This window comes from Dendrobates tinctorius, unplaced genomic scaffold, assembly GCF_039654945.1.
Source record: "Dendrobates tinctorius isolate UK_male_01 unplaced genomic scaffold, ASM3965494v1 ptg000073l, whole genome shotgun sequence".
Lineage (NCBI taxonomy): Eukaryota > Metazoa > Chordata > Amphibia > Anura > Dendrobatidae > Dendrobates > Dendrobates tinctorius.
In genome coordinates this window covers 2,706,283-2,994,640 of record NW_027361741.1, presented here as the reverse complement: position 1 = coordinate 2,994,640, position 288,358 = coordinate 2,706,283, and the positions used below count along the sequence as shown (strand labels likewise).

The 288,358-nt window shown below is 41.4% G+C and overlaps 1 protein-coding gene and 1 long non-coding RNA gene across 2 annotated transcripts; one reads left to right on the top strand and one right to left on the bottom strand.

Moving 5' to 3' along the window:
- Positions 1–59,593: 59,593 nt before the first annotated feature.
- Positions 59,594–194,786, bottom strand: TBX5 (T-box transcription factor 5). The gene is made up of 7 exons (XM_073582844.1): positions 194,688–194,786; positions 191,059–191,178; positions 179,049–179,196; positions 85,292–85,444; positions 77,976–78,067; positions 68,776–69,005; positions 59,594–60,355 (listed from the first exon to the last, which is right to left on the bottom strand). The coding sequence occupies exons 1-7, from the start codon at positions 194,777–194,779 to the stop codon at positions 59,781–59,783; spliced, it is 1,410 nt and encodes a 469-aa protein (XP_073438945.1). The 5' UTR covers positions 194,780–194,786; the 3' UTR covers positions 59,594–59,780.
- A 59,436-nt stretch (positions 194,787–254,222) lies between these two features.
- Positions 254,223–271,692, top strand: LOC141096304 (uncharacterized). The gene is made up of 3 exons (XR_012233638.1): positions 254,223–254,317; positions 271,364–271,488; positions 271,582–271,692. It is a non-coding gene; the product is annotated as an uncharacterized lncRNA (long non-coding RNA).
- The last annotated feature ends 16,666 nt before the right edge of the window (positions 271,693–288,358 follow it).

Here is a 288,358-nt window from a genome sequence, read left to right as displayed (position 1 = left end):
TGCCCAGTCGCCATTACGTTTCTAAGAAAACTGTGCCTGCGCTACACCAGCATGTCGCAGACAACATCACCCGTTCCTTCACTAAATCTCTGCCAGGGTGCATTTTACCACAGACACCTGGACGAGTAAGCATGTCCAAGGGCGTTACATCTTGCTGACTGGTCACTGTGTGACTCTGGTGGCTGTGGGGACAGGCGTTGCTCCACAAGTCTTGGAATCCCTAAGGCTTGCAGGATAAACCTCTACATTTAACACTTCCTCCACTGCATCTGCCTCCTCCTCTATCTCCACTAGGGCCTCCACCTATGCCCTCAACCTCTGCCTTAATGAGAAACGCATTCCAACAGTGCAGATCAAATCCCCACCCGTTCACACACTGGCCTTGCATGGCTCACATCCTCAACTTGGAAGTACAGCGTTTTCTCAGCCACTATACTGGCCTGAGTGAGCTGCTCCAGAAAGCTTGTAAGCTGTGTGCTCATTTCTGCCGTTCGCACCCCTCTGGTCATTGACTTGCATTGATACAGAGGTTTTTGTCCATGCCAGTTAACAGGTTGATATGCGATGTGCAGACACTGTGGAATTCCACTCTGCACATGTTGCAGCAACAAGACCTGACACAGTGTGTCATGTCATATAGCCTGGGCCAACGCAGTACGGACATGGCGCATATCATGTTTACAGAGTGAGCACAGATTAAGGACCTCTGCACCCTTCTGCACAGTTTCGAAATGGCTACTAAGATGGTTAGCGCTGATGATGCCATCATCAGCATCACTATTTCGGTCCTCTATATGCTGGAGCAGACTTTGAATAGCCTGTGGGAGGAGATGGTGGTCCTAGAAGAAGAGGAGGAAGTAGAGAGTAGAGGAGGATGTGGAAAGGATAACATTGTCTCTAAGTTTAAGACTGTCATCACACAGGCGGGTGCCAAGGGAGGGTGGATTACTGTGATCGAGGGGGGCTGGTGATAACAAACAAACTGTTATCAAAGGTGCAAGATCCGAAGAACAAATGGAGGAGGAAGAGGTGATGGGCGAGCAACTGTCAGATAAAGATAATCCTCCCCTCTCTGTTGTTCGTGGTTGGCGGGAGAGGACGGAGGAAACGATCCTCATTGTTACTCAGTCACCAACACAGCATGGGCATGGACCTCATGGTAGAGCCCGACATATGAGTGCCGTCTTGCTGCACTATCTGCAACATGAGCCCCATATAGTTACGATTAGGAATACGGCTGACTACTGGGTTGCCACTCAGTTAGATCCACGTTATTAAACCAAATTTTGCCAGATGCTTCCCGCCCTGGAAAGGGACCCGCAAATGCTGGAGTATCAAAACACACTTTTACACAACCTTAAGAGAGCTTTTCCCCAAGACAGCAGTGAAGCACACAGTTCGCATCGCAGATGTAGACTTCCAACCTCCGGCACGTCAGCAGATGAAGCAATTTCTGTGAGTCTTTTGACACTTTTTTTAGACCAACTAGTGCACCAGCACAACAGAGTCCAAGTCTTACATGTAGTGAACGAATGGATAGGATGGTGCAGGAGTATCTAGAACTGAATATCAATACCATCAGGGAGGGTTTGGATCCTTTCACGTTTCGGTTTTCCAAAATGGATGAGAGTCCTGAGCTTGCCTCACACGCCTTGAAAGTTTTATCGTGCCTGGCAGCCAGCGTTCTCTTAGAGCATGTCTTCTGCACTGCTGCTGGTGTCCTGATGGATAAGCACAGTCGGCTGTCCCCTGAAAGTGTAGATTGCCTAACTTTCATCAAGATGAACAAGTCATGGATCTCCAAGGACTTTTGCACCCCAATTGCAGACTAGGTGATATTGCATTTTTTAGTGTGATGCATTAATGTCACGTAACTGCACTCTGTGATATATTTAGTGTGGCTTCTGTGCATGCTTTGTCTGCTGCTGATGTTAACACAAAATTGTGGAAATGTGAACAGTCATGCTTGGTCTACATCTGCTGGGTTAGCTGTAGTAGAAGTTGCTTCTGTCACAATTGTTCTGTTTCTGATCTCGTAACATTTATTTCATTTCAGTGGTGTCAGGCCGTGATTTTTTAAAATGTGAAAACTACAGGTTGGGTGACCATCTGTTGTCCCTACTATACTATTTCTACTACTATTTCTATGCTAGCGAGATATGAACAGTCTACCGCTGGCATGCTAAACAGCTTAATCATTTTCTCATGAGTTGCCTCCGCAGACTTTAAGTGGCAAGACAATGTCCCAGACATGGCAATTCTGGAACAAACCAGGCTCTGCAGCATTTACACTCCCCTGCTGAAAGCCCAAACCAGATGGGCTGGACATGTGGTCAGTATGTCTGACAGCCGACTACCGAAACAACTACTTTATGGAGAACTGTGCCAAGGAAAGTGAGCAGTTGGGGGGCAGAAGAAGCACTATAAAGACTGCCTTAAGGTGTCCCTCAAAAACCTGGAAGTTAACATCAATGAATGGGAAGAGCTTGCCCTGGATCATCAAGTTTGGCGAGGTAGGATCACCTCAGGAGCGCGTGCAGCTGAAGACAGGAAACTCTTGGGCGCAAAAAGAAAGCCTGCTGTCCTCAAGGCACAAGCAGAATTTGGTGTACTGACCACATCTACTTCCTTATGTCAAATATGAGGTCGAACCTTCAGGGCCCGGATTGGCCTCAATTGCCACCTCCGACCCATAACTATAAATTCTAACCCTGAAGCCATGGTCATCTTCGACTGCGACATCATCATCACTATTTCTACTGTTATGAAATTGATGCCACTTTTGTGGAGTTTGCCAGTAATTATTGGAAATGTGGACACTCCTGGTTGGGTGAACATCTGTTGGATTGGGTGTAGTGGAAGACATATCAGTCCCTATTATACTATTTCTACTGTCGAGAAATTGATGCCAGTTTTGTGGTGTCTGCCAGTAATTTTTGGAAATGTGAACACTCCTGTTTAGATGTCCATCTGCTGGATTGGGTGTAGTGGAAGACCTGTCGGTCCCTATTATACTATCTATGCTGTGGTGAAATTGATGCCACCTTTGTAGTGTCTGCCAATAATTTTTGTAAATGTGAACACTCCTGGCTGGGTCTCTTTCATGTGTGTTGCCTTTAGCAGTAGGACTCCAACACAGTCAGTCCTCCCCCTCCTTGGACGCAACTACCCGTGCTACTATCCTTAAATTTTTCTGACAATGGTACTCTACAAAACTGATACTTGTGCCACCTGGATGTGGCTCAGCATGAAAACAGGTAGAGGTTGTTCTGCCCTCTGAATATAGGGCAAATGTGTTTGCATTATGTGCTGGTTTAGTTAGCACCATCTAGTGGTAGCTGAATTTATAGCTGTGTATTTAATAGCTTTACAGCCTGTGTCTTTAACAGAGTGATGCTTTGTGGGATTGAAGCAATGTATTCTTGGATGAGGGAGATGCCATTTTCGTCTGTGTATTTCATAGGATGCACGTTGTTTACTTGTCCTCCTGTAACTCCCCTACTTGAGTTCGTTATCCTGGTAAAGCATATCTGGTAAGATTAATATCTTTTCTTGCAATGCAGTGTTGTACAGAGATGTTATTAGCTGTATAGCAGTCAGTGCTCAGTAGATGTAATTAGACACCTGTGTGTTTCTATGTAAATTTTGCATCACACTGTATACTTCCTGTAATTGTGTAAGCTGTGTGATCATCTGCCCAATACTTACCCATGTCGTTTGTATTCTTTATCGTTTTACCGCATGTTCTATACTTTTCACCAATAATCAAGTTAGACTACAGAGAACAGTCTGCTTATTTTGGAAGATAGAAGGTGGTTTATGCTGTATGCTAGAGTGCACACCGTGTCAACGTGTATGAAGGCAGAACAGTAAAACAGATGCTAGACGCCTGCGATAGCGAATATGACTTAAGGAGCTGCTTGTACCCACACTGCGCTGCCTGTGGATACTGCAGCGGCCACCATACAGTCGCAAGTACCGAGAGTGCAGCTTGCCAACAAGTGCTACATCTTTCCTGCCACGGGAAAGCCCACCACGCATAGACTCAGGTTCTCGCCAGTATACTCAGCAGTACACAGCTAAGCGCACAATGTCTCGAAACAGCACATCCTCACTCAAAACGAGGTCGGGAGCAAGTTCTGTCAGGTCATCAATAGCAGAGCTCGCTGCTGTCACTTGTGCCGAGGCCGAAGCAGCCAAATCAAGATCCTCCTTCGTCGATCGAGAGATGCATCTAAAGCTGAGGCAAGCAGAGCACGAGGCAGAGAGAGAGTCCGAAACCACAAGTTTGCAGGCTCAGAGAGAAGCGGAAGCTGTACATTTGCAGGCAGAGCTAGAAAAACTTGTGGCAGACAAAGAGACAGCACCTGCAATAGTTAATGCAGAGTATTTGGAAGTTATGAAGATTCTTGATTCTGAAAGATGCAACAGCATTCTCGGACCAGATCTAGAGCAGCAAGATCTAGCACAGTGCGTTGCAGTGTACATCCGTCAACATTCCGGCGTAGATGACAGCCCTGACGCATCATATTGATCAGCCTATGCCGATTACTAGCGATCCAGCCCCAAGCTTCACTACCACAGACGAGGAGACGTTCAGCACAGAGATGTCGACCGCAGCTACCGTTCCACTAAGAAGAAGGTACAGCTCCCATCCCACCTTAAAGGGCCACCTTCTTCACCAAGAAGGTACTGCACAGACTAACCGGAGTCAGAAGCGTCTTACAGGTATGGTGATACACCACACACTAGACATGACTATAACACACCAGCTCGTACCAGTACTGATGGAGCCACTATGGACAAAGTTCTTTTCCCACATAGAAGTGGTTACAAAAGGACTTGTAAAGTTCACTGACAAACCCGGGAACTATAGGTCACGGTGTGCCTCGTTCCGGAACGCCATTCATGGTCTGGACCTTTCTTGCAGTGAGGAGTTAGATCTCCTAGTAAAATGGCTTGGAAGTGAGTCGATCGAACATGCCAAAAGACTGAGAGTGAGAGACATTAATGTAAAGCATCCCCGCACAGGTCTATGTAAAGTGTGGGAAAGACTTGATGAATGCTATGGGACAGTAGAAGTCATAGAGAATGCTTTAAATAAAAGAATTGATGATTTTCCTAAGATAGAACCTAAAGGTTATCAAAAGCTTAGAGATTTGAGTGATTTATTGATAGAGTTACAGGTTGCCCAGGAGGAAGGAGACTTGCCAGGATTGACATTCTTAGACACCGCTAAGGGTGTCAATCCGATAATACAGAAACTTCCTTACATCCTACAAGAAAAGTGGATTATATGTGGTTCACGGTATAAACAAAATCATAATGTATCATTCCCTCCTTTCATTGTATTTGTTGATTTTGTCACCCGGCAATCTAGGATTAGAAATGACCCTAGTTTTGACTTTACTCTGTCATGTTCCACTGCCCCCGGTATCAAACCCAGTAGGACACCCATGGCAGTCCACAAAACTAACATTGTTTCCACAGGCCCTCCTCACAATGTGAATAAACCTCCTCCGGACGAGAGCAAGCCTCAGGATGTCAGTAAACATTGTCTCCAACACAAGAAATCACATCCTCTACTAAAATGCAGAGATTCAGGGAGAAGTCCTTGGAGGATCGCAAAGGTTTCTTCAAGGAGAACAACATCTGCTTCAAATGTTGTGCCACAACCTCTCACTTCGCCATGAACTGTGAAGCTTGCGTGAAATGTGCAGGATGCAGCAGCACGGATCACAATACAGCCATGCACTCTGGATCAACTCCACGAGTGTTGTCACAAGCAGAGGAGCACGATGAGAAGCAGAAAGATACCAACGAAGACACCCATGAGGTCAGCCCTAAATGTATGGCGTATATATCCCTTACAAAAGACATTCACAAAAAATCATGCTAAAAATATCAAATTTATTTTATCACAAAAAAGGACATAAATGACAACAAAAAATATAATAATGATGAGACAAATATTTTACAAAAAGAATTTAATAATAAACTACATATATAGATTAAAAAAAATTTTTTAAAAACTTAGCGGTGTGCAGAGGACAAGAGGCAAAATCACCATGGCTAATAAAGTGAAATATATGCACTAATGATTATGCACTAATAATTAGTGCATATATTTCACTTTATTAGCCATTGTGATTTCACCTCTTGTCCTCTGTACACCGCTATGTTTTTTTTTTTTTAAATGTTTAATATATATATATGTAATTTATTATTAAAATCTTTTTGTAAAACATTTGTCTCATCATTATTATACTTTTTGTTGTCATTTATGTCCTTTTTTGTGATTCAATAAATTTGATATTTTTATCTTGATTTTTTTGTGACTGTCTTTTGTAAGGGATATATGGTTTAAATTAGAAATTCAATTTTTTTAGATAATTCTCTTTCTGTATATTCTTGGTATTTCTTTCCTATATAGGTTAATAACTAAATGTATGGAGATCTGTAAGGGACTCACAGAAGGACGGTCCTGTTCGAAAATCTGCCTCAAGATATACGCAATCCTGGATGACCAAAGTAACAGGTCCCTAGCCAGGTCCATCTTCTTTGACAACTTCAGCATTATAGGCCCTGGTTTTCCCTACACCCTGAGAACATGCTCAGGTACCGTTGAGACGGCGGGGAGAAAAGCAACCGGATACAAGGTGGAGTCCATAGATGGCCAAACCAGCCTGTCTTTACCGACCATCCTGGAGTGCAACCAGATTCCTGACAACAGGTCAGAAATACCTTCATGGGAGGTGGCGACACATCACCCCCATCTAAAGCGTATAGCCCACCTGATACCCGAAATGGATCCAGGAACCACAATAGATCTACTTCTGGGAAGCGATATATTACAAGTCCACAAGGCTAGAGAATATATAAACGGCTCTAGGAACGCTCCGTACGCACAGAGGCTCGACCTTGGATGAGTCATCATAGGAGACGTCTGCCTTGGTGGAGCACACAAGCCGGCCTTAGTCGACAGCATGCTTACCAATACTCTTGAAAATGGACGTCCGTCTCTCTTCCAGCCATGTAAGAGTAGCTTCCTGGTAAAATAGATGCCTCACAATGCTCCTCTACCTTGTCTCTTAGCTGATCTTTCCTGTGAAGACCACACATGTGACGGCAACCAAGATCACATAGGGTGCACAGTTTTCCACAGAACAAGAGAGGACAACAAGGTAGCAATGTCCAAGAAGACACTGTTTTTTTTGGACATCATGGATCGAGAGATGGTAAGAGATGAGTCAAAGAGTTGGATGGCCCCTCTACCATTTAAACCCCAGAGGCAACGCATACCCAACAACAGAGAACCTGTCTATGGTCGGTTTGTCTCACTCAAACACAAATTTCAGAAGGCACCTGAAATGAGAGATCACATCTTTGCCTTCATGGAGAAAATACTTCAGAATTGCCATGCAGAAATTGCACCTGTATTTCAAGATTCTGAGGAATTTTGGTATCTACCCATTTTTGACATGTATCATCCTAAGAAACCTGGTTAGATAAGAGTAGTATTTGACTCAAGCGCCAGATAATTTGAAGGTGTCTCGCTAAACGATGTTTTTTTGTCTTGCCCAGACCTCAATAACAGACTTCTAGGAATACTTCTTCGCTTCCACAAAGATGCAGTTGCATTCATGACTGACATACAACAGATGTTTCATTGCTTCCTTGTCAAAAAAGAACATAGAAACTATTTGAGGTTTTTCTGGTACCGCGATAATGACCCCTACAAAGACATCATGGAGTATCGGATTAAAGTACACATCTTCGGGAACAGCCCTTCCCCTGCTGTCGCCATGTATGACCTTAGACATTCAGCCAGAGGACGAATCAAAGTACGGGTCGGATGTTAGATCGTTTGAGGAGAAGGATTTCTACATGGACGACTGCTTGAAATCCACACTCACAGATGAATCAGCAGTCAGTCTCCTACAGAGGACACAAGAAATGCTTGCCTTGTCCAAATTGAGGTTGCACAAAATTGCTTCCAACAGCCAAAAAATAATGGCAGCTTTTCCCTCACAAGATTACTCCACTGATCTAAAAGACTTGGATTTAGACACGGACTCCCTTCCCATGCAACGGAGCCTCGGTTTGATCTGGGATTTGAAGAGAGATGCATTTACCTTTTGGATCAACAAAAAAGAAAAACCTTTCACACGTAGAGGTGTCCTGTCCGTGATAAACAGCCTTTATGGTCCTCTAGGATTTGTAACCCCTGTAACTATCCAAGGTAAAATGGTGTTGAGAGACTTCACCCAAGAGATGTCTGAATGGGATGATCCGCTTCCCATGGAGAAATCAGATTTGTGGGTAAGATGGAAGAAATCTTTAGAAGCCTTGTCAGATCGTTACATGGCATGACCATACGCTTCCGTGCCATCAACAGAAGTCAAGACGCAAAGGCTCTATATCTTCTGCGATGCCTCAACCAAAGCGATTGCAGCAGTAGCATATCTGAAAACTACTGACATCAAGGAACAATGCCATGTAAGGCTTGTTATGAGCCGGATAAAACTAGCACCAGTCCAGGAGCACACAATACCCAGACTGGAACTCTGAGCAGCTGTGCTAGCAGTAGAGTTAGCTGAACTTATCTCGACAGAAATTGACCTGGAAATCAAGGACGTTCAGTTCTACTCAGACAGCAAGGTAGTGCTTGTGTACATTTGCAACGAAACTCGACGCTTTTATATTTACATCAGCAATCGGGTGCTAAGGATCAGGAGGTCCACTTGCCCTAAACAGTGGCGTTATGTGTCGACACACCACAATCCTGCGGACCATGCAACTAGATCTGTTGAATCTAGACACCTTAAGGACACAACCTGGTTTACGGTCCCTGCTTTCTTATACCATTCAACGCCTTACAGTGACGAATCAGACACCTTTGAACTGGTAGATCCAGATGCAGATGAAGAAATCCGCCCTCAGGTATCCGCTCTAAGTATGGTGACTTCAGACAATCACCTCAAATCCCACCATTTCAGCAGGTTTTCAACCTGGAACTCGCTTGTTTGTGCCATTGCTTGTTTAATTCATGTGGCTCAGTCTTACAAGTCAACATCACCCACCAGTCAGAAGTCTTATAATGGTTGGCACCACTGTAAGCACACCTTTACCGCTCCTAACCTGGAAAATGAAGTGGCATCATTTGATGCCAAGCAGGAAGTGTTCTGCCCTCTGAATATAGGACAAAAATGTTTGCATTATGTGCTGGTTTAGTTAGCACCATCTAGTGGTGGCTGAATCTATAGCTGTGTCTTAAATAGCTTTACAGCCTGTGCTTTTAACAGAGTGATGCATTGTGGGATTGAAGCAATGTATCTGGGATGAGGGAGATGCCATTTTCTTCTGTGTATTTCATAGGATGCACATAGTTTACTTGTCCTCCTGTAACTGAACTCCCCTACTTGAGTTCGTTATCCTGGTAAAGCATATCTGGTAAGATTAATATCTTTTCTTGCAATGCAGTGTTGTACAGAGATGTTATTAGCTGTATAGCAGTCAGTGCTCAGTAGATGTAAATAGACACCTGTGTGTTTCTATGTAAATTTTGCATCACACTGTATACTTCCTGTAATTGTGTAAGCTGAGTGATCATCTGCCCAATACTTACCCATGTCGTTTGTATTCTTTATCGTTTTACCGCATGTTCTATACTTTTCACCAATAATCAAGTTAGACTACAGAGAACAGTCTGCTTATTTTGGAAGATAGAAGGTGGTTTATGCTGTATGCTAGAGTGCACACCGTGTCAAGGTGTATGAAGGCAGAACAAAGGTGCTGCATGTGGTGTCAGAGCTCTCAGCAAAGGGGGCCTTCACTGATCCCTCACCCACCTCGTCTTACTGTGACGTTCAATTGAAAGCTGTAAATGCTGTCCCAGACCTCAATACCTCATGCCTGGCTGTTTGCTGCAGTGCCATGCTAAAATTTGTATTGTGGGTGAATTGAGGCCACTTTCCTGGTGTCTGTCCCTCATTTGATGTGTTTTGGCAGCATTTGGGGCCGTTATAAGGTGTTGTGCATGCGCTTGTTTTTGCCTATTGACCTGAATGGAATTCAGTGATTGTAATCTGAACCGAACATTGAAATATTCTCTCATCTCTATTGGTAACCCAGTCACACATTAACAATACCATTATCACAAAGAATCAATTTTACTGACTCCTCCGTGGTCCCGGCTGTGTTATACAACCAGCATGTCTTTAATAGCAGCAACTGTATCTCTGATCATGGCATTCGAATGGTGGGATGCAGGTGTGAGTGCACCATGTCCCCCCACCTTCAATGTGATCATTGAGTGCTGATGGACTACTATGGCAGCGAGAGGCCTGAAGGCCCTAGTCACTACCATATTGGTCCTCCTTTGAAGCCCAGCTTGTTGGTGGGGTTCATAAGGGGATATTTTCACTTTGGCAATGAGGTAAATAATACAAATGATTGCAGGTTAAAGGCTCCAAAGGAACTAAAGACTAAAATCATTTTTTAAATATATAAAAGTTTAAATCATCCTCCTTGTAAAATTCAAAAATGAACAATTTAACATAAGTAAATAAAGACTAAATAGAAAATTTGACTTCCTATGTAAAAGTCCATAGTATTAAAATATAAAATTTATTAACCATAATCGTAAAATGAGTAAAGGAAAAAAAGACTTAAAGTACTGGAATTGTAATTTTTTTATTACTGCAGCTCCTCCTAAAAATGCAAATAAATAGAAATCAAAATATTGAGTGTAATCCAAAATAGTATCAACTACAGCTCGTCAAACAGAAAAAAAACAAGCCTTCACATAGCACTAAAATAAGTTTTAGGTCTTTTTAGGTCTTAGAAAATAATGACGCAACCACATTTTTTCCCAAAGGTCTGACATTTTTTAACCACTAAAATAATAATAATAAAAAAAACTTTGGTCTTAGTTCTTGGAAGAAGTGCAAACACAAGTGCAAAATCAAAAAATGGACTGGTACTGAAGGATTTGACCGACGGTGCATTTGATTTCAGACACGTGATCACTATCATGCTCATTTGACTTATCAAAATGTATTAGAATGTAGTTGAAAACTTGAGTACCCACAGAAAATCTGCAGTACTGCCAATAAGCCACTCTACGGTGCTTGCAAAAAATCTTGCTACAAAAAAGCCCTCAAAGTCATAGTAGTAATGTGCAGATAAAATGCTATAAATATTTGTGGCTTTTATATTGGACTACAGTGAAAAGATGAAGTTATCTTGTCTCTGTAGTTATTCACTAACAATTATCTGGCTGCGACCGCCATAAACTATGAAAAGTCAGTGCTCAGTACACAGTAAGCAAGCTGTAGTCACTACCCTGCTTTTTAACTAACATCATGCTCAGCACAAATATCACAGAGGCAGATGTCACCCAACGAACAATGGGAGTGATTGTAGAATTCTTACTGTGTGCTGAGCACTAATTGTTCAGAGTCTCATGCCAATAACTAGAAATGAGTGGCCAAAGAGACAATATAACTTAAAATGCACCTGTCACCTTGGAAAATACTATTTACTTGCAGATATAGGGATAATCTGCAGGTAAATTACATTACAAAGCAGTACGTTCACCAGGTGAGATGGATCCTCCAAGTCCAACAAGTGAGACACACATAGCATGGGTAGTTGGGATACTGTAAACTGCAGGAATATGGGGACATCCAGGAGACCACGGACAGGCAGCTGGGATTCTGGAAACTGCAGGCATGAGACGCCAGGAGACCATGGACAAGCAGCTGGGATGCTGGAAACTGCAGGCAGACAGGAGATGTCCAGGTGAATTGGGAAACTCAAAGTCATAATACCATGACACAGGTGTTTGTCTTGGTGAGCCTTATATAGGCCAAGGCAAATAATCGCATGGGAGCACGTTAGGTTAACTTTTAGGGAAATGAAAGGAATTTTCTACGTTTTGGTCAAAGGGAAGTCCAAAAAATTCTAAGCAGCTCTGGAATCAATAAGTGTTTGCCGGTGCATGTGGTTTTGTGGACCTATTGTGCCACGGGGCCGGGCTTACATAGGAGTGGTGTAGTTAAGCGGTGTAGTGCAGCGGTATCCACAATGTGCAGTGATGAGACAGTGACCCATGAAAAGTTCAAAGTAAAGTCTCTTTTAATGAATGGTGTACTCACAAACAGAAAGTAAATCAGATCCGCCATATTGCAGCCGGTAAAACTAAGACAGTCTGTGACCTTTTGCAGTGGGTGACTGCACCACTGTGTATGCTGAAGGTGCCAGGCCTTTTGGCTCCTCTGGGCCCTGTGTTACCTCACACTTGCTGAGTTCTGCATAGCCTTCTGCTCTGCCTGCTTGCAAGACCAAAACTGACACACCCAACCCTCTGCTACAGGGTTTTTTTCTTCACAAACAAACCTGTAGCCACAGGCCACATTGAAAACCTGGGGCCGGGGAAGGAAATGGACCCCCCCACTACCATCCTGTAGTCCATTTCAAAAATAAAAGCCCAAGGCTGATTTTCTTAATCACAAATTGCCACCTCTCACCATCTTCACGACTAGGATGCTTTTCTCCATCATGGCATAAAACTAGGAGCTTGGCATTGGGAAGTCTCTCTCCATTTGTAGAGATCAGCTACCACCCAGGAAAATTCAAGAATTAACTGGAGTTCCTCCTCTTGGTTGGTAGATTGCAGAGACTAAGACTGGTTTCATATTTGCATTGTGTAGTGCTGCAGATGGCAGCATACTCCCTCCTTCCTTCAGCTCTACCTAGGTCTGCATGCGTCCTGCATACCTATCTTTATCATTGGGTACGCAGGTCATGCGGACGTATGCTGACGCATCCGCATGCGTTGTTTTGACACGCCCGCTGACTGCAATTATTTAAACAAATTAATTGTATTGAGCAATGTAGAAAATATGTTATATACAGTACATAAATTAAAAAATAATAAAAACAGCGAGGGAGCCACATAATATATATCTCGTAAGGGTCATAGCAGATAATACACTAAAAAGGTATGTCAAAGCAATCTGTATGTAAATGGTGAAGTTGTAGAAATATACAAATGATAATAAAGTATAAGCAAGGTATTTGCAAATATACAATATGTATCTTAATACTACATGAGTATGGATACCAATGATTAGCAGAATAAATATAAATCAAGGCAATTGACCATCATGATAAGACATACCTAATAGGGAGAGAAGCAGAAAATAGACACAAGTATGAAACTATCGTAAGAATACAGGATTGTTTCATACTTGAGTCTATTTTCTGCTATAAGTTGAAAACTCTTCTCAGCTATGTCATGGACTATATCTTATTGGTGGATCTCTATGCACATAATCCCCTCCCTAATATTCAGCAAAATTGTACAGCAATCATGAAATATGTATTATACAGTATATTTGGTTAATTGTAATGTGATGGATAAAGAATGCATATAATTTAATTTCTATCTTTTGTATGGGTTAATATATAATGCTTTTCTTTTTCTTGTGTGCAGTAATACTGACAAAGGTCAATGTGACCAAAACGTTTAGTATCTTTGGATTGTCTCCACCTAATAAATAGTTTCTTTATACATAAGCTTGTGTGCCACATTCTCTACAATTCAATTCATGAGATAGGATTCTACTTGGACACCACCAACAGTAGTGTCCTGATTTCTACTCTAACATCCTCCATAATCCGAACCTCCCACTGCCGTCTGCAATACTTCCTTTGTGCTGTGCTAGTTTTCTGGAATGCACTACCCCAGATTATCTGACTAATTTTTAAGCGTGCTTTCAAAACATATCTCTTAAAACAAGGCTATCACCTCAGTTCAGTAATCGAACTCTTTCCTGTTCCCTCTTTCCAAATTTTCTTCAGAATTTGGTCCCTCTTATTCATCTGTGTCCATATCCTCCATGCACCCAATAGCACTTGGAAAATGTACTTAGACAGATACTGACTGATGATCGGATCAAGTAGTTTATTTGAAATACCCCATTTATTATAATGATGGCTGGACCATATATGACAAGCACTTTTCACCTATTGTGTCCTCCCTATTTCCTTATAAACTACAAGCTTGTGAGCAGGACCTTCACTCCACGTTTCACTTTTAAACTATGTGTTACTTTGTATAGTATTTAGAATCATAGAATCATAGAAACGTAGAGTTGGAAGGGACCTCCTGGGCCATCTGGTCCAACCCCCTGCTCAAAGCAGGATTCGCTAAATCATCCCAGTCAGATGTCTGTCCAGCCTCTGTTTGAAGACTTCCATTGAAGGAGAACTCACCACTTCTCGTGGCAGCCTGTTCCACTCATTGATCACTCTAACTGTCAAAAAGTTTTTTCTAATATCTAATCTGTGTCTCCTCCCATTCAGTTTCATCCCATTGCTTCTAGTCTTTCCTTGTGCAAATGAGAATAAAGTTGATCCTTCTACAATGTGACAGCCCTTTAGATATTTGTAGACAGCTATTAAGTCTCCTCTCAGTCTTCTCTTTTGCAAACTAAACATTCCCAAATCCTGCAACCTTTCCTCATAAGACAGGGTTTGCAGACCGGTCACCATTCTGGTCGCTCTCTTCTGAACTTGCTCCAGTTTGTTGATGTCTTTTTTAAAATGTGGTGCCAAAAACTGGACACAATATTCCAGATGAGGTCTGACCAAAGAGGAGTAGAGGGAAATAATGACTTCACGTGATCTAGACTGTATGCTTCTGTTAATACATCCTAGAATTGCATTTGCCTTTTTTGCTGCTGCATCACACTGTTGACTCATATTCAGTCTGTGATCTATTAGTATACCCAAGTCTTTTTCACATGTGCTGTCACTTAGCCCTATTCCTCCCATTCTATATATGCTTTTTTCATTTTTATTGCCCAGATGTAGTACTTTGCATTTCTCCCTGTTAAAAACCATTCTGTTAGTTGCTGCCCACTGCTCCAGTTTATTTAAATCTTTTTGAATCCTCTCTCTCTCTTTTCTAGTATTAGCTATCCCTCCTAGTTTTGTGTCATCAGCAAATTTAATCAGTTTACCCTCAATTCCTTCATCTAAATCGTTGATAAAGATGTTGAACAATACAGGGCCCAGGACAGAGCCCTGTGGTACCCCACTTGAGACATTCTTCCAACTGGATGTGCAGCCATTTACGACCACTCTTTGGGTCCGATCACTAAGCCAGTTATGAATCCACCTAACAGTTGCCTTGTCCATTCCATACTTAGTCATTTTTTCAATAAGGATTGTATGAGAGACTTTGTCAAATGCTTTGCTGAAGTCAAGATATACTATATCTACAGCATTTCCTTGATCCACCCAATCAGTGATACAGTCATAGAAGGAAATTAAGTTAGTCTGACATGACTTATTAGTTACAAACCCATGCTGACTCTGTTTAATCACTTCATTCTTATCCAGGTATTGACATACATGTTGTTTAATAATTTGTTCAAAGATCTTTCCTGGTATAGAAGTCAGACTCACCGGCCTATAGTTGCCTGGGTCCACTTTCTTCCCCTTTTTGAAGATAGGAACAACATTTGCTCTTCTCCAGTCTTCTGGCACTTCTCCTGTTCTCCAAGAATTTTCAAAGATTATGGAGAGGGGTTCAAAAATTTCTTCTGCTATCGCCTTCAGTACTCTGGGGTGTAATTCATCTGGACCTGGAGACTTGAATTCATTTAGGTTAGCTAAGTGTTTCCTCTCTATCTTTCTGTTTACAGATATCCTGGATTCTTCTATTCCCTTAATAGGACAGTGAATAACAGTTGATGTTACATTTTCTTTCTGAGAGAAAACAGATGCAAAATAGGAATTTAAAAGTTCAGCCTTCTCAACATCCTGTCTTACCATTTCATCATTTTCATCCTGTAAAAATCCTATAGCATCTTTGACTTTTCTTTTACTTTTGACATATCCCCAAAATCCTTTATTATTGCTTGTGACATCTCTTGCAAGCCTCAGTTCATTTTCAGCTTTAGCTAATCTGATTTGTGCCCTGCAGGCTCTGCAGACAGCATTATATTCTTCTTTAGATATGCCTCCCTCTTTCCATTTTATAAACATTTTTTTCTTCCTTTTTAGCATGTGCTTAAGTTCTGTGTTCATCCATCCTGGTTTCCTTAAATGCTTCCTATTCTTCCCTCTGTTCGGAATTGTTAACAACTGTGCTTTGAGAATTTCATTTTTCAAGATTTCCCATCCTTCCTGGACATTTTTGTCTTTAAGGATATTGGATCCCTCCAATTCTCTTTCTGAATCCCGTAAAATCTGCCTTTCTGAAATCTAACCTTGACGTCTGAGTCTTCACAGGTCTTCCGTCTCTAGTTATCCAAAATTCTAAAATAGCATGGTCGCTACCTCCTAGGGTCCCAGCCACTTTTACCTCCTCAACCATTTCCTCCCTGTTTATAAGGATTAGATCCAAGGTAGCAGTTCTCCTTGTTTTCTCCCTTACCTTTTGGAAGATAAAGTTGTCAGCAAGAGAGGATAAGAATTTCCTTGACCTGTTAGTTTTGCCTGAGAGAGATTCCCAACAAATGTCTGGATAGTTGAAATCTCCCATGACAACTATGTCATATTTTTTGGAGAACTTGGCCATTTGATGCATAAAGAGTTCATCCATATCTTCAGCTTGCACAGGCGGCCTGTAGTAAATGCCTACAATGGTGTCCTTTCCATTGTTCTGTCCTTGTATTCTTACCCAAACAGTTTCCACAGAACTCCCAGTCTCTGAAGCTTCAATCTCTGTGCAGATATACGCGTTTCTAACATACAATGCGACACCCCCTCCTCGTTTATCAAGTCTGTTTCTTGCAAATAAGTTGTATCCTTCTAGTCTTGTATTCCAATCATGTGTATTGTCCCACCAAGTTTCAGTGATTCCAATGACATCATATTTCTTTTCCTGCATTAGTAGTTCCAATTCTCCTTGTTTGTTGCCCATGCTTTGTGCATTAGTATAGAAACATTTTAGTTTGTGATTGGTTTCTCTTTCTCCAATATTTTTATTAATTAGATTTTTTCATCTTTTTTCTTCCTTTCCAATTCTAATAGCAGAGTTCTCAATAGCATTTGTCAGGTGTATGGCTTTTTCTGGTCTTTTGCTTCCCTTCCCATGTTGTTCTAGTTTAAAGCTCTCCTTACAAGTGTAGCAAGGCGACTTCCAAATACATGCTTTCCAGTCTTCGTAAGGTGCACCCCATCTCTAGCAAGTAGTCCATCGTATAAGTAGTTCACTCCGTGATCCAGAAATCCAAATCTTTGCTGACGGCACCAACGACGTAGCCAGTTGTTCACCTGCAGAATCTTATTCCACCTCCTTGTTCCATGGCCATCCACTGGGAGGATGGAAGAGAAGACCACCTGCGCTCCCAGTTCTTTCACTTTCTTGCCTAAGTCTTCAAAGTCTCTGCAGATGGTTTCCAGGTCGTTTCTTGCGGTGTCATTTGTCCGCACATGTAGTAGCAGGAATGGGTAGTCATCTGTAGGTCTGAAGAATCCTGATATCCTGTCAGACACATCTTTAATTTTTGCACCTGGAAGACAGCACATTTCTCTTGAAGTTATATCCGGTCTGCAGATAGCGGCCTCTGTTCCTCTCAACAGGGAATCCCCCATGACCACCACTCTCCGCTTCTTCTTCACAACATTTTTCTTTCTCCATCCAGGAGGACTCTGAAGGCGTACAAGGTTGCTGTTTGTTGGCAAAGTCTTATCCTGATGTATTTCTTCATCGTTTTCCTGCGTGAGAGCCTGGTACTGGTTTCTGAGCAGTATGGGTGCTGACTGCCTCCTGATCCTCCTGCTTCTCTGGGTCACATGTCTCCATTCCTCTGTTTCTTCAGGTGCACTTCGAATTTCTTCTCTTTCTGTAACATGAAGAGATAATTCTGCTCTGTCCAAGAACTCTTCACCTTCCTTAATGATCTTCAACGTAGCTAACCTCTCTTCGAGATTTTGCAACTTTTCCTCCAACAGGGACACAAGCTTGCATTTGTGGCATGTGAAGTTTGGCTTTTCCACTGGTAAGTCTGTGAACATGTAGCAAGAAATGCAGCTCACCAAATGGCTCCTGGCCTCTTCCATCTTGAGATTTCTTAAAAACGATGAAAGATGAGACAAAATTCCCCTGGTTTTCCAATTTCCTCTTTTCAGCTCCAACGGCCAAAACCCAGTGATCGTTGACCTCGCGGAGACTCTTCACTTATCCCAGAAGGCACTGGGAATATGCAAATGATCTCCTCAAGACTCTTCCCCTGGTTTTCCGATTTCCTCTTTTCAGCTCCAACGGCCAAAACCCAGTGATCGTTGAGCTCGCGGAGACTCTTCACTTATCCCAGAAGGCACTGGGAATATGCAAATGATCTCCTCAAGACTCTTCCCCAAGTTTTCCGATTTCCTCTTTTCAGCTGCAACTGCCAAAACCCAGTGATCGTTGAGCTCGCGGAGACTCTTCACTTATCCCAGAAGGCACTGGGAATATGCAAATGATCTCCTCAAGACAAAACCCAGTGATCGTTGAGCTCGCGGAGACTCTTCACTTATCCCAGAAGGCAAGACAAAACCCAGTGATCGTTGAGCTCGCGGAGACTCTTCACTTATCCCAGAAGGCACTGGAAATATGCAAATGATCTCCTCAAGACTCTTCCCCTGGTTTTCCGATTTCTTCTTTTCAGCTGCAACGGCCAAAACCCAGTGATCGTTGAGCTCGCGGAGACTCTTCACTTATCCCAGAAGGCACTGGGAATATGCAAATGATCTCCTCAAGACTCTTCCCCTGGTTTTCCGATTTCCTCTTTTCAGCTGCAACGGCCAAAACCCAGTGATCGTTGAGCTCGCGGAGACTCTTCACTTATCCCAGAAGGCACTGGGAATATGCAAATGATCTCCTCAAGACTCTTCCCCTGGTTTTCCGATTTCCTCTTTTCAGCTGCAATGGCCAAAACCCAGTGATCGTTGAGCTCGCGGAGACTCTTCACTTATCCCAGAAGGCACTGGGAATATGCAAATGATCTCCTCAAGACTCTTCCCCTGGTTTATTGCCTGTATATATCCTCGCCTAATTGTAAAGTGCCGTGGAATATGTTGGCACTATATAAATAAAATGAATATATTATTATATTAATTTATTAGCAAAATGTACAAACTTTCTACTATTTGCAATAAACCAATGAGACAAGAACAATATACATTGCTCAATACAATTTATATAATAAATTATTTTTCTGTATCCTACATAAAATGCTCCTACTATTGACTACTGCAGTCTCAGAATTATTCAGCCTCTACATGACAAATGCTTTACTGTAGTGATTGTGTTATGACTGTCACAACACATTCGCATGGGTAACGTACAAACAAGGAAGACAAATACCTGAACCTGACAGGTCCAAGTTCAGACTACATAAAGCCCTTCTCTGACCCTGATCTGTCCCTACCTGACCGCGGAAGTTGGCATCCTAAAGTAACGGAATAACGCTCCCAATCGACGACGGCTTACCCTGAATGTCCTTACCAGCTCCTCGGATAGCTAGAGTAGCAATTCTTTAAGGAGAAAAGGAAATGCACACAAAGCAACTGCAACCAACATTAACTACAGCACAGTGAATGAATCCAACAAAGTCTATCACCAGCAGGAAACACCAATAGGGGAAGGTATATAGAGCAGACAGAGTAAATGAAAAATACGTGTTACTCCAAACCTACAGAAACAAAAATAATAGAACTAAAACACCCAAAGAAAAGGTGTATCAGTTGTGGCTCAGTGGAAAGAGATGCCAACCACAGAACACAGAATCAAGGGTTCGAATCCAGAAGCATTACAGTTTCATAGAGCATCTTGGCTGTTATGACCAGAGTTGAATGAATCACTCTGTATGTCTTTGATCCACTGTCCTGGTCAATTTCCTTACCCTTTGGGATTATGATTAGTCCGGCTGGCAAGACATCACCTGTGCGCCACTGAGATGATGTCATGCAAGGACAATGAATCAAACGCATCAGCAGGGAACCTGTAAACTCAGGATATTCATGCAGCTCTTGTCCACGCCAGAGAATGTTGACCTATACCAGTTTTGCAAATAACGATCCACTCATATTTAGTTAAGAGTCTGATCTGCTGAAAACATAATGCACAGCCAGACGCAAGGTACTGGCAGTGTTCAAGAAGAATCTTAGCCTATTCTTCATAATTAATTGCCCCCAATTTACTAATAGTCTTCGATTTGTATGCTGCAACTTTTTTCATCAGTCCCAAAGATTTTCTATGGAGTTCCAATCATGTGACTGTGTCGGCTCTTCAGAATCTTCCAAGACTACTTATGAAACCAAGCCTTGTTGGACTTTGAGATATACTTGTGATCATTTTAGTTATTAGAACTAGCATTTTGTGTTGAATCTGGGGAAACTACTTTTTATACTAGTTGTGTTTAGCTATATAATTTCTTAGTTTGATAGGTTTATTGAAAACAGCCGAAGGTTTACAAATTTTGCCAATAAATTATTTTGCAGCGGGGGTTGAATAATTTTAATGCAGCTATCTCCTGTTTGGAGAAGCTAGACCTGAAGATACCAGTGGACAACTACTGTTTAAACTTGAGACACCCTATAATTGTCTTGCTATTGCAAACTTCCACGGAAAAACTGACAACTAGTGCTACATTTCTAGAATAAAACTAGGCACATGTGAATAATGTTATAACTTGTGTATAATATGGTCAGTTTCTCTGTTGATTTATAATTTAGGGTATGCTTCCACGATCAGTATCCGGCAGCACTTTGGACGCAGCACATGTCCGCTCCATCCAAAGCGCTGACAACTTTTGAACGCCAGTGATTCCGCATACATTTAAGCCGTGCGGAATCACCGTGTCCAATACATTGTATGGGTGACTTTATCTTTTGGAGACGGAGCATCTCCGTGAGATAAATAGACGCACCATTTATGCAAGGAAGCCGCGGGTGTCCCTGCACGCATAGTGGAGATGAGATTTCATGAAGTTCCCTCCACTATGCTGTAACATCTGGTCACTGCTGGTTGGACGCTTTGGCTGTGCACAGTGTCCAACCTGCAGCGTTTACTGACCGTGGGAACATACCCTTATTGGTTAAAGATATTTAGGAAATAAAAACTTTCATAGAAATATTTGTGTGTATGAAAAGATTGGATTAATAATACTATACAGTGTTTGTAAATTAGGTCATACGAAATCCTTTTCATTTGTAACAACTTGCTATTTCATGAAAAACAAAACTTATTTTTCACTTGCTAGACTCTGAAGACTAGAAGCATGGTGACCCCATCTGCTGCTTTCCATTGATTGGATCAATATCAATGATTTGTAGGTCTCTATGGTATGACCATCAGTGTTTCCTCATGTGGCCAATGTCGGTGCATTAAACTTTAGCAATGAACAGAGGTTTTAGGTAACTGCGGTGATTCCTGCACCCTTTGTATCTGTCTATCTATCTATCTATCTAGATAAATATATTGTAGTGCAGCTGCTGCTGAATGAGGGCAGCCTGTTTCAATAGCGCCTCCATTTTTCCAATGGCTTCCTCACCGACACGCAGCACGCTTTGGGGAATGCCTCAGTTCACACTGCCCGCATTCTCCACCATATGTAGTGTAGCGGTATCCACAATGTGTAGTGATGAGGCAGTGACCCAGGAAAGTTCCACAACAAAAGTCTCTCTAATGCACAATTCACAGCAATACACAGCACATGATATCCTCCGGATCACAGCCGGGAACGATATCCTCCAGATCGCAGCCAGTAAACACGCCAGTCCACCTCCGAGCCCGTTTGCTGTGGGTGACTGCACCGCCGTGTACACTGTGGGTGCCAGGCCTTTCAGCACCACTTGCCTGTGTTGCCTCACACAGGTGGAGCTCTGCAGAGCCTTTTGCTCTGTGTGGGAAGGAGGACTCCCAGACAGTGAAAGGACAGGTACCCAGGGGACCGCCATCAGGGTTCCTGAGGGAATGATACTGGGAGGACAGTAAAAGGAAAGACTTGACTGAAGTTGTCAGGGAAACAGGGGGTGGGGCAAGCTTAAAAGGAGCAGGGGGCGCGCTGAAGTGGCAGTTGACAGAGAGCAGGACAACGGACAGGAAGCCGTGTGAGACAGAGAGGACTGAGGGAGCAGACTGTTGTGAGTTCATTTTCCCCTTCGTCACTGGGGTCTGGTGAACTCCCTATTCTGGTAAAGGACAGTAATGAGCCTGATTATTAGGCACCTGAGTCTAATGAGGATGACTGGCTGAGTGGAGTCACGGACTGGATATAAGGCTGCCGACGCCCTTCTGCCCTGTGGGTGATTTCTCTGTGGACTTCTAGGACACCAGTCTGATTCCTGCTCCTCTAAAGCTAAGTTTTCTGTTTTGCCTGTTAGCTTTTTGTTTTGTTTTTTGTTTTCCTTGCTTTTCAGTATTCTGCCATTCCCTGCTGGGGTGAGCTGAATCTCCTTTTGCCTGTAGCTCTGTCTTCAGTATATTCCTGAGTACTGACATAGCTTTTTTGAAGCCTAGCGTCTTCAGGGCCTTTTTCACTGTCAGTCTGTTGGCTCTTATTTTCATAGGGTTTTTCACGGATTGCAGACAGCAGCCTTCCTGTCCTTTTCTATCTAGTTAGCTTGGGCCCCTCTTTGCTCAGTCTATCTTTCTGTCTGTGTTAGTATTTTCATCTTGCTTCACTGTCATTATATGTTGGGGGCTGCCTATTGCTTTGGGGTCTGCTCTGGGGCAGTTTAGATTTCCCCTTTCTTTCTTTAGGCCTATTTAATTCTCCGGCTGTGATCGAGGGGTCTAGGGCATCGTAGGAACCCTCCACGGCTACTGCTAGTTGTGTTGATAGGTTCAGGGGTCTGCAATCCGATAGCTGCCAACTTCTCTGGTTTTCTGGACTTAGCTAGCATTTCTGTTTTTGCCTCCTACGGTGACTCAATCATAACAGAATCACCCGCCATACCGCAGATCCTAGGGTACTCAATAGCAGGAAAGAATTGTGTAAAAAAAAAAAAAGTGTGTGTATATTCTTTCCTCTATATCTCTGAGGCCGTAGGGGGAATTTTTTTTTCTCTCAATGGAGATAAAGCAATTGTCTGATCGTGTGGAGCAGTTCGCTGCGGAAGTGCGGGGAATTTCCGCCTACCTTGCTCGTTCGCATGCTGTTGAACCAAAGATACCTACACCTGATGTATTTTTTGGGGATCGATCTAAATTTTTGAGTTTCAAAAATAATTGTAAATTATTTTTTGCCTTGAAGCCTAACTCGTCAGGGAGCTCCGCACAGCAGGTTAAAATTGTCATCTCCTTGCTGCGTGGCGATCCCCAGGATTGGGCGTTTTCTTTGAAACCAGATGATCCTATTCTGACTAATGTGAACGCATTCTTTCAAGCTTTGGGGTTGTTGTTTGACGAACCTAATGCTATTGATCAGGCTGAAAAGACCCTGTTGGCATTGAACCAGGGTCGAGATTCTGCAGAGTTGTACTGTCAAAAGTTCTGAAAGTGGGCGGTCCTTACTACCTGGAATGATAATGCCTTGGCTGCTCTCTTTCGGAAGGGTTTGTCAGAAGCCGTAAAAGATACTATGGTGGGATTTCCTGTTCCCTCTGGTCTGGACGATTCTATGTCATTAGCCATTCAGGTTGATCGGCGTTTACGTGAACGTAGCATTGCACGAGAGGTGTTGCCACCGGTTGAACAGACGTCTGAACCTATGCAATGTGATAGAGTTTTGTCTAAGGCGCAACGTCAGGAGTTCAGAAGGCGTAATAAGCTGTGTTTTTTCTGTGGAGATGCCTCGCATATTATTTCTGTTTGTCCTAAACGAGAGAAACGCTTTGCACACACGTTTTCTGTTGGTGGTGTTCAACCTAAGTTTCTTCTGGCAATTACTCTGATCTGCTCCCTGTCCACATTTTCCGCCAAGGCTTTTGTGGATTCGGGAGCAGCGCTAAACCTAATGGACTTGGATTTTGCAAAACGTTGTGGATTTCCGATGACACCTCTGCAGACGCCTATCCCTTTGAGAGGGATTGATGCTACTCCTTTGGCTAAAAATAAACCTCAGTTTTGGACCCAGGTGGTCATGCGGGTCGCCCCAGACCATCAAGAAAATTGCAGATTTTTGGTATTGCATGGTCTGCATGATGCCGTTGTTCTGGGGTTTCCCTGGTTGCAAATTCATAATCCAGTTTTGGATTGGAAATCTGTGTCTGTGGTGAGTTGGGGTTGTCGGTGTGCCTTTAGTGAGGCTCCGTTTTTTTCCACCTCTCCTCAGTCGCATGATGTTCCTGACTATTTGGCGGACTTTTATGATGTATTTAGTGAGAATGAGTCTGCGTCCTTGCCTCCTCATAGGAGTTATGACTGTGCAATTGAACTAAGCCCGGGGTGTAAATTTCCCAAGGGTCGGCTCTTCAATTTATCTGTACCCGAGCACGAGGCTATGCGGTCCCATATTAAGGAGGCGTTGGAGAAGGGTCATATTAGACCATCCTCTTCACCCTTAGGCCCCGGGTTTTTTTTTGTGGCCAAAAAGGATGGTTCTTTAAGGCCTTGTATTGATTATCGTGCCCTCAATAAAATTACTATTAAATATCAGTATCCGTTACCCCTGATTTCGGATCTATTCTCTAGAGTTAGAGGTGCTTGCTGGTTTACCAAGCTTGACCTCAGGGAGGTGTATAATCTTATCCGCATTAAGCAGGGGGATGAATGGAAGACGGTGTTTAATACTCCGGAGGGACATTTTGAGTACCTGGTGATGCCTTTTGGGCTCACTAATGCCCCTTCTGTCTTCCAGTGCTTCATGAACGATATTTTCCGAGACTTTGTCGATAAATTTTTGATTATCTATCTGGATGATATTTTGATCTTCTCCAAGGATTGGGATTCTCATGTGGAACATATTCGGACTGTGTTCCGGATCTTGAGGGAGAATTCCCTGTATGTCAAAGGATCGAAATGCCTTTTTGGAGTACAGAGGATTTCATTTTTGGGATTTATTTTGTCTCCGTCAACTATTGAAATGGACCCGGCCAAGGTAAAGGCCATTTATGATTGGGTTCAGCCCACTTCTTTGAAGGCCCTCCAGAAGTTTTTTGGGTTTTGCTAATTTTTATCGGAAATTTATAGCAAAATTTTCTAGTATTGCCAAGCCATTGACTGATCTGACTAAGAAGGGTGCTGATGTGTTTAATTGGTCTCCTGAGGCTGTTGCTTCCTTTCAGGAGCTGAAGCGAAGATTTACCTCCGCCCCGGTTTTGTGGCAACCTGATGTCTCACTCCCGTTCCAGGTAGAGGTGAATGCTTCTGAGATTGGTGCAGGAGCTGTTTTGTCCCAAAAGGATCCTGTAACATCTAAAATGAATCCCTGTGCTTTCTTTTGCCGAAAGTTCTCTCCATCTGAACGTAACTATGATGTGGGGAATCGGGAACTGTTGGCCATGAAATGGGCATTTGAGGAGTGGAGACATTGGTTGGAGGGAGCTAAACATCAAGTTGTGGTCCTCACTGACAACAAGAATTTGATTTACCTAGAGTCGGCTAAACGCTTGAACCCTATACAGGCTAGGTGGGCCTTGTTTTCTACACGTTTTGATTTTGTGGTCTCTTTTCTTCCTGGAACTAAGAATGTCAAGGCAGACGCCCTCTCTAGGAGTTTCTTTGCTGATTCTCCTGTGGTGACCAAGCCTGCTACTATCTTAGGCGAAGGGGTAGTTCTTTCAGCCATCTCGCCCGATTTGAGACTTGCTCTGCAAGAGTTCTAGGAGGACAAACCTGAGCGTTGTCCCAGTGGAAAGTTGTATGTTCCTGACCAATGGAAGAAGAGAGTGATGTCTGAAGTTCATTGCTCTGCATTGGCTGGTCATCCAGGTATTTTTGGTACTAGAGATCTGGTGAGTCGCTCTTTTTGGTGGCCCACCTTGTCTCATGATGTCAGGAATTTTGTGAAGTCCTGTGGGACTTGCTCCCTGTCTAAATCTTGTTCTCGCTCTAGTGGGTTGTTGATGCCTTTGCCGGTCCCCAGGAGGCCATGGACCCATATTTCAATGGATTTCATCTCTGATATGCCGGTCTCTCAAAGAATGACTGTTATTTGGGTGATTTGTGATAGGTTCTCTAAGATGGTTCATCTTGTACCACTCCCTAAGTTGCCATCTTCCTATGAGTTGGTGCCCCTGTTTTTGCAACAGGTGGTTCGCTTACACGGGATTCCTGAGAACATTGTATCTGACAGAGGAGTTCAGTTTGTGTCTAGATTTTGGAGGACTTTCTGTTCCAAGCTGGGAATTCAGTTGTCCTCCTCTGCTTTTCACCCTCAGACCAATGGGCAGACAGAGAGAACAAACCAGACCTTGGAGTCGTATTTGAGATGTTTTATTTCCGCTGATCAGGATGATTGGGTTTCATTTTTGCCCTTGGCCAAATTTGCTTTAAATAATAGAGCTAGTTCTGCCACTTTGATGTCACCTTTTTTTTGTAACTTTGGGTTTCATCCTCGATTTTCTTCAGGGCAGGTGGAGCCTTCTGCCTGCCCAGGTGTTGACACTGTGGTGGAGAGAATGCACCAGATCTGGGACCAAGTGGTGGATAAGTTATCTCTCTCCCAGGAACAGGCCCACCGGTTTTCCAATCGACATAGGACCGTTGGTCCCCAGTTTAAGATTGGTGATATGGTGTGGTTATCATCAAAAAATATTGCTATGAAGGTGGCTTCTCCTAAGTTTAAACCTAGATTTATTGGACCTTACAAGATTTTGGAGATTAATAATCCGGTCTCTTTTCGTTTGGCTGTTCCTGTCACATTTAAAATCCATAATGTGTTCCATAAATCCTTGTTGAAGAGGTTTGTTGAACCAGTTGTTCCTGGGGTGGCACCTCCAGACCCTGTATTGGTTGAAGGTAACATGGAATATGAGGTAGAGAAAATACTGGATTCCCGTCTGGCTAGACGGAGACTCCAGTATTTGGTTAAGTGGAAGGGTTATGGTCAGGAGGATAATTCCTGGGTCTCTGCCTCTGATATTCATGCCAAAAGATTGGTGAGTGCATTTCATCGGGCTCACCCTGATCGCCCTGGTGGCGTGGTTGAGGGTTCGGTGACCCCTCCTCAAGGGGGAGGTACTGTTGTGAGTTCATTTTCCCCTTCCTCACTGGGGTCTGGTGAACTCCCTATTCTGGTAAAGGAAGGTAATGAGCCTGATTATCAGGCACCTGAGTCTAATGAGGATGACTGGCTGAGTGGAGTCACGGACTGGATATAAGGCTGCCGACGCCCTTCTGCCCTGCGGGTGATTTCTCTGTGCACTTCTAGGACACCAGCCTGATTCCTGCTCCTCTAAAGCTAAGTTTTCTGTTTTGCCTGTTAGCTTTTTGTTTTGTTTTTTGTTTTCCTTGCTTTTCAGTATTCTGCCATTCCCTGCTGGGGTGAGCTGAATTTCCTTTTGCCTGTAGCTCTGTCTTCAGTATATTCCTGAGTACTGACATAGCTTTTTTGAAGCCTAGCGTCTTCAGGGCCTTTTTCACTGTCAGTCTGTTGGCTCTTATTTTCATAGGGTTTTTCACGGATTGCAGACAGCAGCCTTCCTGTCCTTTTCTATCTAGTTAGCTTGGGCCCCTCTTTGCTCAGTCTATCTTTCTGTCTGTGTTAGTATTTTCATCTTGCTTCACCGTCATTATATGTTGGGGGCTGCCTATTGCTTTGGGGTCTGCTCTGGGGCAGTTTAGATTTCCCCTTTCTTTCTTTAGGCCTATTTAATTCTCCGGCTGTGATCGAGGGGTCTAGGGCATCGTAGGAACCCCCCACGGCTACTGCTAGTTGTGTTGATAGGTTCAGGGGTCTGCAATCCGATAGCTGCCAACTTCTCTGGTTTTCTGGACTTAGCTAGCATTTCTGTTTTTGCCTCCTACGGTGACTCAATCATAACACAGACGGTGTTTTGTGGAGAGACCGACAGGGGCCTGTGAAAGGAAAGCTGCGGACTCACTGACTAGTGACACGTGAGAGACTTGCACTGGCGGCCGCTCCCCGCATATGGTCCCATACAGCGACTCTCGCTGCTTCCCACCCTGTTGTGACAAGGCGGCTACCTCGGGCGACCGCTGCGATGACAGACCATTCCTTTACAGGGGTCAGGACACTGCCCCCCTGCCTTCTCCCACAGCTGCGGCCCTGTCATCACCGGCCCCAGGGGGCGCCACCTCGCTACAGGCAGTAGTAGAGGCCCCCGTCCGGTTTGCTAAGGGACCCTGAGCAGAGGTTGGTGAACGGTTATATTTAGAGACTGCGTCATCACCGCGCCCCACCGGTATCGCTTCTTCAGGGCCTGTTGCGCCCCACCGACACCGTTTCTTCAGGGCCTGTTGCGCCCCACCTGCATCGCTTCTTCAGGGCCTGTTGCACCCCACCGACACCGTTTCTTCAGGGCCTGTTGCGCCCCACCGGCACAGTTTCTTCAGGGCCTGTTGTGCCCCACCGTCATCGTTTCTTCAGAGCCTGTTGCGTCCCACCGGCATCGTTTCTTCAGGGCCTGTTGCACCCCACTGTCATCGTTTCTTCAGGGCCTGTTGTGCTCCACCGGCATCATTTCTTCAGGGCCTTTTGCTCCCCCACCGTCATCGTTTCTTCAAGGGCCTGTCGAGCCCAGTTTCATCCCGGAGTATCGAGGCATCAAGGCAGCCGCATCAGCGACCTCTACGCGGCCACGCCTGTGATCATGACAGACCCCTGGAAGGATAAGTGTACTATAGGAGATAAGGACCCCCAGTTTGGTCATACGTGGCCTATAGCACCCGGGCCAACCGGGTTAGTCGCATTTACCACAAGAAAGTGTTGTTAGGTTTGTTGAGTCCCTGCATGGACTGGTGTTTTCTTCTTACTTTTTGTTTGCTCAATATAGCCCCAGCGGCTACAGTTTATAAAAGTTATTTTTACAAACCACACCCAGTCTCGTGTCTCGTCACTGCATCCTGAGAACCTGCTAGAACCCTACACCTGCACACTTACAATCTCCAAACTTACACTAACCCTGACACACCCAACTCTTTACTGCAGGGTTTTTAACTAGAATCTGTGGCCATGGGCCACATGGAAAACCCAGGTCGGGAGGGAGGAAACAGACTGCCCCACTACCATCCTGAAGTCCGCTTAAAAAATAAGCATAAAATATACTGTATATATACAGCTCATTCAAGGGTGTATATAGAAACCCTATTTCTCTAGGACAAAAGTACCTGAAAGCTGATATTTTTTACTTTCATCTAAAAATAAAATTCTTATTGTTATTGGATTAAGATTGTCGGTGACATGTTAGATGTTCAGTTTTGTGTAAGCATAGTAGAAGTACACACCTTGTTTCATGTTAGACAGTAGCATCTTCAGTACATCCACGTTTAAGTCTATGTTGGGGTTTACTTTCTATTTATTGTTGTGTATCATGTTGTTGTCTGTCTTGAGTGTTGTATACTTCGAATATATATTCATAAAGGAACCTTCATTTTGTGCAAGATGTGAGCCATTAGCCACTGGATACTGATATTCATTGAAATGCTAGGTTGGAAAAAAATTATTTTGGAATGGTATGAAAACTAATGTGGCAATCACTTTCACTATTAAAATAAACATTTTTCTATGTTAAGTATTCATGATTTTCAGTTAGCACCATGACCGTATTATAGAGATACTTAGACCTTAATTATGCCAATAGCTTAATGCAATTAAACAGCACATCATTGTAAGTCCCTGACAATTCTTTAGCTGTCAATACAACTCATCGTCTCAGCATTCTCAATACACACCGGTCCTGTCCTGTAACACTTCTAGTACACAGACAAACAAGACTCTCTGGAGATGCTTTACATTGGAACATTTAAGAAGTTGCTAAATTGCCTTTCTTTTTTCCCTATGGATCTGTATGAAGTTGTGATGCCAATGCCCCCTCCTAAGCATGTAGTATTAATGGCTTATCGATTAGGTAGAAGTAGGAGAATGAGGAACCCTTTGACCTCTAGCTGTGCTTGGACTAAGAGCTTCACATTGAATCCTATGAAGAGTGATGTGAACATGGTGTCTGACAGACTTTTACCCACAGAGATGCCTGTCCCTTGTCAAAACACACAGTGCCTGGCATGTGTCCCTGAGGGAACATAGGAGTGAGGGAGGGTGACTACCTGGACTGTCAGTAGAAATTAAATGACACAAATTTAATGTATTTGGAGAGAAAAGTGGTAGAGAGTGTGTCAGTGTATTAAGTAAGAAGAAAGAAATAAGAAAAAGGCAAGAAGGTCTATATTTCATAGCAGTTTAACTTGTACCATTCATATTTAAATTTTTACTAAACGTGGTGTTTGTAGCTATGAGGTTACGGGAAATCAGTAGAGATATAAAGATATAAAAAAGGTCCACTGTCCACCTTTGAGATCAATTTGCTTAGTTACTTAAATACATGTATTGTTAGCTAAAAAAAAATGTTAATAGTTGGTTTTCATTAAAAACTGCTGTTTTTCTTCTATATCAAAAAGACCACATACGGCTCATGTAGTGCAGTGGTTTAAGAGGGACGACCGCACTGCGGTTACCTGCGTGCCGGATCCAGATCTGTTCAGGCTGCATCCCCTGTTGCCTGGGGGGAAGACATAGGAAGCCAGGCCATCCTCTGAACCCGGAGAGACAGGGAGAGATAAAAGGAAAAGTGCACGCAACAGCGAGGAGTTTGGCGACAACCCAGGGCAGCATGCAGTCAGGCGAGCGGCAAGCTCTGCTTCCCCTCCCCACAGATTACCGGCGCTGTGACAGGCCACATTGGCAGAGTCCCCCACCGTCTGCAAAGGGACTGCTGTGCTCAGGGGAGCCATGTGTTGAGCAGTCCAGAGAGAGGAGTGCTCCTTCCTGGGAGCACCAGCATCGTGCAGGCCAGTGTCCACCTTCTCCCGCCACCAACAACGGGGACCAGTGAGAGAGTGATGTGCAGTGTATGCCCGGTGACTACCAGAGAGAATGGCACCGTACGCTGTGTCCGTGAGTACAGCACATGTGCCACATAAGAGGGACCAGGTACGGGACAGACACCTGCGCCCTGACTTTGCCAGTGTATAATTGCTGAGCCATGTTGAGCTCGTACCGGACTGTGGCCCTCACCCTTGTCAGCCACTGCAGCATATGGACTAGGGACAGCGGAAGGTACCGGGGACCAACCGCTGCTGCCAGAAGACGAGGCATTGTTGTCTACAGGATCCCACTGCAAAAGCCACTGCACCTGCCGTTGTTGGCGCTATTGACTTCATAGTCTGAGGAGCTACTGACTTTCTTGTCAGAATTCAACAGAATTGCCGTTATTCTCTCCGTTGTTCTTTAACCCTGAATATCCTTTGCAAATCGTACTGTTTTTGCCCTCCCTTTAACTGTTTGCCTCCCTGCGTGGAGTATTCCCCTGTTAAGTAAAACTGTTAACTCTGCCTCCTGTCCGTCACTGCATCCTGCAACCTGCTCACAGTGGCACATGACCCCTTTCCAAATGTAGAAAATCCAAAAGAAGAAAAGTAGCTCAAGCTCCTGATAAAAGGCAAAACTTTTAGAAAAATTGGATTCAATATTACTCCCAGATAAAATAGCAACGTGTTTCGAACACACTCCAGCATTCTTTGTCAACTCAAACAAAAGATGCTGGAGTGCATTTAAAACATGTAGATGATTTTTCTAGGAATAATATGGAATAGAATTTTTAATGGGGCAGCACGGTGGCTCAGTGGTTAGCACTCCAGCCTTGCAGCACTGGAGTCCTAGGTTCAAATCCCACCAAGGACAACATCTGCAAGGAGTTTGTTGGCGTGGGTTTCCTTCGGGTACTGCGGTTTCCTCCCACATTCCAAAGATATATTGATAGGGAACTTAGACTGTGAGCCCCATCGGGGACAGCGATGATAATGTGTGCAAACTGTTATGGGCTGCGGAATATATTAGCGCTATATAAAGATTATAAAGTTTTGCATTTTATCAGGAGCTGGAACTATTTTTCTTTGTTTCCTTTTATAACCTCTGTGTTGCACTACTTATTGCTCTCATTAACTGAGAATCTATAAGTGAGCTCTTTCTGAAAGTCAAAGTCCAATGGGAACGTTTTTAACTCTTTTATCTCTCTTTTAGCTACTCTCACTTGATTTAGGATCAGAGACCACATCAAAATTAAATATGAAGAGAAACACAGAGCTTGTAAAAGGTAAATGCAACCTTTTTTTAATTAAACCAAATTGTTAAAATGTTTTTTTTTTTACCTCAAAATTCATACATTTTTGCAAACAAAAAATTGTCCTCCATGGTTGACAACCCCTCTAATTTTTTATTCTAATATGTTCACATTTAGCATATTTCTGTAATTAAAATCCATTCCTTACATCATAATGGGAAACTGTCAGATTAAAAATGCGATCCAGTCAAGCGGCTGAACAGATTTTTCTGTGTAACAAGATCCATTATGCACACTTACTGGAAAGTATTTCCATCCCTGTAAGGCCACACACTGGATTCCTAAAGCCCAAAATGAAAAGAGGTATTAGAGAATAAAATACAGTGTTTACTCAATATATTCTTAACCCCTTACTGACTGAGCCAATTTTAACCTTAATGACTAAGCCAGTTTTTACAATTCTGATCACTGTCAATTTATAAGGTTATAACTCTGTAACGCTTCAATGGATTCCACTGATTCTGAGAGTGTTTTTTCATGACATATTGTACTTCATGTGGTGCTATATAGATGATGTGCTTCTCATATGGCAAGGTACACAAGAAGATTTACTATATTTCTTTGACTACCTGAATACAAATGAACTCAATATAAAACTGACCTACAAAAGTAGTAGACAATATATGGAGTTCTTGAATGTTTCTATTTATGTAGACCACTCTGGGAATATTCAGACTGATTTGTTTCGCAAAAGCACTGCAGCTAACACTTTGCTACATGCAACCTCCAAGCATCCAAGACACTTACTGGACAATATTCCAACTGGACAATTCTTAAGGGCCAGGAGGATTTGCTCTAACGATCTACTCTTTGAAAAACAGGCCCAAGACCTCCATACAAGGTTTAAAGAACGTGGTTATGGTAGGAAATCAATTTGTCAAGCGTACACTAGGGCACATCTGAGTGACCGTAATGATCTTTTGAGAAATAGATCCAAGAGTAAGAAGACTATTTCAAAGGTACGGTGCATCTTGAACTTGAACTTTAACGTAGCGATGAAATACTCAAAATACTACAGAAGCATTGGTCTGTCTTGTTGATGGATTGGACATTATCTGATTTCATTGGTAATACCCCTGCTGTGACTTATAGAAGAGCACGCAATTATGTGATCAATTTGTACACAGCTACCATAAAGGGGATTCAACAAGATATATTTTTGGATCCAAAGATCCTGCATGGGGATGGTCCCTTTGTGGGAAATGCGTTGCATGTCAAAATGTAGATACGGCTAACGAGTTTACCAACGCAGACCATAGTAAAAAAATTGTAATTACATACAATATAAACTGTATCACTAAAGCTGTAATCTACCATGCCACATGCCCATGCAGTCTGATTTACGTGGGTTTGACGACCATAGAATTTAGAAGACGTATCAGGGAACATATGCTGGACATTGAGGGAGCTAAAGAGGTCAATGATGATTCTACATTCCACGACATTTTAAGGAAGTTCACAACTGTGATCCTACTGAACTGCACTTTAAGGGCATTGACAAGGTATTCATTGGGCCACATGGGGGCAATTAGAAGCGCCTCTTGGCTCAAAAAGAAACCAAGTGGATTTTTAAATTAAATACCATCTTTCCACTTGGTCTAAATGATCATAATAGTTTCCAGCCTTTCTTAAATTAAACTTATGGATATGGGTTGTACTGTTTTGTTATTTTTGTACTTCGTATGTTATCAGCCTCTTTGACGTCTATATGTTTTTTTATCTGTTTATAACTTAGTTTTTTTATTATTTCAGTGAGCTGTTGTTTTTAGTCATTGTTTTTTTCTTATGTATTTTACTAATTTTGTTTTTCACATTCTTATCTAGGTGTCGTCCTTGAGTTATCCTGCCTTATGTCAACTTCTATGCCAGGAGAGATGTCCCTGTTTACATTGAGCATAATTTTTATTTAGCCTCTTTTACTGTTTTGATATCTTCCAGTGTTTCACTGATATATTAATGTATTAAAATCTGTTCACCTTGGTTGATTTTATTGTCAGCCTTCAATTAACTTATTTAGTATGAGCTTTGCTATTATGCTGTTCACTCCTTACTATTAGTATACTTAAGTGGTATCCACTTTTCATTTTTTGTATCACTTTTGTCCCTTGAATTATCAATATTAGGTATTTATATTTTATTGTTAGGTTTCCCCCTTTTTTCTTTATGTTCCCCCTCACTTTCTAACCGTTATTTTTGTGTTTCTCCTCACTTTCCAAGATTCCAATTTTTACAATGGTAACCTTACGTTATTATTCTTTATGACCAGTGGCGTAACTACAAAGTTATGGGTCCCGGTGTGAACTTTCAAATGGGGCCCCCCATGCCAAAATACACGCACATCTCCGCTCCATACACCTCATACACGCGCGGCTCCATACACCTCATACATGCGTGGCTCCGTACACCTCGTACACGCGCGGCTTTGCTCTGTACACCTCGCACACGTGCGGCTCCGCTCTGTACATCTCGTACACGCGCGGCTCCTCTCTTTACACCTCGCACACGTGCGGCTCCGCTCCGTACACCTCGCACACACGCGGCTCCACTCCGTACACCTCGCACATGCGCGGCTCCTCTTCGTACATCTTGTACACGTGTGGCTCCTCTCTTTACACCTCGCACATGCAGCTCCGCTCTGTACACCTCGCACACATGCGGCTCCGCTCCGTACACCTCGCACACAAACGGCTCTGCTCCGTACACCTCGCACATGCGCGGCTCTGCTTCGTACACCACGCACATGTGCAGCTCCGCTCCGTACACCTCGTATGCACATGGCATACACAAGTGGCTCCACTCCGTACACCTCGTACACACGCAGCTCCACTCCATACACTTCGTACACACACAGTTCCTGTCCGTACACCTCGTACACACGCATTTCTGCTTTGTACACAAACAGCTCCGCGCCGCACACCTCGTACACACACGGCAGCGCTCCATACACTTCGTAAGGCTCCACTACATCCACCCTGAAAACCCCTCCTGACTTCACACATAAACTTACTCTCATCCAGCAACATGACAACCAGCACAGCAAAGTCCTGCATACACAGAGGCCCATGATCATGTGACCCTTGACTCCTCCCCTCCTGTGACCTCATCACAGGTCCTGTGCGCACAGAACAGCCATCGCACGCTCTTGAATGCACGCCTTCCACCTTCTAGCTTGCCTCAGGGACTGAGCACGCTCCTGAATGCGCGCCTTCGCTGCCCTAATGAACCCATCAGCGTCAGGCCAATTGCAGCCTGGCAGCCAATCAAAGCACGGAGCCAATGAACGGCTGCAGCTCCAAGAGGCTGCTACTCCCCTGACATGCCCACAACACAGCTCACTTTCAAAGTGCTACCTCGCGAGTGGGCCCCTAAGCACTCCGGGCCCGTCGCAGCTGCGACTGCTGCGACTGCGGTAGTTATGCCCCTGTTTATGACTAGTCACTATTTATATGCATTGGTTTTATACCTAATATGTACTTTACCTTCAAATTCTTAACTTTGATTGTGCTCTAATTAAACAGTGTTTTGTTTTCAGGACACTTATTTAGGTAGCGTTGGCGTTGATATTATTTGGGTGGCATTGATATATGTCCTGTCATGTGGTCCATGTACCATTTGACCGGAAATTGTTTTACGGCGCTATTTTCTGGGTATCCATGGAGACATCACACCAGGCCCTCCATTTTAACATACTTGTGGCCGTAGCTCCGGAAGTTTGTAGATGTATCCATAGGGACATCGCATCAGGCCCTTCGTTCTAGCCTTTTTGGTCCTGCCCCTTTACAGTCACGTGATCGGCTGATAGGCAGTAACACTGCCACATACCAGATCTTCTTCACTGACTTCCGGGTCAAGTATTATATTTGGGCCCTGGATTGATTCATTCATGGCAATGTCACTGTATCTCCCAGACAACGGCGTCAGCATTGATCGATGACCTGCGCATGTGTTCTAGACCGCACTTTATTCTCTTCCTTATTGGCTATTGGCATTATAAAAAGATATCTAACCAGCATCTATCCACCCCTGGAAGAAGCATTTCATTGCAAAATGCGCGTCTGGTGTGGTGGACGCCTGGACCTCTGCTCCCTTTCTGGTAATGGATGTAACGTTTGTATCCTTATATGTATGCATTTGTTGACACTTTATTCTATGTCTATAATGTGCACTACACCTTAATGTACTGTATGTCCTTTTAGGACTATATTGAGCTATGTTAGGCCTGATTAGCTTTCATGTGGATTGATGTTACATGGGTGTTTTGCTGACAATCAAGACTTATTGCAATTTTTAGCGCTGTGAAAATGTATACAGAATGATTATGTCGCTATGGGACATTTTACTTTATCCATCACCTGAAAATATATTTTTATACTTACCTTAGTTTACTTTGTATTTTATTGGGTCCAGGTTTTACCACCTCTTTTCCTCATCTTTGTCTGTTTATACTTATCGTTTTATACATAGTTTTGTTTTTATTATGTATTGAAATAAAAGTGCATTTTTTATTCATCATTTTCTGTTGAATAGAGTTTTTGTAGGTGCTTATACTTCATGTTAGTGGTAAAATTTCAGTGATAAGACTTGCGTTTATTTATGAAAAAAATGGAAATTTGGCAAAAATTTTGAAAATGTAGCAATTTTCCAACTTTAATTTTTGTGCTGTGATGTAGCGGTGTCCACGCTGTGCAGGAATGAGGCAGTGACCCAAGCAAGTTCAAAACAAAAACTTGTTTTATGTCAAAATAAAAAAACTCACACAGTGCACAGCACGCTGTATCCTCTGGATCGCAGCTGATTAATCAAAGACATTCCGGAACCGGTTGCCAGGGCTGGAGTCAGCACCCGGTGCACCCGGGCAAGTGCCAGGGCCCTGGCGAGACAGGGGGGTCCACTCACGCTGTCTGGGATACCCGCCGCCACGCCCCCCATGCACCGACCCAATCCTCGCCCTCCCAGAGATCCACCGCACCCAGCAATGAGTCATCGCTGGGCTGTTCTCTTCTGGCACAGGACCTGTGATGAGGTCACAGAAGGGGAGTAGTCAGGGGTCACATGATCAGAAGCCTCGGTGTCTGCAGGACTCTGCTGTGCTGGTGGTCGTCATGGTGCTGGATGAGGGAAGTTTATGTGTGGGGTCAGGAGGGGTTTACAGGGGGCATGTAGCAGAGCCGTGGTGTACGAGGTGTACGGAGCGTAGCCGTGTGAGTACGAGGTGTACGGAGCGGAGCCGTGTGTGTACGAGGCATACAGAGCGGAGCCGTGTGTGTACGAGGTGTACGGAGCAGAGCCATGTGTGTACGAGGTGTACGGAGCGGAGCCGTGTGTGTACTAGGTGTACGGAGCGGAGCTGGGTGTGTACGGGGTGTTCGGAGTGAAGCCGCGTTTGTATGGAGCGGAGCCGTGTGAGTACAGAGCAGAGCCGTGTGTGTACAGAGCGGAGCCGTGTGTGTACGAGGCATACAAACCGGAACCGTGTGTGTATGAGGTGTGCGAAGCCGTCCGTGTACGAGGTGTATGGTGGGGAGCATTCATACCTCCCAATCGTCCCAGATCCAGCGGACAGTCCCGATTTTGAGAGAGAGACTGCCCCAGCCAGGAGCTTACTTTTCCAGCGGACACACGGTGGAGCCCCAAGGAGCACTCTCTCTGTTCCTTCCCCTCTTTCTTTCTCTACCACTCTGTTCTTTCTTTCTTTCTTTCTTTCTTTCCCCTCTTTCTTTTTTCTCTCTCTCTGTTGTTTTTTCTGTCCACTCTTTCTTTCTCTCTCTGTTCTTTCTTTCTCTGCTTTTTCTTTATTTCTTTCCTTCCCCTCTTTCTTTCTCTCTCCCTCTCTGTTCTTTTTTCCAATCTTTCTTTCTTTCTCTGTTCTTTTTTTATGTCCACTCTTTCTTTCTCTCTGTTCTTTTTCTTTCTTTCTCTCTCTGTTCTTTCTTTCCCCTCTTTCTTTCTCTCTCTGTTTTTTCTTTCTTTCCCCTCTTTCTTTGTCTTTCTTTCTGTTCTTTCTTTCGCTCTGTTCTTTCTTTCTTTCTCTCTGTTCTTTCTCTCTCTCTGTTCTTTCTTTCCTCTCTTTCTCTCTCTCTGCTCTTTCTTTCTCTTTCTTTCCCTTCTTTCTTTCTTTCTTTCTCTCTCTGTTCTTTATTTCCCCTTTCTTTCTTTTTCTCTCTGTTCCTTCCCCCTCTTTCTTTCTCTCTACCTCTCTGTTCTTTCTTTCCCCTCTTTCTTTTTTCTCTCTCTCTCTGTTCTTTTTTTCTGTCCGCTCTTTCTTTCTCTGTTCTTTCTTTATTTCTTTCCCCTCTTTCTTTCTCTCTCCCTCTCTGTTCTTTTTTTCCCTCTTTCTTTCTTTCTTTCTTTCTTTTTCTTTCTTTCTTTCTCTGTTCTTCTTTTCTGTCTACTCTTTCTTTCTCTCTATTCTTTCTGTTTTTCACCCTTTCTATTCTTTCTTTCTCCTCTTTATTTCTTTCTTTCTCTCTCTGTTCTTTCTTTCATTCCCCTCTTTCTTTCTGTTTCTCTCTGTTCTTTCATTCACTCTGTTCTTTCATTCTCTTTCTTTCTCCTCTTTCTTTCTCTCTAATATTTCTTTCTTTCTCTCTTCTTTCTTTCTCTCTCTATGTTCTTCCTTTCTTTCTCTCTGTTCTTTCTTTCTCTGTTCTTTCTTTCCCTTCTTTCTTTCTCTCTTTCTGTTCTCTCTCTCTGTTCTTTCGTTCTCTTTCTCATCTATCTTTCATACGTTCACTACTGTTGTGAATTCTCTTTCTGGCTTCCCTCTGGTGATTACTGAAGGTAGTGGAGCTGGTCAGATTGACAGAGGGGTTGTGAGTTCTCTTTCTGGACTCCCTCTGGTGGTTACTGGAGGTAGTGGAGCTGATCTGATTCACAGAGGCTTGCCACCTGATAATGAGGAAGACGATTGGAGATCTGGGGTTTCTGATTGGGATTTAAGACAGCTGACTCCCTCTATCCCTGCTGGTGATTTTCTTCCTGTGCCTTCTGAGGTCTGATGTCTCCTGCTCTTTCCCTGCATGGTTCAGCTAAGTGATTCATTTGTTATTCTGTTTGCATTTGATCTAGTTTTGTTTATCTCTGCTTTGTGCGGGTAAGCCAGCTCCGGCTGGGGCTGTGCTGAATCACTGCTCATATGTTACTGCATGTGCCAGTTTGTTTTGTCCCCTGTTATATTGGCCTCTTTTTGCTTTGCTTGCAGAATATACTAGAGTGCTGATATAGTGGGAGTGAAGCTGTGCGACTTCAGTGTTGTTGTGCATCAGACCTGTGGGACTTTTTGCAAGGTTTTTTCCGTGATTGCAGACAGTGTCTTTCCTTTCCTGTCCTGTCTGCTCTGGGGCAGTTTAGATTTCCCCTTTCTTGCTTTAGGCTTAGTTAGCTCTCCGGCTGTGCCGAGGCATCTAGGATCATCGTAGGCACGCTCCACGGCTACTGCTAGTTGTGTGGACAGGATCAAGGGTCTGTATCCGCTTAGTTACCAACCTCTCTTTTTTTTTCTGTGGCTTAGCTTGGGCCAGCTATCCTCCTCAGTGCCCTTTCATAACATACTAGTAATAAATAGCCTCCTTCACATGAATGTGTTTTGCCACAGAGCATGTGTCTGTGTGGATCACTTGTGTCCGTGTGATCCACATGGAGACAAGTCCATTTTTGGCCGGCACCACGGATGTCACATGGCATGAATTGTGGTATGTGTCAAAGGGGAACCCACTGAGACTCTTTCGCCCGGGGCCCTCACAAACCTGGAGCCAGCCCTGCCGGTTGCCATGAGCGACCGCATCTCCGTGTACGCAGGGGATGCCAGACTTTTGGACTCCGCTGGTCTGTGTTACCTCACACAGGGAGTGCTCTATAGACCAACTGCTCTGTCTGCTTGCAAGACCAAAACTGACACACTCAAAACCCTCTTGCAGGGTTTTTGCTTTCCTTCAGACTCTGTGGCCATGTGCCACTTACAAGATCTGGGCTGGAGGAAACGGACTGGCCCCACTACCTACCTGCAGTCCATTTAAAAAATAAAAGCCTATACCTGGTTTTCCTAAACAATTCCTTGATCAAATAACTTGACCAAGTTCACACTCACTTTTATTCTGCCCTGTGACTCACAGGCAACTTTCTGTGACCAGAAGGCAATCCAGCAGATCTAATATGCTTCTGAGCGCATCCTGGGGGACACATAGCAACCCTCACATATGACACCAGTCACTGCCTCACAGTGCCCTTAAATCAGAGAGATGTGCCATACAAAATAGTTAATAAATAACATTTCCCACTTGTCAACTTTACATCAGCACAATTTTGGAAACTTTTTTTTTTGTCAGGCTGTTATAAGGGTTAAAAGTTGACCAGCAATTTCTAATTTTTCCAACAAAATTTACAAAACCATTTTTTTAGGAACCACCTCACATTTGAAGTGAGTTTGGGGGTGTCAATATGACAGAAAATACCCAAAATAGACACCATTCTAAAAACTGCATCCCTCAAGATGTGCAAAACCACATTCAAGAAGTTTATTAACTGTTCAGGTGCTTCACGAGAACTAAAGCAATGTGGAAGGAAAAATTTAGCATTTTACTTTTTTCACAAAAAATGTACTTTAGACCCAAACTTTTTTATTTTCACAAGGGTATCAGGAGAAAATGGACCATAAAATATTTATCCTGAGTACACCAATACCACATATGTGGGAGAAAGCCACTGTTTGGGCGCATGGCAGAGCTCAGAAGGAGGGAGAACCCTTGACTTTTTGAACGCAAAATTGGCTGAAATCAATAGCAGGTGTCATGTCACGCTTGGAGACCCCCTGATGTACCTAAAAAGTGGAACCCCCCAATTCTAACTCCAACCCTAACACAGCCCTAACGGTAACACACCCCTAACCTTAATCCCAACCCTAACCACAACCATAACCCTAACTACAACCCTAACCCCAATATCACCCTAACCTCAACACCACAACCCTAACCCAACCAGAACCCTAGCCGCAACCCTAGGCCTATCTCTAACCCCAACTCTAGCCCAACCCTAACTCTTAAGCTGGAGTCACACATAGCAACCTACCAGCAATCCCGACAACGATATCAACGTGTCAGGATCGCTGGTAAGTCGCTATGTGATCGCTGGTGAGCTGTCAAACAGACAGCGCTGATGCCATATTCATGTCAAAAATAGAATTAAAATAAAAAATATTGTTGTTCTCACCTTCCGACGTCCCGCGCAGTCTTCCCGCCTCTCTCCATTCTCCGGTCCCAGTAATCCTTTGCAAGAATGACCGCGATGGCGTCCGTTCTCGTGGGATCGCGAAGTCTCGCGTTCATTCTTGCAAAAGATTACTGGGACTGGGAGCGTGGAGAGAGGCGGGAAGACTGCGCGGGACATCGGAAGGTGAGAATAACAATATTTTTTCTTGTTTTTATTATTTTTTACATCCAAGTACAGCTGATCGCTGGTCTCCCGCCTGTCACATGCAGCGATGCGTGCTGGCCAGCGGGAGATCAGCGATCAGGAGAGGGCTCGGAGGACCCCATTTTTCTCTCCTGTGGTTTGCTAGATCATATCAGAAAGGGGAATTAACCCCTTAAAGACCAGAGGTATTTTTGGTTTTGCATTTTCATTCTTTTGCTCCAATTATTCCCAGAACCATAACTTTGTTATTTTTTGGTCAAAATGGCCAAGTAAGAGCTTGTTTTTTGCAAGACAAGTTGTCCTTTCGAATTACATCATTGGTTTTACCAGGTCGTGTACTGGAAAACTGGAAAAAAATTCCAAGTACAGTAAAATTGCAAAAAAGTGCAATCCTACAGTTGTTGCTTTTTTTACAATGTTCACTAAATGCTAAAACTAACCTGCCATTATGATTCTCATTACGAGTTCACAGACGCCAGACATGTATAGATTCTTTTTTACTTATGTGGTGAAAAAAATTTCCAAAGTTTGTTAAAAAAGAAAAAAATTGCACCATTTTCTGATACCAGTAAAATCTCTATTTTTCGTGATCTCGGGTTGGGTGAGGGCTTATTTTCTGCATTCTCGAGCTGATGTTTTTAATTAAACCATTTAGGTGCAGATACGATCTTGTAATCGCCCGATATTGCATTTTTTGCAAACAAAAAAACGTAATTCTGGCATTTTAACTTTTTTTCTCATTATGCCGTTTAGTGATTGGGTTAATTCTTTTTTGTATCTTGATAGATCTGGCGATTCTGAATGCGGCAATACCAAATATGTGTATGTTTGATTTTTTTATTGTTTTATTTTAAATGGGGCGAAAGGGGGGTGATTTGAACTTTTACATTTTTTTCTTTTTTAATATTTTTAAAACTTTTTTTTAACTTTTGGCATAGGTTAGTCTACATACAGGCGATGATCAGATTGTCTGTATGTAGCAGATTTGCAGACTTGCTATGTGCAGCGACCCACATCAAAGGGAGGGAGTCCAACATCAGCATACTATTACACCTGATGTCAGAAAGAAAGGGGTTAATGGGAAATCGGACTTTTTTGCGATCACCGTTATTCAGTGAATAATGGTGATCACAAGACTGGGGACGGTAAAAACTGACCCAAATCATGTTCTCCGGTGTCCCGGTAGGCGAGACCCCGAAGATTTTCGGCCACTTGGTTGGGCTATACCCTTTTTTCTCAACGTCGTTAAAAAGCGGCGCTGATTAATAAAGCCGCTTAGCTGCCACCATTAAAAGGCGTATCAACAGTCGTTAAGGTGTTAAATCAATCTGCTTTATTTCTCATAAATAAACATATGCTGCCATTGTTAACATATCTAGTTCTTTTTAATTGGGCCACTAGCACCAGACTAAAAAACTCAGACTAGAAATATTTATAGCTACAGTATATATAGTTTTAATATTAATTATATGTTGGCAAATCTTCCTTTTATTTATATATCTAATTAAAAGTTATAAATTCAAGTTATACTTTAACTCTTTCTCTTGCTGCTGCAATATAACCGTCAAAGTGGCACACAGGGAGCGTTGTTACTTTTTTGGGGGGGGGAGAGTGGGGCGAAATAGGAACACTATCCCTTTCTATAGCACTCATTGATGGTATTAATATTAAGGGCAATCTTACCATCTAGAGATCATCAACAGGTTAAGATTTGGAGCTTCAGCATCAACAGGTTGGGAATAGATGGGGACAGTGCTGGAAATGTATGTAAGAAGTCAAATGATTGCTAGCTGTGAACTATGCAGGTGAGTCATGGCTAAAAGAAGGTGTGAAGTTGATTTGGATCTGATGGAATATGGGAAAAGTAAATACCGTATATACTCGTGTATAAGCCGAGATTTTCAGCCCATTTTTTGGGGCTGAAAGTCCCACCCTCGGCTGATACACGAGTCATATACTGGGGGGGAGCGGCGGGGGAGGGGGAGCGGGGGTGTCAGAGATCATACTCACCCTTCTCTGCAGCCCCCCTGCTTGTCCCATTTTCTTGGCGCCCCCTGTTCTTCCTGCTTCAGCGGTCACATGGTACCGCTCATTAAACTCATGAATATGCGCATATGCATGAGTTTAATGAGTGGTACTACGTGACCGCTGAAGCAGGAAGAGCAGCGTCAAGAACATGGAACAAGCGGGGAGCTGTGCTGCAGAGACAAGCGCCAGGACAGAGGTGAGTATGAAGGGGTGGAGGCATATTCACCTGTCCCTGTGCATCACTCTGCTGTCTTGCGTCCTCTGCAGTGACATTCAGGTCAGAGGGCGCGATCGCGCCCTCTTCCTGCACAGTCACTGCAGAGCCCGCAACGCTGATGAGCAGGGGGCAGTGATGGAGGTGAGTATACAGTTGTTTTTTCTTGGTAACGGAGGCAGCGGCAGCAGCAGCAACATGATGGGGCCACACACTGTGCAGCAAAACTGGAGCCACTCACTGTGCAGCATAACTGGGGCCACTCGCTGTGCAGCATAACTGGGGCCACTCACTGTGCAGCATTATCTGGGGCCACTCACTGTGCAGCATTATCTTGGGCCACTCACTGTGCAGCATTATCTGGGGCCACTCACTGTGCAGCATTATCTGGGGCCACTCACTGTGCAGCACTATCTGGGGCCACTCACTGTGCAGCACTATCTGGGGCCACTCACTATGCAGCATAACTGGCGCCACTCACTGTGCAGTATTATCTGGGGCCACACACTGTGCAGCAAAACTGGGGCCACTCAGTGTGCAGCATTATCTGGGGCCACTCACTGTGCAGCATTATCTGTGGCCACTCACTGTGCAGCATAACTGGGGCCACTCACTGTGCACCCTAGGCTTATACGCGAGTCAATAAGTTTTCCCAGTTTTTTGTGACAAAATTAGGGGGGTCGGCTTATACACGGGTAAGCTTATACACGAGTATATACGGTAACTATTATCAAAAAGAGCATCATCTGTAAGTAATTATGTATGGCTTGCTGTAATTTTATTTTTTTTTCAGTACTTGTATCTACTAGAGATGAGCTGATGTCCAATTTGTCACGTATCCGATTGAGCTTTGATAAAGATCGCTTGCACGATCAAAACGCGTCACTTGCTGTCCCTTTGTGCGTTATTGGTGTGGTCTTGGAGCATTTCTGATGTTGTATTTTAATCACATTGATAATATTTGAAGGACATTTATCCAAGGAGCTGGAACAGGGACTTTGTTTTTTCTGCTGCATATTGTCTCATTAGGACGGAGTTCCCTTGCACCTGAAAGTTCGGTGGGCTGACTTTTCCTTTTTCCTTTTGCACTGACGCAAAGAAATGTCTGGAAGTGTAGGACGATCAACGACAGCTCCAGCAACAGCAGTACCACAGTCTAGCACTATAAAACACAGTAGGAGGCCAGGAGATGTGTACCTGGCTTTGAAGTGACTGTGGCAGAAGCCACAAAGTAGACAAATGATTCCACATTTACGGTGGATAACTGGTCCACTTGGCTGTAACAAAGCCACCGGCAATGTTCCAGTTTGGCTACTGCATAATATAGATTGGCTACTGCTTAATATAGATTGGCTACTGCATGATTGGAGATGCTCCAATATATGTAGCTTCAAATTCCAGTGTGTTGCAACGTTGCAAATCAGGGGTTGCTCTGGCAGACTGTTCTATTTTTGCAAATTCAGGATGGCATTCTTTGACTCGTCAGATTGGTTGAAATGAGCAAACACTTTTCTGGCCATATCCACCGCTTTTCTCAAGTGGGTATATTTTTTAAAGAAATGTTGCAGAATTAAATTCAGGACAAGTTCCATGCATGGAGCCTAAATTGATGCTCCTGACAATTTGCAGTTGCATTTGACAGGAAGCCAGTCAGCATGAGATTTATCTCCTGATGTACCGCAGCAATTTGCCTACTATTTGGCTTTTGTCACCCATGCTTTCAAGCAGTAAAACCATTTGTCAGTGCTTTACTTTTCATGAGTGAAAAGAATGAGGTCGATGTGTGGAATTAACGCTGTGTTCTGCAGCTGTTACGTGGTCATGTCTGTTGAGTAGGATCTGGAGGAAGACTAGGAGGAGACAGGTAAATTCCACCTGGTGGTGGAATATAATGTACACTGACAAGCAAAAGACTAACAATGTTTTGAACTTTTGACTTTCAGGCTCCATATCTCACTATCTACTTCTGCTTCAAACATGAGACTAGCTTTATTTTATAGACCATCATCTTCGCTATCTCATACATGAATTGGATCTGAAACTAATTAGCATATGATTAATTATGCAGATTCTTGTCATGTCACTGCATTGTTACTGTTTTGCTCCTGGTGATGGAAAAATATTTTTCTTCATGTATACTGTACTACAAATTGTCACCTGTTCTTAGATTCTCTAATAGCTCAGTGTGTTATTAGGTTGATTCCTAAGCAAAAGGTCACTGGTTCAAATAAAACAGCCATAAAGAAAATTTCCATCATGCAGCTCATCGATAGCCATCTCTCTGTCAAGAAAATTGCCAAACTGCATCATGCGAGTGCCATGACAATTGGAATAATATGACATGAAATCCGTCCATCCATTCGAAAGCCAAGAGGTGGCTGTCCAGGCAAAATATCGGAGTCATCAAGTCAGCTCACCAAAAGGTCTATCAGTTATGGTGCGACAAACACGGCAGTGAAGATGTCTGAAATGAAGGCCAGAAAAAAGGTAAAGCAGCCTCCACCACAATATCCTCATAAGAAGCGTTGGCTCGAGTTTTCAAAAAAGTAGGAAAAGACTAGGCTCTTGTCATGATCCAAGACAGGGTTTTGTCTTTATCCCGTCCTGGTCAGACAGGGGTTAATTGTATCTGCCTCTCTCTGGGCTGAGGGCGGCTATTTAGTTGCCACACGATCTAGGTCCGGTGTCGGTGATAGTTCCGGTCCCTCAGTCTGAGCAGATAACCTAGGTTACTCGGTTGATAATCGTGTTTCTTTGAATGCGTGTCCGCTTTGTGTGGATGACCCAGCTTGCCCCCTGACCTGCGTTTACGTCCTACGTTTTGGTATTGTTTAGCTTGTTCCGGTTATCTGACCCCCTGGCTTGTCTCTGACTACCCTTACGGCTCTCCCCTGGGTTACCATGTTCCCGTCTGGTTTTCTGACCTGTTGGCTTGTTTTATGACCACGTGTTTGCTGAGACCTCTGGTACCACGTTTGACTGCTTGCTGCTGATTCTGCTAGTTTGATTATTCTGCTGCCACCTGGTGGTAGCCTTGCTGCTGCATTGCAGGCCTGCCCTGGGAGTGTGCAGCCCTTCCTCCAGTCTGTTGCCATCTGGTGGAGCTCGCACTTACCTGCATTGCAGCTGCATGACAGCTCTGATGAGTGCAAATGGGCCTGTAAGAAACAAGAGAAAAAGAGGCTAACGGATCAAGAGACTGAAATCACTGTCAAGTTAGGTGGAGGAAGCCTGATGATATGGACTTGCTTCACTGTCAAAGGCGTTGGATACTTGACCAGGATCAATTGTGGCCTCAATGCTGAGCTATATGTGAGTATCTTACAAGACAAGTTACTTTGTACACTCGAGTACTATGTGTAGGAAAAGGACGACATAGTGTTCCAGCAGAACAACAACACAAAGCATGCATCAAGATTGGTGAAGAAATGGTGCAATAACAATGAAGTAGAAGTGCTGGATTGGACCCCACAGTCCTGAGACCTCAACTCAATCTAACACTTGTGGGTAGAGTTAAAGAAAAACTGTATACATTCCCAAGTGAGTCGATCAGTATGTGTAAGGGTGTAAACTAGTTAACCCCTTCTGATGGATTGCAGCAGGGGACCTGACTGAACAGCGGAGAGGTATGTATATTGTTGGGGTTTTTTTTTGTTTTTTTTTTACGGAACCATGGCTTTTTTTTTTGGATTAGCAGATGAATAAATTTGGTCAAAAACTTGGTGTCATTATTTCATTAAAAGAATTTTTTATTAATGTCTGTGGGTGTTTTTTAAACCCTTTACTATTCTATGGTTAATAATTGATAGGTGTCTTATTGACACCTCTCCATTATTAACTCAGCTTAATGTCACCTTCCAATAGCAAGGTGACATTAACCCATTATTATTAACCCATTAGTCACCGCTACAGGGCAATGGGAATTGAGAGGCTAAGTGCCAGAAAAGGGTGACTGGGGGCAAATTTTTTTAGCCGGGGGGGCAAAAACAATGATCCCTCTCTAGGCTACTAATATCTGCCCTCACTCACTGGCTTTCCCTCTCTGCTGGAGAAATTACCGCGGGAGCCCACGCAATTTTTTTCAACGAATTAACCCCTTAATTTAACACCTACATGTCCCAAATTTTACACACATACCCTAATCTAATTATTAGTCAAAGACATATACAAAATTAAATGAAATGAAATGGCTTACTGTATGTAAACCAAGTGTCATTGCATGTCGGGTTCTGTAATGATTTTACAAAAGCTGGTAGTTGATTTAGCGGCTATTCTACTATGTAGAACTCTATGAACTATATATGTGTATATATATATATATATATATATATGTCTCAATGACATGTATATATATAAATGTATTCTATGTGTCTATATCTATTCTTTCGATTCTTTATTAAACATGTCAGTGTGTTTTTTCTGTATCGCAAAATGAATTACCGGCTTTTGTTAAAGGACACCGGTGCGTATTTCTCGCAAGTCACACTTGTGGTTCGTGTGTAATCCGATTTTTTCTCACACCCATAGACTTGTATTGGCGAATCTCGGCCGATAATCGGTGACAATCACAGCATGCTGCGATTTTCTCAGCCCGATTAAAACGGCCGATTAAAAATCTGATGATGGGAGCTGCCCCATAGATTAATATTGGGACGAGTGCAATGCGATTTTTTTATCGTATTGCACTCATCTGTTTTTCTCACTAGTGTGACACCGTCCTTATGCTTTTCCTCTAACCCTTCCACTCCTGGTTTTGGTTTACAAATACTGGGGTAAAAAACTCACCAAATACTCATTGTGTGCATGAGCCCTAAAACTCAAAACACCTTTAACATAAAAACCTGCTTTAAACAATGGGTCATTTTCTGATTATATATTCCCTTTATTAAAGAGCATTCGTGTTTATTTACACCTGCTGTATGCTACCATACTGCAAAAATGGTCAATGGCATAGCAGATTCATTATATCTTTCCTGCTTGTGAATTGATACTGTTGTAATTTTTAGCATCCATATCTAATTGATAAAAGTAGATTTTACCTTTGCGGCTCATGCTTTATATGAAGAACATTTGTATCTTCACATTTGGTTGGATAGGAAAACCCACGCACTCCCCTGTCTATTCGTTTAGGTAATGCAGATGTTTATAAAAATTCTTCCTGCCACAAAGAAAAATTGACATCCCCCACTCTTTATCCTCTAACATTCACCCTCCTTTCTCCTTCGTCTACTGCTTTGGTTAAGATATGACTGCTGTTTGCTCCCTCCTTCTGAAGTTGGTGTTGCCCGCAATGTGCGCAGCAATTTATCAGGATTCCACACTGCAGCCACACGTCCATATGGAACTAGTTCTGCTAGGATAAGGGGAGGGGACCAATAGGTAACTAAAGGGTCTAAGGAGGGAATGGCAGGCCTTTCCACAGGAGGGATCTGCTCAACATCAAATAGAGCACAGCTTTGCACATGGTTGCACTACTGTACTTTATACCCTTATTCATTTTTGTGTACATGTTCAGTTCTTAGCCTTATCTGAACCAAGAAAGGTGGAGTATAAGATATAGAAAAGTCTTCCCTGAACTATGTGTTACAAGTTTGATCACACTTGTATGAATGTTGTAAAATAATTATTGATATGTTGTTTTTTTCCTTTCTTATATTAATTGTTCACAAAATTTAATTCTTTCAGCAAGTCTTTATTCATTTACAGCTGTGTATTTCTTTGCACTAATAGCAAATGCAATTAGTAATCACTGCATATATAAAGTGGATAATTACTCCTTTTCTAAATGAAAGAAGATAAAATAACCTAAATAACTACTAAAAGTCACTCGGTTAGCACCTGAGCATGCTCGGATAGCACATAATCCAAGCACGTTCGCTCATCAATACTGGCAATATTATTGTGCATTTATCTCTTAGATCTCCCCTTCTTCATCTTCTCATTCCTCTTTCTACCAGTGGTATATAGGAGTCGTCTGACATTTGGGTGACAGCTGAAAATAAGTCAAATATAAAATTATCATTACTCGCTTATTTAATCCCCCAACACTAACCGAAATGCTTTGAATGTCCCCACAGGTCATTGCTTCTCTTCTGCAATGATGTGTTATACATATAGTGGGTATGAAAAGTATTCAGACCCCTTTACATTTTTCACTCTTTGTTTCATTGCAGCCATTTGGTAAATTCAAAAAAGTTAAATTATTTCACAGTAATGTACACCCCATCTTTACTGAAAAAAAAACAGAAATGTAGAAATTTTTGCAAATGTATTAAAAAAGAGAAACTGAAATATCACATGGTCATAAGTATTCAGACCCTTTGCTCAGTATTGAGCAGAAGCACCCTATTGAGCTAGTACAGCCATGAGTTTTTCACACCTGGATTTGGGGATCCTCTGCCATTCTTCCTTGCAGATCCTCTCGAGTTCCGTCAGGTTGGATGGTGAACGTTAGTGGATAGCCATTTTCAGATCTCTCCTGACATGTTTTTAGGCATGCACAAAAGCATTGTCGACCACAGTTTGGTCTAAAGCAACCTTTTTTGTGGAAAAAAATGATTTTTTTTTTATTTTTCACAGCCCAGTGTTATACAATGCTGTGAACCACCTGTGGGTTCAAGATGCTCACTGGACTCCTAGATGAAATCTTTAAGGGGTGTAGTTTCCAAAATGATGTCAGTTGTGGGGGGTTTCTGCTGTTTTGGCATGACAGGTGCTCATCAAATGTGACATGGCATCCACAATCTTTTCTAGACAAAATGGTACTCCAAAATTCAAATGGTGCTCATTCCCGTCTGAGCCCTGCTGTGCACTCAAACAGTAGTTTCCCCACATATGGGGTATTGTTATATTCAGGAGAAATTGCAGAACAAATTATTTCATGTATTTTCATCTTTTGCAAAAATGAAAAATTTGGGGCTGAAGCAACATTTTTTTGGAAAACATGTAATTTTTCAATTTCACATCTCAATGTTATTGTTAGGAATGGCAGAACGCACTAAATAAAAATAGTAATAAAGTGCGTTTGCCGCTCGGGGTCTACCGTGCAGTAGGTGTTACAACCCCTGCTGAGTAATGGCAGATGAGCAATATGGCGATATAATGCGCATGGGTTCAACTTCACCTGAAGTGCGCAGAGTGGGTTCTGTTCACACACAGAGGTGCCGCAACAAAAACATACAAAAAGGCTGAGCCTGTTAGAGTCACAGGCCTCAGGTAAATGCACACACGGTATAAGGTCACAGGAGCAGGAACAAAGACAGAGGGGCTGCATCCATCTAGATCTACCGTGTGTGCGGCATCGCTACTGCGAATGCCAAGAAGGGCTGCAACTGCAGCGCGGCGCAGGACACTGCCGCTGGACGACACAGCTACAAAGCAGGCGCTATGTCGGACGCTAACGCAGAGGTGTGGTGTGCATAGTGGCCTAAGGCTTGCCACAGACTGGCACAGACTACTGAACTAATTCCCTAACCACATGCGTAATATCAGAGGGAAGGGGTTTCATAATAAGTCAGTCACCAGAATCATACATCCGTCACCATTCACACATAGCAGTATAGTCTATACAAGCGCATGGCTGAACAGTCATGCGCACTTTTTATAGCTGTGCGGAACCTTCCAGATCTCCGAGATGGACCAATGAGATCTGGAGCAGAACCTGGGCACATGACTCCCGATCTCCAATGAGAGATCGCCTCATGAGCATGCCCAGTAGGAGCACAGAGGAACTTAGTTTCTGGAGCGGTCTGCTGCAAAGCAATCTTCTCTGCAGTAGATAGACAGCAGGAGACTGCAGGATGTGAGGCTCTGGATTCCTGCAGAGCAGACGCAGAAACCTGACACCTAACAGTTATAAAGTTCTGTGAATCACTTCTGGGTTCTAGATGTTCACAATACTCATATATGAATTCCTTGTGGGGTGTAGTTTCCAAAATGAGGTCACTTGTGTGGGGTTTCTGCTGTTTTGACATATCAGAGGCTCTTTAATTGCAACATGGCATCTGAGATTTATTCCAACCGAAACAGCGCTTCAAAAGTCAAATGCAGCTCCTTCCCTTCTGAGCCCTTCCGTAAGTCCAAACAGTAGTTTCTGACATTTGGAGTATCATTGCATTCAAGAGAAATTGCACAACAAATTGAGTGTTCCTTTTTTTTCCTGTTAGGCTTGTGAAAATGAAAAATTTGGGACAAAATTTTTCAGCAAAATTTTTGTGGAAAAGATAAAATTTATCATTTTCATGTCCCAATGTTATACAACTCTGTGAAGCAGCTGTAGGTCACTACACTTCTTGTTGAATTGCTTGAGGGGTGTCATTTTCAAAATGGTGTCAGCTGTAGAGGGTTTCCACTGTTTTGGTACCTCTGGGGCTCAGCAAATGTCACATAGTGTCCACAATCTATTCCAGCCAATATTGCACTCAAAAATTCAACAGCGCTCCTTCCCTTCCAACCTCTGTTGTGCGCCCAATCAGTAGTTTTCCCCCAAATGGGGCGTCATTGTGCTCAGGAGTAATTGCAAAGCAAATTGCATGTTCCATTTTCTCCTGTTACTCCATTAAAAATGAAAAATGTAGAAAATAAATAATTTTTCATTTGTTGCTTCCCCTTTCCTTAAATTCCTGTAAAGCACCTGAAGGGTTAACAAAGTTTTTAAATTGGGGTCACTATTGGGTGTTTTCTGACACATGGGCCCCCAAAAGTCACTTTAGATGTAACGTGGTCCCAAATAAAATAGGTTTTGAAAATAGTGTTGGAAAAATGAAACATTGCTGCTAAACTTTTAACCCTTCTACATTTCTAACAAAGAAATTATGCTGATGTAAAGTATGCATGTGGAAAATGTTATTTATTTATTAAATATTTTTATTATTTTATTGGTATGACTGTCTGCTTTAAGGGCATAAAAACTAAAAATTTGGAAAATTGCAAATTTATCAAAATGTTATTAAGCCTCCAAATTTTTTTTATAAATAAACACAAACCATATCGACCTAAATTTATCACTAATATGAAGCACAATCTGGCACAAAAAACAATCTCAAAATCACTGGGATATGTGGAAGCATTTCAAAGTTATTACCTCATAAAGCGGCACTAGTCAGAATTGAAACATTTGGGCTGGTCAGGAAAACTGACTTCAACTGTAAGGGGTTAAGATCCATTTTGAGAAAAATAATATTGGAAGCTCTTGCCAGATACAATATGCAGGAGCATATGGTAGCAAACAACATTATAAGTACTGTATATACTCGAGTATAAGCCGAGATTTTCAGCCCATTTTTTAAGGCTGAAAGTCCCCCTCTCAGCTTATACTCAAGTCATATACGCCAGGGGGTTGGCAGGGGAGGGGGAGTGGGGTGTCAGATCATACTTACCCCCCTGGCAGCCCCCCTGCTTCTCCCATGGTCTCCGGCGCCTTCCTTCAGCGGTCACGTGGTACCGCTCATTAAAGTCTTGAATTTGTGCATATTCATGACTTTAATGAGCAGTACCACGTGCCCGCTGAAGGAAGCAAGAGCTGCCGGAGATCGTAAGAGAAGCAGGGCTGCAGAGCCCGCACCAGTAGGGAGTAAGAATATGCGATATTCACCAGTCCCTGTTCCACCGCTGCTTGCCGCTCTGTCCTCCGCATCCTAAGTCTGTGAGGTTCAGGTCTGAACAGTCACTGACAGAGGGACCCAGAAGACAGAGCGGCGCACAGCAGTGGGATGGAGACAGGTGAATATCGCAGGTGCCGGGGCCCTGAGGCAGCGGTGACACCGGCACCTCTCCCCCATAGCGCGCCGGTGTCCCCGCCTGCTCAGGACACTGGCACCTGGCCCCCAGCGATGAGAGGTGAGTATGTCATTTTTTTTTATTCGCAGCAGCATATGGGGGGTAATCTATGGAGCATCTTATGGGGCAGCATATGGGGCATAATCTATGGAGCATCTTATGGGGCAGCATATGGGGTATAATCTATGGAACATCTTATGGGGCCATAGCCTTTATGGAGCAGCATATGAGTCATATTATTCTATGGAGCATCTTATGGGGCCATTATTAACCTATGTGCAGCATTATATGGGGCGTATTTTGTATGGAGCATCTTATGGGGTCATTATTAACCTTTGTGCAGCATTATATGGGGTGTATTTTGTATGGAGCAATGTTATGGGGCCATCATGAACTGTATGAAGCATTATAGGGGCTCCTGATTCAATATGAATATTCAAAAACATTTAACCTACTGATGTCTCAATTAATTTTACTTTTGTTGGTATCTATTTTTCTGCTGCATTTTCCACTCTAGGCTTATACTCGAGTCAATAAGTTTTCCCAGTTTTTTGCGGCAAAATTAGGGGGGTCGGCTTATACTCGAGTCGGCTTATACACACGTATATACTGTAATAGCAAGCAGACAGAGGGGTAGCCATGGATTCATTAAGGCTGGTGATGCGCATGCCTGTCTTAATAAATAGGTTCTCTGGAATATGATGTGACTAATTCATTTAGAGGAACATGCACCTTATTGAATTAGGTGTATCTCTTAACTGGCATGCTCCGCAAACATAAATGTACTCCAGGCAACTTACATTCTGGAGTAACAATAATATGCATAACTTTTAGTGAATTTGACAAGCAGGCCATGCTATCTATTGGTGTGTACTTGTCAAAAATTGCAATATTTTTGTGCAACTTCTGAGTTCATTCCTGGCTCAATACTGTGCCCAGAGTGTTGTGATAAATGACAGCTACTCTGAATTATCTGTTATAGAAGTGGTGTATCCCACGGTTCAGTGCAGGTTCTACTCTTATTTTATCTATTTATTAATTCTAAAGAAGATGAGATTAATAGTGTTGTTTCTATTTTTGCAGATGACACCAGACCAAGCTATATAGGCTAATGCAATCCATGGAAAATATTTATAAGTTACAAGTTGGCTTGGACTAACTGAGTGTTGTGAATAAAACTCAGCAAAGTTATTTGACAATGGACATGGGTTTTATTACAATCCAAAACAATCCAATGAATAGCTATGACTAGTGATGAGCGAGTATACTCGTTGCTCGGGTTTTCCAGAGCATGCTCGGGTGTCCTCCGAGTATTTTGGTGTGCTCGGAGATTTAGTTTTTTTCGTCTCAGCTGCATGATTTGCGACTGCTAGACAGCTTGAATACATGTGTGGAATGCCTGTTTGTTGGGGAATACCAACATGTATTTAGCCTGTCTACAAGTCGCAAATCATGCAGCTGAAACGACGAAAACTAAATCTCCGAGCACGCCAAAATACTTGGAGGACACCCGAGCATGCTCGGGAAAACCAGAGCAATGAGTATACTCGCTCATCACTAGCTATGATGTTTTTATCCATCATGGACCTTCATGAGAAAGGCGGACAGTGTCTGGTTGAAGGATTAGAGCTATGTAGTCCTGAAGTATGGTGTCAATGTCACTGTCTGGAATGGATGCCAAATCTTCGCTGAGTGCCGAGTTTTACTCACAACATATACTATAGATTGGATCCCTACTCAGGCCCCTCTCCTACAGTTACGGAGTGCCATATATGATTAGCTATTGGACTGAGTGTTTGGGCATCCGCTTGCTGATGAGGTTCAAAGTGGATAAATGTAATTTTATGCACCTGGACACTAATAACCTTAAAGCACCATATATTCTATGGGGAGCAAAAGGAGAGTCATTTGTACAGAAGAATGTTGGTGTACTCGCTGATCGTAGACTAAAAAATAGTATGCAATGTCAATCAGCAGCTTCTAAGGCCAGCAGGAGATTGTCATGTATTAAAAGAGGCATGTACTCATGGGACAGGGATGTAATACTACCACTTTGCAAAGTGTTAGTGTGACCTCATCTGGAATATGCAGTTAATTTCTGAGCACCAGTGCATTGAAAGGATGCTCTGGTTTCAGAAAAAGTACAAAGAAAGCCACAAAATTGATAAAGGGCATGGAGAATTTAAGTTCTGAGGAATAGTTAAAAGAATTACATTTATTTAGTCTTGAGAAGAGAAGACTAATGAGGGGCATGGGAGACTAATGAGGGAAGGTGGCCATTTAACCAGGGGAAATGTAAGGGAAAGGAGCCCCCAGCAGGATTGGATATTGGTGACTGATGGCAGCAGGCTCGGACTGACCCATAGGGGAACAGGGGAATTCCCCGGTGGGCCCCTGTGCAAATCAGGACCCCCAACCTTACTATATGGGCAGTACTTGTCATAATTCACTTGATTCACTCTGTTCAGAAAAAAGCAGCTTCTCATCTTTCATTAACCAAACTACCCAGTTTATTATTATATAGAGATATAGGTAAATTTGTTAACCAAGGTCGTGTAATATCTTTATACAGGTGAAAAGTTGGCCCCCAAAGTCAATGTTACTGGTGGGCCCTTGGCACCCCAGTCCAACACTGGATGGCAGCCTTAACTGTTTGCCATAAATATACACTTGGTAGTATCATAGTATATGAGGTGGGGTGCCCTGTGCCTGTCAACCTGAATATGGCTTCCATTTCTTCATATTTTCTGATTGTGCTGCTTCCTCATTTATTTTTCATTCTCTTCCAGATCCATTAGCTGCAATCTGTCTAAGCCTCTTAAATGCCAGCGTGAGCCCATTTAAGCAATATATAATCATGCACAGTCCCAACATATCTAATGATCTCTCGCAACTGAAACTTTTCGATAAATCTTGGGATTGCACAAAGGTGGTGTGGTGGGGGATCAGAGAACCTCCAAATAACTGGGGTTTTTAACTTGTGATCACTACATAAATAAGGTCTGGAGGACATTCCAGGTTTCCTGATTCTTGGCTCACATTGGCATATCCATTGCTGTCTTTCATATTAAGTACCCCCATGAGAGATAGCTGTGGTTTTTTGTTTCTTTCTATGCCTCTCCATGTATGCTTAGTCACAAAAATCTTGAGGCAAACAGGAGTGGTGATTACTAAACTCCTTTGTCTATAAATTGTCATTGTCAGCTGTATTAGTGGAAAGTTTTTCTCTGAAATATTAAATCGAAAATCAAAACTTTTCCTTTATTATGTCTTCTCATAAAAAGGTTTTGCTGGAACTTGTAAGATAAAGATCATACAGTCATTTGTACATTTAAATGCAGACTACTTTTGAGCACAGAAGATTTGCACTACAGTACATTGGTCCAGTTTCAGTCTTTTTTTTGCCAGCCGGACCAGGGCACAAATCTTTTCGCTCAACTCTACTGTAAACCTTTGTTGGTAACTTCCTTAGCAAACTAAGATGGCAAGCTGACTGATTTTACTATTGGTCTTCAATTTTAAGTATGTTTGGAGAGGTGAACTCAAGCTAACGAATTAAATAGCATTGCACAGTTACTGAATTATGGCATAATTGCAATTTGTGTAAGAAACTTTCCCAAGAAAAGATCAAGCACAGAAAAATATATTATCTTTTATTATATAACAATGTCAATACAACAGTTAACAAACATAGCACAGCGTGTTTTTGGAGAGGGCAGGGATCCAATGCCCAAGCATGTTAGGAGGGTAGACTGGCATCAAGGTTAATGGGAAGTATCTCAACTTTATCACTGCACACTTAACAATGGATTGACGATAAATATCTTTTAATAGACCTGTTCTTTTGAAAAATTGTTTCAATTGATACCATGTCATACTTAGTGTGTCTAAGAGGTAAAGTTTATCTGGTGAAGAGCACCAATTCAGTGTAGAGAAACTTATAGGCCATGCAATGTTTCCCTGGGAAGTTTACTTGCTATTTCCAGGAGGTGGACATATAGTTCTCGTCCTCTTATTCTCTAAAGAGGTGATTTGCATATACAAAGTTTGGTCACAAGCAGTTTAGAAAACCTGAAGATTGGGGTCCACAAACAGAAAACAGAAAACTCTTTTACTTCTTCATGTAATATAAAAAATATAACAACCACATGTAAAGTGATTTTACAGAGAAGACAGTGAGCCAGCTTTTTCATTTTTGTGATTGTGGACCTTAATCTCTAATTGAGTAACTGTGCACCTGAGGACTATCATTTCCCCAATTCATTAAAGTGGTTGTCCAGTCTTAGGGTACAAGAAGGCAGTTACTTTATGTAAGTGCAGACTTGTGAATCCTCATACCACACCCTCTGTGTGCTATGAGGATTGCCGATACCGGCACCCGGAGTGGGCGGTCATGTGACCACATGTATGCGATTTGCATAACTGCGACCACATTCCGACTAGATTGTATTCAATCTTGCTCAATACACTTGCATTAACCAATGCCGTACACATAGAGATGGCATGTGACCACATGTATGCAAATAAAATACTTGGGGTCACGTGCCTGCTGCTCCTGGTACCAGAGATTACTCACAGTGTGAAGTATGCACGATGTGAAGATTCCCAAGTCTGCAGGCTTGTAGCTTAAGACTGGACAACACCTTTAAGACTTGGGTTTTGCCTGCCAGTCGCAATGAAGGCGGCATTTATGTAGGATATCTCTAATTCATAAAAAGGTCCTGTCAGCAGGTCAAAAGTGACCATGTTTTCCTCTTATTTTTTCCCACTGCTACTCTGTATGTGCTTTTTTTTGTTTGCTTGTTTTTAATCCACCTTATGGCTCCAGAGATATAGACCTTTTAATTTAGTGCAATTTTGTATGGTCTTTACAATGGGGGGAGTGGCTATCTGGATTCTCTGGGGGATGTCTTTAGGCTTCTCTGCATTATTTCCCTGTAAGCACAGCCCATTTAGTAAAGACCATAACAACTAGCAATAAAAAGAGCCATATCCATCCATTTGTCTGATTTTAAAAAAAAAATTAAAAAAATATCTAGTACTCAGGGAAGCAGCAAAAATAAAATACAAGCAAAAACTGGCCACTTTTGACATGGCGACAGGTTATCTTTAAGAGGAGTGTGCCCCAAAGTAAATTACGAGCATTTTACAATTGCTGTGCATCTCCTCCAGAAATGTAAATGTACAACATTTCTTGTGGAAATTACACTGCTTTAGTATCGTAAGTTCTGATGGATCTTCTAGGTAGGCTCCGCCAAACGCTGTCCTGCCTCAACTCCATCCACTTGGGTGTAGCTGGTCAGGAAAGATGTGAAAATGGCAAAAGATGCAAAAATTCAACGACATTTCAAGGTGCTTTACATCAGATTTCTGACAAAAACAACTTGTTGAATTGGGCCCCTTGTTTCTGTGTCTGAAGCTGGATAGACTTAGGCCATTTGGCTTTGTTATAGTCATCAAAAATGTAAAAATGTTTTGTGGGATTAACTACCACACTTTGTTCACCTGAATTCTTCACAAACATACACTGTAAACTGTGTGTACATTTATGGTAGAATGTGTAACTGTATTTGTCCTCCATCCATTGAAAGAAAAAAGTAAACACCATAAAGTCCCGAAAGACATAGTTGTATGATAACATCATTTCCACTCTCCAATACAACCTCACTGTGTCCAATATTTTGCTTAAGTGTGTATAAATCCATCGGCTCCAGCATCCACTCTCACACAGTGTAACACACTGCAAATACCAATTATTTATGGCCGAGGCATGCAGGTGAATTCATGAAGTGCATGAGTTTTTCATTTTCTTATATGTGTACACACCATTATGGTGCAGCCTGATGTGTGAAGTGCAAAGCCTATATATAGGCTCTTTCCATCAGGCTTATCTTTTTCATTAATTTATCGCCCGTCCAAAATTTCCTTCTGTCCTATTTGTGATCCTGGTGTCGGGAGAAAGTGAATGACCAAAGTGAATGTTTGTTTAGAGGAGTTCAAGAAATAACAGTTTTCTTGTTCTTTCACCACATGTCCCCTTTCTGTGGTCCTAAAGACAGTTTGCTTAGACTTTACACAAACCTTTTGTCTCATGTCTGTTTTGTTAACTGTTGTCATTCCAGTCTTGTACCATGCCCACTCCATGGACAGAGTGATACTGATGTGGGGATAGGGTCCGTGGAACACCATGTGGGTAGAGGAAGTCAGAGGACTGAAGTGATGATGCCTGTTGTAATCCAGACTGAGGAGCACATTGTCTCACAATACCTTGGTGAGAAGGTTGATGTTGGAACATTGTGTGAGTATCGGCAGACTGTGAACTTCCATGGTTACCCAATCTGGGCATGAGTGAACTGGAGGTAAAATGAGCAGAGAAGTGCTGGTAAGGCAATCGTTCCATAGATTGCATCCCTCCTCCCACGGTACAGCTGCTGTAAGTGGGTACACTAGACCAACTATTACAAGAAATGTCTTCTATACTTGAAACTTGTTCTGTGGCAGAAGTAGAATTAGCATACATGCAGGCCTGGCGTTGGGCAGACTCTGAGCGAAAGGGTGTTGAAGATGAAGAAGAGGAGGATGGCTGGGTGTACCCAGACCTGTAGTATGGATCTTCTTCACTTGGAGACGTATCCATATAGGGCTTCTTATAAGGATGCTCAGCTGATTCTTCACTCGCTGCAGAGAAAGTAAAGGTTTCTTATAAAAAGCATATATATAATTTAGAAAAACATGTAATATACAACCATTATTTCTGATATTGTCATCATTACATAAGCAAATATATTACCGTAATAGGTAAAGCATATTCCTTTCAATGTTTATTAAATCATTATATATCCTGGGTTAGAACATGTATTGGAATACAATAATGTGCAAATCCAGTGATGTACATTACAGCTTTGGGGTTTGGAAGGAGAAAGCCTGGTCTTCCTTACCTGGAGATCTATAGCTGTGTTAATAATTGGTAATTCCCTAGTGGCAATTGTTAGAAGAGCTCTGTCACAAGGTAAGAAGGTCTTAACTTTGGTGATCCTGTTAGGAGTGGCGGAAGACACTAAAATAAAATATAAATAAAGTGCCTTCGCCACTCGGGGTCCATCGTGTGGTAGATGGAAAGACCGCTGCTAGGTGGTGGCAGAGCTATATGGCGGTAGAGTGCACCGGTTTAAGTGCATCACCAGGTGCACTGCACAAACTCTGTTGAGCTCACAGAGCTGTAATAATAAACGGTAACACAAAAGACGCTGAGTCTGTTCTGGACACAGAATCTCAGCGCAACACATGCGGTATGCGGTCACCGGAGAAGCACAAGGTGGAGGTACAAACTCCGTAGGGACCTGCCGGGAAACGTGTGCAAGGTGTCGCAACCGCGAACGCACCAAGGAGCTGCAACTGCAGCGCGGCGATAACTGAGCCGCTGCAAAGACACTGCTAACTAGCAGGCACAATGCTGACGCTTAAGCTGCTGTGGTATGGAGCATAGTGCGCTGGCGCTTGGCGCTGAGTACTGGCACTAGCACAAACACTCACACATGCATAGTATCAGAGGGTAGGGGTTTCAAATGAGTCAGTCACCAGTCCATGCATCCATCAACAATCATACAGCAGCTGTATGACTATACTAGCGCATGGCAGAACAGCCATGCGCACTTTTTATAGCAAGCGGGACCTGCCAGAAATCTCCAGGTCTCCAAAAGGAGCCAATGTGATCTGGAGCAGGACCTGAGCACCTGACTCCCGAACTCCAATGGGAGCTCGTCCCGTGGGCATGCTCAGAAGCTGGAACAAATGACTTAGCCTCTGGAGATAAATGTGAGAATCTGGATTCCTGCATAGGCATAGTAGAAACCAGATTCCTAACATTACCCCCCCTCCTAAGACCCCCCCTCCCTGAGCCTTCCGACCCACCGGCCTGTGCCCAATAGAGGCGTAGGTCTTAGGCTTGCTAGGAAGTGAGCCTGGTGTCCTGGGAGATGACACGGTAACCCGGGACACGTGGAAGGCCTCAGTAGAGGCATGGTCGCCAGGTTTCAGAAGGGACACCTGGGAGACAGCAGGAGCGGGAGTTACAGTGGGACGCCGCCTTGTGTCAACGGTCGTCACCACACTCCGCCTAGGGAGGCTAAGCTGAGCACATAAGGTGCAGGCCTGAATGAATCTCTTGACGTCCCGAGCCCTGTGCGGTCACCAATACACACCAGCCAACAATTTCGTGGTTGCATGTAGCCACGATGGTTGTGCGTATTAGACGGGTGTGCCCACGTGAGAATCCTAGACCGCAAATGAGGAGGGACAAAGGTCTCGTCAACCGGCATGGAATCCGAGGACTGAGGGGCGCTGACCTCCGGAGAAGCAGCGTGTAACCGGTGGCAACCGCAAATGGACTCTTGGGCCGGAGGTGTATTAGCAAAGGCATGAGATACCTCCATTGGCTCTGGGGGTAGAACCTCTGGTTCAGGCAGCTCCAGAGGCTCAAAGAATTCGGGAGCCGGAATACCTCACCGTTTGGAGTGAGCACACGCCAAACCATGCTCTGAAAAATGGAGGTCAATCCGCGAGGAGACAGATATTAACTCCTCCAGGCTGGTAGGAATTTCTCTCGTAGAGAGCATCCTTGACATGCTCCACTAATCCTCTCCAGAATGCAGGGATGAGGGCCTTGTCAGACCACTCTAACTCAGACGCCAATGTCCGAAAACGGACGGCATATTGGCTAACCGAAAGGGATCCCTGGGACAGAGCGAGCAGCTGTAGAGAGGTGTCATGTGTGTCCCGTGGACTGAGAAACACCTGCCTGATAGCTGTTAGCAGATGGGCTGTAGTCCGAATATCCGGATCACCACGCTCCCATAGCGGCGTAGCCCATTCCAGAGCCTTGCCCGACAGTAGGGATATGATAAATGCCACCTTGGCCTGTTCTGTGGGAAATTGCGCAGCCAGCAGCTCCAGATGGATTGAGCACTGGCTTATAAAACCTCTACAGGAGGCGCCATCACCGGAAAATTTTTCGGGCAATGGGAGGTGGGTGACTGTCGGCGCAAGAGTAGACATGGACATACACGCTACCGCATCGGTTAGGGCCTTGACAGCAGCATCAGTGGCCTGTGCAGTGGAGAGAGCCCTCTCAAGAGTAACCAAGCTGCCGTCTGCACTGTGTAAGTTGCTGCTGATCTGCCATCCCTAGCCAGACCCTGGCGCTAGAATAAAGTAATGTTAGGAGTGGCGGAAGACGCTAAAATTAAAATATAAATAAAGTGCCTTCACCACTTGGGGTCCACCATGCGGTAGATGGAAAGACCACTGCTAGGTGGTGGCAGAGCTATATGGCGGTAGAGTGCACCGGTTTAAGTGCTTCAACAGGTGCACTGCACAAACTCTGTTGAGCTCACAGAGCTGTAATAATAAACGGTAACACAAAAGACGCTGAGTCTGTTCTGGACACAGAATCTCAGCGCAACACACGCGGTATGCGGTCACCGGAGAAGCACAAGGTGGCGGTACAAACTCTGTAGGGACCTACCGGGAAACGTGTGCAAGGCGTAGCAACCACGAACGCACCAAGGAGCTGCAACTGCAGCGCGGCAATAACTGAGCCGCTGCAAAGACACTGCTAGCTAGCAGGCGCAATGCTGACGCTTAAGCTGCTGTGGTATGGAGCATAGCGCGCTGGCGCTTGGTGCTGAGTACTGGCACTAACACAAACACTCACACATGCGTAGTATCAGAGGGTAGGGGTTTCAAATGAGTCAGTCACCAGTCCATGCATCCATCAACAATCATACAGCAGCAGTATGACTATACTAGCGCATGGCGGAAAGGCCATGCGCACTTTTTATAGCAAGAGGGACCTGCCGGAAATCTCCAGGTCTCCAAAAGGATCCAATAGGATCCGAAGCAGGACCTGAGCACCTGACTCCCGAACTCCAATGGGAGCTCGTCCCGTGGGCATGCTCAGAAGCTGGAACAAAGGACTTAGCCTCTGGAGATAAATGTGAGAATATGGATTCCTGCATAGGCATAGTAGAACCAGATTCCTATGTATTCAAAACTAAAGGAACAAAAAAGCGCAATAGGGTCTTATCTGGGTTATTTCTGGAGAAATAGATTAGAATTTACTCACCCTTTTTAGGAGAGATTCAGGCATGCGGAATCAGTAATCTGCTTGCTGAACGTCCAAAGGTCAGCTCTGTGACCACTTGAAACACCAGATTTCGGAATAAATTCTTGGACTTTAGTGCGCACAGTTAGTTACTATGCCTGGGCAGCGCCGGGCTCTTCAGCTAGTAATAAAACATTTCCAATGTTTTATTACTAGCTGAAGAGCCCGGCGCTGCCCAGGCATAGTAACTAACTGTGCGCACTAAAGTCCAAGAATTTATTCCTAAATCTGGAGAACCAGATTCCTAACAGATCCAATAAGGTTTTACACACTTGAATTTGGTACTTCTAAATTAAATAGGTTTTGCCAAGATTGAAAGTTATTTCCTACTCAAAGGGTAGAGGATGATCTATAGATCCCTGGTTGTCTGGTCATCAAGATGCCCATCAATCCAGACAACAATGCTCTTTAGAGTCCTATCTGAATTGAGTGGAGGTCAAGAATGCACATCTCTGCTCCATTCTTTATCCATGGGACTGCCAGAGAAAGCTGAGTACAGCTCTCGACTATGCTAAATTAAAGAAGATCTGTCACCTGATCTAAAAATATAATCTGGATCATAAAATAGACCACCTAGCCATGATGAAAATGGTGTGACAGAGACTGTTGTGGACCTGACCTTGAAGACAACAATTTGTGTCGTGTTAATATTGACATGTGGTTTTATTGTGTTTTATTGTGTAATGTTAAATGAGAAATGTGCAACGTGAAATGTGACTAATGTTCAGTACTGTTGTATTGATGCTGCTGTCTGGGTACTGTAAGGTACATTGGGGAAAAAGAGTATTTAGTCAGCCACCAATTGTGCAAGTTCTCCCACTTAAAAAGATGAGAGAGGCCTGTAATTGACATCATAGTTAGACCACAACTATGAGTGTCAAAATGAGAAAACAAATCCAGAAAATCACCTTGTCTAATTTGGCAAGATTTATTTTTCTAATTATGATGGAAAATAAGTACTGTATTGGTCACCTAAAAACATGCAAGATGTTTGACTCTCACAGACCTGTAAGTTCTTCTTTAAGAGGCTCCTCTGTCCTCCACTCATTACCTGTAGTAATGGCACCTGTTTGAACTTGTTATCAGTATAAAAGACACCTGTCCACAACCTCAAACAGTCACGCTCCAAACTCTATGGTGAAGACCAAAGAGCTGTCGAAGGACACCAGAAACAAAATTGTAGCCCTGCACCAGGCTGGGAAGACTGAATCTGCAATAGGCAAGCAGCTTTGTGTGATGAAATCAACTGTGGCAGCAATAATAAGAAAATGGAAGACATACAAGACCACTGATAATCTCCCTCAATCTGGGGCTCCACTAAGATTTCACCCCGCGGGGTCAAAATGATTACAAGAACGGTGAGCAAAAATCCCAGAACCAGACGGGGAGACCTAGAAAATGAACTGCATAGAGCTGGAACCACCGTAACAAAGGCTACCATCAGTAACACACTACGCCGCCAGGGACTCAGATCCTGCAGTGCCAGACACGTCCCCCTGCTTAAGCCTGTACATGTCTGGGCCCTTCTGAAGTTTGCTAGAGAGCATTTGGATTATCCAGAAGAGAAATGGGAGAATGTTATATGGTCTGATGAAACCAAAATAGAACTGTTTGGTAGAAACAAAACTCATGTTTGGAGGAGACAGAATGCTGAGATGCATCCAAAGAGCATCATACCTACTGTGAAGCATGGTGGTGGCAACATCATGCTTTGGGGCTGTTTCTCAGCAAAGGGACCAGGATGACTGTTCCATGAAAATGAAATAATAAATAGGGTCATGTATCGAGAGATTTTGAGTGCAAACCTCCTTCCATCAGCAAGGGCATTGAAGATGAAACATGGATGGGTCTTTTAACATGACAATGATCCCAAGCACACTGCCAGGGCAAAAAAGGAGTGGCTTCGTAAGAAGCATATGAAGGTCATGGAGTGGCCTAGCCAGTCTCTAAACCTCAACCTCATAGAAAAACTTTGGATGGATTTGAAAGTCCGTGTTGCCCAGCGACAGGCCCAAAACATTACTGCTGTAGAGGAGACCTGCATGTAGGAATGGGCCAACATACCACCAACAGTGTGTGCCAACCTTGTGAAGACTTACAGAAAACATTTGACCTCTGTCATTGCCAACAAAGGCAATATAACAAAATAATGAGATGAACTTTTGTTAATGACCAAATACTTATTTTCCACCATAATTTGAAAAATAAATCTTGCCAAATCAGACAAGGTGATTTTCGGGATTTGTTTTTCCATTTTGACTATCATAGTTGTGGTCTACCTATAATGTTAATTACAGGCCTCGCTCATCTTTTTAAGTGGGAGAACTTGCATAATTGGTGGCTGACTAAATCCTTTTTTTTCCCCACTGTAACTCTTGTACACTATGGTAAGATGAAGGCCATTGATGAAGGCCATTTAGCCGAAACATGCGCCGGGGAGGGTACACCTAGGTGTACTCCTACTATCGACCAGTCTAAAAGGTAACATTATGCAGTGAACTCATTTGGTGTGCTTACTACATTTTTTTGTATTCATCCCCATTGGTGGCAGGTTCCACCAGGTGTGATGGCCAAATTTGGGCTTATCTTTTACATACTTTGACTGGTTGGTATATACTAATATGGGATTGAGTTGAACATTTAATTTTTGTACTATGTATTGATAATATTATTTATATCCCTTTGTCCATTACCTGTGGTATACCCCTTGTCTTTTTTGGCCCATGTGCTATTTATGGTCATAACTGACTTCTATACCACCTTTTCCTGTATTCCTGTTACATTCTAATAAAAATGCTTTGGTAATTTTGTAAAATTTGTTGTGTGGGACTTTTTTCGTGATTTTTTTCTCTCATATATCTTTTTTATATATATCTGCGATTGTCCCATCATGTCCTTAGTAACACCCATTCATGCAGTGATATATGTTGTGAGTTCATTTTCCCCTTCACCATTGAGGTCTGATGAACTCCCTCTTCTGGTGAAGGAAGGTAGTGAGGCTGATTACAAAGCACCTGAGCAGAATGATGATGACTGGGTGACTGGAATTGCTGAATGGATATAAGGCAGCCGACGCCCTTCTGCCTTGCAGGTGATTTCTCTGTGGGATTCTTGGAGACCAGTCTGATTCCTGCTCCTCAAAAGCTAAGTTTTCGGCTCTTCTTTTTGCATTTGTGTTTTGGTTTTGTTTTGCCTTGTTTTTCTGGATTTCTGCCTTTCCCTGCTGGGTGAGCTGAATTCCTTTTTGCTCTGTCTTCAGAAAATACCTGAGTACTGATTTATTCTTTTTGAAGCTTAGCGTCTTCAGGGCCTTTTTCCCTATCAGTCTGTTGGCTCTTGTTTTGAGAGGGTTTTGGTGGATTGCAGACAGCAGCTTTCCTGTCCTGTCCTATTTAGTTAGCTTGGGCCCCATCATTTGCTCAGCCTATCTTTCTATCTGTGTGAGTGTTTTTTCATCTTGCTTCACCGTCATTATATGTTGGGGGCTGCCTATTGCTTTGGGGTCTGCTCTGGGGCAGTTTAGATTTCCCTTTCTGTCTTTAGGCTAAGTAGTTCTCCGGCTGTGATCGAGGGGTCTAGGGCACCGTAGGAACCCCCCACGGCTACTGCTAGTTGTTGTTGTTAGGTTCAGGGGTCTGCAATCCGATAGCTGCCAACTTCTCTGGTTTTCTGGACTTAGCTAGTATTTCTGTTTTTGCCTCCTACGGTGACTCATTCATAACAGATATACTTGTATGTCTCTACTCTATTCATATAAATGAGGTGTTTTTTCATGAAACTATTATGGACTATGGTAAGATGTAGGCTAAGCATAGGATTAGATATAGGTCCCAGAGCAGTAACAGATAAAGCAAGATAGGTAGCGGTGGGCCTTATTGGTGTACAGTGATAGGAATAGTGTAGGACAGCAGGATACAGTTAAATGTTTGGGACCAGCCCAGCATGGGAAGAGAAGGTCAAGAAGAGTAGGGATATTCCGAGCTGTATGTAAGCAAAGGCTTGAAATGTACTGTGTTGAAGGAACTGGAACAGTAAGGTGCTGTACCTGATATTGCGTGCTAAAGACTGACTTGAACTGTCCTGTAAATTTTGATCTTGTTAAAATGTCCCATGATATGCGTGTGGCTGATCCTGGAACAAAGGATTTGGAAGTGGATGCAGCGGAGGCTTTCGGCCTACAAGTAAGTGCAATGCAAGCTTCACAGCACAACCCATATGGACTTGGACACTGTTTGTTTTGGGGTGCCAGGGTGTGGACAAGCAGCGGCTCAGCCACGGCTACAACCCTGGGCATCTTACACATGCTTAGTAAAATCTGCAGTCTCCATAACACTAAATAATGAGAAATCTTGTCTCCCAGCAGCACTTCCAGCGTGTAATAACAGTTTCTAACACCATGTACGGTAGAACATCGTAGATGAGACCAGGCTTCAAAAAGGGATAAGTTGTCAATCACTCTGCTGTGCTCAGGACGAAATTAAACTGATTAGATATGAAGTGCAAGCCTGTTGAACCACCGCCTAACATGAGCTAAATATTACAGGAATTAAACCTATTTTAAAGACCAGAGGGAGCCTAAAACCAATCCAACAAGCTCAGTGAGTAGAGTTTAATGAACCTGACACTTGTAACATTAGAAGGGTTGTTCTAGTGACAGATCCAGTTAAAAAGTGAATTTGAAGCATTTTTTATTGATAACGCATTTTTACTGAACACATCCTTTCCTTCTGCTTGAATTCATTTCAAACATAGTTTTGACACTTTTATATGTATTCTTTCATAATACGAATCATCAACGGATCCTTGGATTGTGGAAAAGCCCCCAAACACAAGTCCAGCTTTAATTCCATCCTTTGCATGTTTTAAAAAAATGTTTTGTGAAATATGACACATATCTAATGTTACATTCTAAACATTACTGCTCATGTACACATACCTTTCCTTTTTGTACAGTGGTATATAGTACCAGGTTCGTGTGGCAAGGAAGAATAGGAGTTGGAGGGAGGTATTAGGTCCTGAGAGGTGCTGCTTACACCATTCTCACACTGATACTGAGAACTGAGGTTAGAGGAACTTGTTATATTTCGGGATTCAGAGGAGAATGGACTATGGTTAGATGTAACCTTTTGTCGCACGGTGCTTCTTGGGACAACAGGATATTCTTTGCTGCAGAGAAAACATACGCCGATATAGAATGAAAGGCATACCATACAATTCAATAAAGACTTCACACTAAGCTCTGAATTGCAGCCCTAAAATCTTATTCATGCAAATTTTAATTGGTTTTAGAATACAGTATCTGGTTAGTCTGGTAAATAAAATGCTGCGTACTCTAATGTATCTGTTAGCGTATAGTACCCAAGAGGTGTTCATAGAGAGGAAAGCCTTGTTTTTTACATGCACTCTATGAAGGATCGCATGGCTCGTCTACTCCCTACATACAGTTGCGCTCAAAAGTTTACATACCCTGGCAGAATTTTTGCTTTGTTGGCCTTTTTTCCGAGAATATGAATGATAACACCAAAACTTTTTCTCCACTCATGGCTAGTGGTTGGGTGAAGCCATTTATTGTCCAACTAGTGTGCTTTCTCTTTTTAAATCACAACCCAAAACATCCAAATGACCCTGATCAAAAGATCACATATCCAATCCCTTGGTAACAGAGCCAATTTGGAACTTTATGACCAAGACAATTTTTACTGTACAATTCTGATCACTGTCATTTTGTGAGGTTATAGCTCTAGAACACTTCAATGTATCTCACTGATTCTGAGAAAGTTTTTTAGTGACATATTGTATTTCATGTTAGTGGTGAAATTTCTTTGATATAATTTGCGTTTATTTATGAAAAAACAAAAATTTGGCAAAAATGTTGAAAATTTTGCAATTTTCAAACTTTTAATTTTTGTAAGTCAGAGAGTGATTTCATACAATTTAGTTGATAAATAACATTTTACACATGTCAACTTTACATCAGCACAATTTTTGAAACATAATTTTTGTTCTGTAAGGACATTATAAGGGTTAAAAGTTGACCAGCGATTTCTCATTTTTCCAACAAAATTTACAAAACCATTATTTTTTGGATCACCTCACATTTGATGTGAGGTTGGGGGGTCAATATAACAGACAATACCCAAAAGTGACACCATTATAAAAACTGCACCCCTCAAGGTGCACAAAACTACATTCAAGAAGTTTACTAACCCTTCAGGTGCTTCACGAGAACTAAAGAAATGTGGAAGGAAAAAATGAACATTTTACTTTTTTCACAAAAAGCTTACTTGAACCCAAATTTTTTTATTTTCACAAGGTTATCAGGAGAAAATAGACCACAAAATTTATTGTGCAATTTCTTCTGAGTATGCCAATACCCCATATGTGGGAGAAAGCCACTGTTTGGGCGCATGGCAGGGCTTAGAAGGGAGGGAGCACCATTTCAATTTTCAATGCAAAATTGGCTGGAATCAATGATGGTGCCATGTCACGATTAGAGACACCTTGATGTACCTAAACAATTCTAACTCCAAACCTAACTCCAACACACCCCTAACTCTAATCCCAACCCTAACCATAACCCTAACCACAACCCTAACCCTAACACACCCTGAACCCAATCCCAACCCTAGTCATAACCCTAACCACAAACCTAACCCTAACACACTCCCAACCCTAATCCCATCCCTAACCGTAATTCCAACCCCTACTTTAGCCCAACCCTAACCCTAACTTTAGCCCAACCCTAACTTTAGCCCAACACTAACCAACACTAACCCTAATGAAAAAAAGGAAATAAATACTTTTTTATTTTATTATTTTTACCTAACTAAAGAAGTGATAAAGGGGTGATTGATCTACTTTTTTTTAATCTTGATCACTGTGATAGGGTCTATCACAGTGATCAAAATGAACCAATAGGAAACATTTCCTATTGCTGCCGGGTGCCGGCTGGCAAATCTCGATGGGCGTACTGCGCATGCGCCCACCATTTTCTTCCTGGAAGAGTCGCAGCAGGGGAACTTCCTCCTGGGGATGCAGGAACAATGGAGGTACTGGGGGGAAAATCGAAGGACCTCATTTCTCTAAAATTAAATGGGAAATCAAACTTTTTGGGGGTCGCCATTATTCCGTAATCGAATCGCAACACTGGGGTCGGTAAAAACCGACCCAAATCATGTTCTCTGGGGTCTCAGCTACCCCCGGTAGCTGAGACCCCAGAGAAGTTCCAAATCTCAGCGCCACTAAAAAGCGGCACTGAGGCATAAGTACCCTTAACTGCCGCCGTTAAAAGGCGTATTGGTGGTCGTTAAGGGGTTAATACCATGTATAGCCCACTCTAACATCAATGACAGCTTGAAACCTTTTGTGGTAGTTGCTGATGAGGTTATTTTTTCAGATGGTAAAGCTGCCCATTCTTCTTGGCATAAAGCCTCCAGTTCCTGTAAATTCCTGGAATGTTGGAACGTCCAAGTACGTCCCATGCGCTGCTTCTGGGCTGATGATTGCAAATTTGCCTGTAGTATTTGCTGTTAACGTGCTGCATTCATCTTTCCTTCAACGTTGACCAAGTTTTCTGTGCCTTTGTAGCTCACATATCCCCAAAACATCAGCAATCCACCTCTGTGCTTTACAATAGGAAAGGTGTTCCTTTCATCATAGGCCTTGTTGACCCCTCTCCAAAAGTAATGTTTATGGTTGTGGCCAAAAAGTTCAATTTTGGTCTCATCACTCCAAATTACCTTGTTCCTGAAGTTTTGAGGCTTGTCTTTGGCTGTTTTGCTTATTGTAGGGAAGATACTTTGCGGCATTTGCGCAGAATGGCTTTCTTCTGGCAAGTCGACCACACAGCCCATTTTTTCTTCAAATGCCTCCTTATTGTGCATCTTGAAACAGCCACACCGCTAGTTTTCAGAGAGTCCAGTATTTCAGCTGATGTTAATTATGGGTTTATCTTTGCATCCTGAACAATTTTCCTGACAGTTGTGGATGAAATTTTTGTTGGTCTACCTGACCGTGGTTTTGTTTTTACAGGACCAATGATTTTCCATTTGTTAATCACAGTTTGAACGCTGCGGACTGGCATTATTAATTCCTTGGATATCTTTTTGCATCCCTTTCCTGTTTTATACAGTTCAACTACTTTTTTCCGTACATCAGTTGACAATTCTTTTGGTTTCCCCATGACTCACAATCCAGAAACATTAGTGGCTGGATGAAAAATGCAAGAGTCTGTCTGGATCCCAGAAACTCACTTAGCTTTTATGCACACACACTGATTACAAGCAAACAGGTCACAGGTGAGGATGTTACTTTTAGTAGCCATTCAAACCTATTTGTGTCAACTTCTTTGCATGTTATCAGGCCAAAATCACCAGGGTATGTGAACTTTTGATCAGGGTCATTTGGATGTTTTGGGATGTCATTATGATTTAAAAAGAGAAAACACAGTTGTTTGATGAAAAATGGCTTCACCCAACCACTAACCATGAGTCGAGAAAAAGTTTTGGTGCTATCATTCATATTATCTGTAAAAAGGAAAGCGAAAATTCTGCTGGTGTATGTAAACGTTTGAACACAACTGTATATGATACATAAAAGGCTCAGTACACAGCAGACCATTCAACCAATCGTTTAACGTCTGAATATAAATAACTGCCTTCTGGACAACTGCAGTCCGCAAGATTTTTTAAAGTTCATGTGGTATATTAGTGAACCGGGGTACTATGTACCCCTTATATTCTATGTATAGTGCATATATGACCTCAGACCACTGGACAGCAAAGATATCTGCAGCCTCAGGGAGTATAATATTGGGGATATCAGGCCTCATTATGAGGGGGGTGAGCACATTTACCTTATACACCATGTACTGCTGCAGTATCTGATCCTGTATATATATAGGATCATTATATCCTTGGAGATCTTTGTCCTCAGGGATTTCTATATGTTACCTCCCACATGGCTCTCACTGGCTCTGCACTGTGCAACTGTGGATGGCGTACATACAGTATATATATATATATATATATATATACTGTATCTATATACACACACATATATAATAATATATATAGACAATGCTGTTATATTAGGATTTCTGCCCTATTATTCATAGCAGGTATAAATATTCTGTTCTATGGTGTGTATATATAGATACTGCAATGTGGTGCATGGTGTATATATAGATACTGCAATATAGTGAATGGGGTATTTATAGATACTGTAATATGGTGCATGGTGGTTATATATAGATACTGCAATATAGTGGATGGTGTATATACGGATGCTGCAGTTCTCCTGAATATCCCCCATCCTCTGGAATTCTGTGCCCCAAACACGTCCAACTATCAACTACATTCAGATCCTTCAGATGGAACCGGAAAACCCACCTCTTCAAGAAAGCTTACAGCCTGCAATGACCCAGCTACCGCCTCACCAACACAGGAGCTGCTGCAACCTCCCCAACCTCTCCCACCATCCTGTAGAATGTAAGCCCGCAAGGGCAGAGTCTTTTCCCCTCTGTATCAGTCTGTCATTGTTAGTTTGCTTACTGTAAGTGATATCTATAATTTGTATGTAACCCCTTCACCTGTACAGCACCATGGAATCAATGGTGCTATATAAATAAATAATAATAATAATAATAATAATAATAATAATAATAAAAATTAAAGTGCTTAGAGAAGAGCAGAGATGAGTGTGATTACTAACACTTTTCTCATAAAAAAGCTAGACTGCAGTTTACCAAAATGTACATGAGTAAGCCAAAATGCTTCTGGGAAAGCGTGGAATGATGAGACCAAGATAGAGATTTTTGTTAAAGCCCATTATTCTACTGTTTACTTAAAAATGAATGATGCCTACAAAGAAAAGAACACAGTGCCTACAGTCAAATATGATGGAGGTTCAAATATATTATGAGGTTGTTTTGCTGCCTCTGGCACCTAGTGCCTTGACTGTGTGCAAGGCATCATGAAATCTCGAAATTACTAAAGGACAATGACTCCAAATACAGTATACTTCAAGATGCACCCAGAAATGGATGGAAACAAAGTGCTGGAGAGTTCTGAAGTGACTAGCAAAGAGTCCTTATCTAAATCTCATTGAACACCTGTGGGGAAATATTAAAATCGTTCTTGGGAAAACACAACCTTCAAATATGAGACATTTGATTCTTATTATTCTCACAGGATAGGCTAAGCTTTTTGGCTTAGTATGTTTCCGTTTCTTTAGGGATTTTACCATATTTAATTAGTGGAGAACTTTTGGAGGTTATTATTTTTAACTAAATACTAATGATGCTCAGACACCTCCCTACAGGGGAGAAGCCTTAAGCATGTTATGCCTCCCAGCTATTGACTGGGGACATTTCTGTAGTGCGCTTGATTGCCTTTTAAGAATTGGGGAGAGCACACACGTCCTAAGCATGCTGCCGGGAGACCTACATGCCGTGCGCAAGTCCTTGAAAGTGGAAGCCACGGCAGAAACCATAACAGAGTTGCCGTGGCGGTGAACATCTCGGCGTCTCTGCTGGGAGGAGGTAGGGGGATCTTGCAGGGATGCCGGCACTGGTATTACAAAAGGATATTCAACTCAAATTTCCAAGGAAAATCCGCACATACAGGAAAATTCAAATTTTACCACATGAAGATGTCTGGTCAGATCTTTGAGAATTGTTATTTTTTTCTTTTATAAATCTCGTCTTGGGTCTGAATTTATTTAGAGCTTTAATCTAGGGTTTGAATTTAAGGATGTGGTGTGAGATCTGAATTAATTTACCATATTTTTTGGATTATAAGATGCACTTTTTTCCTCCCAAAATGTGGAGGAAAATGGGGGTGCATCTTATAGTCCGAATATACGCCTCTGGCTGTGGTGGGGAGGTGGGGAGATATTTTGGCGGAGCAGCGGGTCACAGAGGCAGGAGCTGGCAGCTCTGGCTAACTCCTGTGCCTGCTGCTAAAGAGAAATTAATATTCACTGCATTCCATGCCCATGGGTGTGGAGGGCAAAGAATATTCATTTCTTTTTAGCATCCTGGTATGATTGGCCCCATCCCGTTTCTGGTATGATTGGTCCCATCCTTATTCTGGTATGACAGGCCCTATCCCTTTCCTGGTATGCATGGCCCCATCAGAAAAGATTAAAAAAAAACATTACACTTACCTTCCTCCGCTCCCTCGCAGTGTCCTACTCCGTTGCCAGCAGCTGCTTAATGCTTGTAAGCAGTGCATGGCAGGGACATCATGCACTGATCACTAACAGAGCACAGCTGCCAGAATACTCTCCGGGACAGTTCATTGCAGAGAGCAGTGAGTATTCATTGCTCTTCAGTACCACGCAGTGCCAGCCACCGGCTTCCTGCTGCTACTGGTGGTCATGTGTGCCGATACTTAAGAGAAATGAATATTCAGAATATTTATTTCTCTTAAGTAGCAGCACACGTGACCATTGGCAGCAGCTGGTAGGCTCCGTCTGACACTGCGCGCTACTGAAGAGCAATGAATACTCACTTCTCTCTGAGATGAACAGTCCCAGTGAGTATTCCGGCAGTTGTGCTCTGCTTGTGAGCAGTGCATGACGTCCCTGCCATGCACTGCTTACAAGCATTAAGCAGCTGCTGGCAAAGGAGCAGGACACTGTGAGGGAGGGGAGGAAGATAAATGTAATGGTTTGTTTTATTTAATCTTTTCTGATGAGACCATGCATGCCAGGATTGGGGTGGGGCCAATCATACCAGAATAAGGATGGGGCCATGCATATCAAGACCGTGATGGGGCCAGTCATACCAGGATAAGGATGGGACCATGCATACCAGGACCAGGATGGGGCTAATTATACCAGGATAAGGTTGGGGCCATGCATACCAGGACAGGGATGGGGCCAATCATACCAGGATAAGGATGGGACCATGCATACCAGGACCAGAATGGGGCCAATCATATCAGGATAAGGATGGGACTATGCATACCAGAACCGGGATGGGGCCAATCATACCAGGATAAGGATGGGGCCATACATAACTGGACCGGGATGGGGCCAATCATACCAGGATAAGGATGGGACCATGCATACCAGGACTGGGATGGGCCAATCATACCAGGATAAGGGTGGGGCCATGCATACCCTGACTGGGATGGGGCCTATCATACCAGGATAAGGATGGGGCCATGCATACCAGGACTGAGATGGGGCCATGCATACCAGGACTGAGATGGGGCCAACCATACCAGGATAAAGATGGGGTCATGCATACCAGGACCGGGATGGGGCCATGCATACTTGAATGAGATGGGGTCCCTGCATTCCAGTATAGGGATGAGGGCGATCATTCCTATCAAGGTAGGGATGAGGGGGCCATGCATACTATGCTAGGGATGAGGAGGCATGCATACCAAGATGGGGATGAGGGCCATGCATATCAGGATAGGGATAAGGGGGCCATGCATACCAGAATAGGGATGAGGGAGCCATGCACACCAGGGTAGGGATGAAGGAGCCATGCTTACCAGGATAGGGATGAGTGCCCATGTGTATCAGGATGGGGATGAGGGAACCATATTTACCAGGATAAGGGATAAGTACAGAATTGACCACATTTTTTGCTTCATTTTTTTCCTAATTTCCTCCTCTAAAACCTAGGTGCGTCTTATGGTCCAGTGCGTCTTATTGCCTCAAAAATACAGTAATTTATTTAGGGTCTTTAATCAGAATTAATTTGGAGGCCTGGTCTAAGATCTGAATTAGTCTAGGAGTCTGATTTTGATTGAGGGATTTTGCCTGGAGTCTGTAATTACTTAGAATTAATTTAGAGGACTGGTCTGGGATCTGGATTTATTTTAGGTTCTGGAGCAAGGTATGAATATCTTTTGGGGTCCAGTCTAGGCACTCAATTAAAACTGTTGTCCAGTCTTCTGATGAAAGTTTGCAGCCACTCTACCTGACTGCAGATTTCTGAATCCTAAAAGCATGCAAGCTGCATGCTTTCAGGATTCTCCGGTGTTGCTGGTGAAAGCGGGCAGTTACATTACCACAAGTCAAGTCTGTGATTTGTATATTTACAGCCACATTCTGACTAGACATGCTCGGCCTCACTCAAGCACGCCTAGTCTGCAAGTATGCAAATCACATACTTCTAGTCACGTGACCGCCCATTCTCAGCGGCAATATCGGAGACTCCTGCTGTGAGCGTAGTGTATGAATTCAGAAGTCTGCAGCCATGTAGAGTGAATGTAGAATTTCATTGGAAGATCAAATTACCCATTTAATTCAAGGGTCTAAATTTATTTAAAGGTCTATACTAGGGTCTGAATTTGTAATGCGCTCCTGAGTCTGTGTGCTGAATCTATATGGGTTGCAACAGAGTATGGAAAAACAATGGTACAAAGATTTCTGGACATCTTACTTTGTAGTCATAGGGAGAAGTCTATATGGTGTTCTGGGTTGAATGGATGAAGAGAAAAGAGAATGGCTCAAATCAAAGAAGACACTTGTGAGCCATTGAATTACGTATGTATCATATAAATGACTGCATCTGATCAGTGGTGTATTCTTTTATACATTGCTGTTTGTATAGTTTTCTTATTTTTATTTATTTTACATGCTTATATAGCACCATCATTTTCCACAGCACTTTACAGACATTATCATCACTGTCCCCAATGGGGCTCACAATCTGAATTCCCTATCAGTATGTCTTTGGAATGTGGGAGGAAACTGGAGTACCCAGAGGAAACCCAAGCAAACACGGGGAGAACATACAATCTCCAGGCAGATGTTGTCCATGGTGGGATTTCAAGACTACTATGCTAACCACTGAGCCACCATTGAAGCATACACTTGTGCATTTACTATTTTACTTACTGTTTCTGAGGTCATTCAGACATCTGTATTTGTCATGTACACAAAACAATGGTATCGGTGTCTTCAGTGTTATGGATCCATTTGTCATCAGAGTTTTTCACAAATGGATGAATAAAAAACTATCAAAGCTTCTCCTATACTTTGCAATGTTAAACACGAACGTTACACAGATGCTGTGCATGCTTTTCACAGACCCATAGACTTGTATTGGCACTTGTCATCCTTGCTGCCAGAAAAAACCTTTAATAAACAGAAGATATAATACACGCATACCTTTGCATTCTGGACATGCGGTGCAGCTCCATATCATCACTTCCTCTAAATCCCTTGGCAAATGGATTATTTTCAATCTTTAACTGGGTTATCTGTGTAAAAGATGTGTATTATATCAATAAACAGAAAGTTTGAAAACTCAGAACTTGATTCCTGTGTATATTCCTTTGCGACATAGCAAATTTACTACACCACTCTGTATTCTGTAAAAGGCTACTCCTGTCATTGTCATTTAAAGATTAACCATCATTTTAATTTTTATTTCATAAATCAATAATACACATCAATAATACACATGAAAATCAGCAACTTTGTAATATATCTTATCAGAAAAATGTTCTTCTTTCTCTGCCAGAATTGATCAGTTATTATCAAAATTGTCAATTCATAGGTAAAATCTGCATTCAGTGAAAACCGACTTTTCCATTACTGAGATAGGAGATGGCGGCTGCTACGGATTTTTCAGGATTCCCCATGTAGGTAATTCCATTTTTCAGGATTCCTGATCAGGTATTGACTAATTATAATTATATATATATATTATTTATATACATATATAATTATATATAATAATTATATAAAATAATTATATATAATTATTATTATATTATTATCTATATTATATTAATTATTATATTATTATATATATTATATTATTAGATATAATTATATATAATTATTATTATTATTATTATAATTAGTCAATACCTGGTGCTGTTACAAATAATTAACAATATAAAAAAATCTAGAAATCATAAAGAATTTGATGGATTATGGAGGTCTGGAATTCAGAAACTCGATTTATAATATCATAATCATAATTACATCAGATATTAGATTTTTATTTTTACAAGCTCCAAATAATTAGGTCTATTATATAAGATTACCAGTGATGGCAGTGAGATTCTTTAAGTGAGACTTAATTCTCCAGCAATACGCTGGAAGATATATTTCACTATATTTAGCTTCTTTCTGAAAAATTACTGAGATTTATCGTCATCAATAAGTGTGTTGGCTTCATTCAACAAACTTTAAGTAGTTAATGTCACTATGAAATATGATATGACAAATGTATAAGTAGACCTATAGTACATTTAATAAATGTTTTTGACTTAATCAAATGGGAATGATCTTAGTAGATAATGGCTTCTTATAATGTCTTTCTTTATATATACACTCAACATTGAAAAATGGCTCCTGGGACACGTCTGCCAAACGTGGTTGTTAACCTTTTAAACGCGCTGATACCATCATTGAAGCATCACAATCTCCCAGTTTCCGGACAATATGATTGCGGGGAACCAATAGATTTTTATAACAGCCAGTGGCCAGATGTAGGCCCCTGTGCCCGTCATATGATGTCTTCTGTAACCTCCAGCCTGTGTCTGGACGTCATAAAAGACTGTGATTTTCACAGAGAACATAGCTTAAAGTTTGCTAAGTGGACTAGCAAATAAAGTAAAAGGTAGAAAAATAAGTTTTTCAAATATATAAAAATTCAAATCATTTTCCTTTTTTCCTAATTAACAATAAAGACATATAAAAGATAAAAGATATACAGATTTGGTATCGCTGCATCCAAAAAAGTTCAATCATTGACAATATAAGATTAATTAAACCGACTAGCAAACACCAAACTGAGAAAGAAATAGAAACACCAAAATTATGGGGGATTTTTTTTTCACCACAATAATGCTAAAAAAATGCAATAAGAAGCGATCAAGCATAACACATACCCCTTTCCCTCCCCCCCCAAAAAAAAAAAAACAGGTAGGCACGCAAAAACTAAACCTCCACACATGGTATAGAGAAGGTACGGGTCTCGGAAAATGGCGACACAAAAAAAAGTAGTTTTGCAAAAATCAGAATTGTTTAAGCCAATAGTAAAAATAACCTATATGTTTGGTAGCTTTGTAAATGTACTGACCTGGAAAATCAAGTTTATAGGTATTTTTTTGCTGCACAATTAATACTGTAAAATTAAAACTAAAAAAAAACAATGGCTGAATAGCATTTTTTTCACAGTTTCGAGTTATGGCTATTAAAATAGGTCAGTGAAAAATTAGAATGCAAAAACGAAAATTGGTGATGCTGACCAATCATAAGCAGGCTGAAAATAGCTGAAAATGAACACTTCAGACAGTAGCTTAGGTTTCTCAGTGTGTGAGATGTAATGATACAGCTCTTATGTCCTGGTTTAACCTCCTGAATGATTAGAAGGCATAGATGACTAACACCTTTCCGATAAGATGACTGTGAAGGAGGTGGAGTAATGTTCAATCACCGCACACTCTTGATAGATTCCTGTGGGGACTTTATTGCACAGATACAGATGCAGCAATAACACAATTCATGAATAAGGAATTGGTGCAGGGATAGAGAAAATGGTGAGGCGACAAGAATATAACGTTTTGACCCTTATAGGGTCTTATTCATATAGTTGCTGTTGGCAAGGTTCACTGAAAGGTCTAAAGAATATTCTGCTTGCAAAGGACACCTGGGTCAAGGTTACGTCCGGCGCACCTGTGCCTTGGATTGTAGGCTGCAGTGTGAAGGGGGTGGGGCAGCACAGCTAAGTTTAGCTGTGACACATTGCAAACGCTTATATCAACTCTCCTCCTCTTCTAGCAAGGTTACATCTGCTGTATCTGCTCCCACCCATGCTGTCTATCCAGAGTTGTGTCAATTATTAAACTTATGTCTTTTGTGCTCATCAGTGAGATCAGAGCAGGGTCTCATTACATCTCACACAGGAGGAGCCCAGAACAAACTGCTCCTGTGTGAGATGTAATGACAACCTGCTCTGATTTCACTGCAGAGCGATCACACAAGTTGCTGGAGCAAAGCAGACATTAGTGTGATTACATCACACTGAGAATCCTGTTGTAAGCTATGGTGGTGCATGTTTGTGTTCTTCTTGCCTTTGAGTGTTGCTGCCTGCTTATGATAGGTCAGCATCATATAGGGAGAAGATACCCACTTGCATTATAAGAAAGTTAACAGTTTAGGTGTTGCAATTTCAATGTTGAGGATTGTATTTTATGAGTTGCCAGGCATATCTGCAAGAGACTGAAGATAATCTTAATATTTGTAAAGGCTAAAGGTGAATATCCGCTTGCCAGCTGTTGGGGTATTTTTGCTGCAAATGGCTGCAAAAAAAAGTTGCACAAAGTAAAAATCTCAGGATGCACAAAAACCTAATTGAGATCATTGTAAAACATATTGCTAGAGAACATTAATGCATTAACAAAATTGATAAGATAAAAATCCGCTGCATTATTTGGCCCAGTTGTCAGTCCGTTCAGATTACAGTAGAGGCATTTTATAATTTTCCCCTCCAACGTTAACATAATACATGAATGTAAAATTGTTTCCAGGGGTCTGTATATATTTTTATTTTATTTCTTTCTACATTTTAACTTTTCTCCACATGGGCAAAATAGTTCACTTTATATACAGATGTTAGAGAAGAAAAAAGGATTGGCTGGCTGTTCTTCTTTCCAGAAACCTGTAAAATGTGTGCATAAGCCTAAGAGACTTGGCAGCTCAGAAAAGAACCTTTGGATGAGAATTTTTTTTCATTAACTCTTTCACTGCCTACCAAGAGTAACACAAAAAGTTGTTTTACCTTTACACTTTTTTGTGAGATGATTTGGAGATCAGGGTCTATGGCTGCAGCATATTCTGCGTCTTCTGATAGATGGAAGCAGTAGCAGCAGCTGCACTATTTCATTTATTTCCTTTTTTGTGTGCCACAAAAATGTCAGTTTAAGGCAGGAGTCACACTAGCGAGAAATACAGATGAGTGCTATGCACAAAAACAACGCATAGCACTAGGACCAATGCTAATCTATGGGGCAGCTCCCATCAGCCAATTTTTTCTTGGCCCTATTATACGGGCTGAGAAAATCGCAGCATGCTGCGATTGTCAGCATATTACGCCCATAATACGCCAATGCAAGTCTATGGGGACAAGAAAACTACGGATTACACATGGACCAGACGTGTGACTTGCGAGAAATACGCACCGCTGTCCTTTAACATAAGCCGGCAATTCATTTTGCAATACAGTAAAATCACACTGACATGTTAATAAAGAATAGAAATAATAGATATATACACATAGAATACATATATATACTGTACATGTCATTGAGACACATATATGTATATATATATATATATATATATTTATATTTCATAGAGTTCTCCACAACATAATAACCGCTAAATCAATTGCCGGCTTCTGTAATATCATTACAAAACCCGACATGAAGTGACACATGGTTTACATACAGTAAACCATTCCATTTCATTTACTTTTATATATGTCTTTGACTAATAATTAGATTAGAGTATGTGTGTAAAACTTTGGACATGTAGGTATTAAACTAATGGGTAAACTCGTTGAAAAAAGTTGCATGGGCTCCCGCGGTAATTTCTCCGCCAGAGAGAGAAAGTTAGTGAGTGAGGGCAGATATTAATAGCCAAGAGAGGGACCATTGTTTTTGGCCCCTCCCTGGCTAAAAAAATCTGCCCCCAGCCAACCCAGAAAAGGCGCATCTATAAGATGCACCTTTTCTGGCACGTTGCCTCTCTATTCCCATTGCCTTTAGTGGTGGCTCATGGGTTAATAATGGGTTAATGTCACCTTGGGTGCGCAGGCATCCTGGCTGACCGGGGATGAACTAATAAGCGAGGGAAAGTTTCTGAACTTTTTCCCATGCTCCTGAGTTCACCTCAGGTCAGCTGGGGACTCCGTGCAGCCTCACTGACTACCTCTGATGTCACTGAGGCTTTGCGGAGTCCCTGGCTGACCGGAGGTGAACTGACAGCATGGGAAAAAGTTCAGAAACTTTCCCGCGCTTATTAGTTCATCCCCGGTCAGCCGGGGCACCTGCGCAGAGATGAATTCATTCATTCTGCAGTGGTTTACAATGGGGCCGGTAGCATTAGCACCGATCCCTGTTGTAAACTAGTTAACCCCTTGTGATGGATTGCAGTGGGGGACCTGACTGAACGGCAGAGAGGTATGGATATTGTTGGTTTTTTATTTTTTGTTTTTTTTACAGGACAACAAGGGATTCTGTTGGATTAGCTGAATAATACATTTCGTCAAAAACTGTGTGATTATTTCATTAAAAGACTTTTCAATTAACCCTTTTTAACCCTTTACTACTATAGGATTAATAATGGATAGGTGTCTTATTGACACCACTCCATTATTAACCCGGTTTAATGTCACCTTTCAATAGCAAGGTGACATTAACCCATTATTAACCCATGAGCCACCACTAAAGGCAATGGGAATAGTGAGGCTAAGTGCCAGAAAAGGCACATCTTATAGATGTGCCTTTTCTGGGGTGGCTGGGGGCAGATTATTTTAGCTGGGGGGGTCAAAAACAATGGTCCCTCTCTAGGCTATTAATATCTGCCCTCACTCACTGGCTTTCCCTCTCTGGTGGAGAAATTACCGCGGGAGCCCACGCAATTTTTTTCAGCGAATTAACCCCTTAATTTAACACCTACATGTCCAAAATTTTACACACATACCCTAATCTAATTATTAGTCAAAGACATATAAAAAATAAAGGAAATGGAATGGTTTACTGTATGCAAACCATGTGTGACTTCATGTCGGGTTTTGTAATGATATTACAGAAGCCAGCAATTGATTTAGCGGCTATTATGCTATGTAGAACACTATGAACTATAAATATATAGATATATATATGTGTCTCAATGACGTGTATATATATATATATTTATATATATATATATGTATATATACACTCACTGGCCACTTTATTAGGTACACCATGCTAGTAAGGGGTTGGACCCCCTTTTGCCTTCAGAACTGCCTCAATTCTTCGTGGCAGAGATTCAACAAGGTGCTGGAAGCATTCCTCAGAGATTTTGGACCATATTGACATGATGGCATCACACAGTTGGCGCAGATTTGTCGGCTGCACATCCCTGATGCGAATCTCCCGTTCCACCACATCCCAAAGATGCTCTATTGGATTGAGATCTGGTGACTGAGGAGGCCATTTGAGTACAGTAAACTCATTGTCATGTTCAAGAAACCAATCTGAGATGATTCGAGCTTTATGACATGGCGCATTATCCTGCTGAAAGTAGCCATCAGATGTTGGGTACATTGTGGTCATAAAGGGATGGACATGGTCAGCAACAATACTCAGGTAGGCTGTGGCGTTGCAACGATGCTCAATTGGTACCAAGGGGCCCAAAGAGTGCCCAGAAAAAATTCCCCACACCATGACACCACCACCACCAGCCTGAACCGTTGATACAAGGCAGGATGGATCCATGCTTTCATGTTGTTTACGCCAAATTCTGACCCTACCATCCGAATGTCGCAGCAGAAATCGAGACTCATCAGACCAGGCAACGTTTTTCCAATCTTCTACTGTCCAATTTCGATGAGCTTGTGCAAATTGTAGCCTCAGTTTCCTGTTCTTAGCTGAGAGGAGTGGTACCCAGTGTGGTCTTCTGCTGCTGTAGCCCATCTGCCTCAAAGTTCGACGCACTGTGCGTTCAGAGATGCTCTTCTGCCTACCTTGGTTGTAACGGGTGGCAATTTGAGTCACTGTTGCCTTTCTATCAGCTCAAACCAGTCTGCCCATTCTCCTCTGACCTCTGGCATCAACATGGCATTTCCGGCCACAGAACTGCCGCTCACTGGATTTTTTTTCTTTTTCGGACCATTCTCTGTAAACCCTAGAGATGGTTGTGCGTGAAAATCCTAGTAGATCAGCAGTTTCTGAAATTCTCAGACCAGCCCTTCTGGCACCAACAATCATGCCACGTTCAAAGGCACTCAAATCACCTTTCTTCCCCATACTGATGCTCGGTTTGAACTGCAGGAGATTGTCTTGACCATGTCTACATGCCTAAATGCACTGAGTTGCCGCCATGTGATTGGCTGATTAGAAATTAAGTCTTAACACACAGTTGGACAGGTGTACCTAATAAAGTGGCCAGTGAGTGTATATAAGTATACTATGTGTCTATATCTATTCTTTCGTATGTGTTTTAACCTGTCATTGGGATCCATTATATGTCCATTTTGCAAGCCGGCGAGAAAATCTCGGCATACGGATGCAATACGGATGCTTACATGCACTAAAATCGCATCCTAGCCTTGCCAAAGGATGACATACGGATCACTGTTCAGGGAACATTTCTGCATATTACGACCATAAAATACAAACCGTATTTTTATACGCTGTGTCTGACTCCAGCCTAATATTACTTATAGCAAGAGAACAGAGTTATTAGCGAGAAGTTTTTACCTTGTGGTTTTGGTAAGATGTTACAGCTATAAATGCAGTCTCAGAGAATACGTGGGTACAGAAAGCCGTGTTTTTAGACCCAAATCCATTATTTTCATCTGCTTTAACTATATGAAGCCGAGGTTGGTATTTGTGCATGGAATTCAGGATGATCTAAAATAGAGAACACAACATTATTACAAATTATCATTGTATAATAAGCAGAATATTTTCTATTCCGAGACTACAAGGTAAATTAGCAACTGACTTTTTATTCTTTTATTCTAAATTTAATGAAAATGAATGAAAGGAACAAATCCAACCTTGACCCTGAAGGGTATAGAAGAAGGCTCTTCCATAAGCATGTGAATGGAATGGTACGATGATACCATTCAATGGATTTACTGCAAGAGTCCATTTGTTTGTAAGGCCATAAATATATATACTGTATATATATATATATATATATATATATATATATACAGGGAGGGCCATTTATATGGATACACCTAAATAAAATGGGAATGGTTGGTTATATCAACTTCCTGTTTGTGACACATTAGTATATGGGAGGGGGAAAACTTTTGTTTTCAAGATGGGTGGTGACCATGGTGGCCATTTTGAAGTTGGCCATTTTGAATCCAACTTTATTTTTTCCAATAGGAAGAGGGTCATGTGACACATCAAACTTATTAGGAATTTCACAAGAAAATCTATGGTGTGCTTAGTTTTAACGTAACTTTATTGTTTAATGAGTTATTTACAAGTTTATGACCACTTATAAAATGTGTTCAAAGTGCTGCCAAATGTGGATTGTCAAAGCAATCCTCTTCTCTATACTAATGTGCCACAAACAGGAAATTGATATGACCAACCATTCCCATTTTATTTAGGTGTATCCATAAAATGGCCCACCCTGTATATATTCTGAATTTCTAACATATCAATGTAAGGCTACATTCACTGTTCATGTCTGTGTTTTTTTTAAATGGACAGAGACTAGACCCATACAGCTTCACTGATCCATACACATATCCATTTTAAAAAGTTTGTGAGACTCATAGCATGTCCTATTCTCATCTGTTTTGTGGATTAGACTCAGACTTCAGTGTTCCATCTGGGTTTCATCCATTTTTCCTCAATTCATTATAAAAGTTCCCAGTCTATCACCTTAAACATAAAAAAATGGATGAGAAAAATGGTTGCAAAATAGAAAAGAGAGGAAAAACGGTCCATTTTCCCAAATACAAACTTAAGTATGTAAATGTATTGTCTACAATCTCACTTGAGATTTATTGATTAATGTTTGTTATTCCGTTTCACTCCTTCATTTCATCCTTCTTGAATTTTTCTTGAAAATAATTTGATTTTATGCTTTAATTGATGTCAATAAAATTACATATTTTTAATAATTTATGGGTGGCTTATGGTTACTATCGGTAATCATTTTTGTATTATATTGGAGTACTCCACTTTATAACCTTTTTTATTAATGGGAGGATTTACACCATGATGTTTCTAACCGGTAAATCTTTTATGTCCTACATGAATATTGTGGTAGGGAAAAGTAAATGTAGCCTACAGGAGAAGAGGCTAAGTGCACACTTGCATCAGAGGTCCCATTGTGGAAGAAAGAGAACAGCAACGCTCTTTTTGCTGTTTGAATGACCATAGGGTCCATCTGGTGACATATGTGTCCATCATTGGGCAAATTTGCTCCTTCCAGAAGTTCTGTTTTTCTGGTCTGTTATATAAACTATGATGCCGGTGTTTGAACCTAACCTTATACTTGTTTACTTTGGTGAAAGTAGCGGATTTCTATAAGTACTACAATAAAAAGCATGAGCCAGTTTGTGATCATTTTTATTGCTCTGCTGTTTCCAAAATAACAGATCAAACAATTGAGTCCACAGTTCCTATGCGGACCTACAGTATATGTCTCCAGGGATACAGGCTACAAACAAAACTTAGGAAATCTGATGTAAAGGCCCCGCTGCACGCAACAATATTGTGAACAATATCGCTGCAACGTCACCAGTTTGGTGACGTTGCAGCGATGTTGAAACGACATCGTTGCATGTGACATGTAGCAACGATCAACAATCAGTTGGATGATCGTTAATCGTTGCCTAATGGTCTGGGCCATAAATCTATCGTTGGTCTCCCGCTGGGCAGCACACATCACTGCGTGTGACAGCGAGAGACCAACGATCAGAGAGCTCCCAGCGCCATACAGCAGATGCTGGGAGCTGGTATCCAGGGTACACAGCGGGTAACTAAGCACCGTGCGGCACTTAGTTACCCGCTGTTTACCCTGGATACCAGTGTGCTCGTTGGTCCTGATCGCAGGTGAGTCTGCCTATGTGACAGCTCACCAGCGATCAGCTATGTCCCAGCGATCCCATCTACGTAGGATCGTTGGAGGGATTGCTGGGACATTGAAGCGTGTAACGGGGCCTTAAGGGAGGGAAAGACTTCCGTATAACACAGACCATGATTGCATCGTAATCCTAGAACTGGCAGGCAGCTTTCCCGGGCATGACAGCTGCATAGTAATACAGGCAGTCATACTTGGGTCAGTATAGTCGACAGCCAGTCCAAGCATTGTGATGCGATCATCGCCCATGTTACAGTATATGGCCGTCTGTTTTCGTCTTTAATGCCACAATTCCCTTCTATCTGTTTCCTACCTGGGCCAACCTATCAAATGTATTTTAAGAAAAAATAGTTCGCAGTTTGACGCCAAGGTCAGACAATCATCCAATTATCATCCAGAAAACTCAGATGGTATTCATCTATATTGTAATTCGTGTGTCCGTATTGTACATTCATGTAACATCCATTTGACATATGTGGCATCCGTATTTAGAGAACAATATTTTAAAATGTAAATTCTAGAATATAGTTTTGTAGGTTAATAACAGCAATAATTGGATGCTATACAGATAATCCATATGGGATTTAAAAAAATTATCACACCCATAGACTTATATAGGCAAGACTCATCCGATATACGGAATAGAATAGTGCATAATGCACTTTTTTTCATAAAGACACTCGATCAGTGTGAATAAACTGTTATTTGAAAACTTTTATCTGAACAGCCCTATTGAATTACATGGGTCAGTGTGCTATCAGACGTTTGGCTTGGATAGCACACGTCCATATAACATGCTCATTTGAACAAACCCTGATGGGAATATCATTTCAGGCTCAGACTATGCTAGGTTTACTTGTAGTAAGTAACTATTGAGACGGAGAGATCGATGTCAATATGATTGCACTGTATTCACATGTGAAGCTTTTTGCAGAAAAGTTGCTAAACGATATACAGAAACTACAACACGTGAGGACATCACTGCTAGTATTACCCAATTCTTAATACCTACAAGACAAAGAGGAGGCACATTAGACTGAACATAGAGGCAAATAGATTTTTTGTACCATTAATAAAAATGGATGAAAATCTCATCATTATTTTGGGTTAGTTCAAATGTGATTGACCATAATAAATAATAATAATAATAAATTTTATTTTTATAGCGCCGACATATTCCGCAGCACTTTACATTTCAGAGGGGATTTGTACAGACAATAGACATTACAGCATAACAATAATCACATACAGTAGATTATAACAAATACCAAGAGGAGTGAGGGCCCTGCTCGCAAGCTTACAGTCTATGAGGAAAGAGGTAGACACGAAAGGTGGGTGGTAACAGTTGCCCTGATTGTATGGACCAGCCATAATGTTAAGTGTGTAACAGTACAGACACAGAGGGCTAATGGATGCATAAAGCATGTGGGAACATGATGCTGGGAACCTGGTTATGGTAAAATTTTTGGCTCTGCCACACAGGGATAGGTTAGGTTAATGTGTTGAGGCGATAGGCCAGTCTGAATAAATGCGTTTTCAGGACACGCTTAAAATTGTGGGGACTGGGGACTAATCGTATTGACCTGGGAAGTGCATTCCAAAGAATTGGCGCGGCACGTGTAAAGTCTTGGAGACGGGAGTGGGAGGTTCTGACTATTGAGGATACTAACCTCAGGTCATCAGCAGAACGGAGGGCGCGGGTAGGGTGGTATAGACCATAGGATATAGATATTTTCTATAAGAAACTTTTATGAAATTCTATTACATCATTCAATCTTCCTTTTGTTAATGGTTAACTGATGTCAACGAAGGCCCCATTTTAGACCTGTAAAGATTTCCACCTCTGAATTGGAAAATCCATAAAGTTTACAGAATCTGGAAGAATAACCATTGTTAGGGCTAGGTGCCAGGTGCAGAAATATGTTTTTGCCCGCTCTTTCAAGGCAATTATGTTAACCTTAAAAAAAAAATCTGGGATTTGAAAATAAATGTTAAATCATTGATTGCACATTCCCTGTAACTTGTTTTGCATACTAGATAGGGAATACAAATTTTCAGTATTCAACAGTGACATATTGGTAATAAAGAAAAAGTATTAAAGGAGTTGTCTAGTCTTAAGCTACAAGTCTGTAGTCACTCTGTGTGATTGTAGACTTGTGAATCATCACATCGCGCACACTGCAAAACTGTGAGTTTTCTACATTGTTGGGAGGGGTGGGCACGTGACCACAAATAAGTGATTTGCATACATGCAGTCACATGCTACTAGATGGGTGCTACCTTGCTGAATGCAAGTGGAGGCCGGATACAGCCTAGCAGCAATGTTGCTGGAAGTATGGAAATTGCTTGCATCAGAGAATCCACACAGCATACAGTGCACACAATGTGAAGATTCACAAGTCTGCAGTCATAACATATAGTGACTGCAGATTTGTAGTTTACAGTCATGGCCAAAATGTTTTGTTATACACGTTTATTTTCTGTGTGTGTATTGGAACAACACAAAAAAAAACTGAGAAAAAAGGCAAATTGGACATAGTTTCACACAAAACCCAAAAATGGGCCGGCCAAAATTGTTGGCACCCTTAACTCAACTTAATATTTGGTTGCACATCCTTTGGAATAAATAACTGCAATTAATCACTTCCTATAATCATCAACAAGCTTCTTTCACCTATCAACAGGAATTTTGGACCACTCTTATTTTGCAAACTGCTCAAGGTCTCTCGCATTTGAAGCCTGCCTTCACCCAACAGCAATTTTAAGATCTCTCCACAGGTGTTCAATGGGATTTAGATCCAGACTCATAGCTGGCCACTTCAGAACTCCTCATCACTTTGTTTCCACCCGTTTATGGGAGCTTCTTGAAGTATCTTTGGGGTCATTGTCCTGCTGAAAGATTCATGACCTAGAACACAAACCCTGCTTTCTGACACTGTGCACTACATTGCGACCAAAAATCCTTTAGTAATCCTTTAGTAAGGTCCAGATTTCATGATGCCTAGCACACATTCAAGGCACCCAGTACCGGAAGCAGCAAAACATCCCCAGAACCTCCACCATATTTGACTAAAGGTACTGTGTTCTTTTCTTTGTAGGCCTCATTTTGTTATTGGTAAACAGTAGATTAATGTACTTTACCAAAAGCTCTATCTTGGTCTAAGCTGTCCACAAGATGCTTTCCGAGAAGGATATTGGCTTACTCACGTACATTTTGACAAACTGCAGTCTAGCTTTTTTATGTCTCTGTGTCAGCAGTGGGGTCTTCCTGGGTCTCCTGTCTTAGCATTTCATTTCATTCAAATGTTAGTGGATAGTTTGTGCTGACACAGATGCACACTGACCCTGCAGGACAGCTTGAATTTCTTTGGAACTTGATTAGGGCTGCTTATCGATTATCCTGCATTGCAGTCTTTCATCATTTTTTCTCTGCCGTAAATGTCCAGGGTGATTAGCTACAGTGCCATGCATTGTAAACTTCTTGATTATATTGCGCACCATGGACAAAGGAACATCAAGACCTCTGGAAATGGACTAACCTTGAGATTGTTATTATTTTTCAACAATTTTTTCTCAAGTCCTCAGACAGTTCTCTTCTCTTTCTTTTCTCCATTCTAAGTGTGGCACACACAGACTCACAATGCAAATATTGAGCCAATTCTCCCCTTTTTATCTGGTTTCAGGTGTGATATTCATATTGCCTACACCTGTTACTTTTCACAGATGTGTTTGAACGAGCATGGCATGCTTGAAACAAAGTTGTTTACCCACAATTTGGGATAGGTGCAAACAATTTTGTCTGGACCATTTTGGGGGGTTTGAGTGAAATTTTGTCCAATTTGCCTTTTTTATCTTGTTTTTTTGTGTTGCTACAATACAAACAAAGGAAATAAACTTGTGTACACCAAAACATGTATAATTGCAATAATTTTCTGGGAGAAATACTTTCAAGGGCGCCAACACTTTCGGCCATGACTGTAACACCAGAGAAACCCTTTAAAGCTTATTTCACATGCCAAATAGATGTATTCATGTCATCAAGCCTTCTTCCATGAAGACAGAGCAGGATTCAAGAAGCTATATTTGTTCTCCAGAATTCTGTCATGAAACATCCTCCATTGTAGCAATATTTTTGCATAACACAGTCACAGAAATAGAAGTAAGCAGGCTCCTTGCATCTTCTCGCCCAACCACTTGCACCAGTGACCCATTTCCGTCACATCTCCTCCAGTCCCTTTCCCCTGCTCTCACCCCTCACTTAACCTCTCTCTCTCTTCTGGTATCTTTCCCTCCTCATTTAAGCATGCCATCATACATCCACTACTTAAAAAAACCATCCCTCGACTAAAACTGTGCCGCTACCTATAGACCTGTCTCTAATCTTCCCTTCATCTCTAAACTCCTGGAATGCCTGGTCCACTCCCGTCTTATCCACTATCTCTTTGATAACTCTCTTCTCAACCCTCTCCAATCCGGTTTCTGCTCTTTACATTCTACTGAAACTGCCCTCACTAAAGTCTCTAATGATCTACTAAATCAAATGGTCATTACTCCATGCTAATTCTCTTGGATCTCTCTGCAGCATTCGACACTATGGATCATCAGCTCCTCCTTACTATGCTCCATTCCATTTGCCTCAAGGACACCATTCTCTCCTGGTTCTCCTCCTATCTCTCTGACCGCTCCTTTACTGTATCTTTTGCTGGTTCCTCCTCCTCTCATCTTCCCCTTACTGTTGGGGTTCCTCAAGGATCAGTCCTAGGCCCCCTACTTTTCTCTTTGTACACTGCCCCTATTGGTCAAACAATCAGTAGATTTGGTTTCCAGTACCATGTCTATGCTGATCACAACCAATTATACGCTTCTTCTCCTGACATCACGCCAGCCTTTCTAGAAAACACCAGTGATTGTCTAAATGCTGTGTCTAACATCATGTCCTCACTATATCTGAAACTGAACCTGTCAAAGACTGAACTCCTTGTGTTTCCTCCTGCTACTAATGTACCTATACTTCTACCTTGTGCCAGTCATTACACTGGCTACCCATCCACTCCAGAATTCAGTATAAACTTATTACCCTGACCCACAAAGCACTCCATGGCTCAGCACCACCGTACATCTCCTCCCTTGTTTCAGTATACCACCCTACCCGCGCTCTCCATTCTGCTGATGACCTGAGGTTAGCATCCTCAATAATCAGAACCTCCCACTCCCGTCTCCAAGACTTTACACGTGCTGCGCCAATTCTTTGGAATGCACTTCCCAGGTCAATACAATTAGTCCCCAATCCCCACAATTTTAAGAGTGCCCTGAAAACGCATTTATTCAGACTGGCCTACCGCCTCAACACATTAACCTAATCTATCCCTGTGTGGCACAGCCAAAAGTTTTACCATAACCAGGTTCCCTGCATCATGTTCCCACATGCTTTATGCATCCATTAGCCCTCTGTGTCCGTACTGTTACACACTTAACATTATGGCTGGTGCATACAATCAGGGCAACTGTTACCACCCACCTTTTGTGTCTCCCTTTTTCCTCATAGATTGTAAGATTGCGAGCAGGGCCCTCATTCCTCTTGGTATCTGCTATGATCTATGTGATTATTGTTATGCTGTAATGTCTATTGTCTGTAGAAGTCCCCTCTGAAATGTAAAGTGCTGCAGAATATGTTGGCGCTATAGAAATAAAATGTATTATTATTATTATTATCACGAAGTTTTATAAAAAATATTGGTAATTTCAGTGTATCAGTGTCGATTTCAGCCAAGTCTTTCAAGTGGGCAGAGCTACTGTATAATGGGACAGCGCGTAGCAAAGCCACGTTCAGAAATGTTACTTCAGTTTCTGACAGTTGTAAGGTGTACCTCATACATTAAGCGGCATGTGCCTCTTAATGAATTAGGTGCATCTTATTCCATCGCAATGCCAGTCTTAAAGGGAATCTGTCATGCCTCCAAACTATATTAACCAGCAGATACAGGGTTAATCTGCAGGTTAAAAGCATTACAAACTGTCCATGAAAGCACGATTACTGGAAGAAAAACAACTTATTTCCTCCCAGAAGCCAACAGCTTTCAGTCATAGAGGCGTGCTCAAAGTGGATTCAGTCACCACACAATACAGCACATCGCAACACGTTGCTTAACAGCTCCTCTGCAGCACATCTTGCAGAGTGAGCTGTCAATCGAAGTGCCATGGCATGCTCACAACTGCCGCTCACAATGACTGTAGCTGATCTGACATGTCTACATGACTGAAAGACGGCAGCTGCAAGAAGGAGTAAAGTTAATTTTCTACCTGTAGTCGCATTTTCAGTAAGGCAACCAGACAGTATTGTAACACTAGTGACATGCAGGCTACTCCTATATCTGTGTTTGAGGACATGACAGGATCTCTTTAATGAATCAGGTGCATGGTTTCCCTATCTTGTCCTAATGGTGACTTAGGCTGGTTTCACATTTGCGTTTTTTAGCGCTGGAAAAAAACGCATACCTGCGCATGCGTTTTTTCCCCTATATTTAACATGGGTGCGCATACCTGCGCGCTGGTAAGTGCATGTATGCGATTTTCATGCGCTGCGTTTTTTTGGGGTGTGCGTTGGTATTTTCCAGACGCAGCATGTTGCATTTTTTGGCCCTGCAAAAAAGCGCATGCGCACATATGCGCACGTTTTGCGCTAAAAATGGCCATTATAGCCTATGGATGCGCATATGTGCGCACTGGCATGCTCATGTATGCGTTTTTTTGCATATGCGTTTTTTTTTTTAACCATGGAATTTAGGGGTTTGGGTTAGAGTTAGGGTTAGTTAAGGGGGTTTAGGGTTAGGGTTATGGTCAGGGTCAGGGTTAGGGTTGGGGTTTGGGTCAGGGTTAGGGTTAAGTATGGTTTGGTTAAGGGTTAGGGTCAGGGTTAGGGTCAGGATTAGGGTTAAGTATGGTTTTGTTAAGGGTTAGGGTCAGGGTTAGGGTTAGGGTTAGGGTTATGGTCAGGGTTAGGGTTAAGTATGGTTTTGTTAAGGGTTAGGGTTAGGGTTAGCGTTAGGGTTAGGGTTAGGGTCAGGGTTAGGGTCAGGATTAGGGTTAAGTATGGTTTTGTTAAGGGTTAGGGTCAGGGTTAGGGTCAGGATTAGGGTTAAGTATGGTTTTGTTAAGGGTTAGGGTCAGGGTTAGGGTCAGGATTAGGGTTAAGTATGGTTTTGTTAAGGGTTAGGGTCAGGGTTAGGGTTAGGGTTAGGGTCAGGGTTAGGGTCAGGATTAGGGTTAACCCCTTCACTACCAAGGGTGGTTTGCACGTTAACTACCGGGCCAATTTTTACAATTCTGACCACTGTACCTTTATGAGGTCATAACTCTGGAACGCTTTCATGGATCCTGGTGATTCTGACATTGTTTTCTCGTGACATATTGTACTTCATGTTAGTGGTAAAATTGCATTCAAATAACTTGCGTTTATTTGTGAAAAAAACGGAAATTTGGCGAAAATTTTGAAAATTTCGCAATTTTCCAACTTTGAATTTTTATGCCCTTAAATCACAGCGATACGGCACACAAAAAACTTAATACATAACATTTCCCACATGTTTACTTTACATCAGCACAATTTTGCAACCAAAATTTTTTTTTGCTAGGAAGTTATAAGGGTTAAAAATTGACCAGCGATTTCTCATTTTTGCAACACCATTTTATTTTTAGGGACCACTTCACATTTGAAGCCACTTTGAGGGGTCTATATGATAGAAAATACCCAAAAGTGACACCATTCTAAAAACTGCACCCCTCAAGGTGCTTAAAACCACATTCAAGAAGTTTATTAACCCTTTAGGTGCGTCACAGGAATTTTTTGAATATTAAAAAAAAAATGAACATTTAACTTTTTTTCACAAAAAAAATACTTCAGGTTCAATTTTCTTTATTTTACCAAGGGTAACAGGAGAAATTGGACTGCAAAAGTTATTGTGCAATTTGTCCTGACTACGCTGATACCTGATATGTGGGGGGGAACCACTGTTTCGGCGCATGGCAGAGCTCAGAATGGAAGGAGCGCCGTTTGACTTTTTCAATGCAAAATTGGCTGGAATTCAGATCGGACGCCATGTCACGTTTGGCGAGCCCCTGATGTACCTAAACAGTGGAAACCCCCCCAAGTGACCCCATTTTGGAAACTAGACCCCCCAAGGAACTTATCTAGATATGTGGTGAGAACTTTGAACCCACAAGGGCTTCACAGAAGTTTATAACGTACAGCGGTACAATTAAAAAATGATATTTTTTCCACAAAAATGATCTTTTCACCCACAATTTTTATTTTTCCAAGGGTAACAGGACCCTAAAAGTTATTGTGCAATTTGTCCTGAGTACGCTGATACCCCATATGTGGGTGTAAATGACTATTTGGGCGCATAGCAGAGCTCGGAAGGGAAGCAGCGCCATTTGACGTTTTTGGCTAGAATTGAGATCGGACACCATGTCGCGATTGGAAAACCCCTGATGTACCAAAACAGTGGAAACCCCCCACAAATGACACCATTTTGGAATCTAGACCCCCCAAGGAACTTATCTAGATGTGTGGTGAGAACTTTGAACCCCCAAGGGCTTCACAGAAGTTTATAACGTACAGCAGTACAATTAAAAAATCATATTTTTTCCACAAAAATGATCTTTTCACCCTCAATTCTTATTTTTCCAAAAGTAACAGGACCCTAAAAGATATTGTGCAATTTATCCTGAGTACGCTGATACCCCACATGTGGGTGTAAACCACTATTTGGGCGTATGGCAGAGCTCGGAAGGGAAGCAGCGCCATTTGACGTTTTTGGCTGGAATTGAGATCGGACACCATGTCGCATTAGGAAAGCCCCTGATGTACCAAAACAGTAGAAACCCCCCACAAATGACACCATTTTGGAAACTAGACCCCCCAAGGAACTTATCTAGATGTGTGGTGAGCACTTTGAACCCCCCAGTGCTTCACTGAAGTTTATAACGTCCGGGCGTGAAAATAAAAAAATCGTATTTTTTCCACAAACATGATCTTTTAGTCCCCATTTTTTTATTTTCCCAAGGGTAACAGGAGAAATTGGACCCCAAAAGTTGTTGTCCAATTTGTCCTGAGTACGCTGATACCTCATATGTGGGAGAAAACTACAGTATGGGCACACGTCGGGGCTCGGAAGGGAAGTAGTGACGTTTTGGAATGCAGACTTTGATGGAATGGTCTGCGGGTGTCATGTTGCGTTTGGAGAGCCCTTGATGTACCTAAACAGTGGAAACCCCCCACAAGTGACCCCATTTTGGAAACTAGACCCCCTAATGAACTTATCTAGATGTGTGGTGAGCACTTTGAACCCCCCAGTGCTTCACAGAAGTTTATAACGACCGGGCGTGAAAATAAAAAAATCGTATTTTTTCCACAAACATGATCTTTTAGTCCCCATTTTTTTATTTTCCCAAGGGTAACAGGAGAAATTGGACCCCAAAAGTTGTTGTCCAATTTGTCCTGAGTACGCTGATACCTCATATGTGGGAGAAAACTACTGTATGGGCACACGTCGGGGCTCGGAAGGGAAGTAGTGACGTTTTGGAATGCAGACTTTGATGGATTGGTATGCGGGTGTCATGTGCGTTTGGAGAGCCCCTGATGTACCTAAACTATTGAAACTCCCCACAAGTGACCCCATTTTGGAAACTAGACCCCCCACGGAGCTTATCTAGATGTGTGGAGAGCACTTTGAACCCCCAAGTGCTTCACAGAAGTTTATAACGCCTGGGCGTGAAAATAAAAAAAACATTTTTTTCCGCAAAATTATATTTTTGCCCCCAATTTTTTATTTTCCTAAGGGTAACAGGAGAAATTGGACCCCAAAAGTTGTTTTGTAATTTGTCCTGAGTAGGCTGATACCCTACATGTGGGGGTAAAACACTGGGCACATGGCAGAGCTTGGAAGGGAAGGAGCACCATTTGACTTTTTCAACGCAGAATTGGCTGGAATTGAGATCAGACGCCATGTTGCCTTTGGAGAGCACCTGATGTGCCCAAACAGTGGAAACCCCCAATTATAACTCCAACCCTAACCTCAACACACCCCTAACCCTAATCTGAGCCCTAGCCCTAACCCTATCCCTAACCCTAACCCTAGCCCTAACCCTAGCCCTAACCCTAACCCTAGCCCTAACCCTACCCTAGCGGGAAAATGGAAATAAATACATTTTCTTTTAGTTTTATTATTTTTCTCTAACTAAGGGGGTGATAGCGGGGGGTTTGATTTACGATTTATGGCGGTTTTTATGTTTGGCGGCTGTCGCACGCTAAAAGACGCTTTTTATTGTAAAAATAGTTTTTGCATCACCACATATTGTGAGCTATAATTTTTCCATATTTTGACCCACCGAGTCATGTGAGGTCTTATTTTTTGCGGGACGAGTTGACGTTTTTATTGGTACCATTTTCGGGCACGTGACATTTTTTGATCGCTTTTTATTCCGATTTTTGGGATGCAGAATGAACAAAAACCAGCATTTCATGAATTTCTTTTGGGGGGTGCGTTTACACCGTTCCGCGTGCGGTAAAATTGATAACGCGTTTTTATTCTTCGGGTCAGTACGGTTACAGCGATACCTCATTTAGGTCGTTTTTTTATGTTTTGTCGGTTTTTTGCAATGAAAACAATTTTATATAAAAAATAATTATTTTTGTATCGCTTTATTCTGCGAGCTATAACTTTTTTATTTTTTTGCGGATGATGCTGTATGGTGGCTCGTTTTTTGCGGGACAAGATGACGTTTTCAGCGGTACCATGCATATTTATATGCGTCTTTTTGATCGCGCGTTATTGCACTTTTTGTTCGGTGGTATGATAATAAATCATTATTTTTTGCTTCGTTTTTTATTTTTATTTTTTAAGGGGTTCGCTAAAGGGGTTAACTAATGGGACAGTTTTATAGGGCAGGTCATTACGGACGCGGCGATACCAAATATGTGTACTTTTATTGTTTTGTTTTTTTTTTATTTTCAAAAAATGGATTTATTGGGGAATATTTTTTTTTTTTTTAACTAATTTATTTAGCGATTTTTTTTAAATTATTTTTAACACTTTTTTTTTTTTTTTTTTTACTTTATTACCTTGTCCCAGGTGGGACATCACTGTCCTGTGACAGATCGCTGATCTGTCACATCACAGATCACTGTGACAGATCAGCGATCTGTCACAGGCACTGCTGCAGACTTCCTCATGCCTGCGCTTTGCAGGCACTGAGGAAGCCAGCTTCCTCAGGCCCCCGAAGGCCCCCGTCGCCATCTTGGATTCGGGGGCCTGGAGGAAGGGAGTCCCCCGCAGCAGCGCTGCACATTGCGCTGCCGTGGGGGGCTCAGGGAAGCACGGAGGGAGCCCCCTCCCTGCCGATGCTTCCCCTTAACCCCCGGTACACCGCGATCGCGTTTGATCGCGGTGTGCAAGGGGTTAACGTGTCGGGGGCGGTCCGTGACCGCCCCTGACACATTGTGCCGGGTGTCAGCTATGATAATTAGCTGACACTCGGCCGCGATCAGCGGCGCTCACCACGTGGGCGCCGCTGATCGCGATGACGTAATATTCCGTCCATGGTAATTAGGTCCATGGTCACATGGACGGAATATTACGTCAATTGTAGGTAAGGGGTTAAGTATGGTTTGGTTAAGGGTTAGGGTCAGGGTTAGGGTTAGGGTTAGGGTCAGGGTTAGGGTTAAGTATGGTTTTGTTAAGGGTTAGGGTCAGGGTTAGGGTTAGGGTTAGGGTCAGGGTTAGGGTTAGGGTTAGGGTCAGGGTTAGGGTTAGGGTTAGGGTCAGGGTTAGGGTTAGGGTTAGTTAGGGTTTAGGGTTTGGGTTAGGGTTAAGTATGATTTGGTTAAGGGTTAGGGTCAGGGTTAGGGTTAGGGTTAGGGTCAGGGTTAGGGTTAGGGTTAGGGTCAGGGTTAGGGTCAGGATTAGGGTTAAGTATGGTTTTGTTAAGGGTTAGGGTCAGGGTTAGGGTTAGGGTTAGGGTCAGGGTTAGGGTTAAGTATGGTTTTGTTAAGGGTTAGGGTCAGGGTTAGGGTTAGGGTTAGGGTCAGGGTTAGGGTCAGGATTAGGGTTAAGTATGGTTTTGTTAAGGGTTAGGGTCAGGGTTAGGGTCAGGATTAGGGTTAAGTATGGTTTTGTTAAGGGTTAGGGTCAGGGTTAGGGTCAGGATTAGGGTTAAGTATGGTTTTGTTAAGGGTTAGGGTCAGGGTTAGGGTTAGGGTTAGGGTCAGGGTTAGGGTCAGGATTAGGGTTAAGTATGGTTTGGTTAAGGGTTAGGGTCAGGGTTAGGGTTAGGGTTAGGGTTAGGGTCAGGGTTAGGGTTAAGTATGGTTTTGTTAAGGGTTAGGGTCAGGGTTAGGGTTAGGGTTAGGGTCAGGGTTAGGGTTAGGGTTAGGGTTAGGGTCAGGGTTAGGGTTAGGGTTAGGGTCAGGGTTAGGGTTAGGGTTAGGGTTAGTTAGGGTTTAGGGTTTGGGTTAGGGTTAAGTATGATTTGGTTAAGGGTTAGGGTCAGGGTTAGGGTTAGGGTTAGGGTCAGGGTTAGGGTTAGGGTTAGGGTCAGGGTTAGGGTCAGGATTAGGGTTAAGTATGGTTTTGTTAAGGGTTAGGGTCAGGGTTAGGGTTAGGGTTAGGGTCAGGGTTAGGGTTAAGTATGGTTTTGTTAAGGGTTAGGGTCAGGGTTAGGGTTAGGGTTAGGGTTAGGGTCAGGGTTAGGGTCAGGATTAGGGTTAAGTATGGTTTTGTTAAGGGTTAGGGTCAGGGTTAGGGTCAGGATTAGGGTTAAGTATGGTTTTGTTAAGGGTTAGGGTCAGGGTTAGGGTCAGGATTAGGGTTAAGTATGGTTTTGTTAAGGGTTAGGGTCAGGGTTAGGGTTAGGGTTAGGGTTAGGGTCAGGGTTAGGGTCAGGATTAGGGTTAAGTATGGTTTGGTTAAGGGTTAGGGTTAGGGTTAGGGTTAGGGTCAGGGTTAGGGTTAAGTATGGTTTTGTTAAGGGTTAGGGTCAGGGTTAGGGTTAGGGTTAGGGTCAGGGTTAGGGTTAGGGTTAGGGTCAGGGTTAGGGTTAGGGTTAGGGTTAGTTAGGGTTTAGGGTTTGGGTTAGGGTTAAGTATGATTTGGTTAAGGGTTAGGGTTAGGGTTAGGGTTAGGGTCAGGGTTAGGGTCAGGATTAGGGTTAAGTATGGTTTTGTTAAGGGTTAGGGTCAGGGTTAGGGTTAGGGTTAGGGTTAGGGTCAGGGTTAGGGTTAAGTATGGTTTTGTTAAGGGTTAGGGTCAGGGTTAGGGTTAGGGTTAGGGTTAGGGTCAGGGTTAGGGTCAGGATTAGGGTTAAGTATGGTTTTGTTAAGGGTTAGGGTCAGGGTTAGGGTCAGGATTAGGGTTAAGTATGGTTTTGTTAAGGGTTAGGGTCAGGGTTAGGGTCAGGATTAGGGTTAAGTATGGTTTTGTTAAGGGTTAGGGTCAGGGTTAGGGTTAGGGTTAGGGTTAGGGTCAGGGTTAGGGTCAGGACTAGGGTTAAGTATGGTTTGGTTAAGGGTTAGGGTCAGGGTTAGGGTTAGGGTTAGGGTCAGGGTTAGGGTTAGTAAAGTCATGGTTTGGGTAGTGTGAGGGGCCACCTAAAAATGTTGGAAAAAAACGCAAACGCGGTAAAAACGCACTAAAAACGCATACAAACGCATAAAAACGCTGCGTTTTTTTCATGCATGCTCATAAAAATGCTTGAAAAAAACGCAGCAGTTGTATGCTTATGTATGCGTTTTTTCAATGCGTTTTTTTGCGGGAAAAACGCGCTGCAAAAAAAAGCAAGTGTGAAACTAGCCTAACAGACCTAAAACAAAATTTGGGATAAATAGGCTTGCTATTTCAGGTTGAATCTGTGTTCATTGTTCTGCATGCAGAGTTGGTCAAATTCATGCAAGTCATCCTCACTTTTCTAGAATTATAGATTAACCCCTTATAATTATGTATGAACCTTGTTATATAATCACAATATAATTAAGTCCTTGAATAAGTAATAGAAACGTCATTGTAAAAGTACAGTACATGATTAACAAGTGAAAAGACACGCCACAGATACATATTGGTGTTATAGAAGGTAAATAAATTTCTCAATATTTACAGACTGGGCAAAGCTGGGAATTTTCTACAAAATAATTAGAGATTTTATTCTATGATTTTACTGCCGTTCTGAGCGTCTCATAAAAATAAGACATCAAGACCTTCAATTACATAGGTGTAAAGAAAATGGATGGCAACATGTACATCACCACTATAACATTTGGCGTCAGCAGAAGCCAAGTCTCGCCAGCCACTGCAACAAGGGAGACATCCTAGCTCACGAGGCCCCTCTCATCCTGTTGGCTTAGCCAAATTCCTTTGACGTGTAGGTAACTTGCAGGCCTCAGCGGTGAATGATCTAATGGCTTTTAATTTCATTAGAGTGACTCTAATTGAGAGGCTACCGCTGCACCTTTGCTCTCGGGGGGGATGCTACCCTATTCCCTCAGTCTCTTCTCACAGTAGGGGCACGGTGTTACCCCCTTGTGTCTTCCCCACCCCCAGTCTCCCTCTTCACCTCCCACCACTTTGCTGCAGTAACTACATGCTTCGTTACACTCTGACTCTTTGTAGCCTGTAGAGATGATGCATCTCTCTGTGTATCTGCCATCCGGATAATTCACTGTCAGTTACAAACATTGTCCAAGTTTGCATTGTCAGGTAGAAATTCATGCAATCTGCTCATAACGAAATCAGTATGTAGATACATCAGGTACAGTAGATCATAGAATTATGTAGCAATTCTTCAAATATAACATCAGGATAGATTGCTAATAAAAATATTGTAAAAAAAATTGCATAAGGCACAGTATGCTGTACTATTTTGAAAAAACAAACATTTATTTTTACAGTATACTTTTTCCTTAAGCTTAGTCTACTATGTGTACCAATGACACAAACCAAATATCTTGGCACAGAGGAGGCCAATTGTAGCGCTTACCAAGATGTGAAGACTAGATGCCTTACAAGTAGTGTTAAAGGAAAATACTCTTTACTGTTTGGATACCTACTGAATACTTTTTAGTTGAGCAGCAGTTTCAATACGTGAAAACACTCTATCTTACTGCTTTCTGGAAGTTTGCCATTATCACTTACTCTGAGTACAGTGGTTGAATTTATTCACTGCATGTCAGATAGAGGACTATGTGAGTTGTGACCCAAGTATCGATTTAAGGTTTGTTTGTAATATTACATCAAAAGAGGTAAGGCTTGGGGTCACTTGACTAGTTACCAAGCCATGTAATGTGTAACAACTAAAGATGATTGAATCGATCCACTGAGAATCGAGTTTAAAGCACCACTCCAGCTGGATTTTTATTGCAGTGCTGGAGTGGTGCTACTAATCTAAGTTACCAGCAGTTATACTTACCAGCCTCCGTCTTCATTTGTTCCCAGCATTAGTCTCCAACAGTTTGTGACCTGTCAGATCGCTCCACTAGGTGATCCTGAAGTCACAACTCTATTCTATATAAGTATATGGTCCCTCATAGACTTACACTGAGAGCTTGTGACCTTTACCTTTGAATTCACCTCCGACCTCAGTCAGAAGTTGTGGTCACAAGATGGCAGAATGGAACCAGAGCGGCGCCGGGAAGAGCTGAAGATGGTGGCTGGTAAGTACAAGACTAGAGGCAAGAAACAAGACTAGAGGCGCTGAAATAAATAAAAAATGTTTGAGTGTTTCTTTATATCGAATCTAAATTTGAAGTTCTCAACTAATTCAAACAATTCACGATTGGATTTGTGCCATTTCACACATTCCCAAACACAGAGGCATCACAGTACGCACAATCATCCCATGATATTTTGAAGATATGACATCGTGGTTTAGTACATTAAAGCAGTAGGGACTAGAGATGAGCGACTTTGCCTTTTTTCGGGTCGAGTGGGGTTTCACGAAACCCGACTTTCGCAAAAGTCGGGTCGAACGAAATCGGCCGATTATCGTGAAAAGTCGAAGGCCGACTGAAACACGAAACCCAATGTAAGTCAATGGGGAAGAAAAGTCGGCAGTGAGTGGAGGACAGGAAACACACCTAGAGTACCCATTTTAATGCCAAAAACATCAATTCTTATTCCTTAAGCTTGTCAACCTTAATTTACTTTATAATAATAGTTAGGCATTGAAAACTGGGGGTTATTTGGCTAAAGTTATGGGGGGGTAGTGCTGGCTCCAGATTTTCGTGGGCCCAGGGCCAAAAAGTGTCACTGGGCTCCTTTAACACATGACACAATTCATGATCCTTTGATATGGCAGAGAAATAGCAGTACAGTACAATGAAAAATACTTCAATTCTTACATGACTGATATCCATTTTAAATTCTCCAATAGCTCCAAAAACAGACAGTATTCCTCCATACAGTATTATGGCCACCGCATAGTGCGCCAGAGTAATGAGGCCCATATATTTCTCCATACAGAATCATTGATCCCATATAATGTTCGATACAGTATATGATGAGCTCCACATAATGCTACAGTATATGTTGTTCACCATGGATGAAGCTCCAGTGTCTTATGGGCCCAAATAATGCTCCATATATAATGGGCCCCATTTCTAATGCTCCAGTGAATAATGGGCACTGTAAATGCTGCTCCAGTGACTGATGTCCACCTTTGGAATGCTCCAGTGTATGGTGGGCCCCAGATATCATTCTCCAGAGTATCGTGCTCCCCAAAAATTGCTCCCAACCTTTAAAACAATTAAATAAGTCTCCTCGCTAGGGAATCCCTGTACTAGTCTGGACTCCTCGTCGTCCCCATTTTCCATCTCTCTGCACTTGGACTGTTTAGGCAGAGGACGTACAGACGTGATATCATCGCGCTCCTTGACCAGAATGTCACTGTCAGGAAAAGTGTTTGGTTTCCGGGAGCAGTATGGTTGCAAAGCTGAACCTTAAAGGAATGTCCAGAAGGGCACCACCAGGAGTGGAGCCTGCGGCTTAATTGGACTCAACACGGGCAACCTCAACCATGCCATCCACAAAAAAGCTGCACAGATTGCAAGCTTAATTCCGTTAACGAACGAGACTTTGGCATGCCCCCGCGGTCCGCGTCCAGCTTACTAGAGGGACACGCGAGGCTCTGGCACGCGAGATCGGCCAATAACAGGTCTGTCATGCCCTTACATGTCCAGGGTTGCACGCGTGCTACAATGAAAGGACCAGCGTGTATCGTTTACAGGTGCGGATAACACGCTGAACCCCGTTAGTGATGGGGATCTGGGATTACAATTCTTCCCCACGAACAAGCATTTCCCAGTGCAGGTCAACCGTAATTCCGTAATTAGGCCTAAATGGCATTCCAGAAAGAATGTGAAAAAATTAAGTGTCCAAACCACAGGTGCTGTAGCTTGCTTAACAGCTGGGCTCCTCTGCTGAGTAGCACACAGTTCTTACATAAACAGGCGGCATAGCTTGGTTCACGGGTGGCCAACTCTGCTGAGTAGCATACACAGTTACTAGGCCCAAGGTATTAAGTGGTGTAAATGCAGTCAAAAACTGGTTCTTTCATAAACAGGCGGCATAGCTCGGTTCACGGGTGGGCACCTGTAATCAGGAGGCAGACTCAGACGGTCTCAGGCACAGTATGGATTCGACAAGATTGTAGAAAGTTGAGAAAGGGTACAGTATCACCGGATAACAGGTATATATAGCATAGTTTAAGCATTTAAAATCTCCGTGTTTATTTCCGGAGTCTGACAAAGACACAGCCTCAGTATGGATTAGACAACAATCTAAAAAGGTAGAAAAAAGGAAATGTTTTTGAAGCGTACACCAGTATACACTGTTGGGGTATTTTTAAATCTTCATATCTATTTCTGTCTCAGTAAGACAGTCCAGACTCTCCGCAAGAGGAAACGAGATGGATAAAAGTACAGATATAAAGTCGAGTGATTGCAGAAATTTAGGAATTACTAATCAGGGGAAAAACTCCCGGGAGAATTCTCAGAGGCAATGCTGACCCTCAATTACTTTGTGTGTGGAGACAGCGAAAACAGTTCTTTGTGAAGAAAGGGCAGCACGGTGGCTCAGTGGTTAGCGTTGCAGCGCTGGAGTCCTGGGTTCGAATCCCACCAAGGACAACATCTGCAAGGAGTTTGTATGTTCTCCCCGTGTTTGCGTGGGTTTCCTCCGGGCACTCCGGTTTCCTCCCACACTCCAAAGACATACTGATAGGGAATATAGATTGTGAGCCCCATCGGGGACAGTGATGAAAATGTGTGCAAACTGTAAAGCGCTGCGGAATATGTTAGCGCTATATAAAAATAAAGATTATTTATTTATTATTTATAAAGGGTTGCTGTATCGCAGTACCGTTGATCCCATCACCGTTACTCATCTCCATCAAATTTTGATCACAGGGAGAGATGTAGACATTGTCCTCACTGCCTATCATGATCTGTCAAGTAACTTTGGAGTGCAAAAGACAGAAGCCACAGGCTGTAGGCGATTCTATTGGATTGGCATGAGAGGGCACATTTAAAAATGTGGGCAGGAATGTCACACGTCTGTGAGTAGGAAAACTGTGAAAGCTGATGATAAACCACCACTGCATCTCATTGTGAGTTGACGTCCATAAGAAATGGAAGCCATTGATCATCTGAAGCTAGAGCCCGGCCAGCAGGACAGGGCACAGCTACGTCTTAACCATCATCTATCAGTTCACCAAATTTGTAGTAGCAGTCCCAGGGAAGGATTTGACAGCCCAGACTACACAGCGGAGGAGGAGGGAGAGGTAAATATTGCAAATGCTGGGGCCCTGCCCAAGCAAGGGGGGCCCACTCTTGGGCGTCAGTACTGGCACTGGGCCCCTCATAGTACGCCGGTGTGTCTGACGGCGGGTGTGCACCCCCACCGTCAGAGACACTTGATTGCACTATGAGGGACCCTGTGCCAGTGCCAGCGCCCAAGAGTTGGCCCACCCACCTGTCCAGGGCAATAGCACTCACACGGTTGCGTGCACTAGGTGGTGACCCAGAAAAAGCCATACACCTGACAAATGCTATTGAGAACTCTGCTATTAGAAGTGGAAAGGAAGAACAAAGACGAAAGAATCTAATTAATAAAAATATTGGAGAAAGAGAAACCAATCACAAACTAAAATGTTTCTATACTAATGCACAAAGCATGGGCAACAAACAAGGAGAATTGGAACTACTAACACAGGAAAAGAAATATGATGTCATTGGAATCACTGAAACTTGGTGGGACAATACACATGGTTGGAATACAAGACTAGAAGGATACAACTTATTTGCAAGAAACAGACTTGATAAACGAGGAGGGGGTGTTGCATTGTATGTTAGAAACGCGTATATCTGCACAGAGATTGAAGCTTCGGAGACTGGGAGTTCTGTGGAAACTGTTTGGGTAAGAATACAAGGACAGAACAATGGAAAGGACACCATTGTAGGCATTTACTACAGGCCGCCTGTGCAAGCTGAAGATATGGATGAACTCTTTATGCATCAAATGGCCAAGTTCTCCAAAAAATATGACATAGTTGTCATGGGAGATTTCAACTATCCAGACATTTGTTGGGAATCTCTCTCAGGCAAAACTAACAGGTCAAGGAAATTCTTATCCTCTCTTGCTGACAACTTTATCTTCCAAAAGGTAGGGGAGAAAACAAGGGGAACTGCTACCTTGGATCTAATCCTTATAAACAGGGAGGAAATGGTTGAGGAGGTAAAAGTGGCTGGAACCCTAGGAGGTAGCGACCATGCTATTTTAGAATTTTGGATAACTAGAGGCGGAAGACCTGTGAAGACTCAGACGTCAAGGTTAGATTTCAGAAAGGCAGATTTTAAGGGATTCAGAAAGATAATTGGAGGGATCCAATGGCTGGATATCGTTAAAGACAAAAATGTCCAGGAAGGATGGGAAATCTTGAAAAATGAAATTCTCAAAGCACAGTTCTGAAAAGAGGGAAGAATAGGAAGCATTTAAGGAAACCAGGATGGGTGAACACAGAACTTAAGCACATGCTAAAAAGGAAGAAAAAAATGTTTATAAAATGGAAAGAGGGAGGCATATCTAAAGAAGAATATAATGCTGTCTGCAGAACCTGCAGTGCACAAATCAGATTAGCTAAAGCTGAAAATGAATTGAGGCTTGCAAGAGATGTCAAAAGCAATAATAAAGGATTTTGGGGATATGTCAAAAGTAAAAGAAAAGTCAAAGATGCTATAGGATTTTTACAGGATGAAAATGATGAAATGGTAAGACAGGATGTTGAGAAGGCTGAACTTTTAAATTCCTATTTTGCATCTGTTTTCTCTCAGAAAGGAAATGTAACACCAACTGTTATTCACTGTCCTATTAAGGGAATAGAAGAATCCAGGATATCTATAAACAGAAAGATAGTGAGGAAACACTTAGCTAACTTAAATGAATTCAAGTCTCCAGGTCCAGATGAATTACACCCCAGAGTACTGAAGGAGATAGCAGAAGAAATTTTTGAACCCCTCTCCATAATCTTTGAAAATTCTTGGAGAACAGGAGAAGTGCCAGAAGACTGGAGAAGAGCAAATGTTGTTCCTATCTTCAAAAAGGGGAAGAAGGTGGACCCAGGCAACTATAGGCCGGTGAGTCTGACTTCTATACCAGGAAAGATCTTTGAACTAATTATTAAACAACATGTATGTCAATACCTGGATAAGAATGAAGTGATCAAACAGAGTCAGCATGGGTTTGTAACTAATAAGTCATGTCAGACTAACTTAATTTCCTTCTATGACGGTATCACTGATTGGGTGGATCAAGGAAATGCTGTAGATATAGTATATCTTGACTTCAGCAAAGCATTTGACAAAGTCTCTCATACAATCCTTATTGAAAAAATGACTAAGTATGGAATGGACAAGGCAACTGTTAGGTGGATTCATAACTGGCTTAGTGATCGGACCCAAAGAGTGGTCGTAAATGGCTGCACATCCAGTTGGAAGAATGTCTCAAGTGGGGTACCACAGGGCTCTGTCCTGGGCCCTGTATTGTTCAACATCTTTATCAACGATTTAGATGAAGGAATTGAGGGAAAACTGATTAAATTTGCTGATGACACAAAGCTAGGAGGGATAGCTAATACTAGAGAAGAGAGAGAGAGGATTCAAAACGATTTAAATAAACTGGAGAAGTGGGCAGCAACTAACAGAATGGTTTTTAACAGGGAGAAATGCAAAGTACTACATCTGGGCAATAAAAATGAAAAAACCATATATAGAATGGGAGGAATAGGGCTAAGTGACAGCACATGTGAAAAAGACTTGGGTATACTAATAGATCACAGACTGAATATGAGTCAACAGTGTGATGCAGCAGCAAAAAAGGCAAATGCAATTCTAGGATGTATTAACAGAAGCATACAGTCTAGATCACGTGAAGTCATTATTTCCCTCTACTCCTCTTTGGTCAGACCTCATCTGGAATATTGTGTCCAGTTTTGGGCACCACATTTTAAAAAAGACATCAACAAACTGGAGCAAGTTCAGAAAAGAGCGACCAGAATGGTGACCGGTCTGCAAACCCTGTCTTATGAGGAAAGGTTGCAGGATTTGGGAATGTTTAGTTTGCAAAAGAGAAGACTGAGAGGAGACTTAATAGCTGTCTACAAATATCTAAAGGGCTGTCACATTGTAGAAGGATCAACTTTATTCTCATTTGCACAAGGAAAGACTAGAAGCAATGGGATGAAACTGAATGGGAGGAGACACAGATTAGATATTAGAAAAAACTTTTTGACAGTTAGAATGATCAATGAGTGGAACAGGTTGCCACGAGAAGTTGTGAGTTCTCCTTCAATGGAAGTCTTCAAACAGAGGCTGGACAGACATCTGACTGGGATGATTTAGCGAATCCTGCTTTGAGCAGGGGGTTGGACCAGATGGCCCAGGAGGTCCCTTCCAACTCTACGATTCTATGATTCTATGATTCTATGATTCTATGACCCCGGTAATGGGGGGAGGCAGCCCAGTTGGGGAGGTTTAAAAAATGGCATATGTTGATGTTGGACATTCAGCAGCTGCAAATGGAGGAATTGGAGAAGTCCGAGGAAGAGGAGGACAAAAGCAAGCCATTTTTCTGGCAACCTATGTGTCATCAGGGGAAGGTGGGACAAAATCCTTTGAAACCCATGCATGGTTCATTTTAATGAAAGTTAGATCATCAACATTTTGGGTCGACAGACGGGTCCTTTTTTCTGTCAGGATTGAGCCAGCAGCACTGAAGACTCTTTCCGATAGCACAATAGCAGCAGGGCAAGCGAGCTCCTGTAAGGCATATTGTGCCAATTCAGGCCAGGCGTCCAGTTTAGAGGCCCAAGAGTCAAAGGGGAATGACCTGTGAGGGAGAACATCAATATGGGATGAGAAATAGTTTGCAACCATAGTTGACAACTGCTGTCTCCTGTCACTTTCAATCGATGCAGTATTACCAGTCGTGTAAGCGGAACTTGAAAAATCAGTCCACAACATGGTCATGAAACCCCTGTCTCCAATGCCACTTCTGATGTGTGCACCACGAACACCTCTTCCATGTTGCCCCTACGGCTCGTTGGAGAACCACCACCACTGCTGTGTGCTGGGAATGCCTCAAACAAACGGTTTACCAGAGTTGCTTGTTTGTTAGCCAGTATTAGGTCAAGGTTCTCCTGTGGCATGATGTTTTGGAATTTGCCTTTATAGCGTGGATCCAGGATGCTGGCCAACCAGTAGCTGTCATCGTTCATCATTTTGGCAATGCGGGGGACCCTTTTTAGGATCTGCCAGGGATAATCTGACATGTGGGCCAATGTTCCAGGTGTCAATGATGCACTGCAAGTGCTGGGTGGAGGAGCACTTTCTGGCAAATCCACATCCCTCCAGTCACGCACAAACCCAGTACCAGACCTTGCCACGCCAACATTTTCTCTTGCCCCACGATTAGCATCCTCCTCCCCTAAATAATCATGCCCATCATCATCCTCCTCCTCCTCTTCCTCTTCTTCCTCCACCTCGTCCAGGAGAGGTCCCGGAGCAGACAATGGCTGACTGTCATCAAGGCTTCCCTCCTCCTCTTCCTCATCCTCCTCGGCTACAGATGCCTGCTCCTTAATGTGCATCAAAGTTTGCATGAGCAGACGCATAAAGTAAGTGGGATGCTCATGCTTATGATGGCGTCGTCTGCGTGTCAGTCGTGTGCATTCCTCAAAACACTGAAGGACTTTACAGATGTCTTTCAGCTTCGACCACTGCACATCCGACAACTCCATGTCTGCCCTCAAAGTGCCTGGCCATGTATCCTCTCACAAATGCATTACAGCCTGCCTCTGTTCGCACAGCCTCTGAACCATGTGCAGGGTGGAGTTCCACCTTGTTGCAACTTCGATAATTTGGCGGTGCTTGGGAAGTTGGAGCAATCACTGCAGCTTCTACATACGACTGGAGTGTACGGGCGACCGGCGGATGTGCGAGCACAGTCTTCGGACCTTCTGGAGCAGGCCTGTTAACTCCGGATAATTATTGAGGAAGCACTGCACCACCAGGTTCAAGGTGTGAGCTAGGCAAGGTATGTGTCGGAATTTTGAAAGGGCTATAGCTGCCACAAAATTCCAGCCATTATCACTAACTACCTTGCCTGCCTCAAGATGTAGACTGCCCAGCCATGACTCAGTTTGTCGCTGCAAGTAGTCGGCCAGTACCTCCGCGGCGTGTCTGTCGCCCAAACACATCATCTTCAACACAGCCTGCTGACGCTTACCACTAGCTGTTCGATAGTGGGACACCGAGTGTGCAACACTAGCAGCTGCTCCTGCGACTGCGCTCTGTGGACGAGCTTTCGCTTCTGGAGGAGGAGGAGGGTCGAACGCCTACAGCCAACTGTTTCCTTTACCGTGGGCTAGGCAGCACTGTCCCACCGCCGCTGTCCCCTGTGGACCCTGCATCCACCACATTAACCCAGTGTGCAGTGATGGACACGTAACGGCCCTGGCCATGCCTACTGGACCATGCATCTGTTGTGAGGTGCACATTTCCACTCACTGATTGCTTGAGTGCATGGACAATGCGGTCTTTCACATGAAGGTGGAGGGCTGGGATGGCTTTGCGAGAAAAGAAGTGCCGACTGGGTAGGTCATAGCGTGGTACTGCGTAGGCCATGAGTTCGCGGAAAGCTTCGCTTTCAGCCAACTGGTAGAGCATCATCTCTAACGAGATTAGTTTGGCAATGTGGGCGTTCAAACCCAGTGTACGCGGATGAGAGGATGAGTACTTTCTTGTCCTACTCATAGTCTCTGGTAGGGTGAGCTGGACTTGAGAGCTGCATATGGTGGAACTAGCGGTGGACATGGCGGACTGAGAGAGGGTTGATGATGGTGATGGAGTTTGTGTTCTTTCTGATGGCCTAGATTCAGTCTTTCGTAGCAATAACATTGTGATTCCCTGACTGCTTTGGCCTTGCGACAACACCTCAACATTTGCTGGTTGTGTGCTAACCGGTGGGCTTACAGTGGGGAAATGATGTAGCGTTGCTGACTACCTTCATTGGGAGCAGGTGCACATGTGGTACGAGAGGTTTGGTAGTCCGTTCATGCTTGCAAGTGCATGGTGGTTAAATGTCTAAGTATGCAACAGGTATTCAAATTTCTCAGATTTTTCCCTAGGCTAAAGGTCTTTGCGCACTTCTTACAGATAACCTTTGCCTGATCATTAGGATTTTGTTAAAAAAAGTGCCACACTGCACTCTTCCTACTATGGAAGACATTTTGAGGCCTTGCACGCTGGTCTAATTTGACCGTATGGCCTAGCTGTCCTGCAACTCTTTTGGTTTTTGTAACCCATTTTTGGACTGCTCCGGGCCTGCCAGATAACAGCTGTTGCGATGTCGATGCCTGCTGCGGATGCTCCTCCTCCTCTTCTGAGCTATTGGCAGTGGCACCCTCTTCCCCCAATGGATGCCAATCTGGGTCAACAACTGGGTCATCCATCACCTCCTCTTCAATGTCATGTGCACCTTCCTCTGTGTCACCATGTAAGGTGGTATAGTATGTGGGAAGGGGCACCTGAGTTTCATCAGGGTCAGAGTCTGGCTCAGTACACTGCGAGGACAATGTAGTGCTCTGAGTGAATGTACCAGCAGATAAATCTAGCAGTGGCTGTGCATCAGTGCACTCCATGTCAGATTCTTCTTGGACTGGGTAATTCACGATTTGACATGATAACCCAGGCATGGTATGTGAAAAGAGCTCCATGGAGTAAACTGTAGTGTGGCCTGCCGCATCCTTTACTTTTGGTAGGGGTGAAGGACACAAGGAAAGATGTGGTTCCTGACCATGAGCCTCCAATGACGACTCAGTGATTTTATTTTTTGAAAGTTCAGAAGAGGAGGCGAGAGAGCTGGAGGCTGTGTCAGCAATGTAAGCCAAAACTTGTTCCTGAAGATCCGTCTTTAAAAGCGGTTTACCTACTCCCAGAAAAGGGAGCCTTCGAGGCCTTGTGGAGCCAGATGATGACGCAGGCTCAACACCTCCTGCATTAGGTGCTATTGTGCTTTTGCCACTACCAGCAGATCCACCACCACCACCAACACCATCATTACCAGCTGGCAACCCCCGCCCACTTCCACGGCCTCTTCCAAAACACTTCCTCATTTTTGGGAAAATGTACCCAAAATACCACCAGCTATATGGTACTGTAAAACAAGGTACAAGGTGTATATAGTATTGGGGAGAATTTGAATCTCCCTACAGACTTGAGGAAACTGAACTATTATCTCAGGCCCAGTGTAGATTACACCTCAATATAACATTCTGAAATTGGATGGTGTATAAAATGTCTATATAGGACAGGGGAGATTTTGAATCTCCCTACAGACTTGAGGACACTGAACTATTATCTCAGGCCCAGTGTAGATTACACCTCAATATAACATTCTGAAATTGGATGGTGTATAAAATGTCTATATAGAACTGGGGAGAATTTGAATCTCCCTACTGACTTGAGGACACTGAACTATTATCTCAGGCCCAGTGTGGATTACACCTCAATATAACAGGCTGAAATTGGATGGTGTATAAAATGTCTATATAGGACTGGGGAAAATTTGAATCTCCCTACAGACTTGAGGACACTGAACTACTTTATTATCTCAGGCCCAGTGTAGATTACACCTCAATATAACAGTATAACAGGCTGAAATTGGATGGTGTATAAAATGTATATATAGGACTGGGGAGAATTTGAAACTCCCTAGAGATTTTAGCAAGCTGACAATGATGCTCTCAGTCCCAAGTATGGCAGCAGGCAGCCTAATAAGCAGGACTGCTGCACACAAAAGTGTGGAAAAATGAACGCTTGGTAACTGGGCAGAAAAGAGGATGTAAAGTATTTTTGCTCTTAAAAAAGCAGTTTGCACAGCAGTGTGAAAACAGCTATGCAGCTATCAGGGAGCCTTATAAGGCAGCCTAATAACCAACAGAGCTGAAGCACCAAAATATAGCCTTCCCTGTCACTGCACACAAACTGTTGTGTTGTACAGGCAAAATCGCTAGCAGCAGAAGCAGTTTTTTGTATCTTCTTCCCTGCCTAACGCTCTCCCTACAGAATCAGCAGCAGCAGCTCTCCCTATTCTGAGATCAGCAGAAGTAAGATGGCGGTCGGCGTGCACACCCTTTTATAGCCCCTGTGACACCACACAAAGCAAGCTAATCACTTGCATGCCCTTCTCAAAGATGGTGGTGGCCGCTGCCCATGTCATCGCGTTGCCCACAGTGTGCGTCCTCCATCATTGGCTGAAAAAGGGCGCTGGAAGCATCTTTTGAAATGCGACTTTGGCGCTCTGGTCGCCGACCTCATGGCCGACTTCACGCTATGGTCGGGTTTCGTTTCATGAAACCCGACTTTTGCGAAAGTCGGCGACTTTTGAAATTGACCGACCCGTTTCGCTCAACTCTAGTAGGGACTATAATAGCCACTATAAAAGATGTAATAATGAAAACAGCCTAGATGGAGGTGGTCAGAGTGCACAGCTTATCATTAGAGGCTGTGAAAGGAAAGACTAAAAGAGTGGAGAACTACTATAAACAGAGTGTGGTGGTTTTCTGCAGTGCTGAAGAACAATTAAAATGGGAGTGCTAGTTTTTGAATAATACACATAGATTAAAGAGACAAGGGGACATAGTGATAGGAGAGGTGCAGGAGCTGTAGAATCAGTGTGACTCAATTGATTGATCCTCTGAATTTATTAATTACACCATATGTTTTTTCATTCTTGAAACACGACAAATGATTACGGCAGTTTAAGTAATATTTTTCCTACTGAAGAAAAATACTGAAAGTAGGCTAGATTGAGAAAATATGCTTTTTGTTGGTGACATCAACAAGCCATAAGTGACATCTTTTTTACATTTATTTTTGTAAAGAGCTGTCTTTCTTTTTTTTACAAGCAAGCTGTATGCTGGAATGCATGTGGGATTGCAGCCATATCCTTGCCATCAAGCAAAGGGATATATTGGAAAGCTTTTAGACTGCCAGTGTACAAGCAAAATGGGGGAATTTTTTGCGGCTTCTAAAAGGAAATCCAAATTGGCATAATGCCTGTGTTCCCTGCTCAGTGAAGCTTTTCCCAAGAGGGCACCTGCCAACCGCATGAGTGACCCGGAGACTCTTCACTTCCCCTTGCCTGCATCCTGATATTCTATATTGTCTAATTGCTACCAATGCCAACTTCACTGCTGCTTGATGCCCACACACGTCTCCTGCTTGTCCAGTGTGTTATATAGCAATTCAGTATTGCTGCTGAGAAGCATACCCTCTTCTAGGTGCTCAAGCATAAAACTACTCCGAAAATAGGGATAATTTTTTCACGGCTTGCTGACAAACCATTGCTTCTTCGCTTTAAAAACAGTTTACCTGTGCATGCTCCCTAAATAAAGGGCAGATATTTGGATGGCTTGATAAAAAGACATGTAATTGTTTATTTATTTTGTGAATAGCAAACCAGTGTATCACAAAAAAAGTATAATTTTTTTCACTTCTAGTTGAGAAACCATTGGTTCTTCAGTCTCAGAGCAGCATTCATTACCTGTTTCTGCTCCTTAAATAAAGGGGTCATTTTTGCATTGCTTATGAATATGCTATTGTTTCATCATTTTGTAAATAGGAAACATCTGCTGGATACTGTTTGTTAAGAAGCCATTTTGCTGATCCCAAACAAAGATAATATTTAGATGATTTGTGGAAAAACTAGCGCTTCTTCATTTAGTAAAGGATAAACTAATTGAAACTCCCAAACATGGATCATATTTGCTGCAGCCCTTGAGAAAAAGCTTCAGCTTCTCCTATGTGTACTGCATATAAACCAGGAAGGCAGGCATCTTCCCACAAAAAGGGATAATTTTTGGACCCTTTTTACAAGTAAAATTGACTAGTGCAGTGTGTTGTTAAACAGACTGTTGGTCAATAAACGGTTAACATCCATTTATATATGGTGAGGTCGCCTTAACATTTTTATGACTGTGTTTGCAATAAAGAGCTCAGAAGCATATCAATGCAATCCTTGGAGACCTCGGAGTGTTTCAAATCTATTCTGGGTAGTCAAATGCTTAGCCGTACTTGCAATTGCAGCAAATCTATTCTCTGCAAATTGAAAAATCCTGTGAACCAGGTGAATTTGAATCTCATAACATTTGATCATTTCTATTGGCAACTGAATTTAGACATAGTATATAATTTAAAAAAATGCTACAACAATAAAAAGGCTCTGTCGATCACTTAATGTTTATAATTCAGTCTGCTCTAAGAATGTCAAATTACAATATACTTGAATATCTTTTTATAGATAGCAAACTTGCTTGCAGAGCCCTTACCCCTCTTGTTTGAATTGTTGAATATTTATAACTATGTAAAGTCTGATATTGCCTGTGCGACAATCTTCTCAACCCAAGTTTGTGGAAGTGTATCATGGCTTGAACAAATATTTTGGAGGACCTCAGAAGAGTTGTTGATGCTCATTAGGCTGTAAAAGGTTGCAAAACTATCTCTAAAGAATTTGGGTTCCACTAATGCATAATTATTGAGACTGTGTACAAATGGAGGAAATTCAAGACCATTCTTACTCATCAAAGGAGTGGTCACCCAACAAAAAAAACTCCAAGAGCAAGGCATCACTCTGTGTGTGATGGCCTGGCAGCTCTTAAAAGGGCTTAAGGCCCCATCTCACTAAGCGATCTCGGTAGCGTGATCGCTGCTGAGTCACAACTTTTGTGACGTAACAGCGATCTCACCAGCGAGATCGCTGTGTGTGACAGCGATCAGCGAGCGGCCCCCCTGCCGGTATCGCTGATCACTGGAAGAAACCTCTGGACATTTCTTTGGTCGCTGGTCTCCCGCTGGCCAGCACGCATCGCTGCATGTGACAGGCGGGAGACCAGCGATCAGGTGTAAAAAATAATAAAAAAAATAAAAAATATAGTTATTCTCACCTTCCGATGTCCCGCGCAGTCTTCCGGCCTCTCTCCACGCTCCGGTCCCAGTGATCCTTTGCACGAATGACCGCGAGACTTTGTTATCCCTCGAGACCGTGACATCTCGCGGTCATTCGTGCAAAGGATCACTGGGACCGGAGCGTGGAGAGAGGCAGGATGACTGAACGGGACGTCGGAAGGTGAGAATAACTATTTTTTTTATTTTGATTCTATTTTTTACAGTGATGGCAAGCGATGCCGGGCACTCGGCATCGCTGTGCTGATCGCTGGTGAAGCTGTCTGTGTGACAGCTCACCAGCGATCACATAGCGACTTACCAGCGATCCTGACACCTTGATATCGGTGTCGGGATCGCTGGTAAGTCGCTTAGTGTGACGGGGCCTTTACACTTACCGGCTTTACACTTGCCACTCTGTCTATCAGATCCCAAGTGTTGTATTGGCCTTCACCCTTTAAACTATACAGGGATCTGGACTTACACAGTGGCCTCTGGTTTAGGTCTGTGGCGTGGCTGCTGGCCAGTGGAGTGGTCTAGCAGAGGATGGTCAGAAAGTCATGTCAATATTAGTTGTTCAGGAACAGAAGCAGAATCATCAGGCAGCAGAGTTGTCAAAACACGAGCTGCGATCTGAAACAGGAATCAAATTAGCACTGGCCGGTGGAAGAGAAACAAAAGATAACCAGAGTAAGATTATTTATAACTGGCAAATAGAGGTAGGAAGCCATGGCTTTAAAAAGCATGATCCCCTCCCAAGACTCACAGAAGGGACTTAAAAGGAATATGTCACCAGGTTTTTCTACCCCATCGGAGAGCAGTACAATATAGGGGAGCAATCCTGAATCCAGTGATTTTTCAATGTAATGCTTGCTGTAGTGTTGATAATATCACTGTTTTAATCTGCTGCAGATCTACCAGTATTCTGAATGCTGAGCTTTGTATATCCTTGCCCACACGATTGAATGACATTTTTCTGTGTACACTGTGCATAATAAGAAAGTTGCCAATCAGTGGCGGGTTATATAGAGCTCATGAATATGGAGAACTACAATGGTAGCAGGTTTACTAATCCTTAAGTGATAATCTGCAGATAAAACAGTTATTTTATCAAAACTACAGTGGACAACCCAGTAGGTGACAAATAGCTGGAATCAGAGTTTCTGTCTCTATATTATGCTGTGTTGAGATTAAGTTGAACAAAACCAGGTGACAGATTCCCTTTAATAGATGACCAAGTACAGATGTTAACCCTCAAGCTCTCTATTTGGATGTTACCACCAATCCCAGAGTATCAGAGTAGCAAACTAAACTGCTACACTTTCACCAAGTGTCACCCATAATGAAAACACAGTGCCGCCCAGTGAAAGAAACAGAGGGACTGAGCACAGACATAGATGTAACAAGCAGATGATAGTCTGTTAGGTGACAAAGGAACCAAAGGGGACCTTTAAACAGCTAAAGGCTCACTTTACATAATGTTTATGCTTATGAGTCCACCATCAGGAGAAAATTGAAATATAATGGTGTACATTACAGAATTGCAAGGAGAACGCCATTGTCACCTAGACAAGTCAGAAAGTTTTTGGAACAATGTTTTGTGAACAGATGAGACTAAAATACAGCTTTTTGGTTTAAAAAATCATTGTTTAGAGAAAGAAAGCACTGCATCACAGTCTAAAAACCTCATACCATCAGTGAAATACAGTGATGGTTGTATTATAGTTTGGGCATGTTTTGCTGGGCAATCATTAACGGAACAATGAATTCTGATCTATACCAGCAAATTTTGAAGGAAACATGTCAGGAAGCCTGTCCATAAGCTGAATCTCAAGAAACTGTGTGTCATGCAGCAAAACAGTGACCCAAAGCACACAAGTTGTTTTAGTAAAAAATGGTTAAATGGAATGTCACCAGGTTATTGCAACCTAATCTGAGAGCAGCATAATGTAGCGACATGGGCATTGATTTCACTGATGTATCACTTAGGCCGGGATCACACATGCGAGAAATACGGCCGAGTCTCACATGTTAATACCCGGCACTCAGGATTGGAGCATGCGGCCACATAGCAAGACATGCAGCAACATGCTCCGCTCCTGATTGCCGGCGGCAGTGCCGGGTATTAACCCCTTTACCCCCAATGGTGGTTTACATGTTAATGGCCAAGCCAATTTTTACAATTCTGACCTCTGTCCCTTTATGAGGTAATAATTCTGGAATGCTTCCATGGATCCCGGTGATTCTGACAATATTTTTTGTCATGACATATTGTACTTCATGTTAGTGGTAAAATTTCTTTGATATGACCTGCATTTATTTGTGAAAAAAAACGGAAATTTGGCAAAAATTTTGAAAATTTCGAAATTTTCCAACTTTGAATTGTCATGCCCTTAAATCAGAGATATGTTATACAAAATATTTAATAAGTAACATTTCCCACATGTTTACTTTATATCAGCATAATTTTGGAACCAAAATATTTTTTGTTAGGAAGTTATAAGGGTTAAACTTTGACCAGCAATTTCTCATTTTTACAACACCATTTTTTTTAGGGACCGCATCACATTTGAAGTCACTTTGAGGGGTCTATAAGATAGAAAATGCCCAAAAGTGACACCATTCTAAAAACTGCACCCCTCATGGTGCTCAAAACCACATTCAAGAAGTTTATTAACCCTTCGAGTGCTTCACAGGAATTTTTTGAATGTTTAAAAAAAAAGAACATTTAACTTTTTTTCACAAAAAAATTACTTCAGGCACAATTTTTTTTTATTTTCCCAAGGGTAAGAGGAGAAATTTGTCCTGAGTATGTTGATACCCCATATGTGGGGGTAAACCACTGTTTGGGCGCATGGCAGAGCTTGGAAGGGAAGGAGCGCATTTGACTTTTTCAACGCAAAATTGGCTGGAATTGAGATCAGACGCCATGTTGCGTTTGGAGAGCCCCTGATGTGCCTAAACAGTGGAAACCCCCCACAAATGACCCTATTTTGGAAACTAGACCCCCCAAGGAACTTATCTAGATGTGTGGTGAGAACTTTGAACCCCCAAGGGCTTCACAGAAGTTTATAACGTACAGCCGTAAAATTAAAAAATCATATTTTTTCACCCTCAAACAAGACCCCAAAACTTATTGTGCAGTTTGTCCTGAGTACGCTGATACCCCATATGTGGAGGTAAACCACTGTTTGGGCACATGGCAGAGCTCAGAAGGGAAGGAGCGCCGTTTGACTTTTTCAACACAAAATTGGCTGGAATTCAGATCGGACGCCATGTCGCGTTTGGAGAGCCCTTGACATGCCTGAACAGTGGAAACCTCCCACAAGTGAACCCATTTTGGAAACTAAATCCCTCAAGGAACTTGTCTAGATGTGTGGTAAAAACTTTGAACCCCCAGGTGTTTCACTAAAGTTTATAATGCCCGAGCTTGAAAATAAAAAATCATATTTTTTCCACAAACATGATATTTTAGTCCCCAATTTTTTAATTTCCCAAGGGTAACAGGAGAAATTGGACACCAAAAGTTATTGTCCAATTTGTCCTGAGTACACTGATACCTTATATGTGTGAGAAAACTACTGTATAGGCACAAGTTGGGGCTCGGAAGGGAAGTAGTGACATTTTGGATTGCAGACTTTGATGGAGTGGTCTGTGGGTGTCATGTAGGGTTTGGAGAGCCCCTGATGTGCCTAAACAGTGGAAACCCCAACAAATGACCTCATTTTGGAAACTAGACCCCCCAAGGAACTTATATAGATGTGTGGTAAAAACTTTGAACCCCCAAGTGCTTCACAGTTTATAACGTAGAGCCATAAGAATAAAAAAATCATTAAACAATCATATTTTTTCCACAAGAATGATATTTTCACCCCCAATTTTTTATTTTTCCAAGGGTAACAGAAGAAATTGGACCCCAAAAGTTATTTTGCAATTTGTCCTGAGTATGCTGATACCCCATATGTGGGGGTAAACCACTATTTTGGCGCATGGCAGAGCTGGGGAGGGAAGGAGTACCGTTTCACTTTTTCAACACAGAATTGGCTAGAATTGAGATCAGATGCCATGTCGTGTTTGGAAAGGCCCTGATGTGCCTAAACAATGGAAATCCTCCAATTCTAACTAAAAAACCCTATCCTCAACACACCCCTAACCCTAATCCAAGCCCTAACATAACCCTAACCACAAACCTAACCTTAACACACCCCTAAACCTAATCCCAACCCTAACCCTAATCCTAACTTTAGCCCCAACCCTAACCCTAACTTTAGCCCCAACCCTAACCCTAGCCCCAACCCTAACCCTAACTTTAGCCCCAACCCTAACTTTAGCCCCCAACCCTAACCCTAACTTTAGCCCTAACCCTAACTATAGCCCCAACCCTAACCCTAACCCTAAACCTAGCCTTAACCCTATTGGGAAAATGGAAATAAATACATTTTTTTATTTTATTATTTTTACCTAACTAAGGGGATGATAAAAGGGGGTATGATTTACTATTTATAGCAGGTTTTTCTGTTTGGCAGCTGTCACACACTAAAAGACGCTTTTTGGTCCACAGAGTCACGTGTAAACAAAGGGTAGTTATTAATGGAGCACACTCGGACTGGGTCACGGATGGCAGTGGGGTATCACAGGGGTCAGTTTTGGGCCCGCTTCTTTTTAACATATTTATTAATGACCTTGTAGGGGGCATAGAGAGTAGAATTTCAATATTTGCAGATGACACTAAACTCTGCAGGGTAATCAATACAGAGGAGGACAATTTTAAATTACAGGAGGATTTATGTAAACTAGAAGCTTGGGCTGATAAATGGCAAATGAGCTTTAATGGGGATAAATGTAAAGTCATGCACTTGGGTAGAACGAACAAGATGTATAATTATGTGCTTAATTGTAAAACACTGGGCAAAACTGTCACTGAAAAAGACCTGGGTGTAAGGGTGGATGACAAACTCACATTTAGTGGCCAGTGTCAGGCAGCTGCTGCAAAGGCAAATAAAATAATGGGATGCATTAAAAGAGGCATAGATGCTCATGAGGAGAGCATAATTTTACCTCTATACAAGTCACTAGTGCGACCACACTTAGAATACTGCGTAGAGTTCTGGTCGTACAAGAAAGACATAGCTGAACTGGAGCGGGTGCAGAGAAGAGCAACCAAGGTTATTAGGGAACTGGGGGGTCTGCAATACCAAGACAGGTTATTACACTTGGGGTTATTTAGTATCGAAAATCGAAGGCTTAGGGGTGATCTTATTACAATGTATAAATATATGCGGGGACAATAGAAAGACCTTTCTAATGATCTTTTTACTCTTAGACCTGTGACGGGGACAAGGGGGCATCCTCTACATCTGGAGGAAAGAAGGTTTAAGCATAATCACAGATACGGATTCTTTACTGTAAGCGCAGTGAGACTATGGAACTCTCTGCCATATGATGTTGTAATGAGTGTTTCCCTACTAAAATTTGAGAAGGGACTGGATGCCTTTCTTGAAAAGTATAATATTACAGGGTATATACACTAGCTTCCTTAATATTGCGTTGATCCAGGGAGCTAGTCTGATTGCCGTATGTGGAGTCAGGAAGGAATTTTTTTCCCCAATGTGAAGCTTACTGTTTGCCACATGGGTTTTTTTTTGCTTTCCTCTGGATCAACATGTTAGGGCAAGTTAGGATAGGATATGGGTTGAACTAGATGGACTTAAAGTCTTCCTTCAACCTTAATAAGTATGTTTCTATGTTACTAGGTCTTATTTTTTGTGGGACGAGTTGACATTTTTATTGGTACCGTTTTTGGGCACATGACATTTTTTGATCGCTTTTTATTACGATTTTTGAGGGGCAGAATGAACAAAAACCGGTAATTCATGATTTTTTTTTTTTTTGGGGGGGGGCGTTTATACAGTTCCGCATGTGGTAAAATTGATAAAGCAGTTTTATACTTTGGGTTAGTACAATTACAGCGATACCTCATTTATGTCTTTTTTTATGTTTTGGTGCTTTTATACAATAAAAACAATTTTATATAAAAAATAATTTAAAAAAATAATTTTGCATTGCTTTATTCTGCGAGCTATAACTTTTTTATTTTTACACTGATGATGCTGTATGGCGGCTTGTTTTTGGGGGACAAGATGACGTTTTTAGCTGTACCATGTTTATTTATATTCGTCTTTTTGATCTCGTGTTAGTCCACTTTTTGTTTGGCAGTATGATGATGAAGCATTGTTTTTTTGTCTTTTTCTAAGGGGTTCACTAAAGGGGTTAACTAGTGTGGGTCGTTACGGACGCGGTGATACTAAATATGTGTACTTCTATTGTTTTTTTTTATTTACATAAAGAAATGTATTTTTTGGAACATTATTTTTTTTTCTTTATTTAGGAATTTTTCAAAAATATTTTTACACGTTTTTTTTTTTTAACTTTTTTTCTATGTCCCAGGGTGGGACATCACTATATAGTGTCAGATCAGTGATCTGACAGACAGTGCAAGCCACCTCCCTGCAGGACCCAGAAGGACCCCGTGGCCATCTTGGATCCGGGGACCTGCAGGGAGGAGGCCCTCGAAACAACGCAATCACATTGCGTTGTTTTGAGGGTCTCAGAGAAGCACTCAGGGAGCCCTCTCCCTGCTTGATGCTTCCCTATGCCACCGGAACGCTGCGATCATGTTTGATCACAGTGTGTAGGGGGTTAAAGTGCCAGGAGCGGTCTGTGACCGCTCCTGGCACATAGTGCTGGGTGTTAGTTGTGATAATCAGCTGACACTCGGCCGCGATCAGCCGCGCTGACAAGCATATCCATGAGCCCTGTATAACCCTGCCCACACCAGTGGTTGACAACTTTCTGTGTACACTGTACATGGGAATAAAGTTGTCATTCAGTAGTGGGGGTGGAGTTATGCAGAATTCAAAATTCTGATAACTTAGATCTGCAGCAGATATAATAGTGATTTTATCAAAATTACAGCAAAGACCCCAATAAGTCAAACATCACTAGAATTAGGTAATGTTACCGCTCAGCAAGACCGGCAGATGACACTGAGCTGAACATGAGAACTGATGTCACCGCTCAGAAATCCAACCAGAAGTAACAGTGTTGGTGTTCGTCGTGGGACATCAGCATCATGGATTACTGGCAGACAGGTGAGGATTACTTTGATTTTTTATATTTTTGTTTATAAATGGGAAAAAGATGGAATTTGTCGGGGAGTGTTTTTTTTTCAATTAAACAATTTTTTCTGTGTGTGTCTTTATTAATTTTAGTTTTCTGGGTTAGTACTAGGGGTGTCTGATAGATGTTTCTCCATTAATAATCCCTGCACTTGATTTTAGCTGACATTACAAAGCTGACATCAACCCCAAAATATTGCCCAGTTTGCCAATGCACCAGGGTAAGCGGGAAGAGCCGGGCAAAGAGCTAGATGTGGCACATATAATGGATGCGACTTTTGTGGGGCTGCTGTGGGCTGCTAATTTAAGGCTGAGGAGGGCCAAATAGCCATGGGTCTTCCCAGCCTGAGAATACCAGCCCCCAGCTGTCTGCTTTAGCTCGACTGGTTATCAAAAATGGGGAGGATCACAAGCCATTTTTCATTATTATTTCTTTAAATATTTTTTTTAAAGGCTTAGGAAAACCTTTTGATAACCAACCAAGATAAAACTGACATCTCTACCTGTGATTGTTATCAAGAATAGACCAGACCCCACATCTTTTTTTTTTTTTACCTAGTGGCTGTGATGGAGCCAGAAGTGCTCACACAGGAAAAGCTTGTTGATTGGCTGTCAACAAGCTTTGTTCAGGCTGCCTGATCCCGAACTGTAACACAAACTGCCGGGAGAAGTCTGTGTTCGGGGTCCGTGCTTTACTGTTGGGTTTGCCCATCTCTAGCATAAATCCCATCATGAACTTAGTGGTATCAATAAGTCCAGGTTGGGAAGGACTTCCCAACCTTGAAAGTATGGATATGTAATGGCGATTTTTCCCACACAAGAGCTCTGCGTGTGCAATCAACATAGGGTGCTCAGTTTAACACCGCCAAATGCTGTGATCGATATCAATTGCATCATTTAGAAGTCATGAAGAGGGAGGATCCTCCCTCTCCCCTCCGACTGACACCCCCAGTAACGTCATTGTGAGGGTCCGATTGTTGCGATGGTGTTGACAACATCCGGATCACCAGGGCTAGCAAACTAGTTAGACCATGCGCAGTGCAAGTGCAGCACTGACCAATACTTGTGAATTGCATTGGTTTATCATAGTCATCAGACTGCAAAAAGTGTCCCATAGAAGCACTAACTAAAAAAGTTAAAAATGAGTAAAAAAAAGCTGTAAAAATATTTCTTTAAAAACAATAATAATTATATATATTATACTGTCTCACTAGCTAACCCCTTCAGGGAAAATCGTAAAATAACAAAAAGAGGCAAAAAAAACTATACCACCGAACAAAAAGTGGAATAAAACATGATGAAAAAGGCAAATGTAAATAATAATGATATCTCTGAAAACATCATCTTGTCCCACAAAAAAGCAAGTTGCCATACAGCTCAATTAGCGGAAAAATAAAAACGTTATAGCTCTTAGAAAAAAGTGAGGCAAAAATACTTCTTTTTTTCTTTAAAATAATTTTTATTGGGTAAAAGCGTCAACAAATAAAAAGATTATATAAATGCGGTATCGCTGTAATCTCACTGACCAAAAAAATAAAGCTGCTTTATCACTTTAACCACACATGGAACGGAAAAAAAATGCAAAAAAAATTCCTGAATTGCTGGTTTTTGCTCATTCTGCCTCCCAAAAATCAGAATAGAAAGCAATCAAAAAATATAATGTGCCATAAAATGTTAAAAATAAAAATGTCAACTTCTCCTGCAAAAACAAGCCCTAACATGTCTCTGTCGACAGACATGGAAGAATTATAGCTCTCAAAATATAGCAAAAAAAGCGTCTTTTAGTCTGTGACAGCAGCCAAACATAAAAATACAACCTGAAGGATAAAGTCTTCTAATGGCTTATACCACACAATAAAAAATTTAAAAAAAAACAATTCTTGACTTACTATTGATTTGTTCATTCTGCCTCCCAAAGATAAAAGTAAGGCTCGGCTCACATTTATCTTGCGCTCTGCCCTGAGCGCTTACACTGGGTTTTCCATGTAAATCTATGAAGTACCTGATCCAGATGGAACCCCCAGTTGAAGATACCATATAAATGAAGCAGATGGGGACACTATGGATGTTGTCTGGCCTATGATCCGGCTGTGAATGTCATTTTAGGAGTGCATAAAAGACATAGTTTTGTGTACCTCTGAAAGGAAGGACAATGCTGAACAGAGGACAAATGGAGTCCAGAGTAACTCTGCTGTCTCGTTATAGTGAATAATTCCCAATGGGGTAAAATTTTCAAAATGGGGTCACTTGAGGGCGGTATATTGCTCTTCTACCACTTAGGGGCTCTGTATATGGAGTCTAATAACTAGTCTAGGAAAAACTGCGCTTCTGCAGGCAAATAGCTCTCCGTCCCTCCCAAGTCTCGACATGTGACTAAGCAGTACTATACAGCCACATATGGGGTATTTCTATGTTCAGCAGAAATTGTGTGACAAATTTTGGTGCCATTTTTACCCTTGTGAAAATGTAAAATCTGGGGCAGAAACAAAATTTTGTGGTAAAAATGTATTTATTTTTCCTTCACTGTCCAATGGTATAAAATTCTGTGACACACTCAGTATGGTCAATAAGATCACTGGACCCCCAGGTGAATTCATTGTGAGGTGTAGCTTGTAAAATGGGTTCACTTATGGGAGGATGTGCTGTTCTGGCACCTCAGGGGCTCTCCCAGTGGGTCATAGCACCCGGAACCATAACAGTAAAAGCTGCACTACATGATGGTGCTCTTTCCCTTCTGAGTTTTGCACTGTGCTCCAAAAGTAGTTCCTGATTAGGGTATTGGCATACTCATGAGAAATTGCATAGCAAACTGAGAGGTTCATTTTTTCCTATTTTTTCCTATTATCCCTTATAAAAATTAAAAATTTAGGACTAAAACAACATTTTAGCACCCAATGGTAAAAATTTCAGTGAGCCATATGTGATTCAACATGTTCACTGCACCCCTAGATGAATTCATTGAGAGGTGTAGTTTGTAAATTGAAGTCACTTATGGGGGTTTCTGTTGTTCCTGCAAAATATGAACTCCCATATGGCACTTCTTAATTTTGTATTCAAAAAGTGAAATTGCGCTCTTTCCCTTCTGAACTCTGCCGTGCACCCAAACAGTAGTTTTCCACCACATACTGGGTAACAGCAAACTCGGGAGAAATTTCAAAACAAGTTGTATGGTGTATTTTCTCCTGTTATCCTTGTGAAAATGCAAAATTTGTGGCTAAAACAACATTTTTGTGATTTTCTTTAATTTTATTTTCATGTCTCTACGCTATCAATGGCTGTGAAGCACCTGGGGGTTCAAGGTACTCACCAAACATATAGATACATTCAATGAGGGGTCTAGTTTCCAAAATGTGATCACATGTGAGAGGGTTTCCACTGTTTAAGCACATCAGGGGCTCTCCAAATGCGACAAGGCGACCACTCTTGATCCCAGACATTTTTGCGTTCAAAAAAAGTCAAACAGTACTCCTTCCCTTCTGAACTCTACCATGCATCCAAACAGTAGTGGTGCAGTTTAAGAATGGTGTCATTTTTAAGTATTTTTTGTCATATAGGCCTCCCAAAGTCGCTTCAAATGTGATATGGTCCCTAAAAAAAATGGTTTTGTATATTTTGTTGGAAAAATGTGAAATCGCTGGTGTACTTTTAATTATAAAAGACCTTATAATTTCCTAACAAAAAAAAATTTCAAAAATTGTGCTGATGTAAAGTAGACATGTGGGAAATGTTATTTATTAACTATTTTGTGTGATATAACTTTCTGTTTTAAAGGCATAAAAATTAAAAGTTTAAAAAGTGCAAAAGAAATTTTGCCAAATTTCCATTTTTTCACAAATAAACACAAGTCATATCCAACAAATTTTACCAATGCAATGATTTGGAAATCTCTTATAGCCATATTTCTTTCAAAACAAATCATAGGACAAGGATCAGTAATAAAAGTTAAACATTTTCCATTTCATTTGAAAAAAATAACTAATTTAGAAACTGATGGCAGCAATCCATCTCCAAAAAGTTGGGACAATGCTCTGTCTACCATTATATAGCTTCCCCTCATCATTTTACATCAGTGTGTAAATGTCTCGGAAGTGAGATCAACTGCTAAAGTTTTGGAGAGGACTTAATTAATTTGTGATCACTATTACCCAAGTAACCCCCAACCCTTACATTTGATATGCGGTCTGGCCTGTTGGTTAACCCCTTCATGACCCAGCCTATTTTGACCTTAATGACCTGGCCATTTTTTGCAATTCTGACCAGTGTCCCTTTATGAGGTAATAACTCTGGAACGCTTCAACGCATCCTAGCGATTCTGAGATTGTTTTTTCGTGACATATTGGGCTTCATGTTAGTGGTAAATTTAGGTCGATAATTTTTGCGTTTATTTGTGAAAAAATCAGAAATTTGGTGAAAATTTTGAAAATTTTGCAATTTTCAAATTTTGAATTTTTATTCTGTTAAACTAGAGAGTTATGTGACACAAAATAGTTACTAAATAACATTTCCCACATGTCTACTTGACATCAGCACAATTTTGGAAGCAAAATATTTTTTTGTTAGGAAGTTATAAGGGTTAAAAGTTGACCAGCGATTTCTCATTTTTACAACAAAATTTACAAAACCATTTTTTTTAGGGACCACCTCACATTTGAAGTCACTTTGAGGGGTCTATATGACAGAAAATACCCAAAAGTGACACCATTCTAAAAACTGCACCCCTCAAGCTACTCAAAACCACATTCAAGAAGAGTATTAACCCTTCAGGTGTTTCACAACAGCTAAGGCAATGTGGAAGGAAAAAATAGACATTTTAATTTTTCCAACACAAATTTCCTTTCAGCATCAATTTTTTCATTTTCACATGGGCAACAGGATAAAATGGATCCTAAAATTTGTTGGGCAATTTCCCCTGAGTACACCGATACCTCATATGTGGTCATAAACCACTGTTTGGGCGTACGGCAGGGCTCAGAAGGGAAGGAGCACCATTTGACTTTTTGAATGGAAAATATGCTGGAATATTTAGCGCTTGCCATGTCGCGTTTGGAGAGTCGCTGTGTGCCTAAACACTGGAGCTCCCCCACAAGTGACCCCATTTTGGAAACTAGACCCCCCAAGGAACTTATCTAGATGCATAGTGATCACTTTGAACCCCCAGGTGCTTCTCAAATTGATCTGTAAAAAAAAAAAGTACTTTTTTTTCACAAAAATTATCTTTTAGCCTCAGTTTTTTCATTTTCACATGGGCAACAGGATAAAATGGATCCTAAAATTTGTTGGGCAATTTCTCCTGAGCACACCAATACCTCATATGTGGTCATAAACCACTGTTTGGGTGCACGGCAGGGCCCGGAAGGGAAGGAGCGCCATTTTACTTTTTGAATGGAAAATTAGCTCCAATCATTATCGGACACCATGTCGCGTTTGGAGAGCCCCTGTGTGCCTAAACATTGGAGCTCCCCCACAAGTGACACCATTTTGGTAACTAGACCCCTTAAGGAACTTATCTAGATGTGTAGTGAGCACTTTGAACCCCCAAGTGCCTCACAAAAGTTTATAACATAGAGCAGTGAAAATAAAAAATAATTTTTTTTTCCTCAAAAATTATTTTTTAGCAGGCTATTTTTTATTTTCACAAGGGTAACAGATGAAATTGGACCACAAAAGTTGTTGTCCAGATTGTCCTGAGTACGCTGGTACCCCATATGTGGGGGGGCACTGTTTGGGTGCACGGCAGGGCGCAGAAGGGAATGAGCGCCATTTGACTTTTTGAAATGAAAATTAGCTCCAATCGTTAGCGGACACCATGTCGTGTTTGGAGATCCCCTGTGTGCCTAAACTTTGGAGCTCCCCCACAAATGACCCCATTTTGGAAACTAGACCCCCTAAGGAACTTATCTAGATGCATAGTGAGCACTTTGAACCCCCAGGTGATTCACAGAAGTTTATAATGCAGAGCAGTGAAAATAAAAAATCTTTTTTTTTTCCTAATTTATTTTCACAAGGGTACCAGGATAAATTGGACCCCAAAAGTTGTTTTCCAGTTTGTCCTGAGAACGCTGGTACCCCATATGTGGGGGAGACCACTGTTTGGGCACACGTCGGGGCTCGGAAGGGAAGTAGTGACATTTTGAAATGCTGACTTTGATGGAATGGTCTGCGGGCGTCATGTTACATTTGCTGAGCCCCTGTGTGCCTAAACAGTAGAAACCCCCCCACAAGGGACCCCTTTTTTGAAACTAGACCCCCCAAGGAACTTATCTAGATGTGTGGTGAGCACCTTGAACCCCCAAGTGCTTCACAGAAGTTTATAACGCAGAGCCGTGAAAATAAAAAATCATTTTTTTCCCTCAAAAAAAATGATTTTTATCCCGCAATTTTTTTTTTCATAAGGGTAACATGAGAAATTGGACCCCAAAAGTTGTTGTCTAGTTTGTCCTGAGTACGCTGGTACTCCATATGTGGGGGGAAACCACTGTTTGGGCACACGTTGGGTCTCAGCAGGGAAGTAGTGACATTTTGAAATGCTGACTTTGATGGTATGGTCTGCGGGCGTCATGTTACATTTGCTGAGCCCCTGTATGCCTAAACAGTAGAAACCTCCCACAAGTGACCCCATTTTGGAAACTAGACCCCCCAGGGAACTTATCTAGATGTATGGTGAGCACCTTGAACCCCCAAGTGCTTCACAGAAGTTTATAACGCAGAGCCGTGAAAATAAAAAATCATTTTTTTCCCTCAAAAAAAAATGATTTTTAGCCCGCAATTTTTTTTTCACAAGGGTAACAGGATAAATTGGACCCCAAAAGTTGTTGTCCAGTTTGTCCTGAGTACGCTGTGGGGGAACCATTGTTTGGGCACACGTCAGGGCTCGGAATGGAAGTAGTGACGTTTTGAAATGCAGACTTTGATGGAATAGTCTGCAGTCGTCATTACGTTTGCAGAGCCCCTGATGTGCCTAAACAGTGGAAACCCCCCACAAGTGACCCCATTTTGGAAACTAGACCTTCCAAGGAACTTATGTAGATGTATGGTGAGCACTTTCAACCCCCAAGTGCTTCACAGAAGTTTGTAATGCAGAGACATGAAAATGAAAAAAACATTTTTTTTCCACAAAAATAATTTTTTAGCCCCCAATTTTTTATTTTCCCAAGGGTAACAGGAGAAATTAGACCCCAAAAGTGGTTGTGCAATTTTTCCTGAGTACGCTGATACCCCATATGTGGGGGTAAAACACTGTTTGGGCACACGTCGGGGCTTGGAAGGGAGTGAGCACCGTTTGACTTTTTGAACGCAAAATTGGCTGGAATCAAAGGTTGCACCATGTCGCGTTTGGAGACCCCCTGATGTGCCTAAACAGTGGAAACCCCACAATTCTAACTTCAACCCTAACCCCAACACACCCCTAACCACAACCCTAACCCCAACACATCCCTAACCCTAATCCCAACCCTAACCCTAACCCCAACACACCCCTAACCCCAACACTAACCATAACACTAACCACAAGCCTAACCCTAATTCTAACCCTAACCCTCTTTTCAACCCTAACCCTCTTTTCAACCCTAACCCTCTTTCCAACCCTAACCCTCTTTCCAACCCTAACCCTAATTCCAACCCTAACCCTAATTCCAACCCTAAGCCTCTTTCAAACCCTAACCCTCTTTTCAACCCTAACCCTCTTTCCAACCCTAACCCTAACCCTCTTTCCAACCCTAACCCTCTTTCCAACCATAACCCTCTTTTCAACCCTAACCCTAACCCTCTTTCCAACCCTAACCCTAACCCTCTTTCCAACCCTAATCCTAACCCTGAAGGAAAAATAAAAATAAAAATATTTTCTTTATTTTATTAGTTCTTCCTACCTATGGGGGTGATAATCGGGGGGTTCATTTACTTTTTATTTCATTTTGATCACTCTGAGAGTGATCAAAATGAAATAATGGAATCTGCAGCCGGCAGATTCGGGCGGGCGCACTGCGCATGCGCCCGCCATTTTCCAAGATGGTGGCGCCCATGAACCGGACCCGCCGGACACCGGGAGCGACAGGGGGACTTGGAAGGTGCCGTGGGCGGTGAGAGTGGGATCGGAAGCTGGCGGGGAGCAAAGGGAATGGGAGGGGGGCATGATGGCAGGGGGGGCGATCGCCGGTGGGGGGGTCAAATCGGTGTCTCCAGCCATGTCCGATGCTACTGCAGCATCGGCCATGGCTGGATTGTAATATTTCATCAATTTTCATTGATGAAATATTACTATCGCTCTGATTGGCTGTTTCACTTTTAACAGCCAATCAGAGCGATCGTAGCCACGTGGGGGCGAAGCCACGCCCCCTGTGGTGAATTACAAAGCCCCCTGTATCTGCGGGTCAGGTGACCTTTCATTGACCCCGGTCACCCGACCCGCAGGGGGGCTTTGAATTCATGACACAGGGTATGCGTCATAGGTCAGATTGGCACCGACTTTCATGACGCATACGCTGTGTCACAGGTCGGGAAGGGGTTAATATTAGGTCTAGCAGTGCCCCCTGTTATGATGAGTCACCGAAGGAGGAAAAAACAAAATACCAGCTAAGTCCAGAAAAACCAGATAGGTTGGCAGCTATCGGATTGCAGACCCCTGAACCTATCCACAACAACTAGCAGTAGCCGTGGGGGGTTCCTACGGTGCCCTAGACCCCTCGATCACAGCCGGAGAACTATATAGCCTAAAGACAGAAAGGGGAAAAACTAAACTGCCCCAGAGCAGACCCCAAAGCAATAGGCAGCCCCCAACATATAATGACGGTGAAGCAAGATGAAAACACTAACACAGATAGAAAAATAGGTTGAGCAAATGATGGGGCCCAAGCTAACTACATAGGACAGGATAGGAAAGCTGCAGTCTGCCATCCGCAAAAACCCTATAAAAATGAGCCAACCGACTGATAGGAAAAACAGGCCTTGAAGTCGCTAGGCTTCAAAAGACTCTATCAGCACTCAGGTATATTCTGAAGACAGAGCAAAAGATCAACAGATCAGAGACAAAAATGGAATTCAGCTCACCCCCGGCCGGGGATTGCAGAACTCCCAAAAAACAAGGCAAAACAAAAACAAACTGAAGAGTACAAAGCAGAGCAGAAAAACTTAGCTTTGAGATGCAGGAATCAGACTGGTCTCCAAGAATCCAGCAGGAAAATCACAAGCCAGGAAGAAGGGCGTCGGCAGCCTTATATCCAGTCCTCAATTCCAGCCACCCAGTCAACATCTAGCTGCCCAGGTGTCTGATAATAAGCCTCACTACCTTCCTTCACCAGAGGAGGGAGTTCATCAGACCTCAATAGTGAAGGGAAAAATGAACTCACAACAGTACCTCCCCCTTGAGGAGGGGTCACCGAACCCTCATCCATGCCACCAGGGCGATCCGGGTGAGCCCGATGAAAGGCATGCACCAATCTTTCGGCATGAATATCAGAGGCAGAGACCCAGGAATTATCCTACTGACCATAACCCTTCCACTTAACCAAATACTGGAGTCTCCGTCTAGCCAGACGGGAATCCAGTATCTTCTCTACCTCATATTCCATGTTACCTTCAACCAATATAGGGTCAGGAGGTGCCACCACAGGAACTACTGGTTCAACAAACCTCTTCAACAAGGACTTATGAAACACATTATGAATTTTAAATGTGACAGGAAGAGCCAACCGAAAAGAGACCGGATTAATAATCTCCAAAATCTTGTAAGGTCCAATAAATCTAGGCTTAAACTTAGGAGAAGCCACCTTCATAGCGATATTTTTTGATGACAACCAAACCAGATCACCCACCTTAAACTGGGGACCAACGGTCCTACGCCGGTTGGAAAACCGCTGGGCCTTTTCCTGGGAGAGAGACAACTTATCCACTACTTGGTCCCAGATCTAGTGCATTCTCTCCACCACAGTGTCAACACCTGGGCAGGCAGAAGGCTCCACCTGCCCTGAAGAAAATCGAGGGTGAAACCCAAAGTTACAAAAAAAAGGTGACATCAAAGTGGCAGAACTAGCTCTATTATTTAAAGCAAATTCGGCCAAGGGCAAAAATGAAACCCAATCATCCTGATCGGCAGAAATAACACATCTCATATACGACTCCAAAGTCTGGTTTGTTCTCTCCGTCTGCCCATTGGTCTGAGGGTGAAACGCAGAGGAGAAGGACAACTGAATTCCCAGCTTGGAACAGAAAGTCCTCCAAAATCTAGACACAAACTGAACTCCTCTGTCAGATACAATGTTCTCAGGAATCCCGTGCAAGCGAACCACCTGTTGCAAAAACAAGGGCACCAACTCAAAGGAAGATGGCAATTTAGGGAGTGGTACAAGATGGACCATCTTAGAGAATCTACCACAAATCACCCAAATAACAGTCATTCTCTGAGAGACAGGCATATCAGAGATAAAATCCATTGAAATATGGGTCCATGGCCTCCTGGGCACCGGCAAAGGCATCAACAAGCCACTAGAGCGAGAACAAGGTTTAGACCGGGAGCAAGTCCCACAGGACTGCACAAAATTCCTGACATCATGAGACAAGGCTGGCCACCAAAAAGACTGACTCACCAGATCTCTAGTACCAAAAATACCTGGATGACCAGCCAATGCAGAGCAATGAACTTCAGACATCACTCTCTTCCTCCACTGGTCATCAACATACAACTTTCCACTGGGACAACGCTCAGGTTTGTCCTCCTGAAACTCTTCCAGAGCACGTCTCAAATCGGGCGAGATGGCAGAAAGAACTACCCCCTCGCCTAAGATGGTAGCAGGCTTAGTCACAACAGGGGAATCAGCAAGGAAACTCCTAGAGAGGGCGTCTGCCTTGACATTCTTAGTGCCTGGAAGAAAAGAGACCACAAAATCAAAACATGTGAAAAACAAGGCCCACCTAGCCAGTCTAGGATTCAAGCGCTTGGCCGACTCCAGGTAAATCAAATTCTTGTGGTCAGTAAGGACCACGACTTGGTGTTTGGCTCCCTCAAACCAATGTCTCCACTCCTCAAATGCCCATTTCATGGCCAACAGTTCCCAATTCCCCACATCATAGTTACGTTCAGATGGAGAGAACTTTCGGGAAAAGAAAGCACAAGGATTCATTTTAGATGTCACAGGATCTTTTTGGGACAACAACGCTCCTGCACCAATCTCAGAAGCGTCCACCTCCACCTGAAATGGGAGTGAGACATCAGGTTGCCGCAAAACCGGAGCAGGAGTGAATCTTCGCTTCAGCTCCTGAAAGGAAGAAACAGCCTCCGGAGACCAATTCAGCACATCAGCACCCTTCCTAGTCAAATCCGTCAATGGCTTGGCAATACCAGAAAAATTAGCTATAAATTTCCGATAAAAATTAGCAAAACCCAAAAACTTCTGGAGGGCCTTCAAAGAAGTGGGCTGAACCCAATCATAAATGGCCTGTACCTTGGCCGGGTCCATTTCAATAGTTGACGGAGACAAAATAAATCCCAAAAATGAAATCCTCTGTACCCCAAAAAGGCATTTCGATCCCTTGACATACAGGGAATTCTCCCTCAAAATCCGGAACACAGTCCGAACATGTTCCACATGAGTGTCCCAATTCTTGGAGAAGATCAAAATATCATCCAGATAGATAATCAAAAATTTATCCACAAAGTCTCGGAATATATCGTTCATGAAGCACTGGAAGACAGAAGGGGCATTAGTGAGCCCAAAAGGCATCACCAGGTACTCAAAATGTCCCTCCGGAGTATTAAACGCCGTCTTCCATTCATCCCCATGCTTAATGTGAATAAGATTATACGCCCCCCTGAGGTCAAGCTTGGTAAACCAGCAAGCACCTTTAACTCTGGAGAATAGATCAGAAATCAGGGGTAACGGATACTGATATTTAACAGTAATTTTGTTGAGGGCTCGATAGTCAATACAAGGCCTTAATGAACCATCCTTTTTAGCCACGAAAAAAAAACAGCACCTAAGGGTGAAGAGGATGGTCTAATATGACCCTTCTCCAATGCCTCCTTAATATAGGATCGCATAGCCTCGTGCTCGGGTACAGATAAATTGAAAAGCCGACCCTTGGGGAATTTACACCCCGGGTTCAGCTCAATTGCACAGTCATAACTCCTATGAGGAGGCAAAGACGCACACTCATTCTCACTAAATACATAATAAAAGTCAGCCAAATAGTCAGGAACATCATGCGACTGGGGAGAGGTGGAGAAAACAGGAGCATCACTCAGGGCACACCGACAACCCCAACTCACCACAGACAAAGATTTCCAATCCAGAACTGGATTATGGATTTGCAACCAGGGAAACCCCAGAACAATGGTATCATGCAAATTATGCAACACCAAAAATCTGCAATTTTCTTGATGGTCTGGGGCGACCCGCATTACCACCTGGGTCCAAAACTGAGGTTTATTCTTTGCCAAAGGAGTAGCATCAATACCCCTCAAAGGGATAGGCGTCCGCAGAGGTTTCATAGGAAATCCACAACGTTTAGCAAAATCCAAGTCCATCAGGTTAAGAGCTGCTCCTGAATCCACAAAAGCCTTGGCGGAAAATGTGGACAGAGAGCAGATCAGAGTAATTGCCAGAAGAAACTTAGGTTGAACACCACCCACAGAAAACGTGTGTGCACAACATTTCTCTCGTTTAGGGCAGACAGAAATAATATGCGAGGCATCTCCACAAAAAAAACACAGCTTATTACGCCTTCTGAACTCCTGACGTTGCGCCCTAGACAAAACTCTATCACATTGCATAGGTTCAGACATTTGTTCAACAGGTGGCAACATCTCTCGTGTAGTTTTGCGTTCACGTAAACGCCGATCCACCTGAATGGCTAATGACATAGAATCGTCAAGACCAGAGGGAACAGGAAATCCCACCATAGTATCTTTTACAGTTTCTGACAAACCCTTCCGAAAGAGAGCTGCCAAGGCATTATCATTCCAGGTAGTAAGGACCGCCCACTTTCGGAATTTTTGACAGTACAACTCTGCCGAATCCCGACCCTGGCTTAATGCCAACAGGGTCTTTTCAGCCTGATCAATAGCATTAGGTTCATCATACAACAACCCCAAGGCCTGAAAAAATGTGTTCACATTAGTCAGAATAGGATCATCAGGTTTCAAAGAAAACGCCCAATCCTGGGGATCGCCGCGCAGCAAAGAGATGACAATTTTAACCTGCTGCGCGGAGTTCCCCGACGAGTTAGGCTTCAAGGCAAAAAATATTTTACAATTATTTTTGAAATTCAAGAATTTATACCGATCCCCAAAAAACACATCTGGAGTGGAAATCTTTGGTTCAGCAGCATGTGAATGAGCAAGATAGGCGGAAATTCCCCGCACTTCAGCAGCGAGCTGCTCCACACGATCAGACAATTGCTTCATCTCCATTGAGAGAAAAATTCCCCCTACGGCCTCAGAGATATAGAGGAAAAAATATGCACACAAAAAAAAAAATTGTGACACTTTTTTTTTTTTTTTTACAATTCTCTCCTGCTATTGAGTACCCTAGGATCTGCAGTAAGGCTGGTGATTCTGTTATGATGAGTCACCGAAGGAGGAAAAAACAAAATACCAGCTAAGTCCAGAAAAACCAGAGAGGTTGGCAGCTATCGGATTGCAGACCCCTGAACCTATCCACAACAACTAGCAGTAGCCGTGGGGGGTTCCTACGGTGCCCTAGACCCCTCGATCACAGCCGGAGAACTATATAGCCTAAAGACAGAAAGGGGAAAAACTAAACTGCCCCAGAGCAGACCCCAAAGCAATAGGCAGCCCCCAACATATAATGACGGTGAAGCAAGATGAAAACACTAACACAGATAGAAAAATAGGTTGAGCAAATGATGGGGCCCAAGCTAACTACATAGGACAGGATAGGAAAGCTGCTGTCTGCCATCCGCAAAAACCCTATAAAAATGAGCCAACCGACTGATAGGAAAAACAGGCCCTGAAGTCGCTAGGCTTCAAAAGACTCTATCAGCACTCAGGTATATTCTGAAGACAGAGCAAAAGATCAACAGATCAGAGACAAAAATGGAATTCAGCTCACCCCGGCCAGGGATGGCAGAACTCCCAAAAAACAAGGCAAAACAAAAACAAACTGAAGAGTACAAAGCAGAGCAGAAAAACTTAGCTTTGAGATGCAGGAATCAGACTGGTCTCCAAGAATCCAGCAGGAAAATCACCAGCCAGGAAGAAGGGCGTCGGCAGCCTTATATCTAGTCCTCAATTCCAGCCACCCAGTCATCATCTAGCTGCTCAGGTGTCTGATAATCAGCCTCACTACCTTCCTTCACCAGAGGAGGGAGTTCATCAGACCTCAATAGTGAAGGGAAAAATGAACTCACAACAGCCCCCCCCTTGTTGGGTCCTGAACCAGTTGTGAAAGGTAATTGTCTCTCATAGTTGTCAAAAACCTATTACCTTTTCTGGAACTTCAGGTTTCGGTTCCCCAAAGTATTTCAGGTTAGTTGAAGTCCCCCATAATAATGACTTCTCCTTGAGTCGCAGCTTCATCTATTTGCTTTATGAGGATATTCTCTGTTGCTTCCATTATTTCTGGATTCTTATAACAAACCCCTATCAGTAATTTGTTATTTTTCCCCCCTCTCCTTATCTCTACCCACAAGGACTCTACATTTTCATAGGAGAATAAGTTGATCTAAAACCTCTATAAAATTCTCAGCATTGATTGTGCCTTTCCCGATGTGTAAGCTTCTCATGTCATAGCCACTAATACAAACTGATACCATTAGACATGCAGGTTTTTGACCTGTGCACTAATAGCAATCTTGATGGTCCCTTTCTTCTTCAGTCCCCAAGACACGGCATCTGTGGTTTCCAAAAAGCATTTGAAGATTTGATTCCTCCGATCACAGGACAGTTTTCCATTTTGTCTCATTCCATTTTAAATGAGCTGTGACCCAGAGGAGATGACAGCATTTCTGGATTGTGTTGGTATATGGCTTCTTCTTTGCATGATAGACCTTTAACTTACATTTTTTGATTGCATGAGAAACAGTAATCACAGACAAAGATTTCTGGAAGTGCTCCTGAGCCCATGCAATGATGTACATGACCAAATCATACCTGTTTTTAACCCCTTCACTACCAAGGGTGGTTTGCACGTTAACTCCCGGGCCAATTTTTACAATTCTGACCACTGTCCCTTTATGAGGTAATAACTCTGAAATGCTTCATTGGATCAGGGTGATTGTGACATTGTTTTCTTGTGACATATTGTACTTCATGTTAGTGGTAAAATTTCATTCATATAACTTGCGTTTATTTGTGGAAAAAAATGGAAATTTGGCGAAAATTTTGAAAATTTCACAATTTTCCAAGTTTGAATTTTCATGCCCTTAAATCACAGAGATACGGCACACAAAAAACTTAATAAGTAACATTTCCCACATGTTTACTTTACATCAGCACAATTTTGGAACCAAAATTTTATTTTGTTAGGAAGTTATAAGGGTTAAAAGTTGACCAGTGATTTCTCATTTTTACAACACCATTTTATTTTTACGACCACATCACATTTGAAGCCACTTTGAGGGGTCTATATGATAGAAAATACCCAAAAGTGACACCTTTCTAAAAACTGTACCCCTCAAGGTGCTCAAAACCACATTCAAGAAGTTTATTAACCCTTCAGGTGCTTCACAGGAATTTTTTGAATATTTAAAAAAAAATGAACATTTAACTTTTTTTCACAAAAAAATATTTCAGGTTCAATTTTTTTTATTTTACCAAAGGTAACAGGAGAAATTGGACTGGAAAAGTTATTGTGCAATTTGTCCTGAGTACGCTGATACCTGATATGTGGGGGGGAACCACTGTTTCGGCGCATGGCAGAGCTCAGAAGGGAAGGAGCGCCGTTTGACTTTTTCAATGCAAAATTGGCTGGAATTCTGATCGGACGCCATGTCACGTTTGGAGAGTTCCTGATGTACCTAAACAGTGGAAACCCCCACAAGTGACCCCATTTTGGAAACTAGACCCCCCAAGGAACTTATCTAGATATGTGGTGAGAACTTTGAACCCACAAGGGCTTCAAAGAAGTTTATAACGTACAGCGGTACAATTAAAAAATCATATTTTTTCCAAAAAAATGATCTTTTCACCCCCAATTTTTATTTTCCCAAGGGTAGCAGGACCCTAAATGTTGTTGTGCAATTTGTCCTGAGTACGCTGATACCCCATATGTGGGTGTAAACGACTATTTGGGCTCATGGCAGAGCTCGGAAGGGAAGCAGTGCCATTCGACTTTTTTAGCTGGAATTGAGATCAGACACCATGTCGCGTTTGGAAAGCCCCTGATGTACCAAAACAGTGGAAACCCCCCACAAATGACACCATTTTGGAAACTAGACCCCACAGGGAACTTATCTAGATGTTTGGTGAGAACTTTGAACCCACAAGGGCTTCACAGAAGTTTATAACGTACAGCCATACAATTACAAAATCATATTTTTTCCACAAAAATGATCTTTTCACCCTGAATTATTATTTTTCCAAGGGTAACAGGACCCTAAAAGTTACTGTGCAATTTGTCCTGGGTACGCTGATACCCCACATGTGGGTGTAAACCACTATTTGTGCGCATGGCAGAGCTCGGAAGGGAAGCAGCGCCATTTGACTTTTTTGGCTGGAATTGAGATCGGACACCATGTCGTGTTTAGAAAGCCCCTGATGTACCTAAACAGTGGAATCCCTCCACAAGTGACCCCATTTTGGAAACTAGACCCCCTAAGGAACTTAACTAGATGTGTGGTGAGCACTTTGAACTCCCCCAGTGCTTCACAGAAGTTTATAACGCCCGGGCATGAAAATAAAAAAATCGTATTTTTTCCACAAACATGATCATTTAGTCCCCTTTTTTATTTTCCCAAGGGTACCAGGAGAAAATGGACCCCAAAAGTTGTTGTGCAATTTGTCCTGAGTACACTGATACCCCATATGTGGGAGAAAACTAAGGTATGGGCCCACGTCGGGACTCGGAAGGGAAGTAGTGACGTTTTGGAATGCAGACTTTGATGGAATGGTCTGCGGGTGTCATGTTGCCTTTGGAGAGCCCCTGATGTACCTATACAGTGGAATCCCCCCACAAATGACACCATTTTGGAAACTAGACCCCTAAGGAACTTAACTAGATGTGTGGTGAGCACTTTGAACCCCCAAGGGCTTCATAGAAGTTTATAACGCCCGGGCGTAAAAATAAACAAATCGTATTTTTTCCACAAACATGATCATTTAGTCCCCTTTTTTTATTTTCCAAAGGGTACCAGTAGAAAATGGACCCCAAAAGTTGTCCAATTTGTCCTGAATACCCTGATACCTCATATGTGGGAGAAAACTACTGTATGGGCCCACATCGAGGCTCGGAAGGGAAGTAGTGACGTTTTGGAATGCAGACTTTGATGAATGCTCTGCGGGTGTCATGTTGCCTTTGGAGAGCCCCGAATGTACCTAAACAGTGGAATCCCCCCACAAATGACACCATTTTGGAAACTAGACCCCCTAAGGAACTTATCTAGATGTGTGGTGAGCACTTTGAACCCCCAAGGGCTTCACAGACGTTTATAACGCCCGGGCGTGAAAATAGAAAAATCATATTTTTTTCCCACAAAAATGATATTTTTGCCCCCAGTTTTTTATTTTCCTAAGGGCAACAGGAGAAATAGGACCCCAAAAGTTGTTTTGCAATTTGTCCTGAGTAGGCTGATACCCCATACGTGGGGCTAAAACATTGTTTGGGCGCATGGCAGAGCTTGGAAGGGAAGGAGCGCCGTTTGACTTTTTCAACGCAGAATTGGCTGGAATTGAGATCAGATGCCATGTTGCGTTTGGAGAGCACCTGATGTGCCCAAACAGTGGAAACCCCCCAATTCTAACTCCAACCCTAACCCCAACACACCCTTAACCCTAATCTCAGCCCTAACCCTAGCCCTAGCCCTAACCCTAGCCCTAGCCCTAACCCTAATGGGAAAATGGAAATGGCATGTGCTGCGGACTTTTGAAGGTGCGCCGGTGTGCGCCAAACGCACCATGTTGCATTTTGGCACGCTAGGCGCACCTTCAAAAGTGCGCAGCGCATGCCAAAATCCTACTAGCGCACGGCCAGCACACGGTCTGCGCACCCTATGCTAAAGATAGTGTGTGCAGATCGCATGCAGCCGTGTGCGATAGTAGGAAGCGATGACTGGATGGGGCGGGCAGGGGGCGGGGCTTAGCAGCGCCGTGCGCTGCATGTAAAAAGCACAAATCTGAAACCAGCTTAAGAGATCTCTAAATAATTGCATACTTGTTTTCTTTACATTTTACACAGCGTCCCCAATTTTTTGAAATTGAGGTTGGACAACTCTTGGATTCACTTCTGCCTTGAATGTTTATAACTCTTTGCTGAATGACCATTTACCATATTTTGCGGATTATAAGATGCACCAGACCATGAGATGCACCCCAAATTTTAGGGTGCAAAATAGAAAAAAAATATTTTTTTAAATAAAATGGTGGTGCGTCTTATATTCCCTTTTAACAGTAGCTTACTTGGGGGTGGCTGCGGAGCAGCGGGGTCACATGAGGCAGAGTCGCTACTTCAGGAGGCCAAAGGCGGCAGGAGCGGGACAATGCTGTGGTGTCTGGAATCCCACTGCAGGGATATCATAGAGAAAATAAACTTTGCTAACCGGCATCGACGCCTTCTGAGATCCTGGGCACCAGAGCATTACCCCGCTCATGTCACAACCTCCGGCCTATTGAAGCAGTGACTGTGCATCCTGTGACCCTGCTCCAAGGCCACCATCCCCCCGGTAAGCTCACTTCGCATTATAAGACGCACCACCTTTTTCCTCCAAAATTTGGAGGAAAAAAAGGTGCGTCCTATAATATAAAAAATATGGTATCTCTTCAGTGTTTATAGAAGTTTAAAGTTGACTGTTTTTATGAAATATTTGTTGGTGGATGAAGCTAACTTCAGTGTAATATACATGTAATCTCATATGCCAAAAAGCAAATGCTGCATGTGAATACCTTTACTGTTTCCATAACAATTATGAGGTTTAGTAGAAGCAAGGTACTGCTATTCAAAGGTGCTTGATTATTTGTTCAGCAAGTGTGACTTCCTCTATAAAAGCAGAAATTTTGATAGTTTGGTGTTGTAGGCCATTAAAGCATGTGTTAATACTATGCCAAGAAGGAAAGACATCAGCAATTATCTTAGAGAAGCAATTATTGTTGCCCACTAGTCCGAGAAACGTTATAAGACCATTTCCAAACAATTTGGAGTCTATAATTTTCCAATGAGAAAATGGAAAACATTCCAGACAGTTGACAATGATCGCAGAAATAAATGTCCCAGAAAATTCACCCCAAGGTCTGACCATCCAATGCTCAGAGAAACTGCAAAAACACAAGAGCTACAGCTCACACTCTAAAGGCTTTAATTAGCATGTTAAATATTCAAGTTCATGACAGTAAAATTAGAAAAAGACTAAAGAATTATGGCTTCTTTGGAAGGGTTCCCTGGACAAAGCCACTTCTTTCTAAAAAGAACATAGCAACATGCCTAAAATTTACAAAGTTGCATCTGAACAAGTCAAATTACACTTCAAAGTGTGAAGTGTAATTGTTTGGTCATAATGATCTGTGCCTTGTTGGCAAAAACCAACATACAGCATATCAGCACAAACACCTCATGCCAACTGTTAAGCACAATGGTTTCAGGGGTGATGGGCTTGTTTTGCAGCCACAGGGCCTAGGCACCATGCAGTTGACCACGGAGTTGACCTTTGTACACTAAAGTATTCAATATGACACAATCTATCCAAAAGCTTAAGCTTGGCCAAAATTGGGTAATCCAACAGAATAATTATCCCAAGCACACCAGCGAATCTGCTTTTGACCAAAATCAAAGTGTTGCAGTGGCCTATTCAAGTCCTCAACCCAACTGAAGTGCTATGGACAGAACTAAACAAAAGTTGTGCATATATGGATGCTTACAAACTTCAAGGAACATAAACAAAATTGTAAAGAAGAGTGAGCCAAAATTCCTCTAGAATGGTGTAAGAAACTGATAAAGTTACACATGTGGTCAAAATTGTTGGTACCCCTCGTTTAATGACAGCAAAACCAACAATGGTGACAGAAATAACTTGAATCTGACAAAAGTAATAATAAATAAAAAAATCTATGAAAATGAACAAATTAAAGTCAGATATTGCTTTTCAACCATGCTTCCACAGAATTTAAAATATTAATAATAATATAAATATAGTATAAAATATTAAGGGTACCATCATTTCTGTCCCGGCCTATTTCATGAATTTCATTTTTTTTTAAATTCCATGGAAGCATGGTTGAAAAGCAATGTCTGACTTTCATTTGTTCATTTTCACAGATTAACTATTACTTTTGTCAGATTCAAGTTATTTCTGTGACCATTGTGGGTTTTCTATCATTAAACGAGGGGTACCAACAATTTTGACCACGTGTGTATACAGAAAATGATTACTTCAAGTTATTCTTCATGTTATTGATTCATGTGGTTCATGTATTTTCTTACCTACTGCTTCTGCAATTTTGCATAGTTTTTTTTATATATATAATGAGAGTGTCATTTGTCAAGTGTTGTTATTGATCTAAGGTTGTATTTAGCTAATTTTAAGACCTTATAAGGACCCAAAGGTTTTTTTTACTACATCTAATTTGTCTAATTATGTTTAATATGTAAAACCTATGCAAAACCACAGAGCTCTAACACAATGTCCTTAATTTTACCCATGACTGTATTTCTGAAAGAAAAACATTATCAGCCGTTTATACAACCAAAATTTGAAGTATTGCATTAGTTTAGCATTTTTCTCCCTGCAGAGAAATTAAAAACATTTTAGTTATTAAAATGTTATTTAAAACATTGAAAAATATCACCTATCCACGGTATAGGTGAACACTTTCACGGGGACCCTCACGAACTTCTAGAATGTACAGTAGCTCTGAAATGCCTTGTTGGAATGAAACTTTCTATGGATCTGCAGGAGATCGCTGAGTTTAGTGCTTGGCTTCTTCCTGCAGATCTATCAAGAACTAATAAAATAAACGCGAGGCTGCATGTCATTATTCCATTCTGACAGGGGATTTCAGAGTCCCAATCTTGGGATAAGTGGGGGTCTCAGTGGTTGGACCTTCACTCATTAGAAAGGTAGAACACATTCTGTGTTGGGTAAAACCATTTAAGCCAATAATGGTTCTTCATGGGGGCACATAAAAATCTCACTTATATTTAACAATATGCTAAATCTTAAACCAGTTATATTTCCCAGACATTTCTGATACTACTCAAACATTATTCTTTCCCTCCTTTGCTTCCTTCCCACATTTATATGTATGAAAGTTCTGCTCAGCTGTCAATAATAATAATAATAATAAATTTTATTTTTATAGCGCCGACATATTCCGCAGCACTTTACATTTCAGAGGGGATTTGTACAGACAATAGACATTACAGCATAACAATAATCACATACAGTAGATTATAACAAATACCAAGAGGAGTGAGGGCCCTGCTCACAAGCTTACAGTCTATGAGGAAAGAGGTAGACACGAAAGGTGGGTGGGTCAAGTGGCTCAGTGGTTAGCACTGCAGCCTTGTAGTGCTGGTGTCCTGCGTTCAAATCCCACCAAGTACAACATCTGCAAGGAGTTTGTATGTTCTCCCCGTGTTTGCGTGGGTTTCCTCCGGGTTCTCCTATTCCCTTTCACATTCCAAAGACATACTGATAGGGAATTTACATTGTGAGCCCCAATGGGGAGAGCGATGACAATGTCTGTATAGTGCAGTTGAATATAATAGTGCTATACAAATAAGTAAAATAAGTAAATGTTGATATGTCGTGCATAAGCCTAGAAGAGCATATCAGGGTGCCTAGAATGGTACTGTCCGGTTCAGTGAAATTTTGTTGGAAGCCAGAGCTTAAGATTTACCCTTTAAATGTAACATAAATCTTTATGTGGATATGTGGTCATATTCACAAACAATACAACTACAATAAAAACATGCTAGTGCTTATAGTTGTCTGTTCCCTCTGTAGACCAACGAGAATACATATTTAGCTCAGCCATTGCTCTACTTTTTCTAATCTGCAACTAATTGTATTATGATCTCCAGACAAAAAATCTAAAAAGATGTGTCAGTATTTATTACTATCTACAAACGAGAAATTGGCAAGTCTTTCCTAATTGATATTCATATCAGTGTATTCTAGCGCGAGTGGTAAGATGTGAGGATAGCCATAATGCCTGTAGCTACACTACTGCCAGCTCTACAGCAGTATATTGTGCTGATTTCTTATAGAAATTATTTTCAGGAATTTAGTTATGCCATCTTTATGGATAATCTAGGCGCATATAGAGGTGAAGGGGTTAAAGTAGACAAGTTATGTCGAAATGGAATTTCCAGCCATTCTAGCGGATGCCGATAGAATTTGCCTGTTGTCTTATGATAAATATACAGGCTCAAAGCAGGACTTATCTGTAGAAGCCTTTGAAGAGTGACTTAACCCCTGCAAGAGTGACTGAGGTTTGGAAGGAGCTGCTTGCACTTCCATCCGGCCTCATGTTGCCCTCTGCTCTCCTCGATGCTTAGATCTCTTTGTCTCTGGAACTCCTTATCCAATAGTGGATGTGAGCTGGATTTGATCCTTTGTTTATTGCAAGAGATGTCTCTTTTGTCTCTTTGTCCATACAAATTGAGAACCCAAGTCAGTTTAGCTAATGAGGGTCATGCATCAATTCTTTGATAGCAGTTGACCAGACAGTCTAGAGGTTTTATAAGTACATTGTACCTGATTAGTTTCATCTTTCTTGCTTTAATAGTAAGGTTTATTATTCTTGCATACATACTTTATTTTTGTACTTGTCTTATTAAGAGCCAATACACATTGTGGGGATTTCTTAAGGATCTTATTGCAGAAAGTTTTTCAACTATTCTATTCATTTGAGACAATATTGATTGAATTAGAAATTTCTGCAAGAAAATCTGCTACGAGGGAATTCACCCTAAGTGTATGTGCACATTTTGAAAAAATTTTCTACAGCAAAAAACAGAGCGTTGGCAGTAGAAGTGCATTTTTATATGGTTTTGCATGAATTTTTAATGTAATTCACTTGTGCTTTTTCCCCATTCATTTGAATGGGTGAAAAACACTGCAAAAAATGCATCAGATTTGAAATAAGCTTGGGTGGTTAAAATCTTAAAGGATAAAATTTGCAGCACGTCAAGGTCATGAGATTTCGGAAATCTCATTCACTTTGATAGTACTGTAAAACACTTTGTTTTCGTTCAATCAAACGTGAGTGGAAAAAAAAAGTGGCAGAATGTGAACAAGCCGTATAGGTATAAAAGTATGGTTATAATTGTACTATCTAGAAACTGAGTAACTTCATAAACTTGAGGATGTGCTGACAACGTCAAGGGCTATCCCCATAAGTAACCGTTTGGCACCTAGCCTGAGCATATTGAGCGACCAAGAACAATCAGGGAACCTTTACACAACATGAGATCTGAGCAATATCTGTGCAATCCAACCAAAATCTATCTAAAGTGGTGTGTGTAAATGGCCAATTGATCTTACAGAAATCTGATCGGCATTACTTAGAAACAATCACAGTGATTGTAACATAATATAATGGGATTTTAGATATCAGCTTTAACTATTTGATTTAATTGACTTTCTAACCTGATATACGTACATAAGTTAGAGACATTACACGTAAGGTATTTGAAATGCCATTAACACAATATACGTTATTGTAATAGAATGTGTGTGAATATATGTATATTTAAATTTATATATGTTAATATATGTATGTATATATATATATATATGGTGTGTATATATATATATTTATATAATGTATTTGTATATACTGTGTATATATATATATGTATATATATATACTGCTCAAAAAAATAAAGGGAACACTTAAACAACAAAATGTAACTCCAAGTCAATCAAACTTCTGTGAAATCAACACTGATTGTGATTCAATTTCTCCTGCTGTTGTGCCAAAGGAATAAACAACAGGTAGAAATGATAGGAAGGTCACTAACATCCATGTGTCTGCTCAGTAAGAGTGTCTAGTGTTCACTTTATTTTTTTGAGCAGTATATATTGAATTTGCTACACAGGCACATGTAGGTTATCAGTGAGGTAACTCTAGATTAGTACATGTGGAATGATATCTCCATGTGAAAGGCCAAGGAACTCCAAGGTTAAATCCAAAGTCACGCTCTCTTATCGGCATACTCACAAGCAGTATTTACAGATAAGCGCACAGCACCATTCCCAGCGCTCATCCTTGCCTTTGTGCTGCACATAGTACAAATAAACATTCTGGTGATGCAATCATCTCTGTGTTCTCCATTGATGTCTTAAGGTTTGCCCACACTTTAGGCCTTTTTACACTAGGAGATGACTACCTGAACGTGAGTTATTGCTGCATTTATATTGGCCATTAAAAGATCACTGATTGGCTTGCATTTAGAGAGGCTGGCTGCACTTGCATGCACATAGAACAATCATTAATAGGATTGTCATGTGCCCATGGAACATCGTGTTCTCGATAGCACATGTCCTATATGATCATCTGGTGACTGCCAGCCTGTAAACAGGCCAATAATCGGGAGAATGCTCATTAAACTTGATGATTATCGGGAAACGCGTATTAATCCTAGTAACACTTGTTCATGATTATTGGCCCTTCTAAATGGGCTATAAGTATGACTATTGATTGAACAACGCCAGCAAAATGCTCATTTGTTGCTGAACATATTTTTTAGGTTGGCATAAAAATTATCAACAACTGGCATCATATCCTGTCATGCTGAAAGGGGTGCGCTGCCAACATTGATAAAAGTAAGGGGGAACAAGTATATCAATGAATGATCACTCATATAAACCTCTTTATCATTGTCACACACAAATTAAATTTAACAAGCATGGATTCACTTCCTATATAGACAATCAGCAGTCAACATGAGTTTAATGGGACATGTCCAAGGACCTTTACAAATTAGACTGTTTCACACCTATCCCAGGAGTCCCAGGCTGTGCCTCCTTCTACTGGGGCTGCTGCTTTCTGTTTTGCTCCACACTAAGTTTTATAAGTTGCCCGGAATGGTTCTATAACATCATCTCTCTAGGCCTCTTAAGGTTCACTAAGACACACATCTGTGTGTTAGGATTTACACTCCTAGTCCTGAGTTTGGTGTGCTTCATCCTTTATTCATTCCTGCCCACTTTGAGCCTTGCTGGCTGCCGGTCGAGTGCCATCTCCTGCAGTATCCTCCAGCTGCATTAGCTCACAGACTATATTCGGCTTTGTTCATACTATTCACTCAGCAACGCTTTACATCTGTGGTTCTTTTGTCAATCTCCTAGTGTTGTTCTGTACTGGCTATGTTCTCTCTACATTTGTCCTCCTGTGACAAAATACAATAACCAAGGTATATATGAGCATTTTATATATAAAATCATAACACACTGGTGCTCAGGTATAGAACCGTCATGGATCAGTCGCTGCTATACATTAACCCCTTCCTGACATGAGACGTACTATCCCGTCCACGGTACCCGGGCCCGTATGACCGGGGACGGGATAGTACGTCTACCGCGATCAGCGGCGCCCACGTGGTGAGCGCCGCTGATCGCGGCCGGGTGTCAGCTGATTATCACAGCTGACACCCGGCACAATGTGTCAGGGGCGGTCACGGACCGCCCCCGACACATTAACCCCTTGCACACCGCGATCAAACGCGATCGCGGTGTACCAGGAGTTAAAGGGAAGCATCGGCAGGGAGGGGGCTCCCTCCGTGCTTCCCTGAGCCCCCCACGGCAGCGCAATGTGCAGCGCTGCTGCGGGGGGCTCCTATCCTCCAGGCCCCCGAATCCAAGATGGCGACGGGGGCCTTCGGGGGCCTGGGGAAGCTGGCTTCCTCAGTGCCTGCAAAGCGCAGGCAAGAGGAAGTCTGCTTCAATGCCTGTGACAGATTGCTGATCTGTCACAGTGATCTCTGATGTGACAGATCAGCGATCTGTCACAGGACAGTGATGTCCCACCTGGGACTATGTAATAAAGTAAAAAAAAATTAAAAAAAAAAGTGTAAAAATAAATTTAAAAAAATCGCCAAATAAATTAGTAAAAAAAAAAAAAAATATTCCCCAATAAATTCATTTTTTTAAAATAATAAAAAAAAAAAACAATAAATGTACACATATTAGGTATCGCCGCGTCCGTAACGACCTGCCCTATAAAACTGTCCCATTAGTTAACCCCTTTAGCGAACCCCTTAAAAAATAAAAATAAAAAACGAAGCAAAAAATAATGATTTATTATCATACCGCCAAACAAAAAGTGCAATAACGCGAGATCAAAAAGACGCATATAAATATCCATGGTACCGCTGAAAACATCATCTTGTCCCGCAAAAAACAAGCTGCCACACAGCATCATCAGCGAAAAAATAAAAAAGTTATAACTCGCAGAATAAAGCGATGCAAAAATAATTATTTTTTATATAAAATAGTTTTCATTGCATAAAACCGACAAAAACATAAAAAAACGACCTAAATGAGGTATCACTGTAACCGTACTGACCCGAAGAATAAAACCGCTTTATCAATTTTACCGCACGCGGAACGGTGTAAACGCACCCCCCCAAAAGAAATTCATGAAACGCTGGTTTTTGTTCATTCTGCGTCCCAAAAATCGGAATAAAAAGCGATCAAAAAATTTCACGTGCCCGAAAATGGTACCAATAAAAACGTCAACTCGTCCCGCAAAAAATAAGACCTCACATGACTCGGTGGGTCAAAATACGGAAAAATTATAGCTCTCAATATGTGGTGATGCAAAAACTATTTTTACAATAAAAAGCGTCTTTTAGCGTGCGACAGCCGCCAAACATAAAAACCGCCATAAATAGTAAATCAAACCCCCCGTCATCACCCCTTTAGTTAGGGAAAAATAATAAAATAAAAAAAATGTATTTATTTCCATTTTTCCATTAGGGTTAGGGCTAGGGTTAGGGCTAGGGGTGTGTTGGGGTAGGGTTAGGTTAGGGTTAGGGCTAGGGTTAGGGTTAGGGCTAGGGTTAGGGTTAGGGCTAGGGCTAGGGTTAGGGTTAGGGCTAGGGCTAGGGCTAGGGTTAGGGCTAGGGTTAGGGCTAGGGTTAGGGGCGTGTTGGGGTTCGGGTTGGAGTTAGAATTGGGGGTTTCCACTGTTTGGGCACATCAGGGGCTCTCCAAATGCAACATGGCGTCTGATCTCAATTCCAGCCAATTCTGAGTTGAAAAAGTCAAATGGTGCTCCTTCCCTTCCAAGCTCTGCTATGCGCCCAAACAGTGTTTTACCCCCTCATGTAGGGTATCAGCCTACTCAGGACAAATTGCAAAACAATTTTTGGGGTCCAATTTCTCCTGTTACCCTTAGGAAAATAAAAAATTGGGGGCAAAAATATCATTTTTGTGGAAAAAAAATGATTTTTTTATTTTCACGTCCGAGTGTTATAAACTTCTGTGAAGCACTTGGGGGTTCAAAGTGCTCACCACACATCTAGATAAGTTCCGTGGGGGGTCTAGTGTCCAAAATGGGGTCACTTGTGGGGAGTTTCAATAGTTTAGGTACATCAGGGGCTCTCCAAACGCACATGACACCCGCAGACCATTCCATCAAAGTCTGCGTTCCAAAACGTCACTGCTTCCCTTCCGAGCCCCGACGTGTGTCCATACAGTAGTTTTCTCCCACATATGGGGTGTCAGCGTACTCAGGACAAATTGGACAACAACTTTTGGGGTCCAATTTCTCCTGGTACCCTTGGGAAAATAAAAAAAATGGTGACTAAAAGATCATGTTTGTGGAAAAAATACGAATTTTTTATTTTCACGCCCGGGCGTTGTAAACTTCTGTGAAGCACTGGGGGGGTCAAAGTGCTCACCACACATCTAGATAAGTTCCTTGGGGGGTCTAGTTTTCAAAATGGTGTCATTTGTGGGGGGTTTCCACTGTTTAGGTACATTAGGGGCTCTCCAAAGGCAACATGACACCCGCAGACCATTCCATCAAAGTCTGCATTCCAAAACGTCACTACTTCCCTTCCGAGCCCTGACGTGTGCCCATACAGTAGTTTTCTCCCACATATGGGGTAGCAGCGTACTCAGGACAAATTGGAAAACAACTTTTGGGGTCCAATTTCTCCTGGTACCCTTGGGAAAATAAAAAAAATGGTGACTAAAAGATCATGTTTGTGGAAAAAATACGAATTTTTTATTTTCACGCCCGGGCGTTGTAAACTTCTGTGAAGCACTGGGGGGGTCAAAGTGCTCACCACACATCTAGATAAGTTCCTTGGGGGGTCTAGTTTTCAAAATGGTGTCATTTGTGGGGGGTTTCCACTGTTTAGGTACATTAGGGGCTCTCCAAAGGCAACATGACACCCGCAGACCATTCCATCAAAGTCTGCATTCCAAAACGTCACTACTTCCCTTCCGAGCCCTGACGTGTGCCCATACAGTAGTTTTCTCCCACATATGGGGTAGCAGCGTACTCAGGACAAATTGGAAAACAACTTTTGGGGTCCAATTTCTCCTGGTACCCTTGGGAAAATAAAAAAAATGGTGACTAAAAGATCATGTTTGTGGAAAAAATACGAATTTTTTATTTTCACGCCCGGGCGTTGTAAACTTCTGTGAAGCACTGGGGGGGTCAAAGTGCTCACCACACATCTAGATAAGTTCCTTGGGGGGTCTAGTTTACAAAATGGTGTCATTTGTGGGGGGTTTCCACTGTTTAGGTACATTAGGGGCTCTCCAAAGGCAATATCACACCCGCAGACCATTCCATCAAAGTCTGCATTCCAAAACGTCACTACTTCCCTTCCGAGCCCCGACGTGTGCCCATACAGTAGTTTTCTCCCACATATGGGGTATCAGCATACTCAGGACAAATTGGACAACAACTTTTGGGGTCCAATTTCTCCTGGTACCCTTGGGAAAATAAAAAAATGGTGACTAAAAGATCATGTTTGTGGAAAAAATACGAATTTTTTATTTTCACGCCCGGGCGTTGTAAACTTCTGTGAAGCACTGGGGGGGTCAAAGTGCTCACCACACATCTAGATAAGTTCCTTAGGGGGTCTAGTTTCCAAAATGGTGTCATTTGTGGGGGGTTCCACTGTTTTGGTACATCAGGAGTTTTCCAAACGCGACATGGTGTCCGATCTCAATTCCAGCCAAAAACGTCAAATGGCGCTGCTTCCCTTCCGAGCTCTGCCATGCCCCCAAATAGTGGTTTACCCCCACATGTGGGGTATCAGCGTACTCAGGACAAATTGCACAATAACTTTTAGGGTCCTGTTACCCTTGGAAAAATAAGAATTGAGGGTGAAAAGATCATTTTTGTGGAAAAATTATGATTTTTTAATTGTATGGCTTTATGTTATAAACTTCTGTGAAGCCCATGGGGGTTCAAAGTTCTCACCGCACATCTAGATAAGTTCCTTAGGGTGTCTAGTTTCCAAAATAGTGTCATTTGTGGGGGGTTTCCACTGTTTTGGTACATCAGGGGTTTTCCAAACGCGACATGGTGTCCGATCTCAATTCCAGCCAAAAACGTCAAATGGCGCTGCTTCCCTTCCGAGCTCTGCCATGCGCCCAAATAGTGGTTTACCCCCACATGTGGGGTATCAGCGTACTCAGGACAAATTGCACAATAACTTTTAGGGTCCTGTTACCCTTGGAAAAATAAGAATTGAGGGTGAAAAGATCATTTTTGTTGAAAAAATATGATTTTTTAATTGTATGGCTTTATGTTATAAACTTCTGTGAAGCCCATGGGGGTTCAAAGTTCTCACCACACATCTAGATAAGTTCCTTAGGGGGTCTAGTTTCCAAAATGGTGTCATTTGTGGGGGGTTTCCACTGTTTTGGTACATCAGGGGTTTTCCAAACGCGACATGGTGTCCGATCTCAATTCCAGCCAAAAACGTCAAATGGCGCTGCTTCCCTTCCGAGCTCTGCCATGCGCCCAAATAGTGGTTTACCCCCACATGTGGGGTATCAGCGTACTCAGGACAAATTGCACAATAACTTTTAGGGTCCTGTTACCCTTGGGAAAATAAAAATTGGGGTGAAAAGATCATTTTTGTGGAAAAAATATGATTTTTTAATTGTACCGCTGTACGTTATAAACTTCTGTAAAGCCCTTGTGGGTTCAAAGTTCTCACCACATATCTAGATAAGTTCCTTGGGGGGTCTAGTTTCCAAAATGGGGTCACTTGTAGGGGGTTTCCACTGTTTAGGTACATCAGGGACTCTCCAAACGTGACATGGCGTCCAATCTGAATTCCAGCCAATTTTGCATTGAAAAAGTCAAACGGCGCTCCTTCCATTCTGAGCTCTGCCATGCGCCGAAACAGTCGTTCCCCCCCACATATCAGGTATCTGCGTACTCAGGACAAATTGCACAATAACTTTTGCAGTTCAATTTCTCCTGTTACCCTTGGTAAAATAAAAAAAATTGAACCTGAAGTATTTTTTTTATGAAAAAAAGTTAGATGTTCATTTTTTTTTAAATATTCAAAAAAATTCCTGTGACGCACCTAAAGGGTTAATAAACTTCTTGAATGTGGTTTTGAGCACCTTAAGGGGTGCAGTTTTTAGAATGGTGTCACTTTTGTGTATTTTCTATCATATAGACCCCTCAAAGTGGCTTCAAATGTGATGTGGTCCTAAAAATAAAATGGTGTTGTAAAAATGAGAAATCGCTGGTCAACTTTTAACCCTTATAACTTCCTAACAAAAAAAAATTTTGGTTCCAAAATTGTGCTGATGTAAAGTAAACATGTGGGAAATGTTAGTTATCAAGTTTTTTGTGTGCCTTATCTCTGTGATTTAAGGGCATAAAAATTAAAAGTTGGAAAATTGCGAAATTTTCAAAATTTTCGCCAAATTTCCGTTTTTCTCACAAATAAACGCAAGTTATTTGAATGAAATTTTACCACTAACATGAAGTACAATATGTCACGAGAAAACAATGTCAGAATCACCGGGATCCATGGAAGCGTTCGAGAGTTATGACCTCATAAAGGTACAGTGGTCAGAATTGTAAAAATTGGCCCGGTCATGAACGTGCAAACCACCCTTGGGGGTGAAGGGGTTAAACATGGATGTGGAAACCACAAAAATACGACCAAAAGATCCTTTATCATGATATAAATGTTTCTTTATTAGAAAGGACATAAAAGGACAAGAAGGCAGACATGTGCAAAATGCAAACTAAAGTGCAAATAGTGCCTAAAGACAACCTGAACCACCACCAGTCACAGAGGAAAGGTAGAAAGATATATAAATCTATAATACAAGAGGCATATGGTATATTGAGGGCAAACAGAGGCCAAGATTTAAAGTATATCACAGAGCTACACAGGAAAACCTATATCACCTCAAACAGAGGTGCCAGATATGAATAAATATCCATGATTATGTATATATAGAAGGAACCACTGCCTATATCCTATGGTGTGCTCAAATAAACCTCCTATCCACTAATGCCATAAGCCCACATGTTGCCTAAACCGGGAAAGAAATCCTTCCCATAAAGGGCTAGACTATTACCCATCTATAGGGGTTAAAAAACCAACCCCAACATTACCTCAACACAATCCTCAAATGACCAGGTGGTCCAGGTGTCACCCCAACGCGCGTTTCGGAGCCGATTGCTCCTTCCTCAGGGGGCGTGAATGTACAGCACTAATTGCCCGTATTTATATGCGCCTGCCGGAAGTGGTGCGGGCGCGTCTCTCGCACATCCCGCGATGGGTGGCGCCTCCTGTCCATGACGCGTCCGGATCTACGCGGGCCCACGTGATCCGGCACCCGACATGGGCGGAGCACCAACCCACACAGAAGCAGCGAGCGCGCCTGCGCAACCCAGTGATCATGCGGCGGCCATTTTTATACAGGGCAAAGCCCAAGGCAAACGTGCACAATATTAAAAACACAGTAAGGGGCCAAAACATCGGAATACCGCCATACCAGCATATAACATGCCACATTAAACCAAACTATTAGGACAACGTGACCAAAAAAGGGGGGGGGGGGGGAAAGGGGATTAAAGAAAGCAAAATGATAATTAGACCCATAAACCATCATCATTACAAAACACATACCATGAGAGCAATCAATCCCACTTACGTTGTGCTGTCTCAAAAAATCCAAAAGGACTTTCTCGTATATTCCCAAAACGGGGAGACAAATCACCGCTATCCATGTTCCAAATGGGATACGAAAGGTATCCCACCCGGGACAACTATCAAGATATCCATTCACCATATATTCCAGAATTAATCTAATTTAACTGACAAACATACGACACGCAAATACACACAATAACTCTCCCCTATACAGCATCAATGAATAGAATGATGTTACAAATTAAAATAGGGCCATATCTCTAAATATTTATGGATGTGTGCATATATCAATAACAAAAGAGAAAACCAGTGTCAAAAACAAAAACAAAAACAAAATTCCATACATACAAAATAATTATCATGCCCGAAGGCACAATATTCCAAAAATACTGTATACATTGAAGTCCCAATGGACCATTATCAGTATCAAGTTCATTGTCGAGGTAAAAACACCTCCACCATCCAGAATATATGGTCTTCTTGGTTTGAATACGTCCGACTTCACATCACTCATCTTCTCGAACTCTCCCACAGATAATCAAGGATAGCTTGGCCACTTCAGTCACATCACCAGGTGCAGTATATACAAAAACCGAGAATGGCTCCAAGGTGAAAAACTAAAAAACAAGCAATGAATTAAAAAACAATGCAAGAAATAAAAAGAAATAAAAACAACCACTGCTGCACCTACATATGCACCAGCACCGTCCCATACCGGACAGCCACCTCACAGGAATGGAATATAGGATAAACTCTCGTTCAATCCTTTTGGATGTACCGTATTGAGAGTCCATATCCAACGAGTTTCTTTTTGAGCTAATCTTTGAGATATTTTACCTCCCCGAATCCCCACATCCACCATGTCAATACCTTTGACTCTCAGACCACTACTATCGCAATTATGATATATTTTGAAATGCTTTGGTAGTGTTTTGAGCAGATGAATATCTTCTTCACTTACCGCGGCTTGTATACCCAGGACATGCTCCCTGATCCGAACTTTCAGTTGTCGTGTGGTAAGTCCGATGTAGATCAGGGAGCATGGGCATGAGGCATAATAGATGACATTCCGGGACGTACAAGTAATATTTTTAACAATCTTATATTGTTTCTGTCCCGAAGAGTCTATAAAAGTGTCATCTTTAACCATATTAATACAAGCCACACAGCGGCCACATGCCATACTACCCCAGGGGTAGTATGGCATGTGGCCGCTGTGTGGCTTGTATTAATATGGTTAAAGATGACACTTTTATAGACTCTTCGGGACAGAAACAATATAAGATTGTTAAAAATATTACTTGTACGTCCCGGAATGTCATCTATTATGCCACATGCCCATGCTCCCTGATCTACATCGGACTTACCACACGACAACTGAAAGTTCGGATCAGGGAGCATGTCCTGGGTATACAAGCCGCGGTAAGTGAAGAAGATATTCATCTGCTCAAAACACTACCAAAGCATTTCAAAATATATCATAATTGCGATAGTAGTGGTCTGAGAGTCAAAGGTATTGACATGGTGGATGTGGGGATTCGGGGAGGTAAAATATCTCAAAGATTAGCTCAAAAAGAAACTCGTTGGATATGGACTCTCAATACGGTACATCCAAAAGGATTGAACGAGAGTTTATCCTATATTCCATTCCTGTGAGGTGGCTGTCCGGTATGGGACGGTGCTGGTGCATATGTAGGTGCAGCAGTGGTTGTTTTTATTTCTTTTTATTTCTTGCATTGTTTTTTAATTCATTGCTTGTTTTTTAGTTTTTCACCTTGGAGCCATTCTCGGTTTTTGTATATACTGCACCTGGTGATGTGACTGAAGTGGCCAAGCTATCCTTGATTATCTGTGGGAGAGTTCGAGAAGATGAGTGATGTGAAGTCGGACGTATTCAAACCAAGAAGACCATATATTCTGGATGGTGGAGGTGTTTTTACCTCGACAATGAACTTGATACTGATAATGGTCCATTGGGACTTCAATGTATACAGTATTTTTGGAATATTGTGCCTTCGGGCATGATAATTATTTTGTATGTATGGAATTTTGTTTTTGTTTTTGTTTTTGACACTGGTTTTCTCTTTTGTTATTGATATATGCACACATCCATAAATATTTAGAGATATGGCCCTATTTTAATTTGTAACATCATTCTATTCATTGATGCTGTATAGGGGAGAGTTATTGTGTGTATTTGCGTGTCGTATGTTTGTCAGTTAAATTAGATTAATTCTGGAATATATGGTGAATGGATATCTTGATAGTTGTCCCGGGTGGGATACCTTTCGTATCCCATTTGGAACATGGATAGCGGTGATTTGTCTCCCCGTTTTGGGAATATACGAGAAAGTCCTTTTGGATTTTTTGAGACAGCACAACGTAAGTGGGATTGATTGCTCTCATGGTATGTGTTTTGTAATGATGATGGTTTATGGGTCTAATTATCATTTTGCTTTCTTTAATCCCCTTTCCCCCCCCCCCCCTTTTTTGGTCACGTTGTCCTAATAGTTTGGTTTAATGTGGCATGTTATATGCTGGTATGGCGGTATTCCGATGTTTTGGCCCCTTACTGTGTTTTTAATATTGTGCACGTTTGCCTTGGGCTTTGCCCTGTATAAAAATGGCCGCCGCATGATCACTGGGTTGCGCAGGCGCGCTCGCTGCTTCTGTGTGGGTTGGTGCTCCGCCCATGTCGGGTGCCGGATCACGTGGGCCCGCGTAGATCCGGACGCGTCATGGACAGGAGGCGCCACCCATCGCGGGATGTGCGAGAGACGCGCCCGCACCACTTCCGGCAGGCGCATATAAATACGGGCAATTAGTGCTGTACATTCACGCCCCCTGAGGAAGGAGCAATCGGCTCCGAAACGCGCGTTGGGGTGACACCTGGACCACCTGGTCATTTGAGGATTGTGTTGAGGTAATGTTGGGGTTGGTTTTTTAACCCCTATAGATGGGTAATAGTCTAGCCCTTTATGGGAAGGATTTCTTTCCCGGTTTAGGCAACATGTGGGCTTATGGCATTAGTGGATAGGAGGTTTATTTGAGCACACCATAGGATATAGGCAGTGGTTCCTTCTATATATACATAATCATGGATATTTATTCATATCTGGCACCTCTGTTTGAGGTGATATAGGTTTTCCTGTGTAGCTCTGTGATATACTTTAAATCTTGGCCTCTGTTTGCCCTCAATATACCATATGCCTCTTGTATTATAGATTTATATATCTTTCTACCTTTCCTCTGTGACTGGTGGTGGTTCAGGTTGTCTTTAGGCACTATTTGCACTTTAGTTTGCATTTTGCACATGTCTGCCTTCTTGTCCTTTTATGTCCTTTCTAATAAAGAAACATTTATATCATGATAAAGGATCTTTTGGTCGTATTTTTGTGGTTTCCACATCCATGTTTAATTTGTCCTCCTGTGGTCTCCAGTGTATCAAGTCTTTTGTCTCCACATGCCTTTCTGCCTACTGCACTAATGCATGGGGTCTATTTGCCCACTTGTACCTGAGGCTTCATAGATCCACGTCACCAGGTGAACTTAATATAGGCAAAGCTTATATTGCTTTGTGGTCTAAGGAAGAAGTCTGGAATGACTTTGAAACGCATTGACTTTTAAACCTGTTTTGAATAAAACTTTTACAGAAGCCATCGGTATCCTGGATTCTTCAGTAGCGCAGATTTAGACCTTTCACCTTTTTCCAAGTATAGGCATGTCATGACTGTCTCTCAATAGTGAAACGAAGGATCCGTCATGGTGGATTTTAACATGTCAAATCCTTTATTCTTAGTGCAATTAACCACTGTCTATTACCATGTGTTCCCCACTATTTACTGAGAACACCTACAGTTGGCTGAGCCAAGCGAGCATGTGTATAAGGAGTTGGGAGGAATACCTGTTGGTCAAACATTTGTTTGGTCAACAAATATCTGGGTTATATGATGTCTAATGTCTGTAAAGAATGGCCGATAATATTCATCAGAGATATTTTGAAAAGTCCAAATCCTTCTTGTTACAGCTAGAAACATTTATTGTATATACATAAGATAGGAAGAATGAGGTGTTATCTGATCCTTGATTTGCCAGTCAAACTTGATGCTAAGGAGATGCAAGAAAGCGCTGGCTGCTATCCATTATACTCTATGGGAGTTACAGTCAGACCTCCATTTACCACATAGGTTGGATCTCCATAGGTACTGTAGTAACCAAAAGTTTAGCCCTTTTTTAAAAAAGTGTGATTACTTATGTCTGGTTGTTGTGATACCATTTTACTGGTGATTTTAATAAACCACAAGTAAATGGTTGTCAGTTATAAGGATGAAAATTGTATTTGACATTGTTTTATCCCTTTATGTGGTAGTTTTCAATATTTTATGGGCCAAATGTTTTGCATATATTGTCATGGGTAGTCAAATTTTTGGGTAGTCATGGGCAGTCGAAATTTTTTTGTTAGTTTGGGTGTTTTAGGTTAAAAAATGGCAAAGGCAAAGTCAAATTTACCACTATATGTCAGGAAGTTTATTATACTGAGAGTGAAGTCAGGCAAAAGCCAAAAAGAGGTAGCTATATAATTCAACTGCGCTCAAGTTTCACGTATAATAAAGAAAGAAAAAGAAGGTTATGGAACAGCTGACAAACCTAGAAGTGGACGACCACGGAAAACGTCCTCTAAAGTTGATCCCATTATTAAGAAAAAGTCAGTATCTGATGTCCATAAAAGTGCAGTACAGATTTAACATGAAATGAAGGAAGAATATGGGTTCAAAGTGAGTCGCCAAACTGTGGTGCGATGGCTAAGAGCAGTAGGGTTACATGCACGAGTTCCAAGTACGAAGCCTTTCTTCTCTGCAAAGACAGGAAGGTCCGACTTGAGTTTGCCAAAGAACACAGCCAATGGAAAGAGATAGATTGGTCTAAGGTGTTGTGGTCAGATGAATCCAAGTTCAGTTTGTTTGGTACTGATGGCAAGCTCTACATATACCGCCCAATTGGAAAATGTACTAATGTAAGGTACCAAACACCTACAGTGAAATATGCTGCTCGCAATGTCATGGTTTGGGGTTGCTTTTTGGCATCTGCCTTTGGCCCTCTGTACAGAATTGGTGGAAATATGAATGCTCCCATGTACAAGGAGATACTGGAGAATGTAATGCTGCCACATGGTAAAACCAAAGTAGCCAGGGGTTGGAAATTCCAGCAAAACAATGATCCTAAGCTCATATCCAATTTAATAAAAAACTTGGTTAGCAAAGAAAAATGTTCGCTTGTTGCAATGGCCAAGCCAATGGGATGAGTTAGGGCAACGAGATGGGGCCCGTACCCAAAGCAATAAAGATGAATCGTTTGCCGAATAGCAAATGGAATGGAGCGAGATCCCTCAGGATCTCTTGAATACCCGAGTGGTTTCAATGCCACGTCGGTGCGGACCAGAAATTAAAGCAAGAGGTTATGCTGCAAAATACTGTTATGGCATTTTAAACATTTAATTACTTTTTTTTACTTTTGGCAGTCAGTTTTCTTTAATTAAATCACCATATCTATATTATGGTTAAAATTAAGGTCTTGCATGATGACAACTGCATGCACTTTCAATTCATCACAAGGAAAATGGCATCACAGCAACCAGACAGAAGTACGGTAATCACATTTTGGAAAAAAATGCAAAACTTTTGGTCGCTACTGTAGGTCTCCCACATATCAGACATTAATTGCTTATACTAAAATAGGACATAAATGTCTTCGGTTGGAATGCCTCTGTAAGTAAACAATTTTCAAGTTTTTAGCATGTTCAGGGTCCATGCATCTAACACTGAAGCTGTGGGACATTGTGCTGACATGTGGTTCATCCATGATCAAAAATGACTACGTCATTCCAAAACAACACCGTTTTCTCATGACAATCTATTTTAGGTCCTGAGCTGTCTGTATGCAAAATGGGTGACATACTGAGAGAACAAACTCAATGCAAGTCAATGTAGTAGTCACCTGAACGTTTTTACACACAGACTGATGGTCTGTGTTTAAAAATTACAGCATGCACTACTTTGATCAATATTCCGTAACAGACTTGCCCATTATAATTCAATGCGTGTGCAAAAAAACGGATCAGATACAGGTTATCATCCGAATGTCATGCGTTTTTCATGGATCCATTACAATTATAAAGATAGGAAACTGTATTTGTCCTTTAATATTTATGAAGATCTTCATGTAAAACCTATTCATCTTATGGATACAAAAAACAGACATATGGATGGCAAACAGATGTAAAAAACAGACATATGGAGCATAGTACAGATGTCAAAATGACAGTTACTTGTTGATGAATAACGGGATATTTTGCATTCACCTGTGTGAATCAGGCCTAACACTGATATCATGCGATCTGTTTTTGGCTCTAAATTTTTGTAATACAAAAGTTTAAACAAGTCCTAATGTTATCTACTTCCTTAGTTCTATGTGCATGTAAGGAAGTGGAGAAGAGAGAAGAATGCAGTTGAAGTTGATGCCTAACTGAGAAACTGGATGCAAACCCCGCCATCTGCTGGTCAAAGGCGAAAGTGATAGTAAAGAAATAATTACAGTAGTAGGAACTTGATAGTGGGAACCCATGTTTCCACCGGTAGAGTTTAAACACAACACCAGGTTAGGTGACACCTGTGTCGCAATTACTAATTATAAAAGCACTGGTCGGACCAAGAAGAGGCAGTTGGTGCCAGAACCTGTACCAGGACAGGTTGTATGACTGCTAGGTGGTCTTACAGCCACCATCAACACAGAAGGTATTGTGGTCAGATGCCGGAGAAGGCCTGACCTGTGATAAGATCCGTGACCAGCACCAGTAGAAGTCTGTGACCAGCGCCAGTAGAAGTCCATGACCAGCACCATAGAAGTCCAAAACCAGTGCCAGTAGAAGTCCATGAGTAGCGCCATAGAAGTCCGTAACCAGCAAAAGTAGGGACATTGAGCAGCACCAGTAAAAGTCCATGACCAGATCCAAACCAGGCTCGGGAGACAATACGGCTGTAGCAGATCTCTGTTCCTGTGAGCCAGTTACTTCCCACGTACACGTACGGTACAGAGTGTCAGTTGAATCTGTGCTTCAGAGAACAGAGACAGCCAGTGCGACAAGCACACAGTATACCCAGTGACTCGCATATCTAGGGCTGAGCATAGCAGGAATTACTGGTGATCCCCGCTAGGGCCAATGTAACGATCAGAGACATAAAGGCATTAACACTTGTTTCACTGCTAGATAACAAGAACAGTATATGTAATAGAACCTGGCATAGATATTGTATTTAGTCATATTGCTGTGTCATATTATACTGTATTAACCCTTTTACTGTAACCTGCCGTATAATGCTTACTTGTACTGTATATATACTTAGGCTGGAGTCACACACAACGAATAAAAAATTGGTCCCATTTTAACGGTACGAAATCGCACAAAGAATTCTTGTCCTGGAATCCGTCTGTCATCCCATTTTCCGGCGATGAATCGATTTTATTCGCATCTAAGCATCAAATTGACATCCAATGTCAATGCCTGATGTTCTTTCCTGTTGACCAGGAAAAGTCTTGCGATTTAATCGCAAGTCACAAGTGTGGTGCGTTTTCAATGCGTTTTTTAATCGCATCCATAGACTTGCATTGCCGAATCCAATCCGAAAATCGGTGACAATCGCAGCATGCTGCGATTGTCTCGGTCCGAGGAACGGATGCGATAAAAAAACGCATGATGTGAGCAGCAACATAGAATAACATTGGGACGAATGCAATGCGATTTTTTATCGCATTGCATTCGTCCGATTTTATCGCTAGTGTGACTCCGGCCTTATAAGTAGATTTTCCTTTTTGTGTTAGTTAAATAAATGGTTCTGGTTAAGTACCACTGTCTCCTCATTGCTGCTGCATCCAAGTAACCTGCTTGCATGTACATTATGCGGGGATGCCTGACCTGTGGACATACAGCCTGTGCTATATCTCTCTACATGCCTCCGCATGGCGCCTTAATGCTCCTCTAGAAGAATAAACCTGTGAAATACAATGAGGTGGAACTTGAACATGGCACTGAATCTGACAGAAAATAAACTTATGGCTCTATAAATTTCTTTCTGTGGTTGGCATACTATTCTTTTATATCTTACCCATATAAGTTATTTCATATAATATAAACTTTAATGAAGACGATTTGTACATGAGTTTTTACTACCTGGTGTATCACCAATGGTGGCAGGCCAAGTACCCAATAAGGAGTCCATCCATTTCTTCAAAAACCTGCTATTTACGTACAATGAAAGTTGGGAGGATTTGTCTGGAAAGGCTTACATGCCGGTCTCATTCTACCAATGCCGGAAATTGCTCTGATTGCAGAAACCATGGTGTACAGCGACCATGACTTCTAAATAATTAGCGAAGGGGGACCCTCTGTCACTGCCATTGTGACCCTGGGACAGAATTGAGGAACTCTGATGGGTTGTTTAATAGCAGCTGTGGTCCCCAATTCAGACATATTAAACCCCTAAATTTCTATGTATGTTCATGACAATATGACAAATATTTTCATGATGTCAGTGAATAAAAGTATTTATTGTTTCTTTTCAAAGGATGAAAATCTGTCCATCTTATCTAATGACCCCCATACACATTAGACTAGTGTCAGCCGAACCCGCTAATATCAGCGGGTTTGGCAGACTGCCTACTGTGTATGGGTGTGCCAGCCGACTAATAGTCGGGAGAGGTGTCGATCACGCATGTCTGATTTAGAACAGCTAACCATATTGTTCTCTCTGTGATAAGCCACTTGTCGACAAGTTAGTCGGTGACTTTCTCATAGAGAATACAGGAGCGCTCCTGTGCATGGGAGGGTTGGATGTGATGACTGTCGGCCGAATGATTGAAGCCTTGTTCGGTCAATAGCTATCTAATGTGTATGGCAGAACTAAGGGATCTTCCCCTAATAAGCCCTCTGGTTGTAGCAGTCACTGAATGTAAACAGGAATGTTTTAATTCACTGCCAACAAACATAATGTGGTTAGGAAAAGAAACACAAAGGGCCCGATTCATGAAGGTGTCTTTGCTAGTTTTCTGGTGTAAAACACCTTCAAATATTGCAAAATGTTTTACCTAGTTCAAAGTTGCAATAAAAGTTTATGACTTTTGATGTTTTTAAGTCATTCCCAGCCATACTCGCCAAAATGGGCAAGGTTGAGGCAGGATGAGGCATGACACACCCCGCCCAACAAATTTATCAAAATTGATGCCACTAAATTTTGCCAGAAATGTGCTCCAGTCCCTAACAAATTAGGGGCACCTTACTACAGCACTTCCTTCATAAAACCTGGCAAAGCCAGTCTTAACAAATCTGCTCCAAGGCATATTAGGCTTCGTTTTCATTCAGTTGTGTCTGGTCAGGTTTTGTAATATCTGAGATGGATACAACTGATGGACCATAGACAGATCAGGAAAACTCTGCAGTTAGTTTTCTGATCCGGTTCTAGCACCAATTAGATACAGCCACTGTTACGATGAATGAAAGGAATTATTCCATGGAAATCTATAGGATTAGTTTCATTATAAATTACCCTATGCCATTTCTGTACCACCTAGAAAGAAATAAAACTTTGATGGCAGGATACATGGAAAGGAGCCCTTACAAAGTTGTATAGTTTCTCCTTATAAAAAGAATAAATGTTCTCTACATAAAATCAGAAATCCTTAATATGACTTCAGTCTGACTCTGATTTAGCCGTCATGTTCACTCCTTCAGTTGTGCTGCAATTCATTCATATGTGAACTAATATTTCCTCCTATTTTTCCCTTTTTTAGTCTTACATCTGCACTAGTTTTTGAGACTAACTGTACTGCAGCATCAATTTTCCAAGCATGTGTAATCCGTGTTTTGATGTTACTTTTTACATAGGGCCTTTTCTCTTTCTTTGTTAGACTCAGTTATTTGAGCTGTTGAAAACATTAAACCTTTGATTGTCATTTCCGTTGCGGATTGCATGCTATTTAGGCAGCACATGAAAATATGTATCACTGTGGGTAGAACAGAATATACAGTTAATTCCCAGAAGCCCTCCTCTTTTGTGTGGTTCCTGTCTCCCTGTAGGATTCTCTCCTTCTCTGCCTTTTTTCCAAGACAACCATTCCATCAATCCTGAAAAGCCGCAGAGTACGGCGCTGCCAAACAGCAGTGTGCATATAAAAAAACTCTGTTCATTCATACACTGATGTATGAGTGAGATTTAATCTGTTCCTCCACTGGCATCAGCTGCAATAACCACCGTCTGATCACGCAGCTTACCCCACGGCTGCTTAAATCTCTCTGCACCGAACACTGGAAGGACGTACCTAGCACGCTGCTTGCAAAGTAATTCTCCACAATTACCATCTCAACATTACAATTTGGTTAAACCGACAATGTGTGCAAAGTAACCCTTTCATGAACAGACACTCTGAAAGGTTAAAGCTTATCCATAAAAATGCTAACAGGCTAAATGATGTGGAGCTTTGTAGCTAACGCCAATGCAAATGGCTAAAGACAGGCCCAACAGGTGTAATTTTCAAATTTTTCAATGCTACTGCCAAAATCTCTCATACTCCCATCTGCCTTATCACAATTCTTTTTGTGAAGTTGGGTTTACAAGGGCATAACCAGCAGAGGATTAACTGCCAGATTGTCCCATCAGAAAGCCAAGGATGACTTCCTGCAGCTTTACTGCTTGCTACATTTAATTATTTATACATCTTAAAGGGGTTGTCTGAAACGGAAAAAAAATCATATGTCTAACTATTCAATTCAATAATCTAACCACTTTTCTAATATGTTTTAATTAAAAATTTCCTAATGTTCCCTCTCTACTCCAACTCCTTGTCAGTGTTTTTTTTTACTTACTGCATCTATTCATTTGAGTCTCCCAGCATGCACTGCATGTTCTCAAACAAAGCGTCATCAGGGGGGCAGTGCTGCGGTAACTTAAAACAGCTTCTTTCACTACAATCCTCTGATGCCTTGTTTCAGTATTAGTGAGGCAGAAGTGAAGGTAGCTTCTCTCACGAATCCCATATATTCAGTCTACACTGCATCTTTCCCTTCAAAATGTCATTAGGGGCGGTGATAGAAGCAGGGTGAGTGACGGTAGCACTGCCTCACAGTTTCTGTCACTGCCTTGAATGAATCACCATCAAGGGTGGTGATAGAAGCATTGTGAGTGAAAGCAGTGTTGCTCCTTGATGACAATTCATCTCAGGGCAGTGGAAGAAGCTGTAGAAAAGTACTGCTGCTGTCATTCACCCTGTATCTATTACCCCTCTTACTTTGATGACTTCTCACTTCAGTGAATGTGGAGTTCGGAATAGAAGCAGATTGGACAGAAGATGAAAGCAGCATCAACTCTACTGAAACAGGACGTCATCAGTGGCCATTAGAATATCAGGTCCAACTCCCTGCTCAAAACAGGATTCACTAAACCATCCAACACAGATGTCTGTCCAGCCTCCGTTTGAAGAGTTCCATTGAAGGAGAACTCACCACCTCTCGTGGCAGCCTGTTCCACTCATTGATCACTCTAACTGTCAAAAAGTTTTTTCTGATATCTATTCTGTGTCTCCTCCCATTCAGATTCATCCCATTGCTTCTAGTCTTTCCTTGTGCAAATGAAAATAAAGATGATCCTTCTACAATGTGACAGCCTTTGAGATATTTGTAGACAGTTATTAACTCTCCTCTCAGTCTTGTTTTTTTGCAAGCTAAACATTCCCAAATCCTGTAACCGTTGGTGTAAGAAGCTGTGGTAAATGATTTCAGCACTGGCCCCTGATGAAGCTTTGCTTCAGGGTGGAAAAAAGTGGAAATGACAGCAGCACAATTTGCTTGATAATGATTAATTTGAGACTACCAAATGCATGCTGGAAGACTCAAACAAATCATCATCGGAAATAAGTGAAATAAACACAAACAGGAAGTTAGAGTACAGAGGGAATGGTGAGACTTTTAAAAACACATTATAAAAGTCATTAGATTATTTATTTAAATAGTTAGACATATAGTATGACATTCACTTAGTTTCGGACAACCCCTTTAAGGGCGCAGATATTAAGAACAAAACAACAGTGCTGTAGGAAACCATCCTTGGCGACTTTTCTACGATGCAAGCAGAATGATAATTTCATTGCACCTCCTGCATCATTCAGCAGGATTCTGGCAAAAAGAAGACAATGTCGCTCCCACGTAGGATCATCAGAAGAGTGATTTATCTTGTTTTATTTGCTCTAGTGCAATTAAGCGGACTCAGTGGGTATTGCATTGAGTACGTTGGGGTTGGAGAGGCCCATTGGGTAAGAAATTAAAAGAGAAAGAGGTATATTAAGTAATGAATTGTCGGGAGCTCAGTGGGTAATGAATTGGGGGGGTAGCTCACTAGGAACTGAAATGGAGAGGACAGTGAGTCATGAGCCATTCCTCATTGCATACAGTGTCCTCTGTTATCATGTATAGTGTGATCCATTATTACATAGTGTCTTCCTTAATTTTTTAAGAAGTGCAATGCGCAGAAATACACACACATACTGCACATGCTTGGTATGTTATCAATTAGGCTTTTTTGTCTGAGGAATATTCTGCCACACTGAATAAACTGAATTAAGCAAATCATCAAGATCAGCTACTGGCAGCTCCCTTTACTAATTCCTTCTAAAGACATCCCAAATGTGTTTGAAACTACACAAGTTCAGAGACACTACAGGTCATAGTCTCATATTTAGGCCATAAAGGCTGCTCACAGTTACACAAGCAACATGTGGTATGTGGTCTGGCCTTGTAGCGTTGGAGAAAAGGCTGTACCACTGGGTCCACCACGAAATATAGGTGTCATGAAGACTAGAGTGGTCCAGTTACCGTATATTATGATACTCTATACCATAATCCCAGATGAGGACCTTTGTGATGTTAGTTCATGTAGGCCTCTTTATGGCTTTGCCAAGTGATCAGTAGGCCAATTTACTTTTACCATTGCAAAAGTGGGATTCATCACTGAAGAGGATAGATTTCCATTTCAGTCTCCACTACGATAGTCTTTGAGAGTGGTGGCATGATGTCAATGGAAAACCTGTAGTTGGACATCTGGCTTGTAGCCCAAAGTCATTTAAACAGACTGATGGTTTGTGTAGACACTGTTGACGCCTTTAGCTTTGTATGTGATGTTCAATTTCACTTGAAGCAGGAAAACTCTCTCTCTGCAACGGTCTTCCCCTGGAACTCCAATTATTGCAAAGGACTCCCAGGAGAAATCTGTGTTCTTCGTTTAGCACTGGACATTAAGTGTCCAGTACAAACCCCGAGCTTTTAAGTTCGGGTTCGCTCATCTCTATTTTTTTACCTGTGGATTTTCTGCATCTAATTCAAGTCTACGTGAAAAATTTGGACATAAAATTCAGCGCACTCGCAAACGAAATTGACTTGCAGCGGATTTGAAACACTTGTCGCATATCAGTATACACTGAGTAAAAATAAAGCGGGCATGAAATTTCTATAAATCCCATCCACTTTGCTGGAATTATAAGGAGCTGCGCTTTTAACACTGCAAAATTATGCAGAGTCAATAACTCAACAAAAACTCATCGTGGGCACACAGACTGAAGAAGCAAGGCATTTTTCAACAGCAACAAATATAAGAGCAAGGCCGGGATCCCACTAGCATTTTTAAAATTGGTGTTATTTTGTTTCTGAAAAGTGGGACGAGTGTCATGCAAGTGTTAAGCATTTTTCATGCGGGTACAATCTGCTTGTAAAGCGATCCAATTGCATTGTGATTTTAACATGAGCTTTTACATAGAGCAATTCTTTTGAAATCAGAATAAACCTTTCCCGTTTTAGGTCAGTTAGGATTATCATAATTATTAATATTTGCCAAATGCCACAATAATGAGAGAGAATGTTTTAAGGCATTTTATTGCTTACTGCAAAGTCAAAAGTTTACATACATTTCATTAGTATTTGATACCATTGCCCTTAAACTAAATGACTTGGGTCAAACGTTTGGAAAATCCTTCCAAAAGCTTCTCACAATAGTTGGTCGGAATTTGGGCCCATTCCTCCTGACAAAACTGGTGTAACTGATCCAGGTTTGTAGGTCGCCTTGCTTGCACTTGCTTTTTCAGGTTTGCCAATACATTTTCAATAGGATTGAGATCAGGACTTTGTGATGGCCACTCCAAAATATTGACTTTGTTATCCTTAAGCCACTTAGCTACCATTTTGGCAGTATGCTTCTGGCCATTGTGCATTTGGAAGACACATTTCTGCCCAAGCTTTAACTTCCTGGCTGATGTTTTGAGATGTTGCTTCAATATTGCCACATATTCTTTTCTCATGATGCAATCTAAAACAACCCCACAATATGATGCTGCCACTCGCGTGTTTCACAGTTGGGATGGTGTTCTTAGGCTTCCAAGCTTCTCTCTTTTTCCTCCAAACGTAACGATGGTCATTATGCCCAAAAGAGTTCAAATTTATTTTCATCAGACCACAGGACATGTCTCCAAAAATTAAGGTCTTTGCTCTTGTGTGCATTTGCAAAGATTAATATTGCATTTTATGTTACTTTTGGAGTAATGGCTTCTTCCTGGCAGAGTAGCTTTTCAGCCCATGTTGATACAGTACTCGTTTCATTGTGGATATTGACACAATGTTATCAGCTTCCGCCACCATCTTCACAAGGCCTTTTGCTTTTGTCCCATGGTTGATATGTACATGTCGAACCAAAGCACGTTCATCTCTGGGACACAGAACCTATCTCCTTCCTGAGTGCTATGATGGCTGGACATTCCCATCTTGTTTGTACTTGCATATAATTGTTTATACTTATGAAAGATGCACCTTCAGGTATCTTGAAATTGTACCCAAGGATGAGCCATACTTGTCCAAGTCCACAATTCTCTTCTTGATATCTTTGCTGATTTTGTTTTAGACTTTCCCATGATGCTACACAAAGAAGCAGTGTGTTTCAGGTGTGCATTAAAATACATCCACAGGTGTGTCTCTAATTAATTCAAATGTTGCCAAAAAAACAAAATCAGAAGCTTCCAAACACATGACATCATCATATGGGCAGTCTAGAATTGTTTAAAGGCATAGTAATCTTAGTGTATGTAAACTTTGGACTTTGCAGTATGTAATAAAAATGCCTTAAACATTCTCTCTCATTATTCTGGCATTTGGCAAAAATTAATAATTATGGTAATCCTAATTGCCCTAAAGCAGGAAAGGTTTATTCTGATTTCATGTCAGATATTGAGAAAAACATGCATATGTGTCTTTTTATAGTGTATGTAAATTTCTAGTTTCAACTGTAGATACAAAAATATATATATATATCAATATGTGAGTGAGGTATATAATCAGTGCTGTGTGTGTAGCTTACTGTACATGTTTTTTTCCCTAAATAAATTCCTTTTGGAAAAAAAGGCATGGGATCCCCCGACATTTTATTAACCAGCAGTGGGAAAGCGGACAGCTGGAGGCAGATGTTTATAGTCTGGGAAGGGGATAATGTAAATAGAGCTTCCCAGGTTATTAATATCAGCTCACAGCTGTATACTTAGCCTTTCCTGGTTATTAAAATAGGGAAACTCCCCACAAATGATATAGGATTCCCCTATAATTAATAACCAGCAAAGGCTAGGCAGACAGCTGCAGACTGATATTAATAGCTTAGGAAGGGGTCATGGATATTGTCCCTCTACCAGATTAAAAACATCAACTCTGAGATGCGCCAATTCTGGTACTTAGCCTTTGTAATGTCAGGTGACATCAAGCCAAGGGGTTAGTAAGTAGCGATAGAAAGTCCATTCAGCTCCGCCTACGTCTGCATGCAGCCTGCGTACCTATCTTTAACATTGGGTATGCAGGCCATGTGGATTCATGCGGATGTGTCCGCATGCGTCGTTTTGACGATACGGCAACATGCATCGAACACAACATGTTGCAATTTGTTGCAGTCGCCCGATCGTCAAAATGCATCCTCATACATCCGCACGGCCTGCATACCCAATGTTAAAGATAAGTACGCAGGCCGCATGCAGACGTAGGTGGAGCTGAACGGAGGAGGTTTGGCAGTGGGCGGAGCTTCACGGAGGAAGTCCGCAGCTCTGCCATTCGCAAATCTGAACCTAGCCTAAGTTCTAATTTTGATGGTCTTCATAGAGTAAGAATGCAGAGCAGCCTAAAGATACTACCCCCATTTAATTCTGTGTGCCACACACTCTTGGTAAAGACCAGGCACTAAATAAAAAGACACATCTCCAGAATCGCATGGCTGTCTTTAAAAAAATAAAAACAGATTCCTTAAAGGAGCAGATGAACTAAAATGAGAGGAAAAGCTGGCCATTTGACTTGGTGACAGGTTCTGTTAAACTATTTGTTTGGAGAATGAGATGATTTTTTTCACTTGTCATCCGTGTGCTGGCCGCACACAATGCGTTTTTTTTTACTCTGCAGCTATCAATCTTTTCCAGGACCATTTACAGTTTCCTATGCTACAGAAATGTAAAGTATCCATAAAAACCAGATGTCATACTGATGGGCCATATGGCATTAGATTTTTTTTTCTCGCACTCATCCGATTTTAGATTGAAATTGCAAGATGCTGCGATTTTTTTCTCATGTAGAATACAGCTGAGAAAAAAGATGCAGATCTGCACTGCCTCATGGAATAACATTGGTCTGTGTGCAATCCGATTTTTTATTGGATTGAACTTGTCTATTTTATGCACAAGCGTGAGCAAGCCCTTACCCTGAGACTGAGGTCACAAGACAGTGTAAAGAATCGGTCGTAGAGCTCGCTGGCACAGGCGAGTAGCCAATCTATAACTCGGACGACTGCTATCCGATGTTTCACCAGATAGCACTCGCTCCAACGTTATACTATGGACCAGTGCCGGCTAGCGCTTATTTTCTCATGCCAAGTCGGCATAAGAAAAAAATTGTTGCATGCTGTGATTAGCAGCGTATATCGGACAGCGCGCACCCAAGTCATTGGGTGCGTGCAAAACATCGGACTGCACTCGGATGTCATTCCAGTGCAGTCCAATACACATCAACTCACTCAATGGAGAAGATGGAGAAATTAAGTTATTTATCTACTCCGCACCTTTGATCCAATTTTCACATGTGAGAGAATCGGATCACAGTAAAATGACACTTGGCTCACGCTCGCAGAAGAGTTTGACGAGGGTCATTTGCATATAGCATCCTATTCTCTCGCATGAGAGAATCATCCAGTGCTACTCGCCAGTGTGAGCGAGCCCTAAGGGCTTTCACTCAGCAGCTATTAATCTATTACAGGACCATTTACAGTTTTCTATGCTACAGAATTGTAAGGCTAGGTTCATATTGCAGTAGGGGCATCCGTTTAACGTCAGCTTGACATGCAAAAAACAATCCCTGTCACCTTTCACGAAAAAATAAAAAAGTTACAAATCTCGGAAAATAACGGTACCATCCAAAAATTTTTTTTACAAACTTATGACATTTTTTTCACAAAAAAAATGCAAGTTTGGCATGGTAACGCTGCAATTGTACTGACATGCATAATCATGGTACCAGATCATTTTTACCATTTAATCAGCGCTGTAAAAACAAAGCTCCTAGAGCAATGGCAGATTTGCATATTTTTCACCACTTCCCCTCAATTGGGATTTCTTTCCCATTTTCCAGTACATTCAATGGTAAAATGAATGATGTCATTCTAAATCACAATTTGTCCCACAAAAATAAGCCCTCGTACGTCTATGTGGAAGGAAAAATAAAAATGTTGTGGCTTTTGGAAGAAGGGTGGGGAAAAAAAGCAATGCACAAAAACAGAAAAATGGCCCTGTCCTGAAGAGGTTAGGCCTGTTTCACACATTCGTTTTTGTCCATCAGTCAAAATCCGCCGTTTTGCAAAAAAAAAAACGGATCCGCCATTTTTTTGGGCGGATCCGTTTTTTTTCCCATTGAGTTGCATTACTGGCGAATCTTGATGGATGGCCATCTGTTAGATCCGTTTTTTTGCGGATCCACCAAAATTTTGACGTCCGCCGACATGCCCGAACGGAGCATGTAACTTTTTTTGGGCGGCAGGATCCGCACTTTTCACTGCGCATGCCCGAAAGGCTTCACTCAGCTGGAAATTTAACCCTAAACTCTGTTCTGGCGGCTGAAAATTTCTCTCTCTCTCTCTCTCTCTCTCCTTCCCCAGGCAGCGGTCCCTTTAAAATTCTTCCTTTCACGGATCCGTTAAAATAACGGTCCGGTGACAAATGTTGTGGTCAGTTCACCAACGGATCCGCTATCCGCCATTTTAGCGGATTTTGACTGAACACAAAAACTGATGTGTGAAACAGGCCTTAACATCACCAAAAGAAATATTCTAAGAAGATAAATGGTTTCCTATAAAATTGACCCATGTGAATGACTAAAAATAAGCAAATGTAGTCTGGGGGTCGCATTGGGAACAGTGACTGAAGTCAATGGTGAAACTTTTTAGTACTGCGCTGCTGAATATGTTGGCGCTGTACAATGAAAGGGTAATAAATATCAGTTAGTTAAAGAAGTTTGTATATCTATGATACATTTTAAAATAAACCCATTACATAGACACTATTAACATAACCTCTGTCCATATTGTGCTATTATACATTCATTCAGTATAGTGAAAAATTGTGGCGTGGCCGTGAATTTCGTTGCAATATCTGAGATGCTTTTTGGCAGTGTTCCCAGTCGGTCACTATGGTAACCAGCATGATTTCACTAACAGAATATAATCACACACCGAATACATAGCCATCAGGCCTCATCCATGTCACCATTGTAATGTAAGGAATGTTTATCTATTAGTGTTTTATGGCATACGTTCATTGCATTATTACTTACTGATTGCTGGTTTTAGTCCTGTTACTTATGGGGAACTTACTATAATTTCACCAACAATGTGACTATCAATTAACACACTATAGTTGAAATGTTGCCATTTTTGCAATAGCTATAAAAGCAACTTGCCACTCTTATTTGCAGATCACAATTTTTGCAGAATTTGCAATCATTAATTACAGGAATTTTTGCCACCATGTTGTCCCAGGCTGATCATCTGTATTCTGCGCACATTGGGGTTCATGCATGTAATGAAGTGTTGAATTTAGTTGTAATGCCATGATAACTATAAAATGAGCATTGGACATTATCCTAACAACATTAAAAAAAACCAAAGGCAACACTGACGTACCAACGGCAAATAGTTTTCCTTTTTTATACAGGGATGCGGATGATTGTTCGCTAATATAACATTCTGTAAAATAAATAAAATGGATGTAAATTTGGGATAATGTTAGTGATGAACCAGGTGTATTAAAGGACTGTCCAGGAAAAAAATAATAATTTATAAAAGGCGTTAGACTGGTATGAAATAAAAGAATCTCCAACCTCCCATTCCAGCCCGTACCTTGTTCCCGATGGTTTCTACTTCCTGGTTCTTTCTCGGTACTCTAAGAAAGGCAGGAAGTGCGGGCCCAGCCAATCAGTGGTGACCTGCCTTCATGAGTGATTGGCTGAGAAGACATTTCCCACAATTTATAAGGACCAAGAAGATGAGACCAGCTGGGACCATTTAAACTTCAGAAAGGGTGGGGCGGGGGATCAGTAAGGCGAGTATCAATTCTTTTACTTTTGTTAAACCAAGATAAGCCCTTTTCAAAATATTTTTGTCTGGAAAAACAACCACTTTAAGATCTGGCAGCTATAACATGAAAAGTTCTGAAATTACCGGCTTATCTTTGACAAGATATACGACTGGTTTGAACACATCATCCCACCAAAGGTGTCTTGCTTTTCATACATGAACTTCTTTTTGCATATGTTTGTAATATTCAAAATAGGGCCAAACTAGCTATCGAAACTTACACAAAGTAGTAAGCAAAATTTAAATTTAGAAAATTTAAATTTAAATATCAATACCAGAACAAATTGCTTTTATGCATTGTCCTCCTGGATAGATGTAGATCACTGTGTATTTTGGTAGGTAAAATCTATGCATATGTATATTTAATCTGACTTAACACAAGGTTCTGCATACTATTGCACGCCATAAAAATAATGCTTAGTATACTGTAAGGACATATAGACAAACTTCACTGGGGTTTATAAAACCAGAGAAAAATTACTAAAATAATTAAACACATAATAAATATGAATAATAATCATATTGCCTAATTAAGTAATTAAACTAAATCTTTCACCGTGTTGTAAATAATTGTTCCATTTTACTCTTTAAATTGTGTAGATTGTGATGGGAAGGGATCACTTATTATTTTTTTAATTTAAATTAACAGATCGAGATGATTCACTGATTTCCATAGGAGAGTATTTTTGAGAATGCTTTGTGATCTGTGCAGAGAGGAGTAGATGAGCTGTGAAAGCATGTATTGTCATCGGAAAATCCTGTGTTGTATAAATATGTACAGTGTCTTGCGAAAGTATTCGGATCCCTGGAACTTTTCAACCTTTTCCCACATATCATGCTTCAAATATAAAGATAACAAATGTAAATTTTTGGTGAAGAATCACCAACAAGTGGGACACAATTGTGAAGTTGAACGAAATTTATTGGTTATTTTAAATTTTTTTGGAAATTCAAAAACTTTAAAGTGGGATGTGCAATAATATTCAGGCCCCTTTAACTTAATACTTTGTTGCGCCACCTTTTGCTGCGATTACAGCTGCAAGTCGCTTGGGGTATGTCTCTATCAGTTTTGCACATCGAGAGACAGAAATTCTTGCTCATTCTACCTTGGCAAACAGCGCGAGCTCAGTGAGGTTTGATGGAGATCATTTGTGAACAGCAGTTTTCAGCTCTTTCCACAGATTCTCAATTGGATTTAGGTCTGGACTTTGATTTGGCCATTCTAACACTTGGATACATTTATTTGTGAACCATTCTATTGTAGATTTTGCTTTATGTTTGCCATCATTGTCTTGTTGGAAGACAAATCTCAGTCCCAGTCTCAGGTCTTTTGCAGACTCCAACAGGTTTTCTTCAAGAATGGTCCTGTATTTGGCTCCATCCATCTTCCCATCAATTTTAACCATCTTCCCTGTCCCTGCTGAAGAAAAGCAGGCCCAAACCATGATGCTGCCACCACCATGTTTGTCAGTGGGGATGGTGTGTTCAGTGTGATGAGCTATATTGCCTTTTTGCCAAACACATCGTTTGTCATTGTTGCCAAAAAGTTTGATTTTGGTTTCATCTGACCAAAGCACGTTCTTCCACATGTTTGGTGTGTCTCCCAGGTGGCTTGTTGCAAACTTTAAACATTTTTTATGGATATCTTTGAGAAATGGCTTTCTTCTTGCCACTCTTCCATAAAGGCCAGATTTGTGCAGTGTAAGACTGATTGTTGTCCTATGGGCAGACTGTCCCACCTCAGCTGTAGATCTCTGCAGTTCATCCAGAGTGATCATGGGCCTCTTGGCTGCATCTCTGATCAGTCTTCTCCTTGTTTGAGATGAAAGTTTAGAGGGATGGCTGGGTCTTGGTAGATTTGCAGTGGTATGATACTCCTTCCATTTCAATATGATCGCTTGCACAGTGCTCCTTGGGATGTTTAAAGTTTTGGAAATCATTTTGTATCCAAATCCAGCTTTAAACTTTTCCATAACAGTACCACGCACCTGCCTTTTGTGATCCTTGATCTACATGATACTCTATGTGCATCAAACAGAACCCTGAGGCTATCACAGAGCAGGTGCATTTATACAGAGACTTGATTACACACAGGTGGATTATATTTATAATCATTAGTCATTTAGGACAACATTGGATTATTCAGAGATCCACAATGAACTTCTGGAGTGAGTTTGCTGCACTGAAAGTAAAGGGACCGAATAATATTGCACGCCCCAATTTTCATTTTTTGAATTTCCACAAAAATTTAAAATATCCAATAGATTTCGTTCTACTTCACAATTGTGTCCCACTTGCTGTTGATTCTTCACCAAAAATTTACATTTAGTATCTTTATGTTTGAAACATGATATGTGGGAAAAGGTTGAAAAGTTCCAGGGAATCGAATACTTTCACAAGGCACTGTATATATATATATATATATATATATATATGTGTGTGTGTGTGTTACTTTTCAATGCAATCCTGTCTCCGTTTATAATGAGATAACTGCTGAAAGGTAGTCTAGGCTTACTTGTTTCCGAGTGAAAACTGCAAGATTTCAGGACTTTTTAAAATTAGAAAATACCATGGAACATTGGAGAAAATACACTACATTTCTTTAAGTATATTGACATAAATACTTAGTTTAAATATTAGATACTTTTCTGACTGTACAATCCCTTTAAACTGTAGACAATAATACTCACATGTCCAAAAGGATCTAGATGGTTATTTGTGAGCTTCAGCTTCTGGAATGACACCAGCTGCCTCATCCAATGTGCACCAGTAGCCGGAGAATCTGGGTGAACATACAAACGGCCAGGCATTGCCGGCTCAGCTTTCCCAGTTACTGACCTACATCAAGAACACAAATCAAAAAATCCATTGAATTGTACAGAATTAATATAGGATCAGGTAAGTTGCCTAGCTGCTTACAAACTCCTAAATCTAACTTTGTTGCCAAGGTACATGGATAACCCTTAATCTAAGCTTTTCTATAGCATTAAAGATGATTTGTGATTCCGTAAATGTTCGCGTCTCTCATGACGTGCCTCCGATTAGTAGCATTATCCAATCACGATATTTCACTGGCGCATGAGCAATTAATGTGGTTTATTCTGGACACAGTAAGCCTTTGGAATACCCTCCTTTTGTGCATCATTCCTATTTTAAATGTGGATATCATACCCTATGATTTTTTTAATAGCTTTTGATGAGCATTTTGTATCTATATATACAGTACATATATTGGATTTATGTATATTATATCTGATGTCCTCATTGAGTGGATAATGCTGTGAGTGATGATTGAGGGAATAATTTTAATATGTGGGGTTATGCGCTAATATTGTTATGCCTTAACAAAGACTTTTATGTTTGTTGTGGTTGAAATGTGGTTGCCATCCTATGACGAAAGTATAAAAAAGTACTTTGGATGCTGTCGCCATCTTTATTTACTTCTTGGCTTATATTACAGACTGGGGATCATCCTACAATTGGCGCACCAGCAAGCTTGGACTACCTGTGACAAATAATGAGTTGATATCCTATCTGTGGTTTTGCCTATAGCACCTGAGATCTTTGAGAAAAGTTGTTTTTATTATAAAACAGTATTGGTTTATTGGTCAGCTTCTTTTCTTGGCCAATCATACAAATAAAATGTTATTTTAAGAGGTTATTCAGGATTTTGCTTATTTTCCCTATGGAGCTCAGAACTGACAAGCAGGGAGTTGCTGACGTCGATTAATGCCAGCTCAGAGCAGTCATGGACCACTCCCGCTGGCAATTCTGTGGCTTCATTTGACCTCATGTCAGCAGAGTAACTCTTCCTCTTCTGGTCTGTTCTGTCAACAGGGTGTCATTGACATCAAGCTAATTGACAATTGGCTCCCTGCAGTTGGGAAGCAGGGAGACGGCGGTCAATCAGCATCACATCGGCAGACATACCCCATCGACAGAGCAGAGAAAAATAGACGAATCTGCTCTATCAACATGACATCACCGGAAGCTGCAGAATCCCCAGCAGAGAAAGGCATCGGGTAGAACATGCAATTAGTTAGTAACTTCTTGCTAGCTCCGTGTGGAAAAATATGCAAAGTCCCAGGTAATCCCTTTAATTCTCAATATTGCTATTACTACTAAAAAATAACACAGCAATCTTTATACTTGACTTTTGCAAAAAATAAACAAAAATCTTGGCGTCTACAAACTGAGAACAAAACAGAGATGGATACAGCCAAATAAATACAGATGCAACAGTTGGAAATGCAGACATATAAATTGTTAGATTAAACTCAACAGATTTTTTTTAATCATACAACAGACTTCATCAAAGGAGTAGTGCAAACATACACAGTAAAAAGTAATAAACAGAATATGTACCACAATTACACTCCATTTCTACATTATTTTGGCAGTGTTGTCCCAATGCACAATAATTCAATGAAAACATGTCATGCATTAAATTTGTGTTTTTCTGGAGTGTTGAAAAGAAGCAACATGGCATGCGCCATATTTGATGCTAGATATTGGTGTACAACAGGAGTTAGGTTAGATGTCATGAGGACGGGAAATATGCTTAATATACATATAGCCAGTTTTGCAAAAATATCTTAGCATTGGATGAAGCATTTCGCTGCTAAATGCACGTCGGGTGTGGTTGGCTCCTGGATACCTACCTTTAAGGTAATTATATGCAATTTTTATCAAATACACCTTATATCTTGCTTTATTTTGTATATATGTGTTTTGATATTCTATTTTTGATATGTGTCTAGCTTGATGCTCTACTTAACTTATTTACTTACCTTTTCGCTACGCAATCGAATCACATGCACACCTTGTATGTATACATGCATACATACATATGTGAATTTACATAAATGATATACAATGCATATGTTTAATGCTTGATCTTCACTGATTACCTCACACTGGATATTCATTTGGCTATTTATACATTTTGGATTTATAATAGATCCATATATATTGTTTGTGTACACACAGACACTTGCGATATTCCTTATGTGTGCTTACTAGCGATGAATGAACGTGCTCGGAGAAGGTGTTATTCAAGCATGCTCGTGTGCTAACCGAGGGTCTTTAGTGTGCTCGAAAAATATGTTCGAGTCCTCACAGCTGCATGTCTAGCGGCAGTTGGACAGCCGCAATACATGCAGGGATTGCCTAACAAACAATCCCTGCATATGTTGTGGCTATCAAACAGCCGCTAGACATGCAGTCGCGGGGACTCAAACTTATTTTTCGAGCATGCCAAAGACACTCGGTTAACATATGAGCATGCTCGGATAACGCCTTATCTGAGCACGTTTGCTCATCACTATTGCTTTCTGATGTACACTCACTGGCCACTTTATTAGGTACACCATGCTAGTAAGGGGTTGGACCCCCTTTTGCCTTCAGAACTGCCTCAATTCTTCGTGGCAGAGATTCAACAAGGTGCTGGAAGCATTCCTCAGAGATTTTGGACCATATTGACATGATGGCATCACACAGTTGGCGCAGATTTGTCGGCTGCACATCCCTGATGCGAATCTCCCGTTCCACCACATCCCAAAGATGCTCTATTGGATTGAGATCTGGTGACTGAGGAGGCCATTTGAGTACAGTAAACTCATTGTCATGTTCAAGAAACCAATCTGAGATGATTCGAGCTTTATGACATGGCGCATTATCCTGCTGAAAGTAGCCATCAGATGTTGGGTACATTGTGGTCATAAAGGGATGGACATGGTCAGCAACAATACTCAGGTAGGCTGTGGCGTTGCAACGATGCTCAATTGGTACCAAGGGGCCCAAAGAGTGCCCAGAAAAAATTCCCCACACCATGACACCACCACCACCAGCCTGAACCGTTGATACAAGGCAGGATGGATCCATGCTTTCATGTTGTTTACGCCAAATTCTGACCCTACCATCCGAATGTCGCAGCAGAAATCGAGACTCATCAGACCAGGCAACGTTTTTCCAATCTTCTACTGTCCAATTTCGATGAGCTTGTGCAAATTGTAGCCTCAGTTTCCTGTTCTTAGCTGAGAGGAGTGGTACGCAGTGTGGTCTTCTGCTGCTGTAGCCCATCTGCCTCAAAGTTCGACGCACTGTGCGTTCAGAGATGCTCTTCTGCCTACCTTGGTTGTAACGGGTGGCAATTTGAGTCACTGTTGCCTTTCTATCAGCTCGAACCAGTCTGCCCATTCTCCTCTGACCTCTGGCATCAACATGGCATTTCCGGCCACAGAACTGCCGCTCACTGGATTTTTTTTCTTTTTCGGACCATTCTCTGTAAACCCTAGAGATGGTTGTGCGTGAAAATCCCAGTAGATCAGCAGTTTCTGAAATTCTCAGACCAGCCCTTCTGGCACCAACAATCATGCCACGTTCAAAGGCACTCAAATCACCTTTCTTCCCCATACTGATGCTCGGTTTGAACTGCAGGAGATTGTCTTGACCATGTCTACATGCCTAAATGCACTGAGTTGCCGCCATGTGATTGGCTGATTAGAAATTAAGTCTTAACACACAGTTGGACAGGTGTACCTAATAAAGTGGCCAGTGAGTGTATATTGATCTCTTCATTGACTGCTTTATCATGCACAAATAAGTTAATACTATCTATATACCAATATCCAGGTATACCCACCAATTGTCTCTTCTGTGGTTTCTCACTTTTAAGACATACCTTACTTTGTATTTTATATTTTGCCAGCTTAACAGAGATAACGTTTTTATATGTGGCTTTTTCTGTCGGTATATACAAAAATGTATTATGCCAAGTGCACTATTTTGATAAATTTGGGACAATTCTCTACATTATCAATGTAACTCATTGTATTCAATAGGATATCCTACAGCAAAGGGCATATGTAAAGCCCCCGTCACACATAGCGAGATCGCTGCTGAGTCACAAGTTTTGTGACACAACAGCGATCTCACCAGCGAGTTCGCTGTGTGTGACCCTGACCAGCGACCGGCCCCCCTGCCAGTTATCGCTGATCGTCCTGGAATGGCCAGGACATTTTTTTGATCGCTGGTCTCCCGCTGGCCAGCACGCATCGCTGCGTGTGACAGGCGGGAGACCAGCGACCAGCGTGCTGGTAACTAAGGTAAATGTCGGGCTTCTAAGCGGCGCGCAGCACTTAGAAACCTGATGTGTACCTTAGTTAGCAGCGTGCTGATGCAGGGAGCTGGTAACCAAGGTACACATTGGGTTTCTGAGTGCCACGCGCTGCTTAGAAACCCGATGTGTACCTTGGTTACCAGCTCCCTGCACCAGCGCGCTGGTAACTAAAATACACAGTGGGAAACTAAGCGAAGTGCATCGCTTGTTACCCTCCTGGCGCTGGTGCTGATCGCTGGTGAAGCTGCCTGTTTGGCAGCTCACCAGCAATCATGTAGCAATGCACCAGCGATCCTGACAAGGTAATATCATTGTTGGGATCGCTGGTGCGTCGCTATGTGTGACGGGGCCCTAACACTGCACCAGATCCTATGGTGATTTATTTAGAAGATGATATTTCACGTAGTGTGCGCCTATTTCTTTTCTCACTTTTGTCAGCGTACATTGCATTGCTGAATGAGGGGCGTGATATTGATTATAGAACACATTGCTTATGATAAACAATTGCCAACAGAAGCATTTCCCCATCAACAGTTCTTACTGAGAGGGTTCCTCTGCTTCTTCGCCAAGAACACATATTTAAACTGTGGCTTATGTTTGGAACGCCCATTCCTAAATAGAACAAGATGTGATATACAGTAAAAGTGTCTGAAGTATCAGAAAGCCGTCCAAGCAGCACAACTATATCCAACTCCTAGAAGACATTGTTACAGTCAACCAAATCTGACTGTTAATGTATGACCAGATTATTCATTTTTTTTGCCAAAACCATGAAAGCGCTCTAATACAAAGCCAATGACAGAAGTAGCATCCTGCTATAAACCCTGGTAGCAATTAATTCTCATTTTACGATGCCACTTGTGTTTTTCAGAATTTAAATTTAATCAATACAATAAAACATATGTGATCTAGAATAATTACTGTAAAAGTGAACTCAGAGCAATATTAATACTTTAAGTTACTAGTAAAAGTTATAAATATATTTTTTATTACATGAGGATGGCAAAGAACGACTCCAGACCCGAAAAACTGCCTTAAAAATTGCTGATGCATCTTGATGTGATGCTTCTCAACTCTATGGAAAATATTTCTTGCAATCACAATGGAAAATTATATTATAGACATGAATTAGGGGTGCTGCCCATACCTGCAAACCATATTCTAGCTTTAATATACTGTATTAGGGGAAATTAAAAAACAAAAGGATATTTCTATGGTACTGTAAGAAATGTGTCCACTACGCAAAACTGAAGATGAAGTTTGAATAAACCTTATTGCCTTATAAGCAATAGTATGCTAAAAGGGATTCCTGGGATTTTCACTGTGGGCCTAAGAAATAAAAGGCAAATAGTTGCTAACTACCTGCCCGTTCCATCCAGTGCCAGCTCAGAGAGGTGATTTTGCTGCTTCACGTCAACAAAGCCAGCCAGCTTCTTGCAGTTATGAGAAAATGGAAACGGTCTTAGGAGCGCAGGAAAGAGACTCAGACAAGAGATGGGTTTAAACCACAACGCGTTTCGACGGAGGATCCATCTTCATCAGGTGGAAGTACTTCCACCTGTTGAAGACGGATCCTCCGTCGAAACGCGTTGTGGTTTAAACCCATCTCTTGTCTGAGTCTCTTTCCTAAGCTCCTAAGACCGTTTCCATTTTCTCATTGCTCCTATCCTCCATTGGAGGTTTTCGGCTGGAGCTGCGGTGGAGACCTGACATCTTTGTCTGCCCCTGGGTTGCTTCCTAAGCGCTCCTCTATGACCGCTTTTCACTGACTCTTATTCTTAGCTTTTTGCAGTTAGTCTGTGACCACTCTGATCCAGCAGACATCAGTGGCAGGCAGAACAGGCAGGTAGTTAGCAACTACCTGCCTGTTGGTTATTATAGTAAAAAAAAAAAAACACACTTGAACACTAATATGAGGAACAATTAAATTCCATAGTTCTCTTTTTATTTCTGTTTAAACCAGGATCATGACTTCTGATCTCAATAGAGACATTTCCTACAAATCATAAGTCTTAATGGGTTTTCTCAGGATTTTTGTAAGGGTTTTAGACTGTTTGACTACCCAATTTTTGGCATCAAATGTACCAGATTCAAAGGTAGAAAAGTAAAAATGCTAAGTTAAACATAAAATATTTATTGTGCCATCATCTCATTCATTTCATGTGAAAATTGGAGTCATAGGCCCCAATTCATCAAGACCAGCATTGTTCATACTGGTTTTGATGAGGGGGCATGTTGTAATCAGAAACTCCTGATTCATAAAAAGGGTTTTCCAATACTTTTTTATTGTTTTCTACTATGGGTCTATGAAATAACAAGAAGATAATTGCTAACTACCTGAATGTTCTATCCGATGCCGGCTCAGAGCAGTCATGGATTGCTCTTGCCAGCGATTCTGCTGCTCCACATCAACAGTAGATCTTCCTCTTTTGGGTTGCCTTTTCGACAGGGCATGATTGCCAGTGTCATGCTGATTGACCATAGGCTTAACGCAGTTAGGCAGCAAAGAGCCGGCAGTCAATCAGCATGACATTAGCAGCCAAGCGCCATCAACAGGGCAAAGAGGAAGAGAAGCAGCTGCTCCATTGATGAGACTTCAGCTGAAGCGGTTTGCAACTGCTCTGAGCTGGCGGAGATCGCCGGCCGGCAGGCAGAACAGGCAGGTAGTTAGTTTTTAGGTCATTAGTAAAAAACGAATAAATAAGTCCTAGATAACCCCTTTAAGAGGCGCAAGCCTCTTAAGGGATCATGTGCATCTGATGAAAGGCATGCGCTTCTGTGCACCTTGCCACACATATAAGATATCTGGTGTAGGGAAATCATGAATTAGATGATTTGTGGTGTCATACCCATGCTACACACTTGTCTTTCCCCAGCTCCACTCATTATGGCGAAGCTGGCATAAAAATGTTAAAAGTCACATTATTTTTTGGGCAACTCTGAGTTGTACAAACATTTTGTGATTTCCAAGTGATTTGCGCCAGAATTGAGACATGATCACTTTGGTGAATCGAAGTCATAGTTTCTAAGCTTTAGTAAACATTCCTCTTCCCAGTTACATGAGGGTACAATCATTGTTCACTATTATTGGTACTGTGCTGACTTGTTCGAAAGTGAGTTGCGCTAAGTGCCTGGAAACTCAATTTTTATTTTTTTTCAAATGCAAACAATATACCATAAAGTATCATAATCCCCTCCAAGCTGATAAGGAAAACTGGAAACTATTATTCAACTCTAATCTTCCCTTCATCTCTAAACTCCTGGAACGCCTGGTCCACTCCCGTCTGATCCGCTATCTCTCTGATAACTCTCTTCTCGACCCTCTCCAATCCGGTTTCCGCTCTCTACACTCTACTGAAACTGCCCCCACTAAAGTCTCTAATGATCTACTAACAGCTAAATCTAACGGTCACTACTCCATGCTAATTCTCTTGGATCTCTCTGCAGCTCCTCCTCACTATGCTCTGCTCCATCGGCATCAAGGACACCATTCTCTCCTGGTTTTCCTCCTATCTCTCTGACTGCTCCTTTACTGTATCTTTTGCCGGCTCCTCCTCCTCTCATCTTCCCCTTACTGTTGGGGTTCCTCAAGGATCGGTTCTAGGCCCCCTCCTCTTCTCCTTGTACACTGCCCCTATTGGTAAAACAATCAGTAGATTTGGTTTCCAGTACCATCTCTATGCTGATGACACCCAATTATATGCTTCTTCTCCTGACATCACGCCAGCCTTTCTAGAAAACACTGGCGATTGTCGAAACGCTGTGTCTAACATCAAGTCCTCACTTTATCTGAAACTGAACCTGTCAGTCAAAGACTGAACTCCTTGTGTTTCCTCCCTCTACTAATGCACCTATACCCGACACTGCCATTTCCGTGTGTGGTTCCACTATTACTCCCCAGCAACATGCCCGCTGTCTTGGGGTCATACTTGACTCCGAGCTTACATTCACCCCCCACATCCAATCACTGGCTCGCTCTTGTTACCTGCATCTCAAAAACTTTTCTAGAATTCAACCTTTTCTTACCTTTGACTCTGCAAAAACTCTTACTGTTTCTCTTATTCATTCTCGTCTGGACTATTGCAACTCTCTTCTAATCGGTCTCCCTCTTACCAAACTTTCCCCCCTCCAATCTGTCTTGAATGCTGCAGCCAGGATCATATTCCTCGACAATCGTTACACCGATGCCTCTACCTTGTGCCAGTCCTTACACTGGCTACCCATCCACTCCAGAATCCAGTACAAACTTATTGCCCTCACCCACAAAGCACTTCATTGCTCAGCACCACCCTACATCTCCTCCCTTGTTTCAGTCTACCACCCTACCCGTGCCCTCCGTTCTGCTGATGACCTGAGGTTAGCATCCTCGATAATCAGAACCTCCCACTCCCGTCTCCAAGACTATACATGTGCTGCGCCAATTCTTTGGAATGCACTTCCCAGGTCAATACGAGTAGTTCCCAATCCCTACAATTTTAAGCGTTCCCTGAAAACTCATTTATTCAGACTGGCCTACCGCCTCAACACATTAACCTAACTATCCCTGTGTGGCACAGTCAAAAGTTTTACCATAACCAGGTTCCCCGTATCATGTTCCCACATGCTTTATGCATCCATTAGCCCTCTGTGTCTGTACTGATACACACTTAACATTATGGCTGGTCCAAACAATCAGGGCAATTGTTACCACCCACCTTTAGTGTCTCCCCTTTTTCCCTCATAGATTGTAAGCTTGCGAGCAGAGCCCTCATTCCTCTTAGTATCTGTTATGATCTATGTGATTATTGTTATGCTGTAATGTCTATCGTCTGTACAAGTCCCCTCTGAAATGTAAAGTTCTGCGGAATATGTCGGCGCTATAGAAATAAAAGTTATTATTATTATTATTAGGGGAGCCTAACAGCAAAGCAAATTTGTGTAAGTGAGAACGAACATTTTCCAGAGCTAGACTCAAACTATTCTGCTCATAGAATATGCAATGTAGAGCCTAATAAAATGCACCGTTATTAATTCATCATAACTGGTTTGAGTCATATGGGCGCCAACACGATTAGAAAATAAGTGATTATTGTTAACATTAGAACAATTAAGTTCTATTACATGAAGCTTAAAATGCATATAAACTGATTTTCAATACCAAGTTAGAAACGTTAACTTAAATCAGGGTTGTGGATAATTACGGCAATAAATACAAGTAATATACTTCAGTCTAATTTTCCAGATTTAATAGAAGGGTGACAGTGAATAGGTGAGTGCCATTCTGAAAAAGAACCTGTATTAAATCATTGTCTACATTTATAGTAAGGGTAAAAACTGGTATAATTTCAAAGAAGAAAATGTAAAGTCCTGGTAAGGCCGCTGTCTAATGGAAGCTAAGATATCATTCCAAGTTCAATAAATGGTGATCATATAAAAATTATGAATCATGTAAAAAGGAGATATCAGGACAATGGCAGGATGACTAACAGAGATGAAGAGTTAGGAAATGATGAGTTGGTCAAAAAACATTGTCTGCATCAAAGTCATCCTCAGACTGAAATGTTCACACGGTATATCTACGGCATTCTATATGTAATGGATGTCTCTTTAGGTCTGTCTTGTATCATATTGTGTAAATGTCCAATACCCCATTTTCCGCTCTCCCCAGTTGTATATTGGAAGAAACATGCCTACTCATATAATACAAATAAGACAAATATTGTATCTAGCAGTGATGGCCAGTAAGTGACAGAAGAAAGTTTTAGGAGAGTCATAGAACTTCAGTTTGTAATAGAAGAACATTGCAGGGCATCTCCTAGTTTCTGCTTTAATTACAGGGTGACAATATTTACAATTTTTCACACTTAATTGGCATTTAAACTGGTAAAAAATAGACATTTGCTAGTCATTGTCACCCACATTATTCACTCACAGTTCAGAAGGTGTCACCTAGACAGCCCTACCTTCATCAGGTCATTTTTGTTGCACTCTTTGGTACTCTTTTTAAAGACTCTCCCATTTGACAATCCAACAGCTTCCTAATGACAACTGACCCTTTTGAAGTTGGCGTAACACCCTTGCAATTGAGAAACATCAATTCATGTATTTTGCAAAATTTCAGCCTTCCTTCTGCACTATATAGGGCACTCATTATATTGTCCTTCCTTAGTACCCAGAATAGATACAATGCAGGATTGGACACATTTCTTAAAAAAATTGGCAAGAATGAGTGAGAGGAAGATAGAAAGAGAGGAATATAAAGACAGAGTGAGAGAGAGAAAGCGAGAAAGGGGGTGAGAGTGAGCGGAAGATAGAAAGAGAGGAAGTGAGAGAAAGGGAGAGAGGGAGTAAGGAGTGAGAGCAACATAGAAATAGAGAAAGATAAAAAGAGAGAAAGCTAAAGGGTGAGAAAAAGGGAGAGGGGGAGAGAGAGAGGATGATAAAATGAGAGGAAGAAAGAGAAAGAAAGGGAAAGAGGGGGAGAGAATGAGAGGAACATAGAAAGAGAGGAAGAGAGTGAGAGAAAGGGAGAGAGGGGGAGAAAGTGAGAGGAAGAGAAAAAGAGAGAGTGACAGAAAGAGAAAAGAGAGAGGAATCTGAAAGAAGAGAGAGAAAGATAAAGAAAGGAAAAGGGGGGCAGAGTGAGAGGAATATAGAAAGAGAGGAATATAAAAAGAGAGTTAAAGAGAGTGAGAGAGAGAAAGAGAGAGAGAGAGGTGGAGAGAGTGAGAGGAGGATAGAAAAAAAGAGGAAGTGAGAGAGAAAGAGAGATAGGGTAGAGAGTGAGAACAAGATAGAAAGAGAGTAAAATAAAAATAGAGAAAGTGAGAGGGAGAGAAAAAGGGACAGAGGGGAGAGAAACAGAGAGGAAGATAGAAAGAGAGGAAAACAGAGAGAAAGAAAGGGAGAGAGAAAGATACAGAGGAATAGAGAAATGAAAATATGTTTATGCCCAAAAAATACAAAAGTATTCTAAGAGTGATCCCTTTATTGGCTCAACAGAAAAATTATATTGGAAGGTTTTAGAACATAGAGGCCCCTTCACAATACCACGGTACCACAATATAATTATTTACTGAATTTAGGTATAGAGAGAGAGAGAGGGAGAGGAAGGGGGAGAGAGAGAGATTGTGGAATACACTTTGGCAATACAGTTTTTTCCACCAGTATTACTGCAGTTAGAATACATTTTGGACCTTTCCTAAACTACAACTTGTAAATAAGGTCCTACTGATTATGCTATATATTTCTAATTCAAGTAATTAAAGAAAACAAGACTGATATCATGACATGGCAGAAGACACATTCCAAGCTTGTACTATATCTGTGGAGAAATATCTACATTCTCCTGTACCCTGATAACCAGCTCTGTGTGACGGATGGATATAGGTAGAACAAGCTGGACCTTCAATTCCCAAACACATTTAATGACATCACATTCTAAAATTGGTCCTATACACCACTAATGATGCATAACGTCTCTTGTCTTTTAAAAACTATATTATAAAGCAAACTAAATTAAAAAGCAAAAAAAAAAGCCCTGAAAACTCAGCATGAACTAGCTAAGCACACTTCACAAAAGGAGAGGAAAAACAGCTTACCATTTGTTATCAGCAAACTTGTATCTGTGGTCATCCGCTGGCACAATGTCCATGAGAAGGATATACTTGGTTTTCGGATTGAGGCCAGTAACTTTCACCTTGTAGCTTGGAAACATACGCCTGGAACAAAATAATGAAGGAACATGAAGAGGAAATATTTTAAAAATCAAAACTTAAGTCTTAAGCGCACGCACAATCTCCCTTAACTTTAATGGAAAATAGAAATGGAACATATTTATGATTTTACACATTCTTTCCGCTTGAGCCCTACAGGCCACATTAATTTTATTATTTAGGGTGTGCCCTCTGTCCATAAATGCAGATTAATTGGTGACTCTGTCCTCCCTGTTTAATAATTATTACCCGAATTGATCAAGACATACCATTCTCTATTGCACAGGAAAGAAACAGTTTTTCTTTTGGCGCAAAAGTTCAACGATATGTGATAGCTTCCTGTGGAACAGAAAAGATCTCTGTTTCTGATTTGTCGTACCTAGTATTGAATTTGGAGCAAGCCCAGTACTATTAGAGGTTTCATAATTACAGAGGCCGACTCCGGTTTATACATCATATTCTCCCCCATTTTTTCCCTTAACCGCTCTTTGTGGTAAGCCTTCGTTCAGTGATTGTATGAAAGAGATAACGTTGGGCTGGTTATAAATCATGGCGTAAAGTTTCTTTTATACAAAGTGATCATCAAGTAGTGTTATCATCTTGCTCATTACCTTCTGTCTACACCTAACAAGCGGAGCGATAAACTTTGTGAACGAGAAACCATCATTTTCTCATTTATCATTTGGTTTTTCTCCCCATTATTGTTACATTTGGTCATTTTTGTTCCAACCTTACCCATAATTGATGGATATTGCTTCCATCGGAAGCTGTTTTACACATCCCTGTTATCGTTACCATTAGTTTTTAAGATCAACAATGTTGAAACTTCTGTTTAGAATTTATTAAAGTTGATCAACAATACGTAAAAAATATTCATCAGTGAACGAGGATCATGTAATAACATACGAATGGCTTTATAAGCTGACCATATGTCATGTAAGTCTTGTAGCTTAATGTCAGGGATTAGCTATGTGCCTGCTTAGTACAGTACAGAGTTTCCATGCACCTAGACATCTGCAGCCTAGCAATAAAAATACAATATCAATAATGAAATAATGTTGTGATCTAACAGTATTTGTTTAAGAAAATTAGGCAGAGATATGTAAAATCATACGATATATATATATATATATATATATATAGTAATAAGTTTTAGAACTTTTTTTCCCATTAAACAAGAATTAAAATAAATGTAGACCATCAGACAACAATTCCCTTTTCCTCAACAAACTGTTTTCTCTTAAGAAATTCCCTTTTCTGTGATAAAATTGGTGCTGAATTTATTGCTGGAATTGTTCCATCTGTGCAGTTATGAGAGTTTAGTAAACAATAGGAGGATATCACGTATCTAGACATAGGATTGCTAATGGTAGCACAAAAGCGAAAAATGGATCCCTATGGCTGGACTGTTCTTAGATCATACAGCAAATTACTTTTCTTACAACAGTGCTGTAATTATTTTGGAATCATTTCAAATATTTGTATCATTATTTTTAGAATCATTAATTTTTGTTTCAAATTTTTTTTCTTTTTTTTATAAAAGTTTTGTATGTATTGCTTCACATCCCATAGTACAGAGTCTGCTAGGAGTCCAGAGTGAGTTTTATTCACTTTATTTGCATGGAATCTTTAGGGGGTGGCACTAATAAAGGGAATAATGCTCAAAATGAAATTTTATGAAAGTTATGGGATTTTATGAAACTCATGGAATTAGGAGGGAAAATTAAGTCAACTGTACAAAATCTCATACACATAATAGTTTCATGGTACTTTACAATTTGTATTTAGGAGATATGCATTGCTTTTTTTAGAGATAGATAGATAGATAGATAGATAGATAGATAGATATGGGATAGATAGAGATAGATAGATAGATAGATAGATAGATAGATAGATAGATAGATAGATAGATAGATAGATAGATATGGGATAGATAGATATGGGATAGATAGAAGATAGATAGATAGATAGATATGGAATAGATAGATAGATAGATAGATAGATAGATAGATAGATAGATAGATAGATAGATATGGGATAGATAGATATGGAATAGATAGACAGATATGAGATAGATAGATAGATAGATAGATAGATAGATAGATAGATAGATTGATAGATAGTAGCTTATCTGAAACATCTGATAACCCCCCTATTGGATATAGTGTGTAAGGGATAATACATTGACTATCTCCCTTTCATAGCTGATGCTGATGATTATTTTCCTGCCTCCATGGTGCTCTGAGCACGGTGTTTATTGCTAGCTGGTGGTTATTGCACATTTGTAGTATATTCTCCATAGCTTTACGTCTCAGATATAAGTTGCATTGCACTGAGGCTACATTGTATTGGAAATAACTTTACAGCGCCTCATAGAAAGCAAATCCCATCAGCAGAAGGCCATCCCCTTGTAATGTGTATCTTCTGCCTGATTCCGCGGCCATGAATCCCCTATAGATAATTAGGAATATGCATATTCCATAGAGTTGATATTGTGAGAGCTGGACTCTGCTTTTGATCTAATATCCCGATCATTACAGAAGCCCCCGACCCCCATCTATGGGGAGGTTGTTACATTTTACTATTCTAAAACACATAAAAATGAATAAAAACTGTAATAAAGTAAAATATATTCAAAACGTAGTTAGTGCTGATACTAATAATAGCTATTTATTGCTAGAATTAATAATATCGATCCTTTCCATGCCTTATAAACTAGTCCTTTTTATAATCTGAAAATAACGGGAACCTTCATAAATCCAGGGTGCAATGAAGCCCTCCATATTTCAGAATGGCTGTACCCTATAGAGTGGGTATGTTTCCGACTCCATGGAGAGCCCCCGGTGCTGTGCGCCCATGAGGCGTGTCGCCCCCAGTTCTGGCACAGCTTAGCGATGTCGCTATTTTAGCTCGAAACAGAAGTGCAGTAAAAGCCATTTCTTTCCGAGCTCCGGATCCTGCGGACGATCCATCACCTGAGCGTGTGTGCGTGTTGTGCTCGGGCCCCACTCCACGCACACAGATGATGGAGACGTGGGGGCCAGCGCCCACCTCCACAAAGCCCCCAGATAATCCAGAGCTAATGGTTGTGCTGGGGAATCCCGAGGATCTCCTGGATCCAGTCCAGTGCATGGGGAGAAAGCTCCCGGCTGGGGATGGCTCTGCTTCCGCCTCCTCTTACTCCCATACTTACTGTTTGTTTCCTGCTTTTATCCTTTCTATTTTTGTTATTATTATTATTATTTATGCCCACATAGATTTATGTTCACAATAGATTTAGGTGGGTCTCTTGCTCCTTTTTCTGGCCTTCTCCTGCTATTGCACCCAGTTTGGGGCCGTTGTTGCCTTTCCCTCGCATACCCCCAGACTGCCCTCTCCACTCGGGGGTCACATTAATCTCAGTAATCTAATATCTCTTTTAATGAATAAGCACATTGCTGTAGAACAGGGGCCTAATACGGGACTGGTGGGATAACGCGGTGCACATGTCATGGGGTAATAACGAGGAACCTTACCGTCCGGCCTTGGTGATGATCATCTCCGTGCCCACTTCATGAAACTTCATCCACAGCTCCCGCTCGTGCAGGAACACCTTGATGCCTTCCATTCCCTGTGCACAGAGCAACAGTGATCACTGCACATCCACCATCTGCTGCCTGCAGCTACACCCCGAGCACTGCCTCCAAAATGCCGCTATGTACAGCTGGTACCATGCCAATCCAACACCAAACATCGCAGCCATCAATAGCTCCTTCTGGGCTACAAACAAACCTAGTGCACCAATTATGCTTATTACATGTTCATACTGTGTATGCATGCATCTATATATAAATATATATTACATGTACATACTGTATATGCATATATATGTGTGATAAATATATATTACATGTACATACTGTATATGCATATATATGTGTGATAAATATATATTACATGTCCATACTGTATATGCATCTATATATAAATATATATTACATGTACATACTGTATATGCATATATATGTGTGATAAATATATATTACATGTACATACTGTATATGCATGCATCTATATATAAATATATATTACATGTACATACTGTATATGCATATATATGTGTGATAAATATATATTACATGTACATACTGTATATGCATATATATGTGTGATAAATATATATTACATATACATACTGTGTATGCATGCATCTATATATAAATATATATTACATGTACATACTGTATATGCATGCATCTATATATAAATATATATTACATGTCCATACTGTATATGTATATATATGTGTGTGGATAAATATATATTACATGTACATACTGTATATGCATATATATGTGTGATAAATATATATTACATGTCCATACTGTATATGTATATATATGTGTGTGTGGATAAATATATATTACATGTACATACTGTATATGCATATATATGTGTGTGGATAAATATATATTACATGTACATACTGTATATGCATGCATATATATATGTGTGTGTGTATGTGTATACATATATATTAAATGCACTTATATGCATGCATGTATGTGGGTATACGTATATATTACATCTACATACATGCATGCATCTATATTAATATATATTTGTGTGTGTCATATATTTATGCATGCACACTCACAAATATAAGTACAAAATAAAACATACATATATCTATATTAATATATAGATATATGTGTATATGCTTATATGTGCATGTTTCATACACCATATATGTATACACACATACAAATAACAGCACACAATATACATATACAAATAAAGTAAAAGATTGGCTTTGTGTATATATATATGTGTGTGTATATATATATATATATATATATACACACAAAGCCAATTTCGTGCTTTATTTGGTGACTATATCTGTGTGTCTATATAGAGAGAGAGATAGATGTATAATTCTAAGCACAACATTTCCAGACAATTTATATTTCGTCTATAGAAAACTCCTTGGGCAGCAGCCTGTGTACAAGCATAGAGAGGCAGAAAGTCAGGGATCAGGAAAGCAGCAGAATACTTCTTTTTTTGCGGGGTTGTAGCTCTAACTTCCGAGTTGGAGACAAATGGCTGCTGCCTTCTCCATAGACCTGGCTTTGTGTTATTGTGTAGTGACTTTCACCCATGGCTGCATGTATATGTCTACTGTTATATTCCACATCTCTCAGTACATCAGATGTAAAGGACTTGTAGAGGAGCCCCGGCTGCTTACCTGCTGAGTGAAGGCCGCTGGTGGGGAAGTGGGGGTCTTGCTGCTGGCCCCTAGCTGGCTGTCCTGCTTAGGATCACACTGTAGCTCCTTGGGGTCTGGTTCCACTGGAGTATCAGGCATCCCATATCCCTCATCAGTGTCCGCCATATTACACGGGGCCCTGCTCTTCAAGAAAATGTAGCTGGTATTATGTGTTTGGAGGTCAGAGTCTGTGCCCACCAGATATACGTAGGCTCCTAAGGGAGGAGGAGGCCCTGTCTGTGCTAGGAACCATCCCATCACTCCATTTCTTAGTTACAACATTTCTGAGAGTTCGACATGTAATGTTAGACTATCTTTCGTCCATTTCTGTGTGTGTACTCCTTATATTAACAGTAAAGTAGTTTAAAACTCAGTTGTTGCAGCGTCTCTGTGGTGCTCGGTATACTAACACTCAACTCTGATCGATCCTCTAACAGGACACCATTCTAGAGCACATCTAACAGCCATACAGCAAATACATTCATGCCATATATATGTGTACATATTGTATAATACTATATATAATATATATAATTTATATATTCATATTCATACATTGAAATATATTAAAAATATTTAAATATTTGAATGTTTTTGCGGTGCAAAACTGCTACTCACAATAGAATCACAGGATCACAAAATAGTCTTTCAATATGTTGGTTTTATATGTTACAAGAAAATATCCCTCTATCTAATTTACTCCAAACTATATCCAGCTGACATTTCTAGCAAGGAACCAGTCAGCAGATTACTGACATTCTTCCTGTAGGCTAAAGAAGACACTTTTTCTGTCTTTGGTAGTGGGTTCAAATAGAAGTGCTCCTTATACCGAATGCTAAGACTTCACTCTACTATACTATACGATGGAATTACTATCGGTATTCTGAATATTAATACTATAATATACTATCCAATTACTATTCTTATGTTGAACACTAATATTATAATATGCTATCTAATTGTATGTACTTTTACATGTACTTTTGCTGAATGTCAATATATATATATAACATTGGTGACTATATTAAATATATATATATATGTATATATATATATATATATATATATATGTACAATACTTTATATTGTTATATCATTGTGTAATGGGCACAGGGGGCACATTCCCTAAAGCACGAAGATAATTGTTCTGTATTTTTAGGACCAACCATCTCGTTCTTTATTTTCTCCCTCGCCCTAGAAGTGATAGGGATGATGGGGATGACATTGTCAGGCAGCTTAGTAACAGATCACGAGTTTTCTCCCTTACACCTGTACATTTGAATCATGTGAATAGAACCATGTGTATGGAGGAAAAATTGCAGTAAATGTCACACTTATTATTCGAGCAGTGTGTGTTCCCTAGCATAATGTTTTTAGAGTAACCCTGTGATAGTGTCTATGTGTCTGGACAGTAGACACTCAGGCCTGGAGTAAAACTAGGAATCTCTGCCTTCCAGTAAACTATGCAAATGTTGATAAAACTCTTCTAATAGTAGCAGAAGTGTGACCAGCTGTAATAAATAGGAGAATGCAACTTCTATTCTTTACAAAGGAGCAGGGATCGCAGGACAAGTAACAACAACAACAATACTAATGACAGCACTAACACTACTACTAACCCACATGGGTCAGCCTCACGGTCACCACAGCACAGGGGCTCGGGCTGTGGCCCCGCACATGGGGCTCGGGCTGTGGCCCCGCACAGGGGGCTCGGGCTGTGGCCCCGCACAGGGGGCTCGGGCTGTGGCCCCGCACAGGGGGCTCGGGCTGTGGCCCCGCACAGGGGCAGGGGTGGTCTCGGTACCTGGGAGTCCTTTGTCGGCTGGAAGGCCCTTGTTGTTTGCTGGCTCTCTGATCCCCCTCAGTAATGATGGAGAAGGCTGGCTCCTCGCACAGGAATGCATGCGGCTCTGATCTGCTAGTGGGGCGCAATCCTGCGATCACAGGGGCAGGAGCGTGCTCCTCATCTCAGCCCGTGCTAGATTTGCGGTGTGGCTGGAGCCGGAGCCGGGCTCTCATTCCCAGACGCCGCGGATCCTTCCCTGGGAACACTCAGCTTGTCAGAGGAGGGAGATAAATCCTGGAGCTCGTCTTATCGCCTGCATGGAGGCAGCAGCAGGGTCTTCTTCCCACTGGAGACGGGGACACGGCCGTGGTGAGAGGGTGACAGGAAGGGCAGCCGTGTGATGATGAGGATGGCTGACTCTCAGTGTCTCTCCCTCCCTCTGTGTGGCTGTGGATCCTTCTCTGGAGGCAGTGTGCGCTGGATACACTGAGAAATACAGGCGCTCTATTGCACACAGCGTAGTGTACTGATGGGGAGGAGGGGAGAGAGTGGGAGCAGTGCAAGTGTAGACACTGCCCAACCAGCAGCCACACTCACCACTACTCACTCACTCCTACTCCCTGGCTCCCTCACTCACACTCACCTTCCAGACCTTTGTGTCTCTTGTGTGTCTCTCTGTAACCTTGTTTCCCAAGTTGTGGTTACCCTCTACTGCATGGCTTTTTTAGCTAGTCTTTCCTAACCCCTGCCTGGTTAACCCCTTCACTGCTGCTTGTAAGGACTGTGCATCATCTCCACAGTATATGCACATCATTTTTCTTCCAGCACTAAACAACAAAGGCACTGATGTGTATCATCTCTATGAATAATAATAATAATAATAGTAAATAAGCATAATAATGTAACTGTACAAAGTACCTCTGCTTCCCTCACCAAGAAGGGAGCTGCAGAATGAGACATCAAAAGATGTAAAAATAGAGTCCTCAGTCCTTGGAATGCTCTAACTATTTAACTTGATGGTACAATGTATACAAAGCAGCAGGTCCGGCTATAATAAAATAATCAAACCGTCATACTGCAAAGGAGATTGGTTTTATCTGGATATTTCACTCTGCTCCTTCCCCCTCTTTCTTCCTGCTATCCTCTTTTCAATATGGGACATCACTCTTTTCTTTCTTTCTCTCTTTCCTTCTCTTTATTTTTTCTTTCTCTCTTTATTTTTCTTTCTTTCATTCTCTTTCTCTTTTTCTTTCTCTCTTTTTCTTTCTTTCTTTGTCTTTCGCTCTTTTTCTTTCTCTCTTTTTCTTTCTCTCTTTCTTTTTCCTTCTCTCTTTCTCTTTCTTTCTTTCTCTTTCTTTTTCCTTCTCTCTTTCTTTCTTTCTTTCTGTCTTTCTTTTTTCTTCTCTCTTTCTTTCTCTCTTTCTTTTTCCTTCTCTCTTTCTCTTTCTTTCTTTCTCGCTTTCTCTCTTTCTTTTTCCTTCTCTCTTTCTTTCTTTCTTTCTGTCTTTCTTTTTTCTTCTCTCTTTCTTTCTCTCTTTCTTTTTCCTTCTCTCTTTCTCTTTCTTTCTCTCTTTCTCTCTTTCTTTTTCCTTCTCTCTTTCTTTCTTTCTGTCTTTCTTTTTTCTTCTTTCTTACTTTCTCATAATTATTATCACAATTCACTTTGATGTAACATCATCCTAATGTCCTTGTAGACCTTGTTCGCCACTTCTGATTCTAGAACTATCCTACACTCATACGTTATATCCCAGTATTACCGCCATTGTGTTACTTTTTTTCTACACCCCTGCAGTAACATGCTTATATTTTTTAATCTTAAAATTTAATGAAGGACACTTCGCAATCAGTGATAAGAATTAAAGCGAAACCAGTAATAGTAATGACAGTGCTGTGCAGTAAGTAAATGACATGATGGACGCCCATTGCGGCGTGTGCTGTTTATTTATTGGGAGAAGCTTTCAGGTGAACATTTCCCTCCATCCCTCACACTGACAGCAGTGGAGCTCATCTCCTCTCAGAGACACAGCAGGGTCCTCTCTGCTGTTATTGGCATCCAGAGAGGCGCCCTCCATCTATCCTCAGCCAATATTAGGGCTACTTAGCTGCAAGTGCTGCACAAACACTTCTCTGCCCTGGATTCATTTCTTATGTGTGTGTCACACATATAGCAATATATATATATATATCTCCGTACAACGTGTAGCACATATAGAACAAATTTGCAAAGCGTAATATATAAATGTATGCTCACACATATATAGTATACACATATATAGTATACACACATATATAGTATACACATATATAGTATACACATATATAGTATACGCACATATATAGTATACGCACATATATAGTATACACACATATAAAGTATGCACATATATAGTATTCACACATATATAGTATACGCACATATATAGTATACACATATATAGTATACACACATATATAGTATACATATATAGTATACGCACATATATAGTATACGCACATATATAGTATACACATATATAGTATACACATATATAGTATACACACATATATAGTATACACATATAGTATACACACACATATATAGTATACGCACATATATAGTATACACATATATAGTATACACATATATAGTATACACACATATAAAGTATGCACATATATAGTATTCACACATATATAGTATACGCACATATATAGTATACGCACATATATAGTATACACATATATAGTATACACACATATAAAGTATGCACATATATAGTATTCACACATATATAGTATACACATATATAGTATACGCACATATATAGTATACACATATATAGTATACACACATATATAGTATACACATATATAGTATACACACACATATATAGTATACGCACATATATAGTATACACATATATAGTATACACACATATATAGTATACGCACATATATAGTATACACACATATAAAGTATGCACATATATAGTATACACATATATAGTATACACATATATAGTAAACACATATATAGTATACACACATATATAGTATACACATATATAGTATATACACATGTCCTGTATAGTACACATACATATATATGCAGACACATCTATATATATATATACACACACACACACATTTCCATTCCTATATAACACACTATACTACTGTAATGCCAGATGACAGACATGATGCAATGAGTAAGTACTTATCCCATACATCCCATGTACTCCATATTGGGCAGCAGTCCTCCTCCACCATTTCTTGGCTCTTACCGTTGATAAAGGGGCACAGGTAATCCAGGTGAGTGGCACAGTAGTGGCAGCTCTAATACCAAAGGGTCTTGACTTTTGGACACAACTAGTACTAATGCAATCCTCCTACTCCTGACTGGAGCAAAGTTAGGATAGTCGAAGTCTAATCTACTTTCAGATGCCTGTAGAAAAAAAATGAAATATTGTTGTTTGTGGCTGGTGAAACCAGAGCATTCAGAGGGTTTGTCTGAGGGGGCAGACAGTGCCCCTCCGGGGCTGGTGACGTCATCACATGGACCCCCGTCTGGTGCAGGGATGCCAGTGGTCTGCCAGCCTCCTCCCTGTGCCAGCCTTATCTCTATACAGACTGGGATTTCTTTTTATTATCGAGGCTCTGCTTTACCAGTAAATCATATTAGTGCATTCAATACCGAAGAGGGAATAACAAGTCTGACAGATCCTTAATTTCCCTGCTTGGAACGTGAAATGACTGTCCTGACACCTATCATGCCTCAGCTATACATAGCCATCGATAACCTGCCTGAACCTTCTCTCTTCCACTGACTAATTATTTACTGTGATAAAGACTCGTCCATTGCTTCTGCCTAGATAAACTCTGCGTTAACCCATGGTGAGCCACAGCCCATCGCCAGCCTGCAGCAGTCACCCACCCTTGTTTATTTTCTCTCGTGTGACTGATGGCTTTATCCATTATTTCTAGAAAGCGGACAGAGAAATAAAACGCACCGAGACATGTTTGTTCGATCAGGTACCGCATGTCATGCAGTCTCATACTCTGCCGTGTATACACACAGCTGGGGCGACATGCAGGATGATCCATCAGAGCAGCCATCCACAGCAAGTTGTATGTCACAAAAGCCAAACTATTTTTTTTTATATTTGGCTGCAGCCCATGAAGAGAGTTTATCCCCCATATGGAGAAAACAAAACCAAAACAGTGGTGTGAATGGTGCTGTAACTTGTATGTCAGTCCGAGTCATCTTGTGGAGTAGCATTAGTATTCCCGGGATCCCTGTGGAATTGGGTATGAATGAAGTCTCCAATTTTCTGCCTCTCCCCCTATTACCTATCTCTGGCTTTTAGACACAGTATCTTTTTATCCAGCGATTCTGGTCCCTATTTGATTGCCCCTTAACCCCTGCGCTCTCCTCCTTCTTTGATATTCCAGTTGGCAACATTGGGAATGTCAGGACATTAGTTGTTCTAATTCTGACATTCACTTGACTTGGGGCTGCCAGATTGTCTGCAGTATGAAAGAGGAGTCACCAGGCTTAGCCACGAAGATTTACTGGGAAATGATGGAACACATGTAACAATGAAATCATGTGAGGGGAGAATGGAAGGGTGAGAAGGCATCTCCTTCATTTACTGCACCACAGAACCATTACTCAGCAAATGGTATTTTACATGCTTTATTCTACATAAGGGATGCACTTCTCTATCTACAATTGCTGAGTATATATATTTATTTATATATACATCCATCTATCTGTATATGTAGAGACATATGTATCCATCTGCACCCAAATATATATATATATATATATACATAGTAATATATATATATATATATATTTATATACTCAGTAATTGTGGCTACTAGATATATATATATATATACATCCATCTATCTGTATATGTAGAGACATATGTATCCATCTTCACCCAAATATATATATATATATATATATATATATATATGTATGCATAGTAATATATATATATATATATATATTTATATGCTCAGTAATTGTGGCTACTATATATATATATATATATATATATATATACCTCTATCTATCTATACAGAGACAAGTGTATCCATCTGCACACAAATATTTATACAAAGTAATATATATATATAATCAGTAATTGTGGATAATATATATATATACATACAGAAAAATATGTATCCATCTTCATACAAATATATATTCTATACATTACTGTATATAATTACTGTGTATATAAATATATGTTGTTAGTTATAAATGTAATCATTGTGACTTTTGACACAAGGAATGACTGCATAGCCTATAGTGCTATATTTTCAGATAGGCTTTTGTAATCGATGTTTATATCTGTTAATCTGTGTTCCTAGTTGCTCCAAATGAAAAGTTTGCACACCAGGCGCAGTTTTGCTGATGTTGAACTTATAAAGTGGAATGCTTAATTTTCCTTGGGACACAACATATACAGAACAGCCTTTACTGTGCAAAGCGAAAAACTCATGGCAGCTGATGAACACTCCAATAGTATTTTATCAACGAAAATAGGTAGGGAAACTAAAAATCCATCAAAGAAAAATCTAGTCTAGGTGGGCTACTGTAGGGGGTGGTCTCCAGTAAGGTTACACAGCGAGTGTATATATATATATATATATATATATATATAAATATATATATATATATACACACATTAGCACGTACATATATACATATGCCTATACATTAGTATATATATATATACTACTTGATGGGTTCCAATTATTCTAGAATGCTGGACTGCTCGCTTCGTAAATGGCAGCCTGTAAATACCCTCTAGTCTGGAGTCCTCCATGCACGAGATTTCCTGGCTTCCACTCCATGCTCCCACGAGGGTGAGTGGATAAACACTTAGTCAACACCTGGATTAAGATTTTAGGCCGCTAATGTAAAACAAAAACGAGCTCTTCACATTGTAAGCAGTGTGAGTGAGAGCCCAGGTGGGGGCTATAACCGCATCTACACACCTCTCTCCCTCCTCCTGGCTGTCACATTGCCTCCATATACACACAATATATACACATAGAGGACATGTCTCTCCGAGGCACAGGCTGTAATCTATTCTGCATTCCTACAATTATTCCCCCTCCTCGCCCTCGCACACATAATACCAAGCTAGATCTGTCTGGACTCCAACTTCCCCGAACGAGTTAATTTGCTCAGATCCCCTTTCCCTTTAGTCTAGGGGCAGAAAAGCCCCTCTGCTACACTTAATTAAAATGGTTTACCAGAGGAGAAAAAAATTGTTTTTCTGGTTAAATTGAAATCCAAGTTGATAGCCAGCAGTCGAAATAGGAAATAAATGGATGCTTGTCAAAGGTTATGGAATCTATTAGGTATGTTTGGGGGAGATGCAGTGGGGATGTAGTTAATAAAGTCGAGGTTTTTCCTTAATCCTCCATAATAGGTGCATTCTGCTTTACATGTGATTGAGGTTATTACACCGATTCAGCTCATTATGGGGCTCAATGGCAGGTATTCTGCATCCACCCACTCCCACACTGAGAAGGGTTGTGTAGGCCTGGAGATCCCCACTGGTGTGCCAGGGAGGGTGCAATGTGTAGGAATGGAAAAGCTAGGCTCAACTCTCTCTACATCTATAGATCTATCTACCTATCTAATATCCATCCATCCATCCATCCCACAGTGTGACCTTGGGGACATTCCATCCAGAGAGACCCTTCATCCCAGCCCTCAGCTCCAGAACCAGGGCTTGGGCAGAGTTCCTGCCTCTGCTTTTATGACCCATCACCCAGGTTTCCTGTGCACAGTCCCACAGCCTGGCTGGCTGCTTTGATCCTCCTCCCAATAAGGGTGCAGTACCCAGTCCAGTCCAGCTTCTCCCATTAAGGACCAATAAAAAGAGGGTAGGTTTGGTGGGGTTCATTCTGCAGCAATTTGCTTTTTATGGTTCACTTCTACAAGACCGAACACATGTTCCTGTGAGCAGGTTCATAGATGCATTGTAAATCAAATGAAAAAGAGGCTTTTTATGAGTTTAGCAGGAAATGGAGGCACAAAATCAGATATATCACTGTGTCCTATGTTTTTTTTTATTTTCATTTTCCTGGGTTAACCCATTCCGAACTGTGCAAGAAACGACGCAAAAATGCCAGGGACTATGGAGCTGTAGGTACAACTTCCAAACTCAATAAGAAACATGCAACCCAAATTGCCTAGAGATTGTATCAAATAACCCTGCTTTCTCTGTCTATAAATGAATGATGGCAACGGGATCACGGTGGAATATTGGGGGAAGACCCCTGACACCCACCTGAGGTCCACTCAATAGAGAGAAGAAAACAGACAACACTTCAAGTAAAATGCACAAAAAGTGACATTCTAGAAAAACACAATGGTGAGACTTTCTCAAAACTCATAAGTGCTTACTTTTTTGGAACCTTTATGTACATTTTACTTGAAGTTAATCTATCTATCTATCTATCTATCTATCTATCTATCTATCTATCCCATATCTATCTATCTATCTATCTATCTATATATCTATCTATCTATCTATCCCATATCTATCTATCCATCCCATATCTATCTATCTATCTATCTATCCCATATCTATCTATCTATCTATCTATCTATCTATCTATCTATCTATCCCATATCTATCTATCTATCTATCTATCTATCTATCCCATATCTATCTATCTATCTATCTATCTATCTATCTATCTATCTATCTCATATCTATCTATCTATCCCATATCTATCTATCTATCTATCTATCTATCTACCTATAGATCTATCATCTATCTAATCTAACTATTTATGTGTTATCTATGCACGTTTATCCATGTTTCAGGCAGGGATACATAAATGACAGCTGTCAGTTATTCTGGCCCTTTATGCAGGAATATCTCGACAGGTTTACTACTATTTGAAAGGATAATTTATATATTTATGCTCGCTAAATCTTAAGAATCATCTTGTTCATCTTCCCACTCACCTCAAGTATATATATATATATATATAAATAAATAATATATATACATACATATATATATAGTTAGGATCAGCATTACTAAGAGGTATGACCCGCTGCATTAAGTACTGAAAATATATATATAAATATATAAATATGTATATATGCACACATATAGAATAACTATGAATATATATATATACATACATACATTTATAGCCACTCTCTCTCTGTGTGTGTGTGTATATATATATACTAGCTACACACACACATATTCATAGTTACATTTATGTGTATATATATATATACATGACATTGCTAGTGGAGCTGTTGAGCTAACTCCTGATTGACTCCAGGAGAAGCCCAGCAACCTGCGGTTCTTTGCATTGGACGAGTACAAGTTCCGGTGCACTATGAAGCATGGAGGAGCACAGCGAGCACTTTCCTGCATCCTTCCCTCTGTGTACTGGGACATATGCAGGAATATTTCCATACTGTCGGCAGATGCGACTCTTCGGACTTATGGTGCTGCCCACCTCCAGTCTTCTCCCGCACAGACCATGGTGCCACTGCATAATGACATCGCACGCCTCCATTAGAGCCCAGTTTAGAACAAGACCAGAATAAGCAACTCTTTCTTTTTGCCCTGATATTTGTCTTGCACAATCCTTCCTTTGTGTACTGAGTATATTCCTTTATACATTTGCCCATTCCTCTTTCCCTGTTTTGCTGCAGTATTTTGCATAGAATTCTGATAAATCCCATCATTTCCTTGTTTCTAGGAGCTCAGCATTAGACCCGACGGATTCCCCGGCCTGGATTGGAATACAACTACATTTCAATGATTCGTGATGATGCAAACTATTCTTTTTTTTTCTAGCATTGAATTAGAATGTGTTTTCCTTACATTTCCCTGCTCCTCTGTCATTACACACTGCAGATGGGAAACGAACGCATTGTATATAGATGTAAAAAGAAATGAACAATAAAATATTTGTGTGTAATTCTATATATGTATTTTATGTGAGCAAGTCATTATAAAAGTTTGCATGTGTGTCTCCTGATTCTGTTTTCTGTGTGTTTGTTGTGCTTGTATGTATTTGTGAGAGTTTATTGTATTTCTTCGTTTCAGTTTCACATCTTAAAGCTACTAATTATTTCTCCTGATATTTTAGTGCATGTATTTGGATGTGGGACAGGAAGGTACAAGCTGCATCTCTATATTTTTGTCTCTGCACTTATCATATAGCACCAAATATTCTAAACCCCTGAAGTCTGGAGATTTTACTATTCCCTTACTTGATTTCCTTCTTTTAATCGTGATAGTAGAATAATACTAATAGAATAATATTAGCTGTTAGGAATGATTATAGATTTCTGCAAACTTTCCCTGTTGTCCTGATACAGAATTAGCCGGAAAGTTCTGTAAAGCTTTTTTTTTTTTTATTATTATTCTTTCACCTTTCAATAACTTGACTCCACTATTAACTCTCAGTATATTCTTGTAAATATAATTTGTGTCTATCTTGGTAATATTATTTTATTTCATCCTATAGCAAGAAAATCAACGATGCAAGGTAAAGGATGTGTAATACATACAGGCATAGGCTTAATTGAAATGGAAGCCTTTTCTGGCTGCTCTCCCTTCCTTGTGAAATGTTTGATTTGCATAGTAAAATATATATATCCGTTCATTCTTCCTGGATTGTAGAGACAGTGAATGAATGACACAATCCTCAGCCACTGTTAATGATGCCAACCAGCCCTGGATTTGCTCTCAGTCTTTTAAAATTCATTTTATGACTACAATTTGGAAGCTGTGGAGGACATTATTATAAAATGCCCATTAACACTCCTAATATGAGACCAAGGGGAACAGGGCAGGAAGAGAATACATTGATTAAGCTCTGATATCTTTCCCCAGCAGTCATTCTACTATCAGTGTTGAGCGCATCCCTTCCTTATCCAATTCCCTACCTCTCTCCCTATCCTCACCACCACTTCCACCATCTACCTTCAGGTCTCTCTTACCATCTCCTCCTTCAGTGTTGGTGTCTCCCTCCTTTCCACCTCTCTCCTCACCTCCACTCTTCTACAGTTATTCTCCATCTACCTTGTCCACAAAAGGTCTATTTAAGATCAGAGGTGGCTTATTTCCCCCCCAATGATATATTCTCTGTCTGCCTAGCTCCTGACCCCAAGACCCTCATTAGTGATATCTGTAGGCCTTTTTCAGGAATAGCTTGTGCCTCAATAACAGAACTTATCCCTGTAACAGGAGATCAACACAAGTCAACTCTGGCTTTATGTGACATGCGAAAACAATGTTGTGGTTGTAATTAAAAGCTTAAAAAGATATGGCAAATAATTTAGAGACTGACCTTCAGAAGAGAAAATACTAGTTTAAGCTGCGGTAGAAACCAAGTAAGCGCTGCCTTTCATTGTAAAAGATCAAAAATCTACAGTGATTTAAAAAAAAAAAACAACAAAAAAAAACAAACAAACTAGCATTTGTGTAAGTGGAATTTTTTTTTTTTCCAAAATTTTTTTATCAGCATTTTTTTCCAACTGTGTTAAAGATTAGCACAAAATGACCAATAAGAATAGATGTAGAACGAAACTACTGTAAATCTCTATGTATGTCTAGTTTGTTGTGTGTGTGCACTGGAAAATAATGCAAAGATAAAAATGTTAATGAAAAAAAGAAATGTACATTTGTCTTTGGTAAATCTGTTTCATGTCTTTGGAAATAGTATGTTATTACTGTATTGATATGTAGCAATAGTCATGCTATGAGTTTGACCCCAATTTTAACACAACAAAAGTTTTGGAGGGAATCTTAAGAGGGACTATATATTTATTATCGTAACCCCCCTTCTCATGTATAGCACCATGGAATTAATGGCACTATATAAATAAATAATAATAATAATAATATTCTCACTTGCCAATGTAATTGTAATCCCAACAAGATCGAAATAAAGAATGGCAAGGGCTCGGGAATGCAACAATATTTTTGGTCTGAGTGCTGTCTGTTAAAAAAAATGGATCATACTCAAATGTTATTCAATGGGGCAGTGAAGATGAATGATTTTTTTCACCCACTGAATCCGCAAGTGAAAAAAGTTTCAGCAAACACTATTTTCTCCAAAAATCGGATGAGACTCACCCATTCAAGTCTATGGGCAAGAGAAAAAAAATCAGATGCCGTACGGAGCCACAGTATAGAATCCTATTTTTATAGACAATTCTGCAACATAGGAAAGTACATATGGTCCTGTACATGAATAATAGCGGCTGAGTAAAAAAAAAAAAACGGATTGTGTACGGATGGATGACAAGTGAGAAAAAAAAAATCGTCCCATTGTCATGTGACCCTAGCACAGGGTTGTCAAACTCAAATACACTGAGGGCCAAAATTAAAAACGCGGGCAAAGTCACGGGCCAACGTTGATATTTATTGGAAAAATGTTTACAATTGAGGAAGTTTATCATTCTCACCGAATATAAGGATGAAACTTTTCTTATGGAAACAAACTTAAGTTTTTCTTAAATATTGAATCTGGGACAAGGAAAGCTTGATGGGAAACACGGAGCGGAAAAGTTGGATTTCCATTTTCCAGTATTAACGGTGTCTACTGGCGGGTCCGCTCTAGTAGATATTTGCCATTTTCTCACCGTCCAAATATAATTACACAGAGGGCAGATTTGGCCCACAGGTCTTAGTTTGACATTTATGCCTTAGAAGAAGCAATGGGCAACTACAGCACAAAGGACTAGATTTACTATGGCATGTGACGAAAGATTCTGTGGCAACTTCCACCAAACTTAGTATACATGCCGTGTGCCAAATTTGATCCATACTTTTTCATGATCACTAGACTTTTTAAAGTGTCTAGCAAAGGGGTCTGGTAAGCTCAGTCCTAAACTGCGCCAGAATTAATAATCGTGAGTGGCATAAGCTTGGTGTAAAGTATTGATATAAAGTAAGCAAACCAAGAGGTGGTGTACACAAAGGAATAATGTCTAACATGTCTATCAAGATGCACTGGAGAGCGAGATTTCTTAATAAAACCTGTTGTTTTCTGATGGTACAGGTGCTTATTCATTCATTACACTTCTGGATCTTCTAGCATCCATACTCCATGATTTTCTATGTCCCTTATGCAAAGCTACACTTTAAGCATTTTTTGTTCTTTATTAATTACTAGTCCAAATGTATTGAACACATAATGCATAAATATCAACTTGTGTTAGGTTTCTAGGTTTTTTGCTGCTGTATAAAGTTAATCTGTCAGTATGATCAACCATCCAAAGCCGTCTATATAGGAATGTAAGTCATAGGAAGCTGAAAAAAAGTATACCTAGATATCTGTGATAAGTTCTGGGGGCAGATTCTTAAGGAGATCTATGTCCCGCCCATAGATCTTAACTGCTCATTTATATATTAGGAAAAACATGGATTTCTCTGGAATAAGATATTGGATCACAGATATCAAAGTATCATTTTTTCAACTGTCTATGACCTGCAGGCCCATACAGACTGATTGATTCCCTTTAAGGCAGATGCACAGCACAAAGCATTGTTTTTGTCAATATGGATTTGTCCCTGGATACTATTAATTTCCATGGATTCCTGATGAGATTAATGCATCATTATGATTATGATAAACAATACTATTATAAAACACTATGCGCTTTATGATTTTTGTACTTTGCCAGTGTAAAAAAAACAAAAACAATAACAGCTGGAAAAAGGCATGCCAATGTGGGCAGAGTCAAGTTGGGTTGTTGGATGCCGTAAAGTAAGAGATTATCACTCAGTGGATGGAACTGATATATTTGTCTGATATAAATGTTCTATGTAGTCAGATTCCAACTCCTATAAGAAATGGTTGAACAATTGCTGCTGAGGATGAACAACAGAAAAAAATAATGCTATCGTAATTTTATTGTGGTTTTTGCCGATTAAAATTCTATTTTATTTTGCTAAAGAAAGATCTCTAGGAAATCCTCATGTGAATGATTATAAAATGCTATTATAAGCCTAGCCTAGGGACAAGGGTATAACTATAGCAGGTGCAGAGGTTTCAGCCACACCTGGGCACTGCAACCTTGGAGGTCTTGAAAAGTCCATTTTTGCCAATATGAGAAGACCAATTCTTTTAGAGACCTGCCATAGTTGAGGGCACTGTTACAGAATTTGCATTGTAGCCCATAAGTTTCAAGCTACAGCACTACTGGGGCAGCACAGTGACTCAGTGGTTAGCAGTACAACCCATGTGTGGGTTTCCCCCGGGTTCTCCAGTTTCCTCCCACACTTCAAAAGCTATTTGGATTGACTGAGAAAGCATGCTTATTCCATCATGTAGAGGGGAATAAGCCACTGCCATATACTTCTGGCAGCCTATCTCCTGGGGAAAGTAGGAAAGCCCCATACACATTATATTGTCCCCCAGTCCACTGAAAATGCCAGGTTTGGGTATCTTTAATGTGTGTAACCAACTTTAGAGTGATCATTGCAATTGAACTATAGGCAAAAAAAATAAATAATTTTTTTGTAAAATATGGTTAGCTAAATCTTTGGGATTAAGAGAAAATGATTTCCTGTATGTAAATTACACTGAAGGGATGTTGTGATTTCAAGATGTATTGTATTTTGGAAAAGTATTTGAATGTTTTATTGCTTTTATTTTCATTGGCCTCTTTCAAAAAATCGAATTTACAACTTAAAGAACCCGAAGAAGAGCCCTATTCAAAACAATTAGCTATTTTTGCATATTTGTAAATAAACCTTACTTCCTTCATGTGGAATAACTACATAAACACAACCACTCTCGTGTTTAACGTAGAATGGGAAGGAAATGGGGCTTCCAAACTAGCCACAACTGTGTTTGCTAGCAAGGACTTGTACATGGGAACACAGTTGGGCAGCAGCGATGATTTACAACTAGTGATGATCGAGCGTGGAAATGCTCGAGTGCTCGTTACTAGAATCGAGCATGTTGGACGGGCGAGCATAATGGAAGTGAATGTGAAACCTGAGCATTTTGCTGGAGGATGGACGGTCTCTCTCTCTTTGTCCCTGGAGTTTTACAACTCACCAAAAGTCCAGCTGATAGAGGAGTCCTTGGGCTCCTAGCAGAAGAATACCCCACTCACATGATTCAAATGAGCTTGTTACCCACGCACTTGAGCATCACGCGATACTCAGCAATGCTCGATACTCAACGATTCTCGATTGGGCAGTGCCAAGCAGGCTCGCCTATCGCTATTTATAACATGTTTGCTTACTAGAAAACAGGAAACCAAATTTAAGTTTAGAGCATCCCTATGTATAGTATCAATATCCTGTGTATGCCATTACATATTTCTATGCAAGTTAAATTAACTCCCATTCATCAACCTGGCGGATAAGGAAATCTCCTAGGGCAATGGGCATGATGTTTAATAGAAAGTCACATATCCCTCCCTTTATTCATCAGTTCAAAATAATCAAAAATAAAACCAATATAAAGGTTTAAAAAATGTAGCCACCCATAGGTGTATATTGTTAATGGACTTTATTAGTGGCCTGTTTGCAATGCAATGTGAAGTTGGTCATACGCATAACATAAGGATCTTCCTGATACACATTTCCCTACAAGCAAAAATTCATATTTGGCACAATTGCCAACTCAGCGTGAAAAATATAGTAGACATAACAGTATAAATTAAATCACCACCAAATCCAAAATAATAATTTCAAGTGCCACTGTGCAATGACTCAACCCGTCTGTCCCACCGGTAGTGTGAATTACCCCGAAACAGAAACAGCACTATACAAACTCATAATAAAATATAGATTTTATTGAAACATATTAAAACAATGTACTGATGAAACCTCTGTTGTATGACACAAAAGGCTAAATACATCCTAGAGCATGGACTAATGTGAGGATAGAGTGACCCAGTAATGCTTAACAATGATCAACTAAATAGAGCAAGCTGTTAAATTGCTAAGAGGTAAGCCAAACTAACAATTAATTGCGTTCAGCCTGAAAAACTATCATAGCGAATGCTAGGTAAAGTAAGGCTCCCCATAGAACTAACAGCATGAATAGCACTGGCTCACTCTCTCTCCAAATTACAGAGACCACTGGGTAATTATCCTTGCAAACCAAGTATAAGCAAGTGCCCCGACAAAATTCATAGCTTACTAACACTGCTAAAAATAAGCTAGTGTGAGCCTGTCAATGCATAACCCACGGTCAAATAAAGTATTACGTTAATAGCTTACATGGATTAGAAATAGCCGCGTGTCCCTCTCCCCGACGCGCGTTTCGTCCTCTTCCTCAGGGGGCATATGTCAAAAGACAGGGAAAAGCGGGTCTTTTAAACAGTCCGGCACCAACAGGTGTTAGGCTGCACAGCCCATGTCAATCATAGATGATTCCCCATTTATCGGCGCACCGCGTCATCAAGCCGCTGCCTTTGAAAGGAACTCTTCAACCCCAGTTAGCAAAATGCAAACATACTGGTAACCATAGTAATGGTCACGTGCATGCCAGCATTCCCTATATCACCGGAGAATTCAGAGTCATGCAGCAGGCAAAAGGACGGGCGCGCTCATTGGAAATCAAACTGTGATAACAAAGCCGTTCCTGTGCAAAGAAAATACCTAAAGTGAACCAGTGCTCATTCATGAGCAAATGAGTGCTCAAAGTGAGCAAGTGTTCATTCAAACAACAATTATTTCATTACTTTATAATAAAAGATTAATCATAAACCCAATCAATTATAATCAATAATAATATATATTAATAAAGTGCAAAGTATTTACTCAATACATATTAATAAATACATGGTGAATACACAATGCAAAAATTACATATATAGCCCGATATATTATTTTACCTATGTAAATGTGTATTACTAAACAAAAATAAATAATCTCTCTACCATACATATTAAAAGTGACATGTGAACAAACAATCAAAATACACAATTTTCACATTATTCTGCACAAGAACATATAAAATATAACAAAGTTTTTCTTATTGTTGATGGAAGTTTTCATCACAGCCTGTTGAAACCAAAGGGATGCGTCTTCGGAATATCCCATAATAGGCAGAATATTTCATAAGAATAAACTTCCAACCAAACAAAATAAAACACAGTTAAAATCTTAAAAACCAAAGGAGTGGTATACAGTGCCCAATGTCCTTGTGGGAAGCTCTACATTGGTCTCACAACTCGCGAATTGCGGGTACGCATTAGAGCGCATGTCAGAGATATTGAAAACGGACGTACTGTAACTGATTTGTCTCTTTTAAAAACTGTACCACGACATTTCCATCAAGATCACAACAGTGATTCCAGCCTGTTCTTGGCTAGAGGGATTGATGTGTTGCAACTTGGTCCTAGGGGTGGTGACTTGGGAAAAAATCTTGCCAAGCTTGAATGCAAATGGATATATAGGTTGGGTTCCTTGGTTCCAGATGGGCTCAATGAGAGTTTTGGTTTCGGTGCGTTCTTATAAATGGATAAAATTATTTTTTTGCCTTTTGTTTGCTTTTTGTTTATTTAATGGGATAGGGTTTTGTTTGGGTTTTTAAGATTTTAACTGTGTTTTATTTTGTTTAGTTGGAAGTTTAGTCTTATGAAATATTCTGTGTATTATGGGATATTCCGAAGAAGCATCCCTTTGGTTTCAACAGGCTGTGATGAAAACTTCCATCAACAATAAGAAAAACTTTGTTAAATTTTATATGTTCTTGTGCAGAATAATGTGAAAATTGTGTATTTTGATTGTTTGTTCACATGTCACTTTTAATATGTATGGTAGAGAGATTTATTTATTTTTGTTTAGTAATACACATTTACATAGGTAAAATAATATATCCGGCTATATTTGTAATTTTTGCATTGTGTATTCACCATGTATTTATTAATATGTATTGAGTAAATACTTTGCACTTTATTAATATATATTATTCTTGATTATAAATTGCATATTTGCACATTTTTCTATATCTTTATAATTAATTGGGTTTATTATTAATCTTTTACTATAAAGTAATGAAATAATTGTTGTTTGAATGAACACTTGCTCACTTTGGGCACTCGTTTGTACATGAATGAGCACAGATTTACTTTAGGTATTTTCTTTGCACGGAACGGCTTTGTTATCACAGTTTGATTTCCAATGAGCGCGCCCGTCCTTTTGCCTGCTGCATGACTCTGAATTCCCCAGTGATATAGGGAATGCTGGCATGCACGTGACCATTACTATGGTTACCAGTATGTTTGCATTTCGCTAACCGGGGTTGAAGAGTTCCTTTCAAAGGCAGCGGCTTGATGACGCGGTGCGCCGATAAATGGGGAATCATCTATGACTGAATTGGGCTGTGCAGCCTAACACCTGTTGGTGCCGGACTGTTTAAAAGACCCCCTTTTCCCTGTCTTTTGACATACGCCCCCTGAGGAAGAGGACGAAACGCGCGTCGGGGAGAGGGACACGCGGCTATTTCTAATCCATGTAAGCTATTAACGTAATACTTTATTTGACCGTGGGTTATGCATTGACAGGCTCACACTAGCTTATTTTTAGCAGTGTTAGTAAGCTATGAATTTTGTCAGGGCACTTGCTTATACTTGGTTTGCAAGGATAATTACCCAGTGGTCTCTGTAATCTGGAGAGAGAGTGAGCCAGTGCTATTCATGCTGTTAGTTCTATGGGGAGCCTTACTTTACCTAGCATTCGCAATGATAGTTTTTCAGGCTGAACGCAATTAATTGTTAGTTTGGTTTACCTCTTAGCAATTTAACGTCTTGCTCTATTTAGTTGATCATTGTTAAGCATTACAGGGTCACTCTATCCTCACATTATTCCATGCTCTAGGATGTATTTAGCCTTTTGTGTCATACAACAGAGGTTTCATCAGTACATTGTTTTAATATGTTTCAATAAAATATATATTTTATTATGTGTTTGTATAGTGCTGTTTCTGTTTCAGGGTAATTCACACTACCGGTGGGACAGACGGGTTGAGTCATTGCACAGTGGCACTTGAAATTATTATTTTGGATTTGGTGTTGATTTAATTAATTATTTTTTCTGTTTAAAACAGATAATCCGGTATACTTATTATGGATATGAAAGCTAGAGAAACACTTTGGCTTAGAAAAGCTTCTGATATTTTCAAAACTGGTACCTCTGTTGTTTTTAATGATACTGTTTCAGCGCATAAAGATCTCACTAAGCAATATAAAAATTAGCTTTTTCGAAAAACAAAAATTTGGTGGACAAAAACTTCTTTGAAAAATTATTCGTAGGGCAAAATTGTTCCAAGAGGATTGCGTGTCCAATTATTTCCAACTTTTAATATGGATAATGAGGTTTTGATCCAAAGATGGATAGATGCAGCTACAACTTGTTCATTGACTTTTATTCAAATAATTATTGAACACAATGCACATTGTCTTAAGACGCTAGATGATGAAATTGATAAATTGCTGGGTCTAATCCAAAAAGAAATTCAAAAAGAGACTTTGGAAAAATGTTTGAAAGATTTAGAAAAGGATCTAGAGAATTGTGAACAAAACCTTAGTGATGATAAAAAAAAGAAATTCTTGAGAGATTTATCTGACTACGAATCCAAAAAGATTTTTCGTTGGCAAAATACTGAGAAAAATAAAACTCTCTCCACTCGAAGTGAATCCTTTAATTCTCTCTCTTCATCTGTGGGTGCACATGGATCTGAAAGTGATAGAGAGTCTACATATAGATCTGGACCAGTGGCAAGATATGCGCAACATAAAAAAACAACGCAATCTTTTAAAAATCAGAGGAGAGAGAGAAATTTTGAATCCGATAGGTCCAAGGTAATTAACTTTTCAGCACATACGCGTATACTCTCTAGATCTCAAATTGAAGTTTTAGAGAAGGGTCTAACTTTTTTGCCATCACATTCCCTAGATCCATTTCTAACCATCAAGGATATACATTTGTTTGCTCGAAAAATTCTCCTGAAAAAATTCCATCATAAAGCTTCTAAAGGTCTTGATACTAAAAAGGAGCAAGAAGCCCTTCAAATATTGGATTCTCTGTCAGAGAAAAATACTAATTGTGCTGAGGTAAGCAATTTTCCAAAAAAATTGTTTAGCAAGTCAAAAAAATTCCCTGCGTTAAGTGTTTGTCCTGCAGTGGATTTTTTTACTAAAATTGTTTCCAATGACATTGAAAAATTGGCCCTGACAAAGCATAAAAAATTCAATCTTACCTTTGATCAGCAGAAGGCTTTGCAAGAGATGCAAGGTTGGAAAGATGTGGTCTTTAAGGCCGCGGATAAAGGGGGCAATCTAGTTATATGGCCAAATGAACTTTATGAATACCAGGCACAAAAACTGTTAAATGACCATAATTGCTACCGGAGATTGCCCTCTAATCCATTACCAGCATATCAGGAGGAATTAATTTCAATTCTTGAAAAAGCAATTATTACAGGTATTATTCCTAAATCTGTATTGGAGACAATACAAAAACTGAATCCAAAACTTCCTACTTTTTATTTGATCCCTAAAATTCACAAAGACCCCCTATATCCCCCAGGAAGACCTATCGTGGCAGGAAATGAGGGGTTGTGTGAGATTATTTGTGATTTTTTAGATCATTACCTTAGACCTTTTGTTGCTAGCCTGCCATCGTATATTAGGGATACCACATCTGCCTTGCAGAGACTGGACAACATGTATCTTACAGATGACATGGTGATGGTAACTGCAGACGTGGAATCCCTATATACATCGATTAGACATAAAGATGGCTTGGCGTCGGTATCCTGGTATCTAAAGACCAGTAATTTGGATGTACATTTGGTCGATCTCCTTTTGGTTTTATTAGAATTCATCCTGACCCATAACTGTTTTATTTTTTAATAAAAAGTTTTTTCTACAAAAACAGGGGACAGCGATGGGTGCTTCCTGTGCACCTTCTTACGCAAATTTGTTTTTAGGTGCGTGGGAAAGGGAGATATTCATGAGTAATCCAATCCCTGGCATTGAGAACACACATCATTGGATGAGATACATCGATGATGTGTGGTTCCTATGGGAGGGATCGAGACCTGATTTGGATTGTTTGATGGCCAACTTAAATCAAAATGATCTGAATATCAAGTTAACCTGTGGGTAGAGAACTTGATTTTCTAGACATACAGATCAAAATGTCAGAGAATGGTAGTTTGATGACTGAAGTGTACAGAAAGCCGACGGCGACAAATAGCCTTTTGCATGCCACTTCATCCCATCCTTTATCCACGCTTAAGGGAATACCGACGGGTCAATTTTTAAGAGAAAGGCGCATTTGTTCTGATGACAATTCTTTTGAACAACAGTCTCATAGTTTGAGAAAAAGGTTTAACGAGAGAGGATATAGTAAAAAAATGATTGCACAGGGTTATCATCGTGCTAGACATACTCCAAGAAATGAATTGCTGTATAAAAACTCTGTAAAAAAGGATGTTGACAATCAAGTTCTCCTTATTTCAACATACAGCAGCCAGTGGATGGAGTTTAAAAAGATTATACAAAATCACTGGCCGATTTTGATGTCGGATCCTATTTTGAGGAAATGTTTGCCTAAGTCGCCCCTTATGACTGCACGTAGATCCAAAAATCTTAAAGACCTATTGGTTCATAGCCATTATGAATCACCATCTGTTGTTAATAATACTTGGCTTGAGATGAAAGGATTCTATCCATGCGGCCATTGTAAGGGGTGTGACAATATGGTCAAAACTAAGGAATTCTCTAATGCGGCAGGAACTCGTAAATTCACTATTAAACAGTTCATTACTTGTTCCACCAAAGGAGTGGTGTACAGTGCCCAATGTCCTTGTGGGAAACTGTACATTGGTCTCACAACTCGCGAATTGCGGGTACACATTAGAGAACATGTCAGAGATATTGAAAAGGGACGTACTGTAACTGATTTGTCTCTTTTAAAAACTGTACCGCAACATTTCCATCAATATCACAACAGTGATTCCAGCCTGTTCTTGGCTAGAGGGATTGATGTGTTGCAACTTGGTCCTAGGGGTGGTGACTTGGGAAAAAATCTTGCCAAGCTTGAATGCAAATGGATATATAGGTTGGGTTCCTTGGTTCCAGATGGGCTCAATGAGAGTTTTGGTTTCGGTGCGTTCTTATAAATGGATAAAAAATTTTATTTGAGTTTTGTTTGCTTTTTGTTTATTTTATGGGATAGGGTTTTGTTTGGGTTTTTAAGATTTTAACTGTGTTTTATTTTGTTTAGTTGGAAGTTTACTCTTATGAAATACTCTCTCTATTATGGGATATTCCAAAGACGCATCCCTTTGGTTTCAACAGGCTGTGATGAAAACTTCCATCAACAATAAGAAAAACTTTGTTATATTTTATATGTTCTTGTGCAGAATAATGTGAAAATTGTGTATTACTATGGTTACCAGTATGTTTGCATTTCGCTAACCGGGGTTGAGGAGTTCCTTTCAAAGGCAGCGGCTTGATGACGGGGTGCGCCAATAAATGGGGAATCATCTATGATTATTGACATGGGCTGTGCAGCCTAACACCTGTTGGTGCCGGACTGTTTAAAAGACCCGCTTTTCCCTGTCTTTTAACATACGCCCCCCTGAGGAAGAGGATGAAACGCGCGTCGGGGAGAGGGACACGCGGCTATTTCTAATCCATGTAAGCTATTGATGTAATACTTTGTTTGACCGCAGGTAATGCATTGACAGGCTCACACTAGCTTATTTTTAGCAGTGTTAGTAAGCTATGAATTTTGTCGGGGCACTTGCTTATACTTGGTTTGCAAGGATAATTACCCAGTGGTCTCTATAATCTGGAGAGAGAGTGAGCCAGTGCTATTCATGCTGTTAGTTCTATGGGGAGCCTTACTTTACCTAGCATTCGCTATGGTAGTTTTTCAGGCTGAACGCAATTAATTGTTAGTTTGGCTTACCTCTTAGCAATTTAACGTCTTGCTCTATTTAGTTGATCATTGTTAAGCATTACTGGGTCACTCTATCCTCACATTAGTCCATGCTCTAGGATGTATTTAGCCTTTTGTGTCATACAACAGAGGTTTCATCAGTACATTGTTTTAATATGTTTCAATAAAATCTATATTTTATTATGAGTTGTATAGTGCTGTTTCTGTTTCGGGGTAATTCACACTACCGGTGGGACAGACGGGTTGAATAACAGTATAAATGCCTGCTTACACATGTTAGAAATGAATCCAGCAGAATATATTAATTTGGTATGTTACATGAACACAGTCTATTGCTGCAAATGATCCTCAGAGTCTTGAATCCGGTTGAACTTCATAAAACTGAATATGAATGGGAAGTGTGATACATATTCTAAAATTTGGACGGATAATTCAAATATTTTGCCTAACCTGTATATGTTTATAGGATAAGTTCAGTCTCACATTGAGAGGAGGATTGATTTGGCTTCTGACCTAATACTGTTAACTATTCATGAATCAGATCAATTCAAAGAGCGTGTCAGACCTCCAGTTTAAAGAGAGAAATTGAGAGCGAAAAGATAAGAGGGAGAAAAGAGGATACAAGATCACATCTAAATCCATTGAACACATGGAGTGATTTTTCTTCTAAAAACATGTATGAAATTATTCTGCAAAAAAGCAAAGAGAGACTAAAATCAGGTTGTGATGTTATCCAAACAGACAAAAATGTACTATATAGTAAGTCACCTTGGCATATTTCGTAACAATGCATCACGCAGGGACATTTTCAGAAGGAATGCTTTTATTAGTGTTCCCTCTATAGACATCCCTCTGCTTTACTAATCTTTAGCCATATTGAGAGTAATAGAGCTGGAAAGTTTGTAAACCCATCAAAATTTTCCATATTTCTGCACAAATTTCACCTAAAACCACTTCAGATTTCCACACAAGTTTTTAAAGCCGATAAAGAGAACCAAATCAAATAAATGAGTAAAAATATAAATGAGTAAAATTAATACACTTTGTCATATGTTTTTCTTGAGGAAAGTGATCTAATATCACATGTCTTTGAGTGACAAAAGTATGTGAATCTTTAGGATTGCTTTCAATCAATGGGATGACAATCAGATGTGAGTGGGTGACTTGTTTTATTTCAAGGGCTCTACCAAATTTATCAGTCTGATCGTTACAACACGTTTGTAAAAGTGTATCATGGCGTAAAAAAGCGAGATTTCTGAGGACCTCATAAGGAGAACTGTTAATGTTCAACAGGCTGGAAAAGGTTGTTAATGTTCATCAGGCTGAAAAAGGTTAGAAAAAAACATCTCTAAAGTGTTTGGACTCTATCAATCCACAGTATATTGTGTCCAAATGGAGGAAATTTAAGACCACTACTATCCTCATAAGGAGAGGTCAACTAGCAAAGATCACTACAAGAGCATGGGAAGTAATAGTCCACAAGATCACAAAGAACCCAAAGTAACCTCTAAGCAACTAAAGTCCTTTCTCGCATTAGCTTATGTTATTGTTCATGAATTGTGCAATATTTTTGCAATTGGGGCCCCACTTTGTTTAAAATCATCCCTCGTCACAAACGTGATATTAGATAATTTTCCTCAATTTAAAAAATCAAAAATCCTAATGTTTCTTACTTACTTGGTTCATCTGGCTTTCTTTATCTTCTTTTAGAACTTGTGTGAAAATCTGGTGCAGTTTTAAGTAAAATTTATGCAGAAATATGGAAAATTCTGAAGAGTTCACAAACAAAATATTCAAGAGCCACGTTAAAATATAATCAAGTTTAGTTAACAAATCAAGAAAAATTATTAAAAACTTTAATTAAGGAACATTTTTTCAATTAAAAAATAAAAATAAACTGAAATATGTGTGTGTAAGGTGGAGCTTGGATGATCTTCAGACAAAACAGCTGGGTGAATTTTTTTTATGGCAAGGATCCTCCTAGCAAGAGATACCATGGCACTTTCCTATATTTATTATTATTATTATTATTATTAAAGCAACCAAAAATTCCAGAATGATGTTCAGGTGAACAAGCATTACATACGTAAAACATGCATATAATATTTATTAGGAGGGTGTTTAGCCCCCAGATCTGCACACACTATAACTACAGGTAATCTACCTTTAAAATCATTTATAATTAATTTAACAACAATATAGTGTATGTGTGTTTGGGTTTTCAATTTATTTATGGTCTTGGTATGTGTTTTCTATTGGCTGAAGAGAATATTATCACTACACTCTACCGTATATTAATTTATGTCATCAGAGGTCATCAGAGGTCATTCGCGCAATGCATCCCTGGGAACGGAAGTTGCTGGCAGCTGACAGAGAGTAAGTATACCCCTATTTTTTATTTTAATTCTATTTTTTACAGGAATATCGTACCCAGGGCATGGAGGAGAGTCTCCTCTCCTCCAGATCCTGGGTACCATCCACACATGAAGCGCTCACTTTACGCATGGTGAGCATAGCCACATGCGTAAAGTGAGCGTTTCAATGCAATCCTATGGAGGCGGAATTGCCGTGATTCCGCAGAATTATTGGACATGCTGCGGATTTTACCGCTATGCGATTCCGCAGCGGAAAAATCCGCAACATTGGCACAGCATCTGCGGAATCCCATAGGATTGCATGGAAATCATTTTGTTAGCATGTGCTTCCACTGCGGCGGAAACGCTTAAAAAACGCAACGTTGGCACACAGCCTTAAAGCGAACCTGTCAGCAGGATTGTGCACAGTAACCTAAAGACAGTGTCAGGTTGGCACCGTTATACTGATTAAAATGATTCCTTGGTTTATGAAATCCATCTTCTGGTTGTTGTTTAACCCCTTTACCACTAAGGGTTGTTTGCACATTAACTCCCGGGCCAATTTTTACAATTCTGACCACTGTCCCTTTGTGAGGTAATAACTCAGGAACGCTTCAACGGATCTAGGCAATTCTGAGATTTTCTCGTGACATATTTTACTTCACTTTAGTGGTAAAATTTCTTCGCTATAGCTTATGTTTATTTATGAAAAAAACAGAAATATGGCGAAAATTTTGAAAATTTTGTAATTTTCAAACTTTGAATTTTTATGCCCTTAAACCAGAAAGTTATGTGACACAAAATAGTTAATAAATAACATTTCCCACATGTCTACTTTACATCAGCACAATTTTGGAAACAAAATTTTTTTTGTTAGGACGTTATAAGGGTTAAAAGTTGACCAGCGATTTCTCATTTTTACAACAAAATTTACAAAACCATTTTTTTTTAGGGACCACCTCACATTTGAAGTCACTTTGAGGGGTCTATATGGCAGAAAATACCAAAAGGTGACACCATTCTAAAAACTGCACCCCTCAAGCTACTCAAAACTACATTCAAGAAGATTATTAAACCTTCAGGCGCTTCACAGGAGCAGAAGCAACATGGAAGGAAAAAATTAACATTTAACTTTTTAGTCACAAAAATGAACTGTTAGCAACAATTTTTTTATTTTCCCAAGGGTAACAGGAGAAATTGGACCACAAAAGTTGTCCAATTTTTCCTGAGTACGCTGATACCCTATATGTGGGAGGGACTACTGTTTGGGTGCATGGCAGTGCTCGGAAGGAAGCAGCGCCGTTTGACTTTTTCAGCCTAAAATTGGCTGGAATTGAGATTGGACGCCATGTTGCGTTTGACGAGCCCCTGATGTGCCCAAACAGTGGAAAACCCCCACAAGTGACCCCATTTTGGAAACTAGACCCCCTGAGGAACTTACCTAGATGTGTGGTGAGCACTTTGAACCCCCTAGGGCTTCACAGGAGTTTATAACGCCTGGGCGTAAAAATAAAAAAACATATTTTTTCCACAAACATGATCATTTAGTCCCCAATTTTTTATTTTCCCAAGGGTCACAGGAGAAATTGGACCCCAAAAGTTGTTGTCCAATTTGTCCTGAATACGCTGATACTCTATATGTGGGGGGGGCCAATGTTTGGGCACACGGCAGGGCTCGGAAGGGAAGCAACGCCGTTTGACTTTTTCAACCTAAAATTGGCTGGAATTGAGATTGGACGCCATATTGCGTTTGATGAGCCCCCACTGTGCTCAAACAGTGGAAACCCTCTACAAGTGACCCCATTTGGGAAACTAGACCCCCTAAGGAACTTATCTAGATGTGTGGTGAGCGCTTTGACGCCCCAAGGGCTTCACAGGAGTTTATAACACCCGGGCGTGAAAATAAAAAATCATATTTTTTCCACAAACATGATCGTTTAGTCCCCAATTTTATTTTCCCAAGGGTAACAGGAGAAATTGGACCCCAAAAGTTGTTGTCCAATTTGTCCTGAGTACGCTGATACCTGATATGTGGAGGTGAACCACTGTTTTGGGCGCACGGCAGAGCTTGGAAGGGAGCAGCGCCGTTTAACTTTTTCAACCTAAAATTGGCTGGAATTGAGATTGGACGCCATGTTGTGTTTGACGAGCCCCCAATGTGCCCAAACAGTGGAAACCTCCAACAAGTGACCCCATTTTGGAAACTAGACCCCCTAAGGAACTTATCTAGATGAAAGGGGTGAGCACTTTGAACCCCCTAGGGCTTCACAGGAGTTTATTATGCCCGAGTGTGAAAATAAATAATCCTATTTGGTGCCCTCAAAAATGATCATTTAGTCCCCAATTTTTAATTTTCCCAAGGGTAACAGGAGAAATTGGACCCCAAAAGTTGTTGTCCAATTTGTCCTGAGTATGCTGGTACCCCATATGTGGGAGAAATCTACTGTTTGGGCACACGTCGGGGCTCAGAAGTGAAGGAGTGATGCTTTGGAATGCAGACTTTGATGGAATGGTCTGCGGGCGTCATGTTCCATTTGCAGAGCCCCTGATGTGGTTAAACAGTAGAAACCCCCCACAACTGACCCCATTTTGGAAACTAGACCCCCTAAGGAACTTATCTAGATATGTGGTGAGAACTTTGAACCCCCAAGTGTTTCACTACAGTTTATACTGTCCAGACGTGAAAATAAAAAATCCTATTTTGTGCCCACAAAAATGATCGTTTAGTTCCCAATTTTTAATTTTCCCAAGGGTAACAGGAGAAATTGGACCCCAAAAGTTGTTGTCCAATTTGTCCTGAGTACGCTGGTACCCCATATGTGGGAGAAATCTACTGTTTGGGCACAGCTCGGGGCTCAGAAGGGAAGAAGTGACGCTTTGGAATGCAGACTTTGATGGAATGGTCTGCGGGCATCATGCTCCATTTGCAGAGCCCCTGATGTGGTTAAACAGTAGAAACCCCCCAAAAGTGACCCCATTTTGGAAACTAGACCCCCTAAGGAACTTATCTAGATATGTGGTAAGAACTGTGAACCCCCAAGTGTTTCACTAAAGTTTATACTGCCCAGACGCGAAAATAAAAAATCCTATTTTGTGCCCACAAAAATGATCATTTAGTCCCCAATTTTTAATTTTCCCAAGGGTAACAGGAGAAATTGGACCCCAAAAGTTGTTGTCCAATTTGTCCTGAGTACGCTGGTCCCCATATGTGGGAAAAAACTGTTTAGGCACACGTCGGGGATCGGAAGGGAGTGACGTTTTGGAATGCAGACTTAGATGCAATGGTCTGCGGGCGTCATTTTCCATTTGCAGAATCCCTGATGTGCCTAAACAGTAAAAAACCCACAAGTGACATTGTTTTGGAAACTAGACCCCCAAGGAAATTATCTAGATGTGCCTCAACTAATCTACTGTTTCCGGTAAAGTAATTTAGTAGTGCATTGAGGTGTGGTACAATCTGAAGCAATCCTTCATACATAGGCCATGTTTTTCGGGGGAAGGTGTCACATTGATAAATGGTGTCCTTGCGTATTCCATTTTTGAAACACACTTGGCACCTTTTTTGCGATTTACCTCTTTTTGCAGTTTGTGGGACCTCCCCCGGAAAATGCTGACCTGGTACAATACGAGCACCTTCAGTTCCGGAAGTACTGGGGCCCGCTCCTTCCAGAGTGCCAAACATCAGGGCCTTAACCACTACCTCCTGGAACTCAAGGTACGACGTATCGGTGTGGCGTGCACATTGTGACAGCAGGAATGCGTTGAGCATTGCCAATTGGACGATGTGCACAGCCAGCTTTTTGCAACACACCTTCGCCTTTCTCAAAGCATTGTACGGTTGGAGGAGTTGATCGGAGCGATCAACGCTCCCCATGTTTTTATTGTACTCCAGCACACATTCAGGTTTGCTGACCTGTACAGAGGTACCCCGTACAGTGCTGAGGGCGCTGCTATCACTGTGTATGGTGGTCAAGAGAAGGACATCCCTCTTGTCCTTGTACTTGACCACCAGCAGGTGGTCGCTACATTGGGCCCTGCTCTCATCTTTTCGGAGCATCTGCCCAAGTAGCGTCTTTGGGAGGCCTCTTTGATTTTTGCGGACAGCACCGCAAGCTGCAGTACCTCGCGCAGAGAGGGATTTGTAGAGTGGGACGCTGGTATAAAAGTTATCAGTGGTGATAACCTTTATCCAGCAGTGGGTGCAACAAATCCCACACAATTTTCCCACTCATTCCCAGGACAGGACACTCAGGGGGTTCAATCCTGGTGTCCTTTCCTTCGTACACGCTAAACCTGTCGGTGTACCCTGAGGTACTCTCATACAGCTTATAGAGTTTGATTCCGTACCTGGCCCTCTTACTGGGCAGGTATTGATGGAATCCGAGCCTGCCCTTAAAATGGACCAAAGACTCATCCACGCAGATGTCCTTTTGGGGCACGTACACTTCAGCAAACTTTTTGTTGAAGTGTTCGATGACCGGCCGAACTTTGAACAGACGGTCAAAGTTGGGGTCATCTCGTGCCGGACACTGTGCATTATCATTATAATGCAGGAATTTGTAGATGGCCTGAAAACATGTCCGGACCATGACCATTCGGAACACTGGAGTGTTGTATAAAATATCAACACTAGAATATTGCGGAATTTCAGGCTTCTTCAGGATACCTATGTGGAGGACCAGGCCCCCAAACTGCGTCATTTCAACTGCGTCCACAGGAGACCAGTTAGAATATGATGAACGCGGGTTTTGTTCCAAAAATTGCCGAGCGTACAAATTAGTTTGCTCCACCATGAGGTTAACAAAATCCTCAGAGAAAAAGACTTTGAAAAAGTCAATTTCTGTGAGGCCGGTGGTGTCAAACTTGATTCCTGATTCTGCCACAAAATCAGGAATCAGTGGCTCATAATTTTCGAGGGGCGAGGTCCACACAGGGTCTGCTGAATCAGCTGCGGGCATGGTGGGCGCTGCCTCATCTTCTGTCCTGGAGCGTCTGCGTGGCGGTTCTGCAGGACCCAAGGAGGAAGATGAGGAGGGGGAAGAGAAAGAGGATGAAAAATCTGAAAAATAAAGAAAAGTGGGATCTTCTCCTTCGCTATCAGTGTCGGAGGCAAGTAAAGCATATGCTTCCTCCATTGAATAGCACTGTTGGGAGGAACGTGATGGGTGGGACTTTTTTTGTGTTAGTATGGTGCTTGGGTGTACTTTATTTATAACTGTGTATGTGGGGGGGCTAGTGATTGGTGCACACTATTCTGAAAGAAAAAGCTAAAAGGAAATGGGGAGAAAAATACCTGTGAAAAAAAGTCTAAAACAGCAGGCCCTAGATATGATAAGTGAACAGCGTCACAGGGGTGCACAGGGGTGGCGCAAAGCGGGTGGGTAGGTGAAAAAGAAAAATGGAAAACAGCCGACATGAGCTTTGATAAGTGAATTGCGTCACTTATCAAAATTCGGCGGCTGCTAAATGTGCAAACAGAAACGGCGCAAGGGGGGTAAAAAGAGGGGGCTGGGGGGATTGGGGTGGATGAATAGAGATCGGGCAGGGATCAACAGTTAGGGTTGTAGTTAGGTGGCACAAAAAGGGTGAAGAAAATGAAAAACGGCAGGCACAAGCTCTGATAAGTGATGCGCGTCACTTATCAAAGTTTTGCGGATGCTGGATGTGTGTGCGGAGGTGGCGCAAAGGGGGCTGAGTGAAAAAAAGTAAGCACATGTGTTAATTGGTGAACTGCGTCACAAATCAAGGCTCAGCGGCTGCGAACGGAGGCAGCTCAAAAGGTGGGGATGGAGGGGGTAAAAAGAGGGGGAAGGGGGATTGGGGTGGATGAAGAGAGATTGGGCAGGGATCAACAGTTAGGATAGTAGTTAGGTGGCACAAAAAGGGGTGAAAAAATGAAAAACGGCAGGCACAAGCTCTGATAAGTGATGCGCGTCACTTATCAAAGTTTTGCGGCTGCGGGATGTGTGTGAGGAGGTGGCGCAAAGGGGGCTGAGTGAAAAAAAGCAAGCACGAGTGTAGATCGGTGAACTGCGTCACCGATCAACGCTCAGCGGCTGCGCTTGGAGGCGGCGCAAAAGGGGGGGTGGAGGGGGTAAAGGGGGGTGAAGGGGAGTAAAAGGGGGGTGGAGGGGGGATGGGGGGATGAAGATAGATTGGGGGGTGAAGATAGATTGGGCAGGGGATCGGGGATCAGGGATCAGTTAGCACTTACAGTTGTAGTGTTCTTTCTTCTCTCTTCTTCTGCAGGGATTGTGATGCTACAAGTTGTGGCACCACAATACCCAGCACAGGAGCTCTTGCTGCGTCTTACCTCTCTGCAGGAATCCTAAGCAAAGAGTGAGGACCCCTGCAGAGATGTCAGACAGGTCAGAGGCAGGTCAGGGACAGGTCACAGAGCGGTCACATCGCTGCTGTGACCTGTCTTCGGTGGGATCGAATGATTGCATCGATCCACCAATCCCTGCTCTGCCTGGTGATCATGGCAACTGCCTAGGATCGGAGCTCACAGCTCTGATTCCTAGGCAGGTCATGGCCAGGTCACCAGCAGGACACAGAGCGGTCACAGCGTGACTGCAGCTGTGCCCTGTGGTTGGCGCCATCGTTGTCAGGCACCGGCCCTAGCATCGAGTACATCAGTACTCAATCCTAGCCTAGGACCTCGTTGTTTCAGCCAAGCTGATTGGCTGAAACAATGAGAAGCGCTGAGATTGGCTGTTCTGAATTGAACAGCCATTCACAGCGCACAGAGGGGCGGGCCAGGGAGAAGACAGCCCGGGATGCCGAGGCCATCTACCCTGAGGTAAGATGGCGTCGGAATTTTAATGCGATCACCGCGACTTAAGTCGCTATGTCGCATTAAAGGGCATGACATACTATTCCGTCCATGGGAATTAGGTCCCGGGTCACATGGATGGAAGAGTACGTCTAATGTAGGAAAGGGGTTAATCTTTATTTTCAGCTTTCAGTTAATTAGATTCTGATACTTCAGGGCGGTCTGTAGGTGTATATTATCTGCATCATGTAAATAAGAGGCAGGTCACTGAGGGATCAGCGAACTGTCGTAAGCCATACAGATGCATATGTAGGCAGAACACGACATAAAGACCCCCCAGAGGCTGTCCCGAAGCACCAGAATCTCATTAACTAAAAACTGAAAATAAAGATTAAACAACAACCACAAGACAGATTTCATCAACCAAGTTATCATTTTAATCAGTATAACGGCACCAACCTGATACTGTCTGTAGGTTACTGAGCACAATCCTGCTGACAGGTTCACTTTGAATTGACTATTACAGGGTCAGACGTTCCTATTTCCCTCTCTAAAGCTTTTCTCTCACTGTCAAGTTTTTTCTAATAAATATTTATTTTCTCTTCTCCCCACAAACTATTCTTCATACACTATCTGTATTCTGTGTCTTTCTGACTAATTTCTGTTTTCCGATCCCCAATTCCCACAAAGTGGCAGCAGAATCTTCTGTTTAGGCTCTTACAGAGGCCAAGAGTTATAAGTGACCTCACTCTTAGACACACATGGTTAAAATTGTTGGTACTCCTCGTTTAATTACAGAAAAACCCACAATGGTCACGGAAATAACTTGAATCTGACAAAAGTAATAATAAATTAAAAATCTGTGAAAATGAACAAATGAAAGTCAGACATTGCTTTTCAACCATGCATCCACAGAATTAAAAAAAATAAATAAATCTCATGAAATAGGCCTAGACAGAAATGATGGTATCCTTAACTTAATGTTTTGTTGCACAACCTTTTGAGGCAATCACTGCAATCAAATGATTCCTGTAACTGTCAATGAGACTTCTGCACCTCTCAACAGGTATTTTGGCACCCTCCTCAAGAGCAAAATGCTCCAGTTGTCTTATGTTTGAAGGTTGCCTTTTCCAGATGGCATGTTTTAGCTCTTTCCAAAGATGCTCAATAAGATTTAGGTCAGGGCTCATAGAAGACCACTTCAGAATAGTCCAATGATTTCCTCTTAGCCATTCTTGGGTGTTTTTAGCTGTGTGTTTTGGGTCATTATCCTGTTGCAACACTCATGACCTGCGACTGAGACCAAGCGCGTTCTGACACTGGGCAGCACATTTCTCTCTAGAATCTCTTGATAGTCTTGAGATTTCATTGTACCCTGCACAGATTCAAGACACCCTGTGACAGATGCAGCAAAGCAGCCCCAGAACATAACAGAGCCTCCTCCATGTTTAACAGTAGTGTTCTTTTCTTGATATGGTTCATTTTTCTGTCTGTGAACATAGAGCTGATGTATCTTGCCAAAAAATTCAATTTTTTGTCTCGTCTGTCCATAGGAAATTCTCCCAGAAACTTTGTGGCTTGTCCACATGTAGTTTGTCAAACTCCAGTCTGGCTTTTTTATGATTTTTTTTCAACAATAGTGTCCTCCTTGGTCGTTTCCTATGAAGTCCACTTTGGCTCATAAAACGACGTATGGGGCGATCTGACACTGATGCTCCTTGAGCTTGAAGTTCATCTTTAATCTGTTTAGAAGTTTTTCTGGACTCTTTTGTTACCATCCGTATTATCCGTCTCTTTGATTTGTGATCAATTTTCCTCCTGTGGCCACATCCAGGGAGGTTGGCTACAGTCTCATGAAGCTTAAATTTCTGAATAATATGTGCAACTCTAGTCACATGAACATCAAGCTACTTGGAAATGGTCTTATATCTTTTATTTTTAACATGTTTGTCTATAATTTTCTTTCTAATCTCCTGAGACAACTCTTTCCTTTGCTTCTTCTGGTCCATGTTGGTCCATGTTGCTTCTTCTGGTCCAGCACAGTGAGTATCCGTAGCCCTCTATATAGGCCCACTCACTGATTCCAAGATTTTAGACACCTGTCATGCTAATTAGTGGGCACACCATGATTTATCATGTCCCTTTTGTCCCATTATTTTCAGGGGTACCATCATTTCTGTCCAGGCCTATTTCATGATAAGGATACAACTTATTTGCAAGAAACAGACTTGATAAACGAGGAGAGGGTGTCGCATTGTATGTTAGAAACGCGTATATCTGCACAGAGATTGAAGCTTCAGAGACTGGGAGTTCTGTGGAAACTGTTTGGGTAAGAATACAAGGACAGAACAATGGAAAGGACACCATTGTAGGCATTTACTACAGGCCGCCTGTGCAAGCTGAAGATATGGATGAACTCTTTATGCATCAAATGACCAAGCTCTCCAAAAAATATGACATAGTTGTCATGGGAGATTTCAACTATCCAGACATTTGTTGGGAATCTCTCTCAGGCAAAACTAGCAGGTCAAGGAAATTCTTATCCTCTCTTGCTGACAACTTTATCTTCCAAAAGGTATGCGAGAAAACAAGGGGAACTGCTACCTTGGATCTAATCCTTATAAACAGGGAGGAAATGGTTGAGGAGGTAAAAGTGGCTGGGACCCTAGGAGGTAGCGACCATGCTATTTTAGAATTTTGGATAACTAGAGGCAGAAGACCTGTGAAGACTCAGACATCAAGGTTAGATTTCAGAAAGGCAGATTTTAAGGGATTCAGAAAGAGAATTGGAGGGATCCAATGGCTGGATATCCTTAAAGACAAAAATGTCCAGGAAGGATGGGAAATCTTGAAAAATGAAATTCTCAAAGCACAGTTGTTAACAATTCCGAAAAGAGGGAAGAATAGGAAGCATTTAAGGAAACCAGGATGGATGAACACAGAACTTAAGCACATGCTAAAAAGAAAGAAAAAAATGTTTATAAAATGGAAAGAGGGAGGCATATCTAAAGAAGAATATAATGCTGTCTGCAGAACCTGCAGGGCACAAATCAGATTATCTAAAGCTGAAAATGAATTGAGGCTTGCAAGAGATGTCAAAAGCAATAATACAGTCATATGTAAAAGTTTGGGCACCCCTATTAATGTTAACCTTTTTTCTTTATAACAATTTTGGTTTTTGCAACAGGTATTTCAGTTTCATATATCTAATAACTGATGGACTCAGTTAAATTTCTGGATTCAAATGAGGTTTATTGTACTAACAGAAAATGTGCAATCTGCATTTAAACAAAATTTGACCGGTGCAAAAGTATGGGCACCCTTATCATTTTCTTGATTTGAACATTCCTAACTACTTTTTACTGACTTCCTGAAGCACTAAATTGGTTTTGTAACCTCATTGAGCTTTGAACTTCATAGCCAGGTGTATCAAATCATGAGAAAAGGCATTTAAAGTGGCCACTTGCAAGTAGTTCTCCTATTTGATTCTCCTATGAAGAGTGGCATCATGGGCTCCTCAAAACAACTCTCAAATGATCTGAAAACAAAGATTATTCAACATAGCTTTTCAGGGGAAGGATACAAAAAGTTATCTCAGAGATTTAACCTGTCAGTTTCCACTGTGAGGAACATAGTAAGGAAATGGAAGAACACAGGTACAGTTCTTGTTAAGCCCAGAAGTGGCAGGCCAAGAAAAATATCAGAAAGGCAGAGAAGAAGAATGCTGAGAACAGTCAAGGACAATCCACAGACCACCTCCAAAGACCTGCAGCATCATCTTGCTGCAGATGGTGTCACTGTGCATCGGTCAACAATACAGCGCACTTTGCACAAGGAGAAGCTGTATGGGAGAGTGATGCGAAAGAAGCCGTTTCTGCAAGCACGCCACAAACAGAGTCGCCTGAGGTATGCAAAAGCCCATTTGGACAAGCCAGTTACATTTTGGAAGAAGGTCCTGTGGACTGATGAAACAAAGATTGAGTTGTTTGGTCATACAAAAAGGCGTTATGCATGCGCTGTATTGTTGACCGATGCACAATGACACCATCTGCAGCAAGATGATGCTGCAGGTCTTTGGAGGTGGTCTGTGGATTGTCCTTGACTGTTCTCACTATTCTTCTTCTCTGCCTTTCTGATACTTTTCTTGGCCTGCCACTTCTGGGCTTAACAAGAACTGTACCTGTGTTCTTCCATTTCCTTACTATGTTCCTCACAGTGGAAACTGACAGGTTAAATCTCTGAGACAACTTTTTGTATCCTTCCCCTGAAAAGCTATGTTGAATAATCTTTGTTTTCAGATCATTTGAGAGTTGTTTTGAGGAGCCCATGATGCCACTCTTCATAGGAGAATCAAATAGGAGAACTACTTGCAAGTGGCCACTTTAAATACCTTTTCTCATGATTTGATACACCTGGCTATGAAGTTCAAAGCTCAATGAGGTTACAAAACCAATTTAGTGCTTCAGGAAGTCAGTAAAAAGTAGTTAGGAGTGTTCAAATCAAGAAAATGATAAGGGTGCCCATACTTTTGCACCAGTCAAATTTTGTTTAAATGCAGATTGCACATTTTCTGTTAGTACAATAAACCTCATTTGAATCCAGAAATATAACTGAGTCCATCAGTTATTAGAGATATGAAACTGAAATACCTGTTGCAAAAAACAAAATTGTTATAAAGAAAAAAGGTTAACATTAATAGGGGTGCCCAAACTTTTACATATGACTGTAAAGGATTTTGTGGATATGTCAAAAGTAAAAGAAAAGTCAAAGATGCTATAGGATTTTTACAGGATGAAAATGATGAAATGGTAAGACAGGATGTTGAGAAGGCTGAACTTTTAAATTCCTATTTTGCATCTGTTTTCTCTCAGAAAGGAAATGTAACATCAACTGTTATTCACTGTCCTATTAAGGGAATAGAAGAATCCAGGATATCTATAAACAGAAAGATAGTGAGGAAACACTTAGCTAACCTAAATGAATTCAAGTCTCCAGGTCCAGATGAATTACACCCCAGAGTACTGAAGGAGATAGCAGAAGAAATTTTTGAACCCCTCTCCATAATCTTTGAAAATTCTTGGAGAACAGGAGAAGTGCCAGAAGACTGGAGAAGAGCAAATGTTGTTCCTATCTTCAAAAAGGGGAAGAAGGTGGACCCAGGCAACTATAGGCCGGTGAGTCTGACTTCTATACCAGGAAAGATCTTTGAACAAATTATTAAACAACATGTATGTCAATACCTGGATAAGAATGAAGTGATTAAACAGAGTCAGCATGGGTTTGTAACTAATAAGTCATGTCAGACTAACTTAATTTCCTTCTATGACGGTATCACTGATTGGGTGGATCAAGGAAATGCTGTAGATATAGTATATCTTGACTTCAGCAAAGCATTTGACAAAGTCTCTCATACAATCCTTATTGAAAAAATGACTAAGTATAGAATGGACAAGGCAACTGTTAGGTGGATTCATAACTGGCTTAGTGATCGGACCCAAAGAGTGGTCGTAAATGGCTGCACATCCAGTTGGAAGAATGTCTCAAGTGGGGTACCACAGGGCTCTGTCCTGGGCCCTGCATTGTTCAACATCTTTATCAACGATTTAGATGAAGGAATTGAGGGTAAACTGACTAAATTTGCTGATGACACAAAGCTAGGAGGGATAGCTAATACTAGAGAAGAGAGAGAGAGGATTCAAAGAGATTTAAATAAACTGGAGAAGTGGGCAGCAACTAACAGAATGGTTTTTAACAGGGAGAAATGCAAAGTACTACATCTGGGCAATAAAAATGAAAAAAGCATATATAGAATGGGAGGAATAGGGCTAAGTGACAGCACATGTGAAAAAGACTTGGGTATACTAATAGATCACAGACTGAATATGAGTCAACAGTGTGATGCAGCAGCAAAAAAGGCAAATGCAATTCTAGGATGTATTAACAGAAGCATACAGTCTAGATCACGTGAAGTAATTATTTCCCTCTACTCCTCTTTGGTCAGACCTCATCTGGAATATTGTGTCCAGTTTTCGGCACCACATTTTAAAAAAGATATCAACAAACTGGAGCAAGTTCAGAAAAGAGCGACCAGAATGGTGACCGGTCTGCAAACCCTGTCTTATGAGGAAAGGTTGCAGGATTTGGGAATGTTTAGTTTGCAAAAGAGAAGACTGAGAGGAGACTTAATAGCTGTCTACAAATATCTAAAGGGCTGTCACATTGTAGAAGGATCAACTTTATTCTCATTTGCACAAGGAAAGACTAGAAGCAATGGGATGAAACTGAATGGGAGGAGACACAGATTAGATATTAGAAAAAACTTTTTGACAGTTAGAGTGATCAATGAGTGGAACAGGCTGCCACGAGAAGTGGTGAGTTCTCCTTCAATGGAAGTCTTCAAACAGAGGCTGGACAGACATCTGACTGGGATGATTTAGCGAATCCTGCTTTGAGCAGGGGGTTGGACCAGATGGTCCAGGAGGTCCCTTCCAACTCTACGATTCTATGATTCTATGAATTTTACTTTTTTATTTAAATTCTGTGGAGGCATGGTTGAAAAGCAATGTCTGACTTTCATTTGTTCATTTTCATAGATTTTTGATTTATTATTGCTTTTGTCAGATTATTTCTGTGACCATTGTGAGTTTTTCTGTCATTAAACGAGGGGTACCAACAATTTTGACCACGTGTGTAGGCCCTCATTGTTAGGGGCTGGCGGAACGCACCAAATAATAAAGATGTATTTAGGTGCGTTTGCAGCCCGGGGTCCACCGTGCAGAGGTGTTAACTGCTGGTCAGTAATGGTGGACGTGATATGGCTGTATAATAAAGGGGCACACGGGGTTAACCTCACCCAGTGTGTACAGAGGCGGACTCTGTTACCTCACAGAGCCGCACAACCCCCAAATAATAAATGCCGTAGCCTGTTTGTACTCACAGAGCTTGGCTGAGTGAGCGCTAATTAGCGGTCACAGAGCTCTGCCCTAGAGGCACAGGACCAGAGCTCCTCTAGACCATCAGCACTCGGCGCCGCGGCTGCGGTGCCAGCAAAAGATAGAAATATATAAACTCACCAACTGCGCACAGTACTGCTTCGGCGGATGCCACTAACCACCCAGGGTGGGGAGGAAAGCGCTAGAGGTGTGCACGGCGTCGCACTGGCAGTTACTGCTACCTGGTGCGGTACAACAATGCCCTGAGCAGGAAGGCACAGTCGGACGCTAGACAGTGCAGAGGACTGGGATGCACTGTGGCATATAGCTTAGCCACTGACAGGCGCTGACTCTAACCTCTAAGCCCTAACAACAGTCACAACCAAGGGTAGGGGTTTCATATTGAGTCAGTCACCAGATACATGCATTCATCATCATACACAACATAAGCCATCAGATTCTATACTAGCGCATGGCCATGTGGCCATGCGGCTCTTTTATTGCAGTGTCCTTCCGGGACCTTCCTGACCTTCCTGATGGTCCAATCCGAGCTGGAAAATGACCTGAGCATGTGACCTCCGATCTCCAATGAGAGATCATCCCAAGAGCATGCTCAGTGGACCGAAAGGAGGACTTAGTCCCTGGAGTAGCTCGCTGTTGACTAGCATGCGTTGCTATAGCTGGACCAGAGGTGGCAGCAGCAGCAACCAAACCTACAGAGCTTGTCTGAGCAGAGCGCCTGCCTCGACGAGTCTGCTGAGCAGCCTCCTCTGCCTAACACTCATGATTGGCTCTGCTGTAGGGTGGAGTGAATATATAGCACTATAAGGTCCAAGTCATGTGATCCTTCCTCTTTTTTTATCTCATCTTTAACATGACATTGGCCATTTTAGGTGGTTAGTTCGAATTTATTGAGAAATTTTTGGATTTGCAAATTTAAATTTTTTTTATCGAAATCGTTTTTTGCAGAATTGATTTTCTCATTTCTAATTATAAATGTTTCTTTTATTTTTTTAAAATGTTTAAATATTTTAAAGAATATGTACACCATTTCAACCATTTTTGCATATCATTCAGGGCATCTAAAATATAAAATATGTTATCTTGCAAATAGTCTCCTATTCAGTACATTGTAATCTGATAGTGAAGTCGTACTCCCTTTCCACTATCCACTTACTTCTTGCTAACATACAATCAGCAAATTGTTTAGATATGGAGGACAGATTGTAGGACTTTTTTTAGTTAAAACTAGAAATGATATAATTATTTCATTGTGAATTGAATCTGAGTCGAATTTAATAACATTCGCAGGTTTTAGGGAATTTGAACAATTGTGAATTGCCAAAAAAGCCCACCTTTTTACATATTTCAGATGCAGTGATGGGTTGCTCATAACTAATTCGAGACAAAGAGCCGATTCCCTGCTGGGAACAATGGGCGCCAACAACACAGTGAGAGCCAAAAGTGTTCAACAGCCAAAACGCTGCCCACCTGATTCTATCTCCGCCCACCCATCAATTTATGACTGGCTGTCAGTAGGTGAGATTTCAGCTGTGGGTAGGGTTTCAGCCTTGTTAATTTAATCTGAAATATGTGTTAATCTATTGTGGTGCCCCTGAGGGTTCAGTCGCCACAGAGGTACTGCACCTCCTCCTGAGGTGTGGTACCCCACCATTCAGGTAAGGTGGAGACACCTGACCACACTCCAACACCTGCATCCCACACAACATAATAGTGTAGCAAAGCACCCTTTGGTGGCTCCCTGCTTGGAAAACGAAGCATGCTGGGAGGCGGGTGGAGTTTAGTCTGCACCAAAAGAGCGGGAAGAGTGTAGGAATTAGTCAGTTTGTCACAGGAGTCTGACGAGGTCAGTCTGTGAGAGAAGATCCCCTGAGTGGGATGGATGAAGGAAGTGCAGCAGCCGACCTCAGTGACCTGGGTCCGCTGGCACAGGAATGGAGCATTAATAGAAAGTCTGACTCTCCATAAGAAGGGAAAGATTAGTACGGAACGTGAGGAGAAGAAGAGAACCAAGGATTAGGGTTAGAGGAGAACCCTTCCCAAGTTCTAAGCGCAAGGCCGGGGTCCGGTCTCCGAGGTTGTATGGATACTAATGGCCCTGCAGCAGACACCGGAGGAATAGAAGTTGTCACCACTTTATTCCCACACCAGACTTGGGGGCACAACAGCAACGTGTGTGAGCTGGGACTAGGCAGTAAGGAGCCCCCGAAGCAGGCTACAGCTGTCTGCCGTACAAGTAGAGTTCATAGAAACATCTGACAGGAGGAACTCCAGTGTAACTCAGTACTGTGAGTACTTCACTAAAGGCGCTAAGAGGGAGACGTTCAGAAAAGGCACATATGTTGGCGGAGTGTTGGAAAGGAGTACTTCATCTTGCCTGGAAGTTGGCTGAGCTCCTGACCCGGAGGACATGGCACAGATGCGGGCTTTTGTGCCACAACAGACTGTGAGTAAAGCTTTGGAACTACATGCCCTGGTGTCCTCCACTTATTCCTGCGTCAACCTGCCTGGCACTGCTTCATCCCCTGCGCCCGACACTACACCATCTAAGTGTCACTTCACCTACTCTGCCCTGGGACTACAGCCCTGCCTGTGGAGGTCTATAACATCATTGCTACACCACACCATCTGTCCCAGAGGATCTGTCTGCAGCGTCGGCTCAGCATCATTCATTGCCGAACACCACAGGTGGTGTCACAAATCACTCATAAACTTTATTCCACCACTCCACCCTTTTAACATGGGCGCCCAGGGCCACGGACCGGGTCACCGCTGCTGTGACATTCCCCTCTGAGAGACCGGCCCGGTACCAAGTACCCCACAGCCCTGGGAGGGCGACCCACTATGGCGAACACATATTTAATAGGGATCCATTTAGGTTCCAGCTTTTTTTGGTGAGCTTAGCCAAGTGATCCAGATCACCAAAAATAGCTAGACTGTCCATCACTATTCAGAAGATTTAATCAGTCACAGAAGACTAATATGATCTCAGGTGAGACCACTTGAGATTACCCATAATGCATTGAACCTATCACATCATAAAAGTCTAAGTAGTGAATACAGCAGCCATTTTAAGGTGATAAGATAGTGAAAATTTATCATAGCGCACAACTCAGCAATAGTTACAGAAAGAGAAAGCCATAAAGCTTTCGACAAATACTCCAGACAGTAATATGTTGAATAACTGTAGCAGTGAAGAAGATGAGATTAGTAGTTTGTAAACGGCACAGAGATTCAATTTAGTGATACAGTGTAGCTGGCATCTGTCCTGCTGTATTTAAATTACAGTTATTTTTCTTTATTCTTCATGCAAAAAAAAAAAATCGGAAACAAGACAGCGCAATACTTTTCACACTCACACATACACTCTGAAATCAGTGTTAGAGGGTGTGCTTGCTTGTCACAAGCAACTTTACTGAATTTTTGCATTTCTTGTGCAATTGTTTTTGTGTGCAGGGGAAATGTTTCAAAATTATAAAAGTAAATTCCTTAAAATTTAGACATTTAACAGCGACTGTCTACCTCACAATGTGTGCATGTCACAATCAATTTTTTTTTTGCACATCTGTTTCACTAGTGAAATTTTACACCCATCCAAGCTACACTAATACTGTGCCTAGTTGCTGGTGCGGACGTTTTGGTTGTGTATATACACATACTTAACATTCCTTATTACATAATTTTTAGTTCGACTTTTGTTGAAAAAATGCAGACTTTTAACTGTGCATGTCTATATTAGCACACCAATTTTACTAATCCAATTTGACATCAGTACATGCCACACTTGCACTGTGTCCATCTACCATATTTTGATTTCCGTATGTGTACCTTTATATCTTCTTATTATGTTTTTTTGGCAAGAGTTGAATAATTGGGGTTGAAAAGGTTGTCAAAAGTTAATTATAATGTTGTACAAAATGTATGGTAAAAGAAATGGACGAGATGGTCTACAATTTAAAGAAAAACATTCCATGGCTAAAAATGTGGGAGCTGCTAGCAACAGCAGAAGAACCACCACCATTGGCACTAGCCACTAATACAGTACTACAAAACACAGGCCCCAATTGATCTCTCTTGCTTCTGGCAAGCATATTACTGGGGAGGAAGCATTGTGCATTTTATAATCGATGGCACATCACTCATTTCAGTCACATCAGGATGATGCTACTCCTAACCGTGACACTGTCAAATTGAGTCACTATTCTGCACAGAATGGTCTGCCTGATCACAAATCATTAAGAAGGATAATTTTTGGACTATATTTTACTTTTCAAAAAACATGAAAAGTCTGACTGTGCACTGGGTTATTAAATTGTCTACTTCTACCAGGATACCATATGTTTATATGATGAGGTCACTTTGTATTACTAAGGCTGTATTTAAATTAAAGAGATTTAAAGAGGCTTGAAACAGTTATAGTGTTCTACACCTCTTTTCACTGCAATTGAAGTACCTGCTATATGCGGCAAATCAAATAATTTTTTTAAATATTCACCAAACTCAAAATTCAGAAGATTTGATCATCTCAGTCAAAGCTATTTGCAAAATTGGTAAATATTGGAACAATAAAAATCTGTCTGCCAAGACAAAAAGCAAAGCAGATGATTTTTGACCCTGCAGAGTTGTTATTTTGTCATATGTCAAATAAAATCTGTTTACTGCCTTGTTCTCTGCATTTTATTTTTTACATACAAATGCAGTGTCACAATTGCACCATTAAAGAAAGCCTGGCAGCAGTTAATAGAGCTTCCATGGATAGGCCACTCTGTTTACCAGATCCCAGGGGTTGCCCTGATGTTCACACTTTAACCCCTTTGTAGGGACCTAAATTATACAGGGAACCCTGTGCTGGGGCCACAGAGTCAGCTGCTGCTCAGTGGAGCAATTTGGCAGCAAAAAAGGTCGTCCCATGAGGTTGATATCAAGAGGTCACATCAGAGTGAAAATCAGAACTCATGGTCATGGGGGGGGGTACAAAATACAAGCCATGGTCAGAAAACAGGATAAATCAGGAAGACACAAGAAGACCATGGAATAGGGCTGTAGACCAGGTAAGATGAACTTATTGAAGGGCAGCAGAAGTCAGAGCTTCAGGGATTTATATACTGTAGCTGACAGTCCCATCTAGGGCTTGCAGGAAGGAATAATTAAAACCAGAAAAGAATTAACCTTCTTAGGAGCCTTAAAGACCAAGGACTAAAGCAGGACTGTTACTGTCTCGTGTAGCACGCAACAAAGGTGTGGCGCAGCCCAGTGACCAAAGCAAAATCTGAGGGGACAGGAACTGGCACAAATGTTACATACAGTTCTACAATGTGAGGAACCTTTCAACTAACAACGTACTCAACATCCTTTAACCCTATAGATAAGGCTGATTTCACACTTGCGTTGGGCAGAGCTGCAGAGTGCTGTGTACTTCCCCTGTTAAGCCCCACCCTATGCCGCACCTCTTCCATTCCGCTCCACCTACGTCTGCCTGTGTCCTACGTACCAATCTTTAACATTGGGTACGCAGGCCATGCGGATTTATGCGGATGCCTCCGCTTGCGTCGTTTTGACACTGTGCCGAACTGCGTCGAACGCAACATGTTGCATTTTGTTGCGGTCAGCGCAGCGGCACAACGACGCAAGCAGAGGCATCCACATACTTCTCATGGCCTGCGTACCCAATTTTAAAGATAGGTACTCAGGACACAGGCAGATGTAGACGGAGCTGAATGAAAGAGGTGCAGCAGTGGGTGGGGCTTAACGGAGGAAGCACGCAGTCCTCCGCAGCTCTGCCCAACGCAAGTGTGAAACCAGCCTAAGACTGGGTAAAAGAGATTTGGAGATTGGAGTGAAATGCAATTCTAACAAAATATTTAGGTCTTGGTAAAGATGGGGTGCAATGCACAGATTATCTGTATCAATATACAGTACTTTCAGATATGAAAGAAATCCATAAAACTGAACATCTAGCGTAAAAAATTTTCAATTTGTTTATAAACTAAAGTAAAAAATTGGTGCAGCCCTGATATAATCTGTACTAAATTACAATCCAGTGAAAAAAATGAGTGCATTCTTCTTCCATTGGTAACAAAAAAAATTAATTATTTCTCTCCTCACTTTTGTCTAAGTTTACAATAGGCAGAAGATTTTCAACCATTCTGACTGCTATGATACCATGCAGACCCGTCCTTTTACCCTGTACCAAGCAGAAAACCATACATAGACAGATAAATTACATGATTTTCCACTTGAAAAACATGCGTTTGGGAAAATGTAATGCATTTGAGTTGTTTAGGGTGAGGCTGGGACGATGAAGACGTTGTGGCAACAAAGGTGTTGTTAGGAAGTTTTCTATATTAATGTTATCTGTGTGATAAAAGTTATGTTACGTTTTATCACTACGGCCAGTGTTGTGTGTTTGGTTTTCTTACAGGCTATGCCTAAGGCCGTCCCTGAGAATACGGGAGGTCTGTCCACCAGTGAAGTCATGCTGTAGATAGGGATACAGTTTGCACTATACTAGGGATTGGATAGTTAATAGAGTTGGGATTAGCCACAGAGTGAGAGGAGTTAGATCAGGTTGTATAGAAAATATTTTGGGGTTACAGTTAGTCAGAGTCCAGGACTTAGTCAAGTGCAAGTTCTGGTTGGAGTAAAGAGCAAGGCTAAACATAGCAAAGTTAGCAGGTTCTGGTGTAGTGAAGGTGCAACAGAGAAGAACGAGTTCAGTCAGTGCAGGATTCCTAGAAGAATGAGGGCACATCTCCAACCACGTCTGGACACCGGGTCAATCTTGGGCCTAAGGTTCAGAAGATGTATACAGAGTCATGCCTCTGTCTGTCTGATGAGGAAGATGTCTGTCAGGTCGTAGAGTGGGGTGAAGATGGTGGGTTTCAAGACAGGACGGGGACAAAGACTGATGGAGCACAAAACCAAGGAAACATGACTAAAAAGAGACTTATTAGCCCATAGAGCTCAGGTGGGCTAATAGCGCAGACAAATTAGATACCCCGTAATGTTGTGTTCAAGCAAGAGCCCAGACATCCAGAGCGAGTGGGACAGCACAATCACAGCTGCAGTGTGAAAGCTACAGGAGAAGACATGGCAGGACAGGCGGGAGGGTCACTCACCATGTGGCAGGTCATAGCATGGGCTGATGCCCTCAGATCTGGGGCGAAACTGCTGAGGGAACACCCGGCGGCAGTGAGTATGGACTGAGAGGACGCTGAGAAAACAAACAATATGGTACGACCTGATATCGAACCTTGTGACAGGAAGAGATGTGAAGGGAAAGCTGGCGTGATGTGTAATGTGGAACCTTCTGTAGATGCTGTATTGAACCTGGATGTGATGCGAAGACATGAAAGTAAAGTTTTGCGTTTTGCGTTACAACTGGACTGCGTCTCTGTTATTTCACAAACGGCCAAAGGTGACCTTAGAGAGCAAAGGAAGAACACTAACGGCATAGAGAACAGAGAGGCAAGTAAGCTGAAAGTGAAGCATGATTTTTATGTAAAGGGAGGTCAGGGTCCACAAAGCCCCATAAACTCAGCCACGACTACTGCCCTGGCCGACCTTTACAAGTGAACGCTACTTTTTTCCCTGCTGAGACTCATATCCAGGCAGTGGCAGTAAGATTGATAAGTCCTAGATACTAGACCACTAATTTGCAATTGTTTTATGGTCTACTTGCTTGGATTTAGTGCCACCATTGTGTGATTGTTTGGTGGTCTAGTAGCTATGAGTGCTCTCCCCACACACCTTTGTGCTTAATTTCTGATCACAAAATAAGAAAAGCCTTTTCCTCTAATAACCACGAAGTTTCTGAAACATGAACAGAAATTATTCCTGATGATGGGCCACATTTCTAATTTCTATGGCCTGTATGATTATGGTTATAAATTAAGATTTTTTGATAGTTAACAGTCTTTATATCTCATACCATCTTTCTATATTATGTAAGAAGGATCCTAATATTCTCAAGCTGTATATGCATATGTAGCTTGAGAAAGACCTTAAAGCCAAAGTGTTGCTGCAATTAATGTTTATGAACCACAGCAATGAATAGAAAAAAGTTATGTGTTGGTGTTTTGGAGTGCATCACTGCTGAGCTGGCTGTCTGGCTGTCAGTCAGTGCTGGGGGCGCGGTTACAGCCGCTACTCACCATGTACTGAGCAGTGACTGACATTTACCAGCTTTATCTCTATGACTGAAAGCCTGTGGATGCCGCAAAGAATAAAATTAATCTCCTCCTGGTAGCTGGCTTTCATTGTGGCTGTCTCATGGTTTCACAATGATATTAGCTTGCAGATTAATACCATATCTGCAGGTTAATAGTGATATTACATGATAGGTTCTCTTTCATAATAATCATTTCTAAAATAATTTGGGTCTGGATTATAAAAACTCCCATGGGAGTGGAGAGAAGTGAATATTCATTTCTCTTAAGTAGCGGACACACGTGACCACCTGGCGGCCGACACGGTGCGCGCTACTTAATTGCAATGAATACTCACTGCCCTCCACGCACATAGTTCCAGCGTGGGGAGCGGTGAGCATTCTTGCAGATGTGCTCTGCTTGTGAGCAGTGCATGACGTTTCTGCCATGCGCTGCTTACAAGCATAAAGCAGCTGCTGTCAACAGAACAGGACACTGTGAGGGAGCGCAGGAAGGTAAGTGCAATTTTTTTTATGTTTGTTGATGGGAGCCATTCATATCAAGATGGGGATAGGGGCCAATCATACAAGAATAGGGATGATGAACCATGCACACAAGGATAGGAATAAGGAGCCATGCAGACCAGGATAGGGATGAGGAGCCATGCATGCAAGGCTAGGGATGAAGAACCATGCATACAAGGATAGGGATGAAGAGTCATGCTACCAGGACAGAGATGAGGAGTCATGCATACAAGAATAGGGATAAGGAGCCATGCAGACCAGGATAGGGATGAGGAGCCATGCATAACAGGATGGGGATGAGGAGTCATGCATACAATAATAGGGATGAGGAGCCATGCATACCAGGATAGGGATGAGGGGACAATGCATACAATAATAGGGATGAGAGAGCCATGCATACAATAATAGGGATGAGAGAGCCATGCATACAATAATAGGGATGAGGAACCAGGCATACCAGGATAGGGATGAGGGGACAATGCATACCCGGCTTATACAGTACTTAAGTGAATACGTTTTCCAAGTTTTTTTGTGGTAAAATTAGGTGCCTCGGCTTATACTCAGGTCAGCTCATACTCGAGTATATACTGTAATTTTATTATTGAACAGCTACAGTGCTGTCAGTGATTCCAAGAGGTTAATAACCCTGAAGCCTCAATATAAAAGTACAGTATATGTGTAGAATTACTGGCCAACTATTAGTGTTATTATGGAGCTAAATGGAAAATGTACATTTTCTAATCTCAGTTGTTTATTTTCATCTTTTAAAGAAGCACTCCCATGTCAATTTTTTAATTAAATGTGTGCATATGCATGTAATGTAGTGTGAATATATTAATATACTCACCTACCACTGCTCTCTCCGGTGTCCAGTGCCGTTCTATTTTCTTTCTCAGTGGCGTTATCCATCTGCAGACTCTCCGGGTCACACTGCGCTCTGCTTGACCCAGAAGTGGCTTCTACAATGTAAGCCTATGTGAGACTTTCAGCTCACATGTAAAGCAAAGAGTGAGCCGGCTAGTCGCTATTACTTCACAAAGAAGGGGAGCAGAGCGATGCTGGATCCCGGAGAGAGCAGCCATAGGTGAATACATTAATACACTCATACTACATTACATAAACATATACACAGAATTAATAATGAAAAAGAGATGGGGTGCTACTTTAAAGTGAGAATAATAATCAAACAACTCAAAATGTACAAAATTACATTTATCACATTTAAAAAAAAACTACCAGTGGCCAAAATAGCCACCCTTCTTTTCAATAACAGTCATAAGCCTTACATCCATGGAGTCTATCTGTTTTTTAAGTTAGCTGATAATCAACTTTTTGGGCAGGACCAACTACAGCCTTGCACACACGGCTCAGAGAGATGTTCTGTTTTCCGTCACCATAAATATCCTATTTAAAAAGTGACCATAAGTTCTCTATAGGGTTTAGGTCAGGTAGGGGAGGGGCCTTGTAATTATTCTTTCATCTTTAAGGTGTTTACTGGCTAGCCAAGCAGGGGAGCACTACAATGCATGCGGTGGAGCATTATCCTGCATAAAAATCATGGTTTTCTTGAGAGATGAAGACTTTTCCTACCCCACTGCTTGAAGAAAGTGTCTTCTAAAATCTCTCAGTAGGTTTGGGAGTTGATTTTGAGTCCATCCTCAAGCTGAAAGGTCCAATTGGCTTATCTTTAACAATACCAGTCTATAGCAGTACCCCACTACCACACTGCCGGCATCTGAGTCAAAGTGGAGGTACTGATACAGCGACATGCTCATCCATCTGGTCCGTCAAGAGTCATTCTCATCTCATGGGTCCAAAAAACCTTTGGAAAATTTATCAGATATTTTTGGCAGTCTTAACATTTAAACTTCTGTGTCTTGTTCAGTAGTGGGTTTTTGGTTGCTTCACACTTGATTCTTCTCACATCTTTGGCAGTTAATGTGCGTCTTTTTTCTCGACACATTTTATGTGACCCTGTCTACTATTTGCAACAAAACTTTGATTCTTTTGAGATCACCTCAATATCTTAGCAATTTCAAAAGTGCTGTATCCCTCTGTAAGACATTTAATAAGTTTTGAGTTTTCAGAGTCAGTTAAATCTCTTTTTTGCCCATTTTACTTGAGGAGAACAAGCTGCCTAATAATTCTGCAGACAATGATAAATGGTGTTTATATCCTTAAGTCGCACTCTCCCTCATTACACAAATAGACATCAAATAGACAAATAGACAGCAAATACATGCCTAATAATTGTGCACATAGTGTATGCCAGGGCTGGTTATTCATCAACCGGCCACATTATTAGGTATACTTGTACTTTCACAATTAGAGCTTCTTTGTGTAGAAATTAGACACATGATCCCAGACTGCAGTTTCATGGTAGAAAGTTTTCAGCTTTAGTGAATTCACCTTTGAATGACTTTGTAAGGAGGCATGGTCACTAGGGCGAGACTACCTGGGGACAAAAACTACCAATCTTGTCTGTTCTTTTCATGTAACTTAAAGGGGTATTCCAATCTCTAAGTTCCCATCTCAATTTATAGTAGGTGCAATTGTAAGGAGGTGGCATGGAACCTCATGTGCCTCCTCTCTACGGGACACTGTTCATACTGTCACAGGTGGCACCTAATTGTTTATGAATGTTTATACACTGTAATGTCATGTGCTGTAATGTAATGTTTAGATATTGTATCTGTCATGTACTGTTGTACTGTTTATAGGCTTAGGGCTAGAATAGGCTGTTAGGTAGTATAGGACCATAGTGGGGTAGAATAGCTGGGGGGCATTACAGAGTTAAGGACTAGAGATAGAGAGTATTATAGACTTGGTTAGGAGATAGGCAGCACAGGGGTTAACTAGATGGGAGGAGCAGCACAAAGTAGGGGAGTTTATTCAGGATGCTTCCTGGTTGTGTCAGATGCCGAGGCAGGACATGTGAACAGAGTGAGAGAGAACAAAGGATCAGAGCCATGGGGATAAAGCTGTGGTGACATTAAGGGGCTCCAGGAGGAGAACAGTGCAAACGGGCACCAGCTTAAAGGGATCATCTCTAATTAGGGTCCGAGGTCTATGACCGGGGTGGGAGCGGCAGTGAAAGTGTTTCTGGCACCAGCTGAAGTGAGTACAGTATTGGATACAGAGCTGAAAGGACTTGTTGTTTCATCTGTGAGGCACCAGGGTGTGGGAACAGAACAGCCAGTTGCCACGACTACCACCCTAGCCACCTTACAGAATCATAATATTATTATTATTATTCGTTCTTGTAGGACCATGTATTCCATGGCACTTTACATGTGAATATTACCAAATACCTCCAATTAGAAATGTAGTATAGTTTTTCTGCTTCTCTATGTCTCTTACCTCATGTGCAGGCATTGTATATCCTTTGGTATCCAAGGATACGCTTCAGCTGCTCACTTTAACCCCTTCACTACCAAGGGTGGTTTGCACGTTAACTCCCGGGCCAATTTTTACAATTCTGACCACTGTACCTTTATGAGGTCATAACTCTGGAACGCTTCCATGGATCCTGGTGATTCTGACATTGTTTTCTCGTGACATATTGTACTTCATGTTAGTGGTAAAATTGCATTCAAATAACTTGTGTTTATTTGTGAAAAAAACGGAAATTTGGCGAAAATTTTGAAAATTTCGCAATTTTCCAACTTTGAATTCTTATGCCCTTAAATCACAGCGATACGGCACACAAAAAACTTAATACATAACATTTCCCACATGCTTACTTTACATCAGCACAATTTTGGAACCAAAATTTTTTTTTGTTAGGAAGTTATAAGGGTTAAAAATTGACCAGCGATTTCTCATTTTTGCAACACCATTTTATTTTTAGGGACCACTTCACATTTGAAGCCACTTTGAGGGGTCTATATGATAGAAAATACCCAAAAGTGACACCATTCTAAAAACTGCACCCCTTAAGATGCTTAAAACCACATTCAAGAAGTTTATTAACCCTTTAGGTGCGTCACAGGAATTTTTTGAATATTAAAAAAAATGAACATTTAACTTTTTTTCACAAAAAAAATACTTCAGGTTCAATTTTCTTTATTTTACCAAGGGTAACAGGAGAAATTGGACTGCAAAAGTTATTGTGCAATTTGTCCTGAGTACGCTGATACCTGATATGTGGGGGGGGAACCACTGTTTCGGCGCATGGCAGACCTCAGTAGGGAAGGAGCGCCGTTTGACTTTTTCAATGCAAAATTGGCTGGAATTCAGATCGGACGCCATGTCGCGTTTGGAGAGCCCCTGATGTACCTAAACAGTGGAAACCCCCCAAGTGACCCCATTTTGGAAACTAGACCCCCCAAGGAACTTATCTAGATATGTGGTGAGAACTTTGAACCCACAAGGGCTTCACAGAAGTTTATAACGTACAGCGGTACAATTAAAAAATCATATTTTTTCCACAAAAATGATCTTTTCACCCCCAATTTTTATTTTTCCAAGGGTAACAGGACCCTAAAAGTTATTGTGCAATTTGTCCTGAGTACGCTGATACCCCATATGTGGGTGTAAATGACTATTTGGGCGCATAGCAGAGCTCGGAAGGGAAGCAGCGCCATTTGACGTTTTTGGCTAGATTTGAGATCGGACACCATGTCGCGATTGGAAAACCCCTGATGTACCAAAACAGTGGAAACCCCCTACAAGTGACCCCAGTTTGGAATCTAGACCCCCCAAGGAACTTATTTAGATGTGTGGTGAGAACTTTGAACCCCCAAGGGCTTCACAGAAGTTTATAACGTACAGCAGTACAATTAAAAAATCATATTTTTTCCACAAAAATGAGCTTTTCACCCTCAATTCTTATTTTTCCAAAAGTAACAGGACCCTAAAAGATATTGTGCAATTTATCCTGAGTACGCTGATACCCCACATGTGGGTGTAAACCTCTATTAAGGGATTCAGAAAGAGAATTGGAGGGATCCAATGGCTGGATATCCTTAAAGACAAAAATGTCCAGGAAGGATGGGAAATCTTGAAAAATGAAATTCTCAAAGCACAGTTGTTAACAATTCCGAAAAGAGGGAAGAATAGGAAGCATTTAAGGAAACCAGGATGGATGAACACAGAACTTAAGCACATGCTAAAAAGGAAGCAAAAAATGTTTATAAAATGGAAAGAAGGAGGCATATCTAAAGAAGAATATAATGCTGTCTGCAGAACCTGCAAGGCACAAATCAGATTAGCTAAAGCTGAAAATGAATTGAGGCTTGCAAGAGATGTCAAAAGCAATAATAAAGGATTTTGGGGATATGTCAAAAGTAAAAGAAAAGTCAAAGATGCTATAGGATTTTTACAGGATGAAAATGATGAAATGGTAAGACAGGATGTTGAGAAGGCTGAACTTTTAAATTCCTATTTTGCATCTGTTTTCTCTCAGAAAGGAAATGTAACATCAACTGCTATTCACTGTCCTATTAAGGGAATAGAAGAATCCAGGATATCTATAAACAGAAAGATAGTGAGGAAACACTTAGCTAACCTAAATGTATTCAAGTCTCCAGGTCCAGATGAATTACACCCCAGAGTACTGAAGGAGATAGCAGAAGAAATTTTTGAACCCCTCTCCATAATCTTTGAAAATTCTTGGAGAACAGGAGAAGTGCCAGAAGACTGGAGAAGAGCAAATGTTGTTCCTATCTTCAAAAAGGGGAAGAAGGTGGACCCAGGCAACTATAGGCCGGTGAGTCTGACTTCTATACCAGGAAAGATCTTTGAACAAATTATTAAACAACATGTTTGTCAATACCTGGATAAGAATGAAGTGATTAAACAGAGTCAGCATGGGTTTGTAACTAATAAGTCATGTCAGACTAATTTAATTTCCTTCTATGATGGTATTACTGATTGGGTGGATCAAGGAAATGCTGTAGATATAGTATATCTTGACTTCAGCAAAGCATTTGACAAAGTCTCTCATACAATCCTTATTGAAAAAATGACTAAGTATGGAATGGACAAGGCAACTGTTAGGTGGATTCATAACTGGCTTAGTGATCGGACCCAAAGAGTGGTCGTAAATGGCTGCACATCCAGTTGGAAGAATGTCTCAAGTGGGGTACCACAGGGCTCTGTCCTGGGCCCTGTATTGTTCAACATCTTTATCAACGATTTAGATGAAGGAATTGAGGGTAAACTGATTAAATTTGCTGATGACACAAAGCTAGGAGGGATAGCTAATACTAGAGAAGAGAGAGAGAGGATTCAAAAAGATTTAAATAAACTGGAGAAGTGGGCAGCAACTAACAGAATGGTTTTTAACAGGGAGAAATGCAAAGTACTACATCTGGGCAATAAAAATGAAAAAAGTATATATAGAATGGGAGGAATAGGGCTAAGTGACAGCACATGTGAAAAAGACTTGGGTATACTAATAGATCACAGACTGAATATGAGTCAACAGTGTGATGCAGCAGCAAAAAAGGCAAATGCAATTCTAGGATGTATTAACAGAAGCATACAGTCTAGATCACGTGAAGTAATTATTTCCCTCTACTCCTCTTTGGTCAGACCTCATCTGGAATATTGTGTCCAATTTTGGGCACCACATTTTAAAAAAGACATCAACAAACTGGAGCAAGTTCAGAAAAGAGCGACCAGAATGGTGACCGGTCTGCAAACCCTGTCTTATGAGGAAAGGTTGCAGGATTTGGGAATGTTTAGTTTGCAAAAGAGAAGACTGAGAGGAGACTTAATAGCTGTCTACAAATATCTAAAGGGCTGTCACATTGTAGAAGGATCAACTTTATTCTCATTTGCACAAGGAAAGACTAGAAGCAATGGGATGAAGCTGAATGGGAGGAGACACAGATTAGATATTAGAAAAAACTTTTTGACAGTTAGAGTGATCAATGAGTGGAACAGGCTGCCACGAGAAGTGGTGAGTTCTCCTTCAATGGAAGTCTTCAAACAGAGGCTGGACAGACATCTAACTGGGATGATTTAGCGAATCCTGCTTTGAGCAGGGGGTTGGACCAGATGGCCCAGGAGGTCCCTTCCAACTCTACGATTCTATGATTCTATGATTCTATGATTCTATGATTTGGGCGCATGGCAGAGCTCGGAAGGGAAGCAGCGCCATTTGACGTTTTTGGCTGGAATTGAGATCGGACACCATGTCGCGTTAGGAAAGCCCCTGATGTACCAAAACAGTAGAAACCCCCCACAAATGACACCATTTTGGAAACTAGACCCTCCAAGGAACTTATCTAGATGTGTGGTGAGCACTTTGAACCCCCCAGTGCTTCACTGAAGTTTATAACGTCCGGGCGTGAAAATAAAAAAATCGTATTTTTTCCACAAACATCATCTTTTAGTCCCCATTTTTTTATTTTCCCAAGGGTAACAGGAGAAATTGGACCCCAAAAGTTGTTGTCCAATTTGTCCTGAGTACGCTGACACCCCATATGTGGGAGAAAACTACTGTATGGGGACACGTCGGGGCTCGGAAGGGAAGTAGTGACGTTTTGGAATGCAGACTTTGATGGAATGGTCTGTGGGTGTCATGTTGCCTTTGGAGAGCCCCTAATGTACCTAAACAGTGGAAACCCCCCACAAATGATCCCATTTTGGAAACTAGACCCCCTGAGGAACTTATCTAGATGTGTGGTGAGCACTTTGAACCCCCCAGTGCTTCACAGAAGTTTATAACGACCGGGCGTGAAAATAAAAAAAACATTTTTTTCCGCAAAATTATATTTTTGCCCCCAATTTTTTATTTTCCTAAGGGTAACAGGAGAAATTGGACCCCAAAAGTTGTTTTGTAATTTGTCCTGAGTAGGCTGATACCCTACATGTGGGGGTAAAACACTGTTTGGGCGCATGGCAGAGCTTGGAAGGGAAGGAGCACCATTTGACTTTTTCAACGCAGAATTGGCTGGAATTGAGATCAGACGCCATGTTGCCTTTGGAGAGCACCTGATTTAGCGAATCCTGCTTTGAGCAGGGGGTTGGACCAGATGGCCCAGGAGGTCCCTTCCAACTCTACGATTCTATGATTCTATGATTCTATGATTCTATGATGTGCCCAAACAGTGGAAAGCCCCAATTCTAACTCCAACCCGAACCCCAGCACACCCCTAACCCTAATCTCAGCCCTAGCCCTAACCCTAGCCCTAACCCTAGCCCTAACCCTAACCCTAGCCCTAACCCTAACCCTAGCCCTAACCCTAGCCCTAACCCTAACCCTAGCGGGAAAATGGAAATAAATACATTTTCTTTTAGTTTTATTATTTTTCCCTAACTAAGGGGGTGATAACGGGGGGTTTGATTTACGATTTATGGCGGTTTTTATGTTTGGTGGCTGTCGCACGCTAAAAGACGCTTTTTATTGTAAAAATAGTTTTTGCATCACCACATATTGAGAGCTATAATTTTTCCGTATTTTGACCCACCAAGTCATGTGAGGTCTTATTTTTTGCGGGACGAGTTGACGTTTTTATTGGTACCATTTTCGGGCACGTGACATTTTTTGATCGCTTTTTATTTCGATTTTTGGGACGCAGAATGAACAAAAACCAGCGTTTCATGAATTTCTTTTGGGGGGGGTGCGTTTACACAGTTCCGCGTGCGGTAAAATTGATAAAGCGGTTTTATTCTTCGGGTCAGTACGGTTACAGCGATATCTCATTTAGGTCATTTTTTTATGTTTTGTCGGTTTTTTGCAATGAAAACCATTTTATATAAAAAATAATTATTTTTGTATCGCTTTATTCTGCAAGCTATAACTTTTTTATTTTTTTGCAGATGATGCTGTATGGCGGCTCGTTTTTTGCGGGACAAGATGACGTTTTCAGTGGTACCATGGATATTTATATGCGTCTTTTTGATCGCGCGTTATTGCACTTTTTGTTCGGTGGTATGATAATAAATCATTATTTTTTGCTTTGTTTTTTATTTTTATTTTTTAAGGGGTTTGCTAAAGGGGTTAACTAATGGGACAGTTTTATAGGGCAGGTCATTACGGATGCGACGATACCAAATATGTGTACTTTTATTGTTTTTGTTTTTTTTTATTTTGAAAAAATGGATTTATTGGGGAATTTTTTTTTTTTTACTAATTTATTTAGCGATTTTTTTAAAATTATTTTTAACACTTTTTTTTTTTTTTTTTTTACTTTATTACCTTGTCCCAGGTGGGACATCACTGTCCTGTGACAGATCGCTGATCTGTCACATCACAGATCACTGTGACAGATCAGCGATCTGTCACAGGCACTGCTGCAGACTTCCTCATGCCTGCGCTTTGCTACATGTGATTCTCACCTCCTACCAGCCCCCTGCTGGCTATCGCTGATTGCGCGAGATCGGCCTGGTCCATTTCTCTTCCTGCTGGTGCCGACGAGCAAGCCATGGATGCAGGTGGAAGACGTCACCCTTCCTGCGTCTGACAGGTGAGTACGACCGCTGCTGCATCGCTAGTGAGATCTGCCCGTTTGGCAGCTCACTAGTGACAATTTAGCGATGCACCAGCGATCCTGACCGGGTCATATCGTGGTCGGGATCGCTGGTGCATCGCTAAATGTAACGGGACCTTTACAGTCTGTAACAGTCTGTGAAAAAATGGACAACACTTGGATGGCATCTGAGTGCTGATTGATTTTTTTCACAGACCCATAGACTTTCATTGCTGAGTTGTTTCCAATGTCTCCATGATTTTCCATGGACCACAAAAATAATCACAGATATATGAACAGCACGGTGGCTCAGTGGTTAGCACCGCAACCTTGCTGCGCTGGGTCCTGGATTCAAATCCCACAAAGGACAAAATCTGCAAGGAGTTTGTGTGTTTTTCATGTGTTTGCATGGGTTTCCTCCTGGTTCTCCAGCTTCCTCACACACTCCAAGGACTTACTGACAGAGAGTTTAGCTTGTGGGTCCCATTGATGATAATGTATGTAAGCACTGTTGAATAAGATAGCACTCTATAAGTAAAGCATAATAAATAATAAGCAAAGCCTAATAAATAAAAGCCCCATAAACTGTCATAGGTACGAGTGCTATCTGTAAGTCCCATGGATAGCACTTGTAGACACAAAACTAACATAAGAATGAGACTAAAGGCCCCTTTACATTTAGTGATGCACCAGCGATCCTGACCACGATACGACCCGGTCAGGATCGCTGGTGCATCGCTAAATGGTCGCTAGTGAGCTGCCAAACAGGCAGATCTCACCAGCAATGTAGCAGCGGTCGTTACTTACCTTTCAGATGCGGCGATCCTGACGTCCTCCCGCCCGAGTCCACGCGTCGCTCGTCGGCGCCAGCAGGAAGCCCAGCAGGAAATGGAGCTGCGCGATCAGCGACAGACAGCGGGGGAGCCGGTCAGAGGTAAGTATCACACATAGTGATATCGCTGCTGCGTCACAAAATCAGTGACGCTTTAGCGATATTGCTAGCGACATCGCTATGTGTAAAGCCCCCTTAAGGGCTGATGCAGATGAGCATATAAATCGGACCTGTGTTGTCCATTTTTAATCGGACACTGCACTGACACATATTATTCAATAGGTCTGTCCCGATAAACAATATATTTTCTCTGTTCAACTGTCCATGAGAAAAAAAAATTTCAGCACACTGTACTTTCTAACAAGTCTCAGATGAGACTCACCCATTCAAGTCCATGGGTGCGTAAAAACAAGCAGATCCCACACGGAATATCTAAGCGACATCCGATTTTCAAGCATAGATTTCTGTTATAAACGGTATGTGATCATGTACATTTTTTTAGTGTAGATGTATCATAACTGATTGCACACGGATGTCACAAAAAATGGACTTAAAAAATGGACACACAGATGGCAAAAATCGGATGAAAATTAGAAAAAAAAAGTCTGAGTTTTCCGGATGAAACTCAGATGATTTCTCCTACCCTCATGTTCAGTGGCCCTAAGTCTAACATCACATTATAATTTTTTTTCAGTGTAAAATGCAAATATATGCAAAACAGTTATAATAATAATGCTACATAGGTTCAGCCAAATGATCAATTTACAGTAGACTGTGATTTTAGAAAATAGGTAAGAATGTGGGTCACAAATATACCGTAATTAAAAAAAAAACTAAAAAAAAAAACAAATTTAAATTTGGAGTCACCACCAGCATTCACATGAATGGGTATCTGGCTAATAAATTGAAAGATTTCCTACTAGATTGTCAGTTAGGAAAGCAATAAAAGCAGAGCACTTTCACACCACTGATAATTACCAGCACAATCCAACACAGATAAGGATGATTTAGCTGCCCTACTGGTTTGAGCCAAGATAAACAGATAGCAGGTTCAGTTTGTTTTGTGGCCGCAGTTTTTCTTGAAAACTCTCCTTGTGGCTGCAATTTTAGGCATCTGACGTGAACTTGACAGAAGTCCATCAGATTTAATGAATTGCAGGGGATGGGGATAACACACCCTAAACTATGTTCTCCTAGCTTTGATCTATGATTGCAGATATAATTATGATGGATCACTACTACTCCTAGGGCTCGCTCACACTAGCATGAAAAAATCGGTCCCATTTTCATCCTAGAGAGTGGATGATTTTTTCTCACTTGTCATCGTTGTGCAATCTGTTATTTTTAATCATCTTTAGCTTCTTAATCTTTTCCAGGACCATTTACAGTTTAATATGCTACAGAATTGTAATGTATCCATGAAAATTGCATGAAATACAGATGATCCATATGGCAAGTGATTTTTTTCGCACACCCATCAGATTTCGGGGTGAAATCACAGCATGCCAAATACAGCTGAGAAAAAATACGAATATGCTGATCTGCACAGCCTCATTAAATAAAATCGGATTGCACTCATCGAATTTATATGCAAGAGGGAGCGAGCCCATTATACTTAGGGTTCAATCACAAGAGCGTATAACATGGCCGAGTGCTATCCGAACAGGTCAAACAGTGGTGTGCTCAGTATACTATCTTAGTATCTGGGCATCATATTGGGCAATTAAACCACATGACCAATAAGAAGTTTCAATTGTTTCTGTGCATTTTGGACATGATAAAACTTCTCCTTTTAGATGTTATAATTTTAGTTTATTCTGGTGTCAAAGGGATTCAGTAGGCTCCGAAATCAGTATCTGTAAGTAACCAGAGGTCCAACGCAGCTGGGGTTGAGCTATCTGGTAAAATTGATGGCGGCTGGTGCTTCAATATATGTGTCCCCACCTATGGCGCCTTGTGCTCCTCATTGGTGTATAAAGAAGGCTTTCTCCAAAACTATCCAGTGGACATATACAGTACATGCACTTCTTAGTGCAAGGTCCCCAACTAGGACCTGTGTCTTTTATATACAGATTTCAGAGCTCACTGACTCATTTTAAGGACTCTAAAGACATTTCACTATATTACAAACCAAAGAATCAACAATATTATACAAAACTCAAGCAAGAGAATAAGATGAGGAACATTAACCAGGTTCTAGACGTGGAATGTACCATGGAGCAACTAAGGCCAGCGTCACAATTGCCATATGAAAAATCGGTCCGATTTTCTCGACCGAGAATCGCAGAAGTGCTCTCCGTATGGTGATCCATATTTAATCCGTTTTCAATGCGATGATGCTATTTCCTCGCATGTAGTATCTGTACGACATCCGTATGCAATTCGTATGCAATGCGATTTTAACATGGGCTTTTCCATACAGCAGTTCTCTGTCATTGACACATCGTTTTAAAACAAAATATTCTTCAAAACATATACTGTATATATATACAGTATATATATACAGCACTGTCAAAAATTAAGAGAGCACCATATATATATATATACTATATATATATATATATATATATATACATATATATATGTTTTGAAGAATATTTCGTGACTCCGGCCTAATGCTGAAACCCCTCAATCCTGCTGATCACCAATTTCTAGAGATGGAACATGCACTGCCTTTACCTGCATATCTCTTCAGTTACTTTTAGGTACCGACTTCAGATATATTGGGGTTACATGACGCTCTGATGATATCACGCTGCACAGAGTCTTATGGCCATACATACGAACACTGTGCAAAGCCTTTGCCTCAACCAACTGATACTAGGGCATAGGGATTGTTGAGGACAGGGGGAACAAAAATTGCCCCAGAGCCTAGGGCCCGCCTAGATTGCCGTCTGTCCTGACCATATGGTAAAAACCCATGCATAACTCAGTAGACAATGACTAAAAATGTACTAATTTTCCTCCCACCAATAGCCATTATTGATAAAAACTTTTGTTAAAAAACTCCCCAAAAATGAAATTGGAAAATAAAATAAGATATATTTTTCATTTTAACCCCTTCACTACCCGGCAATTTTCCGTTTTTTCTTTTTTTTGTTTTTTCCTTCCCTTCTTCCAAGTATCATAACTTTTTTCATTTTTCCTTCAATACAGTCATATTAAGGCTTGTGTTTTGCAGGACGAGTTGTACTTTTGAACGACGCCATTCATTTCTTCGTATAGTGTACTGGAAAACTGATACGAAATTTCAAGTTCTTTGAAATTGCAAAAAGAAGGACAATTCCACAATTGTTTTTTTTTTTTAATTTACCATGTTCATCAAATAGTAAAAATGACATTGCAATATGATTCAACTGGTCAGTAAGCGTAAGCAGATATTAACCATGTTTAGTTTTTTTTTTTAAATTTGGGTGGTGAAAAAAAGTTCAGAAATTTGATTAAATCAGACATCAAGTCTGGGGAAAGATGTGGGCTCGGCGTGTGAGCCCATTCCAAAGGCATGGACACTACCTTTGCGTCAAAGGTAGTGAAGGGGTTAATATATGCAAGAATAAGGCTAAGTTCACACTGAAAAACATTTATTCGTATTTTTATTCTGATATATTGCAGAGGTGAAGCTGACACTGATATGAGTATGATGTGTATATCTGTGATATGCAGCACAATGGAGGAACATGACAGCCTCACATACATTACATGAACTGGTACTTTGATAGAAATGACTAATGTGACAAACAAGAAATTACAATTTCAATGTTCGCTTAGGAGAAAAAGCAGACAGGAGATGTGAGGATGCTTGGAGGAAGGGCACAAAGGAGAAAGTGCTTTGGAGTTAGGACATAGAGAATGAGATAAGAGATAAGAAAAGACAAAGAGGAGACAGAGAGACTGTTAGTGAGTGAACTCTTCTTGTTGTACAGGAAAACAGATTTATTTCATACACTGATATTGGCCATAGACATGAGATTATGAAAATGTACGATTTCAACAGTTTTTTTTTTCCGATTCTTGGCCATTGATCAAGTTGTTTTATCCAACAAATGTATTAAAACAGATAATCCTTCAAAAAAATATGGCACGCTGGATTTTTTTTCATTTGGCATTTTGCATTTTTCATTGGAATATCTGGATTAGAAAACTAAATTTCCAAAGGCCCCGTATCTATTTGACAGAGCAGAGTGGTAATATAGAGCCCCTTTCATCCTGGAGGACAATATATTCGCATTATAAGGAGCCTCTATTGATTTCAACTTTAAGGCTATGTGCGCACGTTGCAGATTTGCTTGCGGAAATTTCTGCGCTGTTTCTGCATCTCTTGGCAGAAAACGCAGTAGAAATTCTGCATGTTTTTTGAGTGGATTCTATGCGTTGTTGATGCGGATTTACACACGGATTTGTAAGCAAAGTAAAGATAAAAAAAAAAGTGATGTCATTTCCTTGTCCAACCTCCATAGGATAGGACTCCATTGTTGGTGTGTGTCAACCAAGATGAGCACTATTCTATAGTCTCAACCCACACACTCCTCCTCCTTCTGACATCATTTCCTTTGAGAAATCTGCAGCGTTTTTGGCATCAAATCCGCAGCAAATCCACAGCAAAACCACAGCTAATCCCTAAACCTTTTTACACCTGCGTTTTCTGCATATTTTATTGTCTCAAGGGAAGTCAATGGGTGAAAAACGCTGCAGATCCGCAAAAGAATTGACTTGCTGTGGAAAATAAGATGCTGCAAATAAGGGCAGAAATTTCCAGATCATGTGCCCAACACTTCAGGATTCTCATTGATTAACCTTGTTTTAGTATTCCTTTGCGTTTTTGGAGTATTTCCGCGCAGAAGAAAATGCTGCAGAACCGCAACAAATTGACATCGTGTGCGTATAGCCTAAGTGTGCAATGCTTTTATTTGTTCCCAAAGTGGGACACTCTGTAATCAATCTTATTATTGGGGTACCTGAGTAGTCAACCTTTTTAGGTTTCTCCTTGCAAACAGCTCAAGGGATTGTCTTAAGCTGCAAGTCTGCAGTCACTATATGTGACTGCAGACTTGTACATCCTCACATCGCGGGCACTGTGCACTGTCAGTATTCTTCGAAGCTGGCGCCAAGTGTATGACCACAAGTATACTTTCAGTCACATTTCGACAAGATGGGTGCGACCTCTCAAATGTATTGAGCAATGCAGGAAACAGTCTAGTCGGATTGTGCCCGGGAGTATGCATATCGCAAACTTGTGGTCACATGACTGCTCAATGTTGCCGCAGGCATCGGAGAATCCTCACAGTGCGCAGTGTCCGTTATGTGAGGATTCACAAATCTGCAGTCACATTGAGTGACTGCAGACTTGTATTTTAAGATTGGACCACACCTATAATTAGTATTTTTGAGTTGAACATTATAAGCTTTATTAAAGAGCATTCATAGTGGCATATGATCACTTTAGAGCTTTTGAATAATAATAATAATCGGCAGGTATAAACTGATCTCACCCAATCAGATTTTGCAAAGGTAAACCACATTTCTAATTGGTTGTTTTACTTTGTATTTGTAGTAATAGACACTTTACATTGGAGAGATACATTTAAAAGATTTCAATATTCCAGTTTTTGATTGATTGACTAAACAAACCTTTCTGATTATAAATTTAATTCACATTGTACTGTGAATAAATATTATAAATTAAATATTGGTTTTTCAATTTTAAGCCGGAGTTTTCCTAAATTTAGGGGAACTACGGTATACGGTATTTATGTAGTCAATATACCGAAAGTGTTTTATGTATTTTTGCAATTGTTGCATGACCGGCCAATGTTTTCACCTTATCAGATGAGTGAGGGAAGCCTGTGCTTGGAGATCAGAAACAGAAGTGAAGTCTGTATGACTGGGACTTGTTCAGGAGCTCGGCTCATTGACCATCTAGGTGGGAGTAAAAACTTAATGAGTGAAATGCCTCCAGTTCTGCAATCTGCAGTTTGTCAATGGGTGAATTAAATCAGTCGTCCATCTGTTTAGAAGACTCAGGTTTAATAAACCTATAACTGACACATTGTCATTCCATCAGGTTGCTTTTCACTGTAGGAAGCCACAAGGCAGCAGTATCGCAGCATGTGCAGCACACACCACAAAAACACATTTACAAACAAATTAATGGCATTTATATACAGTAGGGTATGAGTATGGGGAATATTTCTTCCTTAAAGTAATAAATAACATCTGTCCTGAAATATATGTTCATTTATGAGTATAAAAAATAGTCGGGTGTGGGAAAAAAGCAGGACACTAATGGAAAAAATAACATATAGCCCCCAGCTTTCCCTTAAGTTCCAATTCCGAATCGTCTTTATAATTAAAATACAATTATTTAATCATTCATAGATAAGGATTTCATGAACCAAGCACTTTTTAGTCATTTAGAAGGCATATAGGTTTTTCTATCTGATTAATTATGTTGTCCTGGTCTCCGGGTCTCTTCCTACTATATATCTACATCATAACTTTTGCTCTGTGTTCATCCACCTTCATTTATTATATCTTGTCTCTTTTTTCATATATAGTTTTAATCTTTTAGTTTTAATGTATCTTGTCCACTTTTTTTTTTCCAATAAGTACTCTTTTAATATTTCATTATGGGTCATGTGCAAGTTTTCTTTGTAGGTGCTATTATGGTTCTTTATGTTTCTAGCTGACTTGATTACTATTCCATAATTTATGCTACAGTTGTGGCCAAAAGTATTGACACCCCTGCAATTTTGTCAGATAATACTCAGTTTCTTCCTGAAAATGATTGCAAACACAAATTCTTTGGTATTATTATCTTCATTTAATTTGTCTTAAATGAAAAAACACAAAAAGAATTGTCCTAAAGCCAAATTGGATATAATTCCACACCAAACATAAAAAAGAGGGTGGACAAAAGTATTGGCACTGTTCGAAAAATCATGTGATGCTTCTCTAATTTGTGTAATTAACAGCATCTGTAACTTACCTGTGGCACCTAAGAGGTGTTGGCAATAACTAAATCACACTTGCAGCCAGTTGACATGGATTAAAGTTGACTCAACCTCTGTCCTGTGTCCTTGTGTGTACCACATTGAGCATGGAGAAAAGAAAGAAGACCAAAGAACTGTCTGAGGACTTGAGAAATCAAATTGTGAGGAAGCATGAGCAATCTCAAGGCTACAAGTCCATCTCCAAAGACCTGAATGTTCCTGTGTCTACCGTGCGCAGTGTCATCAAAAAGTTTAAAGCCCATGGCACTGTGGCTAACCTCCCTAGATGTGGACGGAAAAGAAAAATTGACAAGAGATTTCAACGCAAGATTGTGTGGATGTTGGATAAAGAACCTCGACTAACATCCAAACAAGTTCAAGCTGCCCTGCAGTCTGAGGGTACAACAGTGTCAACCTGTACTATCCGACGGCATCTGAATGAAAAGGGACTGTATGGTAGGAGACCCAGGAAGACCCCACTTCTTACCCCGAGACATAAAAAAGCCAGGCTGAAGTTTGCAAAACTTACCTGAAAAAGCCTAAAAGGTTTTGGAAGAATGTTCTCTGGTCAGTTGGGACAAAAGTAGAGCTTTTTGGGCAAAGGCATCAACATAGAGTTTACAGAAGAAAAAAAGAGGCATTCAAAGAAAAAAAACACAGTCCCTACAGTCAAATTTGGAGGAGGTTCCCTGATGTTTTGGGGTTGCTTTGCTGCCTCTGGCACTGGACTGCTTGACCGTGTGCATGGCATTATGAAGTCAGAAGACTACCAACAAATTTTGCAGCATAATGTAGGGCCCAGTGTGAGAAAGCTGGGTCTCCCTCAGAGGTCATGGGTCTTCCAGCAGGACAATGACCCAAAACACACTTCAAAAAGCACTAGAAAATAGTTTGAGAGAAAGCACTGGAGACTTCTAAGGTGGCCAGCAATGAGTCCAGACTTGAATCCCATAGAACACCTGTGGAGAGATCTAAAAATGGCAGTTTGGAGAAGGCACCCTTCAAATATCAGGGACCTGGAGCAGTTTGCCAAAGAAGAATAGTCTAAAATTCCAGCAGAGCATTGTAAGAAACTCATTGATGGTTACCGGAAGCGGTTGGTCGCAGTTATTTTGGCTAAAGGTTGTGCAACCAAGTATTAGGCTGAGGGTGCCAATACTTTTGTCTGGCCCATTTTTGGAGTTTTGTGTGAAATGATCAATGTTTTGCTTTTTGCTTCATTCTCTTTTGTGTTTTTTCATTTAAGACAAATTAAATGAAGATAATAATACCAAATAATTTGTCTTTGCAATCATTTTCAGGAAGAAACTGAGTATTATCTGACAAAATTGCAGGGGTGTCAATACTTTTGGCCACAACTGTATTACCATCATTAGTAGGTGTTAATAAATTATTTCCCTGTGCCCCGCTCTAAAAATACATGGAAAAAGAAAAACTAGTGGCCATGTCCAATACAATTAATGACATGAGAATGGCTGCCTCGTTATTTCACTAGAACACTTGTACTTGGATTCTGATTGGTTGCTATGGACAAAACCTCTTTAAAGTTTTAACAATAATAATAATTTTATTTCTATAGACATTACAGCATAATAAACACAGATCAAAACAGATACCAAGAGGAATGAGTTGTTCACTGTGTGCATGGCCCATGTGTTTGTATTTAATTGGTTTCTTGTTTTTACAAGATTAGAGAGGTCTCCACCCCTTCCTTGTGGGCCATGCACATATAAGCCATTCTCTGCAGCGTGTCCACATCGGACATTACCTGTCTGAATCCTGCTCATATTGGTACTATTCACATGATCAGGTTTTTAAATACTTTTAAATAATCAGTTAGGGACTGCTCTGATATTGGTTACCTTGACGTTTGGTAGAGCGGCTTAGTATACATTTTTTGCAAAAAACATATCAACCAAATACCCTGTTTTTTATCATCTTTTTACTAGCACTTGCTGTTTACTTTTACTTTTCTACAACAGAGTATTTTTACACGTTTATTGTGTTTTTCTGTGTTTTATAATTTTGGAGAGAGATATTTTTTGGCTCATATGCAATTGATGTGCATGATGCAATGGCTGTATGGTCAGAAGCACCTTACTTCTGACAGTTTGGCTGTCAACGCTGAGTAAAAATATATTTTTAGCTTTTTTTTCCATTTTTCTCTTGAAGTCGATATAAATGAAAACACCGTTCCAGTGTTTTTTTTATTGCACTGCTAGAGTGGTGCTATAAATGTAAATCTCCTGCTCCTGTCTCATATTCACCAGCCGCCACCTTCATCCTTTTTCAGAGTCGCTCTCGTTGGTCTTCCAGTGAAAAGGGACGTTCCAGCAGCTCCAGTGTTTCATGGAGTGTGTCAGAGGTCACTTTTCAAAACAAGTCTATAAGAGCCTCATTCTGGCACTTATAGATTTGCATTGAGCTCTTGTGATGTAACTTCTGACTTCCAGCCAGTCAAAAGTGATGGGCAAAAGATGGTGCCAAGGGACCGGAGTGGCGTTAGTAAAAGGTGAAGTTGCTGGAAGCTTAATATATGATCGAGCCCAAGGGGCCTACATTTAAAGCGCCACTCCAGTGCTGAAAAAACAAAGAAATGCTGGTGCTTTAAGTACACAAATGATCAGTTATTACACTTAACCAAATATTGCTAAGGTAACAGAAAGGCTTAAGCATATGAGCACTTTTGTTAGAAGCAGGTCCCCAGTTGTGCCATAATAACCACCAATAACTGAGGAAGCCTCACAATTTAAGGAGCACCAGTAGAGATGGGTCACCGTTGAGTTTTCAAAGTTTTATTAGTTAAAAAGGGGCTCCAAGTATTTGTCCATAAAGAGAGGAGGAAGATATATCTTACATCACAGTAGACATTACATAAAAATTGGCAATACCATTTTACTACTAAAGAAGAGCAAAAAAGAATTGTCAGATCCATTTTTGGTTGATGGCTATTCTTTACAACTTTCCCCTGCAAATATACACTGCCAATGCTTGGGTATTTCTTGAAGAATAGATAATTAAAAATCTTTAATACTTTTTGTTTCGTTTTAATAATGGCTTTTATATACTATCATAACTTTGAAAACCATTTGCGATATTCCGTCCCCATAAATACACTTTCTCTTGCACTCTTTTACAGCGATAACAGAATGTTCAGGGTTAAGTACCTTTCCTTTAGCAGGGCAGTTATTACTTGATAAATAGGCCTCATAAGGAAAGATTTGGGATGGAATCAAGAGTAGAGAAATGGATGGGAGGGGAAAAGTTGTGCAGATTTACAAAAATAAACACATCTACTTAGGTCCTTTGATAGCAAGCTTTCTGTCTGTCTTCAGGAAGAAAAAGCCAGTTGAGTGATTCATGTATTTACAGATTAGACAGCCATTGGGTCCATGAATGACCTTTCACTTATAGTTTTACAAATCTATTGGTAAATAAATGAGGGGTTATAGACTGAGGTCAGAGTATGGTGGTCCTCTCCGTGCAAGGTACAACAAGGTCCCAATATATACCTGCAACATGTACAAAAAGGAAAAAATAATATTAGCGATAGATCACCTTGCTAAAAATCTCACTTTTGATCAGTGACAGCGCAATATGTTGAATATTCCTTGGTAGGAGAGTAATTAAAAAATCTAAGACCCCCTAGCAAACTTTTGAATGCTCCTTCTTCACAGGACATCCCATTTAATGCTGACTAGTGCAGTGCATAGTGGGGGTACATATACAGTATTTTTGGACTATAGAAAGGTCTTTAATATAAATCCTAGATATTAAAGTCTATGAAAAGCATGTTTCTTACTAATAAAATCTTCCCTGGTGTTATAGTACTGATTTTTGAACTATCGTATATACTCATGTATAAGCTGACCCCCCTAATTTTGCCACAAAAAACTGGGAAAACTTATTGACTCGCGTATAAGCCTAGGGTAGAAAATGCAGCAGCTACTGGTAAATTTCAAAAATAAAAATAGATACCAATAAAAGTAAAATTAATTGAGACATCTGTAGGTTAAATGTTTTTGAATATCCATATTGAATCAGGAGCCCCATATAATGCTACATACAGTTCATGATGGCCCCATAAGATGCTCCGTACAAAATACATCCCATATAATGCTCCATACAGTTCACGATAGCCCCATAAGATGCTCCATACAAAATACGCCACATATAATGCTCCATACAGTTCATGATGGGCCCCATAAAATGCTCCATACAAAATACACCCCATATAATGCTGCACAAAGGTTAATAATGCCCCCATAAGATGCTCCATTGAATAATATGCCCCATATAATGCTCCATAAAGGTTATGGCCCCATAAGATGCTCCATAGATTATGCCCCATAAGATGCTCCATAGATTATGCCCCCATATGCTGCACCATAAGATGCTCCATAGATTATGCCCCCATAAAATGCTCCATAGATTATGCCCCCATATGCTGCCCCATAGAATATGCCTCATATATTATGCCCCCATATGCTGCTGCTGAATAAAAAAATGCCATACTCACCTCTCCTGCTCAGGACCCTGCACCTGAGATATTCACCTGTCCGGGGTCCATCGCTGCTCACCTCTGTCTGCGCGTCCTCTGTCAGTGACTGTTCAGCCAGCAGAGGGCGTGGCCTCATCACCACGCCCCCTGCTGGCTAAACGTCACGGAAACAGGAAGCAGCAGACAGCATGAGCAGTGATGGACCGGGGGACAGGTGAATATTGCTATACTCACTCATCCTGGCCCGGTCTCTGCAGCCTCGCTTCTCCACTGTCTCCCTCCCTTCCTGCCTTCAGCGGTCATGTGATATCGCTCATTACACTCATGAATATGCGCATATTAATGAGTTTAATGAGTGGTACCATGTGACCGCTAAAGGCAGGAAGGCAGACCTGGAGAAGCTGGGGGCTGCAGAGACTGCGCCGGGGGGGTCAGTGTGATCTCTGACACCCCTGCTCCCCCTCCCCAGCCAACCCCCAGGTATATGACTCGTGTATAAGACAAGAGGGGGACTTTCAGCCCCAATAAATGGGCTGAAAATCTCGTCTTATGCACGAGTATATACAGTATACAGTCATGGCTGAAAATGTTGGCACCCTTCACATTATTCCAGAAAACGAATTATTTCAATTGCACACATTTTGTTGTACACTTTTATTCCTTTTGTGTGTATTGGAACAACACAAAAAACAGAGAAAAAAACACACATTGGACATAATTTCACACAAAACCCCAAAAACGGGTATGACATTCATCCACTCAATGCACATACACAGACACCTGAGCTACAAACATACAGACAGTCACACAGCTCTGCTGCATATATACACACACACACACACACAAACAGACATGTGGTCATTTCTATGGGATACCGGATATATAGTGTGTTTTCATATAAATGCTGTGAATTTTTATGTGGACTGTACATTTTAAATACATTGTGAGACCTGCTGACAGGCAGCACAAAAAGAGTTAATCTTCTCCTCCCAGTCTTGATCAGGTGACCCAGCTCTATTTTAATATGTAGAAGGCTCTGGAAAAACACCTCAGGGCAGACAGCCAGTGACGGCAGCTATGCAGTCACAGAGAAGGGGGAGGAGCAAAATCCTGGGGAATAGTTTTAAATTGGAAGTGGCGCTTGGTGGTCGGACAACTTGAGAAGAGGAAGCCATTTTGTAGGTGAATGAATTACCCACTTTCTCCCTGCTGGCTTTGCTTAAAAAGGGGACTGGTACGAAAAGGTGAGTTAATAGTCTTCATATGAGGAAGACTACCATTTCACCTTTTGAAGGAAGAATTACCTCAAGGCAGAAAAAGAGCACAGTGCTAAAGAAATATTCAGACTTAATAAAACCAGAGGTTACTAAGATCTGCCTGTCTGCAGGTACACAGCAAACATCAACCGTGAGAGTAATCCTGTACCTCAGTTTACTGCTGTTCGTAAATAATAATTTGCCCCATTACTTTCAGTAAAAAGACTTCTGTTTCAAATTCTGGGGCTCAAAGGCACCAACTACTACCACCATCATCATCTTCTGCCTAGAGGCAGCTACTGTGCAAACATTGTATAGTGGAGTTTCCTGTGTGTGTGTAATTTGAGAAGGAAAACTCTTCTCCTGACAGAAAGCTTGGCCACCATAAGATACATCATACCCTGTCAAGTGTACAGCCCTCAGCCATACACCACATGAGAACGCCACATACACACAGTGGCACACATCTACAGCTAATTAGAACCTTGTATTTGATATTCTGCCTAGCTGCCCTGATCTGTGGAATGTTATTCAGGATCTACACCAAAAGGAGATATATTCAGGTGATATTCTGCTTCCTCTCCTGATGGGGCAGGGAAAGACTTTTTATTTTTTATTTGTTGGCCTGCTTCTGAGGCCTTTCTCCAGCACAGGTCCCAATAGTATGTCATTAGTGTATGGTCCATGTGTCCGTTCTTACTATCAGTGTGTCATCAGTGTATGGTCCTTGTGTCTGTTCTTACTATCACTGTGCCATCACTGCATGGTCAGTGTATTCATTCTTACTATTAGTGTGTCATCAGTGTATGGTACGTGTATACATTCTTACGATCTGTGTGTCATCAGTGTATGGTCTTTGTGTCCATTCTTATGATCAATATGTCATGAGCGTATTGTCTGTGTGTCCATTCTTACTATCAGCGTATCATCAGTGTGTCCGCTCTTACTATCAATTTGTCATCAGTGTATGGTCCGTGTGTCTGTTCTTACTATCAGTGTATGGTCCGTGTGTCCATTCTTGCGATCAGTGTATGGTCAATGTGTCCATTCTTACTATCATTGTGCCCTCAGTGTGTGGTCCATGTGTTCTTTCGTATGATCAGTGTATGATCAGTGTATGGTCCTTGTGTCCGTTCTTACTATCAGTGTATCTACAGGGTATGGTCCTTTTGTCCGTTCTTACTATCAGTGTATCTACAGGGTGTGGAATGTGTGTCTGTTCTTACTATTAGTGTGTCATCAGTGCATGGTCAGAGTGTCTTTTCTGACTATCGTTGTATCATCAGTGTATCGTCCGTGTGTCCATTCTTATGATCAATGTGTTATCAGGGCATGATCCGTGTGTCCATTCTTACTATTAGTGTATTATCAGTGTATGTTCCATGTGTCCATTCTCACTATTAGTGTGTCATCAGTGTATGGTTCCTGTGTCTATTCTTATGATCAGTGTATCATCTGTGTATGGCTCATGTGCCTGTTCTTACTACAAATGTATCATCAGTGTATGGTCTGTGTGTCCATTCTTAATATCAGTTTGTCATCAGTGTATGGTCCGTATATCCGTTCTAACTATCAGTGTGTCATCAGTATATGGTCCGTATGTCCGTTCTTACAATCAGTGTGTCATCAGTGTATAGTTCATGTGTCCATTCTTACTATCAATGCGTCATCAGTGTCTGGTTCATCTGTCTGTTGCTACTATCAGTGTGTCATCAGTGTATAGTCCATGTGTCCGATCATACTATCAATGTGTCGACAGTCTATGGTCCATGTGTCCATTCTTACTATCAGTGTGTCATGAGTGTATGGTCCGTGTGTGTCTTCTCCTTCTATCTGTGTATAATCCATGTGTCCAATCTTTCTATCAGTGTGTCGACAGTGTATGGTCCATGTGTCCGTTATTACTATCAGTGTGTTATCAGTGTATGGTCCAACTGTCCGTTCTTACTATCACTGTGTCATCAGTGTATGGTCCGTATGTCCGCTCCTAATATCAGTGTGTCATCAGTGTGTGGTCCTTGTGTCTGTTTTTATTATCCGTATGTCATCAGTGTATGATCTACATGTCGATTCTTACTATCTCTGTGTCATCAATGTATGGTCTGTGTGTCCATTCTTATTATCAGTGTGTCATCAGTGTACAGTCCGTGTGTCCATTCTTAGTATCCATATATCATCTGTCATGACTCTGTTGTCGGGTGTCTTGGGACCAGTGGCTCATTCCCTGTCCCTAATGCTAGGGGCGCCTTGGCTCACCCTGCTCCCCGTATTACTTCTGATGGTGAAGACGGCGGGGGCACGTACCTTTCCTTAGCTCCTGAATCCGCTCTCAGTCTGTACCCTTTTCCCACACAGGTAATATGAACAGGGATAACGAAAAATACCAAACATACAAATATTCTCACACTTACAACAGAGAAATGCACCAGGGAGTGGATGATAGGGTTAAACCAAAGTAGGAGAAGAAAGGGAATTATTACACACTCAAAATCTAGCAAAAGTCACAGATAAATCCACCAACCACCTTCTCCAATAACCACCAACAACCTTCAGCCATGCAGCAAAAGCTACCTCTGACAATGAGTGCAAGCCAGGGCCTAGTTAATATAGGAGATGGTAGTGGCTAACAGTGCACATCTGAGATCCTTTGTCATGGTAAACACGTGAAAGTACCCCTTCTTCTACCACGGACCTCAGGAACTGCAGAACTGGGTTTATCAGGGTGCAGTATGTGAAAATACTGGATCATCCTGGCCGCATGGCATCAGATGCTGGTACCTACATCCTCTCTTCAGGACTGTATCCCTTCCAGTGTAAAAGATACTCAAGTGACTGACGAACTAAGCAAGAATCAATGATCTTGGCTATTTGAAATTCCAAATTTCCATCCACATTGACTGGAGATGGTGGTAGCGGTGATGGTACAAGAGGATGCAATGTATTTTTTGAGTAGAGATCGATGAAACACATAATGGATCCTAAAAGTGAGTGACAAAGCAAGGCGAAATGATACGTCATTGACGACAGCCATATTCTTATAAGGACTGATGAACCTGGGACCCAGTTTCCAAGAGGAAACCTTCAACATCACGACCAGCTCTACCCTCGCCTACTGTATTATCACCCATCCCTTGAAGATTGTGAGCCCTCGCGGGCAGGGTCCTCTCTCCTCCTGTACCAGTTATGACTTGTATTGTTTAAGATTATTGTACTTGTTTTTATGTATACCCCTCCTCACATGTAAAGCGCCATGGAATAAATGGCGCTATAACAATAAATAATAATAATAAATAATAATAATAACTTAATCTTCCTTGAGGGCAACCACACCAAATCACCAACACACAGGTCCAGACCAACCAAACATCTCCGATCAGCCACATTTATATTTGAACCCCATCTTCCTCAAATTGTCATTAACTCCTTGCCATACAGATGTAATTCATGATAATTGTTCTTTTTTAGATATTCCAGGAGAACGATTCCTATTAAATGAGCTGAACTGAGGATGAGAACCGTATGCCACGAAAAATGGGGGACTTACCAGTAGACTCATGTCCAACAATTATTTACTGCAAGTTCAGCTAGAGGTAAGTAGGTAACCCAATCCTCCTGATTCTCTGACACAAAACACCTAAGATAAGTCTCAAGATTCTGGTTAATCCGTTCAATTTGCTCATTAGACTGAGGATCAAATGCGGAAGAGAATGACAGGTGGATCACGAAACTAACTATTGCAAAACGCACTACAGAATTTGGAAATAAACTGCACCACCCAGTCAGACACAATATCGGTAGGTATCCTATCTAATTTTACAATCTCAATGATAAAAATTTGCGCTAAGATATTGGCAGTAGGTAGCGCAATAAAATGTAATATATTACTGAATCTGTCCTTCACCACCAAAATTTCAGTATTACCAGCCGACCCTGGTATATCAGTGATAAAATCAACTGATAAATGAGTCCAAGGTCTACTGTGAATCTCTAATGCTTGTAGAGGCCCAGATGGACGAGTATGAGAGGTTTTAGAACGTACACAGACACTGCAGGCGGCTACATACTCCCGGATTACTTCTGATGGTGAAAATGCCTGGGCAACGTACAATGCCGAAGCTCCTGAATCCACCCTCAGTCTGTACATTTCCCCCACCCAGGGAAGAGGGGAGTAGTCTTGTACCGTAATACACCAAACGGACAAACAAGGTAATATGAACAGGGGTAACAAAAAAATATCTAACATGCAAATATACTCACACATACAACAAAGAAATGCACCAGGGAGGGGAGGATGGAGTTAAACCAAGGTAGGAGAAGAAAGGGAATTATCACTAGTGTTGAGCATTCCGATACCGCAAGTATCGGGTATCGGCCGATACTTGCTGTATCGGAATTCCGATACCGACTTCCGATATTTTTTCAATATCGGAATTCGGCATCGGAATCGGAAGTTCAAAGTTGATTGACAGACTGACGTCATCATGATGCGCGGTGTGTGCGCATCATGATGCGCCGTCATTTCGGGCCTTCCGGGGGTCTCTGCCGGCCTGCCGGGGGGCTGTGCCGGCCTGCCGGGGGGGCTGTGTGGACTGCCCGGGGTCTGTACCGGCCTGCCGGGGGGCTGTGTCGGCCTGCCGGTGGTCTGTGCACCCTGTGGGGGTCTGTGCCGGCCTGCTGGGGGGCTGTGCCGGCCTGCCAGGGGGCTGTGCAGGCTCCGGGGGGCTGTGCCGGCCTGCCGGGGGGCTGTGCCGGCCTGCCGGTGGTCTGTGCACCCTGTGGGGGTCTGTGCCGGCCTGCCGGGGGGCTGTGCCGGCCTGCCGGGGGGCTGTGCAGGCTCCGGGGGGCTGTGCCGGCCTGCCGGGGGGCTGTGCCGGCCTGCCGGTGGTCTGTGCAGGCTCCGGGGGGCTGTGCCGGCCTGCCGGGGGGGCTGTGCCGGCCTGCCGGTGGTCTGTGCAGGCTTCGGGGGTCTGTGCAGGCATCGTCCGATGGGACTACAAGTCCCATCGGGCGATGCCTGCTACCATGACAGTGATTGACACATTAGCCAATGATGGGACAGTAGTAGTCCCATCATCCGGCTAATGTGTTAAATGTTAAAAAAAAAAAAAAAAAAAAATACTACATACATACTACATGCATGCTACATACATACTACATGCTACATACATACTGCATGCTACATACATACTACATACATACTACATGCATGCTACATACATACTACATGCTACATACATACTACATATATACTACATACATACTACATACATGCTACATACATACTGCATGCTACATACATACCACATACATACTACATACTACATATATACTACATGCATGCTACATACATACTACATGCTACATACATACCACATACATACTACATACATGCTACATACTACATACATACTACATACATGCTACATGCATGCTACATGCATGCTACATACATACTACATACATACTACATGCATGCTACATACATACTACATGCATGCTACATACATACTACATGCTACATACATACCACATACATACTACATACATACTACATATATACTACATGCATGCTACATACATACTACATGCATGCTACATACATACTACATGCATGCTACATACATACTAAGGCTACATACATACATACATACTACATATATACTACATGCATGCTACATACATACTACATGCTACATACATACCACATACATACATGCTACATACATACTACATATATACTACATGCATGCTACATACATACTACATATATACTACATGCATGCTACATACTACATGCATGCTACATACATACTACATGCTACATACATACATACTACATATATACTACATGCATGCTACATACATACTACATGCTACATACATACCACATACATACTACATGCTACATACATACCACATACATACATGCTACATACATACTACATATATACTACATGCATGCTACATACATACTACATATATACTACATGCATGCTACATACATACTGCATGCTACATACATACTACATACATACTACATACATACCACATATATACTACATACATACAATACATTCATACAATACATACATAGACATACAGTACATATAACATAGAGTAACATACTTACCAATACTTGTCACATTGTTCCCCGAAGCCATTGTCGTCTACGGAATAAATATTAACATAACAAACCACAAAAATACTCACCCACGATCCGAAGCAGTCCACGAGTGTGTCCCACGACGATCTTGGGTAGAGAACTGCAGCATCAGATGATGCTGCCGTTCTCTACGGGCTGCAGGAATCCAATGACGGAAGGTAGGTATCCTTCCGCACTGTATTCCTCCGCCACTTAAAAAAAAAAAAGTCCCTAGTCTCACTTTATGCCATTGCTGCGTGGGAAATTCCCACACAAAAAATGCTGCCGTTCTCTACGGGCTGCAGGAATCCAATGACGGAAGGTAGGTATCCTTCCGCACTGTATTCCTCCGCCACTTAAAAAAAAAAAAGTCCCTAGTCTCACTTTATGCCATTGCTGCGTGGGAAATTCCCACACAGCAATGGCATAAAGTGAGACTAGGGACTTTTTTTTTTTTAAGTGGCGGAGGAATACAGTGCGGAAGGATACCTACCTTCCGTCATTGGATTCCTGCAGCCCGTAGAGAACGGCAGCATCATCTGATGCTGCAGTTCTCTACCCAAGATCGTCGTGGGACACACTCGTGGACTGCTTCGGATCGTGGGTGAGTATTTTTGTGGTTTGTTATGTTAATATTTATTCCGTAGACGACAATGGCTTCGGGGAACAATGTGACAGGTATTGGTAAGTATGTTACTCTATGTTATATGTACTGTATGTCTATGTATGTATTGTATGAATGTATTGTATGTATGTAGTATATATGTGGTATGTATGTATGTAGTATGTATGTAGCATGCATGTAGCATGCAGTATGTATGTAGCATGCATGTAGTATATATGTAGTATGTATGTAGCATGCATGTAGTATATATGTAGTATGTATGTAGCATGTAGCATGCATGTAGTATGTATGTGGTATGTATGTAGCATGTAGTATGTATGTAGCATGCATGTAGTATATATGTGGTATGTATGTAGCATGTAGTATGTATGTAGCATGCATGTAGTATATATGTAGTATGTATGTAGCATGCAGTATGTATGTAGCATGCATGTAGTATATATGTAGTATGTATGTAGCATGTAGTATGTATGTAGCATGCATGTAGTATGTATGTAGTATGTAGCATGTAGTATGTATGTAGCATGCATGTAGTATATATGTAGTATGTATGTAGTATATATGTAGTATGTATGTTGCATGTAGTATTTATGTAGTATGAATGTAGCATGTATGTAGTATGTAGTATGAATGTAGCATGTATGTAGTATGCATGTTGTATGTATGTAGCATGTAATTTTTTTTTTTTTTTTTTTTTTTTTACATTTAACACATTAGCCGGATGATGGGACTACTACTGTCCCATCATTGGCTAATGTGTCAATCACTGTCATGGTAGCAGGCATCGCCCGATGGGACTTGTAGTCCCATCGGACGATGCCTGCACAGACCCCCGAAGCCTGCACAGCACCCCGGCAGGCCGGCACAGCCCCCCGGCAGGCCGGCACAGCCCCCCGGAGCCTGCACAGCCCCCCGGCAGGCCGGCACAGCCCCCCGGAGCCTGCACAGCCCCCCGGCAGGCCGGCACAGCCCCCCGGCAGGCCGGCACAGCCCACCGGAGCCTGCACAGCCCCCCGGCAGGCCGGCACAGACCACCGGAGCCTGCACAGACCCCCTGGCAGGCCGGCACAGCCCCCCGAAAGGCCCGTACAGACCCCAGAGAGGCTGTACAAGGGCAGGAAAGGGTTTTTCTTATTCCGATACCGGAAGTCCCATAGACTTGAATGGGACTTCCGGTATCGGAATCGGGGATACCGATACTTTTTTTAAAGATCGGCCGATACCATCCGATACGATACTTTGAAGTATCGGACGGTATCGCTCAACTCTAATTATCACACATTCAAAACCTAGCAACAGTCACAGATAAATCCACCAACTGCCTTCTCCAATAACCACCACTAACAACCTCCAGCCATGCAGCAAATGCTACCTCTGACAATGAGTGCTAGCCAGGACCCAGTTTATATAGGAGATGGGAGTAGCTAACAGTGCACAGTTGAGAGCCTTATCCCTCCAGGAGGGCTCAACTGAGCAGATTGACTCCGTCACTGCCAAAAATAAATTTGCACTGTTTAATAAGAAAGTGAAATACTTCTAATCAGTGCAGGAGTAGGAGAAATGAGACGCTGATGTCTTCTGGCTCCTCTGTGACAGTAAACCCGTGACATCTTCAGTGTATGGTTCATAAATCCATTCTTGCAATCAGTGTATCATCAGTGAATGGGGTGTGTGTGATTCTTACTATCAGTGTTTCATTACTGTATGGTTAGAGTGTTCTTCTTACTATCCGTATGTCATCACTGTATGGTCTGTGTGTCTGTTCTTACTAACAGTGTGTCTTCAGTGTATAGTCCATGTGTCTATTCTAGTCCATGTGTCCATTCTTACTATCATTTTGTAATTAGTGTATTGTACGTGTGTCTGTGTTCACTGTCAGTGTTTCATCAATGTATGGTCAGTGTGTCCATTCTATCAATGTCTCATCAGTGTACGATCCGTGTGTCCGTTCTTACTATCAGTGTGCCATTAGTGTATGATGTATGTGTTTGTTTTTACTATCAGTGTGTCATCAATGTATGGTCAGTGTGTCCGTTCTTACTATCAGTGTGTCATCAGTGTCTGGTCCATCTGTCTGTTGTTACTATCAGTGTGTCATCAGTGTATAGTCCATGTGTCCGATCTTACTATCAGTGTGTCATCAGTGTATGGTCCGTGTGTCTGTTCTTACGATCAGTGTGTCATCAGTGTATGGTCAACGTGTCCATTCTAAGGCTAGTTTCACACTTGCTTTTTTTTGCAGCGCGTTTTTCCCGCAAAAAAACGCATTGAAAAAACGCATACAAAAGCATACAACTGCTGCGTTTTTTTCAAGCATTTTTATGAGCATGCATGAAAAAAACGCAGCGTTTTTAAGCGTTTGTATGCGTTTTTAGTGCGTTTTTACCGCGTTTGCGTTTTTTTCCAACATTAGGTGGCCCCTCACACTAACCCAAACCATGACTTTACTAACCCTAACCCTGACCCTAACCCTTAACCCTAACCCTGACCCTAACCCTAACCCTAACCCTGACCCTAACCCTTAACCAAACCATACTTAACCCTAACCCTAACCCTAACCCTAACCCTGACCCTAACCCTAACCCTTAACCAAAACATACTTAACCCTAACCCTGACCCTAACCCTTAACCAAACCATACTTAACCCTAACCCTGACCCTAACCCTTAATCAAACCATACTTAACCCTAACCCAAACCCTAACTAACCCTAACCCTAACCCTAACCCTGACCCTAACCCTTAATCAAACCATACTTAACCCTAACCCAAACCCTAACTAACCCTAACCCTAACCCTGACCCTAACCCTTAACCAAACCATACTTAACCCTAACCCTGACCCTAACCCTGACCCTAACCCTTAACCAAACCATACTTAACCCTAACCCTGACCCTAACCCTTAACCAAACCATACTTAACCCTAACCCTGACCCTAACCCTAACCCTAACCCTAACCCTGACCCTAACCCTAACCCTAAACCCCCTTAACTAACCCTAACTTTACCCAAACCCATAAATTCCATTGTCTAAACTAATGGTAAAAAAAAAACGCATGTGCAAAAAAACGCATACATGAGCATGCCAGTGCGCACATATGCGCATCCATAGGCTATAATGGCCAATTTTAGCGCAAAACGTGCGCATACGTGCGCATGCGCTTTTTTGCAGGGCCAAAAAATGCAACATGCTGCGTCTGGAAAATACAAACGCACACCCCAAAAAAACGCAGCGCATGAAAATCGCATACGTGCGCTTAAAAGCGCGCAGGTATGCGCACCCATGTTAAATATAGGGGGAAAAACGCATGCGCAGGTATGCGTTTTTTTCCAGCGCAAAAAAACGCAAATGTGAAACCAGCCTTACTATCAGTGTGTCATCAGTGTATGGTCCATGTGTCTGTTCTCACGATCAGTGTGTCATCAGTGTAATCAGTGTATGGTCAGCGTGTCCATTCTTACTATCAGTGTGTCATCAGTGTATGGTCCGTGTGTCCATTCTTACGATCATTGTGTGCCATCAGTGTATCATCAGCATGTCCGTTCTTACTATCAGTGTGTGGTCCGTGTGTCTGATCTTACTATCAGTGTGTCATCAATGTATGGTCTGTGTGTCCCTTCTTACTATCAGTGTATGGTACGTGTATCCATTCTTACGATCAGTGTGTCATCTGAGTATGGTCCGGTCCGTGTGTCCGTTTTGTGTGTCATCATTGTATCGTCTGTGTGTCCGTTCCTACTATCAGTGTATCATCAGTGTTTTTAATGGATGGATACAGAAATAAATTACAAAACTCCTATACTTTGCAATGCTAATCAAGTACAGCACACAAATGCCATCCATGTGCTGTACGTGATTTTTACAGACCCATATACTTGTATTGGCCCTTGTCATTCGTGCTGCCTGTAATAAACAGACATGTCTCCCTTTAGCTTGCATATACTCACAGTATAGACTATAAACGGTACGTGTTCTGTCCGAGAAACATGGATGTCTGTATGAGTCCTAACTCAAATATACAGTGGGGCAAAAAAGTATTTAGTCAGTCAGCAATAGTGCAAGTTCCACCACTTAAAAAGATGAGAGGCGTCTGTAATTTACATCATAGGTAGACCTCAACTATGGGAGACAAACTGAGAAAAAAAAATCCAGAAAATCACATTGTCTGTTTTTTTTTCATTTTATTTGCATATTATGGTGGAAAATAAGTATTTGGTCAGAAACAAAATTTCATCTCAGTACTTTGTGATATATCCTTTGTTGGCAATGACAGAGGTCAAACGTTTTCTGTAAGTCTTCACAATGTTGCCACACACTGTTGTTGGTATGTTGGCCCATTCCTCCATGCAGATCTCCTCTAGAGCAGTGATGTTTTTGGCTTTTCGCTTGGCAACACAGACTTTCAACTCCCTCCAAAGGTTTTCTATAGGGTTGAGATCTGGAGACTGGCTAGGCCACTCCAGGACCTTGAAATGCTTCTTACGAAGCCACTCCTTCGTTGCCCTGGCGGTGTGCTTTGGATCATTGTCATGTTGAAAGACCCAGCCACGTTTCATCATCAATGCCCTTGCTGATGGAAGGAGGTTTGCACTCAAAATCTCACTATACATGGCCCCATTCATTCTTTCATGTACCCGGATCAGTCGTCCTGGCCCCTTTGCAGAGAAACAGCCCCAAAGCATGATGTTTCCACCACCATGCTTTACAGTAGGTATGGTGTTTGATGGATGCAACTCAGTATTCTTTTTCCTCCAAACATGACAAGTTGTGTTTCTACCAAACAGTTCCAGTTTGGTTTCATCAGACCATAGGACATTCTCCCAAAACTCCTCTGGATCATCCAAATGCTCTCTAGCAAACTTCAGACGGGCCCGGACATGTACAGGCTTAAGCAGTGGGACACGTCTGGCACTGCAGGATCTGAGTCCATGGTGGCGTAGTGTGTTACTTATGGTAGGCCTTGTTACATTGGTCCCAGCTCTCTGCAGTTCATTCACTAGGTCCCCCCGCGTGGTTCTGGGATTTTTGCTCACCGTTCTTGTGATCATTCCGACCCCACAGGGTGGGATTTTGCGTGGAGCACCAGATCGAGGGAGATTATCAGTGGTCTTGTATGTCTTCCATTTTCTAATTATTGCTCCCACAGTTGATTTCTTCACTCCAAGCTGGTTGGCTATTGCAGATTCAGTCTTCCCAGCCTGGTGCAGGGCTACAATTTTGTTTCTGGTGTCCTTTGACAGCTCTTTGGTCTTCACCATAGTGGAGTTTGGAGTCAGACTGTTTGAGGGTGTGCACAGGTGTCTTTTTATACTTATAACAAGTTTAAACAGGTGCCATTACTACAGGTAATGAGTGGAGGAAAGAGGAGACTCTTAAAGAAGAAGTTACAGGTCTGTGAGAGCCAGAAATCTTGATTGCTTGTTTCTGACCAAATACTTATTTTCCACCATAATATGCAAATAAAATGAAAAAAAACAGACTATGTGATTTTCTGGATTTTTTTTTCTCAGTTTGTCTCCCATAGTTGAGGTCTACCTATGATGTAAATTACAGACGCCTCTCATCTTTTTAAGTGGTGGAACTTGCACTATTGCTGACTGACTAAATACTTTTTTGCCCCACTGTATATGGCCATTTTGAAACTTTGACCATTCTCCAAAATGTAGCAACATGAGATTGTTGTATGTAGCCTTTTTACGTGTCACGCTCATGATACTAAGAGGTATTTGAAAATGACGTGGTGCCACAAAAATATTTTATGACAAGGTGCATAAGAAATCATATTGTGGCTATAGGTGCAATGGAAAGTTGCATTTTTCTGCCATATCAGTAGGTTGTAAAAATATCAGTGCTGCATTTTATGTGCAGTCACAATTAGGCTTTACTGGCTGAGCCCCTTCCATTTTTCTGCACCATGCTGTGTACTTGCTTTGTAGAGGAGGCACCATCTCCCACTAGAGCTGCTGTCCTTACGGCCTCTGTCCGGGTCCAGCTACACAGGCATTTGGGAATTGACGGGTGGTACATACAGTACAGTAGCATGTCATTAGATAGTAGCACTGCTGAACTTGGAAAACATTGTGCCACCTGGTGGCAGCTGCCAAGATTCAGAAATAAATGGAATATTATTCAAAAATATAGTAAAATTGTTCTAATAAATACCAAATTATGAAAAAAAATATTCTGAATTATTGGACAGGTACAGTAAGGTGCAGTATATGAAGTCCCATTGTGAGAGTAGAAATCATTCCTGAAAATAGAGAAAAATAAGCGAACAATCAGTCCAATACTACTGTTTATCATCATATATCAATTCAGTACTGGACACCAGAGCCTAATTATAAAATGTTTAGAATCGCTGATACACTGTGAGAGTAAAGAAATTTCTGGTGAGAAGGCATATTCCTTCCATAAACTACACGATTACATATAGTAATTCATACTGTACAACCACTCATGCTGACATTATTGTTTTCTTATTCATGTTTTCTATTTTTTCACATTCACCTCTCTTGGTGTTCTTTTATAAAATCTCAGGCAGACTCTTTAAATATCTGATGCAGTTATTTTATTAATTGTGGCTAAAAATAATTTTACTTGGGTTTCATACATTTTTTTTGTCATATGCAGAATGTGTTAACTGAGTTTCCGTCACGTAGCCCAATATGGCGGTTTGATGGGAAACTTGTAACTCTTCTATCCGAGCTCATCTCAGCTGATTTATGCCCACAGACCACACTCATTACATCCGTGGATGGACTAAAAATTGCTGTTGATCCTTTTCAGCATGACCCCTGTGCAGTATTATGAGAAGACAGTTTTATCTCTATATTGTTACTGTTTTTATCAGCATCCTTGCTTGACATCATGTGTAGTTCATATATTTCAAAATCTGTAATGATTAGAGTTTGACATTTCCCACAAGAAGCAATACGTTACCGATCGGATCTGGTGTAACTGTCCAGCCACAGCCTTTATTGGATTCCGTTTTCTACTAGAAATCTGCACATTATTGAATAATATCTTTTCAATAGAGGATGATTGCCATGTGAGATTTATTAACAAATATTACAAAATATATCCCTTTAGTCGAATCTTTACATAGTGATATAGTGTACAGGTCCATGCAGTGGCGTATATAGAAGAAAGGGGGCACCAGTTGAAGATGGGCTCCTATTATAGCATTTGTTCGTTCCACTTAGTACACAAGTGCTTTTCATATCTACCCTTGGGATTATTGCCCTACAATCCGATTTATTTACAATGCTGATAATCTTCTGAGTTTCATCCGGAAAGCTTGGATGATCTTTTCCTAATTTTTATCAGATTTTCATCCATGTATCATAAGTGTGTCTGGTATTTACGTCTGTGTGACATCTGTGTGGCATCCATGTGCTATCTGTTTTCAGACAACTACATTAAAACATGTACATACAGTTTCCTAGGTTTATAATAACTATCTAGCAAAAGGAAAAACTGGAAAGACTATAGGTGCAATAGATTCTTGTTCGAGAGGAAGCAGAGAGACCGAAAAGGAATATATGGTCACTTGGGGGTAGTTGTAAGAGTCACTCATAACCCATATACAAGCTTAGAAAAAGGCTTTTGAAGATTCATGATGTGGAGAAACTTATGAGACTGGAAATGAGTGGGTTAAATTGTGCGCTGCCAAAGAATGGTAGAAATGTGGTTTATTAGTCAACGCATTTCGAAGTGACACTGTACTGATCATTGTGGTTTGTCCTGGTGAAGAAGTGGGTCAATTCAAAACGCGTTGACTAATAATACATATTTCTACAGTTCTGGTCTCCAGCTCATCTCTGGACCTTTGGGAGAGCACATTTTAACACACTCATCTCCAGCCTCACAAGTATAATAAAAATCTATCAGTAAAAATTGGATGCCACTCGAAATGTGCATTTGTTTTTTTCTCTCACACCCATGGACTTGATTGTGTGAGTCTCATTCAAACTCGCATGAAAATAGCGTGATTTTTTTTTCTCATGGACAAGAGAAAAGTTGCACATCTGAACAGCCCTATTGAACAACATGGGTCAGTGTGCACACGGGCGATTTATAAGCCTGTCTGCATGAGCCACTAAGGCCGGGGTCACACGTGAGTGTGCAATGCGAGAAACTCGCATGAGTTTCTCGCCTCAATACCCGGCTCTGCCGCCGCCACTCGGGACCGGAGTGTGCGGCGGCTGCATGTATTTCTATGCATCCGCACAATCCGGTCCGAGTGCTGGCGGCAGTTCCAGGTATTGATACGAGGGACTTGTGCGAGTTTCTTGCATTGCAGTTGAAAGTGTGACCCCAGCCTTAGGTGTATTTACACAGTCAAACTTAAATGACCACCAGTTGTTACACATTTGCCAATCAGCAGCTGTTTAATAGAATTAGACTGGCTGGCCGCATTTAATAGGAACGATCAGTAATGGATCGTTCAGTGGGCATATGCTTTCATTGTTCTCGGCAGCACAAGTCCTGTTTGCACAGGACAAGGTGCTGCCTAAATCGATGATCTTTTAAGCAAAGTAAAAGATCAATATACTTGATGAATGAGCGTTTTGTTTATTCATTGGGTCATCGGCAGCCTGGTTAGGAAAAGAGTATTCCTAGGAGCGCTCGTTTATGATAACTGCAGTATATACGCACCTTCAGTACAATTATTTGGCTCAATAATCACAACATTATTTACCATGTTCCATATGTTCCTCCTGAATCTGGCATATTGCTTCTTACCTTTCAAATCAGATGAGGCTAAGTCCAATGACCAAGAATTTTCCAAGCGGAAAGGACCCTAAAATACTCCCCAGATGGAAAGTCAAAAGAAGGACAGCACTTAAAATGTAAGAGCCTGGTTTGATTCCAGTGGTTATGTGTGACAGTCTGAAATCCAGAGCACTTGGGGGTGAGAGCCACCGATGTCAGAAACGTATATATCCCTTTGAAGCAAGACAGCAAGCAGCATTTTGCTTGAATTAGAGAATTGGCACATGTTAAATGTCCAGCAGAGAGCTTCAATCCAGAAGGGAATTGTAACATTCACAGACTTATTCCACATATGTTTGGCCTCAATCTTTCATATAGCCACTTTAATAGTAAAAGAAGTGTGCTGAATGCATCACAACAAAATACTGAGGAATTATTTGTTGTGTGGTTTATTACATGTTGGACCCAGACTAAAATTCTGATATTCTTCTATTATTGTAACAAATGTTCAAAACTCAGCTGCTAGAATAGAATACTCGCATTGTACACATGGTATACTGATGTCTGGTCACAACGTACATACTACACATATAGCAGTATCAGTCAAAAACCAAAGCAGAAATAGCTAATATGGCCTAATAATAGCAATAAGGAGTCACATTCCAATATAGATCCAAAAAACTAAAAGGGCCCTTAAACTCATATACAAATGCAATAAATCATTTTATTATTAGTGATGAACATGCTCGGATAAGTCATTATCCGAGTATTCTCGAGTGCTAACCAAGTGTCTTTCGCGTGCTAGAATAATATGTTCGAGTCCCTGCACCTACACGTCTCACAGCTGTTCGACAGCCAAGACACATACCTGTTTGTTAGGCAATCCCTGCCTGTGTTTTAGCCATCGATCAGCCGTGAAACATGCAGCCACAGGGACTGGAACATATTATACAAGCACGCCGAAGTCACTCGGTTAGCACCTGAGCATGCTCGGATAGCACATTATCAGAACACGCTCGCACATCGCTATTTATTATGTAACCCAACAAAACATAATTGAAAAGTATAGAAAACAACATATAAAGAGGTATTTGAGCTGATGTGGGAAATGTTGATTAAACTTGAACCATGATTATTATGTAGCCAATCATTTAATGTTATTACATGATAGGATACTTAAAAGTGGAAGAATGGGAACATATGGGGATACACGTGAGGAAGTATATAGTAAGGCATTAATAAAGTGTTTAGTGCTTAAAAAAGTAATCCAAAATATTAAACAAAATAGTACAATTTATAGCACTGATTTACCCATTAAACATGGAAGATAAGCACATAATAGGTGTTCAAATAGTCTGAGAGACATCAAACCCCATGCAAACATAACAATTAGCATACTCACAGTGCGGAATAAATCAGCACAGTAAAGCCATACATCTGTAAGACTGTATAGTATTCAAACAAGATATCCATTCCCATCATAGTGTATGGCATCTGATACAGCTATGAATTATCCTGTGTCTCCAAATGTTTAAAATAAAATAAAATAAAAAGCCTAATGCATGAAATGTAAAACATATTGAGGCTGATCTCCCATAATCCCCAAGCTCTGTCCCATATATTCAATAATCAGAATTAAATAAATTAATCTGTCACCCAGTAAGTCATACAGTCAACCATGTGTCACCAATTGCTTCTTGAGGAGCGTTTCACATCCTACTTCATCTGGGGCCAAGACGAAGTCTAAGCGAAACCTGTGGTCCATTTATCTACCCATGGGATGGCTAACTGTCTTGCAAATGGCTCTAACTGGATTCTATTATTCTGTGACTGTGCTTATTGCTTTCTCTCAGTAGCTGAGTTATTTATTTCCTAAGTGGATAGCTTTTACATTCATGCTAGCTGTTTACACTTACTTACATGTTTTACCATGTCAGCTCAGATTTTGCTCACTCCTTTTAAGTTTTTTTCATCTTTTTATTATGGACTTTAATAAAGGATATATTTACAGTGGGTCCGGAATGTATTCAGACCCCTTTAAATGTTTCACGATTTGTTTCATTGCAGCCATTTGATAAAATCAAAAAAGTTCATTTTTTTTCTCATTAATGTACATGCTGCACCCCATCTTGACTGAAAAAAAACAAAAAATGTAGAAATTTTTGCAAGTTTATTAAAAAAGGAAAACTGAAATATCACATGGCCATAAGTATTCAGACCTTTTGCTCAGTATTGAGTAGAAGCACCCTTTTGAGCTAGTACAGCCATGAGTCTTCTTGGGAATGATGCAACAAGTTTTTCACACCTGGATTTGGGGATCCTCTGCCATTCTTCCTTGCAGGTCCTCTCCATCTCCGTCAGGTTGGATGGTGAACGTTGGTGGTCAGCCATTTTCAGGTCTCTCCAGAGATGCTCAATTGGGTTTAGGTCAGGGCTCTGGCTGTACCAGTCAAGAAAAGTCACAGAGTTGTTCTGAAACCAATCGTTTTGTAGCGCCAGCGCCTGGTCCTCCCCGCTCCCAGTCTGCTCCCCGCTACCTGTCCCTGGGTCCACGGGCTGCTTACTGGCGTGTGGTCGGCAGGTCTCCGGGCATGGCTTTGAGAGTGCACACGCGCGCATTCCTGGTCTCAAAATAAGGCCAGAACCAATGACAGAGTTGCTGATACTATTTCTGGCACCTCTGCCCTAGAGGAGGTGCCTGAATAACAAGTGACATTTTTAGGGATCTTCTTTATTCTTGTGTTGTTGTCTACCTGGATGACATCTTGGTTTATTCTGCAGACTTAGCCACTCATTGAAGGGATGTCTGCCTGGTCTTGCAGAGACTCAGGGAGAAAAGACTGTATGGCAAGTTTGAGAAGTGTGTCTTTGAGCAACCCTCTCTGTCTTTTCTCAGCAATATTGTCTCGTCAACAAGTCTAGAGATGGATCCGGAGAAGTTAGCTGCCATGCTCAAATGGCCTCACCCAACCGGACTCAAGGCAATACAACGGTTCTTGGGTTTCGCTAACTATTACCGTCAATTCATTCCACACTTCTCATCCTGGGTGGCTCCCATCTCGGCTCTGACCCAAAAAGGCGCTAACTCCAAGGATTGAACTCCTGAGGCGGAAGAGGCCATTACATTATTGAAGAAAGGCTTCTCTTCTGCGCCTGTTCTCCATCGATCGAACGTGGATAAACAATTCTTTCTCGAGGTGGATGCTTCCTCCAAAGACGCTGGGACGATTCTCTGTCAAAAGTCTTCCACCAGTCATATGGTCTCTAGTGGTTTCTTCTCTAATATTTTTTCTCCTTCCGAGAGGAACTATTCAAATCAAATCAAATCAAATTTATTATCGCCAAGTACATATTACATATATACAAGGAATTCTTTGTGGCAAAGAGGCAACATAATATATAACAACAAATACAACAAGTAACATCTAACAAGACAGATACAGTATATAGTCTACACATGACGATTTAATTGTTGAACAGAGAGTGGATAGAAGCTGTTCATATGGCGGTTGGTGCTGCATTTGGGGACTCTGAAGCGACGTCCTGAAGGGAGTAGTTGAATGAGGTGTGTCCCGGGTGAGAGGGATCGGATGAAATTTTCAATGCGTGGGATCGAATACTCTTATCATAAAGATCCTGGATTTTAGGCAGGGGGGAACCTATAATTCTCTCTGCTGTTCTGAAAGTCCTTTGTAAGCGGAGTTTGTCATGCGCAGTGGCTCCCCCATACCAGACTATCAGAGAGGAACAAATCACAGATCTGATGACAGCATTAAAGAATAAGATCAGCAGATTCTTAGACAAACCATATCTTTTCAGCTGACGCAGGAAGAACATCCTCTGTTGTGCTTTTCTTATAACAGCATCCACGTTTTTCCCCCATTTTAAGATCATGAGAGATGATAACACCAAGGAATTTGGTCTCTGTGACCCTAAGAACCACTTCGTCATGGATGTAGATTGGAAGTATCTCATGTTGATCTTTCCTAAAATCCACAACCATCTCAGCAGTTTTTTTAGTGTTGAGTACAAGATTATTGGCTTTACACCAGTCACATATTCTTTCCACCTCACTCCGATACAAGTCTTCAGCATTTCCCCTGATGAGACCAATCAGTGTCATATCATCGGCAAATTTCAAGATTTTTACTGAGTCTGCTGAAGAGATGCAATCATTCGTATAGAGAGAAAACAGTAACGGGGACAAAACACACCCCTGAGGTGCCCCGATGTTTGTGACCAAGGTGTCCGAAGTGAATGGTCCAACTTTTACACTCTGTATCCTGGCTGTCAGGAAGTTATAAATCCACAAGCATAAGTTAAGAGGGACTCCAAGAGCTACCATTTTCTTATGAAGTAAATTCGGATCAATGGTATTGAACGCTGAGCTAAAGTCCATGAAAAGAATCCGGACATATGAGTGCAGTTCATCTGTATGATCCAAAATGTACTTCAGTGCCAGATTGACAGTGTCGTTTGCCGAACGATTCTCCTTATAGGCAAACTGAAGCGGGTCCCATAGCTTCTGCGTGAATTTTATCAGGTGGGACATCATAATTCTTTCGAAGACTTTCATAGCTACAGATGTGAGTGCTACTGGTCTATAGTCGTTCAACTCAGAGGATCCCACTTTCTTTGGGACAGGGATAATTGTGGAATTTTTCCAACACTGAGGTACAACGCACTCTTTCAGTGACACATTGTATATATTTGTCAGTATAGGGGCAAGCTGGGTAGCACATACTTTCAGACACATTGGAGATACACCATCAGGGCCAGGTGCCTTTTTGACCTTAAGTCCCTTCAGGATGCGTATCACCTCTGCCTCGGAGATCACTACTTGGGTGTTGCACAATGAATGATCTTTATATGAACAGACTGAGGAGCTTAGAGATGAATAGCCACTGTGTGTAGAGCTTGCCTCAAATCTGCAGTAGAATTCATTTAACTCTGCTGCCAGACTTCTGCTGGGGTTCACTAT

Excerpts from the sequence above, each read along its gene's own strand:
- TBX5 (XM_073582844.1), bottom strand. The coding sequence starts at position 194,779 with ATGGAAGGCATCAAGGTGTTCCTGCACGAGCGGGAGCTGTGGATGAAG. Across the intron at positions 191,179-194,687 it reads ATCATCACCAAGGCCGGACG|GCGTATGTTTCCAAGCTACA; the intron begins GTAAGGTTCCTC and ends ATTTTGTTCCAG. Across the intron at positions 69,006-77,975 it reads CGCATGTCCAGAATGCAAAG|CAAAGAATATCCTGTTGTCC; the intron begins GTATGCGTGTAT and ends TTTTCTCTGCAG.